This window comes from Scleropages formosus, chromosome 12, assembly GCF_900964775.1.
Source record: "Scleropages formosus chromosome 12, fSclFor1.1, whole genome shotgun sequence".
In the NCBI taxonomy this organism is placed as follows: Eukaryota; Metazoa; Chordata; class Actinopteri; order Osteoglossiformes; family Osteoglossidae; genus Scleropages; species Scleropages formosus.
This window is the reverse complement of record NC_041817.1, coordinates 2,152,975-2,441,332: the sequence shown is the minus strand read 5'-3', so window position 1 is coordinate 2,441,332 and position 288,358 is coordinate 2,152,975. Positions and strand designations below refer to the sequence as shown.

General features: G+C 42.0%; 9 protein-coding genes across 16 annotated transcripts in view; 5 read left to right on the top strand and 4 right to left on the bottom strand.

Moving 5' to 3' along the window:
- Nucleotides 1–7,693, top strand: part of LOC108927904 (protein Wnt-10a-like) — a 13,088-nt gene extending 5,395 nt beyond the window's left edge. Inside the window, exon 4 of the mRNA XM_018741528.2 lies at nucleotides 7,134–7,693. Coding sequence (XP_018597044.1) covers nucleotides 7,134–7,610 — 477 coding nt within the window. The 3' untranslated portion in view covers nucleotides 7,611–7,693. The remainder of the gene's footprint in view (nucleotides 1–7,133) is intronic.
- Nucleotides 7,694–57,406: 49,713 nt separating this feature from the next.
- Nucleotides 57,407–59,941, top strand: cdk5r2b (cyclin dependent kinase 5, regulatory subunit 2b (p39)). The gene has a single exon (XM_018741543.2). It carries the CDS (start codon nucleotides 57,663–57,665, stop codon nucleotides 58,608–58,610), a length of 948 nt encoding a protein of 315 aa, XP_018597059.1. The 5' UTR covers nucleotides 57,407–57,662; the 3' UTR covers nucleotides 58,611–59,941.
- A 12,064-nt stretch (nucleotides 59,942–72,005) lies between these two features.
- On the bottom strand, nucleotides 72,006–74,240 carry fev (FEV transcription factor, ETS family member). Its single transcript, XM_029256952.1, has 2 exons — nucleotides 74,177–74,240; nucleotides 72,006–72,681 (listed from the first exon to the last, which is right to left on the bottom strand). Exon 2 carries the CDS (start codon nucleotides 72,620–72,622, stop codon nucleotides 72,086–72,088), a length of 537 nt encoding a protein of 178 aa, XP_029112785.1. The 5' UTR covers nucleotides 72,623–72,681; nucleotides 74,177–74,240; the 3' UTR covers nucleotides 72,006–72,085.
- A 6,441-nt stretch (nucleotides 74,241–80,681) lies between these two features.
- Nucleotides 80,682–82,792, bottom strand: cryba2b (crystallin, beta A2b). The gene is made up of 4 exons (XM_018741544.1): nucleotides 82,627–82,792; nucleotides 81,747–81,888; nucleotides 81,093–81,235; nucleotides 80,682–80,844 (listed from the first exon to the last, which is right to left on the bottom strand). Exons 1-4 carry the CDS (start codon nucleotides 82,788–82,790, stop codon nucleotides 80,697–80,699), a joined length of 597 nt encoding a protein of 198 aa, XP_018597060.1. The 5' UTR covers nucleotides 82,791–82,792; the 3' UTR covers nucleotides 80,682–80,696.
- Nucleotides 82,793–90,751: 7,959 nt separating this feature from the next.
- Nucleotides 90,752–96,300, bottom strand: umps (uridine monophosphate synthetase). The gene is made up of 6 exons (XM_018741578.2): nucleotides 96,067–96,300; nucleotides 95,637–95,790; nucleotides 93,636–94,304; nucleotides 92,987–93,162; nucleotides 91,673–91,787; nucleotides 90,752–91,265 (listed from the first exon to the last, which is right to left on the bottom strand). Exons 1-6 carry the CDS (start codon nucleotides 96,208–96,210, stop codon nucleotides 91,099–91,101), a joined length of 1,425 nt encoding a protein of 474 aa, XP_018597094.1. The 5' UTR covers nucleotides 96,211–96,300; the 3' UTR covers nucleotides 90,752–91,098.
- Nucleotides 96,301–99,486: 3,186 nt separating this feature from the next.
- LOC108927929 (kalirin-like) lies at nucleotides 99,487–256,098 on the bottom strand. 6 transcript variants are annotated; one of them, XM_029257014.1, is made up of 60 exons: nucleotides 256,007–256,098; nucleotides 203,169–203,243; nucleotides 200,698–200,812; nucleotides 197,046–197,238; nucleotides 195,494–196,015; nucleotides 190,118–190,240; nucleotides 188,072–188,263; nucleotides 187,027–187,158; nucleotides 183,812–184,042; nucleotides 177,792–177,914; nucleotides 173,743–173,934; nucleotides 166,417–166,586; nucleotides 164,624–164,798; nucleotides 162,849–163,044; nucleotides 161,324–161,490; nucleotides 157,826–157,945; nucleotides 155,698–155,916; nucleotides 155,045–155,194; nucleotides 154,152–154,266; nucleotides 153,617–153,732; nucleotides 153,268–153,390; nucleotides 152,832–153,014; nucleotides 149,643–149,761; nucleotides 149,342–149,408; nucleotides 148,982–149,091; nucleotides 148,545–148,614; nucleotides 148,192–148,281; nucleotides 147,735–147,827; nucleotides 147,010–147,121; nucleotides 146,279–146,469; nucleotides 144,703–144,804; nucleotides 144,126–144,268; nucleotides 143,408–143,510; nucleotides 133,523–133,769; nucleotides 119,835–120,118; nucleotides 118,819–118,959; nucleotides 117,424–117,519; nucleotides 116,309–116,424; nucleotides 115,799–115,865; nucleotides 115,521–115,624; nucleotides 115,338–115,407; nucleotides 115,060–115,146; nucleotides 114,841–114,933; nucleotides 114,650–114,700; nucleotides 113,516–113,593; nucleotides 112,316–112,501; nucleotides 111,728–111,899; nucleotides 111,254–111,456; nucleotides 110,437–110,687; nucleotides 108,588–108,720; nucleotides 107,291–107,350; nucleotides 104,182–104,209; nucleotides 103,859–104,021; nucleotides 102,747–102,868; nucleotides 102,523–102,654; nucleotides 101,943–102,107; nucleotides 101,700–101,778; nucleotides 101,255–101,455; nucleotides 101,025–101,163; nucleotides 99,487–100,751 (listed from the first exon to the last, which is right to left on the bottom strand). In XM_029257014.1, exons 1-60 carry the CDS (start codon nucleotides 256,071–256,073, stop codon nucleotides 100,206–100,208), a joined length of 8,913 nt encoding a protein of 2,970 aa, XP_029112847.1. In that variant the 5' UTR covers nucleotides 256,074–256,098; the 3' UTR covers nucleotides 99,487–100,205. The 6 variants fall into 6 exon arrangements, with proteins under 6 accessions (XP_029112847.1, XP_029112845.1, XP_018597091.2 ...); XM_029257012.1 differs by lacking the exon at nucleotides 117,424–117,519; XM_018741575.2 differs by lacking the exons at nucleotides 107,291–107,350; nucleotides 117,424–117,519 and having other exon boundaries at nucleotides 256,007–256,073.
- A 428-nt stretch (nucleotides 256,099–256,526) lies between these two features.
- LOC108927924 (ropporin-1-like protein) lies at nucleotides 256,527–259,123 on the top strand. Of its 2 annotated transcripts, none has more exons than XM_018741556.2 (5): nucleotides 256,527–256,579; nucleotides 258,150–258,258; nucleotides 258,384–258,545; nucleotides 258,642–258,823; nucleotides 258,995–259,123. In XM_018741556.2, exons 1-5 carry the CDS (start codon nucleotides 256,527–256,529, stop codon nucleotides 259,059–259,061), a joined length of 573 nt encoding a protein of 190 aa, XP_018597072.1. In that variant the 3' UTR covers nucleotides 259,062–259,123. The 2 variants fall into 2 exon arrangements, with proteins under 2 accessions (XP_018597072.1, XP_018597071.1); XM_018741555.2 differs by lacking the exon at nucleotides 256,527–256,579 and adding an exon at nucleotides 257,620–257,878.
- A 3,554-nt stretch (nucleotides 259,124–262,677) lies between these two features.
- On the top strand, nucleotides 262,678–269,849 carry ccdc14 (coiled-coil domain containing 14). The gene is made up of 13 exons (XM_018741547.2): nucleotides 262,678–262,803; nucleotides 263,193–263,248; nucleotides 263,724–263,784; nucleotides 263,986–264,058; nucleotides 264,135–264,284; nucleotides 264,538–264,735; nucleotides 264,833–264,924; nucleotides 265,682–266,135; nucleotides 267,001–267,142; nucleotides 267,597–267,679; nucleotides 267,852–268,049; nucleotides 268,560–268,692; nucleotides 269,004–269,849. The coding sequence occupies exons 1-13, from the start codon at nucleotides 262,771–262,773 to the stop codon at nucleotides 269,827–269,829; spliced, it is 2,499 nt and encodes an 832-aa protein (XP_018597063.1). The 5' UTR covers nucleotides 262,678–262,770; the 3' UTR covers nucleotides 269,830–269,849.
- A 3,131-nt stretch (nucleotides 269,850–272,980) lies between these two features.
- mylka (myosin, light chain kinase a) overlaps nucleotides 272,981–288,358 on the top strand; it is a 62,687-nt gene continuing 47,309 nt past the window's right edge. For both annotated transcript variants that reach the window (XM_018741654.2, XM_018741653.2), the window contains exons 1-3: nucleotides 272,981–273,030; nucleotides 273,150–273,231; nucleotides 284,109–284,267. In XM_018741654.2, coding sequence (XP_018597170.2) covers nucleotides 284,115–284,267 — 153 coding nt within the window. In that variant the 5' untranslated portion in view covers nucleotides 272,981–273,030; nucleotides 273,150–273,231; nucleotides 284,109–284,114. The remainder of the gene's footprint in view (nucleotides 273,031–273,149; nucleotides 273,232–284,108; nucleotides 284,268–288,358) is intronic.

The following is a 288,358-nucleotide window of genomic DNA, read 5'->3' as shown; positions in this document are numbered from 1 at the left end:
GGCAGCAGTCCTACTAGTCCATATGCCATAGAAGTATTCAGACAGACTATCCAAATTAATCTCCTGAAGACATAGTACTTTGCAAAGGCTCTACAGGAATTCTTCCTATTTTATCTGTGCTGTCTGAAGCTGCAGTTAGCATGATAGTGATCAGCTCTTGATTGCTTGCAGCTCTCTGGTGGATGCTAACAGAGCAGTAAATTGCTCATTGTTTGTTGCTTCCTCCTGGGATATTTGGCCTAGTATCTCTTTATCAGTTTATTTCTGGTCCCCTTGATTAATCAGACAAAACACAAGTGCTTGGGCTGGGGGACGGGGGCAATAATAGTTCTGCATTTCTTCTTACAGGCTAGAGATAAAGAAAAGCAAAAACTCCCACAAACCTTTTCTTCATCCATGCCTCTGTGCTCGGAGTAGAAACAATGAGGCATGAAACCTTTTTTTGCTTCTGTCAATACTGTGAAGAACACCCATGATGGGAATATCCAAACAGTTCAGCAAGTGTCCCCTGTCTAGCAAACCCCTTCTTGACATTTTACCACTACTACCAGCATAATCTGATCTGAGATAATGAGTGAAAATTTTTAATATTTAGCATACTTTGCTGACTTTGGTATTGTGTTTCTGTCAGTCTGTATCACCTGCTCAATTTACAGCTGCAGGTAAGGTTTAGAACAACTGATGAATTTGTTTAATGACCTATTGCTTTCTGTCAAATTCCATATTCATAAAGAAAGTGAATATAAGACCCACCCTAAATGTTTTATTTATGTAGAGCAGAAATTCTGGTTCTAGTTATACAGTATACTTCCTTCATCGGGATAACATCTAGTTGCTTGTCCTTCTGTTGTTAGTTCTGTTGTAACTAGTTTAGCTAAGACTAGTCAGATTCGTGCCTGTCTCAAGAGTATACCAATCCATTCTAGCTCTTGAACCCTATGCCTTTTAGCAAACTCAGTTAGGGGTGTGGTGGCACAGTGGGTTTGAGCAGGCCCTCCTAAGCGGTGGGTCAAGGGTTCAAATCCTGCTTGGGGTGCCCTGTGATGGACTGGTGTTCCATCCTGGATGTGTCCCCTCCCCCTCCAGCCTTGTGCTGCCTGATTAGGTTCTAGGTTGCAGCAACCCTGCTTGGGACAAGTGGTTTCAGATGATGCGTGTATGTAAAATCTGTCTGATTGTAAAGACAGTTTGAACTCAACCTGGAAAGGAATACACCTCTCATAAAAACAGCATAGAGTTAAGATGTAGTCACAAAGAAACAAATATGATTAAAAAAAATCAGAAACTTTCTATGGTCATAAGTAAGAAATGACAAACATTGCCATGGCAGACTGAAAACCTTTTTGGTGTTTCTAATTCATAGTAGAAAAACAGTATTACAGAGTATTATACAGTAAGTAAGTCAAGTAGAATACATCTGTATCAAAATAATACAATATCTGTCAAACAGTTTTTAAATAAAAGTAAACTTTGAAAGCTCCTAGATATGGCACAATGGTGTCACAAATATTGGACTTATTAAACATTGGACAATTATTTGATTTATTATTATTTCTGCATTCATATAATGCGCCCCCAAACTGACAAGAATTAAGGAGAGAGTAATCCCTCCACTCAGTGATTTATAGATACTCTCCCAATCCTGCTTTCCTATGCATTCTTTACAATGTTACATTCTACATCCTCAGAAAGTGTTAAAAGACCATTGCAGATGTACTGTCTACTTCTGCATTGGCTCCTGGTAGCCCAAATGCAGATATTTAACCTTTTCTTCAGTGCAACACGGAGGATAACCCTGAAGACAATCATCTTTAAAGATGTTGAGTAAAGTGATTCCATGCCATGGTTGAACAGCATAGACAGAACCTGTCCCTAGCTCTGATATCTCAGAAACAGTCCAATTAGAAAAGCAAAATGTCACAGATGAGGTCTCCGGGAACACATCATGTCCATCTTGGCAACAAGAAAGGTCTCTTTTACAGGGCAATGTGGAAGTTTTGGTGAGCTCTGCATGTCCATTCATGCCCACCCTCTGGTTCTCACGGCGTTCTGTCTTGTTAAAAGCTCTAATTAGTGGCTCCTGGCTGTATGGAAACAGATGTTTAAACCTAGCGAAAGATTTGAGACATCAAACAAAGCGGAAAGTAGAAAGAGCTTCACCCTTCCTTCCTCAAAACTCAGCTCTAACGCAAGTTTCTGGGGAAACGTGGAGATTCCGAACAGGGGAAATTACTTCATGCAACTGAACAGAAATGCACTTTATCGATCAGATGTTAATTGTGTTTATGTGTGAGTAAATGTGGAGCTACTATTCCTAATACAAAAAACAAGATTTTATTTTGATGTAGCTGCTTAAGCTGCAAAACAGTGCAGAACGAGAATAAAGCATTTCTTAAAAAAATAGTTGCCATTGTGACCTTAAAGTTAATTCTTTTCCAATTTTTCAGCAATAAGAATAGTAGTGACAGAAATTAAATATTCATTTGCTATATTAAGATGGCCATACAAGACAATGAACTAAAGCCTCTGTCCCTTGATTTTTTCAAGTTAAAAGTTATTAGAAATATGTTTGTTAGGTTTTTATCTTATTATTTAATGCACTTTAGGATGAAAGCTGCCCACCCCTATAGAGTTTTCCTTGAGACCCTAAACATTCTTGATAAAGACTGTTTTGTGGCCACTGAGGTCCACATGGAAAACATTTTGCCCCTTTAGAAGGAAGGCATTCAGTGATCTAGAGTTATTTCTCAAGCATTATCAGATCTAAGAGATTCTCTGTTTGGGTGGCAGATGAGCGTCAGTACATGTAATATACCCATTAAACAGGATGCACAATCTCTGGCAGTCCATATTTTTGTCAGCACTTCCTGTCCTTTACGAAAAGAATGATGGTGATACTTTGGCTTGACATTGCATGTCTAGCAAGTAGCAGCTGACATTTCTGATCATATCATAGTTCAGGGGGGAAAAATCAATGAAATGAGAGAAAGCGTTTTAAATGAGCCCTCTGCACAGCTCCTTTCCTATATTCAACCTTTCCAACATGTGCGTGTCCCTGCATGACCGCACTTTCGTGTAGGGGTTTGATTTGCTGAAGTGATGCGGTGATTTAATGCCGTTTATTACACTGAAGTCAGTATATTTATTTGCTTTGAATTCAGGGTTTTGATGGCTTTTAACTGTTCTTGCAGAAAGTCTTTGAAGTATTTTTTTTTTTTGTTCAAGCAATTGAAGTGTTTTAAAGAAAAGCAGAGTGAAATTCTATTAAAGACACATAGTCACTATTAGAGATTTTTCATAGTGCCTTGTGGCAAGAATATGACAGTGTCCTAAAATGTAAATTGCTCTTCGAAATTTTATCATTGTGTTGTTGAATATATAGTTACAATTAAATATATAGTGCATGCCTACAAGCCTGAAGGACAGGGAAGTCATTTTTCTACATAATTTGAATTGCATTTTTTTCCCACAAGTGATATGCATGTTTGAGCCTATGCAGCAAAGTACAAGGTAGTTATACAGTTGCCTCTGAACTACAGACATAGGTTTCCCTTATTCCAGATGTGTCACCGCTATTTTCTGTTTGATCTCAGTCTGGTGCCAATTTATGGTTGAGGGGGGGAGGGTGGCTGACCTACTGTTCTCCAATTAAAATATTCCAGATGTGTGTTTGGGACACTTCTGGCACCAACAGAATTAGAATGATTAGTTCAAAACAAATATTTTTGCCTTCATTTACTAGGCCTAGTAATATAAACCTAAACAAATTTATATATAGAACATTAATTAGTCAAAGAAGCCCGAAAACAAGTGCTATGCAGTAGTAAAAAAAATAAATCTTAAGCTATTCAGCTCTTTCTAAATGTAAGCATAACTGTAATAAAGGATCAAAGCTGGTATGGCATGTTGTATAACTGAAATTGCAGTATTATGTATTTCCAAACATAGATATGGAAAGGTATGATTTGAGGAATTGCATTTTGTCAGGTGAAAATAGTTGAGTAACAAAACAAAAAAAAAACTGCTTCACTGTATCCCCAGAAATAGTTGTACATTTAATTCCCTTTAGTGGCATTTTCACTTTAAAACCCTAACATAACCATGATTTGGTTAATTCTACTTTAACACTAAACTTATAGCTCAAGATTTTAATTTCTTTTCCAGATAATGTAATATTCATGCCTTGTTGACACCAGACCTATAAATGTAGGAAAATCCACCCGATTCAAAAGTACATGAAAATGGTTTGCCGTAACAGGCAATGTTTGGAACGGGCTGAACATAACATTTGTCACGTTAGAGTTATGTTTTTCGCTGAAAATTACTGCTCCAGTGTAATTGCTATTTTTCTTTATAAGTAATCAGTTCTCTGCAAGAGGAGCAATAAATCAAGCAGGAATCCACTGAGCACTTTCCATTTATTGTGAACAACTTTATAAAACTGCATACTGTTACAAAAATGCACATACTGTACATACCTGAAAAACCATCAGCCAAACTTTTCCTGGTAATTGCTCTGCTGACTCCATAATCATCCAATTAAATAACACATCTAATATAGCAGATAGACATTCCTGCGGAATTTCAATAGACTTCCTATAGTACTCCATTCTCTTAAAGTAGCACACTCACGTTCTTAACACACCAACAGACAGAGAGATCTTAATTCAGGCATGCTAACCATAATATGCGTCAACGTTTCTGTTTCACTTATGCAACGCCCAACTTTCAAGTTTGTTTTGGACACACTTCAGATAAATATTGTTACACTGATTTTTTTTTTTTTTTTTTCTGTAAATTGAAAGTTGGGTATGAAAAACCAAGAGCCATTCTACTAAAATTTCAGACAGAATATTTGTAAATGCCTGTGTATGAATGGATCCTGAGAGAAAAAAAGTTAGTTTTGTTTTTGGATGATAATGTCATAGTCAATACCTCCTCGTGCCACATTCAGCTGCCGATAGCTTCCAGTGGCTGTTGACCACAGCCTCCTACAAGAAATTTGGCCCATTTTCCCATGCAAAACTACTTTAGCTCAGCAGCATTTGCAGATTGAGCAGCATGAGCAGCTCTTTTCAGATATTTACGTCACATCTAAATCAATTTCAGGTCAGGATTGTGAGTTTGTGGGGTGCGGTGGCGCAGTGGGTTGGACCACAGTCCTGCTCTCCAGTGGGTCTGGGGTTTGAGTCCCACTTGGGGTGCCTTGCGACGGACTGGCGTCCCATCCTGGGTGTGTCCCCTTCCCCTCCGGCCTTACGCCCTGTGTTACCAGGTAGGCTCCGGTTTCCCGCGACCCCCTATGGGATGAGTGGTTCTGAAGATGTGTGTGTGTGTGTTTGGGATGATTCTCAAATCACAGACTGATGACCTGACATTCTCTTTTAGAATTTCCAAATACAAAGATAAAAAATGGTTCCCAGACTAACATTCTTAACTGTTGGTAGAAGGTTCATACTCTGAAAATATTTGGTTTTAGTTTGATGTAATGGAGCCCATTGTCAAAAGGTCTACTTTTTTCAGTATATAGGAAATTCTCCCAGAAGTCTTGAGAAGCATTCACGTGCTTTTCAACAAACTGTAGACAAGCTCTCATGTTCTTATTTCCACCTGACCACTCTTCCACGTATCCAGTTTTTGCATTGTCTCTCTTATTGTGGAGTCAGGAAAACTAATTTCAGCTGAAGCAAAAGAGGCCTGGATGTCGATGTTGTAGGGTTCTTTTTGAACTCAATAATGATTTTACAGCGTGCTCGTGTAGAGATTTTGACAGGATGACCATTCCTAGTAGATTCAGCACTGTTCCATTTGATGAATATTGCTCTGACTGTGGTTCGATTGAGATTCAAATTCTTAGAAGTGGCTGTGTAACCCTGTCCAGACTTGATAGGTCTCAGCAACTTGTCTCTCTGAGTCTTTCTAAGTTTCATTTTTTAGAGCATGGCATGATGTATCTCCACGAATCTCTTTTCTGCTAACTTAACTCGGGTTCCATTCATTTACTACGAAGACCAGCAAAAAGACCTGATCAAATTAAATGTCGAAAAGCTGCGAAAACAGAGGAAATTGAGAACAGGGCAAGCACTTTTTCATAGCACTCTACATCCTCACTTATGAAGTATTCCACATCTCTTACATGCAAACCCAGAGCACAGACTCCATATATGGATCCCCACAATCTCTTCCTGTTTGACTTTTCGACATAACCTGCGCACTTTCACGAAGGTATGGTCTTATGTGTGCACTACAAAATATACTATGCTGAAGAGCTCTGGAATGGAATGGAATGGATATTAATGGACAAAGGGATTTGACTGTAACCCTCATATCCTCTTAAATTTAAAACACTCTGGCACCATATTGACTGTTTTTTGGTAACAAAATCTTATTTTTGCTTCATATTGGTTGCACAAATCTGTATTACTTTATTCTGTCTTTTGTTCTGACCTGACATTAGTAGTGCATGAGCAGGTTTTCTGGGGCCTGCCTGGCCATGGTGCTGATGGTGAATGTTTGTTCCGTGGGTGCTGAACTGGGTGGGAATATTTTCCTTGTCAGTGACCTTGGGTGGCTCCCCTTCCGCCTGATAATTGGATCTAAAAAAAATCTGTGACACTCAACAACAGATGAACACATCACAGAGAGGATGGGAGGTCTGCAAGTGTGGGGGCCGCGGGACATCCTGCTCCATGTACAGGGGGCCACTGCTTCAGAATTACGTGGGAGAATAGCTGCACAAAGAATCTGACAAATATGTCAGTTAATGTTTTTATTGTGCTTTGGTGTCCTGCAACATAATTCCAGTAAGTACACAGAACAATGCTTCTACTAAAAGCCCATGCAACTGGTGTGCCCTTCAAGTAAACACAACAATATTGTTGCCAGGGAACAAAGTGTAAAAATCATACTGTTATCCTCCAATGGCCAAACACAGTAGCTCTGATGGAGCACCAGCATAATTGGATTATAGGAATTTTGGGAAATTAGGAAGTCCATGATGTCCTGCACTGCTTGGAAGCATACCAGAGTAAGAGTGCTTTGAGAGGTGTGCAGTCTCTGCATGAGGAGTCTTTGTATGACAATGATGATGACCTTTCCTCTTTCTTCTCCCTCCCATCCCCTCAACCTAATAGGTGGTAATGGACCATATGAAGCGCAAATGCAAATGCCATGGTACATCGGGTAGCTGCCAGCTAAAGACGTGCTGGCAGGTGACGCCTGAGTTCCGCATGGTGGGCACCATCCTGAAGGAGCGATTCCACGTGGCTACACTCATACGAGCACACAACCGCAACGCAGGGCAGGCGGAGCAGTCACACACGCAACCCACCCACCGGCGCCGCTCTGCCATCCTTAATGAACTGGTCTACTTTGAGAAGTCACCTGACTTCTGCGAGCGGGAGCCTGACTCCGGCTCCGCTGGAACACATGGACGCATCTGCAACAAGACCAGCTCAGGAGTGGACAGCTGTGAGAGCCTGTGCTGTGGCCGAGGCCACAATATCCTGCAGCAGACACGCAGCGAGCGCTGCGACTGTAAGTTCCACTGGTGTTGCTATGTGGTCTGCGAGGAGTGTCGGGTGACCGAGTGGGTCAGCGTTTGCAAATGAGACAATCCGAAAAGCATTGAACACTGACATTTAAACCAGACAAGAACTGCAGGATGCCCTCTTTTGGAAAGTACTGCTCATTCCAAAACGGAATCTCAAACAGAACTGGAACATCAAGAGATTGTTTCGATCTGCACTGCATTTCATTTTTGAAAGTATTTTTTTAACTTAAATAATTTAATTAAAAGGGTCATATTATTAAGAGTTGAGCACTATTTATATAGTTTAAGTTTCAAAGATGAAAAAATAAAGTATCATGTTGATTGCGGTGTGCTTTTTTTTATATATATATATATATTTTTTCTTTAACAGCTGTTTGGAAATGCGGTACATTGAAACCAAAAGGCAAGAGGAAAAGAGTTGTAGCATGCCTTTCCTTTCTGTGTGTTTGCTCTGCTACACAGGCTTCTCAGTGTAAAACACAAATGCAAAACACAAACATTAGTCAGAACTGATCATGCACCGCCAGTCTGTGTCAATCAATTACCAAAAGCCATCATCAAGGTATGTAAATATTTTGGCATGTAGTTACAGTGGATGGCCAATTCCAAAAATACTATGTAAATGTACTGTAAGAATGTCCGTATTCTTGTGTACTTCGAAGCTAACAGACATGTCATGAAACGTGGTACTGCAGGTTTGAAAAGAGGACTTGCAGGAGATTACATGAAGTAAGCATATGTTCTTTTAAAACCAAAACAATGAAAAGTGACTGTGTGATCTGTAAGCTCACTACCATTAATACACAGATGAGTAATTTGCACAGATATTATTCTGGAGTCATAGACTGATGCATTGTAGAGTAATTGTTACAAAATATGTTTTATTGATGTAATATAAATGTATTGCTGAGTTTAATGAATTATAAGTTATTTTATTTTTGTGAATCACATAATGTTTGTAAACAATAAAAATGTTAAGTATAAAAGGGATTTTAAAATGGAGCAAAAAAGACAAATGTCTAAATAAAGACTGGAAATGAATAATGGAACTGTCTTGACTTGAGGTCCAGAAAAACATAGAGTGTATGCAAAATGGTTGAATCATAAATGATACCACATCTTCACATGCCCACATCATCTTCTATTTTCAGCTGGGTATGCCAAAGAATTTTGGTTTTTCAGTTAACTATTTCAGATATGTAAATTTGATTGACGGTTTGTTTATATTTCATGTCAAAAGTTTCATTTTACTTCTCAGCAAAATACACTAGTGCTTTCTTCCGCTATAGGGTTTGTGACAGTAATAAGTTACAGCCATGCATCAAACCATTTTGCAAAAACATTTTTATTAACAAAGCACAAATGTTGAGGGGGGCGTGGTGACACAGCAGGTTTGGCCAGGTCTTGCTCTCTGGTGGGTCTGGGGTTCAAGTCCCGCTTGGGGTACCTTGTGACAGACTGGTGTCCCATCCTGGGTGTGTCCCCTCCCCGCACCAGCCCTGCACTCTGTGTTGCCGGCTTAGGCTCCGGCTCACCCCGACCCCACTTGAGATGAACAGTCCCAGTGTGTGTGTGTGTGTGTGTGTATATGTTAATGGAAAAAAACATTCAGCAAGTTGCATCCTAGAACTACTCTTAAATTAAAAAATGTGAAAACTGGAAAAAATTGATCCTCCTGTCCTTCAACAGTAGCTGAAAATATACTGAACATCATCCAAAGTTCAGCTCTTTTTTTTTGGATGACTCTCTGAACTGTGAGAACATGCTCCAGCTTTGAAACCAGACTTTTCATTTGACATGCATTTGGCACATGTAATTCGCATCCTCGGGGCTCACATCAGTCAGCAGCGAGTCACACCGACAGCCAAGCTTCAGGGAGCTGTGGGCCAGCATTGTTGTCCTTATGGCACATATTCATACAGCACGTTCACACAGACATCCTGCGCAGTAAAGCAACAAAACTCTTTTGTGCTTCTGAAATGTGTCAGGAAGGCATGAATTATATATATAAGTAATTACTGTCTTAAATGCAGTCTTTTGCTCTCTTTGTAACTTTGTACTTGACTGTGCACTAAAAACCCAAAGAACATTAAATCAGGACAAGCATTCTGCTGAAGAGAGACTATATTGTTAATTTTTGTTTCTTTAAAGTTACATGCTCTGTTACCCAACAGAGTGCAATTATAATGTGTTTATGTGTGAAAGAAATTAAAGAAAAAACAAAATATATATTTTACCTTGTATTTTTTGCAGTGTAAAATTAGTTTTGTAGTCTTTTAGCTTTCCTATGTGGAAAAAGTATGCGCATTTCATAAGTACAATGTGGTTCGAGGTTTGTAAAAGGCTCAGTTAAAATGAAGTGGGATTATGCAAAGAAGAAGAGACAAAGATGGGTTGATAATATGTAAAAGTGTACTCTTTCAGAAGTGCATAAGGGAAAGTACAGCACTCGCTAATCTGTGCTTCAGAAATGGATAATGCAGTTAAACTCCACTTATTATGCACTTATGGCTACAAACAACTCTTCTCCCTATTTCTCCTAAAGAAACTTTGCTTTCATTTATAGACTGGCACTTGCAAAAAATATAATGCTGCATGGAATAAAGCTCAGAGATAATGCATCATCTTTGAGATTTATTCCAGAGTCATGGCTTCAAATGAAAGCAATTTGGTTGAGGCCTGATCTCAGTCCTCATGCAGTGGAACTAGCGTATCTGAACCCATACAGTTCCTGTAAAATACCCCACCAATGTGATCAGCGTGGAACGGCAACTGAAACGTGATCTGCAAGCATGATTTGTCTTGTGGTCCTTATCAACAAACTATATGAGATTCAAAGTCTAAAAAATATGAAACTGCTCAAAGCATGTAAACATGCATTGCCAAAGAGCTGGGTACTGAAAATAATTGTGTGAAATATAAAAACTTTTAACAATATTAAGTATAGAATTAAATAACTATTTGAAAATGAAATGGTGAGAAAGAGAATGGTGCTTCAAATAAAGAACAACCTTTATCCGTTGTAATTATTGTATCAACTTTTCCTACTGTAATGCTTGCAACTGAGTATGGAATACTAAGACTATTAAACAACTGTTAGTTTGTAAGATTTTTATATATTATATGTAAGTCCAGGTATGTTTTCTGAAAAATGAAAATGAATATCAAAGATGTATCACTTACAGCAAATTTCGTTTTGTTTAAATCTTGCACAGTCTGCATGTGCTCAGTGTGTTTGCCTAGGGAATGTGCTCAATTTTTTATTTTACTGCTACCTGAAAGGTCAGGTAAGGCAACTTGTAATATGGGTTGCCACTTCAGTTCGATCAAACCTTTGATGAAACACAGCAAGAGTTTATTCTGCTTTGGACACATCATGCAACGACTGGAATCTCTCTAAAAGAAGGTAATGCTGGGGAAAGTTGGAGAACAAACAACAGCCAGAAGCTTGGAATCAGGTGCAACAACTATAGATAGGCCTACAGCTCTTTCCAGGTTAAGGACATAAGTGTAAAACAGAATGTTTTGGAGGCACACTGTCCATATGGTCACTAAAAATCAAGACTGGTGCAAAGTCACTTAGGAAAAACACCCTACCTCACTTGAGAGGTTAAGTCCCAAGGCTGATCAAAAATCAGTACATTATTTGGTGTTCAAGTACTGGAGGTGTGTACCACTGACATAAATAAGGCAGAAATACCCAATGTGGAAATAGACAGTACAGAGCTAAAGCCTGTCTGCGAACACTTTGTTCCCCAAAGGTGGATGCAAGGACCTCTTTCCAGACTTGCTGAATCACTTGCAAATTGTGCGGAGCATTGCCATAATTTCTGCATGACACTTGCAGTTCCCAAACCTAACACTTTGCCTTTGGGTCTACCAGCCCACATTTTTTTATATCATACAATTTAATACTGAACTCTGACATATGAATCATTCACAAACCATCTTTCGAAAAACAAAAGCTAATAAAAAACATTTATCTCAAAATTTTATGCAACATTTATAAAAGTTCCTTCTAGCAATACAGAAAGGATAACTATGTTTGTCCAATGCTTTTCTCCAAAGCAACTTACAATAATTTAGAGGTTATACAGATAGGCAATTTTACTGAAGCAATTTGGGGTAAGTACCTTGCTCAAGGGTACTACAGCTGGAGGTAAGATTCAAAACAGCAACCTTTGGATGCAAAGGCAGCAGCTCCAACCACTACGATAACAGCTATCCTGAATTTCTTCTCAAGCATATAAAAGGGTATAAAAATGTATATCACTATGTGGAAGGGAACACAGTGTAAAATGAAAAGGTTATTATGAAAAAGCAGGTGTTCGGTGAACACTTTCATATCTGCCCAATCAAGGAAGCATTTTTCCTTTAGCTTTCTTCCGGATTAAGGCCGATGTTTCCGAACGACTCTTCCTTCACAGGTTTAATGTAGGATCTTATCCCCTGTGGTCATTCATTCTGGTATTTAGGACAGTGGCCAGGATGCTATGAGTGACAGGAGAAGTGTTGCTTGCTTCATGTTTAATTTTACCAATCTCAAGATACAATCCAGTGTGTGTGTTGCAAAATCAGTCTTAAAATTTTCCTTTTAAATTCTAATCGCAAATATAAACACTGGGCAATTTTATCATTACCATTCAGACTCAAATACTTTCTCACAGAAGTATTGTGACAATACATCTGTTTTTTTTTTCCTTATGCATCTAAAACCAACTAAAGGAATACTCAAAACAATTCACACACACATTTTCAGAACCGCTTGTCCCATACGGGGTCACGGGGAACCGGAGCCTACCCGGTAACACAGGGCGTAAGGCCGGAGGGGGAGGGGACACACCCAGGACGGGACGCCAGTCCGTCGCAAGGCACCCCAAGCGGGACTCGAACCCCAGACCCACCGGAGAGCAGGACTGCGGTCAGCCTAGCAAAATGGATTTCTATAAATAGAACTGATTAATAATTGCAATAAGTGTAAAAGGGTGTAAGGAGAAAAAAACTGAAAAGAAGCACTTCTACAGCCCCTGTGAACAGTTCACTAAATGATGGGAGCAGTGTTTTTGAGGGTGACTCTGGGATTTTCCCTATAAGGCATTTTCTCTGCAATGCTACATCCACTCCTCTCTTGGACACAAAGTCATCATTGTTACATGTGATTCAAAACCCACATAATTTACTGATTTGCCTTGCCATGCACATACAAGTGGAATGAATTATCCTTGGAGAAAGAGGCTAAATCACCCACCCAGTTTTATTCCTAGTGATTAGCCAGATTTAGGTGCTGCCCCATTCTAGATCTCCTAATCAGTGAAGATGTAACCGCTTGAGTCAGATCAGAGGCAAGCTACTGCAACGTTAAGCAGCTTAAACACATTAAGCTTCCAGTTTTACAAATCGCTTTGAGGGAATCTTCCATCAGGTGGTCTTGATGTGGGGGGAAAAATGTTTGCTATTTCAGGCGCTTTTCAGAACTAAGAATTTTTAGTGCACTTGTCAAGAATGGCAAAGGCAGGACGTGTCTGTTTTCTTATATTTATGGGTATTTTCGTTCTCCAACATGATCTATCAACCCCTCTTCATCCGTGCCTATACTTTCAAAAAGCAGTGAGCAACCTGCTGACACAATTACATATAAGAAGCATTCTGCATGGTCATCTTTCATCTCACTTAATGTAAGATAAAATATGGAGCTAGATATGATTCATGTGGGGCTTTCCCCCCACTCCTTCAGTAGTCCTCACGCCACCATATCTCACGTGTCATCAATAATACTTGAACTGGGCTAACTTTACAGTTTGATCCTTATAACTTTTTCAGGAGGCTACATCAGGCCAGGCTGGAGATGGAGAAGAAGTACGTATAATATTGTATGCGTACTGTTGGGCATGAAACATTCAAACCAGGCCATGCTTTTAACACCCCCCACACCATGTTCTAGGTGACCTAAGCTGACATTGCCATTTTCTTGATGGCTCTGAGGAAGGGGAGGGGGCCAGTGGGGGCTGTTATGAAGCCTGCTCACCCAAGTGACTGCTCCACTTTATACAGGATTAGATTCCTCCGTTGCCTCCCCGCATGAGCGTGCCAACAGCAGAGGCACTGCTGGCCACTCACTGAAATATTGATCAGTGGGGTTAAATATTTCTCTGCCATGCAAGCTAAAAGCGTCCTGTCTTGCTGGCCCAGTTCTTGTTCTCTCTACATTTATAAACAAGGTTTATACAAGTGATATGAAACACCCCCCTCTCCTGCTCCATCCTCCAACTCATGGTTAGCTTGCGTGCGATCTCCATTGAAACACGGCCTCTGTATTTTGGCCTCTTGAATAATTAATAAGTACAGTTTGAAATGGTCTTACATCACTTATAGCCCCTTTCATAAACCATGACAGCCTTAGGCCTCATGGATGACGTTTAATGACGTAGAGGAAACTTTTCTAATCTTTAAAAATTGTACATTTTTTAGAAAAAGGTTAGGCATCATTTAGCATCATGGGGAGCGAAAATCTACTGCCTGCTGTTTCAATCTGTGTTTATTCAATAAAAATAATTTTCATGGGATTAAAAATAGTTTTTAAAAGCATAATCAGTTTGTTAAAAACCCCTGAAGCTAAAGTATTGTTTTCGTCTTGATTAATATTTAATTCAAAACAATTTTAAATAGTGCTAAGGATTTTATGTCTCTCTGTATTACTTTTCCCAAAGGACTGCCACATTCCCGACTCCAAGCATTTCACAGCATGTGAGGTCATTTAAATTCTTCTCCCATGAGAGTAGTAAAGCATTAGTATTTTTAGCTGTGATTAACAAAACTGGATGCAGAACAAAAAAGACAGGACAGAACAAAGAGAAAGCAATTTTAGGTAAAGAAAGATAGAGATAAGAGGAAAATCATTTCAAGGAATTTGGAAAATCATGAACAGAAAAGAATGGCTGGGAAAAGGTCATGCTTCGTTTGACACTCTTTGGCTAGAAGTTCAGAGTGGACAACATTCAGATGTTAAAACACTACTTACTGCACATACTGAATCTTTGCAGAAGAAAGATAGTGCAGATCAAATGAAAAACCTAATAAGATATTCCAAAGAGCCATGAAGATATTGTGCATTTTACATAAGCCTGTATCATGCACATAAAGCATAAAATTGCGTGCATAAAAAGCTCTCCATGAATTGTCTGAATCAGATTCACTGCATAAAGCTATGCATAAAGCATTGCTCCCCAGAGGCAGATCCCAGTATATTCTTTCTGTAGAAATTACAGTTGTACTTTTACCGCATGTCAGCTGCACCTCTTGGGTTTTAAAGTCACACACAAACACCCTAAGTTCTGCTTTACATCAGAAAACGTTATCCTGTCATTTCTGATTTTTGTTTCCTGTTGTTACCTAAGCGCCTTCATCTGGAAAGCCAGGGTGTCATAAGTCATTAAAGAGTGCTGATGATGAATAGGTGATGGGGAAGCAAGAGCAGGAAATTAGATAAATAAATCAGCCTGAGGCAGTAATTGGAGGGGTAAAGAGATGTCTGACTTCCATCGAGACCAAAACTGACATTTGAAGGGATAACAATATATTACGTTCAACCTGCTTTGAAATTCGCATTAGGAGTTTGGAAAAGTCTTGGGGGGCATGGTGGCGCAGTGGGTTGGACCAGGTCCTGCTCTCTGGGGGGTCTGGGGTTTGAGTCCTGCTTGGGGTGCCTTGTGATGGATTGGTGTCCTGTCCTGGGTATGTTGTCTCTCTTGCACCCTGTGTTGCCAGGTTAGGCTCCAGCTCCCTGCAACCCCATAGGGGACAAGTGGTTCAGATGGTGTGTGTTGGGAAAGCTTTTAATTTAGGACTTATCAAATTGTTTGTCTCAGACAGAGGAGCGAAGCAGTACGTTGCTAAACGTTTGGCAAAGACAAATACACACACACACACACACACACACACACACACACACTTTCTGAACCGCTTGTCCCATACAGGGTTGCGGGGAACCGGAGCCTACCCGGCAACACAGGGCATAAGGCCGGAGGGGGAGGGGACACACCCAGGACGGGATGCCAGTTCATCGCAAGGCACCCCAAGCGGGACTCGAACCCCAGACCCACCGGAGAGCAGGACTGTGGTCCAACCCACTGCACCACCACGCCCCCTATTGCAAAGACAAATAGCTTCCATAAAATTAAGTCTGGTATTCCTTAGAAAAAAAAAAAAAAAAAAATGATATTCAGTTGTGTTTAATCTTGCTTCCTTAAAGCATGCCATTGATTGCCATCAAATTCGTTAAGAATAAATTGACATTTTCAAAATGTATCCACCCTCTAATTCCAAAGTAGGCACCAAGAAACTGCCTTGTCACACAAAACAGTGTATTTAACTTTTACATTTGTTGTTACTGAATTCAGATAATGATACCTGCATGTTCAAAATTATAGTAATAATCATTTCTGTCCCCTAGAGACTCTAGAGCTCTGATCAGTTCCCCTGAATAAAATGACTGCAATAATCACCACCACACTTTTGATAAGCTTAGAACAGTGTGATTTTTCCCAATGTTTAATGAGCAGTTTCAGAATTAATAACTTATGAGTGTCTTCTTTTATTATTTTTTACTATTATTATTAGGTGGGGGTGCGGTGGCGCAGTGGGTTGGACCACAGTCCTGCTCTCCGGTGGGTCTGGGGTTTGAGTCCCGCTTGGGGTGCCTTGTGATGGACTGGCGTCCCGTCCTGGGTGTGTCCCCTCCCCCTCCAGCCTTGCGCCCTGAGTTGCCGGGTTAGGCTCCGGTTCCCCGTGACCCCGTATGGGACAAGCGGTTCAGAAAATGTGTGTGTGTGTGTGTGTGTGTATTATTATTAGTATTAATATTGTATCGACCTACAAACCACTGTTAATAGTCATACAGTATTAGATGATGAATCACCTACAGACACTGCAGAAAAGTTTATTTTCAGACATATCACCTGTGACCACTCTTTTCAAAGATGTTAATACAGAACAGTTTGCTTCTGAACCTTCACACACCATGCAGAAGACAAATTAGCACCTGGGCCATTACCAACACCTGAGCCACAAACTTGGCACCCACTCAGGATGTGATGAAACAAGACGTACTGTCCTCAACGGTGATCAGCTGCCATGCAAAGTATGGGTGCTAAAAATGGAATCCATACCAAAGCAGATATCACTGGGGCACTTCATCATTCAGCAAAATTTTAAACATCATTTAAACAATCATTCTTGAACATCATCCAGAAAGCAGATGTGTAACAGACCAGAAACAACAATATTAATTCAGAACTTGATGATGGAAAACGGAAGGTGAGGGGATGTGGGGGGGTGAATTGGTCGATTATAGAGTCACAGGAAGCATATTATCAGTTAGCATCAGTTACATATCACCAATTTACATATTATTTACAAAGCTGTATGCAACAGATATAACTAACTATTAAAACTGTTAAAAACTGTTTGACCCTCAGGCAATTTAACAAGTAACTTGATTTTTTTAAATGCTGTTTTACTGAAACATACTGTGTTACAAAAAAAACTGATTTTTTTAATATATTAAACGCATCCCTAAGGCCATGGGCCTTTTACTCTGATTATAAATATTTCTCATTGGTAATATTAAGAACTTTAAAAAAAGCACTTTATGGGTTAAGAATAGCAGCTGAAAATTGTGGTGTTTGCTAAGACCTGGATAATAATTAAGTTGTACTCTATACCTCTCAGTCGCACGTCACGATACAGGCTGTCTGAACCACTCGTCCCATACGGGGTTGCGGGGAACCGGAGCCTAACCCGGCAACACAGGGCGTAAGGCTGGAGGGGGAGGGGACATACCCAGGATGGGACGCCAGTCCATCGCAAGGCACCCCAAGCGGGATTCAAACCCCAGACCCACCAGAGATCAGGACCCAGTCCAACCCACTCCGCCACCACACCCCCCCCCCTTGATACAGGCTGTTCAGATCATAATTTTTCAGTTTGCAGAAATTTGTTCATACTTATTTTCAAGATTCAGAAAGCAGTGCAATACACATCAATTACAAACTGCTATTTTCCAAGTACCAGTCAAAACTTTGAATGCACCTGATTGACTTGCCTTGGAAAAAAAGCAAAGTTGATTAATTAAGGTTGGTCCTCTGGTGTGAAGAGTTAAAATTTGTAATCTTTCGGTCCAGCTGCTGAGTATTTCCATCAAGGGTTCTCGTTTCTACAGGTTCTTTTCCAAATGTTCTCTGACTTGACTTGTAATGCAAATAAAATCATGCACTGAACATCTCTATCTTTTAATCTGTCATATGTTTTATTGTATTTCATTTGATGATTTGAATGTTTTTGAAACACTGTAGTGAAACACAGTAAAACATTTACTATGAGACTGAGCATTTTTTTCTGTTATGGATCTGTAGGGAATGATTATCTCTGCAGTCAGTTTGGCACACTAAAAAATAAGAGTACATAAATTATTTCTGACAGATTACATTAAGCAAAAATCAGAAGTGATGTCTCAAGTACCATACATGCATTGTGCAGGGCCTGAGCTTGCTTGTTTACAACATAGCTTCGTAAAAAAGTGTGACTGAACATTGCTAACATTTGGAAGTTACATTCTTTAAAACACACTTTATAGAATATGTACAGTGCGGGTAAAAAGGTCAAAATGCACCCAGGTGACCTGGAGAAAACCTGCACAGGTGAATGGCAAGAAAGCAAAGGAACCTATAAGTGTTCTGCAGCTCTGGGAATTGCTTCAAAAGACTTGTTTGTTCACAGGCTGGGCCAACTTGTTAACTAAAAGTCTTACTAAAAATAGTTTGCAGCAAACATACTCAAACTTTTCAATAGCACTGGATGTATTTGAAAACTACATGGTATACGGTCCCTTCACCTCATGTTAAATGCACTCGAAAAGAAATCCCCCCATGGAGTAAAACATACTGCCATGCAGCCTGGACTGTAAATGTGATATATATAGGAGGTATTTTAAGAGTTAAGTCATTTTCTGAGTAAATATCCAATTTCACTACATATAAGATATTTTATTTATAATTTGAAGTATGTTTCTCTTCATTATGAGCTTGCCTTTAAACCAGTTGGTTTACATTTAAGTCAAGTGATCCTCAGGTGCTCGGAGGGAAATCGGCCAGCTGAATACATGTTAACCAGGGAGAGGGCAGCAGCTTGCCTCTTTGTTCTGAAAGCAAGGGCCTCAGGCCAGCTCTGCCTCCTCAAACAAAAGTTTAGCACGCTGTGCTCAGACCTGCCACACTGATCACAGAAGCCATTCCTCACATTCCTCTCCCTTACTCCCACCAGATTCAGCAACCCAACACACTTTGCTGCTGGGTCTAGTGTGACATGTGAGTATGCAGCAGGCACTGTGAATCAAGCAGAAGGCAATGCATTTTCCCCATACTCTATTTCCTGACCAAGTTCGTCAAGCTGTTTAATAACCTTGAATTCTAAAGAATTATGTTAAAAGAGCAATTTCTCCAATCTCCTATAGCCCATACAAAAAAGGCCAGAGTACTTTTGAATGGGATCTTCCTCTTGATCATTCTTTAATGACAAGCACATAGTGGGATGAAGAGGCATTGTGAATCAAAACCATATATGTGCTCAGAAAAGTGATTTAATCCTTAACTGTTTTATGCATGAGCTATCAAGTGTGTCTCCATTGTCGTATTGCACAAGGAAAAGAAACAAAAGTCTTTGACATTAATGTGTTTTCATTATGAGATACACTGCAAAAAAAAATAAGTGCAAATGAAAATATATCACATTTTTGTGGAAGTGCACTATAAGGCCCCTATTAAAGTTATTATTTAGGCTATTTGTGAGCCATACTGTGGGCCATTCCCATGTCTACTCTTGCAGTGTTTTGATTCTGGTGTCCATTTAACAAATCAAAACTGAAATGTACTCTTTTTCCCTTTATCAGGATTATTCCTAAACACAGGTACCAGAGAAAGAAATACAGAAACAAAGACCAAATTGTGGGATATTGCAGTATCTGGAATAAATACATAATATTTAAAAATAGCAACAAAAAGTTTTACATTAATATCCTGCCACAATTTACTGTACACTGTGGATTTTTCACCTTAGTCATTAAATACAATTATGGTTCCCTAAACATTTTCCCTAGAAACTGTACTATTCCTTCACTATACAGCAAACAAATATTGAATGGATTCATTTAGGTTGCATCCAAGGCTCAGCTGGAAGTGATAGACTATAAATGAAATGACCTCATCTGGACACAAAATGCAAAAAAGTCTGTGGGCAGAAATGAAATTCCACAATTTTCACCCTGTTTAGTGAATTCATATTCTTTATGGGACGTGGCTGTCAACAATGCCTCCCACTGTTGCTCTGCCAAAAATCTGTGTAACCCGCCAGTACACCCATGCCCAACCTGATTTCTTTCTTTACAAACTGCTGGGCACCTCATGAAATGGCAAGTGTTAACTAGAACACTGCTCACTGATGTCAGCTATGAAGTCACTTTGAATAAAAGCATCTGATGAGCAAAGGAACAGTAGCAGATACAAATATATTGATTTTTGGAAAAGCTATTTTTTGGCTAACTGATAGCTGCTGAGATATATTTCAGTCTTCAGCAAATCGTTGTACAGTGATAATGTATAAAATAATGCCTCGAGGGAATATATTTTCAATACTGAGCACAATTACCTGCACATAGCTTCTCATGAGCCATCAAGCACAAATGAACATCCAGTAGAGCTGAAGAACAAGTACAGTTCTGATAAAAATCTAAAAATAAATCTTCACTTGCTCAACATTTTATATGAAGTAAGCAATACAGCTAACACATTTTTACTCATTACAGAGTTTACACAGTGAAGCAATTTGGCTAAATTAGGTTACCCAAAGGCATATCTCAAAACCCCGAGACTCATTTTGTTGACTCAGTATCGTACATGCTGCCCTTGCAGACAGTAGCAACTGGTTACTCAAACCACGGTACACATAAAAACAAAAACCAACGTGGAGGAAAATAATTCAAGGAAATATGGTACTATGCAGTTTGAGGCAATATTTGGTGATGTAAAACAGTGCTAATGCATGACTAAAGGTGTTAGGTGGTTTTATACAAGTCCCACAAGAAAGCTTTACTCCAAAGGAAGACTAAAATGCCTGGTCCTTGTAAACCCTGAGGTTTATTCAGCAGGCTGCCACTGTACAGAGAAGCAGTAGATGTGTTGAGGCCAGACAAGTTTAGGAACTTCAAGGCTAAACAAATCCATCTGTGGAGAAGCACTTTTCAACCAAGGGTCAAATCCAAGAGTACTCTTTATGGAGGTCTAAAGCCTATTTGAATGGTAAACAGGGTGCTCGATGAAATTCATTAACAAAAAAGTTGTCAACCAGGGTCATCACAGCTTCTTAGGTATTGGGAAACTAAACTATATTAAAAGTATTCATTAACATTTAGGCATTAGGCAGAAGCTTTTCTTCAAAGTGACATACTGTGCACAAAAATACTCACTGAAGTTATATGCAAATACTGCATAATGAGAGAAACAAATAAGTCTTGAATGTCCTCCCTTTGTTATGTCTATTAAATGAACTATTTTTGAATGAAGCAATACTTGCAAAATGCACATATTATAAAGAGTATACAGTGCTCAGTGTACATATACTTTCATTCTACACTATTACCCTATAAAATAAAAATATGATACAGAGAAATAAATTTTTATACATATAAACGCACATATATACATATTATATAAATAAATGCATGATGTGGATTTCATGAAAATAAAAGTCTAAATATATAAATAAGTAAAAATGTAAGTGCAGCTTTTACACTTTTACAACATATTTTGCAAAGTATTCTTCAGGTAAGTATTCTTGAATACATACTAGAATTACATTGAAAGTAAGCTTTACATGTAGTTATGCGAGTCGGTTTAGAACAAAGATGGGCAAAGGACAGCAGCAGTATGGGGCAAATCCACGAGGGCTGTCCAGGTAGGCGGTGCATGTGCAGGCACCAGGCAGCTTCAGCCGCAGCAACGCGTGGCCACTGAGCGCACATCAGTGGGACCAGCAATAAACATGGGCCTTTAATCTCGGGGAGCAGCTGGCCCCCGGCCGACGGCACTGAAGTTCTCATTATCTCCTTATTCCTCTAACGGGACCCTCTAATGTGGTCGTGCAGCTGCGAGTGGCGTGCCTTTGCCCGGGCGCTCCACAGCACTGGGACTTTCCCGAAAAAGAGTGCAAGAGACAGAAAGAAAGAGCGCGAGAGGGCCTTAATTATAGCGTCCGACTAAAGAGAGACGCTCCGAACCGTAGCGTCACATGAATTTGCCGTAGCCTTTTGACTCAAAGCGCTGGTTGACTGAGTCGATGTTAAAGCACACCACAATGCCCTTATCCCCTCTTCTCTTCTGTACCATCCTAGAGGGCAGACAGAGTAGAAAAGTTGCTTTTTTTAATATTTTCCAAGTGTTTATTCTAGGACTGGCTTGTCCCAGAGCTATATCTACAGTTGCTGTCTGTACATGTTGAAACTCTTTCCTGTATTTTTTACAGAGAGGTTTACTCACAATTTATTAGGGGCTAATCTCTGCCACAAAGCTGTCCAATAACCACATCCAATTACCAAACAGAGTTCATGGAAAATGACCTGATGGTTTGCTTTACAATCATAACTTGTCTGCAAAATGTCAAAAAAACTATCACTCATGAATTCACTGTTCTGTAAGTAGTTTGTGTTTCCAGGAGCAAATCTGATGCTTTCACTCATGGAAAATACTTTCAAAAACATACTAATGTAATATCTTAGAGTTTGTCTAAGGGCAGAAAGTAATGTTAATCAAAGTAGAAACTGAAATTTTATTTCAAAAGTAAAATTAGTGAAATTACAATAGGTGAAATGACACTTCTTCAATTTAGTCATGTACAATATACATGAGATATTAAACAAAATACACAATGTTGTCTTGGAAGTGTATTCAGCCCACAACAGGTGGGTGTCGCACAAGGCAGACCAAAGACCTGGGTGTGGACCCAATTGCAGGATCGTTTATTATACCTGGGGCTAGACATTTCTCTGAGTTGGGGGCAGAGGTGGTCCGAGTGGAACGGGGACTGAGGGAGTGAGGAACGCGGAGGACGCTGGGTAAGGCACTGAGGAGAAGTCGTGGATGTTGAGGGACAGTTGTCTTCTAAGACATTCCGCAACGGAGAAGGAGCCGGGGACGGTTTTTACAGATGAATGCTCCGATTGCTGACAAGTGCTTAATCGGAGGCAGGTGCTGCTGGTTGCGGTGTGTGCGTGATTGTGACAGTGTGGGGGAGCAGCCAAAAAAGTGCCCGGGGTTAAGTGGGTAGTGATATGCTGATCTTGAAGATAAATAACAATATTTTACTGTATCAACTGAGCTATCGTCATCATTTGCTGCCCTTATTTAGTTTTCAGTATGTCTCTTAAGTAGTTTATATTGATGTCAAAGTACAAAAAAAGTGAAAGTTACACAAAGGAAACAATTCGCCGTTCACGTCTTGTGATTTACAGGTGTCAAGCTTTCCCACAAGATAATTCAGCCAAGACAATGCCCCCTACAAAGCAAGAGAACATGAGATTCCCCACAAAATTTGGTTTTCATCACCTCATTCTGCTTGCCTTCCTCACTATGAAGTTGTAGCAGAGCCATGACTGTGTTTCATACCTTAGCTGTTTTACACAACCTAAGGTCATTCAACAGGAGGAAGTAACGTTCCTGTATTTAAAACTGTTCTTTACTTAAAGTAAAACGGAGAGAAGTGTTACTGTTAAAAAACCCAAATATCAGGAATGCGGACAAACCTTGGTTGAAATAATACAGTAAGTAATAATACGGTATGTAATATGTTTTACAAGTACTTTAAAAGTCTCTAAAAAGATGGATTTCTTCAGAATCATTAAAAAATGTGTAAGCATTCATTGTAAGACAAAATAAAAAAAAAATAATAATTTTTTTCCTCTTAAAGTGCACCTAGAGCAGTTGTTTATTTCATTAAGCACTTATTCACTGTCAGTAACCTCTTGTGTGGTTGTGGGTCACAGTGGTCCAGAGCCTACCCTGGAAGCATTACTCATGGCGTAAAGTATACCTGGACAGGGAACGAGTTCTTCACATCACAAATACTGTACCTGCTGATGGCACTTTATAATTACAAATTCACCTGAAACACATCTTTGCACTGTGGACTCCAAACACAGCACCCACATGAACATGGGGAAATCACATAAACAAAAATGACGGCTGATTCGAACCTCATCCAAACTCATCGAGCACTGAGGCACCAGCAAAACCTACTGTGCCATTCAGTCACCCTAATATCTGTCAGTCTATTACACTGGGGAACAAAAAAATAGTCACACAAACAAAAACTGGTGAGTCTTATTGTAGTTTTCTCACTGAATTCAAATGCGTTTTCAAAATTTTCTACCAAGCTAGGTTTTTGAGGGACTCAAGACTTCACTCTAACAGCTTATGTTTACACATTAATTAAAAGCACAGAAGTGTTACGTAAAAAGGAGGAGTGTTTGATTTTCTGCTGAATTTTTCCTCAGGGACATCTCTCTTAATGGTCCCACAGAAGTTGACCAGCATAGTGAGACTCCACTTGCCTTGGTACCATGTTTCCGTGGTTGAATCATTCACCGTGCTCATCACTAACTTCTCTGAGGTTTTTAGGGAGAAAATCCAAGAAATTAACTTTCAATGACATGTTGCATCCCATAGCTTGGTACGGCTTTAGGAGATCACTCACTATTTCAAGATAGTCTCCTGCTTTATTATTTTCCAAGAAGTTCTTGCAGACACTTCTGAATGATTGCCATGCAGCTTTTTCAACTCCACTTACCTCTTCTTCAAATCTGAAAACTTTTATCAGTTCTTTACCTGAGGACCTGCAAAATTCCCTTCCTTAATCTTAGCATCACCAATCCTCAGAAATTTATTTCTCAAGTACATGAATCCAGTTCCTGTTTTACCCATCACTTTAACAAAGCTTTTCATGAGTCCACGTCTGATGTGTAAAGATGGAAGGTAAACCTGTTACTGTTCTGCGCTTCCTGTCACACCTTCTTCCTTTGTCTTGAATTTATTTATGCTTGAGAACAATAACTAGATTTTGCTCAATTATTGTTACAAATATGCTACTATAATTAAAATGTTGTACCATAATAACACTAATTGAACAGAATAATGAAGATGGGTCACAAGAAAACTAAGCCTGATAGAAAAAAATCTGATTTCATTTTTGAACTCCACATGAAAAAGTCTGCTTCAAACACCCATTACAATCCATATGAGAAAAATTGTTGACCGGTGTTAACTTTTTTTTGTCCAGTGCAGAGTTGCAGTGACCACGCTAGTAATTCATTAATATTTGAACTAAGTGATGTATCGGTGTGATATGTCAGGTATATGCATAAACCAATTCAAAGAGAAGACAAATAAAGGCGATGAAGGTTGAGTCTCTACTACTAACAGACTGCCCTCAAACCTTGACTAAACCATTAAAATACCCCCTGGTATGACTGGACCCAGAAGCCTCAATGAGCTTTACAGTGTGACTAATTTTGCAACTCCATGAAAAGTTTCTCCAAAGCTGAAAACAAAAAATCTGTTTCTTTGTGCACGACTCCGTGCATCTAAACCAGTGGAGAATTCGCACAACAGCATTCTGCTGAATCCATCTTGAACTTCTGTGTCACATCTTCCTGCAGTGGTGCTTGTCACTGTATGGCCCGTGTATTTATTTTAAATTTCTGTTTACGGATTCCCAGCTGTACAAATATGCCTTCGTACTGTTTGAAAGAAAGATGAAAGTTTATGCATCTTAAATTCATTAATAATCTTAACATTCAGTTATTCAAAGCTCAGAATTAGAATAAATGTGTATTCAACATGAGACTGATTACTTATCAGAAACATTTAAAAAATTTGTATTACCATTGATTATTGGGTTTTTGCTCAAAATTACATTATGAATGTACTTGTAGAACTCAGTGTTTTTTTTTAGAGCTATAGTTCAAATATGGTTTAAATGAAGTGTGAGCTTTCAGAATGGATACTGAAACTGGTGGCCGTTCTCATCAGGACATTTCCAGCATACGTACTTTTAAAGGAAACTAATTTTTGCAGATGGTGTCATCAATACTGCCAACCACACGGGCTTTGTGGTGACCAACCCTGCCTGCACATCTGGATCTGAGGTCAGCGACTCGTAACTTGAGGATGATGGATACCAACGGTCCCCAGAAAGCCCTGCGGTTTCGCTAATGACCGTGTGCTCTCAGGTTTGGTGCTGAAGCCACGGACATGCAAAAGCGCTTGAACGTAAACTGTATATCTTGCAAGCCCAGAACTCCAAAACTGTATCATTCATTTGGTAAATTTTTTTATAACATCTGCATTCAGGCAGCGATGTGTCCAATTGTATTTTTGGATATTGGGATTTACTTTGAATCCAAAGTACCATGCAGGTTCCCGCCAATATTCCTTCAGATTGAATATCAAAAAGACTAGCTCGTGTTTCAGTAATGACAGATGAGAGTATTACAGCAATACTTACTGTCATACTATCTACAGTTTTCGGAACAGTAGGTGCCTAGGAATCTCAGAATAAACAAAAATAAGAGAAAGGACTTGAGAAAAGATTTCCCCTACATAAGCCTTTACAGTGACCATAAGCAATACACCAAAGACTTTTTAAACGTAGTGAACATAAAATTGTACTATGCCTTCAACTGTACAGTGATGCCACCATCTGTGCAACTATGGCCTGTCACACCAGTTTTGTTGAACTATTAAAAAATATTTCTGAAACCACTGAGTCTATCCATCAATTTTATTGTCAATAACCTCCTGTACAGTACAGCTTCATGGTCTTCCAGAGCCTATCCTCTCAGCAGGGATAGGCTCCGGTTTGCCACGACCCTGTTCAGGAAAAGTGGTTATTGAAGTTAAATGGTCCTTATGTAAAAGGATGTTCCTTATTTTTGACCATCCTTCTGCATTTGATTACCGGTGAGTCAAAGAGATTAAAATTATAGTTGAACTAAGCACCATCAAGTCGTAGAGTTTTCTCAGGTAAGGGAGGCAGCAGAAGTGGTTCATCAGTGGCCTCCTCCATGCATGTCTGCAGGGTGCAAACACAGGAAAGACATGGAAACAACGTCCACCTACTAGTTCAGGAGCTGTGAGGCACCAGCATTACCTGCTGTTCTACCATGTCCCAGCACTAGAGCTCAGCAACTATAAATTAAATTAGGACCTCCAACAAGGATTCAGGAAAACTCAAATAATTCAAAACGTTGCCTTGTCATAAATAATTTAAACAACACAATTTCCATCTTTAACAACTGTTTTGCATCACATTTAAATTAAATCAATTTATTTTTGCTCATATTTCAGATCCTCATTCAATTATCTTAACTGCAATCAGTAAAAAGCTTATAACAGCAAATGAAGCCAAAGAATGTGGGACCACAAACATAACCCTCCACCCCCACAATGGAGAGACCTCTCAATGTTCAAGAGCAGCTGTTCCTGAGAAGTCGTTTGAGCCTCCATTTCAAAGCAATGCTTATGGCCAGGACAAAGTTCTGCGAAGTCATTTAAGGGCCACGTGTATAATTATAATTATTATTATTATTATTATTATTGAAAGCAATATTTTATGCAATGGAACAATCACAATGAAATGTTTGTGTGTAAATAATTTCCAGCTTTGCCTTTCATTAAATTGACATTGTGACATAAGGTTGATTTGTAATGCTTCACAATGTATTTTTTGTCAGTAAATGTACATTGACATGCACTGATTACATGGATTGATGCTTATCAATTGTATATTCCTAATGTGCTCAGCCCTCCAACTGGTGCATATTACTCATAAGGATGTCATTCCCCTCAGTGTCACACTCATACCACAAAGAGTAGTTTCTAGAAATAAGTGGTTTTAGTTGTCTTTCATCCCTTGTTCCTTAGAGATCTGTCCTGAGACCAGCATAATTTATGCATTAAGTCAGCCCATGGCTATTTTTTATTACGGTACGGTATTAATTATCAGTGTTACACAGATGCCGGCACAGATGTACTGAAAACCAAAAATGTACTTGGGCAAACTTAAAGGGCAAACCCATGAAATACGATGACTGTAATAGTCAGACTAAGACAGTTTTAACTCAAAATTAATTAGGAGACAAAAATAATTATATCATCACATACATTTCATCAAATGAATACAAGCATGCAAATACTAGAGGAATAACTAATTAACTTTCATCCAGCAAGCAATAATATTTCACAGCACATCGGTACTAAAGGCCAGTCCAGAAATCTAACTGGTTTTATTCACACCCAGAGACAATATAAACTACAGAAGTATTCTTTTAAAAAATGTATGACATATGGGCAAGTTTTTGTGTGCTGGCATAAGTGTTCAGTCCTATAAAAGTGTTTAATTTACCTGCATCTGTGTTGACGATCCTGCCAACCAGTGCGGTACATTAAAGGCTGGAAGTGAAGAAAGGACAGCTGGCCCTGAAAGTAAGTAGGTAGCTTTGGCTGAAGTAGTCCGTCAAACACCACTCAAAGCACCCTGTTCCTCATTTATGGACTCTTCTCATCCCCAGTGGTAAAATGACCTCTAGAAGGTAAATCACAGATTGATTGTCCACTCAGGACAGGTGAATGACTGTCAGGTTGGAGTGTGATGAACAGTTGAGGGATTTTATGGCTCACAGGTGTCTTCCATATTGTACTCTTGGCAAGGGAAAATTCCCATCAGGGACAAGGACTTGTTTTAGATATTTTACGATGAGATAATGACTGTTGCTGAAGTGAGCATGCCATAGTCTAGACTTCAGGAGCCAATCACTGGACATGACCAGTAAACTGGTTTTCGTCAGTATTTGATTGATTCTTTAGAACGTCTTTAGTATTCTGAGACTTACTTGGGACTTTTTTTAACCTTGAGCATTTTAAATATACTTTCAAGGCTCAATCTCAGTAAATATACTTATAATGGATTAGTTTATGGGGACACGGTGTCCACTCTCTGGTGGGTCTGGGGTTCAAGTCTTGCTTTGGGTGCCTTGTGACGGACTGGCATCCCGTCCTAGGTGTGTCCCCATCCCCCTCCAGCCTTGCACCCTGTGCTGCCGAGTTAGGTTCCAGTTCACCACAGCCCCACTCAGGACAAGCGGTTTCGGACTCTGTGTTTGTGTGTGTGTTAGTTCATACATCGATTGTAGCTGCTTATTGCTATAGAAGGGTGGCAAGACAGGTAGCGCTTCAGCTGTACAGCACCACTGGGTGGCTGATGGATCCAAGCTGGTTCAGAGTTTATATATTTTTCTCCATGTTTTTGCAGGTTTCTTCTGATTGCTCTGGTTTCCTCCCACCATCCAAAGGAATTTATTTCAGGTAAATTGATGACTCTAAATTGGTTGTCGTGTGTATGGCTACCTGCAATGCCGTGCCTTCCCAAACAGCCCCATTCTTCTGGATTAGGCTCCAGGTAACTGTGATCCTGGTCCGGATAAGTGGTTACCAAAAGGGAGTGTACATATTAATGTAGGATATGTAGTTAATGATCGTGTAACAGATTTTTGATATTTGGACTTCAAGAAAGCCATCACATTTAAATATCTTTAAATTTTCATAGGGGGGTGTGGTGGCTGAGCGGGTTTGGCCGGGGTCTGCTCTCGAGCGGGCCTGCGGTTCGAGTCCCGTTGGGGGTGCCCTGTGGTGGACTGCTGTCCCGCCCCGGGTGTGCCCCTCCAGCCTTGCACCCTGTGCTGCCGGACTAGGCTCCGGCTTGCCGCGACCCTGCTTGGGAGAAGTGGCTTCAGAGAGTGTGTTTGCGTGTAAATTTTCATCCTGTATAATTTATGCTGCTGGATTTGTTTCACGCACACACATTTAATTTAATTATTAGATAATTTTCTCCAGTAAATATCTAATCTTTTCAAAATAAAAAATAGCTTTGAACAAATTTGTTTCCATAATGCATATAATGATGGTAATTTATAAAGAACTGAATTACATTAGCTCATTAAAAAATAGAAAGAAAAGAAATGTCTGGAAATTGCAGTAAGTTCCAAAAGATTTAATGAAAAACAGTACACCCTACTGTGATTTTCAAATAATAAAAAATAAAACAGATGTGTAATCATTTATGCTACAAGAACCACATGTGGCCAGAGCAAGCTTCCACTGCTGTCTCAGCCTCTTCTTCTGTTTTGCTCTTCCACTGCCCCATTAATAGTACTGTACCGTACATTATTCTGACACCTATAATCAGTTGCATTGATTTTATGTGGAATCTAAGAGATGTCCCAGTGAATGAAACACCTGGACTACATATTGCATGTTTTTGTGCTACACAATGCTGGAGCTTTTTCTCACGCTGACATACTCTCGCACTACCCTCACGAGATGTCCCGAAGGAGGTAAACATCGAATGTTGATCATCTGGTAGTACTAGGACGTAATTATCTCTTACGGGTAACCTTTTCAGTTATTTTCCAAATGTAGCTTTGTTTTTGATTGTCTCCTGCTTTGTCCATTAACGTATTATGGTAAAGAACGGTCTGGAATTCCGGGAAGTGCCTGTGTGTTCTGTGATCCAATCATTACTCACAACACGGGTCTTGTAATGGGCTTGGGGTGGGGGTGGGGGTGGGGGTGGGGGTGGTGGGGTGTCACACTTGAGTATAAAGTGACCCCATATTCTGTAGTCACAACTTGAGAGGTTGCAGGGACTGACCTCTGCCTGGATAGGGGAATTTTGTGTTTTGTGAGAGGTAAGACTGCAGTAGTGTAGTTCCAAGCCGATGATAATCTTCCTCATTAAAGCCATCAGCCGCTGCCTCAATCGGCGGCAGCCTCTCCGGCAAGTTCACTGTGTAAACCTGACAGAGCCGTTTAAACCACATCACAGAGACGTTAATCACCTCACGGAGACTTTCATCTGCAGGAACTTGGACGGTGGCCTGATTCGGGAAAACTTTGACCATGACGACACACCAGCATTACGGTGCGTATTCCCCAATTCTAGGCAATCGGCAGGTCTGAGCAGACAGTAGGACATCCAGCCACAGGACTTCATGTTCGTAGCCTTGGTGGGGCTGCTTCCCGTGCATCCTGAAGAGTCCACTCATGCGGTCAGAGGATGATAGTGCAAAACTGAACAAGGGTGTTCGGAAAAAAAGAGAGAAGTCAGAAAAATTAGCAGTACCTACATTTTTTTGTTTTCTTAAACTTTGAAGTTTTAGCTGCACTGCCACCTGCTGCAATTTGGGGAAGTCACTGGTGAATCGTGCCATTACTTCTGAGAGCTATAAAATTGAAAGATATATATATATATATTGATATAAACTTTAATGTAAATAGTTAATAATTATTGCTTGTATATGAGTCTGCTTGTTTCGTTCAATGAGATCCGGTCTTGGAGCAGTTGTGTTATGAAGAGGTGCACATCCAGTAATTGTAACCTGAGAGAAAATGAATGTCATGAACAGGCATTTCTCAGGTTTGGATCATAACCTCGTTTTCAGCACCCCTCACTGGGTACATCCTTTCTTTTCTCTGACAACATAAACGCTGTTATAACGTCAACATGCTTTTGTTTGCGTTTTCTTTTGCCTTCCCAGACAAATGAAAAACAGCGTTGTGCTGCAGGGCTGAATCCCGAGGCAGAGTGTCACCAGCAGGGCTTGGGTTCAATTTCTTCCCTAAGTGCCGGGAAGCCTTCTGGGCATCCAGCAGCTCAGTGTGAGACAACCGCGGCCGGTGCCGGGATGAGGCAGCCCATCCCAAACAGGCCCCGCCGGGCAGATAAATACTCACCACAGCAGGGTAGGGAGAAGGTTTGTGTGTGTGTGTGTGTGTGTGTGTGTGTGTGTGTGTGTGTGTGTGTGTGTGTGTGTGTGCGTGTGTGTGTGTGTGTCACTGCACGCTCCAAAGCTGCTAAAGAGAAAGCGACGAAAGATCTGACATCGCACTCCGTGGATGGAGTTTTGCAATAAGGCACAGGAATATTTTCTCACGCTCATACATAAACAAGAAACTATGGGCATTAATACACTACATTTCTGTAGTGATTACGGCAATACACACGTCTGGTGTTTCTACACGTTATGCCTCAATAAGCCCCCTTTTAAATGCAACAGATTATTTAACAAATCTTGTGTTCAAACAGCTTCGGGTTTGAAACTCAGATGTATTCCCTCTTCAGCCTCCAACCAGAACACTGACATCCAAACAAGGGGTTTCTTGTCATTTTGATGAAAGTGTCAGGTGTGGCTCCGTGCGCTTCATTCGCCGTGTGACTAATGAATCACAGTATCGCAGTCAGGCTATGTGAACAGGTCACCTACTGGCTCTGGGTGTGACTAGGTGTTGCCCACTGACCAGTTAAGACACTGATGTTTAATACTTTTCGTTGTAGCTACTGCATGCGGCCACGTGAACATGAGGGCCTCCTTCTTCACAGTGACCTGGCTGTGGTGGCAGGAGATGACTCACACATGCATCCAAGGCTCGAGCAGGAGCGTATCTGGGGGGTCACCTTGCCAGCCCGGCCAAAACGGTTCACATGGTCTTTCTGAATTTCAGAGGCAGCTGTTAAAGGAATGATGCCATACGTGACTTCCACCATACTCATTCATTTATTCATATCCGCGGCTCAGATCATCGGCTCTGTTTTAATAGCGTGTTACCTGCAGGGATTTGTGACAGGACTTCTCGTACTTGTGATTATAAGTACTTAGTCTCATCCTTTTTCTTTATTCTTTGGATTACATTGGTCGTCACCATCAAAATCTACATATATTTAATACATAGATGTACCGAAATTCATTTTGATTAAATATTTCATTCAACTTTCTAAAATTAATTCAACAAGTTTTACTAGTCTCGGACGTGAGAATGTCGGAATAAGGTTAATACAATCATGACACAGCATTTGTGCTGCGGGAGAAATTTATATTACAGAAAAATTTTGACTGATTTATATTAAACTGTTAACTCAGTTGTGAAGTTTTTTTTTTTTAAATATATATTATATATATTATATATAGGGGTGCCTTGCGACGGACTGGCGTCCCGTCCTGGGTGTGTCCTCTCCCCCTCTAGCCTTATGCCCTGTGTTACCGGGTAGGCTCCGGTTCCCCGTGACCCCATATGGGACAAGCGGTTCTGAAAATGTGTATGTGTGTGTATATTATATATAAGAAGGGGGTGCGGTGGCGCAGTGGGTTGGACCCCTGTCCTGCTTTCCGGGGGGTCTGGGGTTCGAGTCTCGCTTGGGGTGCCTTGCGACAGACTGGCGTCCCGTCCTGGGTGTGTCCCCTCCTCCGGCTTTATGCCCTGTGTTGCCGGGTAGGCTCCGGTTCCCCGCGACCCCATATGGGACAAGCAGTTCTGAAAATGTGTGTATGTGTGTGTGTGTATTACATATAGAGTTAACTTCACCTAATGAAATATGAGTATTATTTTACTTTTTTACTTTTTTCACACAAATTTTTAAGTTCATGTTACCAAAGCCTCAGAGACGAGTGTTTAAAGTTTAACGCTACCGTGGTACATTTCATCTTCCTACATTCACTGTACATTGAAGTCTGTACCTGTTTGGTTCCATATATTCTCTCAGTTGAAGCAGGGTAATGCTCATAACAGCTCCTATATGAACAGCGGAAATACTGAAGAAAATGAAGATACACTTCTCTCAGCAAACCGGAGCCTAACCCGGCAACACAGGGGACAAGGTTGGGGGGGGGGGGGGGGGGGGGGGAGGGGACGCACCCGGGATGGGGCACAGTCCGTCACAAGGCACCCCAAGGGGGACTTGAACCCCAGACCCACGGGAGAGCAGGCCGAGGCCAAGCCTCCCGCGCCCCCGCAGTCCCTCCCGCACCCCCCACAAGGAAGGAACATCAAAAAGCAATTTAGTATCATTTTCGTGCTTTTTCCAGAGCATTCTTGGTAAGAATGGAGATGTTCGCAAACAAATAAAAACACGACTGCACAAAATCACAGGTTGATTTACTTGCACACGTTAAAGGATCACAGGTTAAAAACCACCTCCAGAGCAGGAACAAAGCGAACAGGAACGAAAATAATTAGAGACCATCACGCTGCTGCATAAGCATGTGAATGAAACCAGTCCGAAAGGTCTCATGGTCTCTTGTGTCTCACAAACAGTAACTGTCTAGCTTTCGGGCTTCCCTGAAGCGATAGCTCGGTAGTGAGATTTCAGAAGTACAGCAACTGCATAAGTATGGTGGGTACACGTATGTGTTGCACAGCACAGATGTAGTGTAAATTGTGGCCATGATGCATGTCATGTCTGCTGAGCAGAGTTCCAGCGCACAGCTGAAGGGAACTGAAGTTTCCCCAGTGCTTACTTCAGTGTAACGTTTCCAGCCAGCAACCAGTAGTGCATGGATGCTGGGCAGGGCATTTTGACTTTTCCAGGGCATCAGGGTGAAGGATCAGCCTGAGTGAATGCAGCACTGCTCAGCCTGCCGTCTCAGGGAATGCCTTCTTATACAAATACTAAAGACCGGTACTACACTTCAGAGTTCACACACAGGCTGCCTGAAACCACTTGTCCCAGCAAACCAGAGTCTAACCCAGCAACACAGGGCATGCATCTGGAGGGGGAGGTGGACACACCTATCATAAGGCGCTCCAAGCAGTACTTGAACCCCAGACCTGCCAGAGAGCAGGACCTTGTCAAATCCGCTGCACCACCACACCCCTGCACCCCCCATTTCGGCATTTTTCTCTTTTATTTGTGTGCCATGATGTGGTTGCATTAACTTAAAGCTGTTGCACGCTCATTCATTTGTGTATTGAATATCTGAGATTTTTGCCATCTGCACAGATTCTTCTAAAGGCTGTAACATGCTCATCATATAAAGCAAATGCATGAAATAAATAAAAAAATAAAAAAATAAATAAATAAACCCTGCATATCAAATACTTAATAGTCTATTTTTTCAAAGTTTTTTCCATTTCTTTGTTTAAAACCTAGAGGGTGTGGTGGGTCTGGGGTTCGAGTATCACTTGGGGTGCCTTGTGACAGACTGGTGTCCCCCCCCTCCAGTTTTATGCCCTGTGTTGTCGGGTTAGGCTCTGGCTCACCACGACCCCGCTTGGGACAAGCAGTTTCAGTCAATGTGTGTGCATTTAATACTTAAATAATATGGTTTTACTCTCCTTACATATATCATGGCCTTATGCTTGTTTTGTTTCCTAACTGATAAGTTGCAAATTAATATTCCTGCGGCAAATGTCAATTATTGTTTTTCATTTTTGTCTGAGATGCTGTTGCTTATTTTTAATTCAGTACTTCAAATGTGGTTATTTCTGCTTTCACAAACAGGTTAAAAATACTTTGTATATTTTACATATTGTAAATTAGTGATTATTCAAGTCAGTCTGACTCACATACAACCTATATTTTCATAGACTGACTTTTGTGAACTTTTCTAGAAAGCTATAAATATGCAAGTTTGCAGCCATATACAGTATATTCAGATAAACGGCACTATAGTTGTTTCTCGCTTGGGAAGACATTTATTAACCTTGAAAGGGTCGTTCAAACTGATACTGCCTTTACCCTGAATGGCAGAGTACATGAGTGGAATCGCTGTCGTCATAATTTACCCATCACTACGTGCCATTATAAATATGTGTGACTTGGAATGAAATGCTCGGTAGAGCTTGACGAGTTTGACCCCGGAAAGGGTGACGTGATCAGGGTTCCCCTTGTGCGTTCTGTTGTCAGGTGCACTTTCTTACACCTCGGCTCCTGTGAGTTTCGTGCGCAGCATAAGCATGCGTTCGGGGAAAAAAGGAATAATGTCACATGCTAGTAGTAAACGACCGAGAGAAGGGGAAAAACACAAGCTCTCCTCAGAGCATGAATGTCAAGTTCATTGCCTCCTCTGTGACATCTGGCAGGCAGGTGTGGAGGCCAGCTGTGACAGCCAGGACGGGGACGCTTGGGGACATTTCTGCCCTCTGTGGGACGTTCGGGGAATTACAATACAGATTTACAATATTTAACACTTATTTAGCGAACACCTGCGTCGAAGGCAAATTATGAAGTCAGGCGAGTAACTGCCCAGTGATTTTAACCATTTATACAACTCCGGAATTTTCTGTCAGAATTCAAGGTAAATTCTTTGATGCAACATACTACAGCACCGCAACAATTCAGTCCTAGGACCCTTGGATTGCAAGGCAAGAACCCTAACAAATACACTGCCTGCTGGCCCCAGCAAGTACTGCAGATCCAATTATACCGGGATCTGGTGGGTACCAGTACTCTGCTGGTGGCGGTTGTTGCTCTCCGGGAGTGAGTGTAGCTTTTTCACCTTGGCACTCTATTTGTTTCCAACAAAACAATAATTTAACCTTTGGGACAACATGAAAAAAAGAAGGGTTACTGGTCAAAAACACACACTGTTAAACAGAGCATTACTGCTTCAAGTCATTGCAAAATGGCTCCAGGAAGACATACAGCTGTATAAATGGAGTTGTAGGTCACTTTGGACAAAAAACATCCGCTAAGAAGTTAAATGACAATCATAATGATAACGAGATGTCCTTAGAATAAGCTGAATAATTTAAACAGAGAAGTCTGTCATGAACTGTGAAATGTTGCATGCACAATGAGTCTAGACAGACGATCCCAGAGACCCAAGGCTGATAGGGTAAATGTTAGTGTCTCCATGCTCCAGCCTCCCTCATCTTTACTGTAGGTGGATCACAGAACTGCCACCAAATTAATGGAAGTCACCTTAAAGGGGATGTTGGAAAATCCGCAGCTCCGAAGAACAAGACAGTTGAGGTTCTCCAGGTCTGGTATTTATCTCAGCAAGAACAGCTGTAATTGTACCCACAGCAAGTTCAGAACAGTGACATCTGCTATTTCGCATCCAGCCATGCAGTCGGTTGGAGGACCACCCTTTATTTAATTGCTTGTCTGCATGTGAAAAAGAAAGAAAACTACAGAAAACTTTTTACATTTCTCACTGCATTTCAGGGTGTGTTTCACATCTTTAAGATTATGGCGTATGTTTTTCCTGTTTTTTTTTTTTTTTTCCAGAATGTTGGTCCTGCTTAAAAATGAAAGTGTTAACACTTTAAGTCTAAAATAAATTCCGATCAAATAACAAAAAAAAATTCTCTTGACTTAACAGATGCCAAAAGTCCCACCAGCGGTATTTTAAGGTCACATATTGCAAATTATTTTCTCCATCGCCTCAGAAACAACCGTATTGCATTTTGTTGTGTGTGTTCTTTCAAAGGAAATAAAGAATTTATGGGACAGCAGTAAACTGAGTCGAGGCCAATGTTCACACATCCACAGCAAAGCAATAAATTCATTAGCACTCACATAGACAACCTCACTAAATGGATAAAATAATTTGGCAGATCTGTATGCACGATTTATGCATTTCTGACAGTGACCGGGCCTGATTTATACTTCCAGCCCAGGGAAAATAAATGCTGCATTATCATTTAAAGCTGCTTTCTTATTAGGTCCCATCAATATTTATCACAGTTTGGTTTAGTAGCTCCAATCTGTCTTTTCAAAAAATGTAACTAATAATAATAATAACAAGAAGAAGAAGAAGAAGAAGAAGAAGAAGGTTATTTTTTATCTGTTCAGACTTTCATAAGTGACAAAAGATGTCAATACTCTTGAAAAAACAGAGAGCCCCTCATCTCAGGTTTATACCGTAGTTCACATTCTTACCTACAGCCACAAGTGCACTAACATTATTGGGTCTCTTTTTTGTAAACACATGGCATAATCACAGCAGCTGTCTTCCCGAGACTATAAATCAGCAAGGTTTAGTCTAGAGAAATGAGTCTAAATTGATGCTTTAAAAGCATCAACAAAAAACAAAATAAATACAGCCACAAAAAGATGTTACTCTTGTTGGATGTGAGGTTCTTGTGCTTGAGTGAGCAGCAGGAGAAAGAGGGCACTGTAGTAATGGAAAAAATATGTTAGGAATGTCAATCTCACCTCTCTTCACAGCAACCACTAATAAAAGGCAAGGTTTCCTATACTGATACTTATCTAGGCAGATATAACCCTTCTTGGCTGGCCTTGTCAGGGCTTTATTAACTATTTTTTTATAGCACGCAATAATATTTACTTTCAAACATCAATTACATGTGTTAAATATAGGTCACTCAGAATTTATACGCATTCTGTACTTCCAATAAACACAACATATGGACTTTTATATCATTTGTTTTTAGTGTAATGTCATTCAAATTCAAGACTTTTTCATATTGCATGAATCATTTTCAAGGTCGTTTTGCTATGCTTGGTTGTTATGGCAACTCTGGGAAACATTTAAACGCAAGTGTCAACGCATTCAGCCATGTGGACCAGAGGGGTATGTAAGTCATGCTTTCTCTCCCTAAATGTTGTCTCTCTCAGTCTTTTAACACATAACGATTTTTTCTTTCCCGCACCGGCTGGCCGCCCTGACTAGCGCACGGGTAGCTGCTGTTTTCAACGGCCTTCAGAAAAACCACCCCCAGTCGCTGCTGGTGACGCATTCAATGCTTCACTCACGCCATGAGCAGATTTATGCTGCCTGGTCCAGTTAGCCCAAGCACAGCCTGGTATTTATCTGCCCCGGAGCAGATTTCATTAAAGACGGCCCTGGGTGACTCCAGCATTTGGGGTCAGAGAGACAATGCCGGTGGACAGAGACGGATGGCACTAAGGGCCCCCCAGGGCTCATGCTGTCCTGTCATTTGCCTTTTTTTTTTGCTTTTTTGTCTTGTGCAGGCACTTCTGCTACTGTATTGCACACATGCTGTAAATCACTGCAACAATGTCTCCACAAGAGGGCGAGGTGCAGCGCAATAAATGCCACAAATACACATTCTTAGTCACTGCAGCGAGATGAAATGTTTTTTTTTTTTTCTTTTTCTTCTTTTCAGCATTTTCAGTCTGTATCACCACCAGGTTTTCAACAGCTTGGAGAGGTCTGAATAAATTCATGACATTTCCCCTCCATTCGATGCCTATATTGCATACTTATATGTAGGGCCGTATTCTCATGTGTGGGAATCTACTGTAGATACATTGTCTTTGTATGCATTTAAATGATGTGCAATGTTGTGTTCAGATGTTCAGTGATATTATAGTCAATGGCAGAGAATGTGACAATACTTTTTACAAATGGACACGAAACAGACTTGTATAAAATGCATGCCCAAGCATTAATTTTACAGTTTTTTCTATAGCTTTCATAATTGCACCATTATTAGAAAGGGGATTCTATGCATAAGGTTTCATATGTGTCACAAAGTCATCACAAGCAGAAATCACATTTCATGCAGAGATATTCTTATCAGATGTGCTCTTCCCAAAAAATATGTACCAGAATGCTGACAAGTCCCATAATTCAATTAACACTTAAACAAAAACAGAAAACTGATTTGTAGGATATGTTGGTGGCCTGAGCCATTATTTTTGTCTTTAATTAGGGTTAACTGAAATAAGAAACACAAAACAGCTGTTTCAAAACCATCACTCACAATGTAATATGTGGTTTTGTGACTTCAGTATAAATATACTGTTTCAGTAACCACAAGTTGTTGCTTCTCGTGGTCATTTTGACATTTTGGTAATTATCTATGAATTAAATAAGTAATCTAACAAAAAAGAAAATGTCATATGCTCTGTGTATACAAGGCAAGCAAAATTCTGTAAGGTCAGAAATTAATCATTAATCTTTTCCTAGTTTCTTTTTTTTTTTTTTTTCAGGATTCACATAGTGCATTTACATGAATCTCATGTAACTACATGGTTTTATTGATTACAGACAATAGATCCAGTCAATCTATTTAGTTAAACAGAAATGCCAAGTCTTTACTGAAGTGAACTGTTGATGCAGAAATGGGTTTGAGTGGATTTCTGACCCTTTACTGGAAATTGAAAATGCGATGTGTTTTATTTTTCCTTCTGGCCATAATTTCTACCGTGGAATGTAAACTACCACACAACTGTATTATTTTCTACACAGTTACAACGCTGGAGCCAAATTTTTGTGAGGAATTTATAAGAACTAGTCTTGGAATTCAGTGATGGGAAACTAGGTGTGCTGGTCTTACTCTTGTGTTTATTGAATCACATGGTTCAACTGGTCTAAAATAGTGTAAAATGTTACTGAAATGTAAAACAATTCTGTTTATAAAGTTGCAGCACAAAACGCAAATGAATGATGGCTAAAGAAAAGGTTGTAAATTCAAAAAAACTAATAATAATAATTACATGGAATGTAGAAAGCAGTGATATTTAGACAACAAATTACATGCCATGAAGCAACTGAGATGTGATGGAGGGATGCCCCAACATGTCTGAGGTGTCGACAGGTTGCCATTGGCTGTGTAACATTTATTTCCTACAATAAAAGCAAGTTCGGTCTTGACACCAGCTATGCACTTTCTATCGTACTTATCTCATCATTGTTTTTTCTTTCCTTCTGAAAACAGTTTCTTGTGGAGAAAAACATTATGCGATAAAGAGAAGAAACAGTCAAATTAAAACTTCCAGCTTTACGTACACCGTCCGGTTCCAGGCAGACTAAACGAAAACTTGAGATCTGAATTAATATTTTATTTTCGTCTCACTTTTACACTCCCTTTAGAAAACACGAGAACGACACTCGAAAGCCGTTCATAAGTGAAATCTACATTATCGCGCTGCGTGGAGATGTTGTTAGTGCTTGACTGGAAGGTGCGTCGCACAGCGAATAGTTCTGGATGAGTATACATCAGTCATGATCGTTATTAAGGTAATGAGCTTCAGGCTGCTTCTCCTGACACCGATCTAACATCAGCTCAGTTTTGGGTATTAACGTCTGACATTTGTGCTTTTTGCTGTCAAATGGCGGAGTCGCTGCGAACACGGGCTTCCTTTATCGGACCCTTTCGTAACAGTTAAATCTGTTTCATATGACTTGCCAGAGGTCCCACAGAGTTTATGCTGAGCTGCTTTGCTCCAGTTGACTCTGTTTTTCTTTTGGTCCATCTCCCCGCATAATCTCTGTTGGAAATAAAGCATTGTCGGTCTGATAGCTGCTGCTTCAAGTCCTCCGGTAGGCTTGCAGGATTGCCTTTGCTAGATGAAAAGTCTCTAGCTTTGTTTTTAATTTGGTTCCATTTCACAGGCACAAATGCTCCTTCCAAGACAGACTATCTATCATACTGTGTATAAACTCCATATCTGGCTTATATAAACTATGTCCTATATACATGGTTTTCAGTACATAAAAAGATCAAAGAGAAAGCCACTTTACAAAAAATGTTAGCTTTGCTAAAAATTTATTATAAGATGCTAACACGGGAAATTTGGGTTCTTGGGCTGATACAATATCCATTTACAAGCACCTATGCTTCCGTGCAGTCATTGGCCTGAATTGAACATGCCAGTCCTTCTGTGTCTTCTTTAATTATGGGGTCAATTAAAATCACTAACCAGGGTCTTAACATGTCCTTGTTTTTTTTTTCTAGCTCAACAACATTTTCCAAAGCTACACACAGGGTATGTGGGAAGTGAAGTCTTTGCACTTAGATTAATTCCTTTGCACTTCTTTCCTTCAGAATAATTAACAATTATTTACCTATTTAAACCACAGAGTAATTTTAGAGGAGCAGTTCTACTACATACAACTCCACCGTGGTGGGATTCTAACCTGTACCCTTTGGATGTAAAGGTAACAGCGCGAACCACTATGCTACCAGCTGTCACACTTGGTAGCACTTATTCTGTTTATCCTAACACCTCGTTAGAGAAACCATTCCTCTAAAAAATATTATCAGACAAGGTCTATTAAATATATATAAACTTTACTCACCTGGATGCAGAGCTTCAGGCAGTGCTAATAAATAAATATATTATGCAAAAAAATGTGTGGTTGTATTTACAGTAACATTGTACGGTATGTTGCCTTGAACAAAGGAAATAACAACAGCGATAATAATAATAATAATGATAATAATAATAGAATTTAAACAAGCAGATCTTGTATGGCTTACAGAAAGGGTTCTATGTTGTCTTCCTAACATCTTTCTGGAACTGAGTTTTTTATTCGGAGTTTTATGCACCTACTCGGACGATAAACGTCGGTGCATAAAGTGGAAAGAAACAAACTAAGTTTACTTAAGAATCACATGTCTACAGCTATGTCTTTCTTTCTCCTAATGTATAAATGAATAAATGTAAATGTAAATGTAAACTGTTCTTTTGCTGGAGAATCAGTGTCTGGTTCCATTTTGGTTTGACATGGTGGTGACACAGGGAGCACTAGTGAGTTTGGAAGTGGGTTTAAACTCTGCCTGTGCACAGTTTACATGGGTTTCCTCTGGGTGCTCTGGTTTCCTCCCACAGTTTGAAGACATGTGTTTCAGGTCAGCTGGTCACGCCAAGTTGCCGGTAGTGTGCGTGTGAGAAAGAGTGAATCAGTCTGTGGCGATTGCCCTGAGACAGACTGGTGTCCCATCCAGGAGGCGGCCGTCCCTATGATGACCGGAAAAGCTGCGAACCACCACAACCCTGCATTGCAAGTAGTTATTGATGATGGATGTGTGGTTTCAGTTTATTGTGCCACACTGACATACAGGGAGGCCCACTGTGCATCTGGACTCTAATTTTTCAATAAGTCCCATTTTAACCTCGCCTCAGACCTCGCCTGTTTATCTGTTAAGAGTGAGCAAATGATAACTTGCAGGAACCAGCTAGGCAATTTTATTTTTGCAATCAGTGGTTTTTATCTGCGAGTCGCCAAGAACAACAGGCCAGAGCCGATGGAATTCTCACCCCCTCCCTGCGTCCGTTTCCATCAGCGCGCGTGGAAGCGATTCTCACTCCTGGACCCTCAGCCTCCCCCCTTTGTAAAATCAACACAGCCTCTGTTGCAATATGGTAACCTTTCATTCCCATCGCGTCCCAGCAGCGCCGCCCCCCTCTGCCCACTGTTGTTCCGGGGAGATATTAATGATGTGCCCCGCTGTGCGCTCTCACACGAGCTCCCTCATGAGGCTCAACTAATAGCGATCTCTCCTGCACCGCTACATGCTTCACGGTTACATTCTATTTGCCTAGCAGACGCTCTTATGCGAGGGCAGCGCCCGTGCCCAGAGCGCCAGAAATGTGAATGTATTTCTGTTCCCTAATGTAAATGTAACGTGACTCCTCTAACAAACTAAAAACTGGCAGGCTGATGCTTTTTTCCCCCTCTCTTAGCAGAATGACAGCTTCAAAATATCCATGATACTGTGTGAAAATGTGACCAGATTCTGTGTGAAAACTGTGAGGAAACGTTAAATGGTTCAGTCGGATGGTCCCGGAAAATCTCAGCGAGTCACTTTGCGCCGACATTATTATTACATTTTTTACCACCCCTCTGGTTTTCTGTTAAATATACTTTGTATTCAGCTGTCATTATATTATAAGTTAATGATACATGACCTTGATCCTCGGAGTCAAGGAATTAAATGGCCCCTTCTGATTCGGGCTCATGCAGCTGTGTCCTTCAGTAAGGTTTGCTCTCAGGTGTCAGGTGTGGTGCTCCTCATAGCTGTAGCCTCTAGTTTCTACTGCTTCAGAATAAGGTGTGTCCAGGGTGAGTCAAAATGGTAGAAAGGGCCTCAGTCCGGGTTACATCCAAGTTAGGAACCCTTCCTGACCCCCCACGCACCCACCCACCAGTCTCCCTCCTCCTTGTTCACAGGTGCAGAGGGCGGCAGCTCCCTACACCCAGCTGTCTGTTGTCCTTGTCCTGCCATTGTCGGCGGCTGCGTACCACTCCACGGTGTGTCTCGCCTCCCCTGGAGGGGCTCTGTTATTTCTACAAGCAAACATATTTGGAAAGGTTTTGTCACTGTTTATGAGAGCGTGCTCGCAGGGCGAATGTTTGAAGCGGTTCCGTGGAAACGGCCGATGTTTGGGGCCGATAGCTTTTCCCTTTAATTGCCAGAAATGGGTTTCAGATGTTCTTCGCTGGCTGATCACTCCTGGACCTCTCTCTCGCCCGTGTCTTGTGAAACCACTTCAAGGAGCAACAGATGCGGCATGATAATGGGCCCGAGAAAGAGATAGAAGGATTAGACTGAATGGCCATCTAGGTATTTCTAAAATGTCTGCAGGAATATTTAAAGCGATGGCATTCTTCATTCCTGCATGAGGACATTGGTTTGGGTTTACAATGAAGCTCCTACTGTACCGCTGGTCATTTTTTTCTTCTTGGGTATCGCTTAGGTGGGATTAGATACCAAGAAAACGCTGGTCATTTTCTTCTTCCTGGGTTTCTCTGCTTTACTCTTCTGTCCAGGTTGTTTCAGACAGTTATTGCCCAGGTTGTTCCAGCGTACTCACACTTCTGACCTGTATTATATATATTCCAATAGCTGCACTGGCCAAGGATCGTGCTAAATGACCACGGTGGATGCTTCCTCGGTGCTACTAGTTACATGTCGGCAGTATTAAAAGACTTAAGCGCTCATTAAGATTTGGTTTTATCTGTTGCCCCCTGCTGGAAATTCTTCACCCTGTTGCAGCCCCAGCGTGGGAGGACTGAGATAAATACCGAGGAGCCATGCTCCAAGGATGGGTGTTTTGGCTTTGATTTAATCGGTAATTTCCAGTTAAATGCATTTTGACATTTAAGACTTGGTAATCGGTTCCATATTGGTAAATACAATTTTTATTGACCAAAAAAGGACATTTGGCTTGATTTTCATTTGTTGGGTGGATCTGGAATCGCTTATGCATCACATCTCCCGTATTCTATGACATTTTCGATAACAACATTGGAAGACATTTTTAATTTAATAAAATTGCTTAATTTGTAAGGTTTTCTACATGGGGTGTGTCCATTTGAATACTGCAGTACTGCTGTTTGCTGAAGCGGCCATATTCAGTGAGATATTGTATGCATTTAAAAGATATATATAAAACATATTTCTATTGTTTAACAGTAGGGAGTGATATGTTGTGTACGTGTGAAAATCTTAGGTTTGGAACAGGCATTCAGCATCTGGTTTAACATGTTGCTTTCAGTCACTCATTGCTGGAAATCACACACACACACACATTGTCCGAAACCCCTTGTCCTAAGCAGGGTCATGGCAAGCTGGAGCTTTACCCAGCAACACAGGGAGTAAGGCTGGAGGGGGAGGGGACACACCCAGGACTGGCAGGCACCCCAAGCGGGAATCGAACCCCAGACCTACCGGAAAGCAGGACCTGGCCAAGCTCGTTGCGCCACCATGCCACCACATCCCCCCCGTCATTGGTGGAAATTTAAAATAATATTTTACTTGAAATAAATAACCAAAAACCAAAAGAGAAAACAATAATAACGGCTGCTGAGATGTGACTTCTTCCCCACTGTACAGCAGGACCAGAGGAGAGCTCTGTTGCCCAATATAATAGTCTGTAATGATTTTCCTCTGTCAGTCTCAGCGCTAAAGTTTGGCAGCAGGTGTAATCTGGAAACCATTGCTCTGCGAAACTGTCTGCGATAGAAAAAGAAAAAAGAAAAAAGGACGCCTCATTGCTTCCAGAGGGGATCTACTCGGTGACTTTTCTCTCCAGTTTGACAAGTTGTGGTGTTTTGCTACAGTGGGATGGGATGACTTCATCCTGAGCATGGGATGAAGCGTGGCTAGTCCTTTTCAACATGTGCTGTTGATTTTGGACCAGGTGTCTGGCTCACCCGTGGGGCCGGGAAACAAGAGGTCTCTCTCAGGCGTCTGGGGTGGCAAGCCGTGGGGCGCCTGTTGCGAGGGGGGTGGATTGTAGAAGCCACACTGATGCGAGAGGGATCCAGTAGCCACCTGTCCTTAGGAATAAGCGAACCTGGAATCACAGCTGCATGGTTCCTACATTTCCTCAGTGAGCATTTCAGTGATTTTCTTCATTATATCCAGCTCCTGCGTCCATGGCCGTCCCGCTCTCCAGGATTCAAGGCCATGTTGAGTTTTCACACGGCTTCCTTGCGTTAAAGGAAGAGAGCGGTCGCAGAAAGCAATGCCCTCCACATTCGGTGTTACTCACTGTGGTTAGACAGCATTCTACTCTCTGCTTTTGCATGGAGGAGTCAACTTCGGACCATCGAGTCAAAGCCTCGAGCGCAAGCAGAGCCTCAGACAAACTAGAGGTCAACAGGTGAGTGTGTCCCAGTGAGCTCTGTGGAAAGGTCACCTCGACCGTGTCATTCACACCACTTTAGAATGTGTCCTTCTAAGAATAAAGGGTGTAGATACCACTGCTTCGTGTTCACACTGCAGAAATACGTTTGTTACATATGAAAAAAAATAGACCAGTGTAAAAGAGAACCATTAGCTATGTTCACAGCTAGAGTTGAAAAGCATGGTAAATAGCAGGAGTCCATGTTGTCACGGACCGCTTCCCCTCTCTCTCGAACCACTCCACCACCCTGCCCCCCAATCAACTTGCAAGACGTCGTGCGGTCGGCACAAAATCATTAGTTCCTGTCTTGCAATGACGTGTGGAGTATTTTTCCGGCCGATCAGACGCCGCGTTTGTTTTCAGGGTCGTTCCATCAAAAGCTCCGCCGAGACACGACGGGAGTTGTGTGCCCTTATCTGCGGGACTCTGCTTTTCATGAGCCGCTTCCCATTAATGCAATCAAGGCATCTGCGTGTTTATCCTGGCAGTAGGAGAGCATGCGGCAGGCCCCTGTCTCTGCGAACAGGACCGCATCGCCCGCTATGGACACCTGATACACTCCAGCCAGCGAGTCCTAGTACCGTAGTTAGCAGACACACAGCAAAGGCAAGTGCGCCCCCTGTTGGTGATGGAGCATCCAGCCTTGATTTAGTCACGGCCACAGATCTGTTTCTCCAACCACGGAGGTTTCGTAATCATAAGAAAAAACTAATCAGCCAATCAGAAACCAACAGGCTGAGATTTCTTTTCAAGTACATTTTTCATGTTTTTCACAAAACCGTATTAATTAGGTTTTGTCTTTCAAGGGCGCTCCAGACTTACATCTTTGTGATGCATTGTTTAAAAACGAATCAGGATACATTGTCATTTAGAGCAAAGATTCTTTGTAAGGTAATTAAGCATATCAAGACAGCTTGAAGTAAGTGAAGCCTGAAGGTTCCCAGTTTTAGGCCCAGACCGTGAAAGTACTGCAATACCATTGAGTTAGATGTGACACACCAAACTACTTAAGTGAAATTACGTGTCTGTACCGATGAGTCAAACGCTAACTTCTTAATGAACAGCTGAAATTTTTGCATTAACAAAAACAAATATATCTGGATATATTTTCTGAGCGCGTAGACTCTACTGCTGTATTAGCAGAGTACATCTTAATATCCTTTTTCCTCAATGAATATTTGTTTCCCTGACTCGAAAATATGAAAAAAAAAAAACTCCTAAATTTGTTGAAGGATCCAAACCACGAAATAGACAGTTTTATAAAGAGACACTGACAGCAAAATGCCCTCTCTCCAGACACAGTCAAAGAGTCTATTTAGCAGCTATCTCTTCATTCAGGGGAGTCTCTATGTTTGGGGGGGAGGCGTGTGGGGGGGTTGCCATCTGCCTGTGTGTTCCCAGCCTTTGTTTCTTCTTCTGACTTTTTATTTGTTCCCTGCTGCCTCCTTAATTAGTTTCCTATTCATAAAACTGCATTTGGAGCGCAGATTGCTGCTGTTTGCCAAGAAAAATAATGGAGCCATTTAGAATAAATGGAGAGGTGGAACAGAAATTAATTTAACTGTGAATGTGTATAGGGTCTGAATCGTTTGTGTGTGTGCTGCCAGAGCTTTTTAACAAGTGTGCTGTGATCGCAGGGAGAGGGGAAGGATGAATCTGCGTGTCCAGCTGGTCCCCGTTGTATAACAAGCGCTGCGGACCCCGAGCACTAAGTCTGCTCTGTTACCTGTTTAGATTTTACAGGCCAGGTTCACCACTGAGATCATGGCCCTTTTCATTATAAGGCACTCATTCCATGGACGGTTAGTTTCACTAGCAGGTATTTACTTTTACAAGGCACTTCTTATGCTTAAAAGTTCAATTATTTGAAATACTTTGCCCCGCAGTTTACATTTCATCATTTTCTTCATGGGAGTCAAGATTTTCCAAAGGGTCTTTATAAAGGCACAAACCCCATTCATCATCAATAATTAAATAACTCAGATGTAAAACAATCCATTTGAACCCATAATCCAGCGCAAGGCGTGTCTGGCTTGTCAGCATCCTTCACCCGCAGCATTAGACAAACGGAAAACAGGCCGAGAAGATGCAGCGCTCCATCTTGCAGGTGAAGGTTAGGCCCTGCGGGCCTTTCTGCCAAGATCCAAACACACCTAAACATGGCTGCTTTTTTCCTTCTTTTTCACATTCTTTCCAGTGACAGCACTGTGTCACTTTACACTCTGTGTGGTCTTCAAAAAAAAGATGAAGATGCTTCGAACACTTCTTTCGCTGAAACACGAGCCAATTTCATGCAGAAACGTTCCCTTTTGAAAAAAAAACCTTTTGCATACATCGTGTGTTCATTCTACATTTTTCCTTTTGGATTTTTCTTCTCGGCTTAACATTGTTTTCACGAGCCCTTAGAATTCACAGGTCTGCTTAATTTGTTTACGAAGGACTGCGGCATCTCGTGGCTTTAACGCAGGACTTTGTGTCGTTTTTCTCAACAGTCGCTGAACACACACAGATGTCCTCTTGGCCTTTTTTCTTTTCCACGCTGACAAACTCCCGAGTGCCCTCAACAGTCCCGCCTTTTGGACGAAGGGAATGTGGGCGTCTGTCTGTGATGTTCAAGCTGGCTGCTGTGATTCCTGTGTCATCCTCTCATTTGGGGGCTATGTCTTATCGACACCCCCACCCCACCCCGCAGTCCACAGCTGCAGCTGGACTCTGCAGTGGATCTGTTATCTGCTCGCGCCCCCCCAACAACTCCCACCCCTGCCATACTGACCCCCCGTCCCCCGTCGCCGTCCCCTCCAGCCTCGGCCCCAAAGCTGCGGCTGTGCCCCCTGATGGACAGGTCCCAGATAAGGCCAGGAATATGATCTTTCTGTTTGCTTTTGATGTCATTCACAGCAAAGGAGGGTGGGATTCTTCTGTGAAAACATGTTGTGGCCTCCGGGAAAAGAATTGACATTTCGGAGGTGTATTTTTTTTTATTATCTCCTTTTTTTTCTTTTTTTTTTACATATTTGTTTGCTTTCTTTTCTTTGTCTTGAGCTGGGCCTTGAATTTTCGTCCAGCCTTCTTTGTACGCCGTAAACTACACGACTGGATCTAATAACTTTGAATTTACCTCGCAAATATTTCCTGCTGTTTAAAGCAGAGGTCACGGGATGATGAAAAATGGAAACGTACTCACTCCTGACCTAGTTTGTGCTCACGGGCCCACTTCATCGTAGCATTCATCAATGGCCAGGCCACACACCAAACTGAGACCCTGCGGTTTTCTATACGTACGCTTGTCTTTTCCGATGCGTTACGTTCGGTTTCAAGCGCAACTCGTTCAGCTTAAATGCTGACAAATTGAGTAAATGGCTCTCCGGGCTACGAGGAGCTTTTCCTGTAGTAACAGCTGGGAGGTATAATTGTCATTTGTTCCGTGATTAGATTGTTGGCAGTGGCAGAACGGTTGAAAGGAGGATTCTGTCAAGATGGGGAATATTACCCAGATAGAGGCCTTGGGTGTAGTATTTCACCGAGTTGGCCCTCAGGTTATTGAATATTAGCCTGAAGTGGTGAAGGCTATTGCTGACAGAACAAATCAACAGGCTCCCTACCACCGCGTGAGCTCACTTCTGGGGGACACTACTGTATCTCCACCTGGGGCATGCTGCCTCCTGCTGCACTTTCCCCATTACTACCACGACTGGTACCGCGTTGACATGGCGCTTGTGAATTACCGGTTATGAAGAATACTTGACGGTGTAATGCACCGAAAAAGGGCTCCTCAGATCTTATACTGACAGGCTAGAGCAATACGAATGTTTTCGTCCTAAATCAGGTCTTAAAGTCTGCAAGGAATTTCCAGGTTCCCTCTAATTAATTTACATTTATTTTCCAGAACTTTTTTCTCCTACTAGCTCTTTGTGAAGAAACGGAAAAGTTGTGGAAACACAGATCTGTCAGCATTTTCAGACATTTTTAATTGGCGGTTTGAAATATACTGTGGAAATGCGTCTCCAGTGTCTACTTCAACGGCAGTATTTACTGTTGAGCGCAAAAACTGAAGTTGCATTGAATGAGAAAAAAATTGTAGACTGTAAGAAGGAAGCTGAGCTCTCCCAGTGTGTCACTGGCTGGATGACATTTCAAAGAATCACATCTTTGTGTCTACTGAGAAGTATTATAGAGGCACTTTGAAGTAAAGGGGACTGACTGCAGTTGTGTACAGAATTCTACTAACCGCATTTCACATATCACCGGTAAAAACACATAATATCTCAAGTGCATTGTGACAACAGGCAGACCACAGGAGGTAGAATTGCTATTCTGAAACGTAGAAGGTAGACATTTTTAGCATAATAAAGACATTGCAGTTGCATAGGCTGGACACCAGATGGAAGAAATGAATGATGCATTTTTCTTATTAGATGAATTTGTAAACACAAATAATAAGGTGGTAATTTTAGAAACAGATTCGTGAAATGACTGGATAGATGGTAATTTCTGACATAAAATTCACATATAAATTGATGATCAATTCAAAAAACACATAATTGCCTGTTAAGTACAGTTCTGTGACTCTGATTCCAGAATAGACAGAAATGTTAATAACTATCGATGCAAAGGTATGCTTGGATTAAAATCAAAGCAACCGAAATCAATGTGGATGCATATTTTCCACCTGCATTTCAAGAACAACGGGGAAACATATCATAATAAAACGTTAAGAAATTTCCCTTAAATTTCCCTCTAAAATATTCCGAGAAGTGCTCTCAAATTGTCAATATCGCAGTGAGTGACATAAAATATCCATAGCCAGTCATATGATCCATATGAAACATAAGGGCCACTGCATTTCATGAGTTTAATGAGTTTTGTTTTGATCAATAATACACAAAAATCATAATTTTTGCTTTCTAACCCTGAGAATTGCTGAATCCCTCCTTGTATTCAATAAAGGATTTAAAACCAAACTTTTTCAGACCCACTTGTCTCCTCCTGACAGCAATGTAAATTTGCATCACACCATCTGTCACAATCATGTTTATAGCTTTCAATTCTACAAGCAGCTACTCAGACAAAGTGTGCCAGCAGAAAGAGAGGTATCGGACTAACTATCTGTGCTTTTATGTTGTGTACCTGTATCTAAAGCTCTTCTTCTCTTATGAAATATATTTTTGTTCACCCTTTGTTGTATAGGGGGGTGCAGTGGGTTGACCCGGGTCCTGCTCTCCGGTGGGTCTGGGGTTCGAGTCCCGCTTGGGGTGCCTTGCGGCGGACTGGCGTCCTGTCCCGGGCGTGCCCCCTCTGGCCTTACGCCCTGTGTTGCCAGGTCAGGCTCTGGCTCCCCCCGACCCTGTATGGGACAAGCGGTTCTGATGTGTGACCTTTGTTGTATATCATTTTGGAGAAAAGCATCAGCTAAACAGGGACAAGCGGTTTCAGATGGTTTGTGTGTGTGTGTCTGTGTGTGTGCATCAGCTAGTAAATGTTAATAAAATTACAGATATCTACACACACACTGCTTGTCCCAAGCGGGGTGGTTGCAAACTGGGGACCATCCCGGCAACACAGGGCGCAGGTGGACACACCCTGGACAGGATGCCAGTCGACCACAAGGCACCCCAAGCAGGACTCAAACCCCAGATCCACCACAGAGCAGGCCCTGTCCAAACCTCCTGTGCCGCACTGCCTTCCCCCCCGAGGATAACTACAGAATAACTAAATTCACTCCAACAACATAATATAATTTCATAGAACAGTTGCTCTTTGTTTTTTTAAACATTTTAAACCAAAACAAGTTTTTTCTTCCAGTTCTTCTACAGCATTTTAATATGAACATGAGCAGGATTAATTTGGTTTCACCTCTTAACCTTTTTGACATAAAGTGAAAGGTGGCACTGTTATGACTCGACCCTGTAGCACAGTTAAGTGAGCAGATTCTGTACGCCTACATTCTAATATACTGAGGAATTGCAGAAGAAAAATCTGAAATCTTTATTCCAACGGAATTTTATGAATTTTACAAATGTAATTACATTGTCTAAATTCTATGTTAGAGAATTTCACTGTTAGAATATTATCTAATTTCTCTATTCCTACAATGGGTTTTAGGTTTCTTTGTATGTAAAGAGCCACATTTAGTGCTTTATCTAATTACGGCTTATATCATTATACATGTTTTCAAATTTTGTTGAATTGAATTATTAAATATCAATTTTTAATTAAAGCTGTACTTTTCTGATGATCAGTGTATACATTTTCAGCTAGCAATGAGGGATGATAAATAAAATGACAAATGCAATGATTGTACTGAGTATCATATGTACTGATGGATGATATAAAAAAATAATGAAAATGGGATGTAAACAAATGTACAGGAATGGTAATGGGTATTATGTATCCTGAAAAACATTAAAATTTGTGTATCTATGTGTACAGGTACCAAACATATCTTATGCTATCAATGACAAAATGCCAATGAAAATACTTCCCCTGAAACATATGGGTATAAAATTGATTAATCCGTGAGTGAGTGTATGAAAGAACTCCCTGTCCACAACTGTTGTGTAATGCCTTGGCTGCCACTGTTGCAGATTTCATAATGCATCAGTCTCCGTTAGAAGAGCACTTGTGCCTCAATCACAGACAAAATGCAGTTGTTGTAGAAGGGCAAATTTTACTGACTGGATATTTTTTTAAAAATTGCAGTTGTTGGTGTTATAAATCCTGTTCTGTGAAGCCTTCTGCAAAACAACACCAGCTCCTCTAGATATATAAAGTGCTTACATAGTGGTATATGTGAGGTTCTCAAAAAAGTATCTGTAGTAATGTTAAGGCCTAAATAATAGTTTTTTTATAAATATTATTACAGATTCTTCATAACATAAGAGAGTGTGTGTGTGTGTCTTTGACAGTCTCTGTCAGTGATGCTCCTTACAATTGAAAGAGAAGGACCACCCACATGCCTATACTTTATACCAGACTCAGTCATGCAGCTGCAGTTGTCCTTTGCTGAAAAAGCCACTTTTGTGGAGCACAACACAACACTGTTGTGTCTGCACTGCATTTGGAAGCTGCCAGCCCTTTTACTGTCTTATACAGTATGTAACTGGATCCTTTTTCTTTATGAGCTGTACACCACTCGTCACAAGTCCTGCTTTGAAAATATAATCCATTTACATTTACATTTCTTCAATTAGAAGTCCCTTCTCAGAAACAATGTACAACTCAGACAAAGGTGCATTTCAGGAATGTGCATTTCACAGCAGTCGGAGAGATAAAGATGTAGACACGTGGTTCTTGAAAAAGAGTCAGTTTGTCTTGATGTCATTGTTTGAACCAGCAACACACACACACACACACATTTCCTGAACCGCTTGTCCCATACGGGGTCGCGGGGAACCGGAGCCTACCCGGCAACACAGGGCGCAAGGCTGAAGGGGGAGGGGACACACCCAGGACAGGACGCCAATCCGTCGCAAGGCACCCCAAGCGGGACTCGAACCCCAGACCCACTAGAGAGCAGGACCCGGGCCAACCCACTGCGCTACCGCACCCCCTACCAGGAATACATTACATGGATAATGAAAATGCAAAATGAACTGGGGAGAGTACAATTTTTTTTAAGCAGATAACATTAATAGCAGAATTACTAAGCAGTAGCCTATGTAGAACTGATATCATATAGCAAGGCAATTGTAACAAGCAATGCAAAGCAAATTGTTCCAGCAGATTAGAGATCCACAGAAAGGTGAGTCTGAAAGAGATGTCTTTTCAGACCCTTTGGAAAGCTAAAAGGGAATCAGCACTTCCACATTTACGCCAGAACCGAGAACCTTCGCAATTAGACCTTCTGTGCATGGGACCACCAAGTGGCAAGAGGTGGAGGATCATAGGATGCTTTCTATGCAGGGACTGAACTTTTCTTGAACTAACCAAACCGTTTTCTTCAGTATGTGCTGCTACAAAGCTCTCCACCAATAACTCGGTGTGACAGTTGCAGACGGAAATGTCAGAAACTGACATGATGGAGTTCTATTTAATTTTATTTAGATGGAAAAAACTATGGGTCTCTCACCAGTTTCATCCATTTCGGGATATCCACATTTAGAGACAGCTCCTTCTGAAAAGAATGAAAGATACTGCATAATGAAATAATAAGCAAAGCTCATGAATTAAGGAATGTAATGTTTATTTTAACACTGATTAATTATACAACAAATTAAATAACACAGCACTGATAGAGTATGTGCAGCTGAAATGCAACAACATGTATTCCTAGCTCTTCTGCAGCAGTTCCCGGAGATGAGGGACACTTGTGGGTTGCTTTGCTTTCACTCATCTGCCCAAGTATTGCCTGAGTTGCCCAGACATCCTCACACTTTTGACCAGTACTGTAGCTACTAGCTAAATGTTCAGCTTTTGTTTTTCACTTCATGACCTAAATAGGCCATTAGGCTGCTTCATAAATCAACACTTTCAATATTTTTGCTGTTTTGGCACAGCTTCTAATTACTTTGTTTTGACTGAGATGTTCAATGAATGCGTTGCAAAAGATGAACCATTACAAAGATATTAATTTCACAAAAATGATTCCAAATGAACTAAAGAATAAATTTAATGCCCTGTTTCATTGAATGGTGCTGCTTTTACACTGTGCATAAACCTCAGAGGTTAGTGAGAAAGTCATCATAATCAGTAGACTACATTAGTACTATATTTTCAACTATAAAAAAACACCCAAACCAATCTTGAGTGAAAAAGGAGAACACATGGAAGCTTCAGGTTTAATCCTTGTTAAACCACGTCAGCATAAAGTGCTCTATTATGAAACATAGTTGTAAGAGAGCTGTAATAAAGACACCTGCATCCCTAGATGTTGCAGCCAATGTGTCTGTGTATTTTCCTCCAGCAGAAGGCTGTATCTCAGCTGTGATCACCTCCCCTCACCCCCAGTGTGAAGTGCTGTGTGAGGCCTCTCTTCCCTCACTCCCCTGCCGAGCCGCCAGCTGAGAAACAGATGAGAATATGTCCCAATTATGGGTTCTCGTCGTACATTTAAGCCTCCAGGAAACCCTGCTGCTGCTGCTGAAGAACTTTCGTGACAGTTTTGCATCTGCATTATTGTCATTTTGCAGAGTTTACGTTTGCATTTACGTTTACATTTATTCATTTAGCAGACGCTTTTGTCCAAAGTGACATACATCTCAGCAAAGTTTTTTCTTCCTATATCTGTTGAGCTTTGAGTGACTGTGGATTTGCCATTACTGGTAGTGCTGGAAAGTCATTATGTCTGTTATCAAAAGTGATTAGCTATTTTACCCATTTATAAAATGAATTTGTAAAAGAACAGGTTATAATCCTTGCTTCAGGGTATTACCACAGGGCCCCTGTTGGCGCATGAATTAGCAACACTGAGGTTAAAAATCTGTTTCCTTCCTCACATTACCTGCTGACGATAGTTTTAAAAAAATTGAAAGTCCTTTTTTTAGATCCTAAACTCTGTTACGTTGAATAGCTAATGGACCTATGTGAATATTTGTTTTCATTGTCATACTCTAAACATGTTATTCTAAAAGCATCTCACACTAAGTCAGTGTGGTACGGTAATCTAATAGGATCACACGCCATTTTACTGACTTGTAGTGGTGACCCAGCACGATAAGTTATGGTCTTAACAAACGGACTGGATCATAAGCCAGTCTTTAACCTAGCACTCACTGATTCTGTAAAAACAGCAAAGGGAAGACCTGGTACATACAATGATGATCCATGTAATCTTAATGTTGAAACAGCACAGGAAAAAAAAAAAAAACCATTGTATATTTTATATTCCATTTTGAAACACAGTGGGATTAATTTTCACTGATAACTTTTTATTTGTGAGCTCTTTTTTCATTATTTTGTGAGGTGTTCATAGCACACACTTTGGGTTCAGTAAACCTTACTAATCAGCAGTGTGTCAATGGGGTGATGAGATAAGACCATCCCTGATACACAAGCCTACCCTGCATGTGAAGAGAAAGTAAAGAAAAGGCTGGACCGACCTACAGTTAATGTCTGTCCACTTTTATCCTCTAATCTTTGTACCGGGTGCCACTAAAAACAGAAACAAAGCTAATCTGTCACCTACATGTCCCCATTTAAACACGGTTAAGTCACTGATAAATCAGTGTAATGTATACCGTGACAGAGCTGTAGGCTTAGTAAATTCTCCAAAGTATGAGTGCTAGAGAATTACTTATGTAATGTCATAACATGATTCCAGTGCCATCTTTAGATTAAGTATGCTGTATTATTAGATTCATTCAGGACCTGACCTTTAAGATAAGGATCTTGCACATTACCGTTGCAGCTTATAGGTGGAAACTTTAAGCACAATTCATGTAACTCTGATGGTTCACTGGAGTTACACTGCACTTTTACGTTAATTTTAGCTCAGAATTTACTGTCCCCACACAGTTATCTTTGTCAAAATGTTGTATTTTTATTTTATCTTTGTGGCGGCTCTGATATAAATTTTACTTTAGTTACTTGAAAGCCTCACATATTTCATTTCCCATGTATATTACATTTACATTTACATTTACATTTACATTTACAGGGGGATGCAGTGGCGCAGTGGGTTGGCCCACAGTCCTGCTCTCCGGTGGGTCTGGGGTTCGAGTCCCGCTTGGGGTGCCTTGCGATGGACTGGCGTCCCATCCTGGGTGTGTCCCCTCCCCCTCTGGCCTTACGCCCTGTGTTGCCAGGTTAGGCTCTGGTTCCCTGTGACCCCATATAGGACAAGCGGTTCTGAAAATGTGTGTGTGAAAATTTACATTTATTCATTTAGCAGACGCTTTTGTCCAAAGCGACGTACATCTCAGCAAAAGCACAATTTATACATTATTAGAAAGAGACATGACTGCAGACACGTGACTCAAGTAAACTTAGTTTGTTCTCTACCACTTGCTGCACCGAGGTCCATCGTTCAAGTAGGTGCATAAAACACAGGAGGATAGAGAAAATCTATTACACAGGATTTAGTGATTATTTGTTTAGTTTGTGTTGACCTAACTTTCCAGGCACTAAAATAGGTTTATGATTATTTCCAGCATTCCTCTGACTGTTTCAAAATGTGAAGCATAAGCATACACATCACACGGCAGCAAATGTTATGGTAAAAAACATCTATCATCCTATGCCATGGTAAGATAAAGCGTTAACGTTTAACTGACTGATTTTGCAGTATTTAGCATGTAACTCTCATGCACATAAAATGCTCTTGTACTCCACAGTGAACTGAATTAAATATAACATGCATATGCACGCCTCTTTAGTTTAACAACGGTTGCGGGTTCTGAAGACAGCGACCGAAAACGTACATTGACTCGTGCCTCTGGCTCTGTGCTCGAAACGAGACAAGTGCGTGACACTATAATTGAAAATCGTCGCGATTGGTCCATTCAACTGTCAGTCATTGGGGATCTTTAAGCGGGTTGGTTCACCAGACCGACTGAACGAACTAATCTCGGATTGTTTCTAGCCAGCCAGCAGCCAGCAGTCTGCGGGCCCCGCCCCTCGCCGGCGCTGCCCGAAGCTGCCGGTTCGCTGGATTCCCGCACAAAGGCTGGATGCGCAGGAGCCCCGGGCGCCGTTCGCAGGAATTTCGCTGCGTTCCTCCCGTCTGGTCGCTTTATCCTCCGGCTTCGGGTTCCTGCCGCGCTAAACCACAAATGGACCGGGGTCTTCTGCTGTGAGGGAGGAAGGGAAAGCGAGAGAAAAACGGGAGGCACGCCGCGAGGGGAGAAGACAGCGTTTGGGCACCGCGCGAAGAAGAGGCGAAGAGGCAGCGATGGGCACAGTGCTCTCCATATCGCCGACATTGAGGAAGGGGGGCGCTGTCGATGTCAAGACGGAGGGGCTCCATCCATCCGCTAATGGCAAGGTGGATAAAAGCCTTAAGAGGCAGCCAGTGCTGATACCAGCGCTCACATGGAAGAGACTGGTTGTTGCTTCGGCCAAGAAGAAGAGCGCCAAGAAGGTGAACCCGAGCAGCTCGGTGCCGCCGGCCGGCGACCCGGTCGAGCAGCTCAACAATGAAAACCTTAAGAAGTCGCAGCAGTCTGTTTCAGATCGGAAGGGGCACCGCGATCCGAAGCTGGGGCCGCTCGCCGTTCCGGTACCGACGGTTCCTGACCACAGTGCGGCGCCCAGTCAGACCCAGAATCAGAATGGGAAACAGCTGGGGTCGGTGCAGAAAAAGCCTAGTTCCCAGTCCGTCACCTCCCCGAGGCGCGTGGTCGTGCAGGCGTCCACCGGCGAGCTGCTGCGGTGTCTCAGCAAGTTCATATGTCGCAGGTGCTTCAAACTCAAAGAGCTGAGCCCCAACGAGATCATCCTGTGGTTCCGCAACGTGGACCGCTCCCTTCTGGTCCAGGGCTGGCAGGACCAGGGCTTCATCACCCCTGCCAACCTGGTGTTCGTGTACCTGCTGTGCAGGGAAGCGGTGACAGACGACATCGACAGCGAGTACGAACTCCAGGCCACCTTCCTGACCTGCCTCTACCTGGCGTACTCCTACATGGGCAACGAGATCTCGTACCCCCTGAAGCCCTTCCTGGTGGAGAGCAACAAGGAGTCCTTCTGGGAGCGCTCCCTGCGGGTCATCGACAACATGAGTGCCAAGATGCTGCAGATAAATTCGGATCCTCATTTCTTCACCGAGGTGTTCCAGGACCTCAAAAACGAAGGGGAGACGAGGGAAACGAGCATCAAAAGTGTGAACAGCCCGGAGCGCTAAACGAAATAAGCAGAGCAGTGTCGAGACGAGAAACGTAGAAATTAGAATGCATTTCTTCTTGCACCTGTTCTGGGAGGTGGCCGAACGCACGGGCTGCGCGGATGGAGGTGGATCAACATCACGCACTAGAGCCATTGAATCAATCCGAATTTTGAGTAACCCTTTTCATAAAATATTCTTTTTTTATGTTTTGACAGTGTGAAATACCCCGTGCTACTGTGAATCATAGTACACTGGGGGACAGGGGCAGAGGCGGATCGGTGAATGCATGCCTAAAGTGTTCTGATTTGTACCTTCATTGTGGCTGTCAAAAATGACCGTGTGGAGCAAGGTGACAGTGGAGACATGGAAATGTTAGCTAGTACGACAATGCTGTAACAGTGTATTTCCATATTTATTTCAAAATGCAACGAGGGCGGAAGCGGAGGAGCAGCAGCAGCACTATTATGATGTTGTGGGGCTAGGAGCTGTCCAGGGTTCTGACCACCGGCGCACATATTGCACTGTATGATGTCTAACCTCATAATAGCTGAACTATGAATGTGTATTTTTTCCGATGGCGACGAAATGTCACTGTATTATTCTACGTGCCAATTGTTATAGTACAGAACGTGTTGTTTTATATGGTACATTTGAAAATTATGTATATATATATATATATATATCCATATGTATATATATTAATAGCAGTGCTATCTTCCTTTCCTGCGATGGCATATGAATTTATTTTTTGACATCTGCAGGCTCCTATGAAGAGGCAGGAACCGAAGTCAACAAGCGTTTACGAAATGTTTATGAAAGTAAATGCTGCAGTCGTTTTGCTGTCATAGTCCACTAGTAGCCCGGCTAACCTGGCCACTCTTCTCATATGATGCTAGTTATGTCTTTTTCTTAATCAGGTTGTGTTTATTCGATCTGTGCTGGTATGTTTCAGAAGGACGCAACAGCGAGTGATTCTCTGTGCAACAATCGACAGATAGGTCGGGCTTCTCGGTGCGAATAATTATTTGTAAAATATATACGTATGTATGTGAGAGGAAGAGAGGGCCTCTGTGTGTGTGTGTGTGTGTGTGTGTGTGTGTGTGTGTGCGCGCGCGCGCGTGCGTGTGGGCAGGTGGGTGGATATGATTATGAGGCGCACTAACAAATCGAAACATGTCCAAATGTATTACTGGAACTTAAGTATCCGTGTTCTCTTGTGAATTCCATGTAACAAACACAGGATTATGTCACACAGCAAGTGCTCAAAATTACAGAAGTTCACTGGTCTGAAGCTATTATTTTAATTAAATCGCCGTAATTCCTGCCTGTTTCTTTTCATTTCCAATGAGGGAAGGGTCAATATTTTTTTTTTTTTTTTGGATAAATCAAATCAAAGGTAATTTATTGTGAATTTTGCTTTTTACTTGACTAGTATTGGAGCTTGTTATTGTGTGTGTACAGCGTAACAGGTTTTAATGCCAGAGGTAACATTTCCACTTATACAAGTCAATCATTTGTCCCGAATTACCTTCTCTTAATATTGATGTTACTTCTGATTTTATTGAAAAGTTATTATTTTCAGCAACAACCATGATATAATGTTCAAATTTTAATTGATATATGACACACTGATGATTCTGTGCAATAAAATGCTACCTTCTGTAATCGCTGGCCCCGGTGCTGAAGGAAAGTGACTAGTACATTTTCATCTTCTTCTAATCAGATCATGCTGTCAGTCTCCACCTGGTGACTATATTAAATTTCCTACAACGAGATAGTTGGGAGTACAGAACCTTGGCAACCTGAAAGTTATGTGAAATTGTTAATAAAACTAGCGAAAAACATAAATTTTAATATTTGGAGTTTGGATAAGCTGGGTGTCAGATATAAGTGCTTTACTTTTATTGCCCTCACCATTATTATTATTATTATTATTATTATTATTATTTAGCTTGAGGAACCTAAGGGCTGTGCATTATGAATATAGATGACTACATTGTGTGACTCATCACCTCGGTTACGGTGCACAGTTTTCCACGCACGAAACAGTGGCTCTCAATAAATCCCTCAGAATTTGTGAATTGGTGAATAAAGCACGTGGCCTGGGCGCTCTTGCAGTTGATTGGCTGGAATTTGGTGCAGTCTGTCAGAAGTGTGATTGTGACGAAGAGCTGCGGAGCCCCGCTGATCGCCCAGAAGAATGAATGTATGGCCCAAGACTGCAGACGCATTCTTTCTGTTACCATGGTAACCCTTCTTACATTTCTCAAAGTTGTTCACCCACGCTGAACGCGGGGTAGGGGCGTAATGCGACACCGCAGACGTACACTGTAAAACACACAGTTAAACCGTGCACACATTCAGCATTTTAAATAGCCTTGTGGAATATTCTTTTCATCTTCTCCTCCTCTTATGAAAAACGTGACACATACACACGACTGATCCAGAAGTATGTCAGTGCATGTTTTTCTGTTACTGGAGGCTAAAAAAATAGGTTGCCGAACATGTCAAAATCTGAAGCTTTTCACCATATTTTTGCTAAGAATTTCATGTCCACGGCCACAACTGCAGAGCAAGTAATGCACATGAGTCGTACTTATACCCTACCTGATTTTCTAACGTGCCTCTACTGGTCACAACTCAAACACAGTGCAGGGGGTATTATTTAGGCATTGTGCTGAAAATAACAAAGGAAAGCACACTGGAGGATTCTGTTGTAATGCTTCTGAAACCTCTGAAACAATGTGTGACAATCTGCAGTCACATTGTCAGTCCTTGAAAATACTGACTGTAAGTCAATATTCAGCTAAAATACAATAAAATCCACTAAAATATCCACAGGTCTGAGACCTTGTTCATATTTAGTGATATCTGACTCACCCCAACCTTGAAATTATGAGTTTTACTAGAGAGAAAGGGGAAAAGTTAAATATGACAGATCACTGTTGAGTACAATATATGACCTTACATTATTTTCATTTCCAAAACATGAAAAAAGGTTTGATGGCCTTTGTGATGTTTGCTGATTAATTACAACAATGGATGTTTACACGGCTGAAAAAGCTTTCCGCTGGAATATGAAGTTGCAATTAGTTTGGTGTGATTTCACAAAGAGTTACACGGTGGCACAGTGGGTAGCACTAGTGCCTCACAGCTCCTGGGCTGTGCGCTCGGACATGGGTTTCCCTCTACAGTGTAAAGATCCAAAGTCGAACCAAAATGTTTTGGGTGAATTGGTGACTCTAAATTGTGTGTGTGTGTGTGTGTGTGTGTGTGTGTGTGAGAGAGAGAGAGAGAGAGAGAGAGAGAGAGAGAGAGAGAGAGAGAGAGAGAGAAAGAGAGAGAGTGTGTGTGTGTACCTGGCCCCAGGATCTGTGTTTCCAGGATAGGCTCTGGATCATTGTTATCCTGCTGTGGATATGTATTGGGGGAAATGGACATAAAAATGACAGCGCAAACTTTACTGTCTACACAATATTTTAGTATCTGTCATCAGTTTAGCAGACACTCTTCTCTACCGACGTACATCTCATAGAAAATAGAATGTGTACGTTACATTAGCAGAAAGAGACACTTAGATGAAGATGCGTGATTCTTAAGTACAGTTACTTTTTTCACTTTCCACCATATGAACCAAGTTTTGTTTATGCTCTCTAAAAGTCACCAACCAAAAGGCAACCAGTTATTTGGACAGAACATAAAAATTATGTTTGCTCTTGTTCGAGCACTGAGTTAGTTAGAGTTTCCTCAGCTCACTCCACAGTCCTGAGCAGCAGGATGTCAGTCTGGAGGTTATTTCTGCACGACTGCATGCTGTTCATTCCAGTGACATGTGCAATTACTACTCACAGTCTGGGATTTGCAGTGTCGCTGCCATTACAAATAGCTTTTTTTTGACTAAAGAAAATTCATGGTTTTGACTTTAAGTAACATAAGACTGTTGCTGGACATAAAATATTATATTTATTAAGAAGGGCTCAAAAGATTGTCTGCAATCCAACCCATTCCCCAGCGTTAATTTTAGTCATGAAGAGCTGAAATATTTGTTTTTAAACGAAAAATGTGACATATATAGGTTAAATGTGTTATTTTTTCATGCTAAACTATTCCACAAGTTACAGTATTTCTTTTGAACTGTGAACTGTAACACATTTTCTATAGTACAGTAGTACATTACAATAGTACAATAGTACATTGTGCTGTACATTGTGGTAAAGTAGGACATGGATACTTCTTGGTCTTTTTCCCTGTCTTTTTGTTTATATTTTGATCCCTCAACCCATTTATTTAAAAAAGAACATTTCAAGGTTTGCGGGCCATGCCAGGAGGGAGTTGTCCGATATGTTAACCCCGCACACTATATACCAGCGAAATGGGACAATCCTGAGAGCGATTAAAGCTGTTTTCGTCCATCTCATATAACCGCAGACTAATCTGCCCTGCAAGATTAGTCCAAAAGTTGCTGCCAGCTCTAGTGTAAGAGACTCAGCTCCAGTTATAGAGGTGCCGTAATCATCTTATCCTCCCTCACCTACCATTAAGGGTTAGTAGGGGTAGTAGAGCCACCTGTTAGCGACCTGTTGTGCTTGCATATGTTTTCTTTGAGAGTTCAGATGGAGGAACAAGGACCATAATATACCAGCAATCACCAAAGTATATCAATACTTTTATTTTACACATCTGTACATGTTATTTATCGAAAAGCAATATAGTTGCATGTCTTATGATATAGATGTTTCGCTATGAAGCAAATAATAGGACAAAAGAGCAGTACAGCAATACAGTACATTACTGCATGTTGTGCTGCTTTTGTTGCTGCTTCATGGCAGGTTGTTGTTGCCTTGCAATGAAAAAGCCTGTTTTTGAAGCCCATCTACTGCTGTAGTGCCCTAGACAAGATACTTAGTCCGAAAACTTGCAGTGCATAAATGAGTTAAGTGATTGTTGTTAACTAAGTACTGTATATTATACTTAACAATGAAATTTATCTTGGACAAAAGTGTCAGCTATTTCATTTCTTCACTGTTACAGCCGAAAAACAAGTTCATTATTACTCTGACATTCTGGAAATATATCTTCACGTGAAATCGGTGAGGATGTCAGCACTTGCAATCCATATGCGTTTATGTGAGTGAAGAGAACGCACCTAAGCAGACCACAAAAAGAGCTTTCTTCACCACATGCTAACAAAAACAACACTTTTACAAAAGTGACCCACATACTAGGTGCTCATCTCTCAACTTATTCCTTGTAACCCATAAGAAAACAACAAGAAAAGCTGTGAATCATTCTTATTGGACAGAATTCCACTCTAAGCTGCAATTCAGATTTTTACAAAGAGGGTTAAAACATTTTCAGGTTAGGTATTCTTGTATTTATTCAGTTTATTAAAATGACAAACTGTTTGGGTGAAAGGTCACCAACAAAGGTGGTGGTCTGGACAGAATAGAAGCCCATCTTGAAGCTGAAGAGGAGAATTAAAAAATGCCAATGCCTTTTTGCAAAAAAAAAGAAAAAAAAAACTTTAAAGGACATTCAGAGTGTTAAAAAGAGAAGCATAGAAGGTGAATGTGATGAGCAGTCTACGGCATGTTCTTTACTCCGTCTCTCGGGTCTATGTGTAATTGATAGTTCTCTGCTGTGAGCCCACAGAGAGGAGCGATAAACAGCACCCAATGCACCGCACTTCATCACTGCACTGCTCTGATTCAAAGCTTTCATGGCTCCCTATGTGTCACTCCTATGTTCCCACCTGCAGGAGGATGCTTCATTACCCAGAAATCCCTTCTCCTTCCCAGTGTCTTTGACAGATTCCCCCAAATGTATAAAATTTTCATCACAATGACATCAGAATAAGAACATGCCGTGATGATTAGCTTTCTATTTTGGCTCCTTCGCACTTAATTTTCCTGCTTCACATGAGAAATGTACTTTTTTATTATTGGGGATTTTTTTAAATAATTGTCATTCCCTAACAACTGTGACAGTTCATCATAATTTCAAAATAACAAATGCATAAGATAAATATCTGACCATTTGCAAAGCTACACATGTAGATAAACACGTCTACAATATTGCTTGAACAGTAAAAATGAGAAGTTTAGGATTATTCCAAATACATTTTTAAAAGATACTATAAAAAAAGTCACAAGAAAAATGTGTTGTAATACTGAGCAGCAGCTCATCTCAAATGCTCAAAATATCTCAAAAATTAATATGCTGCTCTTAGGATCAGCAACTTTAATTTTAACACAAACTAGAGGTTTGCAGGGGTGTTTCACGTGTAATTAAAGTATTTTATCAGTCATACCGCCTTTTCTTACATTCTGCTTCTTTATGTGACATAAGGGTCTATCTTGCTCAACGTAACAATTAATCTGTATGAGGTTTTCGGTTGTTCGCCGAGCTTGGCGAACAACCGAACACCTCAACCATCAACCCGAGCTACGAAGACCACCTTTCTCTATTAATCTGTATAAATAACAAAGCAGGGAAGTAAGACTATTACCATTCTTGTAAACAACATTGGATAGCTCATATGAAACTGTCACACTGTTGAAATATTAAATGAATCAACAAAATGTCTATACCAGTTAGTAGAGTAAAACAAAAAGAGGGGACTCGTTTGCCTCACAGAAACCAATACATTGTGCGGTCAGTCAGATAGTGCGTCTGTGTGCGAGGAGAGAGTGTCGGTTGGGAATCGGAGCTAAACGGCGAGCAATCTGTGGAAAGAACACAAACAGCACAGTAAACCAGGTTCCTGTCAATCACACTAATAAGACCCTTGGTTTTCTGACTTGAGCTTAAACTTTTCAAATTGCCATTAACTTTGGCAACAAGTCAGCGGGATATCCTGCAATCTTATCAGAATGTTTCTGGATTTTAATATAACAGTAGTATTCACTTATGAACAATTTTACATGAACACAGCACGAGATGAGCTAAAAACGTGCAAAGTCTTCAAGCTTTCATTGGTATATTCTCACACATACCGGAAAAGAGACACCTGGTTGTGTAAGAGAAGTGCTCTTTGCTATTAGAGTGGATCACTTGCAGATTACCACTAATGTGCCGCTTCCTACTGGAAGGCAGTCTGCAGCAAGCTTTGTGTGAGCGTTTCGTAAGACGGATTTACCACAACGTACTTTTTCATCAGCTCTCTTCTTGGCTCCTGCTGATTGGTATGTGGAAAAGTCAGTGTCCAGTCCCTCTTTTGTCCTCAACATTTCTTTAGTTTTAGGTCAAAAAATGAGTCAATTTGATAGGGAAGGAGCGGGCAAAAAATTTAAGTTCTGCCTCATGTGCCCCTGGGTTTTTGTTGTTGAGAGTCAATTTCTTTCTCTAACGTTTCCCCAAAGGTAAGACTGGATGCAGCAATTTCCAACATTGCAGATCAAAAGCAAAAATAAAGCAATTAACATTTGGAAAATGTAGCGTGTCAGAAGACTGCCAGTTAAAAGTGTGAAATATTTGTGGGTAGGCTGATTTCTTTGCCCTGTGCTTCCAGGATAGGCTCTGAGCTACTGAATCCTGTGTTCTGCAAGAGGTTCTCAAGTGCAGATGGATGGTGAGTCATAATCATTTGCAACTGTGAAAGGTGTCCACACAGGGTCTGAATTTTGTCATTTCAAAAAATATTTATAATTCATTCTTGAGATTTTCATAACCAGTTCAATCCTGGCAGACAGTTAGGTGTCCTGAGAAAGGTGTATAAAACTCAATTCCGTATAACACGTTTAAAAATATATATGTTTAAATTTCATGCTAAAATAGTTGCATTTTCAAAGTTCATACAATACAGAGAGCTGATAGTTTAGTAGTCAGAGCTACTGCTTTTGGACCCAAAGACTGCAGGTTTGAATTCCACCTCCAGCTGTACTAGTGCTGAGTAAGGTACTTACCCTGAACTGCTCCAGTACAAAATTACCCTGCTGTATACATTTGAAAATAATGGTAAGTAGCATAACGGTGTAGGTTGTTTTGGGGAAAAGCATCCGCTAAAGGAATAAATGTACATGTACATGCAAAAGCATATAAATATACAAAAGCATAACATTACATGGTAAGAATGCTGCATACTCAACACTTGATGACTCAGCCACTGTCCTACACACCTTATGTTCTTCACACTAGATGTGAAAATAAAATATAAAATTAAGAAACTTTCATTTTTCCTGAAGACTTAACAACACTTCTGGCACCTTTCGTCCATTTCCACACCGGAACTGAGAAGCAGTATTGTACAGTACATCCTGGATGGATTAACATTTTCCACCCACCTGGTCAAACTTATAGCAGCTTCGATTGCATAACTCTCCTTAAATGCCGCTTCTCATCATGGCAAATATGTTGACACCGAATGAGAAATACTGCAAGAATTACACTGCTAAATGTACTGATTTCACAAAAGTAATGGCTGGTTTCTGCAGTTCAGCTGTACTTTTTCTTTTGCCGTTAGAGATAACGGAGCGTAACAAATCATAGATTCAAATTTACACACTTAAACTGGTCCTAGTGTGAAATGTGTGTGAGTACTCTTTAACTTGGGGCTCATATTTGTAATCATTGGCACCTATAATATTTGTTGATTGATTTTTTTAAAAATGTTTTTATTTATGATAAACTTCTGCACTGCACTCGTAGTTTTTTTTTTTTAAGCGTGACTGTGATGTGAAAAATTGACATATACGTTCTGTCTGTTTAGTTTTCAAGTTAATGCATTTTTCAAATCAAGTTTTAGTCAATAGTCAGTAACAGTTTATCTTATTGACAGATTCTTATAAACATCACCAGTGTCAAAAACCAAAGACCCCCAACAATGTATAAAGTTCAAGAATTAATTGAATCAGTTTCAACAAATGAAATGGTTTTTGAAATCACGTGCAATCAGCATCAAAGGTATTTATGAACATCACATAACTCCTGGCTCTCAGTCGCACAGGATGTCAGCAGGTCATTTGTTGCGATAAATGCAGATCGTGGAGCCAAGCCGAACTGTCTCACCAGGAAATGGTCCAGAGACTGTTGCCATAGCAGCCAGTGGTGCTGCTAGCAGAGAGCTTAATCACTGATGTCACTGCTCGAAGAGGCTGGGGGTGGAGGCGTCCCTGCTGAATTCAGAACTGTGAATCATGGGAGCACAATAGGAGAGCAAGGCCAAGAATCACTGCTATTTAACTATGTAAGAATATGATTTGTTTCAGGATAATGCACTTTCTTTACTGAATGTTATTACATTGATTCACTTAGCAGAGGCTTTTTCTCCAAAGCATCCATTCATCCATCCATCTTCCTCCGCTTACCCGGGACCGGGTCGCGGGGGCAGTAGTCTAAGCAGAGCCCCCCAGACTTCCCTCTCCCCGCAAACCTCCTCCAGCTCCTCTGGGGGAACCCCAAGGCGTTCCCAGGCCAGCCGGGAGACGTAGTCTCTCCAACGTGTCCTGGGTCTGCCCCGAGGCCTCCTCCCAGTGGGACAAGCCCGGAACACCTCCCCAGGGAGGCGTCCAGGAGGCATCCGGAACAGATGCCCGAGCCACCTCAACTGGCTCCTCTCGATGCGGAGGAGCAGCGGCTCTACTCCGAGCTCCTCCCGGGTGACCGAGCTCCTCACACTATCCCTAAGGGTGCGCCCAGCCACTCTGCGGAGGAAACTCATTTCTGCCGCTTGTATCCGCGATCTCATTCTTTCGGTCATGATTCAGAGTTCATGACCATAGGTGAGGGTAGGAACGTAGATCGACCGGTAAATTGAGAGCTTCGCCTTACGACTCAGCTCACTCTTCACCACAACAGACCGGTACAATGACCGCATTACTGCGGACGCCGCACCGATCCATCTGTCAACCTGCCGCTCCATTTTTCCCTCAATCGTGAACAAGACCCCGAGATACTTAAACTCCTCCACTTGAGGGAGCAACTCCCCCCTAACCTGGAGGGGGCAATCCACCTTTTTCCGACTGAGGACCATGGTCTCGGATTTGGAGGTGCTGATTCTCATCCCCGCCGCTTCGCACTCGGCTGCAAACCTCTCCAGTGCACGTTGTAAGTCTTGATTCGATGAAGCCAACAGGACCACATCGTCCGCAAAAAGCAGAGACGAGATCCTGCGGCCACCAAAACAGACACCCTCCGTTCCCTGCCTGCGCCTAGAAATTCTGTCCATGAAGATAATGAACAGAATCGGTGACAAAGGGCAGCCCTGGCGGAGTCCAACATGCTCCGGGAACAGGTCTGACTTAGTGCCGGCAATGCGAACCAAGCTCCTGCTCCGGTCATACAGGGAACGAACAGCCCGTAGCAACGAGCCCTGAACCCCATAATCCCGAAGTACCCCCCCACACTTTTTCTCCAAAGCAACCTACAATTATTTACACAGCTGGGTAATTTTACTGCAGCAATTTAGGGTAAGTACGTTGCTCAAAGGTACTAAAGCTGGAGGTGGAATTCAAACCTACAAAGGTCCAAGGGCAGTAACTGTAAGCGGTGGCATAGCAGTTAGAGCTGCTGCTTTTGGTGACCCAAAGGTCGCAGGTTCGAGTCCCACCTCCAGCTTTAGCAGCTTTACGCTTGCGCAAGGTACTCATCCTAAAATTACCCAGCGGTATAAATGGGTAAATAATTGCAACCTTCGCAATCTAAGTGATTTCTGCTAAGTGAATAAATGTAGGGGGGTGCGGTGGCGCAGTGGGTTGGACCGCAGTCCTGCTCTTCGATGGGTCTGGGGTTCAAGTACCGCTTGGGGTGCCTTGCGGCGGACTGGCGTCCCGTCCTGGGTGTGTCCCCTTCCCCCTCCGGCCTTGCGCCCTGTGTTGCCGGGTAGGCTCCGGTTCCCCGTGACCCCGTAAGGGACAAGCGGTTCTGAAAATGTGTGTGTGTGTGAATAAATGTAAGTGTGAACGCATGATGGATGAGTTTAAGGTGGAAAAACAACACGTGCGAACTCAGCAATAGCACGTGGGGGCGAATCCCAGTGTCAAGAAAGACTGTAGCGGGTAGAAACAGTAAACCGTGTTGTGGAAATTCAAAATTGGTGTGAGTGGAAATAATAGACACTGAGCGGATGTTCGCATGACTTGTAGCTGGAGCGCTGGGAACAGGCTTTTTCCCTCCGAGCCGCGACGCTGGAAGATGCTCGGAGCCCTTTGTCACTGCACCGCTCTCTCTGCCTCTCCTTTTTGTTGCTTTGTCTCACACTCCACCGGACCGATCGGCTGCAAGCTTCAGTGAGGGAAACGCCATGGCCCGGCCCATGGGCATCAGCTGTTTTGCTACCCGAACGAACGTAACAGGATCAAGAGTAACGTTTGCCTGCACCGCTTCTTTGCGTAGCCGTGTCGTGTGAAGACGAACATTCCGTCTCTCTTTTCTATTAGTCTATTAGCCCAAGCACAGCCTAAATACGACATTGTCATCGCCTTAATAATATATTCTGCTGGAATGTAGCTGTGGAAACTGTACCACATCACCAGGGGAGTAACAGCTCCTCGGAATTCGGGAGGACCGAAGGATATTTCAATAGAGCTCACAAGAGTTACACACACACACACACACACACACACACACACACACACACACACACAATCTCCACCTTCTTAACCTCGAGCGCGCAGAGAAAAGGGCATTTCGTTTGGCGCCATTTAGGGCGATTTCTTTGTAAACAGCGCCCTCGTGTGGCCAATGCCTGTACTTCTCCCTTGTTTCGTGACCCCCATAAAGTGAGTTGACGGCGAAATTACAGCGCTTTTACATGACTGACTTGGTTCTCCGCTCCCAGACCAACGCTATAGGAAGCTCTGTGCTAAACTGGATTTTCCACAAGAAGAAATCAGAAAATTACCTTTGAAGCTGCAAACAGAAGGAACGCACCTAACAGCTAATCTCCTTTATCATAATGTGATTTTAAACAAAATCATCAGCATCTTAATGACAAACAAACCCAGAATTGTGAAAGAAATAGAATGTGAAACAATATGGCAATTAAAAGAAGCATTTTTTTAACAAACATTTACAGACACATTTAAATCACCAAATACTTTTTCAGTAACCAAACAGAATTATAATCTCAAAAATATTAAAATTGTTAAATAAACACAGAAAAAGGAGATATCACACGACATCCAAATCAAATGTGTTCATATTTTACAAATATATGAATTATTGCAACGTAATCCATAATTCATTCTATTAATTGGCACACAATATTCCATATCATGTAAAACTACATACAATGTGAATTTCATTCCACGATGCATTCAGACAGAAGCAATAACGTTTATTTTTAATTCGGCATGTACACAGTGAGTACAGTCTTCGTATTCCGAAATATTTGCAAATACACACACATTTTCAGAACTGCTTGTCCCATACGGGGTCACAGGGAACCGGAGCCTACCCGGCAACAGAGGGCGTAAGGCCAGAGGGGGAAGGGGATACACCCAGGACGGGACGCCAGTCCGTCGCAAGGCACCCCAAGCGGGACTTGAACCCCAGACCCACCGGAGAGGAGGACCGTGGTCCAACCCACTGCGCCACCGCACCCCCTATTTGCAAATATTAAACCCATAAATTTAACAGAAAGTTAAAAATTATTTTGTGAATAGCTTTAAACCCCGTGCACTTAAAAATAAGTGCTTGGTGTTAAAAATAAGGAGGAAAGGGCTTTTTGAAAAACAACAATAACAAAGTAAGCTTTTCTTTAAACTGGACTCTCAGTTATTGTACATTCCTTTCTGGGGTTAAGTGTGTTTACGGAAGGAAAATGAAAGCGAAAGTGATAATAATTAATGAACGTATACAAACTGGCGGTCCCCGCTCAGAGATGCTGAAATGCAAAATGACATAGAGAGGGACACATTTTTCCCATTAGAAATAATGAGAAACCTTGTGCTTCTTAATGTGGATTAAGGACGTAATTAAAGGAGGAAACACGGGTACCAGTGGGGTTTTTTTTGTTTGTTTTGTTTTCTCAAAAGCACATCACCAAAAGAAAGAAGAATTTTAAAATAAAAAAAATATAGAATACGATTATTTCATAGTCGGTTTTGAATTGAATTGCGTCCCTCTGCGTGTCTAGCGACGTACCTGCCAGGTTAAAGCAAAACACTACGGATGATGCGGGACAGCGAGCGCGTCGCGCAACGAAGGAACCACCTGGGAAATAACAATGAACGGGCGATAAATAGCCGTCTATTCCTAGAGTACCGCCAGGGGGCGCCGCGTCCCAGCTGATTGTGAATATTCGCGGGTATCTCCCCCCCCCCCCCCAAATATATTTTTCCAGTTTGTCGTTGTTTCCGAAGTTCAGCGTGTGCATGAACGTGCAGTTTTGAAAGTAACAGGTGCACAAGCTACAAATGAACACAAATACCGACGACGACGAGATTGCGCGCTCAAACGACCCCGGGACGGGCTCGTGCGCGCGCAGCCGCGCCGCCGCGCCGCCACAGCGCGTGGGAGACGGACGCCGCTGCGGAGCCGAAGGCCGCCAGGGCTCAGTTGTAGTGGCCGTTGATGTTGTTGACGTTGCCGATGCCGTTGATGCCGTTGATGCCGTTGATGTTGTTCACGCAGCCGATGTGCGGCGCCGCAGCCGCCGCCGCCGCCGCCGCCGCCGCCGTCACGCTGCCGAAGGGCCCCGGCGGCTGCAGGTTGTGGCTGTGGTAGAGGCCGGGCGCCGAGCCGGCCCAGTAGGAGAAGCCGGAGGACGCGACCCCCGGGGCCACCAGGTTGAGCTTGGAGATGCCCGAGAAGGGCAGCGGCGCGAAGTTGCCCTGCAGCTTGTAGAGCGCGTGCTCGGCCGAGGACGGGTGGCACACCTGCGCCAGGCCGTGGAAGTCGAACTTGTAGGCGTAGCGCTTGCCGTGCACCTTCGTCATGATGTTCTTGTCGTAGTAGTAGCGCAGCGCGCGGCTCAGCTTGTCGTAGTTCATGTTGGGTTTGCTCTTGCGCTCGCCCCAGCGGCGCGCCACCTCGTCCGGGTCGATGAGCTTGAACTCGCCGTTGGTTCCCTCCCACGCGATGCACGACATGTTGGAGCTGTCCGACAGCAGCTCGAGCAGGAACTGCCACAGCTGGATCTGCCCGCTGCCTGCGCGGGGGGGTCACGGAGAGCTGCGCGTGAGCGTGCGTGGCGCGTCGGGCGGAGAACGCAACGCTCGAGTCGGAAAGGCGGCGGGCGGAAAAGCGCGCGCTCGGGGCCGCCACGTGTCCCGTTCGCGGCGCGGTGCCGCCGGACGGACGACGAGTCCGCTGTTAGTAGCGCGAAAAAAACGTGGCGCGCTCAGCAGAAGAGCCGAAATCGAAAGCGCGAGGTGCGAGGTGTGTGTTTTTTTTTTTTTTTCTGTGATAAGGACTTTTTTCTCATGACTCGGGCTGTATTTTAACAACGTAACAACAACAGCAACAAAACAACAACAACAACAATAATAATAATAATAATAATAATAATAATACATGGGTTTGTAAAATAACAAGCCCGACTCTTCAGCTATGTTCATCCTCGACTATTTAAATCCTTTGGACGTCTTACAATTAACATGCATAATATCTTTGTGTGAAACATTCAATTACACTCTCCATAAGTTTTATTGTATATGCTATGGGCATTACGACTTTTTCCAGAGAAATATGTATGTACAAATAATAATTAATAATGAATTTTAAACAAACACGCCGGCAATTCTGATCAAACGTGCACTTCTCTGTTAAAATATGTTATTTATTTATTCTGTAATTGTGTGTCAGCTGTGGTTGTTGTCTGTAAATACTGGAAGCATCTAGAACCATAGCAAATTCACTAGGCCAAAAAAACTCATTCTGATTCTGAAATAATAAATAAAAGATACTACTGAAAACAATAATTGATACAGTACCAATCACTTTGAAATCGGAAGCATTCGGGGATGCCGTGCTTTTATAATAATTGCAAATATTATATAGATAGTTAACGCGTCGCAGGGAAACGCGCTCCTTCGTTATGTGTGTGCTCGTGAACATCAAAATGTTGTGTAGACTAAACCCAAGGAAAAGTGTCGGTCGTGTACAGGTTTCTGTGCTGTAAGGTTTTCCCCAAAATGTGTTACTTTTTTCTGTTTTTGCCCAATCCAGCAGAGCAAGATTTGTAAAGGCCGGGTTCTATGTCATGTAATAATTAAACTTTCGTCTTATTTTAAATGCCCTTCTTTAATAATTACATTTAAAATATTAAATAAAACATGGTAAGTAACAGCGTTAACACGGCTCCGCGATTGGACGTTACAGTGTAAAAATCCGTCATATGCAATGGATGCACTGTAAGTAATCTTCATATAACCCCGTGCTCTCTTTCATATATAGAATATTTGCCAATTGTTAACACCTGATAATTTATATTATATGAATTTATTTTTAAATACATATTTTTGATTACTTACATGTCATGAAATACCCATTAAAATGTATAAATAATGTAATGTCAATATGCGGTTTTTCTTGTCTGAAGTAAACATGTAAAATAACGTTTTTTTTTTTTTTTTGTCCGTATAATTTTGTTTGTATCGATTACTCCCCGACTTGTGACTTTTCGGGTAAAAAAGTGCACTTACCTTTCTGTACTCCAGCATTAATAGGATTCCACGATGAACCTTTACCTTCTTTCAAAAAATTGTCGGCCGGATCTGAAACGAACATGATTAGAAATATTCATCTTGAAACGTACCGGTTACTACGTTAAATGCGAAAAATTAATTTATATTCAAAATATCTATAATCAGCATCCTTTCCCATGAGCATACAATATTTTGAGATGGAAAACAGTATAGCCTATGTATAATCAGTGTTATTCCTCTTTTCTAAATGCTAAAAAATTTAGAAGTGCATTCTTGCTGTATAATACTAGTTTCTATCGCTTGTGTCAGAGGTTTTTTTATGGATTTGCCATTTTCCCTCTGGAGCTTCAGCGCTGAAGTCAGGAAACGCGTTCAGGAAGAAGGAAATCCGATTTCCGACAAAAGATGAGAGGTGTTCCACTGTGGGACTGAAAAGGCTAAACGATCATCCGCACGAGGCATCCCCATCATCTCAAGGCTAACGCTTTCTTCCTTAGTTATACAGATATTTAGAGCATAATTTCCGATTTTACCCACAAGGAACGTCTACCTGAAAGATACATGTTAAACATAAGGTTTCCTCCGCCGGTCTGTTTCATTGTAGTGCTTTGATCAGAAAAGGGCTCACTTTCATTCGGGGCGACGATTTTTATTAAACTTTATCTCAAAACTATGATCTGGAATAAATGTGAAACAGATTGAAGTTTCCAGGCAACAGTCTGGAGCCCCCATCTCTGAGACAATATTCAGACAGCAATTTCCTCTGCTGCATTGCTTTAATTAAAAGAGCAATTTACCTCTGTCATCCTTCCCTGTCTCCACAATAAAAAAGGGGGCCTGATAGAAATTCGGCTTTATCAATCCACTATCGGGGTTTAATAAAGTTTCCGCGTTAAGATCAGAGTTTCTATGGAGCATTGGAGTGTTTGACATGGAAACCCGTTCAGATCCGCTCGGTTTTCCGCCTGTTTAACTCTTTGCAAACAAAATCGTCTGCCTATGATTGGAATAGAGTATTTACCTTCAGATTCATGCTCCAGCAGGTCTTGGAAAACAAGGACATTGCGGCCCTAGCCTGGTGCTTCGGGTTGGCTGCCGCCGTCTTGAAAGCATAGCGGTGATATATATATAAATATATATATATATATATATCAGTGATCGATAAGGGTTTCTGGTCGACAGGTAGAAAGCAGAAAATGTGTCGGTGACGTCACAGTTCCTTATTTCTGAAAAGAAAAGAGCGCAACCCGAGAATATAACATAATAGAGCGGAGGCCACATATTGAGGACGCACTTCAGCGCTCTACGGCCGGCCCACGCCGTTATAAAAGGCTTCCTTTTATTTTATTATTTTTTTATTGTGCGCGGAGGTCATGTTCATGATGGCAAAAAAGCCGTAAAAGTGTTCAAGTCTTGAAGATGTTAATGTGACGTAAACCCGATGGGTTAACATCGTTGTTAAAAAAAAAAAAAACGCCCTGATACTGTGGTAAGTTGACTACAATAGAAACGTTTTGAAGATTATTTCGAATAAATTACACAGTCTAGAGAAATAAAGTGGACACTCTGTTAAGCAGTATACGATAATATTGTTCGTTTTCCAAGCTTTTTATACTTACTACACTTGTGCTTCCAAACAGCACATGCGACTGAAGCGCAACTTGCTTAACGGGTTTGATGCGTTAAGTAATACTTATATCATAATACTCGATTTTTGGGTGATGCTTCAAGCCCGGAACAGTATATTATACTGTATATTAAATTAATTCAGAATATGTAATACACTGGCTATCCGTCAGAGGTGTACCCTGCACAAGCAATGAATGAATGAGTACAAATGTATAATACGCCGGGATGGACAAGTGATGCGAAACTGGAATATAATGAAGTGATTTGTTCTAAATAAAAGGTACTGCGTTATGCGGAAATGGGCAACTGAGCCCTAAAATGGAAACACCACCAGGGGTTTGTTTGAAAAAGTTTCAAATATAATGGCCACCAAAATCATGATAAAGAGAGTTATAATAAAGACATTGCTCTTTCTCCAATCCTCCCATTGTATCTGGAAACATTTTTGGAAATGTACACTATATATTTTCGGTATTTTATACGCTACCTTCAAGCACGAGCTGGTACTGTGGTGGTTTTGCCATCAATATTAAAATTTAAATTAATTTGAGGTTTCAAGACACAGTTTGAACGGGGCATTACGGCTGTACAAGAGTGCGGGAAAATATAAATAGCTTTTATTCTATTAAATTTTCATGGCCGTTTCGTACTATCTGCAAAGATGTAGGTTAATATAACGTTGTTGTGATAAGAACAAAAACTAAACCCAGATCTGTCAACTGAGACTCCGTCGGTGACGTCACGGCAATACGCACTGGAGCCGCACGAGACGCCGTCACGTGATTCATGATGTCTCTTAACCAACTGAAAAACTAACACTCTTTTGAGGTCATATGTGCTTGTACATATTTGTTTTATTAACAGGTAGGCTACATCTGTGGCCAAACGAAAGCAGTTTGTTAACCATTTAAAAATCCTTTTCGAAGCATTTCAGCATTTCATTTCTTACAGCATTGAATTCGAAACAGATCTTTTCAAATACAAAAAAAAAAAAAAATCACTTCTTCTCTGCATTTTATTTTTAAACACATTTTATAAAACTGGGATACTGAAACGTGGGCTTGTGTCGGGTTACCGAATTATACGTGATTTCTCGCTTTAGGAATTGCTAACCTAGCCTGTTACTTCAAGCTCGGTGTTGGATTTATATATGGAGCCCAATAATAATATGATCACACATTATTAGACCAGAATTGATGAAATGTAAGCAATGGCGGTCCAACCGGTCCTTTTCTCCGACAGTGGGCTGTCAGCACGTTCTGCGAATGACATTACGTGGAATGCATCTCGGTTTTACCATTCTATTTTGCTCACAAAAAACTACAGCAACACCACCTAAGATTTGAAATGTATTATTTCTTAAAATAATAACAGTGATAATTATAATTAACATAACATCAGAAACTGACCCTGCCCAAAGTAATCGATGGATAAAAGTGAATAGTAATAAAAAAGATGCCTGCTAACGTGTATTTGTGCCAAGCACAGAAACACCACTGAATGACCAAGTGATCACTACTAACACATAATCACAATCTGCGCAATACATACCATAATTGGAAAAATTCTGTTTTGTGTTCCCACATCCAGGTGATACTAACATAAAAATATGTATTAAGATATTTCACTGGCAATATTACCTCATCGGTCTTTGTGTTCTTAGCACGAACAGACTCAAGATAAAGGTGCTGGGGAGATAAGGCCGAGTTGTAATATGACTTCTCTTTAAATATTATTAAACTCTTATCTCTTGAACACAACACAGAGGTATACATGAGCTATGCTATTTTTACTTCTCGTCCAGTGCTGCTGAGTGAAATATTGAAGGCAGATGAAAGGATTTAACTAAAAAGCAACTCGGATTTGTATACATGTACTCACAGGAGTCCTACAGAGTATATTATTATTATTATTATTATTATTATTATTATTATTATTATTATCATCATTATTATTATTATTATTATTATTATTATCATTTAGGTGACTAAGTGTGTCAATCAGTTTTATAGGGATTGACTGACCAGGGTAATTCTTGATGGAGAAATTCATTTAATAGAGTTGAAGGCATCCATAATGTACCTTTATTCCCTGCTCGTGTTTGCTGATCTGATGAGTGGTTTCCAGCGTTCCAGACTTGCTTTAGCTGCCTGAGTCTTTAAACAGGTCGCAGGCAACTTAAAACAAGCCTAGAACTCAGGACAACGTTGCAGTGCTGTAATGTGACACCATCCCCGACGGCAATGTGCGCCACGCTCCTCCAGTCAGTCCCCAAGGCACTTTGACAGCGCTAATGCCCGACTCGTGAAGCTCCTCTCTGCCCCTCAGTCAGCTCCACAAAACACAATAACTTACTTTCTCAAAAATGTTTACGTGCCGTGGCCGTTATGTGACTTTTCGAGTCCCCATTATGTCTAAGAGGCACGTAGGGATTATTACCAAATCAGTGTCACGTCACTACAAAGGATACTCACATGATGATGCCCCATAACATTTACATGGTGACAGTTTACTGCGACAGTAGAAACGTCCCTCGAAATTCCTCTCCAGCAGATGTAATCAGCATCTTCAGGACGGAATCCAGCTTCTAAACCCTTAACAAATTGTGCTTCCGTGTTTATAAACAAGCATGTCAATAGTCATATTTTATTAATTTCTTTCACGTTGTAGTTGTTTCCTGTCTCGCTGGCTGTAAATGGTTTAACTTACCTCTTGTCCGTCGGGTTTAAAATTAGATTCAGATTTGTTAAAACCCTTCCCTGCCATCCAGCCAGCAACCCCAGTCCCAGCACTGCTGCTTTGCACCTGTATACATCAGCTGGGGAGAAAAAAGTCTATTTGTGAAAGGTGTGTGTTGGCTGAACGTTTATAAGGAGATCCTGGACTGGGTGTGTGAGTGTGTTTTGTCAGTTTGTCACAGGCGTACAGGTTCCAAGTGAACTGTGGCTGAAGTGTGGGTTAAGAAGGCAGTCAGGGAACACAGGGACGGAGGAGCTCCTTCGCACGCGTGCGCGCGCACGCACACCAACACACGCGCGCCTGCGCGGATTCGCAGCAGGATGTTCCAAGTGAACCTGGACACTCATTAACGGACCCTACCTACCTACCTACCACACCTGAAACGGGCCCAAAAACGAAAGGAACGCACGTCACGTGTTCTTGCTTTTGCCCAGGACGATTTTACGATGTTAGATCATTTGCTCCAATGATTTACATATTCCCACAATTTGGGATTCTGACGTATCAGTTCAAGTGCGGGATTTATTATTTCGAATTCGAATCCGCATTTTGTAAGATTGCAGTGCGACGGCTCTAAACGTTGCCTTACTTGTAATGCGTTCGCACTGATATTCTGTACAAGCTCTCTTTTGTTTCTTTGAGATGTTCCTCGCTTTGGAGAAAACTCGTCTGCTAAATGAATAAATGTAAATGTAAGTTCTTATCTCACGCGACTGTAGCCTTGCTTTTCTATTTATTTCCGGCTTATTTGAAAAATTTCCATACCGTTAATAACCCTGCATTGTATGTGCCATGTAATTGTTTTTGGAGAGGCAATGGATTTATTGAACTGAATGACTTTCATGAAATGGTACGTAAGAAGGAACGTGATGACATGAGAGATTTTGAAGGTCTGAAAGACTTGATGATGAAGGCAAATGTGAAAGGGCAGTAGATGGTGTAGTGTTTAGGGCAATGGCCTTATACGCCTCTACCTTCAGTTGATACAGTAAGAATACTCTGCTGCATAAATGGAGCAGTTACTGCAAAGTTACCTCCATACATCATCAATAACCAGTGGTCCCACGCAAGGTCGTGGTAGTCCAAGCCAGTGGTCTCAGAAACACAGGGCCAGATGAAAGGTACACTGTGGATGGGACACCAGTCCACTACAGGACAGCCGCACACTGAGTGCATTTTGGAGTCACCAGTTCACCTGAAACACATGTCTTTGGACTGTGGGAGGAAACCCCCATGAACATCATGCAATCTGCACATAGGGTGAGTCGGATGCGAAACCATCTACAGTATAATACAGTATAATTTTATAAGTCTCCTTGGACAAAGGCCTCAGATAAATAGGACTTAGTAGTTAAAAAATATGGAGGAGTTGTGATGTTGTACATTTGACTGCAACGAGTTCAGTACCATGGACAGCTGTTATCACCCCTTCAAAAAAAGCATCTGTAAACCTCCAGAAATAGTTAATTTGCTGGAAGGTTTTACTAATAAACTTACCATTAATGAAGTGAATAAATCATTCACCATTCCAAATAGGATTAAATTATTTTCCAATAGAAATGACAGTTAAGTATGGAAACTATAGTAAGCAAATATACAGTATCCCTATATTTTTATATCTGAGGGTTTCTTTTTCTCTTTAATCGTGTATTGTCAATTTTAAGTAATTATAGCAGAAGTAGTTGATGCAATTCTTGTGCAAAGCCATATAGAGCAACATCAAATAGCAGAAACAACTGCAGCTGTGAATAGGTGCTCGTGTTTATTGGAAGTAAGATACAGGAAAATACATCTTATTCCTAACATAAAAAAGCTATGTTGAGTTTATTTTTCATAGCTGAATACTTTACCAATAGTATGATCATTCCTTTGATCATGTCTTAATACAAAAGATAACCCTATCTATGAATACTAAAACTTAAATATTGAAATGCATCCATTAGCAAAGAAAGTAAAATTAAGTATTAGACAGTAGTGGGTGTTTTATTAAGGAATTTTCCACAAGCTGTCACTGTAAATTTTAACCTGCAATGGAGGTAACTTTTAAAAAGCAAGGAATGGTCAGGAGCACTCTTGTCCGTCATTTGAATAAAGCCTTTATTGCCTACTTTATCACATATCATGCCACCTGAGGTACATAAGAGGAGACTTATTGCTGAATCCTGCGAATAGACTGGATCTGGTGGGTATGGGCCTGGGTGCTGTACTCGTTGTAGTTTCTGTACTCTCCCTCACGCCTGTCTCTCTCCAGGATATACTGGTATCCACGGTAACCAGGGAACTGGTAAGCCACCCAGCTGTTCAAAAGAGAGGCAGAGAGTGATCGCACATGGATAAGTAAAGTTAGCTGTTGACCATCACAGTGTCTGCTGCTTTTTTTCTCAATTTTGGATTTTGGTTGTTCACACAGCGTCTTGAAATGAAGCATCTGAGCTTCTAATTACCGCAATTACGGGCCTCTCACACTGTAGGGCTGCAACTTTCTACCTAATGACTGGTATGAAGAATTTGGGGCAGGCGTCTAGTGGGTAAAAGCGTGACTTACGCTCCAGAATTGACTTTGATGGACGGGACCTCCTTGCTGCACCAGCCCATAGCCTGCAGAGAAGGGTAGTCATCGCAGATCTCGAACTTGCGTCCCTGGAGGTCGTTGCACTCGTAGAGGGTCACCTTGCTGTCACTGTGGTTCTGTTGGGGGAGTTGAATTATCTTGATGTCTTTGTCAATAAAAACAAAACCAATATTTGTGTACTCAATTGTCCTTAATGTATCCTATATTGGACCAGATAATTGTTTCATTAACAATTTCAATTATTATTCTTTTTCAGCAAAATAACAATTACATGCAGCCTATATTTTTTTCTACCTGAGTTATGATATCAGTAAGTGTTACTGATAGATTTAAAGGTTAAAATGTATCTGCTTTGGCTCTGACAACCTGAAGCAAAACAAATTACTATTTCTCAGAAGACTAGATGAGGTTGTTACAGTATTATTACTTGACCGATAATTTTTGTTCAAAGCCAATCACAACATCACCAGTTGATACAGCAGGACACTTTACTGGAGCTTTTCAGGTTAATTACCTAGCTCAAGCATACCCTAGTTGGACTTGAATGAGCCAGAACAAAATTTCAAGTCCATGTCCTTTGTCACTCTTCTGCCTTCTGCACCACTACTTTTTTCAAATAGAACTTACAGCACATTTAATTGGTCTGAAGGACAGCAGATGCTCTGTCCTGTAGCCGCTGTTTCCACTCCAGGCTTCATAGCGTGGGTAGTCTCCCTTCTCCAGAATAAACTGCTGACCCTGGTACTCAGGGTACTCGAACCCTACGAAGCTGGAAGTGCGTGAAAGGTGCAGAGTGAGAAAAATAGAGTGATAGAGAGAAAGTCAACATGACAGGTAAATGGAGCACAGCGACCCAAAACAGGAAGGTTTAGATCACAATGCCAAGAGAAAACTTTATACTGGCTGCCACTGTGATGCTCTATAAACCTATTATGGGTCATTAGTTTCATCATTGTTCAGACCAAGTTGTTTTCTGCCTAAGGAAATTCAGTTAGTGTCCAACAAATTGTCTGTGGGTCGAGAATTAGCCATTCACTCAATGTTCATGTAAACGAGACATCTATTCCACCCTTACTCTACATGTAAATCTTCATAGCCATATAATATACACTTCAAGGTAAGGATGTGTTTACAAACTGACTATATTTACAAAAGAACAGGCCTGTTACCTGTCTTGTATTCATATTACAGATGTATTTCAGTTTAAGCACTCACCTGCAGCTTTGCGTATTTAGTAATTTCAAAAAATGCTGCTTAGAATGATCATGTGTAATTGTTTAATTGTATTTTATAATATATTCAGCAATTATGTTCTTCATAACTATTTTCCTAGGTATTATGTTTTTCATATTTCAAAGTACAAATGATTTGCCCCAGAAGTATATGTTACTCCGTGCAATTTTAGTACGTGTACTACTATTACTACTAGTAATAATAATAATAATAATAATAATAATAATAACCCATATAAACCGGGCTGGGGTAAATCCCCAACTGAAAGACTTACGCGCCGTTCTCAACCTTGATGGAGCGGATCTTGCGGAAGCCCCTCTCCATGATGTTCCGGCACTCCTGCATGAACTCGCAGCGCTTGCCCTGGAAGTTCTCCTCCTCCCAGACAGTTATCCTGAACTGCCCCATCTGCTCCATCTGCATCTGCTGAGTGGTCATGGTTGCTGCTGCCACTGCTTGCCCTGCTTGGATGAGGGTGACAGGGGAAACGTCAGACACAGAGCGCAACCCTCAGCCCCCAGGCACTGCTTCCAGGTCTGGTGTTGGTCTGCAGGGTGAGGAATGACGGAACGTTTAATCAGCACTGAAAGAGATCATCTGATCCCACAGGGATCCTGTGCTACCGAATGAACTCTCTCAGTGTCAAATCTGTTCATTTGTTTTTTCATTGTGTTCTCCCTTATGAGGTGTAATCTCTGTATTTTCTAATTTACAGTAATCACTTTTTTATTTTGGATTCTGCTGCAGTAGGGCAATACTTACGTACCACGGTGGGACAGATCCAGTAATATCAGTGTCAGGCACCAGCCTCGCTTCTATGTATTTATAGTCCAGCGCTCCATGTTTAGTGCCGAATTCGCACAAGCTCTGCGCACTCAGCAGTGCTCGTCTGAAAGGCCGTATTAGTGCGCACCATTGTAGGGGCTCACGGCCCCTATTGTCAGGCGAGTTCAGTTTCTCTGACTCATCAAAACGGCAGCCCGAGCCCTGCGCCCAGCCACTGGTGTGCCACAATGGCAACGTACTGACGCGACAGTTTGATTGGAAAAGGGAGATAATGGCGGCATTCTCCGAGATTAGGAGAACAGGGTCAGACCTGAAGGCTGGAAATGGTACAAATGTAAAGTAGGAATGCTTGAGACAGCGTACCGTGCAAAAACTGTCTGAAATTACCTGGGCTTTTTTTAAAAATTTTATTTTGATGTATGGATGAGTGACCCATTGTAAGTAGAGTATCTAGCAGTGTAAGTCACCTTGGTGAATAAGGTGTGTGGGCTCATAACGCTACATAGTATCCATCGGAAGTTGCTTTGGAGAAAAGTGTCTGCTAAATAAATAAATGTAAATGTAAATGTAAAACAGAGCAACATGTCAATATCCAGCGCCAATATAGTGCCTTGTTGCTCTCCGCTGAAGACTGACACCATACTAAAGAAATATGGCTTCCTAAATTAATTTTGTTTTGTTTCCAGATATACATTTACACTACTTTCCTTCAGAATTTCCTTGCAGATTATACACATTTTGTTTATTTTTTTATACCGAATAGTATTATGATTACTGGATCTTAGTATAATTTGCTGGGAAAGATAATTACAAATGTAGATTACAGATAGTTGGTTGTTTAACTGCAATAAAATGAAACGTTTGGCATTTTATTGATTAAAGTGTCTTTAATTTTTGTAATTTCATGCTAACTGACCACTTCAACCCTGCATTAAGATAAATAGTTATCAGTAATGAATGAATGAATGATAATTAATGTAGTTGTATAGGTCTGATTTTAATTTTCCTCTTCTTTTCTAATCGCAGTATGATCTTTTCTCACAGGGGTAGTGGTTGCCTCAAAAATATGCATTTTGGTTGGTTTGTCTCTTAGTTGAATTTCTTGTGCACACCAAGTATTTCCAGCATGTTCAGAGACTTGTAAAGTGTCAGGTTTGTAATTATGTTGTATGCATTTCACCAAGTGCACTGAAGGAAATAAAGGGAAACCATTGTAAAGGCGTCCTGTCGAGAAGCCTGTGGCTTTTCTAGGTGGCCCTACTGACCTTTTTTGTGCACTTTGTACAACGAGCAATAGAGACAAAGGAGCAAAAGAGATTGTACCATGATACCCACCAAACACAACGCACAATAGCGTAAAAGAAGCTTTCAGAGCAGGACATTTAACAGAACATGCAAAAGCATAAGTGCCCAAGCCTAATTTCTGAATAAAAATATGGTAAGTGACAAGTTTCTCAATGGTGTCTTCCGGTTGCTGTAGTGAGAAGAGATGGCCATGCCTTCGTGGCTCTCTGTGTAAAGTCCTGCCTCAGGTGACATCTTGTGGTACCATGCTTTACTACAAGAGCAAGAGAAAGCTTTCTGAACAGTTACACACATGTGCAATGTTACACACAACCCTTCACCTGAGGTTTTACATCCCTTTACAGTTTTTTTTTTTCTGAAGATCAATCAAAACTTTGATGCCTTTATAAGTAAAAGAATGTGAAATTGTACCACGTCCCATCTTTAATAATGTGTTTTTTAAAGTACATTTCAGTCCATTTCTGGGAGGGATTGTTTTCTATAGTTTGAGGCAGCAGGTAGCACGGTGTTTGAAGTATACTGTGCACTGTAAAAAACTTCATTTAAATCCCTCCTCCTCCTTTAATACCCTTGACCAAGGTACTTACCCTGAATTCATAAAATAAAAATATCTAATTCCATATGATTTATAACATACAGTAGTAAATTACTAATAATTTCAGTGAGATTAAATGCAGTTATGTAACTCTATGAATAGGGAAAATATAATACATCTATAACATTCTTTTTACTCAGCTCATCTCATTTAAAGTTTCATTGCCCGTTTACCTTTGGCTTCCATTGAACTAAATATTGCAGTACTGTACACCTAAGACATAAAAGCACAATAGTCACAAAAACTGCTCATACATTTTTAGTCGTGTCTGTGTCTTCGTCCAGATGTGAAAGAGGGGTTAGGAGCTGTTGTTTCTCCACGACACCCGACTGCCGCGGACTCTGGCACCTCTACAGCAAACCGTATTCACTGCAACTTTTAATATACTTTTCTAATTTACCAGTGAGCCCTATGGCTTTCCACCCCTGCTTCCCCAGGGCCGCGTTTCACCAGTCACACCAAGAGACAGAGGTACACGAGCTCCCAGCCTCTCCACTTCCAAAGGCCAAGCCCCATCCCTGCGCTCAGCGAGAGGGCAGGTGATCGCGCCCCGGCGTGGTTCTGCTGCACCTTGCGAAATGTGCACGGGGGTGGCTGCAGCTGGTGGCCTTTGTTTGCCCATTTGAATGATTAGATCTGTCTCTGCTCTGCATCAGCTGTGACCTCATTTAACTGGGAAATTCAGCTTCCCTCATTTCCATTTTACATCCATCCTTCTGTTTCCTCTCAGATCTAGTTTGAATCCCCTATCTCTTCCACAGAGGTACTACAAAAGACTTATTCTTAAAACAAACCATTGCAAGTCCCTTGATTAATAACAGTTGAACGGTTTTAGCCGCATCCATACTCAGAAGGTTAGATGAGCTTAAAAACAAAACATTTTTGCATGTAAGAGCTATTACAGCATACTCAACCAAAGGACTAAAGGATAAACCCATACAGTGAGAGTGACTGTAATAAAACAAACATATATATATTTGTTTTATTACAGTCACTCTCAGTGTATGGGTATATATATACGTAGAATATGTAAAATTCATCCTTTGGTATCTGTGTATGTGTACAGCAGGCAGTTCACTTTCCCGGTGCTGCTCTCTATTAACTTTTTTCAGCATGTGTTCTGCTCTGTGCTATCATACACTTTCAATTGCTTTGAGCGATACATGTAGGCTCTATAAAACATATTAGCCCCGAGGAGTCATTTACTCTATTCAAGCCTGTCTGTTCATCTGCACATACTCCCTCTGCCATTAACCCAGGGTGTCATTATGTTTGCCCTTATGAAGAGAATGCGAACAGCTGGTCAGGGTGTTGCAAGTTGAATGCAATGAAAACAACATCCTCTTAGAGCTCCACCAGCAACCAGAGCAAACAACAGTGTTTGCACATCTGTTTTCTCCCGTCAACGCCGCGTTCTCATCTCGTCCCTCAGACCTTCGTTGATCCGAGTATCGTCGCCGTTATGGAGCAGGTCAGATTCATCGTGATCCGAAAGCACGGAGAACACAGCAGTTTTAATCACAGACGGCCAACAATAATTGCGTGCCATATAGAGACATTATAACCCAAATTCTTTATGATATCCTCTGTGAAATGTGAGAACAATCATCTCTAGTCCTCAGAAAAGTAAAGGTGTGTTTAGAAAACTAGGTGCACATAACTGGATTCAATTTTTATAAAACTTTCCAGTCTGTATAGGTTCCACATGAACGTACTCATTATAAAACATGTAAAAAGTTGTTTTTCACAAGTTATGGAAAAAGCTGGCATTTCAAACAGAAAATTTGTTAACATTAATATTTTCTAAATTATTGACAACCGTTATATCTACCTTGTACGTCTTAGTGAGTTAGATTATTTTTTGCACAGTAAGTGAATGAAGTCATCAGTGGAAAATTGACAGCATCTCCTTGTTTGAGAACAAAACAACAGGTATTTATTAATACTCCTTCCCTGCCGGTGTTTGGGGGTCTAGGGCTACACTGTCCTGTTGCACACCAGGAAAGGCTGTTTGATTAGCCAGTGCAAAGGAGAATAGGAGGCCGTGTGCAGGTTTTCCACGCGTTTGCTGTTGCCATAGAAACTAATCCTCCGAAGGACAAATTTGAACAGCCACTGACGGGTCAGGCAGGTAACATCTGCTCTTTGAAAGCTTTGTGTTGCGGGGCAGCGCATGTGGGTAAAAGATGCCCCCCCAGCATGTGCGCACGAACACGAACACACACAACACAGAGGTCTTTAAGGCTTCAGGCTCCAGGAGCAGAGATCATGTCAGCTAGCGCACAATGAGCAGCAAGAAACCACCATAAGGCATTTACATATTTCATTAGTGACCTTTTTAACCATTTCTTCATTGCAAACTAGCCTGCAGGCAATGATTGTGCTCCACTTAACTAACATCCTGCAGTTGTCCTGCCTCTGTAAATGTAATAACTCACTTCTGGTAACAGAGATGATTAAAAAGCACTAAAGCAGCTGTGGTTAAAAACGTATGGATCTGTGCTCAGATAACACGGGACAAGCATTCAAAAGTAAGCATCTGTCAAAACAATTGCATTTTACAAAGAATGCAAAACAGCCTTTGGAAATTGTTAGTTTTACATTGGTCTAGAAGAACTGAGTGAATAATTATTTTATTTAAGAAATTTATGCCATGACTTCTCATAAAAGAAAGCTGAGAGAATGTACCATGGGAAGTCAGTGAAAGTTCTAACAAACTGCTTTGTGTAACATTTATACTGACAATAGTTGGGCCATAAACAAGAAGTCTGCTGATCTGAGAAGGAGTTTAGTCTTTTATTTCACAAATAAAAATAATTGTGATAATAATGGTAAAAGTAACTCGAAGTAGAGCAGTAAGCTTCATCAGCATTTAAGGTTCCCCTGTAAGCTTGCACAACAGCACTATTTAGTGTGAAAATTTCAATATAAAAAATGCAATTCTATACAACTGTGTATTTGTTAATTTTCTTAAACACTGGATGTGTGTTTTACATGGGTGATACTCTTTAAAGGATTAACTTTGTTTTTCCACCTTCTGTTGACTAATGCAAGAAAAACTAGTTCTCATATTTGCTTACCAAGTCCATCCATTACACACTGTTACATCTTTTTTGTTACACAGTCAATAGAAAGGCAGTTTTTTGGATGAATGAAACATGGGAAGTATATTCTTTTTGAACTGTGAGCAAACATCAATATTAAGGCTGAGAAACTGATTTCTCACCAACAAAATTGTCTTTAATCAAAGGAACATTTCCCTCCATTTACATGGAGAAGACAAAGGATCTCTCAGACTGTGGGCCATGGATATATATATATGTGTGTGTATAGTTGGTTTTGTGTCTGCTCTGGGATATCGAGATGGATGGTTACAGAACAAAGGTGACATTGTCACCCTTCCCTAACATTTCTATACTATTAAAATGTGAACTTCACTTCATCTGCCAAAAATACACAAATAATAATTTGCATTTCACACAGCCATACATAAAATTATAAATATGATGGAATGTCTACTATCAAAGATCTGAAATATAATCCATAAGAGCTGTTATTTCTGAAATAAAGCATTCTACTCTTAGAAGTGCACTGAAATGAACTTGACAATTCATGCAATTAAAAAAAAAAAAAAAATACCGAAACGGTACAAAAACCAAAACCAACTTTCAAATGTTAATCATAAAAAAAGATTTCATAACTTTAAAAAAAAAAAAAAAAACATGTTATTAATAGATTAAATATGCACTGAGTTGGATAACTATTTCATATCTACATAACGACAGCACTTTTTAATACAAAATAAAAATGCATTAGAAAATAGAAAACGAAGAAGCGGTGGAACATGTATCGCATCCATTCTCCTCCTTTTTTTGAAAAAAAAAAAAAAAAAATAATGATCGTGTGCTTCGGCTCAGGTGTTCCCCCCTGGTCAGTTATTTTATTTCTTGTTTCCGAAGCAAATCTGTACCTGCTTAACGCGAGCCGAACGAACAAAACTTCATCTTCAGGTATTGTACGTGAGGCTCAACGTGAGGCAAACACAGAAATCGTCCTTTCCCGGGGGGGGGGTGGGGGACGGAGGGGGGGGGGACGGAACGTGGGGGGGTCGCTGTCTTCCCAAGAGAGACACCAAAAGTCCAAAAGTCATGTACCTCGAATACACTTTAATAGGGTCTGACAGGCTCTAACAGCACCTAATAGTGCCTGCGGTCTCATTGGTAGAAGCCAAGAAGGTCGACTCCAGGTGCGCTGCGTCTCTGCTACGTGTCCTAAAAGAGAACCAAAAAGTTAATCAGCACGTTTACTTTGTTCGTGACGCATCTGTAGATAAACATCTGTTAAAAAAAAATTAGACTTCTTTACGACACAGTGCAACGTCGAGAGTGTTTGAGTCGCAGGTGGATCTTACCCACAACGGCGCTTTGGCAACGCTTAGCTGACAGGACTGCGGGAGCCGCGCTCGCGGCCGGGAGGCGCGCTCTTTCCCCTTCACCTGCACCGTCAGGGGGGAATGAACGTGCGCAAGCAACGGCCACTTTATATAGTCGCGATATAAATAGCTACCACTCCATCACTCTTTTTTTTTTTTTTTTTGTAAGTTTTTAAAGCGAGAGGATGGTCTCATACACCTGTCGCACCTTGCATTTACCCAAATCCAATATTGACAAATGGAGCCTGAGGGAGGGGGTGGGCAGGAGGCGGTGGCTTTCCTTCCCCAGGGCCAACCTTGGGCGTCCATGCAAATGAGTGCGCTCACCTTGTTGGAAGTGATGGAGGTGTCGGTGCTGTCGGTGCCGCAGGCTGAGGGTTGGCTCCGCCCACCCTCTTCTGCTGGAGAAGTCAGAGGCGCTGATGGGGAGCGTCAGTGCATGCAGGAGGAAGACACACCTGCCCCCAGCGGCCTGCTATCTCCAGCTCATTTACAAGGACATTTCCATATGCTGGGCAAATGAGTCACCGTCCTCACGGTCGGGGTCCGCTTCTACTCACCCCAGCACCGTACCCACATGCAGTATCTCACATTGCCTTTTTCAGATCTTTATTACCCAATGCATCATGGCTTCTTGTAATAAGCTAAACAACACTGCGCCGTTTGCAGCCCAGCCCAGGGCGGGACTTAAGTATGCACACCACATGTCTTAAGGAGGAACTTATTTTGGTGGCTTTTTGGTTCTAATCAGTTCCCAAATTACAGCTGGAAAATTCACAGCTCATGAGATACTTGGGGGCACAACATTGTGGCGCAGCCAAAAATAAGTGATCAGAAATAGACAATCCAATTGGTTATTAAAGCTATACTGTACATACACTGTTTAGGGTGCAGTTTATCACAGCTATTATCCAATATGTCAGAACACACAATCTCTGCATAAAGGCTCCTTCTTGAGCCAAGACATTACCTTAACACCATGTACCTAAAGTCCTGTTGATGGCAATTTCTTTAAAAGTGACTCAAAAGTCCTAATGTGGCTTTTCCTGTTCTCCCTGCCATAAGTAGTTAACTTACCAATGTGTCTGATGAAACCAGCCATCACAGACCTCTACTGGAACAGATCAAATTAATCACATTGTTACCTCAAAAGTTGTGTTACCCAGTTACCCATTTTCATTTATAAAAGGCTTTAAATGAATTGAAGATGACTAGTCCTCACTTAAAAACTCAAGTTAAAGGAATTCTAAACAAATAGCAAATACTCACTGCAAAATATTCATTTATTTGTACAGAAAATTGCGAAAACACAAAGGCTTCGATTAAACATCGTGGAAGCAGTATTTTAAGCATGATTTGAAACGACAAGGACAAAATGTAATCAGGCAGGAATTTCAAGGTATAACAGCTGGAAGGAGCCGTTGTGACCTGGGCTCTCCTGTCCTTTTCCCCGATTTCTGGATTCTTGCTGGAAGCCCGGTACTCAGTGTGATGCAGCTAAATGAATCTGATTGCAGAAGTGAGCAATACAAACCAGCGTTTAAGTGCTTAGTTACACACGCACAGATTGACCCACACTGCGCACGCTAGTCACCGAGACGCGCGAGCTGCGTGTTCTGCGGGAGACGTCAGGAGAGCCTCTTCAGGTAGGCCTCCCAGCCTGCCTTCCTGTACTCCTCCGCTGCTGCCACTTTGTCTGAGGCTGCCAAGATTCCTCGTCCAACAATGATGACATCACACCCTTTCGTACCAATAACCTCACCGGGACAAGAATACTGCTGGCCCATGCCATCTCCTGAAACAAATAGAGAATACACTTTATGCATTACAAGGCACTGCTGGAAAAATACTAACTTTTGCCAGCCATAATTAGCATCAAGATTTCTGAGTTCAGAATTAATCTTCATTTCTTTAGCATTAGCGCCACCCAGTGGTGACTACAGAACCCACGGGCCACAACACCAAAAGAAATGCATACCAATTATAAAATTACTAATAATTATAAAAATTGATTCAGACATTTTCTTCTTTAAATTTTGCTTAATATTTACAAATCCTCTATGCATAGCCACTTATAATAAAGAAATAGTCAATTCTTCTAATAAAGGCACCGCTCTCCAGAAGACCTCTGGATCATTAGACTGCTGATGTACGTTTACACCGTTAATACCTTGTGGAACCAAAGAGGAACAAGACTCATACCTCCTGACTGCAGTTGCACACCTGGGGTCATATGAACAAACCCGGGTTTATCGCTGATCCTACTGCCACAGATGAAGCCGAACACAAAGTCAGAGTTGTCCTCTGCCATTTTCACCTGAAGAAAAGATTTCTTACTGCGAATTTCACAAGCAAAACAAGCTTTCATATTAACACATAATTAATAAGCACACTGAAGGAAAAGCTATGAAGCCAAGTGAATTTTTTTCATTAATGGATTAAGTAGTGAAGTTAATGGAAAGTGAAAAATGGTTAAGCCAAAAGCTGGGTATGCATGACACAGTATGTAAGAGGATTGCAATAAGAGCATTAGCTGATAATAAATATTATGTATAGTAATCTACTTCAGAGTGGTAGATGATAGAGCAGTTCTTTACTGGAGTATATTCTGTAGGCTTCACATAGAGGAAAAAAAATTTACCAATACTATTCTATATATATATGTGTATTGGTAAATCACATACTTTTTTAAACGAACATTGACTTTCATTCTCAACTGTTTCAATTCTAATAAACACTTTCAATCTTGTACTTTCACTCAGTGAGTGAACACAGAAACATTTTTCAAAGAAACACTATTTCTTCATATTTAAGCGACACCTTTGTCTTGCAGTACTGCAATTCATAGTGAATATGGAATCAATGTGGTGGTTCCTCACATTTCCAACCCATTTACCTTACAGCACAAACTCATTTGTTACATAGACCTCCGTCACATGACGACAAAGTTCGCAAGCTCCTTTTCTCTGTCTCCTCCACGCTTTCCCTCATTTATTTCCTGTTTACTTTCTTTTACTCTGTTGCTTTTGGACAGCACGGTGGACAACGGCTGCTTCACGGTTCCGGTACTGTGAGCTCGGCCGTGGGTTCGACTCTGGCTCGGCCTGGTATGCAAATTCTGGTAGTAAGAATGCTCACCATGCAAAGGAAGTCTGCTTTTGGCTACGGATGACAAACTTCGTGCACTTATGGTTCGAAAAATGCTTTCTCAATTTGTAACATTTGCACAACTCTGACAATTTCCAAAAAGGTTTTATTGCTGACAAATCACTTTTTTTTTTTTTTTTTTTTAACATGCCTAATCAGTCCAGGGTTGCTCAGCTTTCTTCTGTGTTTGTTTTCTTGGTCACGTGACACAAGCGCCGTTCTTCAATGTCTCAGAACACAATCTGACACTGAAATTTTAACAAATTAAGTAACACTTTTCTGTTGCACATTTCAAAACTGATCTTCAGCTACCGGTTTCAGATGATGGAAACCGGTTCCCAAACTCCTAGTCTGTCAGGCTGTACGTACCACCTCCTGTGTGTAGCCTCCGGTCGCAAGAGAACCCCGGGAGCTCATCTGCGCGATGAGCAGGCAGCCCCGCTCCAACGCCTTGCCCACTGCACGGAGCCCGTGCACGACCCCAGGCCCGGGAACCGCGTGGGCGTTGACCATGTGGGCCCAGGAAGCGATGCGGTACAGGCCTCCTGTCTCACAAAAAGGGGACAATGACACAGCTCGGAAGAGTGACTGCGGCTCAGGAAACCAAGTGCCTAACTGTACCTTAATATACCCTGGTTAAACAACATTTGTCTACATAAATAGGCCAACTGGGTGCATTAGAATTGGAGTTTGACACTCTCGACTGCAGTGGGTCCCACACTAACAGAGCTCTTTACTATGCAAAAGACACCTGATCCCCTTCTGCAAAGAATTTTTTTTTTTTTTTTTTTTTAAATCTGAAAGTAAAGCAAAATTTTCCAGGCCAAACTGGAGCTTGTATATAGTTAAAGAATACTGTCAGCCTGCTACTTGTGTAACAAACAAGAAACCCCCACATTCATTTAACTCAGTGTGATCACAGCTGGGGTCTAGAACCAGGGACTGAAACCCAAACCAGACCTAGGTGGTCTGTTCTAAGTCTTATTTTGATAAAGGTCAGTCGCCAGGGTGTATTCACCTTCGTACTGGTGCTTGACCGTGTTCCCGATGTCGGCAAACTTCCGGTCCTCGAAGATGAGGAAGTTGTGCTTTATTGCCAGGTCCTTCAGCGAGTTGGCCACCTGGACAGAGAAGTCCTCCAGGATGTCCACGTGGGTTTTCAGCACGCAGATGAGGGGTCCCAGCTCCTCGGCGAGCTGCAACAGCTCCTCAGCACGGCTCACGTCAGCAGACAGGCAGAGGTTGCTCCTCTTCTCCTCCATGAGCCTCAGCAGCTGGGCGGCCATGGGATGCACCCCCGGTAGGTCGGCGCGAGCCTCATAGCTCAGCTCCTTGCAGGGCTTCTTCGGTGCCGACAGACCGCACGTCGATGCGCCGAACGTGTTGTTGTCGCGGATAAACTGGTGGACGCTCTCTGCCGCAGCGGCATCGATTCGACCGCCAGCCCGCAGGACTTCAAGGAGCTTGGAAATGGTAATGACCGAGTGCAGGGCGATTCCTTCCTCAGCAAGTCGGGCCGCACCGCCCTGCTCTCTGTCCATCAGCACAACCGCATCGGTGACCTTCAAGCCTTCGTTCCGCAGCACCTGCGCCGTCTCCAGAACACTGCTTCCACTAGTCACGACATCTTCTACGATGAGGCACGAATCGCCGGGATGGATGGTTCCCTCCACCAGCTTCTTTGTTCCTTCATTTGCATAAAAAGGTGCAGGGTGAAAATTTTTCTTTTAAGAACAGGAAGAACCAAAAGGCATAACACTCACTGAATGCTGCGGAAATTCAGTTTTTACTACTGCATGCGCATCTTGGATTCGATACAACTTCAAATGGGCATTTTGCAGTCACATGCTCATTTCAGAGCGCCAGGGCTTCATCGGACACCGGCAACGGAGCAGGAGGAGGACAGCAGGTAACACAGCGGTTAGGGTCACTGATCTGCAATCTGGAGGTCCCTGGTTCAAATCCCACTCCCTGATAAGATACTAACCCTGAACTGAGACTATAAAAACACCCTACTGTATGAATAAGTAAATCACTGTAATTATCTTACATTTTTAGACATCTTGAACAAATACATCAGCCAAAAGATGGTACGAGAAAGCTAAACACACTGACTAACAAGACATTCAGTAACACAAGTGTCACAAGTTTACAATTAAATTCTTTAAATACTGAGGATTTGCTGTTTGTTCTATCAGCTTCTATTACAGGTCATAACACAAATGTTTCTTGAGTCAGGAGGCCGATCTTGGTGTGTATGCAGAGGCACACACTGTTTACAGTACTCCATGTGTTCTCTACAGCAATGACAAGAGGAAGTGTTGTTTTCTTCTGCTGCTGCTATGTTCCACTCACTGTCATCTCAAGGAACCTGCAGCACGCTGCACACATTCTCACTGCCGCATTCATCCAAAATGTTTAACTTTTGTATTTTATCATCATAAAATATTTGGATTGTGCGTTCTGATTCCCAACTTTTACCATCAAACCAGGAAAATTCTAATCACTGGGCCCATATTAAAGATGTCTGCCAGTGATCTTTATGGTGGGAGGGCCGCGAGACATCCATTCGCTATGAGCCGTTCCGTTGGAGCAGGGCTCAGCGAGGTTCGCATGCAGAGCGATGCTTCACGGCACCTGGGTGGTGCGAGAACACGTGGGTTCCATCCCAGCTCCAGTCCGCGTAAAGTTCGCATGGGTTTTCTCCAGGTACTCTGGTTTCCTCACACAGTCCAAAGGGATGCTTTCAAGTGAATTGGTTACTCAAAAAAAAAAAAAAAAAAAAAAAAAAAAAAAAAATGCCCATTGTGTGTGAGAGAGGGAGAGAATGTGTTTTGGAGTGACTCACTGTAAGCGCACACTAGTAGATCAGCTATTGTAAGTTACGTTGGGTTAAAGGTGTGACCCAAAAACACTGGAGGTTTTGCTCTGGACAGTGCAGGCACCCAAGAAATGAGTAAATGCCGCGTAGAGGCGGGGTGGTGCTGGGCTCCGTGGCCCCCAGGCGGGCCGTGCGTACCGTAGTCCTTGCTCTCCTTCCTGCGGATGAGCATGGGCACGCCGTGCTTCGAGCACACGATGGTGGCCAGGGGCAGAGCCGTGTAGGGAACGCCGCACACGGAGCCGTACTGGAGCCGCGCCTCCTGCGCGCACCGGAACAGCACGCTGGACACCTGCGCGGGCGGGGGAGCGGCGCACAGAAAGAAGGTGAGAGCGCGCGCACATGTCATGATTATACATAGCAAGCATACCCACCGCCCGCAGTAACGCACGAGCCTGCAGCCAGGCACTTATCAACTGCTCTTAGCCATCGCTTTCAGTTTAATTACAGAACATCGGTCCAAAAAAAGCAATGCTAAAAATACCAGCTCATGTGGTGTGGAACAGTCACAGTGACTGTGAGTGAGTGGGGGCCTGAAACACGTGTTGGTCGCTGGTGTAAAGCCTACCTCGTTCATAAGCGACGGATGGGAAACGATCACTCGCAGATCGAAGTAAATCGGGGAAGTTATGCCACTCTTTAGTTTGAATGTCCCAAATTTTACGGCCTGCACTTCGTACAGCTTAAGAACTAAATTGTCTAATTCAGCCATTTCTCCAGAATGCACCGGACCACTACGGAAACTGCTGCTTTCGCAAAGACTGCCGTGTTGCTCCGCCCCCTTTCGTGGTGGTTTATGGGAAATTGAGTTCCGCGGTCCTGAAAACCCCTGCCATTACTTCCTGTTCAGTGTTGTATCGGACATACGCATTAGCTTTGAAACGAATTCAAGTAATTTACATTTTTATTTAAAATCTTTTTTGAGACACTTAATTTCTCATTGAAATCTTATTGCTCTTAGTAAAGTGAGAACTGAAATCCATATGTTATAGTCATGAACTCATGATTGATAGGTTAAGGGTGAGCTACAACAGTTGTATAATAATTATGTCATTAAAACATTTCATAAATGTGATTCATATCATAAATTCTTTGAACATTACAGAATTCATGTTCATATAGTTGTTTATTATGGAGAAATATTGGATTATCCAAGCAGTTATTTTCTGGTGCCCTTAAGTTTAGTATTGAAACACACACACACACATTTTCAGAACCGCTTGTCCCATACGGGGTCACGGGGGAACCGGAGCCTACCCGGCAACACAGGGCGTAAGGCCGGAGGGGGAGGGGGACACACCCAGGACGGGACGCCAGCCCGTCGCAAGGCACCCCAAGCGGGACTCGAACCCCAGACCCACCGGAGAGCAGGACTGTGATCCAACCCACTGCGCCACCTCACCCCCTTCGTATTGAAACATATATGACATATTATAAATCAGTATAATACAGGGGATATGGATTAGGGACAAAAGGCATGTGTAATTAGGGACGTGTGTAAAATGAAGGCTGTTGGCTGAAATGCAAAAAATGGATCTTGTGAAAATCAAAGTATGAGGTTAAGCTAGAGCATACCACATATACAATAAGCGCTATAGGTGATGGGAGCAATGGAGGTAGAGAAGATGTATGTCATTCTCTAGCAGACAGGGAGTAGCCATATAAGGCAAGAATCTTGAAAGGGAAAAACAAAAATCATATCACATTCATAGTGGCCAAAGGATATAAACTAGCAACACCGGGATTCCATCAAAGGTCAATTAACAAAATTCAACTGTCATACATCTGCATTTTTTAAATAAAACAAGCACTTTTTATTTAACATTCAGTAACAAACTGACACATTGCATGATCTAGGAAAAGATTTTCAGATTTCATTTGCAAATTTTATACACAGATTTATTTACAAGGTACAATACTACGTGAAAGGATGTAATGTACGCGGTTCATGCTGTTGCAGTGAGCAAGGCTTACATCATTTCAGAAATTTCGATGTTTCATACGCCAGTGACACCCTTCTGCCAGACGACATCCAACAGAAATCTAAACATTAAAGCAATTCTCTTACTTGGTAGATCAATGTAACACACCATTAGTTAGTAGCTTTGTGGTTAGTTTTACCTAGCTGAGAGACTTTATATCACAAATGAAGTGTGAAACTGCTAGGAACCTGGCTTTGCTCAGACAATGCTAAATATGCAAAGCTACATAGTCATTTACATTCCTGCTTTGGGGATCAACATTCAGCTATACAAAGGTTCCATAGCTGTTCAGGTCTGAATTTCCATGTTTTAAAATTCTGGGTATACTTCCCATACACTTTAGCCTCTTTACCTGTGTGAATGTAAGTGTAAACAAAATGTAATGTGATTGTTTTACCAACTGCCTTATTTTATTTGTTTAGGCTTTTATTTGCCAATACTAGGCCATCAGTGGTAAGCAACTTCCTTTTTTCTCAAGGGATCTTCAGAAAGATGTCAAGTTTTAATTTAGGCTAATATCAGGTGAAAGCCTTTCAATGGCTGCAAATAGATGTGCAGGATAGACAAGCCTCTTCAGAAAGGAAAAACTTGTCCAGAACCCCTCAACCCAGCCTTGCCACTCCCAACCCCTGCCCTCACGGTTTTTTTTTTTTTTTTTTTTTTTTTAACAGATGACAAAGTTTCCTTGCCACCCACACATATTGCATATGGCCACTATCCCCCTGCACTAAGGTAATCTATTACTGCACCTGCTTCACACTGTAACAGCAGGAGACACAGCTAAATGTTATTTACTCTCCAAATGATCCTCTATCACCACCTCCAAAACACTGACTAATCTTCTTGGCTTGGCTAAAATTCCAGTATTTTTTTTTTTAACCTCAGTGCTAATATTTTAGTTGGGAAATGGCAACAAATAGTAACTGGCCCCTCAGTCACATATTACATTGAGACTGAATGAAGAAGAAAAGGAAGGCAAAGTATGAACAAGGCTGCACAAGTCATTTTTTTAAGTACTGTAGTAGTAATCTTTCATGTTTCTTGTTCTACTAAGCTCACTGGAATCAGTTACGAGAACAATGCTGCAACTAACTAAAATACACCAATCACTGCAGGTGAAAACAGAGCAGAGGAATCATCCAAGTGTTGTTCGATCACAGTGACTTCTACAGCAGAGACACATACAGCTAAATCCAGAAATGTAGCAAATATTTTCACAGCCGTTTTACTCTACAAATCAAAGTGCCGATTGCCCCTGAACGGTTGACATTTTGTCTTCGAACCCTGTTGAAAAATCAGCATCTGGAGTTCGCAGAAGAGGCCAGTTCATTTTGACCAGCATCGGTTCTGATCATATGATATAAACTGCAAAAGTGGCTCATGGGAACAAACGACTACACCAGTGTTGTTTCAGTGCTTTACACGAGATACAAGTGACTGCTTGCACCGTTGATCCATTGTTGGTGAATTAAAAATCTTAACCAAAATTATAAGTAGTAATTAATGCAAACATTGTCATTACACAAGATAGCAACATAAAAGTTTACAACTCAAATAACATTATGACTGTACATACGGAAATTTGGACCTTCGTGCAGTTAGGTTTCTTGTAAATACAATACACTTTAAGGCTCAGAAATTTTGTTTACTCTATTCAGACACTATTTTAAAGGGTAAAATGATGCAGCTTCTATGACAGTATAATGCTGAGGACATCACATTAAAGAAGTTTAGGCATAAAACTTTTATCTGCAAATTAAATGACTATTGCAAGTTAATGGTAAACCAAGCAAACTCATACAGAGGAAAAAAGTGCTTTGTAAACCACCACTTTTACCTACTTATACACACACACACACACACACACACACACACACACACAGTCCAAAACCGCTTGTCCTAAGGGGGGTCGGGGCAAGCCGGAGCCAAACCCAGCAACACAGGGCGTGAGGACACACCAAGGATGGGACGCCAGTCCGTCACAAGGCACCCCAAGCAGGATTCGAACCCCAGACCCGCCAGAGAGCAGGACCCGGCCAAACCCGCAGCGCCACCGCACCCCCCTTACGTACTTACATGACAGATAATTGACAGCAGCAAATCAATATTGCTGAAGGAAACTCAGACTATTTGACAAGATAGTTGATACTAGTCAATGCGTGAAACCATGCTGTTCAAACGTTCTTGTTTTTACCCTCTGACCGATAAGTATAATTATAATGTTACATTACCCTTTCACACCTATCTCAGAACAATGCCAGAAAAAGCAGCAGGTGCTTATCACAATGCTGTTCAGTACAAAATGAAAGTCTCTCAGCCTCATTTTACATTCAGTAATTAATTTCATTCATGTTTTTTTTACATTTGACATTTTTTCATCTCAACCTGGGATTCAAGGCAAACAAACCTTTGACAACAAATACATAAATAGAAATAAATATAGTTATGAAGATCCAGTAAAAGGCTTTATTGAAAGTTGCAGTTGCAGTACGTTATGAGCAACTGGTAACTTTCATGATGTTCCCTGGGACTCACTGGTGTAGTGCCAGTGTTCTTCTAACAGATACTGTCATTAAAGCTCATTGAAATATGACGATCGACAGAAGAAAAGGTCACGTATATCATACACTTGATTAAAGTATGTCCTTATAGAGAGCAAAGGCTTTGTCTCATAATGATTAACTTGGCTTGTTTGTCCACTTTGTCTCCTGTGAACAGTCAACGCTTATAAGGTGTGTCCCATGCTGCTGGTAACCAGGCCCTTGATATTGGTGACAGGCCGGACATCATTAAGCTGTCGCCGCCTTTCGGCAAAGGAGGCCAGTCGGCTGGTGTCCAGAGGGGTCCGGGAGTGCTCCCCAGCGCGGGCATTCACCCACGGGTGCTGGAGGCAGGCTGTCGCGTTCGGCCGCTTCCGGGGGTCCTCCTGCAGAACAGAGGTGATGAAGTCACGGGCAGCATGGCTCACTCCCCGGAAGTACTCATCCGGAAAGCAGAAGTCCAGCCGGCAGATGTTGATGCATGTTTCTTCTAGGCTCTCGTCCAGAAAGGGGGACACGCCGCTGAGCATGACATAAGCCAGAACACCTACGCTCCACACGTCCGTGCTCAGAGACACTGGGGTCCCCTGGATTAACTCCGGGGCTGCAAACTCTGGGTTCCCCAGGAGAAGGTGAACGTAGCGATGGCCCAACACTTGGACTGCGTCCCCAAAATCAATGAGCTTGACACATGGGACGGGCACATGAAGATCCACCAAAAGGTTCTCTGGCTGATAACAGTAGAGTAGGCAGTTTTAACATAGAGCATTGTATTTTTTGTGCCGTTACCAAACTTTGGTTACTTAGTTAATGCAAAACTGTTTCTTGATTAATAATATATTGCCAAATAATTCTGCAGAGAGAAAATCTGATATTATAACCCCTTCTAATCTAAAGGTGAATGTATCCCAATACTTAGCAGTCCCAGCATTTGGAATAAGTTTAAGGTACTACATTAAATCACAGTGTTGCATTAATATTTACTTGTTGCCTTTGATGTATACCTTTAAGTCCAAATGTGCCACCCTGCAGGTGTGGAGGTGCTGCAGTGCTTCCAAGGTATCTTTCACATACAAGGCCACCTTTTCCTCCATCAGCACATCATGGGCGACCAGATAGTCTAGCAGCCTCCCATCGTCTAGACTGGAACACAGACACAGTCATCCTGTTAGTTTCTAGAAAGGATGTGAACTTAGTAATCACAGACAGCCAGTTTGGTTCAACTAATGCTTACAGCTCCAAGACCAGTATGAACGAGGTGGGTGACTCATAGGTGTCACATAGCACCGAGATCTGCGGGTGTTGCACGTGTCGGAGAATGTCGGCCTCGTGGGCCACCTGCTCCTTCTTCTGCATCTTTTTGCTGATGAACTTCACTGCCACCTCCTTCTTGGTGCTCCTGTTAAGGCATTTCTTCACCACTGAGAACCGACCCCTGAAGTACCAGAGGGAAAGCAGGCAGGGTGATCATGCAGCAAAATTATGAGTTAGCGCAGACTTTACAATACAGTATCACATAATCCACAGGACACAATTTATGGCTGCATTTGTAATATACTTATTATTTCATGTCAAATCAAGACTCGTGCAAAAATGTTTTGATGTCAGCAGGCAATATCAAGCATTGTTAAATGGTATGGTATATAGCAATGTTTTCAAAAAAACAGCCAAAAACTTACCGTCCAATCTCACTGATTTCCGAGAAAGCTAATTCAAAGTTGTCTTTCCACTGAATTCCAGTCCCGTCATATGTAGAATCTTCAATCGTACATAGAGAATTAGTATTTGTGCACAACATAATTTATATAAAATAAAACATGCATGTCCTCTTACTTGCTCTACTTAAGTGAAAACAAACGGCTACTTTATCAGGTTGTATCAGCTGAAATAGCTATTAGTTTCGACTGTACATTTCTACTCACTTCCACTTGGCAGGGTCACCATGTTGGAGGGCTCGCTGGGTGGACTGACTCCCCAGGGGTTACTGGCGCTGACCCGGAACTGGTAGTGCCCACCTGGGATGAGGTCCTCGATCTTCACACACACATCCCTTGTGGACACCACTGACTGCTGCCACACCAGGGAGTCTGAGGGAAGAGCCATAGAGAAGTGCAAAAGGCTAAGAATGGGACCGTGATTGTACCCTTATCAAAACAGTAGGCAGGTAAATGTACATACAGGACTGTGGCCTCACCATCTCAAGGTGTCCAGTTCAAATGTTGCGGTACCACTGAGAAAGGTATTTACCCTGAATTAGTCTAGTTAGAGCACTTTGCTATATGTCCCTTAGGATACAAATAATATAATAATAACCGTAATATTGTAAGTGGTCTTGGACAAAGGAATCAATTACATAAGGAAGTAATGAAGAAACCATTGCCTGCTTCCAGGAAATTTAGCAGGTAGCTCAGCAGGTAAACACATGGTAAAGACATGTGACCACAGATATGTCTCACTCCCACCATTGCTGAAATAGTGTTCAGCAAGATGGTTCAGTTTTACCTTCTTGACGGTACTCTACAGTGTAGCTGGACACGGTGCAGTTTCCTGAGCTTGCTGGGGGGAGCCAGTGGACGATTACTGCAGTGCTGCTGGCCTCCTGGGCCACAGGCCGCCCAGGGGCTGCTGGGATGCCTACCCCAGCGGGCAGAGTCCAACGTTAGATTCTGGCTTTTAAACTCTTTTTACCGCACACTGTTTCTCCACTTTTACATTCTCACACCCACCTTGGACCTTGATGGAGGCTGAGGAGGAGGCTGTACCATGATCATTGACAGCCACACAGGTGTAGATACCCGTGTCCTGAGGCATCAAGTTACAGATCTTTAGTAGGATGTCTCCTGTTTCCCTGAGAACGGTAACAGTTGAAAACAGCTCAAGGTCTGCATGCTCACGGATTTAGAAATATTTATAACATAATGTGAGAAGGGGTTCCAAGTGAAAGCTAACTGCCATAGCCATCTGAAATGAACTCATTACATTAAAAAGACAAAAGTTCTGTAACTGAATACGGACAAATCAGTGATTGACTGTGCATGTCAGTATGAATATGAAAATCTCGTTTTAATTACAGTTAACTATGGTCATTAAATTTCTGTATTACTCATTTTATGTTAAAACAGATTTCTTAAAACCAGTAAAGAGAGTATCAATAGAAAATAAATGTTGGCTTTAATTAATCTTTGATTCTATCCACGTCTAAAGCGGACTGGACATCTCAGGGTTACAGGATGAAATCCCCATCCTCATTCATCATTAGCACTATGGATAGTCGTCATCTGTCTATGTGTAACCAAGTATTAGAATTTCTCTGCTACTCAGCTGATGAGTCTGAAATCAGCTGCAATGAGATCCTCCTAATGCAAACTCACAAGGGGCTGAAATATGGTATAGTTCTCGTATTTTGCCAGAGGGATAAGATGAGCAGGCTGTGCTATTGACCCATCTGTTCTAATTGCTCAACTCCTCTGTTGCCAAAGGCTGCTGTCTCCAGGCTGGTCCTCAGGTATTTACCCACAATATTTCTTTAACTATATTCTCCTATCCTTTTGCTAGTTCCATCCTAGCCTGTTATATACATTTCTTGCATTTTCAGGCTCTTTTGCTCGTGCTGCTGTTGCTTGACAAATAATTGAAATCATGTATAAAGTAACGTATCGCTTTAAACTGAGAGTGGATGTTAAATGAATGAATTTATGTACTTAAAAAGAAACAAAGAAAACTTATTTTAATATGACTTCATACGGTATATTTGTATTTATCGCTTGTAAGACATAAGTGCGCATTTATTATGCTGTTGTGGGCTGTTGTGTTTCACGCAGGAATTCCAGCTTTGTACCTGATATTTATAGTGAAACGGCTGTTGTTGACAACCAGGTTTTGATCTGGTCCTTTCAGGGTGATGGTTGGCCTTGGACGCCCACAGACCTTGCAGCATAAGACCACAGTCTCTCCGAATGCGCACGTCACATCCGAGAGAGGAATCAGGAACTCTGGAGCCACTTTGTGACAAAATCATTCACAGTCATTTACAAACATTTCTTCATAATACATGTCTATGATTATGGAGACATTTTTCAGATTACTTGCGCAATAAATCCTCTTAACATGACATTTTCTTCATAAATAATATTTTAAATACACACAGTACTAAATGCTTACCTTCCTGGATGAAATTGGGATTCAGTAACTGGAAAAATAAATAAACAGAATTATTACTTTATGCAATTAGGCCAAGAGAAGAATACATATAACAGAAACTTATTATTCATCATCACCTTTTTAGGGATAAATTTGTCGCGTTATATAGACACAAGTGAGAATACAAAGATCACAGATTTGTACAAAATAACTGACTCTTCATTTCATGTACATAAACTTGGTAATGTCTTTGTGGTAAAGAGGACATGGCCTGTAATCATGGCATATTTCACACACACTGTCCAAAACCGCTTGTCCCGAGTGAGGCCATGGCGAACTGGAGCCTAACCCGGCAACACCTAACCAGGCTTGAGGGGGAGGGGACACACCCAGGACGGGACGCCAGTCCGTCACAAGGCACCCCGAGCAGGACTGGAACCCCAGACCCACCAGAGAGCAGGACCAGCCAAACCCGCTGTGCCACTGTGCCCTATGGCATAGTTCTTTGATTATAAATAAATAAGGAAATAACACATCCAGCTCTGTGTATTATGTTGTCTCATGTGCATACAGCTTCTAGATATTGAGTCATCACAAAAATGCTGAATACATCAGCGAGACCATTTGGTGTATGTACAGCATGAACACTAGGCAGCAGCAAAGCACCACATAAATCTTATGACTTAAGCATATCGTAAATCTGACATAGGCAATGTGTGCAATTTTTTTATTAATATTTGATCTTATCTGCTGGAACAGTATGGTGTTTTATACTTTGCACCAAAAAGGGAAGTCTCTAGATGAGAAAGTAACATGTTTTTGTTATATAACATGACCTTGATCTGCACCCTTCAGCCTACTCCTCTTCAAGGGGAGTGGAAGACAACAGCAAGTTTAAGAGAAAACACAGCACTGTTTTCCTTATGAATTCAAAGACTAAGAAAAGAAAGAAAAAAAATGTTGAAAAAGAACTCTTTATCCCATAAGTACAAATCTGTTTAACAGTGGAAAAATATAAATAATATGAAATGTGGTTTGTTTTGTTCTGTAAATATTTGTTCTGTAAATATTCACTTGTTAAACATAGCTTATATTGACAGTAGCAGAATTCCAGTCAGAAAATCTGTATTATAGACAACATTTCACAGAATATGTTTTCCATGCATTGTAAATGCAGTCTATTAGTTCTGCAAAAAAGCATCCGGTGATGAAATTTATTAAGTCCTTAAGGACAACCAGGTATTCACTCATACCTACCACCCACACACACACACACACACACACACACACACACACACACACACACACACACACACACACACAATGGCTGAAACTGCTCATCCCGAGAAAGGTCACGATGAGCCAGAGCTGGAGGGAACACACCCAGGATGGGACGCCAGTCCATTGCAAAGCACCCCAAGGGGGACTTGAACCCCAGACCCGCCAGAGAGCGGGAACCGGCCAAGGCCCCTGCGCCACCGCGCCCCCCTCACTCATAATATGTTGTTTCAAATATAAACTATTGACATTCCAAAAATGTGGCTTAAACTCATTGAAATACCTTTAGTTAAAACAAAGACCAGCACTGCAGATTTATATTTATCTTTGATCCATCCCTCAGATAATTTTTGTTTTTAAAATTGCATATATACCACTTTCATGTTTACAGCAATGAAGTATAAAGACTAAGTGTGGGGAGATGCAGTCATTGTGCCATGTTTCAACTACTGAGGTTCGATTACAGCATTGTGAGTTTAAAAAAAAAAAAAGAGTACACTTCTCTGCAGCAGGTGAAAAATATAGTCTGCAATGCATAAATTATTTAGTTTAGGCTTGCAGAATTTTCTAAGTAGATCAAGAAATCCCTGAAGGACCATGGCTTTGTACTTCACATACACTGTGCAGCATTACTGTGCTCCAACCAAATATCCATACCAACATCAATGTCTTTTACTAGAGAATCACTGAAATAAAAAATGAAAAACCCTGCAGTAAGTTATCCATAATATATAAAAAAATGGAATTAAATGGAATACCGGTTTTTCAAATTTAATTATAACAATCATATCCCAGTGCTGCTAACAGCTACAGGGTACTCAGTCCATTGGGAATGGTATTATAATTAGTCAAGTCTTTGAATGAAGCACTGAGAAGGAAAAGAAGCACCGTGGGACTTCTAATTAAGAAGCTATATGCCACAGCGTTGCTTTGTATGTTAGGGTTTTCATTATCGGGCGCAACTTACTTCCTAAATTTGCACGAAAACAGATGACGTGTCGGCCACACACACACGAAGGCTTTGAGTTCCCAAACCTGGTAAAGGTGAGCCCAAGTCTTACATACCACCCTTCATGTAGTTGGGTCTTACCTACTGTCTTAAACAGGTGGCTGTCTTACTAATTATTCATGTATTGTTCATATTACATAGTATACTTTTTACTTTAGCTTTACTTACCCGCTTGAACAGTTAGATACGTAACGAAACATTACAGGTAGAATGCATCGGTCAGACTCGGGGGTCAGAGTCTCATGGGGAATGTGTAATAAGAAGATCCTGGCCAGCTCAGTTTTCTCAGCATGTTTACTAGCTCCTGCCCAACTGCTTTGCTGTGTGATGAAAAGGTGCTTCCACTCCTTCCTTTACTGCACTGTGGGGAGTGGTCCATAAGACCGGGTTGCCAGGACCAGGCTGGGCAACCGTGCCTAAGGTTTTCACAGAGCTTCGACAGAGGTGTGGAAACCCCTAGGGCACTTTGGCAGAATCTCCAAAGAGTGCCCTCCAGCCTGGCTCCTCTGCACCCCAAAACCAAGCAGGCCAGTTTTGGACACCCTCACTGCAGGCGGTGTCGCCCAGTTAACTGAGCCAGGCTCTTGCAATGCCTGTCCACTAAACCTGAAAGCAGTTGCTTCCACAACCTGCTAAGCTGAGTAAGAATGAAGCACAATGGCCACATCCAATACTGCTGTGCTGATACCAGTTATAATTTGGTGTTACATAAGGCCCTGGGGGGTGGCTGGGGCTCAATTCAGAACCTGAGCTGGAGAACACTCTTGTCCACACAGAGGAAATAAAGACACCTGCAAACACTCGCACAGGCAGCATGCATGATGGGATGGCACCCAGTACTACCTCCATGCTAGTTTTGGGGTCTAGCTCATCGCAATCTGACTCTTCTGAGCTGTTAGACTCCTGTAGTGTGGAATGAGAAAAGGCAAAGTTAGAGCTGTTACTGGAAGGCAGAGGTCAGAGGTCACTGCGGACGAGGGCGCAATGTGCCCTTTATCCATATTAGATGGTTGTGCTGGAGGGAAAGCATTGCGAGGGACTCCTCTAAGCCATTCTGTGGAATACTGTAAGCCTGATGAGCCAAAAATAATTACAGCAGAGATACAAGGAAGAGAAAATCTCTATAGACATTTTGTATGCCATCAGCAAGAGCTTTCTGTGATGTAGTTACTTTGAGTTATGGTTGAAGTATTATACTCCACAGATTCAGTTTAGTGTTAGGCAGTTACAATAATAAAATATGTAGAACAACATCGTGTGGACATATATCTGTAATACAGAAATTCCACCAAAATTAAGTTTCTGAATGTCTAAGTGTTTACTAGATTTTACAGTATTTAGTAGTAATAGTGTGGATAAAAAAATAAAAAGAAAAACTAAAAACACTGACAATTATGAAGCAGGCTGATCGCATACAGAAATTGAACAAGATATTAGAAAATTGCATTGACATAGTGAAACACTGACACCACTTGAACCATTACTGGATAATTAACCGTAACTGCCATTCAGTAGACAAAAGTGTTTGCATTTACAATTACTGACTTAGCAAACGCTTTTCTCCAAAGCGACATTTGCAGAAATTGATGGAAATTGTGCTTTTCAGCACCACACAGGCTGCCCAGTTTGTGTGTCAAACTACTTGATCACATAGTTGAATTGTTGTAAAGTATAACTTCACGCTCGATGTGCACAGCTCGCCCTTGTTATGACTGGCAGTTTCAGTCTCTCCACCTGTAAATCATAAACTAGCAGGATTTGTAACATGCTGTTGAGAACAAACAAATCAGACAATACTAATATCGACACACGCTAGCGGTACAAGAACTTAAATGCACGCCTTCGTTTATATTTCTACTGAAATAAACTGGATGTTAGTGGTCTTTTGCCATGTTAACATTTTTGCTATTATTAAAAAAACAACTACCACAGGAAAAAAAACAGAAAGAAAAACTAGTTATGTCCACCAAACAATGATTTTTGTTAGTTGCATGCATGCGAAAGACGAAAGAAAACAATGCTTTATTCAAGGTGTTCTGTGGCTGCATCCTCCAGGTGGTACACACAGGTGGGGGGTTGGGTTGGGTTGGGTTGGGGTGGGGGCAGGTGTCACACAGGTCTTCATCGTCCGCTTACTCACTTTAACATTGACCTTGCTGCTCAGAATTTCCTTGGGCTTACGGAGTCCGTTCTCAACCTTTGCATCACCTTTGCAACTGCCCTCCTTCTCTGCCCGCTTTCTCATGCGCAGGGTGTGCCAAGACAGAGATTTCCTGCCGTACCAAAGAATGCATCAGTCAAATTGGGGAGGTCAGAGCCACATGGGGAATAAGTGGTGGGGGGAGGCTGTTAAACTGTGTTTAAAAAAAAAAAAAAAAACTCTGGAAAAAAGAATTTGTATTGATCACTGGACATGGTTTGCTCAAAATCAAACATAAAAAGTTTTAGTTCCACAAGAAATAAAAAAAGAAAACACTCAAAAGATCTTTAGAATATTTGGATAAACATTATGAGATTCCAGTACAACTGTATTCTCCTTTTGTCCTCAGTTTTTTTTACGGAACTGTCAAATCCTCTGAGCAACTGTGGATATTCAATTTGTATAAACAGTAAATTTCTTCAGGGTCTTCTAAGGTACAGAAACTCATTTACCTTTGCACTACAGTGGTTAGTAGAAAGAAAGGTGTATATAAAGAGCATGCTACCAAAAAAGCCACAAAATAAAAGTGAAAAGCAAAACTCATAAGGAGGGGTCCGTGTAAAAAAATACATACACCTTTACATTTTTCCAAGAAAAGAAATAATCACCTTTAATGTAGTCCACAACTTAGAAATGGTTCATCATTAAGAAAACAAATGGTCAGCAACAATGAAACTTTATACTGTATATCATCTTTTTATAACTTATTGTGGAGGGAAAAAAACACTCATCTGCATCATTTCTGAACAGCACAAATACTGCAGATACAAATAATGAGAAACTTCTTAAATTTTAACACCTACTGTTCAGCTAATAGAAAAAACTATTCCAGGAATTTTTTGTGGTGTCTTTTACATTAAGTTTACTCAGTCTGAGTTAATTGCTGATAATTCACCACCTGGGGTTACCGTCTAAGGTTGAAGAAATGAAAACATCTGGAAAATGCAGTCTAACTGCTTATTAATACCCATCACTGGTAACTTAAACAGCTGGTTCTCTCCAGCAAAACAAGTTGTAATTTCCTTTGCCTTTTTAGAGTCATGCTTATGCCAATTTTAATTCACATATCTAAAATAATACATTTAAAATTACTTACATTAAAAGTACAATGGTGAACATTTTCTCTATCGTTTTATTGCACAACCTGACTTTATTACTGTTCTTAATAGTGCAAAAGACTTTATACAGGAATGTACTAGAAAGAGTACTGGTAAACAAACAAAAAATTAAACAAAAATGATTTTACAGTAAACTGCCAACTCATCAGAAAATGGCAAATGAACAAGTGAAAAACATAACCATTAACTGCTAAAAAATTAAAATAAAATAAAATAAAATAAAATACAAGCTGTACACACAATTGCCATAGACAATAACATAAATTCTCTCCATTTGGAGAAGTAGACCTCAGGTCATCTAAAAGACATTTTTTTGCCAAATGTGTTAAAGAAACATAACGTTGTTAGAAACAAAAGAAAATTAACATCCACATCAGTCAGTTCCATGGCGATGCGCGATTAATTTACTTGTTTGTATGCTTGAATCAGGCTGTGGCTGCTATAAAGTTCTTGCATTCTTATATTAATTAACTTTTTTACATATATTACAAGGTGAGATGTCAAAAGAGACATCTCTTGTGTACAGATCCAGCATGTATGAGTTTGTTCCATTTTGGGGTAGCAATTTGGGGTATGGGAGTCAACAGTATGGGGTCCCGCGATTCTCGAGCTCGCTTGGCCCTACAATCCAAATATGAGCTCCAGCAGGAGTTAGGCCGAGGGGCACTTACTTGAGGCTGCCTTCGGCACTGTCTATGTGGGCTTTACTGAGTGGGCCCAGGACGTGACCTGGGACCCAGCCCTCGGCCGCAGGAGAGTGGCTGTTGGCAGCTCGGTACACAAGGTACATGTTCTGCTGGTTGGTGGCCAGGACCTGCACCACCTCTCCCTGGGCTACGCAGATCTCATTCTCCTTCAGTGCATTGTAGTCCTGAGTCACCACCATTGCGGAGGACATCCCGTTGCAGCCAGATGCTTCATGCTGTTGGGCGGATGAGGGAGTGGGAGTAAGGAGAACGTACAGGAACAGCGGACACAAAGTGACGCTACAGTTAGCCAATGGCGTGAGCAGGGTGCCTCTGGCGACAGCCTGCACTTCTGCACACTTGTCCTCCGGGACATGAGAATGCCTTCCTAATCTTAAGCAAAGCCACTCTGCAGAGCGACTTTGAGGACCGCATTAGAACTAAGTGTATGGATTTAGTGGCCTACTTATGCGACTGACAACGGCAAGCCAAAAACTGGGCTGTTTAAAAATAAAACAAAGTAGGTCCCAAAGAGCCCTTGGGGGTTATAGGTATTTTGACATGATGATTTACTGCAAGTCACCAGTGCGAGAACAGCAGCCACACAGTGAGTGGGAACTGGACTGTATCTGCACCAATTATACCTCATGCTTGTGAAACAGCATGCACAAAGATGGAGGCACAGTAGAAAATGTAAGCCAGTTGCTGCCACCCTTTCACAGTGCTGGACATTGCTGTTCTACATAGAGTACGCCGGGTTCAGCTTGGGGAATGTCCCACGTCAGGACTCAGCCAGACTTACCCTGGGAGACTCGTAGCGCTCAGCATGCTTTTGGGAGTCATAGCTGCCATTAGAGGTAGATAGCTTCAGTGGCGTAGAGGCACGGCCCGAATGGGGGGGCTTCTCTGCTCCCACAGAAGTGGAGGAGAGGGGCCGGCTGTTGGGCTGGGTTCGTGTGAGGGACCCACTCTCTCTCTTCTGGTATTCAATCGGAGACTGTAGGGCTGCAGAGAGGTTGACAGATCAACCGGGTCTCATTTGCAATGAATGTGATAATAATAATGAATGAATGGGATTATCATAATAAGGATAACTTGAACGTCACTGTTCCCTAACAAATATGTCATTCCACTGTAGCAGGCCAAGGCAGACTGAAATTTAGATAGGACTAGTTGAAAAGTGTAAATGGTATAAACAATGTAAAGTAAAAAAAAAGACCAAACAAGAAAAAAAGTCTAGACTGTCTTCACTGGGAGGAAATTAAAAGTGATCTACCTGACAGGAAGTTGCTCTGGGCATCCAGAACCTCCTTTATGGTTTGGACCCAGACTTGCTTTATTTCTGCGTTGGCAGCTTGTAGAGTAAAGCGCTCTGAGGAGCCACGGCAGTACAGGACAAACTTGCAAGGGTCGTTGTCCACGTTCTCTTCCATGCTCAGAAAGCTCACCTGCAAGGAATAAATGCAAATGTTTTTAACTCTCGCTACATATGTGAAGGCCATGCCTATTTCTGGAAAGTGGTGAAACAGAATCCTCCAAGTAGAACCTCTAAGACAGGGGACTGTATGTAATGACCAAAGTCATCTTAATCTTTACCAAAGTTTCACATTTTTCCACTGATTTAAAGGGATTAATCTGCTTGTGCATTGAACAAATATGCTATGCCAGAAGTTGAACTAGCAACTTCCACATTCACGTTCTTAACTACTATGCTAACTGCTGTTTCCAATGTTTCATCAGTATGTTGTGAAAAACCACAAACTATCAGGTGGTCGCACTTTTTTGTACTGTATCATTGCACTTCTTTTGGTACTGGCGGAACAACGTGCCTTGTCTGAGGACATCTTGACAACCACAGTCATACCTTGATGCTCTTCTTGAATTGGTATCCTGGGGTGGATGAGCCCTTGCGGAGGAGTTCACTGAAGATGACAATCTGCTCAAAGAGGAAGACCCTACGCTCCTTGCTGCGGGACAGGACGCCCGAGTCCTGCTCAGTTACGAAGAACGTGTCCTGCTGGAGCAGCTTGCCCTGGCTGGTCAACTTCCCCTGGTGGATGGGTGGTGGGGTGGGGGGCAAAGCAAAAAATGGGGGTCTGTACCTCCTGTCCTTACTAAAGTCTTAAATGAAAACCTACCAACATCCCAATAAATCAGTCATGCCCCAAGGTGCCCTTTGAGTCTTGGACAGTTCCTAAGCTACTATTCTGCATGTTAACCTTTTTAGAAAAATCACTGTTCCTTCACTATTGAATGAAAGTACTGTAAATCCCCCTCTCAACACTTTCAAGTGCCGTGAAATGGTGCGTCAGTCTTCTGTACTATTATACTACTCTCTGCGTGGAAGAAGCAAACAGTGTGTCAGCTCACTCATCACTATATAATAAGCCACTCATCAATCCTTAGCTCACTCAACACTGCTGAATAAATCTTACACCAGGCTTGGCAGCATGATGAAGTGCATGAAAAACCTCCATCAGTCTTATTAGTCTCTCACCGAGAAACCAAGAACAGTGTCAGTTTCATCTTGCAACATTAACAGAGATGCAATCAAAGTTTCATCCTCACTGCTCATCAAGTATGGCATGGAGTTTTATAAGTTTTATATAGACTTTACAAAGACCAGAGACTTTTCCTCCTTGTACATTTATGAAAAATTACTGTATATTCATAACTAGATGATGACTGATGACTTTCAAGAGTCGCACATCTAATCATGAATGTTTTAAGTCATATTTTTAACAATATGAGGAAAAACCAAAGTACAACAAATATAAGCATTTCAGAATAGCTTTTTAAGGACAACAATACAACTTAGTTATATTTTAAGCTATAATATGATAAAGTAACAAATTTTATTGAATAAAAAAATTAAGAAATATGCCTTCAGTGACTTTAATTTCTGGTCATGAGCTCAAATTTAGGGGATCTTTGCAATTTTCCAGAGACTGTTCCACAAATGCTATGGATGTCAGACATCATCAGTGTTCAGTTGAAACAGACTGCTGATGACGCAAAGTTAAAACATTTAACAACAAATAGAAGCACAGGATCTGTTCAGTACCTCATAACCTTGGAGCCGGCCGAGATTCATCATGTCATTGCAACGCTTAGGGACCAGGAACATCAAATCAACTGCTCTCTGTAAGCAAGGAACAAAATACTGACATTAACTAAACACAAACTATATTTGATTCCATATTATTTATTCAAGTAATATGTCACATTAAAATTCGGTATAAAACTAATGTTTAACTATAATTCATTCAGTTGATGCTTTTCTCCAAAGTGATACACACACACACACACACACACACACACACATTATCAGAACCACTTGTCCCATACAGGGTCACGGGGAACCGGAGCCTACCCGGCAACACAGGGCGTAAGGCCAGAGGGGGAGGGGACACACCCAGGACGGGACGCCAGTCCGTCGCAAGGTACCCCAAGCGGGACTTGAACCCCAGACCCACGGGAGAGCAGGACTGCGGTCCAACCCACTGCGCCACCGCACCCCTCCAAAGTGATACAGCTGGGTATTTTTTACTAGACCAATTCATGGTAAGTACCTTGATCAAGGGTATCACAACAGGAGTCGGGATTCGTTCAAAACTCCTGTGCTACCTGCTGCCTCTACAACTGTCATTATATGTAGTGACTGAGTATTGTATGTCTAATTCTTCCTCTTTCTGAGTCCAGGTCACCGGCATGTCCAAAGTGTACTTGGCCAAGATGAGATCCGCCAGGCTCTATTCTTTGCCTAATCTGCTGAACATCTCAAGTGGGATGAAAAAACATGTCTGGACAACCATCTGACCACCCTAGAGACTGCTTACACAACAGTAACACTCCATATGTAATGATACCCAGAATGGTTTGGCAGCCAGCTGGTCTTGGAACCCCAGAGACTTTTCTTCTCCTGTAATATCCTCAGTTTTGTTTCCTACATTGTTGCCTTCTGGCTTTTTCCACACTTGTTTTAAGCTATGCAACTTTCCTTTTTTTTAGTTATTAGTATTATGAGTACTGGTACTATTACTGACAATACTTTTTTGCATGTCTTTACACTTTTGTGAACTGATGTGTTTTATGTTCTGGAGCAAATAGTTGGAAAGACTGCAGTAAAAACAATCTGAGCTAAATAGAGTCATAAAACAGAGCAAAATTTAAACAAACAAGGCAATCGGCTTCTTACCTCAATTTCCTGACAGTCTACACCTGCCTTCATACTGTACTTCAAGAAGTCCTTAAAACACAAGACAGAATTTTTAAGGTTCATTTCACAAAGCAATCTTACCGACACCTTCAGGCAGAGACTGTTAGAAAACATGTAAATTACTATATTCATGTGAAGTGTGAAGTAAAAACATTCAGCACAGAAATTACCTTGAGAAGCAGCTGATACTTGGTTATTCTCTGGATCGGTTTAATAAGAAAATCACTAATGGACAGTCTTGTGTTTATTTCCTGCTCCACCTCCTGTAAAAAGATAATAATTAAAAAAACTGCTATATTAAAAGACAAGCAAACAACAGCAACATTGACCAAAATTTACTTTGCTTTGAGAATCGGATTGGAGAGCGGTGAAGATATGTATTTATTTACCTCAAAGAATGCGTCATATTCTGCAACTACATATTCGGACCTTGGCTTGTTCTGGCAGTAAACAACATACATGTGCAACCGCCTCTCCTGGAACAATAGATACACTGTAAGGACACACACATGTAGATCTGAAAAGGCCTATGGAATGTGTCAATCCATCTACAGCAAGGGTCGACAAGTAAAAATTTTTTTTTTTTATTCAAAGCTCATGTATTTAAACACAGAATCATGCTAAATCTGGATATAGGCAGTGAATGAAACAAAGTGAAAACACGTACATGTTTTATGAACAGTTCGGCAAGTAGATCGGGGTTCTCAAGACATTTTTCAAGCTCACCAAGGAAAAAGCTGCAGTAGAGAGTATGAATCATTAGCATAGATCTGTAACACAAGTTAAAGTGAAACACAACAGCCTGAAATGTGTCATTCAAAGTCAGAAGACACTGCAGTTCAAGACGTACTCCCTGTGCCAATCGTAAATCTGGTGAATGTTCCCAAAAACAATTTTGTCTTTTCCTTTCATATCTTCTGGAACACCCTTCTCATCGATTCGTCTCATAAAACCCTAAGGAGAAAAATACCAAGCAATGAGGATGTAAAACTGTATCTGGCACAAATCCAAACAGGAATCTTGGTGACAGCGTACTCAATGTATGAATGGCTCAATGGTTTGCTCTTATTTTTGCTCTTGGTGGTTGGATCTCATTCCTCATTTTTGTTCTGCCTGTGCCTCACATACCTCCACCACAATGCCCAAGTCCTTCACATAGTCTTTCTCAGTCTGGACGAGTTCGTTAAGAACAAACCTGCAATCCCAGATATTGCAATGTTAACATTATCTATTTGTAGCTTTTGAGCTGCACTAGACATGTGTACTCATCATATTATCAAACACGAAATAAAAAGATGATGCAATGTAAAATTAAACGGAAAGGGGAAAAAAATCACTGTCAAATATAAAGGAAGGTAAATTCACTTTTGCTAAAATGTTGCATAATTTCTAATTGTTAGTTATTAGAATTATGTGATACGTAAAAACTGATTAAAAACAAACAGCTGTTGTTCATTGTACTTTGATCAGAGTGACGTTCATTGCTTACACATTATGCTTCATACTGACAGAGCAAATTCTCCTTTTCCCCTACTGCACACACTGCGGACCTGACAGGATGTGAATGTTCAGCAGATATTATTACAGCATCATAGCTCCCCATGGCTAAGGCCACCCGGATCGGCGCAGAGCCCTTACATGCGTCCGCGCAAGGCTTTGGCCTTCTGCTCCATCTCAGGATTCCTTGGCTGGGCAGTGGGCTGCTCCGCAGGATTCATGGCACTGAAGCCTGGGTAGGACCCTGGCTCTAGAGTCTGTCATGTCGGAGAGAGAGAGGCCAGAGGCCTGAAGGTTAGGGCCACCATTGAGAGCACCACCTCATACTCAAAAACGCTGCTCTGTGCCCACGACATGGAGCTGCACTACAAGGAGGCTCTATCGCAGCAGCTGTGCAGTACATCAAAATCCTTAACAGATGAGTTAGATTTCTTTGCCTTTTTGCGAAAAGGGTCCTTCTGCTCCAAAGCTGAAAGAGAGGTGTTTAGTGGTATAAACTAGACAGGAACTCATGGAAAGGATAACACAAGAGCAACACACACTATCCCTCAGTGATCGCCATCCTTTATGGATAAGACACTTTCCTCCTGACTTGAAATGTTGATACAAGAAGCTGCGAAAACCTAACAAATTTCTTTTTTCCTCTACCTTCAACTCAATAGGTCTTCATGTCACCATGGGAAGACCTCCTACTGTGGTTAAACCGCATCACTCTTTGCTAGTCAGAGATAATCCCACCCAGTTATCTTGCTCACTTCCTTCCTTTTAAGAGCATAGTTTTGAGTCATTGAAAAGGCAGTCATACAATGTCACAGGATGGTTTCGCCACATACTGGTATGAGGTGATGTAGTCGAGTTGGAATGTAAGAAAGAATCACATTTAAAGTGTCACCTCGTGTCAATTAAAAAAAAAAAAACATTCCAGCACAATGAGACTGAATAAAAATTTAATAAAACAAAGCAGTGAAGAGGCTTTCTTGTTTTTCATTTGTCTAATGAGCTGCATGTACATAAATGCTAATGTCAGAAAAACACTCCTTGCCTGCTGTGTGAATGCACTGTTATATTGCAGTTATTCATTCATTTATAAGGCTTATTATTTTTCACATCATTATATACAGTTATGGTATGAACCACAAAATGATAATTAAAAAAAATGTGGAGAAACGAACACAAGACTGGTTTGTTTGGGGTTTGTCTCTCAATGTGCTGTGTAAACCTGGCCTACTGGAGCCTCGCTGTGTCACCAGACTTACCATTTTGGTTTTGACCAATTTTTCTATTGCACTGACAAGCTCTGCAGCGCTGGGGACTTCGGCAGCGCCCTGGCGCGTAGCAAGCAAAGAGGAGGACTGCAAGGCACAGCGCAATAGGAGGAAAAGCATGTTAGCCAGGGATGGAAAGAGGGGAATGGGGAACAAGAGACACAAGTGGTTATTAGAGGCACTCAGGAAAAGTAAGGCTGGAAAATTCAGTGAGCAAGCTTCAAGGTTTTTTTTTTTTTTTTTTTATTATTATTAGTTTCCTAATCAAATTGGATATTTTATGGGAGCAATTCAAGTTAACCATCTTGCTCAAGAGTATTACAGCAGGGGTCCTCCCAGGTGTTTAACCAGTGGCAGCTGGGTTAAATCTCCAGTCCTGAACTACTGTGCAAACTGCTGTCTTTTTGTCAGGTGTCAAGAATTCCAGATTCAGATTCATCAGTTTTACACAAACCAGTTCACAGAAGTGGATCTTTACAGTTAATATCGACAAAGCGGTTATGTTTTTCGCCACTTTGGGTGTCGGTGACTTAACGGGTGTTAAAAGAACTTAAATGTTTATAACCATGTGAGCACAGGTGAACTGAAATTCACAAAACAACCAGAACCTGATTTTGCGGAATAGAGAGATATCAGTAATCAAGTCTAACCACATTTTAAATGGAGTATGATGTCAAGAGCGAGTACGTGCATGTTTGCTTAAATACCTAAACTACACACTGTTGGGCTGTCGCTGCGTTTCTCTTCTGGAACTTGTCTTTGCTAGGTGGTTTATTATCTGACACCTTTTGACACATTTTTTTAAAGTTTTTTTTAAGATGTTGTGGTATGGAGTGGTAAAGTTTGAGAAAGGCACAAGAGTTCAGGGGGAAACAGTGTGTTAGTCAGGCTTCTGCAGATGGGTCTTCCTGCTGCAATAAGGCCAGGAGGGATAGAATAGAACACAGACAGGATATGTGGACACAGACAGGACTCTGGACATGCATGGAGAAGACCAGTTCAGACCAACAGCGAAGAGGTGACTCTCGAAATAGTGCAGCCCGTATCAGTGGGACAGAGGGAATCTGCTGGCGACTTCATATGAACTGAAATAGGACTGGGTGATGCTGTGCATGGAGAGACACTAAGGCGTGGGGATTTTGCTCAGATTTTAAAGCACGGGTGCCCAGCTTTGGTCTTTGAAGCTCATTCTCCGTCAGGTGTAATACCACATTTCCTATGTGAAATATATCAGGTAAGTCAACTTAAACAGGACAAACGGCAGCACAGAAAGATCCAGAGCTGTGCATCCCAGCTTTAAGATTATTTGCCATTAATGTCCCTAGCTGGGGAAAAGGCACGTTCCTCATGCTCCTTCACCCTACAACACCACGTGCCCTGTCCTACCTTCTCCTCCTGGACAGAGGGGTCCTTGATGATCTCCATTGGAGGAGGGAGTGGAGTGTGCGAGTCGTCCTCTGGTTCCTCTTCCCCACCGCTCTGCATTCCAGAGGAGGACTTGGAGAGGGTTCCCTCCTTCCTGCTCCTCTGTGGTAGACACAAACAGGAGAGTTAATGTGGCCTGCTGTCAAGACCAGATCAGTCAGGCTGGGAGGTTCATGCAGCCTCAAAGTGCCACACACTATGCATACAATCCCAATAGAAAGGTTTTAGGAATGTTTGTCACTGCACACACAGAGTGCCAGAACACTTTAGAAACCTTCAGAGACCTTCGTACTTTTATAAGAACGGGACACCAGTCTGCTGCAAGGCACCCCAAGCCGGACTCCAACCCCAGACCCACCACACAGCAGGCCCATGACCCAGATAATTATATTAAAAAATGGTAATTATGGTGACGAAAGCAAAATCTTTCAGGATGAGGCTTTCTAACAAGATCATGTCAAATGCTGCAAATAAAGCATATCAAAAATGAGAGAAGGCTTCTTTTTATGTTTTTCATTTGCCATTTGATTCCAGGGTTAAGGGCTACAAACAATGCAGATACAGATGAAACCATCCCAGACAACATCTCTTGGAGAGATGGCAAAGAGGTATAAAATTTTATTTAAAGGAACAAATCCGTATTTCATGTAATGCCATTTACTGTCTGACTACATGGGATCACAGAAACAATATAAACACTAGCTGGATTTTCGAGAGATAGAAATCCAGTCACCACTGGATTTGACCTTTGGAGTCCCTCTTCACCACTGCTGACAAATTAGTTTTCTAAATGTTCCACTATTTTTCAAACTCACATGTTTTGGTGACTGTCATCATGCAGACACAAAGATACTGCTGTTGGTGAAACGCTAATATCGCAGCAGCACACTGTTACTGAGAGGCCCTAGAGGGACAAGCCATCCAGGAGGGACATTGAAAAGCAGCTGCAGATGCAGTATCTGGGAACATGGGAGTACCTCATCGGCGCTCTCGTCCTGCTGTGCAGCCTCGTTCTCCCCAAACTTGGAGGGACCAAGGTCGATGCTTTTGCGGCCATCCCGCTTCTTGCTTTTGCTGGGGACCTTCTTGAGGGCACTGTCAGCCTTGCCATGGCTGAGACGGCGTACGGGGCTGGTCAGCCACTTCTTTAGCGTGTTGCCTGAGCGCTTGGGGCCTGGAGAGCTGGTCTGGATGGAGCTCATGGAGGCCTGTGGCTGCAGCGTGGCCACGGACTCTGTCTTGCTCTCCTGCCCATAGCTCTCTAGATGGGTAGGAAATGAGAAAAAAGAGAAAATTGAGCACATGCAAAACTCATACAGGCTTCTCTGGCTTTTGCAACATTTTCCAAGCTTAACCTATTTCTATTTTCAAAGACAGAAAAAAACCTTTTTATTGATGTTTTTCAAATTGCATTATTTGATTGTTAAATCTTAATCTCACTTTTAAAAATAATTAAAAAAAAAAAATTTTATTCCGGAGGGCGTGATGATGCGGCGGCTTGGTCAGGTCTTGCTCTCTGGTGAGTCTGGGGTTCGAGTCCTCCTTGGGGTGCCTTGCAATGGACTGGCATCCCATCCTGGGTGTGTCCCCTCAGCCTTCACCCTTACGCCCTGTGTTGCCAGGTTAGGCTCCAGTTCGCCGCGATCCCGCTTGGGACGAGCGGTTTCAGACAATGTGTGTGTGTGTGTGTGTGTGTGTGTGTGTGTGTATGTGTGTGTGTGTGTGTGAGAGAGAGAGTTTTATTTCTTTGGCATTAAGAAGCCTGACTTCCACATATGTATATAAACAATCCCAGCCATAAAAGTACTTTCATACTCTATCTTTGAGTATGGACACAGAGAGAAACTTGCAGCACTCAGCTTTTGAAAATAAACCCCTCAAAACTTCATAGGAGTTCATATAGCAACCTCTATTAAAATGAAATTACTTCTTTGACTCACTGCTGGTCTGTGTGTGAAATTCCAGTGAGATCAATAACTAAATGAATCACACAATGATGGCTATTTGTCTACAATGCATGATATGGCACACAACACACACGAGTTACACTAGTCAGAAAATGCAGATGAATGAATGACCCGAGCTAGGTTTTCCTTTTGGGTCCCCTGGACAGCTGACCAGGACAAATCCCAGTCACACTCACACATACTTGGCAATTAGTTAATAATTAACAGCAATTCACATCTTTCATAATAAGTCCAAGAACACAGATACATGTACACGTAGTCGTCGATAGATGAGAGAGGACAGAAAAAAAAATCAACTGCAAGAACACAGCACAACAGGTTCTTGTAATTTGCTGATAAAATGCGGAAAACATGAACGTTACATTCTGTAGCTGCAATGTTGCATTACGAGCTGACTTCTGATTTCATTCAGACATTCCTTAACCAAAACAACAAGCTGATAAATCCCTTGCAGAATTCCAGTGACAGCCCTCAAAATGTACAGTTGCTTCCTGTAATGATAAAGTTCTACGAAAAGCAATGAGCAATTTTCTAGTCCTTAAGATTTAAGTTGGTAAGTAGGTAAGTAAGGTGTAGTTGGAGGAAAAAAAATGAACCAGCAAACGTAGGTATCAAAAGCAGTGACCATCAGGTTTTTTTTAAAAATGAGCATGACACCACGGATCGTGAAAAAGAGAAAGGAAAGAGAATTTCCTTTTTTGCAAGCTCCAGTGTCCAATGAAGATATAGAGATTCCTTTGTGGATATAGAGATTTTTGGTCACCATCTCAGTTGTTTTACTTCCAGAAAACAACATGACCAAACCAACATAAAACAGACTTTTCAGGTCACACCAACAGCACAGTGTATCTTAAGGCACTATATATTTAGTGTCATGGCAAGTTCATCCAGGACTTCTCTTTTTCCAGCTAAGTCATCATATGGAGTGTTTTCACACACAGAATAACAGCATGGGCATGTTTCACACTGTAGAGTCGTCTCCCATATGTAGAACTTCATCCAAATCATATTGCCAAATATGTAATTGCACAGAGGCCTCCAGAGATTGTATGAAGCAGGGATGGTGAACTGTAGTTCGTAAGTTTTGTAAGTGTAAATCTTTAAAATGTAAAAAATGCTGTAGTTCTTCAAAATCAGTGCTGGCCATTCTTATTTAAATGTGTTTGAAATGTTAATTTACATGTATACGGTGGGGTGGGGTAGCCAGAGCCTGCTCTGTGGTGGGTCTGGGGTTTGAGGCCTGCTTGGGGTGCCTTGCGGGGGACTGGCGCCCCATCTGGGGTGTGTGCCCTCCCCCTTCAGCCTTGAGCCCTGTGTTGCTATGTTAGGCTCCGGCTCACTGAGACCCTGCTCAGGACGAGCAATTGTAGGCATTGTGTGTGTGTGTGTGTGTGTTTTTTTTTTTAAATGTATACATCTGAAACATAAGCCTTGTATATGTGGCAGAGCACACTTGCAGAAATCTATCATAGTGAATGTGACAGGGCCTCCTTGTTTGATCAACCATTGATTGAAAATTCAGGTAAGTGGTCACTCACTTGTCACCTCAAACGATATGGTAAAGAGAGAAAGTGTTAGAAAGTACATATATCACAAAGAAGTCTTTAAAAATTGAGGAAAATGACTTGAAGCCTACAGATTAATTAGTCACGGTTGGAAATTATTTCTTGTCTTCGCCAGTGGGTTTTACATTGTGAACACCAGTCAATATCACTTGGTGGAAAAACTGCTCAGCTTCATTCTCTATCACTGAAGATTCAACTCTATGACTTTCTCACAGGAGCACCAAAACACTCTGAAAAAACAAGCCCCCATTGCAATACCCGCAGAACTTCATTTAGGCACTTAAAAACTGCAGTTTAGCATAGTATGATTCAGCTGCAACTCATATCAGTTTTGTAGGCACCAATACCCTGTAGATCCCCCCAGCAGGTGAGAGATGTGCATAAGGCAGACCACAATGAGCAAATGAGACAGTAGTATCTGGGAGGTCAGCCAAAAACAGCAGGCCAAAAACACAGAGCTCTGAGCAAGAACAATCCGTGCAGCTGAAATTCCTACTAAGGTGCAGGATGTCAGCATCAGCACATTGTACAAAAGGCCAGAGCCAAAGGCAAGCCCATCATGGAAAACAATGACAAAGAGGTGGATTCCAATCCGCTGTTCTCTCAATCATATCACATCCTTTTCCTGTCTCACGTATTTAGAAGAACATGGACTCATCAGGACGCAAATGAGAAAAAAATTATTACAAGTGCAAACAGATGCACTGTACTGGGGTGGCAAAGCTGACTTCTTTTATGGTAACATTTCTACAGACTGTGAGCCAGCCAACTGTGCCACGACAGAACAGAACATTCAGTTCTCATTTTAAGAAATAAAACAATACGCTGAAATGTCAAAGTCTGAGCGATGGGATAATTCCACACCATGGGCCTCTACCCTGACAGCAGCTGATAAAATGCGGTTCTATAAAAAGGTGATGGGCATAATATGTGCATGGCAAGAAGATGGAGAGAAAGTGAGATAAATGTCCTCTGTGTGGGGCATCTGGGCACTAAGGTCTCCTCTCAGCTGGTCCTAGTAACATTTATCCTCACCAGGCGCAGCTTTTTTAATTCCATTTATAGCTAATGAATATTTGTAAATTGAACAGACGGTTTATTGTAGTCTTCTGCCAGCAAACTTCTTACACCTTTACCATTTCTTGTTTGCAAACACTAAACTTGGATTGTAAACCACTATTTATTCCACCAGTTGAATAGCTACAGCATTGCCACATTATAACTGCAATTACCGTTTTAAAATACGCAAGTGACATTATCGAAAGGGTTACCTTGGGGGAATAGCTACGTGATTAGCACATGAGCTACAAATTAATTTATTTCAAACCCAGAAAGCGTCAAATATTGCCCTTTAAGATCATAAAAGGAAAAAAGTAGCCCCTTTGCAAAGAGCAGGGACTTTTGTCTCTCAATCTATGCTATTAAAGAGCGGTGAAAACACAGATGAGCGTGCTGACAATGTTATTCTGCAATGGCTGAAGCATTAAATGAAGTGACCTTGTCTCGAGAAAGAGAAGGCACTACAGCTACTATATTATCAGTATGGTGGCATCTTCCCTGCGGGTCACTTAAACACCTGTTCTGCAAAGGAACGGGGTCTGCTCCTTATCTGGCACGTGGGCCTGTATTTGTCCCAAAGGCACCTTGACGGCACGAACCTGAGCTAGCTTTTCCGTAGGCCTTTGTGTGAGGAGCCCTCGAGATGGGCACGAAGAACACGTGCGCGCTTACGGACTATGAACGACGATTAAAGAGCACCGTTATCTGCTGAAGGTTCATTTTTTTTCCACACTCGAGTGGATATTATGGAGTTTTGAGTTCTATTGTTATTTTTATGTCGCACAGCTAACGGTTTTATCTAAAGCAATTCACAGTTTTACTCGTTTATACAGGAGGGTGCTTTACTCAAGAATTTCAAGTTCCTGCTGGAATCTAAAGAAGAAACCATTTTCTGGCCATAAAAAGCAAGCGCTAAAGGAAACACTTTGGCACAGAAGCTGCATAACATAACTGTTGTACAGTTTGGTTTTGTTTTCAGTGAAAACAAAAGTATCAGAGCAGTTAATACATGTTCTGTATTCATTTTTTTAAAAGGTAATGTCTTAAGAGAATAATTGTTACTAAAACAGCCAAAGTGCTAGCAAACAAACCAATGAAGGGATGCAAAACTAAATAAATCCAAATGCAATGATTAATTTGAAAAACAAAGTTTTATGAAAAACACAGCCACTGTTGCACATCTATCTGAGGACCTGAATCTAAGATTTTAATGTGACGATTTTCCACTGCCTTGGCATGGTCATCATTATTATTGAAGAAATTACACATTTATTTGAATACCCAGCACTAGAGTAAAATTACTCAAGATGTTTCTTGGAACTGAGAAAAGACTATGCAGTTGATTAATAGTCAACCAAGGAGACGGGAGAGAATAGTGACCTTTCCTGATGTGCCTTCTTGGGACAACAGTCGATTCAGGAATTTTTCCCTGAATGTGCAGCTACTGTATGTACACAGGCAAGCAGAAAAATACGCGTGAAAAAATTTAAAGAAAATAATTTCGCCATTTAAAGGCAATTATTTGAGTCTGCATCCAATGTATAACTGAAGCAGTGTGGAACACAGTACTCAAAACATAGTGCCTTAAGAAATGTTCCTCATTTTACAGGTGATGCTTTCATTTTTGTATGCATGCTTTCGGGCCTCGTAAACTGAAAAACATGCAGTCGTGCCAGTTTTTAAAACCGGTTAATTCCTGGAGCACTAGTGCAGGGAGGAAACCTTTTAACAACAGAGTTCCCAACAGGATCCCAAGTGTCACTGATTCTGTAATCTTGAAAGGTGGAACCCAAAACACAAACAGAAAGGTGCAGCATCCAGGCCAGATCAACCTGCTTTGCCATCGGACGCTGGCGGCTCCTACGTGGACTGATGCACCAGGGGGAAAGCGCTTCCTTTACAGTGTGAGGAACTGACACGCTCTACTCCCTGACTGGTAAACTAACTCCACTGACCTGACCTTCCTATGGTACCAGCATCTCTCTTGCACCACTTCAGACTCGCTCAACAAAGTCATACATCCTACAAAACACACCCCATTTAATAACAAGCCTTGTTATAACCTCTTCACAACCACTGCCAGCATGGTACAATTTCATGTACTCCTTCACAAAGACTACAGTTGTGTGTATATACAAAATCATTCATAACAGAAGTGACTTTTGTTCTGCACATTTATGGGAAATTATTGAATGAAACCGGTTTTTCCATTACAAATCACTTCCACATTCTTCCACTGATGACACAACAATAATGTGTTCACATACCAGGAATATCTAAAAACGTGAATACTCTGTGTGTTGTCCCTTTAGTAATAAGCCTGGAAAATGTACCCGCAGTCAAAAATGTCTTTAATGTTGACATTAATGCTCTGCTGATTTAGCAAATAGAGTTGTTTTCTAGGTATTTTTCCTCCAAGTTGAAAAGAGCCACAGCAGGAAAAGTGCTTACAAAGAGGGCAAGGTAGTTGATAGTCTACTTACATAGCTTAGATATTTTGAAACAGACACTGTTTGTGGGTGCCTGCGTATCACAATATTTTCCCTTAGGGGGAACCTTCAAAGAGCTGCCCTTGTCAGATGAAAGGGGCGCTGTGCTGGATTTAGTTATCGCAGTGCTGCAGTGCTATACAATATTAACCAAAGCACCAAGTTTAGAAGCAAAAACAATAGGCAGCCGGAAGGCTCATTTTCTTCATTAACTTTACACTGTAATTTGTAATGTTAATGAAGTAAAATTAGCATGCTCAAGCCCATCGTTAAATAAACCTTTGTAGCTTTCAGTTTTAAACGGTCTTATTTGGAAAGTGTAAACATTCGCATGGTTTTATCATTCATTTCGAAGCGACCGCCTTCGGAGAGACTGCGGTGGTGCCAGGGCGGCTGATTTCCCCCAGGGGCCTGCGCTCATGATCTTGGTAATTTTTCTTGCCTCTCGCACCAGCAAGAGGCTTCCTAGGTTAATGGATAATAAGTGAGCACTTTAGGTCACATCAGCGTGGAGCCAAGGGTTACTTTGCCTGCGTCCTCTCCCCGGCCAAAGGGAAGCAGCAAGCTGTGCAAACAAAGTGACTCCGAAGGAGAGTCAATAGCAAAGCAAAATCGGAGTTTTCTCATTTCAGCAACAGAAAACATGCAATGTATCTTCACATGTTTGACTCGTATTTGAAAGGTGAAACCACAAGAAAACAATTTACGACACATGGAGGCACCTTTTTACACAGAAGTCCTTCTATTTTTACAATGCAGAAAATTTCAATATTATTCTAATATATAAATCACTGAAGTGGTTTGGATATACAGCTACACTTTGACCAACATTTTCTCACAGACAACGCAGTTATGTCTGTACTGTGCTGGACTGTTCATAAAATCCACTGAGCTGATAAGCGGTGCAGTTTACACAATAAATCACTGCACATGATAAGGTTACAAGCAGACTGACAGTTCTTGCTGCGCTGACTACTGATGAAAGTACAACTCTGAAAACACATGTACTAATTTACACAGCATGGCAGGATGAAAATCACTACTGCAAACCTCATTTCCATCATTAAAAATTAAGCACCCCATAAAAGTCCTTTGCAGAGATGTTTCCTGGGTTGATAGAGATTAATTGATTCTTTTCCATGAGAACAACATGCTCTTCCGATTACTTAACCTTGGCACCCCTACCCGTATTTCAGCACCATTCCAAAAGTTGAGTACATTGAATCTTCTGAGAACCTACCATGCAAGACGCTACACACCTGTCACACTGGAGCAGCAGCAGCAGCATTTTTCCACAAACCAGGCGCAGCACAAGCGGCAGGAACAGCACTCCCTCCCGCTTTTCATCATGCTCAAAGACTAGCTCATTGCAGAGCGAGAAACCCACGGAAAAAAGAGAGACAGGGCGACACACATGCAGTGTGCACTGCAGCCCAGGCATCAAGCCACTGTTCTAAGTTCATTGCGCTAAGCTCCACCGTGAGGGGAGGGACCAACTGCCTGGGGAGGAGCCAGGGTTGTGGGAGGGACAAGGGGAGAGGTGTTTAAACACTTACGGGACCATCGACCACTTCTTGTAAAATTACAGGATTAAAGAGATTTGATGAAGAGATTTATGTTACACTGTGCTTCAAATAGACTGTAAATGCACTTCTGAGCCACGCTGGTCATCCTGCTGTGAGAAACTGGCATAGCACTGACAGGCTTTTACATATAGGATGCCTATTGTTCTAAATCTCAGTTTCAATTTCTTAAATGTAACATTTTAATTTCTATGCCTAATAAGTACTTACACACTTGAATATTAAATTTTAAGAGGAACTGAAACATACCTCATAAGACTCAGTGAACTTACAGTATACTGTACACAAATACAAAAATAGACAGGGGCTGCTGTAGTATATGAAAAACAAAGGGAAAAAAAAAACAGCTAAGCATATTTTTAAGAATAAGTACTCTCCTCATGTTTTAAAATTATGCTTAGGAGTACGAAAGCCAAGGTAACTAAACAGTAACTAAATGAATTTCACAATAGTTACACGTAAAATACTCTTTTAAACCATGTCCTCAAAAACAACAGAAGGTGGTGCGTAAGGAAATGAAATCAAACAAAAAGTCCTTACATAACTTAGCGGCTGATCACAAACAAGTCTTTCAAGGTACTTAATAGTTTTCACACACACACCTGCATGCACACAAAGGTCAATGACAGCTGGGTACGTGACATACTACTATGAGTTTGCTCATTCTGAAACATTTCTGAGAATCAGTCTCAAGTCAAATGTAAAGTTAACCGATAAAGACCATAAGGAAGAGAGGCTTGTTCTTTGGACCATTTTTCAGAAGGAGTAAAGTGACTCCCATTGTCTGACAAGGTCCTCTGCACCATGGTTGTCCTACTTTTCGGCCCATTTGTACTGCAGATTTATCCCTGCCAGTGTGCCTCAATTCCTATTCTCAGCAGCATCATAACCATAAAAGTGATCAGCAGTTCACTGCCCATATAGTGGGACACACCGGTGTATTGATGGTTTGTTAACACAGACAGGGCTGGGAATTAAGGGGAATACAAGCAAGGAAACTCCACAGAGGATAATTATCTACAGCCACAGCATTCACATTGCCATTGTTCTCACTAAGATGGACCGGAATAGGTCAACCTCTGTAAACCTAGAGAGAGATCCTCCAGTAATAGTATTGCTTGGAGGATGTCTAACATTTTGGACAAGCTTTGCACAGTTGCCAAGGAAGTGCAAAAGTTAAGTCACAATTGATTGAGCATAACTGCACGTTCCGGTGGCATTGGACTCTTTACATAACTTAATCTGATGCACTTCGACACTGCAATCAAAATAATTTGTAATTTATTCCTAACTCAAAAATGTAGAAAAGTCTTGATTATAAAGACAAATACAGGGATTTATTTTTTCTTGAAGAATAACAGCATAGTCACAGGAATACTAGTACACTAAAGGCAATGAAAACTAGCTATTTTTGAAGCTGATGTTACAGAATTCAGGTGGCAAAAGGAAAACCACAAGCAGAGAAGTCTGAGTGAACCATCTTTGATGACACACAGTAATACATTTGCATTTTGACCTTAGCATGACTCGTATTTCTCACATTTTCTCAGTCGGCCCAAGAGTCATACCTTGGGCTACTTTCATTGTGGAGAAATGACCACAGGCTGTGCTCTGCTAAAATTTACACAGCCTTCTGCCACCACATTGCAAAAGTAGGCCATTCTCTCCATGTCAAGATGTGTAATAAACTCCCCAGTGGATGTGGAAAATACAGAGCTAATACATGTAGAGGATGAAGGCACGAGCTCACTAGTAGCCTCCATAATTGAAGAAATTTAGTCAGCTGAAACTAGCAGGGGGTGTGCGGTGGCGCAGCGGGTTTGACCGGGTCCCGTTCTCTGGTGAGTCTGGGGTTCAAGTCTTGCTTGGGGTGCCCTGCAACAGACTGGTGTCCCGTCCTGGGTGTGCTCCCTTCCCCTCCAGCCCTACACCCTGTGTTGCCGGGTTAGGCTCCGGCTCACTGCAACCCCGCCTGGGATACATGATTTCTGACGGTGTGTGAGTGTGTGTGAAACTAGTAGGATAGATTAGTTCAGTGAGATACACTGCCTGTCAAAAAAAAAGTCACCAACTGGATTTAACTAAACAAATAGGTAAGAGCCTTCCATTAGATAATTACTGTAGTGATTAATACGTTTCAGCTGGCAATAAGTTATTTAACCCTAAGCGATACAGTGAGTAGCTTCTCATTTTTTAAACAACCATGTTGGAAGACATAACCTGTGGTCGTGGAAAAGATGTTACTCTGTTTCAGAAGGGTCAAATTATTGGTCTGCATCAAGCAAAGAAAACAACTAAGGAGATTGCTGAAACTAATAAAATTGGGTTAAGAACTGTCCAACGCATTATTAAAACCTGGAAAGATAGTTGTGAACCATCATTTTCAAGGAAGAAATGTGGTTGGAAAAAATTTTGAATGATTGTGATCGGAGATCGCTTAAACGCTTGGTGAAATCAAATCGTAAAAAAACAACAGTATAACTCACAGCTCTGTTTAATAGTGAAAGTAAGAGCATTTCCACATGCACAATGTGAAGAGAACTGAAGGGATTGGGACTAAACAGCTGTGTAGCCTTAATAAAACCACTTATCAGTGAGGCAAATCGGAAAAAAAGGCTTCAGTGTGCTAGGGAGCATAAAGATTGGACTCTGGAGCAATGTAAAAAGGTCATGTGGTCTGATGAGTCCATGTTTACCCTCTTCCAGAGTGATGGGCGCATCAGGGTAAGAAGAGAGGTGGATGAAGTGATGCACCCATCATGCCTAGTGCCTACCATACAAGCCTGGGGGGCAGTGTTATGAAATGGGGTTGCTTCAGTTGGTCAGGTCTAGGTTCAGCAATGTTATGTGCCCAAAAAATGAGGTCAGCTGACTACCTGAATATACTGAATGACCAGGTTTTTCTATCAATGGATTTTTTCTTCCCTGATGGCACGGGCATATTCCAAGATGACAATGCCAGGATTCATCGGGCTCAAATTGTGAAAGAGTGGTTCAGGGAGCATGAGATATCATTTTCACACATGAATTGGCCACCACAGAGTCCAGACCTTAACCCCATTGAGAATCTTTGGGATGTGCTGGAGAAGACTTTGCAGCAGTCCGACTCTCTCATCATCAATACAAGATCTTGGCAAAAAATTAATGCAACTTTGGACGGAAATAAATGTTTTGACATGGCATAAGCTTATCGAAATGATGCCATGGCGAATGCGTGCCGTAATCAAAGCAAAAGGCGGTCCAACAAAATATTAGTGTGTGAGACTTTTTTTTGGCCAGGCAGTGTATATGCCATCTCTGAAGATCCCATTTACTACATAAAAGTTCTGCATACAGTTTTCATGGGCCTCCAGATCTTTAATCGCACTTCAATATAAACCAGTCCTCACAAATATAAATTTTTTCTTTGTTATCCTCAATGTGAAACACTCACTACTTGTCTACCAGTGAAGGCTGGGAAGAAATCATGCCAACATTACAACAAACTGGCTTCAATAACCACGCATGCAGAAACAATTAGGCAATAAAAGACTGAGTGGAAAAGTATTGCACACCTATATTAAGAACTAAATAATAATAAATAAATAATAAACTAACTAAATATCATCTATATTCTGATAAAGTTTTATGCAGCTACTTGTGTGATGAACATCGGTGCATATGGTGAAAGAAACTAACTGTTCTTAAGAATCACACGTCTGCAACTTCGTCTTTCTCCTTAGGTAATGCACAAATTGTATTTTCTATGAGATGTACATCGCTTTGGAGAAAAGGGTCTGCTAAATTAATAAATTTAAATGTAAATGTAAATGCCCAGTTCAAAACGAAAACACTTAAAATCAAGCAGAAGAAAATGGGGACTTGGGAGTAAGACATTAAGACCATTTGTTTATCATGTTCTGTCATCTCATCTAGACAATTCTATCATTTTATGACTCATGGAGTTCTAGTCTTTGTGGTTTTCTTCCTTAAACTGCACTGCATCTGTAGTCCTCTGTCTCCAGCAGCCTCTACAAGGAAGTCCAGTAAATATTACTAAATTCCCTTCCCTTCACGTCCTTCTTAGAGGTATTTTTAACATTTTTTTTTCAGTCAGGATACACAGGAATAGAAAGGCTTTTTGCATGTATGGCTTGAAAAGCTCTTTAAAGGATGTTTGAAATTTTCAATCACAAAACAAAGGAAATGAGGTGCTGAAGACGCAGGAAGTCCCACAAACAGTAACAGACTTCTGTCAGAGGCACATTTCTAGTGGAGGCTCAAACTTTGTGACCAGTAGACCTTCATTTATCCTACTGAAGAAAGGTTTGCATGTCCTACTTACCTGTCAGGAGGCTGCAAGTTACTGGCTAGTGGAAAAAGGAAAAAGTGACAAGTAGCTCATTCAACAAGGGGTTGACTACCCCTAATAATGGCCTCTGATTCTAACAAGTTGCTTTACCAATTTCTACTTTTACACCATTTCTACTAAATTTCGGTAGGTTACTGAACAGGCACATTCCATTAAAATACAGCAATTTGCTACAGGTGAAATGACACTGAATAAGCTTTAAATCAAGCTGTGGCCATATACCCTCTAGAGCAATTTACTACACTGACGAGAAGCTGAAAATCAGAAAATGAGAATCCAGCCTGTGTTTCACAGGAATCTGATCCACAATCATTCTGATCTGCATTTCAGACTGAAGGGACTATACTGCTTTGACAGACGAGCGTGAAATATAAGACCCTACAGTTGAAATCATCTGGTTAGATTATAAAGGGAACTGACAGAAACACACACACACATTTTCTGAACAGCTTGTCCCATACAGGGTCACGGGGAACCAGAGCCTACCCGGTAACACAGGGCGTAAGGCCGGAGGGGACACACCCAGGACGGGACGCCAGTCCGTCGCAAGGCACCCCAAGCGGGACTCGAACCCCAAACCCACTGGAGAGCAGGACCTGGTCCAACCCACTGCGCCACCGCGCCACCGCACCCCCGACAGAAACATAAATTGAAAAAAGCTGCAACTAAAGAAATGCAGCTTGAGGTACGAATGAAAAAAATACAGATTAATCATGAACAGGTTACATCAAAAATGAAATAGTTTGCATTGACTTTTCTACTTCTTTTAAAATGGGTATATTTCAAAAAAAGAACTACAAAAAAAAAAAAACTAAATAATTCCAAGTCTACTAAATAATATCAGTCTCAGAACTTTAATCAACAATGTCCCCTTGGCCTTTATTTGAGATTTGCCAATAGCCTTTCTGCTGTATTTCTGAACGCCAGCCCTTGTATCTGTCAAGTGCTGTGAAGTGTCAAAGCTCTAGTTCCAAAAAGGAAGCCGTTCACAGAGAGCCAAAGCTCTGACAGATCTCTACTTTCAAAAAAGCCCGCTACTCTTACTCACTTAAGTGTGTTTGGAGTGCTTCTGACAGAAAATCGCAAAATTCTGGGTAAATGTCAAGAACAATTAAAAAAAGGATTTAGTTTCTAAGCAGAGATTTGTTATTCCCTCCTGTACAAATTTTAACTGTTCCCTCTGAGGGATTCAAAGAACAGTTTCCAGACTAATCAAGAAAAATCAACCCAACATGATGATAAAGGGATCAGTGAAACTTAAAAAAAAAAAAAAATATAATACTCTGGAACATTTAGAAAAATTCACAAAAGTCATAAAAGCATTGCATTACATTATGACTTTCGTGTTCTGTAAAATGCTTATTAATTACCTTCTTTACAGGCCCTTTAATAAAATAATTATTTCCAATATTAAATGATCACAATGCAAAGACTGTTTTCAAAAAGTGCATGTTACTTGCTTCTGTTCTGCATAACTATGCAAAACAGCGACAGGACGCTGAGATTGAGGAAAAAGACAAAGACTGAAAAAATAAGGAAAGACACTTGATAGCTGGTGTGGCGAGTGCCAGCGAAGCACACACCCTCGTCTTTCCTTTGAAACCGCTGCAGCCGCAAACGGGAGTTGTGGTGAGGCGGGACACGACCTTACCTTTGCCTGTGGGGAAGAAGCACTCCATCTCCACGCTGCTGCGTGAGTGCGACACGCAGAGGGTGCTGCTGGGAACCAGGCCCTCCTGCGGGGGACTGCGGTCGGTGGTCCGCACGAGGCACCAGCCGGGCCGCTCGCTCGGTCGCTCCAGCAGCTCCACGGTCTGGCCCGTCTGGACGCTGAGCTCGCTGGCGCAGCCGGCGTTGAAGTCCTGAAGGACCACGGTGAGCTCACAGCCTCCGGAGAGCTGCCGAAGTGAGAGGGACAGGGATTCACTGACTTACTGAAGAGCAAACCGCTACACTCCCAAAACCAAAGTTACACCCATGGAATGAGAAAAGGTCTCAGTTTCACTCTGGGCCACATCCCAGTGTTTTCCATTCAGACGCTGGAGCAGAGAAACAAAGCTGGTCCCTCAAACCGGGATGCAGTGTGTAAACTTCAGCAAGGGACACTGACAGCAGAACAGTGATTCCTGCCCTTGTTCAATTATAAAAATACCAGTGGAAACGTTTAAGGCGTGTACAGCTGAAGTGTTTCAGGTTCTGCTTTCCTCAACCTTCTTTTACATGCACAAAACAAAAAAAGGCCACAGCGATCTATAAAAATAACTGCTTTGTAGAAAACACAATTTTAATACAATTTTACTCCATGATCAAAGCTGCTACTTCTCTTAAGTCACAAATTTGCAACCACATTAAAATGGTTCTATAGTCTCAAAGACTTAGTTAGTAGAACTGTTCTTTATTAATATACATTTATTTGTCTAGCTGAAGCTTTTCTCGAAAAAGACTTGTAATGTCAAATTACTTAAAATGATTTACTCCTGTATACAGCAGGGTAATTTTGACTGGAGCACGGTAAGCACCAAGTGTAAGGCAGCAGTTGCAAAAAGGCATCTAGCTTTCAGTACTCATACTTATAACTCATAACACACAGCTAACCTGTAACTGTAAACCTGTAACCTAAACTGTAATCTTGGATCTTAAGTGACCAATTAGATTTCTTCGGATTAAAATTACATGAAACTGATATAATAAAAAAAAAAAAAAAAAAACAGTGGTTATAGATCACGTAGGCTGGATATCTAGTGCATAATAGTGATTTAACTTCTTACTGACCTTCCCCACATATTATTGTTCCCACCCAGACCTCACTCTCGCACCCATGCAATGCAGTGTGAACTTCACCACAGCTCAATGTCCTTGAGTTCTCACCACTGACAGTGAAAAACAGGTAGAGAGAAGAACTGTGGATTTATACATTAATTCAGCCAGGTGCGTGATGAAGCAGAACTTCTACCAAAAAATGTTTCCTGCTACATTTTGAACAGAATCGGGGCTGTAAGAATGCAGCAAAGAAGCAGCACATTAATGGAGAGATGCTTGACTCAATGATAGATGGCCCCTGCTAATCACGAGCGTGTGAGTTTCGCACGGGGGAGCAGACGACTCCTCCGCTCATCCATCTCTCAATGTGTGATGCAACACCGAGCGCAGGAGCACGATTGCTAGAGTCCCAAAAGCTCGGAGGGATGGAATTCTGGTGCAGGCGAAAGTGAAACAAATGTTATAAAAACTGTAGCTGTGGAAATAGACTGCTGGTCCACTGGGGTTTATCACTTACATTTGGTTCCTGCAAACACTCTCCCTGTAGGCAATGGAGGCAAAACCATGTCAAACAGGTCAATATTCAAAAAAATGAATCCAGATTAATGTATGGCACAGTTAAATGTTCCCTCCAGTTTGACTTGAGTCGTCCGTGGCTATCTGCATATCTGCAAATGTAATCTGCACTGATTCACATACATAATTATGGATGTTTGTCATCAGACATTGCATTAAAATGTTCGATCTAACTGGATACTCACTAAGAAAACACTGGGGCACCTGACCATGTTTGCACAACCCATGAAAAACAAGCACAACAAAAAACAACATAATGACTTCAAAATGAATTCTGCAGAGGAAAAATCCCATGCAATAAAAAAGTTTAATTTAGTTTATGGTTTTCCCTGGGGTATAATCAATTAGTCACTCCCTGTGCATTACTAGCTCAGAGAGCTGAGGACTGAGAGTGTCTCTCTTACACCAGTCTGCTACTCCAACATTTACGTGCCATACTTTCACCCTCCATGGGTGCCATAATGGCACTGGTACCCTCTTCCATGAGTGTTCCTTTACAAAAAAGCTGATTACACAAGTATGCCCTAAAGTGTACGGAAGTGTGTCAGTTTGTGTCTATTGAACGGTGTGGGTGTACTTTCTTTATACTGTCTTATTCCCCTGAGGAATTTACTATTATTTTCTTCTTGTTGCATAATGTTTTTAGAACACTAAACACAGCACAGCAGCATAAAAACTGAAAATGTTCATTTGGCATCTGTTACTTGATTCAAAAGTTCCTTTGTATTTCATTTACTAATTTTGCATAACTAAGTCAGTGCATCCATGGCACTAGACCTCACCCATTTATCTCCTGCTGTTCTTCATTATCTCCAAGAAAAAGACATAGCCATCAGATGTGTACTGGAAACGACCAACAAAAAAACCTTATCAGATCGAAAGCTAGAGCATAAAAAATAAATATTTCACGTAAGACATTACACACTTGTATAGAGAATATCCCTACAGAAATATCCTGACCAGGTCTTAACACTGGAATTATTAGTAACCGATTTGCTTTAATATTGTTAATCATACAGGTGCAGAAACATTATTCTTGTCATTGTTAGCCTTCTATATTTATCTGAGATCTATGTGCAAAGCAGCTTACAGTGTCAAGGCTTGTACAATACAGTGCTTAAGAGTTTAAAAGTTTATCTGTGGTGAGCTCATAAGCTTGGACTAGGGTTCGACCACCAGTGTAAACTGCACACGGCTTGGGCCCAAGACAGTGCAGAGCTTTGCTGGTCAGTGGGTGTCAGCTGTAGAATCCACCTCCCATCCTAACACACACGGCAACCCGTTTCAGCTTATTACACTGAGTGACACGGTCTCTTTTTATTACTGTGGGGCTCAGTGGCACATCAAACCACTCAAGAGGTTATATTCATTTTTCACGTGACAACAAACAAGTCAGATCCATTGCTCTTAAACAGCGAGTGCAGTGAGACAGCATGCAGAAATTCATTCCCCTACTTCATGCTAAAGAGACCAAGACTACACTTCTGTATGTTTAATATTAGATTACCAGAGAATTTCAACACTTTAAAGAAGTTTCCATACATTAGCGATAACTACCGTTCAACCTCAGGTGTGGATGCACCTGCAGGAAGCAGGCGGTGCAAGTCGAGTTGCACCTTTTAAATACGAACCTTTTCGATGCAATACAAACAGCCTACGCTTGGCGATTCGGCAAGGGTGCTACCGAGTAGCATCTGGTTTTGGTTTGGCTTCAGCTACACAAACTATCACTTGTGTCACACATGCATGTTAATTCAAGGGCGTTTCACTACAGCGGACAGACAAATTAGTTATCACTTTAAATGCTGCGTTTTATTGTCACCGCAACGCTATAGAAAAGAAATTACTTCTAAATTAACGTGTAACGAAAATGAGCACACGAGACCCATAAACCAAGGGCAGTACTAAGACAACGTTTCCACTGTTATTTAGGAGTTTACAGTTTGTAGCTTCATGCTAAAACTAGCTATAGGCATATATGACAATTACAGAGAAAGACACAAAAGCACTGACTCATGTGCCCCGAGACTGGATCGAATTAAAATCTAAAAAGAACCTGGCAAATCAAATGAAATCTCTTTACAAGGTAATAATTCTTACTGAATTTGACACAGATTTGCAGAAATACGCTAAGCCGCATTCTGTGACTTTAGATGGGCTCTATGGGTTTTGCTTAAAACAGAAATCAGGCAAAAGCTAGTAATGCACAAATGACTGGAAGTCCTACCAACCAGATGGTGCTTGAACTGTCTGTGTTTATTGACAAGGAAATGATAGTATGTATATATGAGGTGTTAGAGAATAAATATATGTCATCTGGAAGATGTCATTTGGCAGGAATATGTGCGTTTTTCCAAATGAAAATTCTTTGTAAAACCTCCTCTCCACACACAAGACACAAGACAAAACAAGCTGTGGATTTCACAAGACAAAACAAGCTGGAAACCGTAATTTTTAAACCATTACAATTATTTTAAAAAGTCTCTTGACATCCAAATACTAATGGAAACTGCACTGGCAACAGAATTGATTGGACTATGGAAAGGATACAGGAAAGAACTCGTAAAATATTCAAGCTGAGCAGTCCCTGAGCAGTTAACCCTGGAAACGTATAATAGTCCAAATAAATTCTGGAATATCTGGTCACCCTTTTGGAACTTCTTAGACAATGTCTACATGACCACCCCAGATGACCACAGTAAATGTTTGCCCTTGTATTGTATCATGTATCTGTTTGCTTCAGCAGTTTCATGGTATACAGTTTATGGTTCCATGTTGCAGACACCCAGTTGTCTTCTGCAGTTAATCAGTCAAAGGAAAAAATTATTCCAAAATATATCTTGGGCACTCTTCTGCATATTCCACAGACTAAGAAAATAAAAACAAATCTGAAAAAAACACAAAACAAATAAAAAAAAAAAAACTATTTAATGCATTATCTAGAGCTGTTTTTAAAGAAAAACCACTTTTATCTAAACTTATTGTGTCAATAAGCGAGTGTTTTATTTATTCTAGTTTAAAATATACATTTTTGTGGAGCCAGACTGTATTTGAATGGAAGGCTCGAGAATATGTGAACTCAGGAAATGGTGAACTGTCTGGATTTCCAGCACCACAGTGGACTGCGTTCAGACAGTCTGGTCAAAAAGGACTGCTATTTCTGGGAACAGAGCTGGGCAAAGGTACTGAGAGGAGTAAACCTCCCAAAGTGCCACACCCCCTTTTGGTTTTTGAAACCAATGCGGTTAGTTCAAAACCAAATGCAAATCTGTTTCTGTGAACATAAATCATATACTATTCCAGAAGATGCAGAATGAAATGGTCAGAGTTTGACTGGATTTATATATAGCAATACACAGGTATGAAATATAGCCAAAGACAGAACAGGCTTTCTATATTAACTGTACTCTGTACTTTTGTTTACCACATTTCCCAGTGCTAGACAGAGCTACTGAATGAGCAATTCAGAGCTCAGCTGAGATTATGGATCTGTTTAGCTGATGCATATCTCACTATTGAGCCAGAGAAAGAAACAGAGAAAATGTATTTAGCTGCCATGCCAACGGACCAGACAAAAATTGGGACTCTTTTTTCAGCCATGGCGAGGACTGGTTGCCTGGTAACAATAGGCCTGCATCACAAAAGGGTAAACAGTGCCCAGGTTTGCATGTCTGCTCAACTGAGATCCTTTCATGCAGAGTCCCGAATGACATATATTTAATTTAAAGTTTAAAATCCCAATAAAATAATGCTTCGGGACTTTGTGGAGCATCTGCTTGTACAAAAAGAAAAATATAAACACTGATAAACAGCTATATCTGTTGACCAAACTGATAAGATGTTATAGCATGGTATAGATAATACACACACACACACACACACATTTTCAGAACCGCTTGTCCCTTACGGGGTCACGGGGAACCGGAGCCTACCCGGCAACACAGGGCGTAAGGCCAGAGGGGGAAGGGGACACACCCAGGACGGGACGCCAGTCCGTCACAAGGCACCCCAAGCGGGACTCGAACCCCAGACCCACCGGAGAGTAGGACTGCGGTCCAACCCACTGCGCCACCGCACCCCCGGTATAGATAATATTCTTGTCAAATATGACAGTAATGATTAGTAACACCCCATGTACAATATAGCGCACACAGTCTATGTAACAGACTAAATGTTTTACAAATATGGAAAATCTATGTATAACAACGCACAAATTTTACCTTTCTTTAGAATGAACAACTGTGTGTCTAAAGGTTTACTAAAAGAATTTGCTGAGCTGGCAAAAACCCTAAAGCATTGTGTTAATGTATTGTTTCTGAAATGGATTCAGATACATATCTTCAGCTGCTCTCTGAAGGCCAGTCATGCTTTAAAAAATAATTTTCACACTATGCGGTACATCCCCTGGCCAAAATTTCCAGACGAACTGGACTGGGATCCAAAAGACTTTCTTAAAATGCAACGTAAGCCAAGGCACAGAGGATGCCATTAGTCAGCTGGGACTGTTCAAAGTTCTAGCCTCAGTAAGTGAAAAATAACACACATCTATTAAATATAATCTTTCAAAAACTCTGCCAAAATGATCCTTCGTACATCTGCATGGATATTTCAGCATTGCAAAATCATTTAAGGAAATACAATCCATTATGAAGCAAATCCAGCTAAACTATCACAAGCACAATTAGTAATGTAGATACCACAGTGTTTGTACATTTTAATTATTTATAATCCCAAAGATGTTCTGCTGTAACTTACACGTATGCTATCCCTGCACAGTTTAAAGCTCATCCACTTTGGCATGGTGGCTCTGGATCGACTCCTCTTCAGGCACGTAAAGCCAAGGAAGCAGTAAAAATACCCAGTTTCCTTTTGGGCGTCGGGTACACCAACACGGTCTCACGCCCAGCCCAGCAGCCCGTGCCCCGCCAGAGGGATCCTGGTGAACCGGGGCGGTGGGACAGCGAGCCAGGGAAGGGAGAATCCTGAGCACGCTGCCTTGCACGGGAGAGGGAGCACGAGGACAATCTTGTGACCCCCGGATGCAACGGTGATACTCACCGAATGGGCCTGTTATAGCAGCCTGAGAGGAAGAGCTAATTCATTTGATTCATATGATTTGCTTTGCAAACGCTAATGAAAAAAAGCCATTCAGCCTGTTCAGTTCAATGTGGTGATGGCCAAGAAAGTGAGGCAGAGAAAAATGCTGGCTTTGTATAGCACACTACTCCAAAAAGGGCACATCCACCAGCAAAAACCGTTTAAGAGCGATGCCCGTTCAGTGAAGATTTAAAAGAACCTACGATCACAAAAGCCCAGATCAAACACTGAAACACAGTGAGAAATCCTTATCATGTCAGTAGTCATAACACACATAATAAATGTAAGCAGTGTATCAGAACTTATCTTCTTCTTAGACTTCTATGCATATTTGAGGTGCTCAGTTAAAATCCTCCTTGGTAATCAAATCCTTGCCTTTCATGGTCTTAATTACATTCAGAAAGTGAATGTGTGTGAACGAAAGGTTTCCTACTGGCGGAATCGGAGATGGACCACTGGAAAGGGCTTTCTAGAACATTCCATTTGTTATCATTGGCCTACGCTACAGAATATCACACACACACACAGTTTCAGAACCACTTGTCCCAGACAGGGACACGGGGAACCGGAGCCTACCCGGTAACACAGGGCGTAAGGCCGGAGGGGGAGGGGACACACCCAGGACGGGACGCCAGTCCGTCGCAAGGCACCCCAAGCGGGACTCGAACCCCAGACCCACCGGAGAGCAGGACCCGATCCAACCCACTGCGCCCCCCCTACAGAATATCAAGCTTGCAGAAAGTGAAGGCTCTGAAGACTTCCAAGTGTCAGGGTAAAAATTCCCTGTTTGTGAGGAAGAGGAGTAGGAGGACAAAGAGGAGGTGGATGAGCCATCGGTCAAATTGTACAGCTTGTGTTTGTATGCAACAGCATGCTGTCTACCATCAGCAAAAAAAAGCAAATGGCTTTGAAACATTTCTACAAAAAGGAACAACTGACTGAGACAAGCATAAGAGAAAACAGGAAAAACTCTTGCCATTCATACACTGTAAGTAAAATGTGTCAAATATGTACGTTTGACAGTTTTTGTGGTTTTAATTTTTTGTAGTTTTCTGCTCATAACAATGGGGCTTGATGGTGCAGTGGGTTTGGCCTATGCCTGCTCTCTGGCGGGTCTGGGGTTCGAGTCCCGCTTGTGGTGCCTTGTGACGAACTGGCGTCCCGTCCTGGGTGTGTCCCCTCCCCCTTCGGCCCTGTGCCGCCGGGTTAGGCTCCGGCTCACCGCGACCCTGCCTGGGATAAGCGGTTTCAGTCAATGTTTGTGTGTGTGGTCATAATGATATTAACAGCCAATCACATGGAAGTCAGGTAATCACACACACACACACACACATTTTCAGAACCGCTTGTCCCATACGGGGTCACGGGGAACCGGAGCCTAACCCGGCAACTCAGGGCGCAAGGCCGGAGGGGGAGGGGACACACCCAGGACGGGACGCCAGTCCGTCGCAAGGCACCCCAAGCGGGACTCGAACCCCAGACCCACCGGAGAGCAGGACTGCGGTCCAACCCACTGCGCCACCGCACCCCCTTAATTAAGTATATTCATTTCAATTTGAGTTAGCTGATCCTTTGTTCCAAAGCAACTTCCAAGGAAAAGCTACTTACAATTATTTACCCGTTTTTATAGCTGGGTATTTTTTCTTTAACTTGAGCAGCTCAGGGCATATAACTTGCCTGAGAAGGGACTGAAACCAGTAACCTCTAACTCCAAAGATGGTGGCTCTAATCAGCACACTACCTGCTGCCCCTAATTCATGCACGAAAAAGGTCACTATGTTAAGCCATATGCATGTTAAGCATGTCTTTTCCTTTCCCTCTTCTTGCACCGGTGCGACTGCCCGGAAACGAGAGCAAGGGACAGTCGGAGCTCTGATGAGGAACCCCAGTGACGCGAGAAAAAAGGGTTCAGTCGCAGTGTGCTGTAAACACTGGAGGAGATTAAAGGGAGCATGCTGCCCAGGGATAAATACAAGGCCAAAGTTCTTGCCAAAATGGATTTGCAGCCTGGTTTCTACCAAGCAGGTACTATTTCCAAAAACACCGTTTCATTTTTTTCGAGGCCATATTCACCGTGTGTCCAGTCCCTTTTTATCTCTATGTTGTATACATCTTTATGTCATCAAAAAAAAAAAAAATTGCATAGATTTTACAAAAAATAGAGGCTGGAAAACCTCATGGCTTTCCAAAAACACTGAGTGAAATGTGCAACTGGATCAGTTTTCAGAGCAGAGTGCACTTAGACCTGAGAGGCTTCACAGGCTGGGTGATGAGAAAATGGCAGGGTCCATCTGTAACAGGACCAGGGTTGCTCTCTGGTCACGAAATCACCAACACGACGGAATGCTCCCAGGAAAAACACTGGCTAACTGCACACTCCCAGAAAAGCGAGCGCGGCTGCTGCTCATAAACAAGACCATGCGTGACTGGGACGGTGCTTTCATGTGTAAAATAATACGTGCGCCGGTCACTCTGTGCGTGTGTGCAGTGTTTCGTCTTTATTTTTATTTTTTATTTTGTCTTTTACCGCTAAACTGAGGCCATTTTCTGAAATATTTTACAATTTTAGTCATTAACGAAAATTAAGTTGAAATAAAGTTCTCATGGGTACAACAGCAGGGCCCCTTTTTGAAATCGAACTGGCAGCCTTCAGGTAACAAAATATGTGTATTTAAAACCTATGCTGCATGCTTCATCTCTTAATGCTGAAGGATGTTTATGGGGTGTGATGTCTATAATAAAATTCCACTTTGTGCCATCATTATTCTTGTCACAAAAAATGACTGATGTCATTTTTTGACACAGTATCATTTACTTTTATTAATTTTTTTATCACCATTTTTAAGATCATGTCAGGTGAACGTGCTCAGCTCAAATGAAAATGTTAAAGACTGCGCTTGTTTGCTGGTATCCCAACTGTATGTAGTCATAACTCAAGGTAAAAAAAAAGGACAGCGCTGTCAAACTTAGTAAACAACCAATGTTGTAAGGCAGCAGTTAAGGTAACTCTTAAGAAATTAAGGCAAGCGGTTAAAATGAATCATATGTGGCTGGATTTGAGTTTGGAGATAATGCGCAGTGAAAGGGAAGTGGCTCGTGTTACCTTGTCACTGTCCACTGTGTTCTGCGATGTCCTGGAGGCAATGGAGATGGTGTCCGGCTGACTGCTGCCATCACCCTGACTGTCCGCATCGTCTCCAGCTTCCCTGAGGAGCAACAATGCACATTAGAAACATATCCAGGACTATGGACTCGGTATATACAAAATAGCACTCTTTTTTTTGTGAAATGGAAGGGAGATTCATCTTTCCAAATTCACTGAAAAAACAGCACAATTAAGTCATGGGAGGTGTGGTGGTGCAGCAGGTTTGGCCCGTGCCTGCTCTCTGGCGGGTCGGGGGTTCGAACCCCACTTGGGGTGCCTTGTGATGGACTGGCATCCTGTCCTGGGTGTGGCCCCTCCCCTTCCAGCCCTACGCCCTGTGCTGCCGGTTTACGCTCCGGCTCACCGCGACCCCACTTGGGGATGAGCAGTTTCAGTGTGTGTGAGACAATTAAGTCACTTCAGTGTCACAGTAAAGGTGCTCAAACAGGTGTTCTGTGTCCAACCAATTTCTAGTAAGTGACATACTAAATATCAAACATCTAAACTAAAAAGTGATTATTTATTTCATTGTATTTTATTTAGCTGCCGTACGTGTCTAATTTTAACAGTAAAATTGTGTGAGTCACTAGAACTCATGGTATAGTACATATTAACAACTTCACCGATGTTTCGCGTAACACGACCCGCAGGCAGCCCTGGGGTGGCAGATGCTCACCTCTTGCTGCTGTTGCGTTGCTTAGCGGGAGTCTTTGGTAAGTGGATAGGCTCCTTTAGCGCCCCCTTCAGGTGAATGATTCGCTCTTGAATTACCTCCCGGATGTTCTTTATCCACTCCTGCTTTACTTCGATATTTGATGCCTACAGACAGACAGTCAAGTTTTTTAAACTTTTCACTGAATGACCTGTGGTCCTGAATCAGTGCAGTTGACATATAGACAACATGGTTACTTGGCTACTGGCACTCCGACAGGGTTATGGCGAAACACCCATTGCAGCAAGGTCGCTTCAAGCGTCAGAGTGAACAGCACTGAGCCATAATGGCTTCGACTCCATTTCAGTGTTCAGTGTCAAGCAGAGATTCCTTGTACTAGACGCAAAAGTATAATATTTGTACGTAAGTGGAACTCGGGCCATCGTTAGCTTTACTTTACTGCAGTGCATGCACACTGTTGGAGCCCAAGATGATGAAATTAAGATGACTTGAGATTACACCCTGGGAAAAAAGCCTCCTGGCAGCATGGAAAAGTATTCTGAGATGCATGACAAAGACACCAGGATGACTGTGGCCATACCTTGAGAACAGTTTTATTGTCAGACGAAGGGGTCCTTCCAGCCCACAGAGCAAATTTACAAGGATCCCCCTCAATGTGCTCTGTTACTCCCAGTTCTGATGTCTGAAAACAGGTAAATAGAGAAACTAACATCACAAACATATACAAAGATCACTGAAATTTCCCTTTTAACTGATCTGATATTAGCTCTAATTTATGTATTTATTTCTCATTTATACATATATCCAGTGAAGTGGGAGTATTGAAAGGAAAACTGCCTTGTACTTCTTGAAGAAGACAATTTATAACAGTAAACCGTTTAAAATCTTCAAGAACACTCAAAATCCAGCTAAACCTGCATGTACGAGTTTGGGTGAATAAAAGATCCTGTACTTGATTAGATGTCATGCGACATCTGCCTCCTGGAAGGTGTATCCATTTGAATATTCAAAATACTAAGCCCGCAGCTAAGACAAAGAAACGTGTGCTGTACAACACTGACTATAAATGTAAAATCTCATTTCCCTGTTTCCCCCCAGGACCGTATTCAGATGAGCGGAACAGTTGGCCCCGGACACGCACATATTCTTTCATCATTAATACATTATGAATGGGAGTTTTGATTAAGGCTTCAAAGTTCTCCCATCTGCTTCACATTACAGACATTCAGCACCCGCTGTGTGTTTGGATCTCGCAGCCTCGATTCAGAAGCACTCTAATCCCTGACACAGATCGGCGCCGAGGGTCTTTCATTACACCGAGACCCCACGTTTTCACATCACCCTCGAATAACCTACTGGCCCCCACCCTCGTTCCCGTTAATCCCTTTTTTGGTCCCCCCCCATCCCCAGGTCTCAGGCTGTTTCACGCTCCACTGGGAAGGCTGAACTGACAGGTGTGGACGACTCAGGAGCGCACCTGCTGAATCTCTGATGAGGCCAATGGGTGGGGGGGGCAAACAGACCCAGAGCCAGAAAAGCTGCCTCTGAAACCCTGCTTTACATAAGGAGGGATGGCATCTCAGCCAGCAAAAATACAGCCGTGCATTTCCTTTTCACTGCAACATTAACTCCCGGCAGTCTCATCCTGTAGCATTTATCTTCTCCGGACTGTGGGGCCTGGGGGAAAGCGCACCGTGCCTGTTACGTATCTGGGTCACTGGCGTCCTTCCTCACCCCCCTTTTGGAAGTGATTCCACGTTCATCTTTGAAACGGTGCATGCAGAACCTCACGCTGCTACTCTGATATCTCATCATAAAAAAATCACCATGTTTTCACCCAAAATGGAACCTGTACGCTGCTGCCCACCTCAACCTGTGTCCAAAAGCACGTACACCTCAAACAGCTTATTCTAACCATGACTTATAATAACCGCTTTATTATTATTTGAAGTCACGATAGCAAAAACTGAAAACGTTTAAGATATTGGAAATTCAAACTCTATAGCTCTCACTGGAACACACTCATGCAGTAGGTGGTTTCCCTGTAGCTTCCAGTATAAAGGACTTTTATTGCATGCTGTGCCTGTATATTTGTCTGTGTGTATGTGTATGAGCGGAAGCGGGACAACATGAGCAGCAGGAAGGCCTCATCCTACCAGCAGCTTATTCTTGTAAACATATTTGGTGCGTCCTGCCGAATCCTTGATCTCCTTACTGAACACCAGCGAGATCTCAAAAAGGAAGAGATGGCGGTCCCGGCCCTTCCGGATCAGGGATTTGGGATCCCACACTTGGAAGGTGTCCTGAAGGATGAGCTCCCCCTGGACGTCAAGGTTCTCATCAAATCCTACAGGAAGTAACATCATAGAGTACTCAGCGAGTTCTGTAAGATTATTCAACACCAGTCACCAAAGCTGCCAGACCAATTCTAGAACGGACAGTCTTGGATTAACTGTGAACTGAACCTTAATATTTTCACAGGATATATGAGTCTGAATATTTTTTCGTGCCGTTTCCACGTGCATGAGTAAAATCTCTCTTTGAGGTGCAAATCATCAGTGCCGTGCTGATCGGAGGAGTTACACAGCAGGCGGGCGAGAGATTGCTCGGGAAAGGTGCTTCATAGCCATCAGAAGAGATACCCTGACTGGTCAGTCCTCCAGTCTCCAGGTTTGCTCTCTCGCTAGGGCTCTTCAGAAGGAAACATCTCAGACTCAGTGTGCAATCTGCTAGGCCACGGCTGTGCTGGCTAAAGGGGCCTTAGCCCTGTGAGCCACTGTGCGAACCCTAATGGAATGATGTTCTAACTGCAGAGTGCTGCCGTGAAACATTGGCCACTTGCTTCCCAGATCTTCTGTCTGCTCCAACAAACAGCCTCTTCTCATACCTTCCAGCATGCTGACGTGCATAGCATCATTGGCTCTCTTCGGGACGCTCAGCATGACCTCCAGGCCGTCCTTGATTTCTCCCTTCCCCTCCTCGCAGCACGTCAGCAGCTCCTGCCCACAGAGTAGCAAGCTCCGATAAGAGGTCCGTCGCTCTCCGCTGCTTTGTTTCCAGGTCCATTAACTTACTGGGGAGCATTTTCTTTAGAGCAGTTTGCATAGCTGACATTGTTCTCATGTGTAAATTTGACCATGTGTAAATGTGCCTGCGAGAAATGCAATGAACTTAAGCGGCACTGTTTGCTGTAAATAATGCATGTAAAAAATGTTTCAAAAGAAAGTTAAAAGAGCATTACAGGCATTTCAAAGGTACGGAGAATAAGAATCGTCAGCCAATACAGACAAAAGGGGCAGCTCCACAAAAGACTTCAGGTACATGGTCTACAGTTCATTGGGAGGATTTTGCCTGAGAATTTGGACAAAGACATTGTCTCTATATTTTTATTCTGTAATACATTTCCAGGAAAACATTTTGAAACAATACAAGCAAAAAATTTATTTAAATTTGCATAATTACATATACAGTAGGTTTTCAGCAATTCTCCAGATTGTAGCCGAACGAAGCTCATTGCGCTCGCTGCGAGAAGCGAAAGCAACACGGTTTCCCACCTCAAACCAGGCAAAATGGAACAGAGCCTCTTGAAAAGTGCTCCCTCACACTGCGTACCTTCAGCAGGAGCTGATACTTTGTGATCCTCTGCACTGGTTTGATCAAGTATGAGGAGATGGAGTTGGCCAGGCCGTGCCGCTGCTGAATTTCCTGCAGAATTAATTACATTGTTAAGAAACAGGAGTTCATAAATTTTGTAATGGACTTACAACGAAGTAGCACTAAAGTCTGTAATGTCTGTAATTAATTAGACTCGCTGCCTAACAGTAGACAAGAGGGAATGTGGAACAAGGGAATACAAGTACAAACTTTGCAGTTCAGATAATAAACAGCTCCATGGCTCCATCTGTCTGTTAGTTGGGTGTATTGTCCCATTATGGTCTCCTAAATTACTACAGTGTTTATTTAAACATAATAATAAATAATAATAATAATCATACAGAATTGCACCAGAAACAAAGTGAAAAGAGTATAACTTAAGAAACATGCACAGAACAGCAAAAGTGAAACATACATCAAAGAAGGTCCCAGCATGCTCCAGGATGAGTTGACTGGAATCTGGTTTATTTTTACAGTATGTTACATACATGTTGAATTTATCAGCCTGCAAAGAAAACAGAGAAAATTCTACACTGATAACTCTGTATATATCCAGGACCAAAGTGTCACAGAGAAGTAAATTTAACTTTGTCATTTTTCGAGAGTCACTCAAGCTTCAATATCATCAGAAACAATCACGTGACTATCTGCATGCATCTATAAAAAGAGATTTTTTTACACATCTGTACCTAACTATGGGGCGCAGAACCATGTTTGCGCTAAATGATGCCTGAAAACAAAAAACTTCAAAAAAACTCAACACCTTACCCAAGTAACAAAACAATGTCCCACATCTTCCGGAAGTTGTTCATAATTCACAAGTTCTTTCAGAAAAATGCTGAAATAAAAACAAATTACAAATTATAAGTATTGCTAAAACAACAACTGCAAATAGCTATAATTTTAAAAAATTATACCAGCATTTACTTTGCATATACAACATACTGTACGTAATGTGATATGAATTAAGAGTACTGGTTGGACATCATGCCTTACATATCATATCTTATCAGTTTTTTTCCAACTTATCTAAAGTTTTATAATGGATATGAGGCATACAGCCATTTCACTTGGTTCTTGTTCAGTGTTAAACAGTTTCAAACTGTAATTTATGCATCTTAGAAATTTCACGGGAATATTTCAAAACAGTCAGTGTGAGATGTTTAGCTAAAATCCTTCTGGGAAAAAATCCTATAGTCACATACTTATTGTGGAAATCATAAATCTCCTGAATATTCCCGAATATGACATGTTCCTTGTTGACGATTCCCGGCGGAATTTCCTCCACCCCGCTTGTCATCTCCCATAAGTAGGTCTAGGGCAGAAAGACAAAATAAATTAACCTTCCCATCATGCACCACTGCAGACAATGACCTTCCATCTCCCGGGTGCAATTTGGTCATTATTGCTTATTGATTGCAAGTGTATATGTGCGCGCCTCTTTCCAGAAACCTGTCGAGATGAATTATAATAAACATCCACAACATCTTTGATTTACTTGATTATGTGAAAGTAATGTCTCTTGAAAATGAATCCATTCAAGGGTCCCTGGAGATACTGCTTACCTCTAAACACTCGTGCAAGTCCCTGACGTAAGCCTTTTCCGTTTGAAGAAGTTCAGCCATTATAAACCTAAAAAATATATCACAAAGCTAATCACAATATGAATACCGTAAAAAGTGTAGGATGAACATTATGCCTCCATACCAAATCATCTGAAAGTTTCTTAAGCCCAAGCAATAAATTTTGCTACACTTGGCCTAAATAGATTAAAGAAAAAACGCCAAGTGTATCGTCTGGTATTTTGGAGGCAAGATGCTTATTTTAAGGCGTTGTTGACCGTTTAACAGATCTTTCAGGACTCACTCTTTCTTTCTGGCAGACTTCCTCTTCTCCTCATTGACCTCATGGTTCGGGTCCCGGAGCTTCACCTCCGGGTCAGTCAGGCTGGCCGGGATGATGTCCAGCTCCAAGTCTTTGTTATCCTAACAGTGAAACACTGCAGGCCTCACGCTCATGGCCAGCTTTCCCCTCACAGACCTGCTCTCTACAGCCTCTTTGTGAAATTAACGTAAATTCTTCTAGGCTCCTATTTTGCATTTGCATCAAGAGTTTCCAAGTTTGCAGGCTTCTTCCAAAACATTCCTGCTGTAACGCAAACATCTTTAAATCATCTTGCATAAAGGCACCAGTTTAGGTAAAAAATAAATTCCTTCCAATCTGCTCAGAGCCCCATGCCCTCTATTGCTGCACTGATCCATCTGGATCATTGCTGTCCTAAGTGGATAAGCAGTTCCTGAAAATTACTGATGTACAGATGGATGAATAGCGTGAGTAATGAGCTCACAAATCTAATTTGTATGTAGCAAATGGCGTATGTGCTACCTAACTTGAAAAACTGAAAACGAAAGCAAGCTCTCCGCTGTTACACCTAGTACTCGTTTCCCAGGCCTTTTCTGTTTGAGATGTTGTGTCAGCTTTGCTCAAATAGGAAAGATCTTTGCCATGTTAAAGCACAAACTATACATGCACATTTATATTTATTCATTTAGCAGATGCTTTCCCCAATATGACTTATAACACAGAGTAAACAAGGGCGTTTCACGACACACAATAAGCTTTAGATACAGATACATGATTGTCGAAGCAGTTAGTTTGCTTACCACTGGTTTTGACCACTGCTCATTAAATAAGTCACTGTCTTTAGAACTGATGTGAAATAAAAAGGTCATTGTCGTACATATGAAGCAGATTTATATATCTGTTAGGGGATTAGAAAAGGAGCAGCTACAAATGGGATGTATTTTAATAACAAGATACACAAACTACATTGATAGTGGTTTGTTGCAATATGACTTCAAACGTTTCACTTTTGTGTTTTCTGACTCCAGCACCACTGCTAAATAACATTAATAACAAGTACTTCACTTATTTAAGCATATTAAATATTTTTTAAATAGTACATTAAATGTTTATTCATAATTTACTGTGTTATTGTATTGCACTTTGTATGTTCTCCTTGTGTTCGTGTGGGTTTAATTTGGGTGCTCCAGTTTCCTCCCACAGTCCAAAGACATTTCTCAAGTGAATTGGTGACCCTAAATTAACCATAATGTGTGTGTGTATGTGAGAGTGTGTTGCTCTGGTGTATAGATGAGATACATGCACTGTAGTGTATGTACCACTGAAGGTCACACACACACACACACACACATTTTCAGAACCGCTTGTCCTATACGGGGTCACGGGGAACCGGAGCCTACCCGGCAACACAGGGCGTTAGGCCAGAGGGGGAAGGGGACAAACCCAGGACGGGACGCCAGTCCACCGCAAGGCACCCCAAGCGGGACTCAAACCCCAGACCCACCGGAGAGCAGGACTGTGGTCCAACCCACTGCGCCATCGCACCCCCGACCCACTGAAGGTCATCTTACTTTTTCAAAGTGAATCACTGTGGAGAGAAGCATCTGCTAAATTAACAAATATAAACATAAATGCAAACTGAATTTTCCCAAAAGTCTCTGACACACTGAATACACTGTATGTTTGCATTAGTACATCAGTAAGTGCATCCGCTAAAAATAAAAATAACCCAGTGTAAAACGTCATGTAACACCGCTGCCATTTGCCTTTGGCGGGACGACAGAATATCTACTGGTGCTGGTTTAGGGCCCCCCTCGGACCCCCCAGCTGTCTGTGTGTATTGGCAGAAGCACGCTACAGGGAAGGTGACTGCTATTCCTGTCCAGCCTTGTCCCACCAGCAGGTAATGTAGGCCATGCTGCATGGCGGCCTTTTCAAGGGGAATGATGCCGAGACCCATTTCAGCTTGTAACAAAGGCACCTTCCTTTAGGTGAGACACACACCACATTTGCTTTGTCATAATACAGTGTACATGATCCAATTAGTAATGGACCGGACAGATCTGTGGACATATAGTAAAGCTGTGGTTTTATTAACTTTGCTTTTATGAACAATTTTACCTATTGAAATCAATTCAGTGTAATTTAGAAAATCTATGAGGGAAACATGGGAAAAATCTTACTCAAACTTATTACACAAAAGCCATGTTCAATTTAGAAAATTATCTTTCTGTTGTCATTCTCTTAAAGCTATGAATAGCAACGATTCTTTAGGGAATGTGAAACAAACGCAGAATGGAAAATGAAAAGACTGCATGATGATAGTAGATGCATTGCCCTTGAATTGTACATCACTTCAACTCCCAAAAACATTTCTTGTCTCATTCCCAGTATCAAGACAGAGTGAGGAACCTACTTTTAAAATATAGTTTTCATTACTAGCAGCTTAAGGCATGGGTCCTGAAGGCTGCTGTATTTCTTTTATATAGGTATCTTTGATATGTAATGATCTTACAAATATGCATTTGCGCCTGAATTTTTACTGAATCAAATCAAGATTTCAAACATTCAATAGCCTGTCCTAGGTCTTATTGCCGCATCCTTTTAGAAGCTTAAGGGTACCAGGGTAAGTCAAAAAGTATCTGTAATACTATCAATCTGGACATATGCAAATTACTACTGGTACTTTCTGACTAACCCTCATATATCCATATATTGGTGCAGAATAAACTGAGTTGAACATAACAGATCTGAAATGAACTGAATTCAGCCCAAGACAGACTAATTCTGATGGATGACACTGACAGTCCTCATCCGTATAACTAATTTCTACACCTACGTAAGTGCACATTCATCCATCCATTGTCAATAACCACTTGCCCAATGATAGGTCGCGGTGGTCTGAGCCTATTCCAGAAGCACAGGGGTGGGGTAGAGTACATCCTGGACGGGATATCAGTTCTTCACAGGGCAATCACCCATACACAAACAAAGGGCAATTTAAAGTCATCAGTTCAACTCAAACACCTGTCTATGGACTATTGGAAGAAACCCACTCAAACAGGGGAACAGGAACATGTAAACTTACACAGAGACAGAGCTGGATTTGAACCCACGAGTTGTGCGGGAGTAGCACTCCCCTCTGTGCCACGATGCTGCCGTAACTATACTAATGATCATGGGAAGGTTCACCTCAGAGCAGATGCCAAGTGCTTTCTCCAAGGTTGAGCGATACCGCCCCATCCTCAGGGAAAAGTCCCGGTAGCGCTTGTCCACCACAGTGACCCACTTCTTCAGCTCCGTCACATGCACGTGGCCTTTCTCCACAAAGCTGTCCGCCAACTGGATGAGAAGCTTTACCTTCTCCTTAGTTTGCTGGAGGAAAAGACGACACAGGTTGGCTCAACAGTAGCTGTGCTACCTTCGACATCAAAGTCGTGTTTTGCACAAGGAATAACTATCTGATCCAAGATCAATAGTGACTAGTTTTTTGGCGAATGTGGTTCAAAGGATGAGGACACAGGTTTTATCAAGAGTAACCAGTGTGGAAAGCCTCACGTCAACTTATGCTGATCTACGTAGGCACATGACCCGGACAGAATGCCCAAACAAGAAGTCTGCACCTCACCTTGGCCAAAACTCTGAAGTCTTCATACTCCTTCAGCAGTTCCTGAGTTCTCTCAATAGTCTCCCCAGGGGAGGTGTGAGTGGAAAGGTAATATTCTCCCGTTTCCTGGATCCAGTCTAAAGCCTGGAGCACAAATCTAATCAGGAGGGGAAGCTGACGAGGCCCGACCACCCAAACACGCTGTAACACATCGCTCGTGGCTGCAATCACATCAGGCAGGAACTGATAATACAGGCCATGTTGCAACACTGATAGCATGGGCCATGTTGTGCATCGTGCCAAAAATCTCAATCAACTGCATTAATTGCAAATTCAGTCGTGCTCAGAATCCAGCTGCCAGAACACGTACTTGTTTGGCACTCCGCTCGAACACCACGTATTGCTGGCACTGGTCCAGTCGGCGTTTCTTCATGGTCCAGAAGTGCAGCACGCGATTCTCCCTCTGCAGAAGCTCGTTTAAGATGGCTGCAGGGACCAGAGAATCACATTTGCTCAGTGATCACAGAAACACCTTAGAGAGATGGTTTCCCTCCTAAGGAATATAAGGTAGCCTCTTGTTCAGGTTCCTGTTCACAGCCCTCATGGGTATGTTGTGGTATTTCCTTATTCCAGTAAAGAACAGCACCACCTGTTTTAAATAAGAAGGTTGCCTCTAAAAGCAAGCTAGACTGATAATTACTGAAACCGGGTGGTGCTGCGGAGGATTTCGGCGAAGAACTGCAACATCTTCCTGTGGAGGATCAAGGGTCTATCGAAATGGTTGCAACACTGGACAGACTGTTGGACAGGGCAATGGACACACATAGGAAGTGATACTTGCGCGATCTACAGAGGTTCATGTTGAGACAAGGACCAGGTCCCGTAGGGTGAGGGAAGCCACTAACCTTTGACCTGCTGCTCAGGGCCCCTGGTGTGGCCGGCTGCCCCCGGCATACTAACGTTGTTCCTGTGGATGTACTTGAGGAAGACCTCCGCATTTCTCCTGGCCAGTGTGCACGCCTGAAGACAGAGAGGTTTCATATTCTGCCCATGAGCCAAGGGGGCATGGGAAGCTCAGAAAAAGACTCCAGCAGAGCGCAGAGTGACCGGTACCCCCACCCCCTCCAATGGCTTAAGTTAAACACCGACAGGCCTCCACTTCTTCGCAGAGCTGCGCGGCGTCCTTGTGGTACATGAGAATCATCTGGACTGCTCCTGGGCACCATTCGTAAACACAAGTCGGAGCACCCGTGTAATTCTCAGCACCAGTCGTCCTGAACGTAAGTAACTGTAATAATAAATAACCTAAGACACACGCCTCGGGCACAGGCATGCGGGTACCGAAGGAGAAAACAAACTGCTGTCCCGCTGTAACATTTAAGCCATTAAACTGCTGGAGCTCCCAAAGGATATTCAGTTCAAACATTACGGGAACAGTGCAGTCCGAGGCTGGTTTAGCGCTACTTTAATTAAGTCCCATAGCAAACACAGCGTGCGGCGCCCAGACTCATCCACAGAAAGTTCGTGGGAACGTAAGAGAGCAGTACAAGGATTGTTATGGTATCGTAACACATCTGTTACATTTCACAGCAGTGAAGCCCAAGCACTGTGCCAGTATGCTAATAGGCTGCAGTCTATCATAGGCTGTCATGCTGGTCTCTTGGAGAACTTCATTAAACCACAGCGCTGCTGTCTTGGGAGCGCAAAGCAGCCGTACTCTAGCAGGCTAAAGTTACTGCGAAAGGAAGGTTATATGACAGAGTGGTGCACCCAACAAAGAGGCACCATGACACCGTACCTTGAGGAAGGCCTCCTTCTGCTCCAAGTGCTTGCTGATGAGCGGGATGACGTGGTCCGTCTCTGCATTGGGCCCCAGCTTGTCGTGGCCCCCGCACCAGTCCTCGTCCCTCCTGTACTCCTGTTCGAGGCTCTCCAGCACGCTGCACACCTGTGAACAGCGCCACGACTCAGGTCGACTGCCTGTCACATACTAAATAGGCAGAACCAGAGCAGGCCGCAGCTGGGTGACCGCGGTAAAGTGCAGAAAATCATTCAGAAATCCAAGAAGAGCTTCCCGGTATCTTTTGCGCATTCATTCTCTTTATTTCTATTTTGGAATTGTATTCCTGAAATTAATCACAATTTCAGAAATCTCACATTCAAATCTTATCTGTGCTGCATACAACAACCTGGAGTCACACAGGGACAATAAAGCAGAAATAGTGATCTGGTGACTAGTGGCTGTGTATTGTGGGCAGTTGAGGTGTAAGACCCAGTCAGCGTGTCCTCATTCCCTCAACCAACTTGTTCCACCCCCAGGAAATCCCACAAATAGCTGATAAATTAGAGCAGAGGACCTCTTATCTGTGCTTCCAAAACAGAACTCTAAAACAATTGACCATTTCCGGCGACTCCTCCTGAACCAGGTACAGCTTTATACCAGAGACTCGCCTGCTCTGAAGTCTTGTAGAAAGCCACGGAGGCATTGACCAGCTTGAGGCGATCTTCCATCTTGAGCATAAGCTGCTGCCAGTGCAGCGCCACCTTCTCAGCACACCCGCGGATGGCGTCTGGGTCGTAGTGGCCCGCCTGCAGCAAAGCCTCGGCCTTCTGCTGCACCTGCAGGGCGCTCTGGTGGGTCTTCTGCAGCGAATTGGCATGGAACAGGGACTGAGTTCCCCACGGTGCCACAGTTGACAGTTGCATGGGACAGAAAGACAGAAAAGATTTACGTGTCAGCAAAAATGAGAAGCTATTATGGGCTCCCCACGTTCTCACAAGCATCATTTCTCCAAAGACTAGGGCTCTACATGCTATGTGTTCCCCTCAAATTCAACTCAACTCAAACCCTTTTCACCGAGCAGCAGTTTGACCCATCATGTCATAAGAACGCAGTCATTATATATAAAACACCCTTAAATAAAACATTGCTTAAAGCACAATGAAATATTCAGTAAAAACCAGAGCTTAAATGATGGAATCATAAAGTTATGAACAACTGAAGCAGAAAAGAAATAATTAACCAACCGTAACTAGAACTCAATTCTCATTAAAACTGCTGTTGGTGAATTATGAACTGAATCAGACACAATAACAAATCTGAACACAATGCAAGGTCAGACAAAATTAATTTCAGTCTCTTTTTTAGTCTCCTTTTCATGATGTCACTTAGGCAGACAGACACCTTATTCCACGTAAAGTTAAGAAAACCTCTTCTTTTATGTAAGCGCAACTGAAATTTTTTATACATTCTCACCAAACACAGTTTTTATTATTCTAAACTGAAGAATATGCCTCCAACCTCTCCACATTGTAAAATATATAGTTATTAAAGATGAACATCTTAAAAAGTTGCCAAAAAAGCCAAAAATTCCTTAGTTTGTTTGCTCTGCATGGTGCAGTCATATAGAGGAAGAAATAAACTGTGATTTATGAAGCCCCAAATGCATCTTTACACACTGATTCAATCTTTTAGAGCTTAACCTACACAAGGGAAACTTAGCTCACTCCCAGCCAAATCGAGCTCAGATTTATTACAGCATCCAAGATCATCCAAATTCACTGGAGAGAATATAGGAAAAAAGATGGACTCGCAAAGTACTGCCTTAAAGACTTGCAAAATCATTCACTATACCAAAAAAATGATCTATACTTCAATTAATGCATTACTTTTTAATTTTACGTGGTAAATTATTTTGCTTGGTAATATCAGGACAGATGTATTAAAAAAAAATCACTTCAGAAGAAATAAAAAAGTGAATGCCAAACTTTTATTATGTAAGAACATGAGGGATTTCAGAGCGTCTGTGCTCCTAAACAAAAATATAGAACAAACATCTGGTTTCAAGTTAAGTACTCGTAACGGAAAGCTGACGACATGAATATGGCAAAAAAGAAAAACATATTTATCGTCTATCATCTGTGAGGAACTAGCTACGATGCTGACTATGTCAACTCTGATAGCTTCCCGTATTGTGTCAAGGGAACCTGCTTGTTGATTTAATGAAATCAGTTAAACCCCTGCATCCAGTAAGTCTCATTTAAACTGTAATTGTCTGAAGGTTTCTGGATACAACGTCTTCTCCAGTGCAAACAAGAATACTACTGACACTCCTCCGTTTAGCTTGGGGGGGTTGCAGTTACATGGAAATGTGCACACTGCTGTTGAGGAGAAAGGACAGAAATTACACTTAGACCATTCCTCCCGCGGCCTCCATGCGGGTTTAATAAAACTTAACTAATCGGAGCACGAAGGGCTTTTTTAAATTTATTCAAACAGATTCCAGGTAAGCAACGAGTCCCACAGAGAGCACATGGCTCATGCGGTTTTCCCCGAGGTTAAATGCAATAGTGGTCTGTGATGCAAGTGCGCACAGGGTCACCAGCAGGCAACGAAACCATCCCGAGAGCGACCGCTTTCCCTCTCTGCCTGCTGGCTGGGCTAATGAGAAGCAGCGATGAAAAACAAGTCCCGGCACCGTTTCCCGTCGGGGCCGGTCAGGGCCCGGCTCACATGCTGAGCCCATTAGCCTTGTCAGACCGGGCTTCGGGGGTCTGAGCTGGGGGCTCGCGCGATTACCTCAATGGCCAGCTGGAACTGCTCGTGCTCGCGCTGCAACTGCTCCGCCTCTGACAGCGAGCTGGCGTTCACCAGGCTGGCATTGAGCATGGACTCCCCGTTCCGTATCCACCCCAGGACCTGGGACGGGAGAGAGGGAGCCAAGAACTGTCAACAAGTGCCATGACGAGCAGAAGTAGTATGATCTGCTACAATACACTGATCCATAATTAGACCATTATGCCATATCTGGGTATGTAAAATGAGACGAGACGAGCTCAAAGACCAAAAACTGGAATACAAATCCGTGGTAACAAATGCGGCAACTTTGTTATTGCCGTAACAACGGTCATGAGGTGCAATGCTGCCGTGTGCAAGATTACCAATGACAAACGCAAATCATATTAATGTGTGTTTACTCAGAAAGCAAAAACAAAACACATCATTACAATTAATTCTTGGAATCTGTCACTAGATGGTACTATAGTTACTTTGTCACAGCAAATATATTAAAATAACCTATCATGTGTTGAACTGAAAAATTAGCCTGTGTAAACATTTCCGAACATGCTGTAAAAAAACATTTAAAAATTCTCCAGACAGACACTACCTCACTTACACACTTAAATGGCTGTTTTAACACAATTGGCCTCAGATCAAAATAATATGTTCACTGCTAACAAATGGCACATGGACCCATGGCAGGCAGACCATTCCCTTTAATCCTCATAGTCACATGACCCCCTGACTCTCACTTATTTACACTTATTCATTAGCAGATGATTTTTTCCAAATCGACATACACTGAATACTCTGCAGTGTTTAGTTGACACCTTTTTATCCAAGGTAACTTACAGTGCTAGATACACCTTCTACGGTCTATCGCTCATCTATACAGCAAAGAAACACACTCTCTCCCGCACACTATCGGAAATTGAGAGTCACCAGTTCCCTTCAAGGACATGCCTTCGGATTGTGGGAGGAAACAAGAGCACCCAGAGGAAATCTGCATAAATCTGGGAAGAACATGCACATTCCATGGACAGAACTGGGATCAAACCCAACTCCTCTTGCACTCTCCAGACAAAAGCACTCATTGGTGCAACACCTTTATTAAGGTTCTCTAGATAATTCAGGCATGAAGATTCTGCTGGTTTTAAATCTGAATAAGAGAGAAGCATATAGGTACATCTCGTAATATCATGTGGACACAGTGGCGCTGCTGTCACATCATTAATAATCTTCACTGTCAACAAGTGCTGAAAGGACCGTGGCTGATCATGAAACATCTGGGTCAGGAGAAGCTCCGCCTGTAAACTATTTGGAAAAAATTGTGGAAAATTCTCAGTACAAGTGCATTAGGGCAATAATCTGCTTGGAAAATGCATACATTTATTTTGTCTATTATTATAGGGCAACTGGTAGTGTAGTGGTTTGGACTATTGTCTTTGGACCCAAAGGTTGCAGGTTTAATTCCCACCTCTGACTGTAGTACCCCTGAGCAATGTACTTACCCTAAATTGCTCCAGTAAAATTACCCAGCTGTATAAAGGGGTAAACAATTGTAAGTCACTTTGGAGAAAAAGTATCAGTTTAATGAATAAATGCAATGTTTTCGCTTTAACCCTCAATATTCAAAGTCATCTAGATTCTCCTGGTTTGTCCTTGAACAGCTCACCAGTTTAACAGCATGTGCCCCCCATTCGACTCCAAGAAAGTGCAGTCTGTTGGGGGCAGGAGATGTAGCCTGGAGCATCATGATCAGATGTTGTCCCACCCCACCACGTACGTGAAATCATTTCCATAAACCTGCTTTAGATCCAGGTTGACGGGGTCTCCCTCACAAACAAAACAGTTCCTTCCCATTACTCTGCATTTGAAGTGGAGACACTTTGCTGAGGGTCCCCAGAGACATCAGCCTGGCGTTCAGCTCAGGACCAAATGAAATTACACCACACGATGCAGCTGTACCCTTCGCCTTTCAATACTTCATCCTTAAGCACTTGAGGACTCCTTCATGATATTGCAGATGGTTTCCATAAATACGGCACTGATGACGTAAGAATTGCACTGCGTCTTGGTAATCGCCCAACAAAAAAAGCTGTTGAATCATGATTAAACCAATTCAAAATTGAGAACAGACTGCAATATTTTCTTCTCCCGCAGTCAAATGTCGGCAACCATTTAGGTAACGGGGAAGGTCAAGTGCAGACGCATAAACAGAAGCATCGCAATCAGCTGTGTGCTTCGCTCCTCTTTGAGGCGCACACGCCGTGCTAATTTTCTGTCTCTCCGCTTTCGGAAACCACTCATCCAGTTAGGGTCGCAATGACCCAGAGTCCATGCCCAGAATGCGCAGGGTGTAGTGCAGGTACACCCGGAACAAGAAGCGAGCCCATGACAGGGAACGTACGCGTACAATACCAGTCAGAAGTTTGAGTACACTTTCTGGTTACCAGTTTTTCCACATTCAGCTTTTAGTTAACACGTCTGATAAGGAAACGAGGCACCGTGTCTTCCCAGCTCTTCTGCAGCAGTTCCCGGACAATTATGACACGTGTGTGCGTGTTGCTTTACTTTCACTCCTCTCCTCCCATATGATACTGCTCATGTTGTCCAGGTGTACTCACACTTTGACTGGTATTGTATGTGCATTCACTCACACACGCCCTGCTATATTTTTTGAGAAATGAAAAAGACAGAACCAGACATTTTCGTAACATCCATTTGCACTGATCCAAATTCAGACGGAGCCATCGTGCTAATGAGGGGAAGTATACGGATCTATATACAGATCCATCAAGCAGATGGAGGCATCTTCAATTATAAATGCATATTCTGCATCTGAGCCATTCTGAAGCATATTCAATAAATGAATGATGATATCATGGATCTGAATTATTCATACAAATTTTAATACAGATTTCTGCAATAGGAGGTGTTCTGACAGATTCCAATTTGAGAGCGAGAGCCAAAAACTTTTATGGCGAGGAGGGCAGATTAATGTTTCGTGAGATTATTCTTTCATGAGGAAACGGGCCAATTAATGTTCTCTAGGAAAAAAAAGAAAGGGATCTGTTAATCTGTTTCACTTTGTTTTTACAGATAACAAGTCTACCTGTTCTGTTAATTCACAGATAATATCAACCATTTAATCAGTGTGAAATTTATTGCAAAAAAAGAATTTGGAACCACTGCAATAATATTGCTTATAGCACATTAAAAATGACAACACTAAACACATGTGCTCTAAACTGGTGCTCTCAGGTCTGTCATAAACAAGACAAAAAATACTTTAAATGTCTTGTAAAATGTGCAAAGAGTCACAAAAGAGGTATTGCACTGCTGCCAGCATTAACTAACATTTGCTCCTCCAGACTCAGACACTGCAGATACTGTCATGTTGTTCAGCACCGGATCACCATGGATTTTTCATGCCAGGTGTGAGGCCAGCTGTGAAGACAGGTGTGCACACAGGTGCATGACAACGTGTTCATGCAGGTGCAAGGAAGGACTGACCTGCTTGACCTCAGTCTGCAGGTGACGCAGTTGGACGCACTGCTCCAGTCTCCGCTGCATCTGCTCAGCGCTCAGGTCCAGCTCACGTTGCTTCTCATGGAGGAACTCCAGCAGCTCCTGGACCTGCGTGGCCAGGTCCACCTCTTTCTCACCCGTCAGCTCAATACCTGAGGGACGAAAAACAGCATCTCGCTGGGATCATGTGACAGTGAGACAAATACACCACATAGATATTTATGCAACGTGGACTTGCATAAAAAAGGAAAATTAATTATTTGGTTAGGGAAGACGGTGCAGAAGTAGATACTTTCACTACAAATGTGTCTTTTTCGTCAAAGACCACATAAATCAATGCAATTCAAAAAGTTAGTGATTTTGGATTCACCCGATTGTTTCCAAGCTTCAAGAGTGGCATTATTGTCATTAGTACAGTACACAGCGAAACGGAATAATGAGCTTGCACACATTTTTCAGACACCTCCTGAAAAAATAAACTCTCTAATATATATGTATTCATAGAATATGAGGCTAACTTTCCCAGCAAAGCATTTTATGCAGTTTCTCCACTAGATGGAAGTAAACCATATAAAGTTAGCAGATTTCAGATTCTCTATTCTTCTCCTTTATATGAACAAATAAGGCGATTTCAGACTAAAATGTAACAAAAATTAGTACTCAAAACACATTACTGTAACAGATCCTTTGCAAAATCGGTCCAGCCAATGGAAATAATCTGTGTAGCGGTGTACTTATTATCTGAAAGAGCCTGCGACTCTTAATCGGCCGATTACTCTGTTTGGCAGTATTGACGTGGCCTAGCACTCTGATCTCTTTCTTTGGAGGATTAGAAGTGTTTTACCCCTTCATCTCGAGAGTAAAACACCTTCTTAAGTTTAAGAACAGTGGCTTGTTGCTTTATCAAACAACCACTTGGCTTGCTTGCTACTGCTGAAGTGACCCCAGCCATTACGAATCTCTTTGCGGGAAGGCTTCCACTCCACACTCTCAGAGATGTCACTTTGGCTGCGTGCGGCTGAATAGTCATGACCCCCCGGCCGAGAGGCAGTCTGGGCTGTCTCCATGGGGACGCCACTGTCACATTTGCCAATGGGATTCACAGACTTTAAGGCCCTCTCTGCCAGTAAAGAACAAGCGAAACTGAGTGTGAATGCAGAAAGCTCACACAGAAGTTGACTCAGCAGACAAACAGAAGAAAGTACAACAAAGTTTAAAAAATATATTTCATGGCCTCTGAAGAGTTAGTCAAATATACAGAAGGACGTCGAAGAAATTTGATGGTTAAGAAAAAAATAACCTTCCGGCTTTATCCTTGAGGAAGGTGCTTTAATAAAATATACAGTATATCTGTAGAAGTGTATTAAACTATTACATTGTTATGTGTCACTCTGGATGCGAACAGTAAAAATGTATCCCCGTGTCAATCAACCTCTCCACCTGCCTCTCTGTCAGCCTCCTGGCCTGACCCTGCTGGAAGGGCACGCCCCGCCAGCTCCAGGTCCCTCACCTGAAGCCTGGACCTCCATGATGTACTGGTGCAGGTCCTGGCCCTGCTGGATGACCTCAAAGGTCATGTTATTCATGGCCATCTTGCGCTCCGTGTGTCGCTGGAGCCGCTGCTCGGCCGCCGCTGGCTCGTCTGCGTCGAAATCGCCCGCCTGCCGTGCCAGGTCCTCATTCCAAGCGTCCAGCTCTGCCGTAACCTGTGGGAAATGGGAGGCCGGCACAGAGCTCAGTCCCCCTTTCACGCTGGGCACGCACAGGCCAAACTGCTGCAGCCATCGACACCGCTTCCACAGCGCATCAGTAATAAGACAGCGTAGTGGTTAGAGCTGCTGCCTTTGGATCCGAAGTTTGCAGGTTTAAATCCCGCCTCCAAACGTAATTCATCTGAGCAAGGTACTTACCCTAAATTGCTCCAGGAGAATTATCCAGCTGTATAAATGGGTCAACAGTTGTGAGTAGCTCAACTTTGTAAGTTGCTCAGGAGGAAAGTGCCAGCTCAATGAATAAATGTAAATGTAGGCTGCAGGTTCAGTTCCCAGGAGGGGCTCTGCTGTTGACACTATTCAGTAGTCTAACTGCACAAATGACTCAAAACTACGTAATTAATTACCACATGACCTAACAAGGCACTGGTTTGTTCCTGTGCCGTTATCACGACGGCCGTACGGCTCCTCAGCCTCACATTATCGCTGCAGCTGTACAGTCGCACATCTGTACCATCAGGCTCCAATAAGCACATCAGTGCTGCGTGCTGCCATAAGGAGGGGATGAAAACGCAGACACCTGCAGGGACACAACCTGCCACAGGACAGCACAACACATCCTCATTTTTTTGTGCAACATAATTCACACCGATTTATAACTATTAAAATATTTACCTGGTGCACTACTTTAAATATCCAAGTAACTCTGCTTAAGAAGAATCTGCCTCTGAACACCCACTCATTCCTTTCACTCTAACTGTGAAAGTGACAACCGGCACCATACTCCGTAGCCTTACTCATATAATCCTGCAGCACCCATTATTCCACACGTGATTATTATTTACGGTCGTATTGCCCACATGTGACTATTAAAGCATTTTTGTAATTGAAAGTGAATACTGCTCGTCAGAGCCAAGTCTCCTTGTGAGGTGTAAATGGGTTAGTCATGCATTATCTGGGCAGCTCACCGCATTAACGCTTCCAAGGTGATTAATTATGTGTATCAAAGATCTCTGTGCAATCTATCTCATCTCGTCCTCTCTCACACCACAGACCTGCCGCACGCTTCGGACTAGATGAGCGCATCATCTTCACAGAAATGCTCCTATACTTTTTCTGCATCACAGTACAAAGGTCTTTGTCCCTGATACCAAGGAACAAAGTACATGCACAGTCTATAATTTAAAAAAATGAAGTAAAAACATTTTGAGTGCTGCTTCAACACAAAATTCACTTTTTATTAGTATAAAAGGGTCACATTTTCCAGTATGTAAACCAAATTGCTTTTATTTGCGTTAACTGTATCCTCTCCAGTTTCTTGCTCTGCACTGGAACCCAACAGCAATCCTCATGAGGAGGTGTGAAGTGACCCTACCGCTCCAGATCCAAACGCCAAATCTTTTATTGTCAGCTGAGACATAAGCAGGTGCAACCGACACACAGAGCCTCCCCAGATCCTTTTCTCCTGGAACACATCCCCAGGACCCCTGGCTCATTCCTTCTATGTCGATGGGGCACAGGTTCCACACTTGTCTGTCCACCAGCTGTTCCAAATTCCCATCCCAACACCCACCTCAATGGTGTACTGCTCAAAGATGCGCAGCTGCAGGAAGATGTCCAGCTTGATCTTCCGTTCGTGGAAGAGCTCCTCCATCTGGGCCTGAGCCTCGTCCAGCTGCTGGAGGACGCTCTCGATGTGGGCGATGGAGCTGCTGTGCGGCAACTTGTTGCTGGTCATGGCAGAGTCCCTGTGGTGTGGTAAATGCCATGACAAGCCAGGGATCACAGACAATTCCCAGAGAAGCAAGGACACAACAAGCAAAGAAAGAAGCAGTGATTTGGGCAAGAACGGTGGTTTGGACTCATTTCTGCATCTTGAAAACTACATGTGGAAAACTCAGTTCAAGAGGGAAGGCTTGATACCAGAACTGGAATACTCTCACACACACACACTTTCAGAACCACTTGTCCCATATGGGGTCACAGGGAACCAGAGCCTAACCTGGCAACACAGGGCATAAGGCCAGAGGGGGAGGGGACACACCCAGGACAGGGCACCAGTCTGTCGCAAGGCACCCCAAGCAGGACTCGAACCCCAGACCCCCCGGAGAGCAGGACAGTGGTCCAACCCACTGCGCCACTGCGCCACCACGCCCCCCTAACTGGAATACTCAACAAGAGCAATTGTATGCAGTCAAAAACAGCACGGTGACCTGGAGAAGTAAGTGTGAAGCCGAAGGCAATAAAGACAGCTAGGCTACAATCAGACCAAAAGCCCAAAAGCCACACAGCTACTTCCATGAGACGAGTCCTCGGTAACATCCACGGGGTAGTATCTCTTCAGAAAATCCAGAAACTGAAGAGTGAAAACTTGTATAGAACTTAAAAGTTATGTAAAATAAATATGAAATATTGAATAATAAATGAATTTGCAATGAATATCAGACGCCATATGAAGAGTTTGAAGACACTGTTCATTGCTGACACCGGGTGCTTTCTTACAAACTAAATCCAGGGTAAATTCAACATCTGATTGTTCTGACGCCTGCACTGAGGTCTCACGATAGCTTTCATTGCATCAGAGCATGTCTTCTCTGTGAAAAAGGCAGTAGATATTGCTATTCCAACGCTAACATACAGAAGACAGATAGCCCAATTTAGCTTCAGTAAGGACGCTGAAATAACAGGCATTCATCAGATTAAAGTGCTGATGTGTTCTGCTGGGCTTATACAGAGCTGGGTAGTGTAACATGTTGTTCTTTTTGAAATACGTGCTATGTAAACCTGTAAGCCATGCCACAGCTATTATATAACAAGCAGATGAGATTTCATTGGGGGAAATAGGAGAAATCATTCTGTGATCAAAGACACCCTTGTAAGCAATGCACACGCAGTTTGCTGAATTAGTTAATATTATCATTACACTACATCCACTAGAAGCAAGAGTGACTTAACAGGTTCAAGTTGCAATTGATTCAGAGCCCTATTAGGGTTAGCAGGCCAGGTTAATTCTACATGAATCCCTCAAGAAGTATAAATTCTTCCATCTGTTTGGACAAAATCACAGTATAGTGCAGTACATCTAGCGCTGTAAATCAACTCTGACAAAGCTGTCAGTTAAATACATGTTAATAATACTTGTATGTGCCTTTGGAGAAAAGCATCTGCTAAATGAATCAATGTAAATGTAATGGGAAGCGAAGGTTTCAGCCCAACCCGACAACCCTGAGCATAAGTTAGCCTTTTACTGAAGCACATGTACATCTGGCACTATTTTGCACAGTGCTTGTTGAAAGGTGCCAAAGTAATCCTGCTGGTGAGGTACTGGTGCTGCACAATCTACCCAGGCTGCCACGGTCAGGTTACCTCAGCTGCTGGATGAGGTCTTCCCCCTCTTTGATGACGTTGAGCGTGGCCTCAAGCGTGGCTGTCTGCTGCTGCTGGAACTGCTTGATGAGCTCCTGCACCGAGTCCACCGAGTCGGAGCACACCTCCTCCAGCAGCTCCTTTTGCAGATCCTCCATCCATGTCCAGAGCTGAATAGGACACACGCAGTTTACACGGGTAACAAGTGCTGCAGTTATTTCCAACATGCACATTTACACTGTTTTCGCAACAGCAAATATAAGTGTCCAATTCAGAGCGAGTGTCACAGATTGCTCAGAATTTTCTGAGATAAGATGTATGAACGCAATGAGGATTGCACTGCCCAAGTAGTTGGAGAACACATGGCTAAACCCATGTACACCCTGAAGCTCTGCTGCAAAACAGAACTAAATGTACATTGCCAGTCAGATGTTCGACGACACCAGGGCAACCTGGACAATAGTTGTATGGGGAGAAAATGAACAGGAGGGTGAAAGAAAAGCTTCACACAAGTGCCCTACATCTCTGGGAACTGCTGGTGAAGAACTGAGAAGACACTCCCCGATCATTCCCTGATCAAATTAGTTAACTGAATATCTCCTAAACAAAAAAAACACCAGTTTCCAGCAAGCGCACTCAAACTTTTGACTGGTACCGCAGACTCAACCCTTACTCTCGTCTGAAACACTGGAAAGTACAGGGATCTGAGCGTAAAATTATAAAGTGCCCGTGAACCATGATTAATAAGCGAGCTGGATGACACATTTTGTTTGTTTTAGTAGCAGTGACAGCAACCAGTTTATTGTAATTTGTGTGCCACACGTTTAAACAAGGGCCGTTTTGTTCCGCTGACTCGGGGATGTGCCCTGTAATCACAGCCCGACTTTTTTTGGGCTCTGTTAGGGTTAGGGTTACGCAGATCGAGGATGAGAAACGTTACCAGGGTCACAGATCTGAAAGTGCTATGAGATCCTGTGGTTTGCCTTGATGTTGCCTGAGATTACAGTGGCCTTAGAGACGCTGGAAGACGAGTGACGCATCTGCTAAAGTACAGAGTGGACAAGGATCAAGCAAGCAACATATTAAAATCTGTGCTTTCTGGGAAAATGGGGCAAATACGCATTGTCAAATTTCTTACCCATTTACCATTCCAGTACTAAATAAAAGTAGAAATTTCACTGAAATCTTTTTATCTTTCAGCTATTCGAACGCTACTGATTGAAACAATTCATTGGTTTTCTTTTTATTCAGCAATAAAAAAATCTTCACTTTTCATCATTATAAATGAAATGTAATAATTTTCCATAAGAGTGCAATGTTCCTAGCTTTAACACATAATTATGGTACTTTAGATGTCACAGAGTGATTATGTCATTTTGCCATTTATAGTTCAAAATGAGTGACACAATTTTGTCTGTGGGCACAACAGCCAAACAATATGGTGCCCAAAATGAAAGCTTTTTAAGTGTGCCAGAGTCTCAAATATGAGTTGAAAAAACACACATACAAACTGATAGTATCCACGGGTTTTCCTCTGTACTTTGTCCTAAGACAATGAATATAAAAAATGATATAGCAACTAGCATAAAAGGAGGAATTATTGATTAATCATTCTACTCCCAGATATACAATAACTTGGAGTGCGACTCCTGATTTCCACTCCCGGTGCGGATAAATCTGACAAAGCGGGATTTGTGAGGCTGGCATCAAGACTGCATCCGTTATCTGAGTGGTGTATTTTCTGGGTTATTGATTTCCAACTTGGCGAGATGGGAGGCACCCACTGATAGATTGCCTAAAGCCTTAACAAAAGCTGCTTAATCTAATCAACCGAATTGTAATTAAGCCGTTCAAAACATTCACAGAAAACCTACATTATCTAAGCGTGTCAGAGCAGACCAGGGTGACACACAACAGCTTTCAGAGGACAGGACCCTCCTCCTTGACATTTATGGCAAGTATAAATACCTGTCCTTTCTATGCTGTTCCCCTATTGCGCTGAGAAAAGCTTATCGACAGAGCGATCCACAAAAGCCTTTAGATGCCTTGGTCTAAAGTGTAACTCAGACGCACTGATTTTAAACATTACCTTTAGTGTTTCTAGAACAGCATGATTTGGAGGCCTTAATGAAAAAAAGAGCCTTACATAAGGTGCTGCCCATTTCTTCCTGCCCATGACACCTGTAATAAAATTAAACTACTAGTGCATTTTTTGCAGGGGTACTGAAGAAAGGCATCTTACACATGCCAGCACGGGATGGGCCAGCTCCACTTTTATTAACAGCACATTTCTCTGGGACTATGTGGGCTATTTGTCAATCTCACTTTAGGTAGTACATACGAAGCAGATCATACTACTGTATATGACTAAGAAAAATAAGCAAAAATAGGGGCAGCATGATGTTCAGTGACAGAAGGGAGATCTGGTGCCTTACAACACATGGGCTGTGGGTTCGAGTGTCGATACGATCCCCATTCAGTCTGTGTGGCGTTTCCGTGTGCACACAGGATTCCTCCAGGTGCTCTGGTTTCCTCTCATAGTACACAGTAAAAGTTTCAGATGAACCGGTGACTCGAAATTGCTCTTAGTGTGAGTGTGTGTCAGTGTGTGTGTTACACTGATCTACTGTGTGGATGGATGGATAGGTACCTGTAACTATCTTTGTGCAGCACAACTAACATTCAACTTCCTTGCACAAAGGCATCAGCTATATTCACGACAAAAGTAAGAAATAGAACAGAAAATGAGTTTAAAATCACAATAGTAGGATGCAACATTAAAAGAGTAATTTCATTTAGCTGACCCCTTTTCTTCAAAGCAACTTACAATGTCAATTATTTACCCAGATGGGTAACTTCACTGGAATTTTGGGGTAAGTAGCTTGCTCAAGGGCACAACAGCAGTAGGTGAGATTAAAAGCAGCAATCTTTGACCAAATCCAAAGACAGCAGCTCTAACCACTATACTACACACTGCTGCCAGGTGCAACATTTAGAAAAGAAATTTTATGCAACTACACCGAAACAACATTATACAGCAAATCCATAGTCTGAGGAGTTCGGAGAACTGATTTATCTAGTGAAATGTGTCTCCATAGCAAAGGGTTAACATTTGTGAAACAGTGAGTTTTTGCAGTTTCTGTGGTTCCCATGGCAACCGTTCTTCATATCTTGATATGAGCATGCTCAGGATTCAGGATTACAAACAGTGCAGTCCCTTATGCTCACAGATTCCTACTGTACTGTACCGCAAGTCAGAATAGGATATTCTGAATAACAAAAAGATTTAACTTCAGACCTGAATGAAACACAAGATTAGCAGTGGATGAAAAAGCATGAGCTAATCTGAAGATTATCATATAAATTAATGCAGTACCACTATAAGTAATGCAAATATGCTGCATAAAGGAGATTAATACGACTGCTGAAATATGTTCTGTTTTTTTCTATGATCTGCTCTGTGTGATTCACTCGGTGCAGGTTCATGTTTACTTTTTCTTTCCACGCACCGTTCCAACAGATGACTACAGATATTTTTCTTTGTGAACGCCATCGTATTTATAATTAAATATGAGCATTACAGTATATGCACAGAATAAAAACAGCTTTGCTCAGAAATGTACATGTAAATGATTGTCCGAACATGGGACACTGGGCAGTGCAAAAGCCGTTCTAGTTCTCCAACTTGTGAGGTGTCATATCAGCCCTGGGGACTGAGCTGTGGGAGGCGTCTTCATGTGCCCGAGTTAGACCATAGTTGTGGGGGGTTCCAAGGGGACATGTAGCAGGCAGCTAAACTATTTCTCTGAGGTCAGGAGACTGATGTCGGGACACTCAGATTCCTGTCCTCATCACCCGGGGTAGCGGGATCGGGGACCATCCTACTTTTCAAAACGACTTGTCCAATGCAGGGTCACGGTGGTGTCCGGAGCCTATCCCCCGAAATACAGGAAGTGAGGAAGGGAACACCCAGGATGTCAGTCAGTCACAGGGCAGTCACGCATATTTACATACCACAGATGGCTTTAAGTCATCAGTGCACACATCTCTAGACTGTGGGAGGAAACCCACATGGACACGAGGAGAACACGCAAACTACACGCAGTTTGAGCAGAATTTGAACTTGCATCTGCCTGCACAACCCAGGTGCCGTGAGGCAACAGCATTTCCCGTTACACCTTCGTGCCACAGAGGAACACTGAGACACTCAGTAGCGCACCGCTAAAATGCGTAATAAAGAGTTAAATCACAGCTAAGGGGTAATACCTGGAGGTGTTGAACACCTTAGTAGATCTATGAGAAAAAAGAGGAAAAACAGTGGTGGCAAACATTCAGCAAGAACTTCCATTATGTCTGTGTACTGTCTCTTACTTTCCTAAACCATTTACCAATACAATGACAGTTGCTACAAAGCAGAATAAAACCACATTACTCAACCGCTTTTTTGCGGTAAAACCAAGATCACTATTATACACTTTGATGTTCATCTCATAGCGACTTTCTTGTTCTCTCTTTCCTACTCATTCCAGGGTACTTTAGAGTTTAATCTGTGAGCAAGAGCACAAGGTGGCCTCGGTGTGCTCCCATGGACCCTCCCTGCACTGGCCAACAGTTATACTGAGTATAACAAGCGAGAATCCTGTCGCTCCCCTCTGATGCCCACTGCAACCCCTTCCACAAGGGGCTGGAAGCTGCCACCTTCCACAGTAAGTACCCAGGCTCGAATCACACCTCCTCCTGTAGTACCTTGATCAAGGTACTTAGTCTGAATTGCTCCAGTTAATAATACCCAGGTATATAAACTGGTAAAATAAGTGTAAGCAGCTTAACACTGCAAGTCACTTTGGAGAAGTATCAGCTAAATGAATACACAAATGAGTAAATAAATAAATTCAGGGCCTGGGGGCCCACTTGCATTGATTTCAAAGCAAATGTGCACATCACTAGCCAGTGTAGTGAAATTAATATTTCACCCTCTCAAGCTCATTATAAACTGCGCAATAAATTTTAAGTGTATTTAACTTCATTTGGCCTAAAGAAAAAAGAAAGAACAAACATGGAAGTAATCGGCAGAAAGAGAGGAATAAATCTGAATCCTAAATCTAACCTTGTGATAACCTTACTGGTCAAACACAGCATTAATCAAACATTAAAAAGAAATCTCTGTATTATTTGATGACAAAACATTCCTCCTGACCACAAAGGATGGGAATGGTCTTGATTGAAAAAGCACAGTAATGTATGTAGAAGTAACTTCATTTGGAGTGGTATGTGGAGCACTGACTTTGCGGTGATGCGAGGGCTGCTGATGATCTCTCACACTGACAGGTATACCAGCGAGCCAGGATGGGGGCTGCCGGCTTCTCGCTCTTGATTTGCCTTCCCGGCGAGAGAGCGCTCACAGCCACAAAGAAGCTGATTGGACCTGATTCCCGGAGCTGCTCTTTGGTTTCCCGGGAGCCCTGGCTTTCAGAGTCACTCAGCACCAAACCCGGTGACTCCCTTGCTATGGTTTTCATTTTCTTTGTGAAAATTCTTTTGTCCATGCACCACTAGCAGTGCTTTTTCATTTCTGTTCCAACCGGAACGCAGCACCTTTTCCAACCGACTTGGCAGGGGGGTTTCTTGCTGGCTCTCCGGCGACATCTGCATGACCCTGGCTTTGTTCGAATCCTATGTTTCCAGTGGACTGCGATGCACCTCTCTAGTCCTTCACTTTCCCCCAAAAATAAGAGCAAAAGTTTAGTCTGTTGCCTAAGACTAGATACTCTATGAAAAATCAATTTATCATGGCCCAGAAAAGTCATCCAATCACACAGATGGAAGCCTCATAAAACAGTCAAAACACATGAAATTTAAACATATATTATTCGTCAAGCTGAGGTCACACACTCAGAATATGGAATGAAAAAAGATTTAAATGCGAAGATGCTCAAAACTAACCACGCACAGAAATTGCTAGGAAAAAAGTGCAACAATGATAAATAATCCATATGAAGCGCTTGTGAACTGTAGACTAGCAAACCTATTCGCTGGTGATTACTGTAATCTCTTGACGTGATCTGTGATCCGAGGCTTTTTCTCCATGTTAACAACACAGTGGTGTTAAAGAGCTATGCTCCTCCTTTCATGGGGTCATTTTTATGCACTTTGAAGGGCCTCACTCCTACCACATTCCTGGTACTTCTCACAGATCACCAGAACCTCCTTGAAAGTGGGCCGACTCCAACTAATTTACCAATGGACTAGGTGCCTAAGCAAAACACACAACTGCATAAAATGCATCCTTTTAAAATTCCAACCTTTTTTTCTTCAAAATGAATAAACTCATCAGAAGTGCTGGCAGTAGATCAGTGGGACGTAGTGGTACGATCACGGGACAGCATCAATAAACAGTCATCGGCTTGGCTGCGTTCCACAGCTGCCTTTAAATCTTCCTCCTACTGCACTGCTGAAAGGCCCATCTGATTAAGGCAATGAGCTTAAGGTGCTCGCAGTGGGAGGGAGACAGACTGGACCGAGAAGCAAAAACCAAAGTTAAACACCTCCGACGTGATCTTCCACTCTGACAAGGGTGCAAAGCCAGACAAAACCGGATAAAATCTCTGTAACATGCAGATATACAGATTACAGATTATTGTCATCTCATTAGAAAACGAGCTGGACTCATTGTTTTTGACTTTCGTTAAGAAGATGAACACTCACGTGTGTGAGCTACTCAACAAAGTATAAATGTTAATGCCTTCAATAAACCTAGTTCCATAGACAGCAACGGAGCATAACAGCACTCTTCATGCGATTCTCCTCCAATAAGTCTCTTTGTACAAGTGCTTGTATTTCTTCACCCTCACCCCAGCGCTGCATTCGCAATAGACATGGTATATTGACCAGGTTCATGTGCATCTGTCCCCATCTGGCACCAAGAATAAGGGGAACTGATGGGCAATGTGATTAGCCATCAATCACTCCTCACTTTCTGGACCGTAAAACAACTACACTCCAAAACATGCTGTGGAACGCCTGCTCAAGATCTTGTGGACTGCTACTGTCCTGCCCAAAAGAGTACATTTCTAAAAATCAGTCCAGATGGAAGATCAATTGCCAAGCAATGAAAGCACATGGTTTCATTTAGATTTTTAGCTGTTTGGATGATGATATAACTATATCCAGGTCAAAATTCTTGTAGTTCCCTATTTCTATAATTAACAAGAAATTGCCGGTGGAGGTACTGAAGGGATTTGTTGGTCACCACCGGTGGCGCTTTTACAAGTACTGCTCTAAACCCAAACGCTGTGGACACAGGAGGTGAAGAGGAGACCGGTTTACCTCTTTGGTGTGAGTGTGGAAGGAGACCGACATGTCCAGGAGAAGCTTCCTCTGCTCCACCCTTCGCACAAAATCCTGGATGCGGACCTCCAGGTGCCGTGCCGCCTTATAGATTTCCTCTGGGTCACACTCGCCTGTCTGTGCGAGCTGTTCTGCTGCCTCCAGGAGTTTGTCTGCGTTGGTGTACGTGTTCTACACACAGGGAGACAAGAGGACAGTTACCGTGTTCTTCTCCCCTTCGGGTGGGCATCGCATCTCCTCATCTCCTACTGGGTGCCTTCAGAATCATTTTCCTTGCACGTAAGCAACTGGACCATCTGGTCAGCAGGAGTTTGTGCAAATCCAGGCACCATAATCCCAGAGCTGGCAGTGGGACAGGCCAACAATTCATCTGCGCGTGAGCACGGCATCCACTACCAGGCCGGATTACTGTCCTGGAGATCTGTGCCTGGTCAGGAAACCCCAGGGAAGATGGAGGTTGACCTCATTGGGACATGCAGCACACTCATTATGAGTGTGACAAGATCTGAAATTGCAATAATTACTATAAAAAAGGCTTCACCTGAAACACAAGCTCACCCTGTAGCATTTTGAAAGGGCACCAACTGAACTATGTCATATTAATCACGAGGTGACCATTTGCCCCACCTCAGAGTCAGAGTGTGACCCTTTCAGAAGTCACACCTTACAGTCATGTGAAGGTCAGTCTGTTTAGTTTAAAGCACAGTCTAAACTTTCTCCGATTCATTTTTTTCTTTTGGACTAATAATACCTGTTAAAAGTAGGACAACGGCATACATAAAGGAAATACATTTAATTTTTACATATATTATAGTGAATAAATTATTCTATTATTCTCATAATAATACACAAATATATCTACCATTTAAAATACTGTATAATGACTATGCATTAATCTGAATGGAATGTATTAGAGGGTGGCACAGTGGTGCAGCAGGTAGCGATGTCATCTTACAGCTCGTGGGCGGTGCAAGAGAACGTGGGTTTGATCCCTGCTCAGTCTTTGTGATGTTTGCATGTTCTCTCCATGTCTGTGCGGGTGTCCTCTCACAGTCCAAAGACATACAGTTCAGGCAGACTGGTGATGCTAAATTACCAACAGTGTGTGAATGAGTGACTGCGCATGTGTGGCAACCCTGTGATGGACCTACACCCCATCCAAGGTGTACCAACTCTCAGCCTTGTGCCCAAAGTTGTTGGGATAGGCTCTGGTTCACTGTGACCCTGCTCAGGACAGGTGGTAATTGAATGGAATTGGACTGAATGTATTACACAGATACATGTATATGTCTATGTATTAATGTGAATCTTGTCTCAGTACAGAATCGATTCATACTGTATATACTAAGTCGGGAGTTCATTTTATTGCTGTACAAAATCTGAAATCAGTGTAAACGAAGTACACAAGGACATTGATGTGAAGCAAATGTGAAAATGTTCATGCTTCCCAAAGTGGTATGACAAAATGTTATTTATTCTGCAGTAATATATCTGCAAGTGGTACACAACAATCAATGTGTATGATCTGTAAACTATGGTTATGTATGAGTGAATAAACGAACAATAAAGCTGTAAGCCCTCGGGGAACAATAAAACAGGGCAGTATGACGTCATAGATGCGACTCTGCACCCATTAAATGCTCAACTCAACAGTACTCCTATTCCAGCTCAAGGTCTTCACTCCCATCCAGAATGGCCTGAGTCCCACCATCCACTGAAAAACAATCAATGACATCTGGACTCTGGAAAGCCTTCCCAGACTTTTTGGTCCAGTTTATTGAATGTTCTGCTGTACTTGTGTCTTTCCCCCAGTCAGCACCGTGCAGGACTTGTACAAGCTCAGTAAGCACATACTGGGACTCTCACTCTTTCCCCTCATATAGTCCACATGAGTGCAAGTTCATTTAGCTAAGAATATTTTTGCACTTTTCTTTCTAATCTATATGATTATTTATATAATCATAATTATATAAATAATATATTTACATAATACATTTATGAACAACAGGCTTCACCTAGTGATTTTATTTATTTTACATAAATGCACATTTTCTTGAGCCGCTGGCTTAATTTTTTTATCCCAGGTCAGTGCTCAGTGCTGTTGAGCAAGGAGCTAGCACCCTGGGTGATGCTCTTCCACAGGCGCATTACACAACTGTAACGCGCAGCCTCTGGCATCCCTTCCTCAGCAGACACAGCCAGGACTGAATACTGAATTCATTGTGTCACCAGTTTGATATGCGAGTGAAAAACCGTAAATTTCAGGAGTCACAGAAATACTCAGTGAGAGTAAATTGATGGGCAACAGGGGGAAAATGAAATTTTTTACAGTTGTATGTAGCCTTCTCTGTTTACGAGCTATAGCAAAGTAATTTGTGAAGCTTTTTGATTCATCTTCCATATTTGATGAATACATCAATTTGATCCATCTTTTGATTTAAGCAGGTGTCAGCATTAACGGTAACTTTTTGGCATCTCTTTTTTTAATATGAAGCGCTGTACTTCAGCCAAGTGGATCACTCTGGCGGTTCTCGTGAGTTGTGTCTATTGGATTAGGGCGAGCGTAGAGATTTATCTCGAGATAGAAGCCTTGCGGCATCTGCTTGATTTCTGCGTATTAGAGATTCACAGTCAGCACAAATAGCGTAGCAAGCTGTTCGTCATGAGGGGTAGTCAAATGTTTTCATTAGACTTGTTCGTTTAATGGGATGGCACAGCAGGTAGCTCTGGTGCCTCGGAACTCCTGGGCTGTGGGTTTGGATGTGGGTTTGAATCCAGCTCAGTCTGTGTGGCGCTTTCATGGTCTCCCTGTGTTCATGTGGGTTTCCTCCCGCAGTCCAAAGACATGCATATCAGGTGAAATGGTGACTCCGAATTGCCTTTTGTGTGTGTGTGTGTTTGAGGGTGTGTGACTGCACTGTAATGGACTAGCATCCGGTCCAGGGTGTACAAGGCCGCATGCACTGTTTCCAAAACAAGCTCCAGACAACCATGACCCATACTTTAGGATAAACGGTTATTAAAATTGGATGAGAGGATGAAGGATTCATTTTAAAAAATGTGAATTAAGAAGTTAGTCGTTCAAGAATTATAGCTTAATATCGACCATCCCTTTAAAAAAGGGAGCTGGACAAAAGCTGATCATTAACGATTTAATAGCATACTTGCAGGTAAAATGAAAAATTTCACTGAATGTAAAATATTAATGAAGAGATCTACGAACTTTTTATTTGTATTTTATTGTTGTGTTTCTATAAGGGTAACATTTGAGTGCTGGATTCATTTTTGTTCAAAATTCAGTCCAGTAAACAAATGTTCCAGCCCTGTAAAAAGTAATGGGGAAAAAAAAAAGACACTTCTGAAGGGAATGTGATAGAAAAATGTATATTCTGAAAAAATGTTTAGACAATTTTGTCTTCTAATGGTTTTCGTTGTTTGGTTGTTTTTATAGTATTGGTTGCCTTACAGCACATAAAATGGAACATCTGGAACGACTGAACACAGCAACACACTTTGAGACAGAACCATTGTGATCGCAACTATAACACGAGAGCCTCAGCTGTTTTCAATCAATGCAGCTGATGAAAATTTTCAAATAAAAAAACCCATCTAGGCAAGACACAATGAAATGCCCCATGGTACAGAGAGGCTAATTCACAGCAGAGCACAAGGTACTGTATTTCTGGCAGTACTTCACCGAATCGATTTCCAAACCCAGTAACGAGAAGCAGAATCTGAAAAAGGACCATTATCTGGTTGAAGGATCCTCTCCAGGGTTAAGTGTAGATAGAAATAGAAATATGATTTAATTACAGCTCGATGATGGGACTCTTTCTTTTTCTGTTCCAGGTGTCCTATTGGCTCCGCTCTGTTATGGGCAAGTTTCTCTGCTGACATCATTTCGGGGGTGATCTCGATAGGAAAAGATTCTTAATGGCAAAAACTTATTAGCAGCTAGCCACTAGTGACATCCTGCGTATAATGTGAACCCCCTACTGTCGACAATGTGGGTACTGTTGGAGTCTCACCTGGGCCACTTCTTCGAAGTCGTCATGGCGCTTCTGCAGGGCCCGCGCCCGGTGAAGGGACTTGCCCACGCCCGTGTGTTTGCTGAGAAAGGCCTCCCCGTGGTTCTCGATCCAGTCAATCACCTGGAAAGGTGCAACCAACGTGTTAGCTGAAGCTCCGGTCCCAGTCACACCTCGCTTGCTGACATCCTCAGAACAGCTCTCTCACCTGCGCTTGACAAAACACCTGTCATCACTGTCACTCTGTCCCGTCACATAAACTGAGCCCTTCACCCTCTACGGTGGCAAAAACTCAGCATTCGGAAGGGCTCAACACACTAAAATAAGAATTCTGCTTGGAGACCTTTATTTAAACTTGTTTTCATTTCACCATTGTGGTATTTAGTTGTATATGTATGCATTTGCATTTTCTTGGTATAGTGACTCTGTGTTGAAGGTATCTGTTTTGTTGTTAATTAAAAATAAAGAAAATTTTAAAATTTGTGTTCATCTCTGCAGTGACCTTGAAAAACAATGCCAAAAATTTGAGTGCACTTTTCAGCTGGTATGGAAAGTAAGTCTCAAAAAAATGCAGGGGCCGGGGGGGGGGGCGTCAATAAATCTAAGTTAACACAAGATCAGAGGTTTTCAGAAAATACCTTGCTTACAAACCCCACTTTTAAACACTGTTAGCACAAACACTGGCAAAATATCAAGCAAAGTATCTGCAGCGCACTAATTAGCGAATGGGACTGTATGCATATGAGGTCAGTGCTGTAAGTTCTGCTGCAGGCCTGAGGACAAACAATCAGCGGTTGGCTGAAATAAATCAGCACCCCGTGGCAGTCCTGTGAGCTGAACGTCCAGTCGGAGAACTGGCCTCCTTATGGAACACTAATTAATCAATGTAGATTTTGGTCTTTGGGAAAGAGAAAGCGCCCAGCCAACTCCACTTATTTCATTTTCTTGTGTTGCCACTGGGTCCAGCTTCCACATCTGCATGAATGCGGGTACAAAAGAGGGATATGGGATTGGGAGAGGTCCCAAGTGTGTGTGTGTGTGTGTGTGTGTAACACTCTTGTTTAAAGAGCCCAGGCCAACGGGGGAAGTACGGTTTGTTTGCCTTTCTCTGATTAGTCCATCCACAGAAATCAAGACTCTTGAAAGTCCTACAATCCCACTGCTGTCATGACTCTAGCAAAGAGGTCTCCACACATGGTCCTATGGACTTCCTGCGGTTTGAGTTCAATCTTTGTGTTTTTTCATGTGTCTCTATGTCTCATTACACACCTTCACTTCGCTGCTCAACTACATACCTTTCAATAGGTCTCAAGTTCAATCTGCTTCTAGTTTTTTGTTTATTGCTCAGCCTGAAAGACAATATATTACCTGGAGCCATTGAACATATCAAATCAATAGCATATTCAGTAAATGCTTAGTGAGGGAAGCAAAGGCCCCTGGATGGAGCTCCAGTGCATAGAACGATACACATACACAAACATGCAGGAAAAGGGACATTTTAATTCACCAACTGAGCTGGCAGCCTGGCTATAGAATGTGGAAACCAAAATAAACCAAGGAAACCTACATGATCATGCTGAGACCTGAATCCTGAAGCCATGAGACAACACACACATTTCCTGAACCGCTTGTCCCATACAGGGTCACAGGGAACCGGAGCCTAACCCGGCAACTGAGGGCATAAGGCTGGAGGGGGAGGGAACACACCCAGGATGGAACTCCAGTCCATCGCAAGGCACCCCAAGCGGGACTCGAACCTCAGACCCACCGGAGAGCAGGACCCGGTCCAACCCACTGCGCCACCGCGCCCCCTCTCCCTGAGACAACAGTGAAAGTGAAGTAATTAAAACAAAGAAAGAAAAAAATAAAACTGGTGCTACCAACCACACACAAAAATAGGTATAAAACAACTTCGGCAAGACCTTCAATATCAAAACATCTGGATGGTAATGGCTGCACACAACATGGTGTTTAGAGTACGGATATGGTACAAGCAGGTTCAGGTTTGATGGTCTCTAGGAAGGACAGTGGCTTCCATACACACTGTGCTTCATATTAAAACCTGCCTCTGAATCAATACCAGGTTATAAGTGCAACAAACCAGAGCTCAGTTGCTAAGGTAACATTTCTCAAAATCAAATCCAACAAATTCCAAACGTACATGTTTTACATTTTATTCTCAGCACACAGATATACAGAACTATGTGCAATTCTCTGAAAAATAGGCATCATTTTCACTGCGTTCAGCAAATTTTGCTCAGTGTCCTCACACTGAACATAAATTTCCTGTTCTGAGTCACTCCACATGCACACAAACAACCCGCAATCCCTCTGATGGTCCTACAAGCCATTAGCCAGCCTAAACGCTAATTCATTTTACCTCATTAGTCAGACTAATCAAATCTCCATTTCACATAATTACTGCAGCATTCAGTTCGGTTTGCAAATCACACATTTCTCTTCGATCGCAAATAGTGGAAATTCTCCATCTAGTGCGGATGGTTAAAGACTAAAAATGGCTTACAGTCACACTAACACATACTCATTTAGCAGAAACTTTCCTCCAAAGCAACATACACCCCAGAGTAGAAAAGTGCCTTTCACAACAGACGACAAGCTTTAGATACAGACACGCGATTTTTGAAGTGCAGTTTGTACGCATTGCATGCCTGTAGAAGAGTCCGATAGGAAATACACAGATGATCACAACAGATTGTGGGATGCAAATTTATAGAGCTGATCTGGAGAGAAGCAGTCAGAAAGAAAGGGATTCAGCAGTTTTGAGGGACAGGAGAGCTCATTACAGCATTTCAGAGCCAAAAATTATTGGCTACCAGGATTCATGTATCCTGCGTTTTATGCACCTACTTGAGCAATAAACATCAGTGCATCAAGTGGAAAGTAACAAACTAGGTTTACTTAAGAATCACATGTCTGCAGCTATGTCTCTTTCTCTTAATGTGATGCACAAACTGTATTTTCGCTGAGACGAACGTCGCTTTGGAGAAAAGCATCTGCTAAATGAATAAATGTAAATGTAAATGTAAAAACAAGAGCGTAAAGGCTTTTGATTTTAGACCCCTTGTGAGTGGGACCACCAAGTGGCCAGAGGTGCAGTGCAGCATTCTTTCTGGTGTTTTATTAAAATGAAACATGACAAATAAAACCAATATTCCGGCTGAGATTTTCAAAATTCACATCAAGTCCCTCCAGCTCCAGGCTGCCCAGTGCCTCATACACTGCTCCTATATATAATTTGGCACTTCTCACAGATGTCCTTCGATATGGCCTCATTTGCATAGGTTTCACACCCCGGGTAGGCCCATGCCATTGTTTCTGGAATTCCCTCCGCGCCTCAAAGGCCTGAAAGAAATACAATTTGCACAGAGCTCCTCTGGCTGTGAGGTGGTTGCCTGTGTCCCGCATTGATAACGGGGCCTCTAAACTGTGTGACAGCTTCAGCCGTCTCCAGGCCAGGCCCATCAATGAGTCAACAACAAAAGGGTGACACCTGCTTATCTTCACAAACCTCAGGCTCTGCTCTGCAGGAAAAAAAAAGGGTAGGAGATGGAGGCCAGAGTGTGTGACAGCTGCAGATTGCTATCTTGAAGATCCTAAAATGCAGACGGCATCATAACAACCCCTTTACGCTGCCGCCCATAAAATAAATGCCAACGACTTTGTGATCTCTCTAGTATAATAAGGATCTGTCACGTGGTCATTTACTCCTGTGATCACCTCTGATGTGTGCAGATGCAATGCCAATGATTTATGCAGCTCATATCCTCTTAATTCTTTTTTCCCCCGCAATCAGCATTTCATTTTTACACGTAAACTGAGCTAAAACCTTGTGATAGTTTAATACTGAAAGCAAAGTGTGTGTGTTTGTGTATACATGCTCTCTTTGGGTGTCCTCAACAGGGTACTGTATAGGTACACACAATGGCTTTTGAAAACCTGTTAAAATGAATAAAGGAAACAGCTGGTATTATCAGTGTTATTATGATAATTAGAAAACTTTTTGGTTATGCATAGATGATTTTGTTAATCTCCATGGAGTGGCCTTGCATAGGAAGCTTGATTCTGGAACAACCATTCAAAACTGAGGAAACAGACTATGTAGTATTTAGAAGAGAATGAGTGCCATAGCGTTCAAGTTATTCCAGCGATTCCCCCTTTCTCTTTAGGAGGGAAGCGTGTCCAAACCTGTCAGATTTACTCTGCTAATGTTCTGGGAAGAAATCCAAAATCCTCTCTTATTGTGCATTCTGTATATCCTTTCCATATTTTCATTTCGGAGAGTGTAAGTGGGTAATGGTGAATACAGAAAACCCACCATCCTCTGTGACGCGCACACACGCACACACACACACACACACACACAAAAGGCTTGATGAACTAGAGGGTGTAAAGAACAGAACTCCAGGGCACAGCTTCCCGACTAAGGGCCCTTCACCGGGTCATTCCTATCCACAGGCTGGGATGTGCTTGCAAAGCCATGTTATATCAGCTTTCAGAGTTGATCTATGTACCTCACATGTAAATTTATGACTACAGCACATGAGATGCAGAAATCTGGCTTAAAAAAATTTGGCAAAGGACCACCGTCATGAATTCAGCGCCAAATACAAGGCACAAAAACCCAGCTTGTGATGGAGCATGAGCATTAGGGTGTGTTCAGCTGAAGCAGAGAGCAGTCTGAGAGTACGGTGCCAGTGGGACAGTAGTTTTAGGACAAGAGGATTCAGATCTAATCCCTAGTGGGGCCGATTTGGGAGGCTTGGGGTCAGCTTAAGGTGAGAGGTGCTTAGGACCGTGTCGTGGAGTACCGCGGTGCAGCTACAGCGGCGGGTGGGGGCGCTCATCGCGTCTATCCGCGCAACAGCAACGACTTGGCAGACGCAAACAGAGCCGAGAAATGCAGAAACACAAACACACACTCTGCTACATACAGTATAAAATAAGACAAACAAGAAATCTCGGACATACCCAGCGTCCACACAAACACAAACATACACACTCCGACACAGCTACGCTCATGAATAAGGTCTAAAATCGCCCAAACACGCATATACATATCAAACAGAAATCCAAACAACGGGCACAGAAATACACAAAACCATGGCTATCTGAGGGAAACTCAATATAACATATTGACTACTACACAGAGCAATTCTTCAGGACAATCTAAATCAATAACTTTCCAGCCTGGCCTCTGGCCAGCATTTGTCTTTGTTAGGGTTCGGGCTCGAGTCTTGATTTGGCCCTCTATACTGGTGAAGCATCTCTGGAAATGAATATGGGCCCAAGAACTACTGCACTTACATAATAAAGAGGCAAACATGCAGCACACTTAAAATGTACAATTATCAGACAATATGTGTGATGCATTCTCACAATACTACACACATTCCAGTATGTAGGTGTATATTTTATGTTGCACTATAAATCAGTTCAACTGTCATGTACAGTAAACCATGCCTGACACATTAATAATTTGCAGACATCAGGCAAGAATCCTGAGCAAATATGTCTGTCATTTCTTTTCTTAATTATAACTGACTGTTTATTGAAAGTTTCTTCCAGAGCTTTCAATTTATTCATCTATACAGCTAGATATTTTCTCCTCATGTAATTAGAAATTTAAGTATCTTTCTACAAAAATCAGGTAACAGAGCACCTCTGGTGATACACCTAGCAACATTTTGGCATACCTTCTATGGAGCCTACTTGCGAAACCTAAATGCGCAAATACTGGGAGGATTCGCCGTAAAAAACAGGTAATTACAATGCATGTTCTCTGCTAATTAAATCCTCACGTAAAACAAAGCCTTAAAGCTTCCTAATTTAAAAAATGAACAGATGAGTTGTTACAAAATGATATGAAATTGTCTACTTTGAGACAGGAGCTGAGACCGATCTGAATGAAACGCGCAGTCAGTATATCTTGCAGAACAGATTTCATGCAAATTGTTTTCAAATCCAAGTGCCCAGAAGGTGGCAGTTGCCAGGGCGCCCACCTGCTGGACATCCTGCTGGAAAACGCACAGCTGGAGCCGCTGGTGCAGTCGGACCTTGCGGTGCTGCCAGATGCTCTCCAGCCGGCGCTGGTGGTGCAGCACCTCATGCACCACGTCCAGGATGCAGTGTACCGCCTTGGAGTAGTTGGCTGTGGCTGTCATGGACTCGGAGTTGCCAGGGCTCAGCGGCCGCTGCAGGACGTCCAGCAGAGCCTTCCCATCCTGGCTGACCTGAAGAGGCGGGTCGGCAGATGAGAACTTCCATCAACTCCCAGTTTCACTAACCATTAAAGCATATTATAGATGGTTCATTACCAGACAAAAGCAAAATGACTGACAGTATTAAGACCCATCGTTTTCTATTTTCTTGCTGAACACATTTTTTGATCTAAGGAGACTTTTAGTGAGGACTATATTTTATTACTGGGATTCAGGTGAGTTGCCTACTGAAGGGCTCAACAGGAGAGTGACTTAAATCGGCACCTTTGGATTATGTATCTGTTTTCCACCACCTACTACCTTTAACTATAAATTCTGGCCACATATATCACGTAAAAAAAACCCAGAGCTGAAAAGTTTGAAGTGTAACACTTCATCTTTTAGTATATGCTGATTGCAAAGGACAGCTCAACAAAGGATTATCTTGCACTTGAAGCTGATATTGAGAGCAAAAGCATAGAGCAAGAGCTTCTTCAGTTACTCATCAACATTCTTTAGCAAACCACTCGGTTCAGCCCACAGTCATATTTACAAATTTAATCACATAATGCTATGACTCTTCAAATGTTTTTTTTTTTTTTCTTCAGTACAAGAATAAACATTTCTAATGCTTGTTGCTTTAGCCACAGAGTGACACAAGCCATGTTTTTTCAAGATAAAAATAGAAAATATGAAAGTAAGGAGGGCATAGTTCTGCAGAAGAAGGAAGTTCAAAAAGGTGCAAAAATAAAACAAGAAGTGAAAACATCATCAAAATATAATCAGTTAATTTTGACCCGTGTTGTTTTGATGATCTGCTTTGTAGACCTAGGTTTGACCATACCGTGACGAAGGGGACTTCTGCCAGACCACCTCTTGCTGGGTTCTCAAGAGTTAGCCAAATGATTCTGGGCTGGTTAAAGAATAAGGCTTCACGTTGTACCACCAGCCAGTTTGTTTGTCCTAAACTAAACAAGTATGCTTTCACGTTATAAAAAAAAGGCTAAAAATGTTGAGGCTGATGAGAACAGAGGAAAAACTCGCAAAGGAGCTTACTTTATATGGGTTTCATAAATGCCTCCAAAATATGTCTGCCATTTCCATACATAAGTATTTTTCCAGTTGAATTTCACTCCCTTTTCTAAGTTTTTATTTTTTTTTTCCCAACAATACAAGATACCATTTCATGTGTCCAGCCCAACATAAAACAAAAAAAATGAAGCATCCCCTTGCTTGTCTGCATTAGTAGTGATTGCAATCAATATCTGTAATTAGTTTTAATCTGTGTCATGAAAACGAAAACAACAGAATAACTGTTTATTATTATTTAATCAGTGGCTAATTAGATTGAGGGAAGAGGCATCTTGAGGCTGGAGGCCAAAAAACAGCCCTGTGAAAAAATACATAACCTCCACTGTGCTTTCAGAACTCTGACTTAAAATTAAAAAGAGCTTTATTCTTTATCAATTCTTTATTTTTATGTACAGGACAAAAAACTCATTGGTGTTCACAAAAAAAAATAAAAAATTAGCTTTCTGCTGTAGGCACTGGGTCAAGTGGCAGCTCGAGTACAACAGTTTTTGCCTACAATGATTCACTGCTGAATTTATCACACACTGCTTTCAACTGAAGTGTGAGGGCTTGGATTTCCAGATCATAAGGCAACAAGCATCACGATTAATTTACCAGTCACTTTTAAAACAGTCATTGTTATCACTAAATACATTCATTGTGAGCAGATACTTGTTAGAGATAAACAAAGCAGCAGGGGGCCGGAAATGCATTCTGGGCTGTGTGCGCTGGTGTCATTCCAGCCTCTTTCTTTGCCATAAATGATTTAATTAGTGCTAAATCATGTATGCATAACCATACACACCATGTTTTATACCACTGAACTGAAGAATGACAGTTAGTATGCATGGGATTGAAAGACTAGCAATGGACTTTTCCATTAAAAATTTATTCAGAAAAATGCATTACGCTGCAGGGGCGTGGTGGCGCGGTGGGTTCAGACAGTGCCCACTGTGTGGCGGGTCTGTGGTTCGAGCCCTGCTTGGGGTGCCCCGCGACGGACTGGCATCCACTCCTGGGTGTGTCCCCTCCTCCTTGGCTTTGTGCTGTGTTGCCAGGTAAGGCTGCGACCCCGCTTGGGTCAAGCAGTTGTAGTTTTTGGTTGGTTCCTATTATGCTGCACCCAATGTTTCTGGGAGAGACCACCACCACCCGGCCTTGAGCAAGCAGCTGAGAACGAATGATATGATATGATGTGCTAATTGTCTAATTAAGAGAGACAGTTAGATCACAAGCAACTTGGATGAGCATCTTGCAAACACACTGTACTTCACGCCGAACGCGAATCCCCTGTCTTACAGGAAGCCAAGAAAGCAAGATTATAAAAAGTCACTGGCTCCCAGCACACTTTACAGCCCTATTTTACACAGTTGATTGTTACCATGATGGGAAATTAAGTTTTTTGTCTACTAACTGGTAGCTGGTGGATAATGAAAATTTAACAGCCAGTCAGATTATTTCGAGGCTACACAATTTTCTTCTCATTTCTTGTTTCTACCCATTTACTGTTTTGCTTCATTTTTTTTCTTTTCTGGAGACTTCTTAAGGCCAATAATGGGACATCGAATTTTGCTTGACTCAAGATGATTGTTTATCTCTCTCTGATGTATTATTAAAAACATGCATGAACTATTTGTTTATCCCTCCGTTATTATGTGACCATACTTCAAACGAAAAGGAAGGAAGACTGATTAAAACGCAACCAGTTCACTGGAGCTGAGATGCCGGAAAGAGAATTTTTGAAAAATCAGGGATCTGTGGTTTTGCGAGGCATTTGTTAACACTTTCTGGCTACCTGGCTGGTTTCACATATTAACCTGCGAACTCAAACACTGATACAGATTTGCCAAGTAGCTGGTGAGAAGTTCCCACTGTTGGTATGAGGAAGGAAGTCCAGCCAAAGACGTAAGAATCAGACAGCGCTGAGGATGTGATCAGAACCTTACCTCGGCGTAGGCCTGTGTCACCTGCTCGTACAGGGACTGGTGGCGGTGGATGGCCATTTCAAGGTCCTGCATCTCTGACGGGAGCCCCCCCTCGCTGCACATCTTGCACCAGGCCTCCACCCCGGAGAGAAACTGGGGGGGGTAAGGTCAAAGCACACGGCAAGCTGAGCCAATGCACAGTTTGAATCCAGGAGAGTCCTCTTATTATTTCTTACAAGCAAGTGAAGGAAAGTGAGGATTCAGGGGCAGAGAGCAGGGAGCATTTTCATGGGGTGATGTGTTTTATCTGCTTTCTATCAGCCAACAACTGGGCAAGGGATAGAAAAACACTGGGAATATATTTAAGATCTCTGTTACCCATTTAGAGAAAACAGATTTATAAACACAGTGTAAAATCACCCAGAAAAATAGTGTGCTTCAACAAGAGCATCACAGAGTTACACCATAATATCACAGAACCACCATCACTCTGCAACCTGTACACTTCATTTAAAATGTTGTAACAAGATGCGTTACCGGGAGTTTGGGCGGGAGACGGGTCTATTGTAAATAGTTGGATTCAGGGTAAATTGTAAATAAGGTCTTCAACCACTGGGGATAATTTCGGGGAATATAATGCAGTGGCTGTGTTTGGCAGTGTGTGGGGGAGAAAGGCTGGGGGTGCTGAGCAGGCTGGGAAAGCTGGCTTGAGGCGCAGGTTCTGGGGGAAACGGGGTCCTCGGACCGAGAGCATTATTTCCCTGCGTGCCGGTGTTCAAATAAACGTTCAAAATCAACGCTCCCTGTGCATCCTTCTTCGCCCCATCCAAACCCAGAGCTCCGGGTGCCACAATATACATCTACCTTTAAAAGCTTTAAAATGTGTTTCATGCCCGTACAGGTGCCTGACACCTTACTGGTGAAACTTGCAGCACAAACAGAGTCACTGTCAGATTCAAACCAACAGGAGGTGATGGACCACTGCACCACTTCTTTTTCAGTTTGGCCCAATTTGAGACGCATATTAGCAAAACACTGGTGTCAGAAACATGATCTCCAGACCCACCTGCTCAGACTTCTGGTGGAAAACAGCAGACATGGCAAGGATGGTGCTGCGCTCATCCAGTGCTGCTGCAAAACTCTTCCACTCCTGATCCAGCTGGGCTGAGATCTGCTTGATCTGCTGCGAAGCATAGTGGCCAGCCTCCGACAGCCGTGATGCCACTGACAGAATGCGGTTGATGTTCACATAAGCATTCTACGTGAAAGGAATTGGGAAGGAGAAAGTAGCTAATAAAATGAAGAAATACATTTAATAAATGGCATTTGAAAAAAGCTTTATTTAAACTAGGAATCAAATTCCTGAAACACAGCCAAGAATTAGAGGTTCAAAAAGCAAACGATCAACCGTCAAAAAGACCATTTAAATAAGGATAAATTAGCTGAAATGAGAATATTCGTTCATGTTGCTACATGGGGATGTCAGATATTACATAGCTAGAACCTTGTTCAGTACTCCAAGGTTCCCATCATCACTCTACAATCTTTGTTACTCCTCCACAGACCACCAGTCACGCAACAGTACACACAGCGTGGCAGTGACAGAATAGGGTAGTTCATGAGAGCCCAGCCTGAACTCATGAGAATTCACGAGCTTCAGACACGCGTGTCTGTGCGCACGCTCATTCAAATCTCCCTGCGTGGCCGTGGATGTAGCCCATGAGATGGAGCTACAGTTTAGGAGAACTCATGGCTCTTCATTCATGGCTGTCATGACTGAATTTCTCATATAGTGCTACACACACATAAACAGACCCACACGCAAACAAATACATAGACATGCTCTATGCTGCAACATATGTGGGACATGAGAACTAGATAGATTTCATGAGCCTTTGGCATACCTCCCCATGCCAAAAACGGCAGATACACCCAAACACACAAATACACCATAAGGGACAATTTTCAAATTCCGCTTCTGATATGATCATCTGTATGATCATTAATGTTACCCGATAACGTTTATTTACCGAATTCCCTAGAATCTAACCTAACAGGTTGGTAATATTTATATGTTAATTTTGTGGTGTGCATCAACCTTTTTTGAATTCATTACAATAGCATCATTAAATAGCCTCAGCGCTGAACAAATTCGGACAATTCTAATGAGAATTCAGAGTAGCTCTTTTGTCACCAGAGCAGAGATTTTTTTAAATGAAACACAACAAAACATTTTAATGTGCTTCTCTCTCTCTCTCTCTCTCTCTCTCTCTCTCTCTCTCTCTCTCTCTCTCTCTCTCTCTCTCTCTCTCTCTCTCTCTCTCTCTCTCTCTCTCTCTCTCTCTCTCTCTCTCTCTCTCTCTCTCTCTTTCTTTCTTTTGATTTCACCTAAGTAATGGGTCAGTGGGCAAAGCCCGCTCACTCGGGCAAATAACACAGCTTAGGTTTAGATCCATAAAATACACATCAGTGGAAAAAACTCATTCAGCCCCTACTCAGCACTACTCAGCTGCTACTCAAAACCACTCAACCCAACACAAATCCTACTAAACAGTGATCAAAATAACATAACGCTACTGAGCTCATACAAAGCAACACTATGTAACACTACTCAGGCCATTACTAAACAATACTTCAGTTCAAAAAGAGCAAACAGGCCAGAGGGACTCCTCTTCAAACAAATCTCATGCATGATGCTGCTCTTCACATTTAAAATCTAAGCTGAATCTCAGTTCTGCAACTTCAGGAGTTTTCTTTTTTTTTTTCCCCACTGCATTCAGCTGTGATTTCACATTGAGGAGAACGCTCAACTCAGTCAGAGTACTTACATCAGATCCAAAATGCACTATTTTGAATAAATATTAAGAACAACATCAGCAGAATTCGTGTGCTCTGGGGAAGCAGTGGTCATCACAGGCAAAATCATCCATCACACAAATAACATCTGCATAACAAAGTGTATTACTGCACTTCTGAGGTCTATAGAAAGTTAAGGATGAGAAAACAGTCACATCAACCTTGATATCCTGCTCTCCTGGGAAATGCCTGACAACATGCTCTCAAGTCAATCGTCAGTTTAATGTGCAGCAACTGGCACACAATTCAAACGTACCATGGAGTTCATAGCGAAGTGGTTGTGTTGAGTTTGGAGGTCCACGGCATGCTGGTAGCTGACCCCGATCTCTGTGTGGCTCTGCAGGAATAGCTCCTTGTTGTGGCTGATCCAGTCGAACATCTAGAGTGTGAGCACAGTAAATCAGTTTCCAGCCTTGTTTCTTTCTATACACAGCTACAAAGTGAGCTTTTTTACCTTTAATCTTATTTGACCATGTTTACAATAAACAAGGGTAATAACATAACGATAACATCTTGATATTTAAAAGAACTCATCACACTAACTCACCTTTTTCTTCTTTTGTGGATTTAATCTGATTTCTATCCAAATATTCTGTGATATTTATATTGATTCAGTTAGTTGATGCTTTTTTCCAAAGCAGCTTATAATGTTAACATTACAACTGTTCACCCATTCATAGAGCTAGGTAATTTTGGATAAGTACCTTGCTCAAGGGTACTATAGCTGGAGGTGGGGATGGAACCTGCAAGCTTTTGATCCAAGGGCAACAGCGCTAACCACTATGCTGCCAACTCTCCCCTACAGATTTTTTGTTCACCAGCAGAAATCTTATTATTAGAATACCATTTATTGTTAAAACTAAACTAACCTTTGACAACAGATTAATTATAAACAACCGAAAGATTCAAGAGGAAAAAATCTATCGCTGAAAAATCATTACAGTACATTTATTAGTCACATGGAGATCTGGTTATTGCTTAATAGTATATTAATGCTACCGCTGCAAATACAGAAACCGCTTCAGTGTACAAAATAGAACATGGAACTCTTAATTCCTGGCATTTTCTAGACATCAGCATGTTAACACCAGAAGTTACATGAGTAACTATGTTGTGCAACAGAATGAGATATTTTCATGACATGACTGCCATAAACACACACTCTCACACACACCAAAGACAGGTCTAGTGAAAGAAGGTTCCTGCTGGGAAAGAAAGTCAAGAAGCATAATTTCATACTTTCTTTTGCTCTGCTCTGCATGAAGGCATCGTAAAATTGCCAAAGGGAGTCACACTGAGTACTAAGATAAAACATTAAAGCTTTCGGTTGGTTTGCTTGCGCCACCAGGGCATGAGAGAAGAACTTCAGTTGTCCCTTGTATTTTAGAAGATTAAATAACAAGAAAGTACTTATCCCACACAAAATACCAATACAAGATCATTATCAAAGTCTCCTTGCCAAGGTAAAGTATACATACTGCTCCTTTTTGGTATAAAGAGACCAAGGCATGGATTTTTTGTGTTTCACTTCCTGTTGGTATAGATCACCCTGCATACCCTTATATGTCCTGTTTTTTGTCGTTACAAAATGACCGTATTTTTTACAGAGTTCCACTCTGCAGCACAGGTACACAATCACTAATGCAAGAATTTTCAGCAAAGTGCTCATTATAAACAAATAGCGTTCCAGGAAAAAACCCTTTAAACCCAGAATTTCCCAGATTTACTGCACCCTGTCTGCCTTAGCTTCTTTAATGGTTCATGGCCTATTTAACACTGTGTATGACACAATGAACAGAGTCGATGATAATGAGTGTGAGATTGGCTCTCCTACTGGAGCAGACACTAGCGGCACATCCCTCCTCAACTGGCACTCACGCCAGGGAAATAAATCACTATCCGGGCCTGTCCTAATCAAGGGACCACGGGGGGATCACTATAATTAGGCAAGTAACTGCATTTACCTAAATGAGGTCCTCTATGTATAAAGCAGGCACTGTTCATTGTCCAACTGGTCTATCATAATAGGATGCACCAGAAAGACAAATGCAGACACTGTGGTGAGGAGAGATTCATATAACAAGGGCCCCCTTTCCGAGTATCTGCCTAGTTGGTATTGTGTTCTTCATCAATCATTTCTTTTGCTATTATGCAGCGATGTCATCAGTTTGCCACTGGTTTCCACACAGTATAGTGCCCCACCATACACTACCACAGGTTTTCATGAAAATTAACAACTTGTTTTTATCCACATATGCTTTCTTCTTATCACATTTCCAGAAACTGCTCTGCAGCTTATTACATAGCTTCATTAATCTAAAATTGAATGTTGCTTTAAAACTGCTGTACAAGAAAGAAGCTGCTACAATTATCAGTAAAAACTGTGATGTCATGTCCATCTATGCAACATGGGCAAATATTTGTATTACAGGAACCATATGAAATATAAAAAAAACAACCTAAAAGTGTTGTACACCTCTGGGAATTATAAAAGAGCTGGGAGGACAAGCTGGGTGAATTCCTGTTGAAATTGTTAACCAATGCTGAATATGAAAAAATAGTTGTTTCCAGCAAGTGTACTGAAATGTTTCACTGGTACTCTACGTGTTTCTGCTCTTCCTTCATTTTTGGCTCACTCGGAAACTTTCGAGGGCTATGAAAAGACTGCCTCTAGCTAAGACACAGAAAGTATATTCTTAAACATCTGGACAGAATACAAATTAAAAGGGTTTATTTAGATAAAAGGCAGTTCAGCTAGCATTATGCAAAACAGCAATAGTGGGTGAATATTAATTTCCCCTCAAACACATTTCAGTGAACTTAAAGACTATAAACATTTCTTAGAATAGTACATTAAATGCAGCCGAATTCCTTTTTCATGTAGTAACATATTTTTAAATACAGAGTAATTCAAACAAACAAAAATTATTAACATTAGCTGCAAATGTGTGTTTAATTCCCATACATATATACTGCATAATCCATATAAATTTGAAAGCTTTATATGCCTGTCCTTATAGTTATCATTTAGATGCATCTCAACTAAATATTTGCCCAAAGAGATAGAAATATTTATCAGATACTTTCCTGATGTTTCAAAACCCTTGTTACTATTTGAGTTCTACTTAAAATTCTCTCATTGAATGTATACACAACATTATCTGAATCACAGATTACAGTCTCTAAAGCACTCCAGGAGCTTTAGCTTTCTCTTCCAGACTTTGTCAAGAATGGAGCAATCAAGTTCATCACAAGGGATCAGTTTAAGCAAGAAAGGGGAAGGTGAAGGGTGCCTAACTGGTATGTATGTACTTTTCAACCTTAAAAACGCCAGCATACTGTATCTTGTCCACAAGCAATGCACGCAAACATCATCCCTGTGGTGGCGAGAAGATAAAGATACACAAACAGAAGTGAAATTCAGATCTCATTCAGTCATGGTAATCTCTGCGTGATGCAGAGTACTGGGGTGAAAAAAGACTGGGTGTGGAGCCCTACCCAGACCACAGATTGTTTACACCTCCCTCAAGACTCACATTTTGAGAGAATATATTTTAATTAGTGGTCGCATTACACTTGAAATACTAGGTGAGGTGACATACTATCGGAGTAACTACTTCCCGTGCAGCAGTAAGAGCTGAAAGTGAGTATATAGGAACAAGCTAGTTAACAGAGGTATACAGTATGCTGCTGATGTACACATCGACTGGCTGAAAAACTTACGACCTTTCAAATTACATTTCATCAATATTATTAAAATATAACAGTAGATTAACTAAAAAAGGGTGCAAAGCATATTTTGAAAAGTGTCACCATTAGCTGTAGATGCATGTTTTCACCAGTAAATAATTATGAGCGCAGTCTAATAAGCACCAGAGTGTTTTCTTCTACATTATACACACACACACACACAGTCTACAACCACTTGTCCCGAGCAGGGTTGCAAAGAACCGGAGCTTAACCTGGCAACACAGGGGCCAGTCTGTTGCAAGGCATCCGAAGCAGGACTCGAACCCCAGACCCACCAGCCAGCAGGACCCGGCGAAGCCCACTGCGCCACCGCATCCCCTGTCTTCTACATTAGAATAATATAATTTGGTCTTCCAATGTAACCAAAATACAATGTAGATAGATAAAAATACGAATGTGAATAAGAAATACACATTTTTCCTGAAACTATCCCACATGTAACTGCAGTCAACGGTAAAGATCCAGGTTCTTGATTTAACACATGGCAAGGTACCTTATCCCTGACAGAGCTTTTTGTTCACCTTTTTGGGTTCAAGATGTAATTAGGTCAACACTTTAAACCCATGCTTTTATACTGCTTTATTAATGCCATATTGTTGCCCGTCCAGCTGATTCACAACTCTGCCTTAGCTTGCATGCCGTATGCCTCCCCTCATTATGGTATCCCGACAGCTTAGAAAATGCCAGGAAAAGGTACGCTACATCGCATCTGCACAGCCCTGAGCCACAGCACCTGCCGCTCTACCACACCTGTAGGGGGAGGGACAGTTAAATTTGGCTTGCGTGTCTCAGTTAACAGCTGCACAGTAAAACAACTCAGTGAGTATGGTCCCTGTATGTCCAAAGTAAACTTCCTCCAGAGCTGATTCAGCACTGACCTTGCTGATTTTACTGTGTGCTGACCTGCTCCCAGGGTGCCTCCTATTGAGCCTCTCAGGAACCTGTACATTACATCTAGACAGCATGAAGAAAAGTATGTCCTGAAATGCGTATTACGCTTGGAAGTCTCTTAGCAATGCCGCACTTCTTAATGCCTCCGTGATTTTTTTCAGGGTGGCCTGTAATGCTAGAACTGTGGGGTTTCCACTAGTGTAAATCAGATTACTGTTGGACACATTGCGTTTTTCTGGATTCACTCCCACAACCACCAGGAGACAGAAGACTGTACTGTTATTCCATACTGCTGCCCTCGCTGTTATTTCACACCATCATTCTGAACTCTCAGCTGTTTCAACTACAAATGTACCTTGATATCACTGACAGTTGAAGGGGGTGGGTGGAGTATACACACCCACACACAGTTTTTAAGTACAAAGTGAACACCAAGAACGTCGGTGTACACCCTCGGCTTTGTTTCTCTTTGCTTTTTTCCCTGAATTTCAAGAAACTGCTCTGCCTATGCCTTCTCAGGCTATGAATTGCAGCTCGTAGGCTACGAGTTGTCCTTTTAATCAAAGGTAGGCTGTTCATGTGCTTCTGAGTTCCTGCCCTGCAGAATTACACGGGTTAAGGTCTGAACAACATGCAACATTCATGCGAGATGATCTACTCTCTAGGTATTGTCTTTAGGAACGCAAATAAAAGCTGAGAACGTCTGAAAACCAGCAGACCCTGCGGTGCTCAAAGAGATCAAACTTTTATGGAAAAAAGTCACTGTACTTGTTAGTTAGGTTTCCAAATCTTTGCAGTGTTGTGACAAGGTCTTTCTAATCCACTTTGCACCAGAGTGCCCCCCGCAATGAAACAGATCACGCCGCACGGCCGGAAGTTGCTTCTGATAGTCACATAGTCCCAAACGCCCCAACAATCCTAAATTGATCCTGACTGACCGAGATCACCCTTGACCACCACTGTGAACCCCAAACCACAGCAAACCGCTCACCTTCTCAGCGTCCTGCTCATAAAGTCGGAGCTGAAAGCACTGGTCCAGCTTGAGTTTGCGCACATGCCACATTTGGTGCAGGTGCTGACGGGTTGAGTGCAGCTTGTCCAGGAGGCTGGTCACTTTGGGCACTACGCTCTGAAAGTCGGCACCTCCCGACACACAGCTCCGGCCAGAGAAGCCACTACCATCACCGCTGCCACGGATGCATTGCAGCAGTCTCTGGCCTTCACGGTCCAGCTCTTCTACGGGCGCCTTGACCACTCGCCTCTTCAGCTGTGCGTGCTCCTCGATGAGGCGTCGTGAACCCTCCACATCCACAGGAAACTCCTTCTTGGCCAGCGTCTCCTGCAATTCTTCGAGACGAGAGAGGAGGTGCGCAGCGCTGCCGATGAACTCCTCCAGAGACACTCGGAGTGCCATCCACTCCTCGTGATCATACTCCAGTGAGCCCTCAAAGTCCTCCGTCAGCTGGGAAGGGTCCACCAGTTTCGTAAGACCCTCTACCGACACCATGCTGGTCTGTCAGAATGGGAGAAGACCACAGAGACTGAAGCCATCTTCTTTGTTCATTTAGACTACCTTACCTAGACTGCTTCTAGAGAAGATGTTTACGATATTTCACCCAAACACATCTAAATCCACTAGGGAAAGTGTTAACGGGATCTGGACTTAGCTTACTTTTAGATGCACTGCCATAACTGAAAGCATCCCCAAAACCATTAGGAGACCACAGGGTTTAATGCTATTCCATGCTATGGCTCTTTCTGCTTTATTACACCACTGTTTTGACCACTCTACTATTTCAGTTACAGGTCCACTGGTACATTAAAAAAAGATGAGGTTAAACGACCAGGGAATACACTTCACACACAAAGAAAATTTATTGCAAAGAGGATTTCAACTTACTGATCAGAATTCACACTAGTTCCCACAAAAAAGATATTATATAAACATGCAATTTAGTAAAAGAACTTAATATCAGGGACAAACACACATTTGGCTTTTTAAATGGCTTCAGTAACAAACATGATTTCCATGAGTACCTACCACTGTTTATTAATAAAAGCTTTCTCCAGTCTGCTAAAAATGTCCCTTTTTGCAAAAGCAGAAAATGTTCCTCTACAATTAGGCCCGTGTAAAACATTGATTTGAAAGAATAACCATCTGGCTGAATGAGCAGCTGAGATATTTTTCAGCTTCAACTGTTATGCAGTATTTCTGTCATCTCCCTTTAAGAAAGTAATTAAAGAATGCTAATTAAATGAGGTCTGTAAAACTAGTTTCCCATTAACGATCTTGCAAAAGCACATAAAGGATACAAAAACGTACAATGCGTAAATATAAAGAAGCTGAGTAGCATATGGCATCATAAATATTCAAAAAACATTGTTATGTTCTTTGTTATCATACAGTGTACTGCACCTATGCTTGCTGTATAATTTGTCAGTTGATCTGGATCAGAGCGTGTGCCAAATGGTGGATAAATAAATAAATGAACAAAGGTTTCCACTGGCAAACGCTGTTGTCGTCATGCTTGCGGAAAGCTCACTTCAAAGGTGAACTTGGCGCTGCCGAAGTTGGTCTTCTGCTTCTGCCAGAAGTTGTCGGGCTTGATGATGAGCGCCACGCAGATCTCGGCAGGGAAGGCCTCCTGGAGGGTCTTCAGCAGGGGCTTGATCAGGTCCCACTTTGATCCGCGCATGTCGATGATGACGGTGAAGCCGCGCTTGCACACATCCTCACTGTGAAGGACGGGGAGGGACAGAGGGATAGAGTGAGAAAGACAGACAGACAGATGGGAAGAGAGGGAGACAGACAGAGAGGGAGAGAAAGAGAGAGAGATGATTACCGCCCTCCCGCACACCACGTGCACATCGTGAGGCTGACCAGCCAAGAAGAACAAGCGCTTGATGGATGATTCAGGGTTTAATGTCCCTTGGCCATATTGTGTAAAACGGGTCCCCGAACTTCCTGAATGAAATGGTATTAAAGTTATTACACAGTGTAGCGGTGTAGACACTGTGACTAAATAAAACAGTAATCAAACTCGGCAAGGTTTGGTGCTGCTGATTTCCTTCCATGAATGATGTTGGTCTTTACCAGGGATATTAAATAGGCTATATTAAATCCCTACCAGTGATATTAAATAAAATCTGCCTGTAATGTTTCCAAACACGGGCCTGTTAAACTTCAACAAATTGACTTGCTGAGATAATAAAAATCCCCGAAACAGAGTGCTGCTTTTACAAGGGTTAAGAGACTGCAGTACTACAGGGATTCTATTCTTAGTCCTTTTCGGTAAAATTGTGTCCGTGATTAGAAGATAAAAATAAAACGTAATTGCTGTGCTCTACTGCGCGCCCTCCGAAAAGCCCTCTGTAATACTTCCGGAATGAATGCAACACATGTCTCACTTTGATGTGAGACGACAGCCCCACGGAGGGAAGAAAAGGAATATGACATATCTACGTGCATGTAAGGACTCCTACAACAAAGGAAGGCTCATTAGACTGTTCATTTCCTACAATTTTCCGTAATCAGCGGGTCACTAGTCAAACAATAATAAGGGAGCAATTCCACACCGAGATCGCAAAGCACTGGGGGTGCAGGACTTCTGCTGGCACTTGGAAACTTCTGAGTTTTTTTATGGATGAGGAAGTTTTATCTGGGTCTGTGCCAGGAGTTTGATGCATTTCAGGTTTCATACTAAGCATATTCACCAGTACCCATTCCGGTAATGTGGTAAAAGAGAGCGAGGTGCCAAATCACGTAACTACCTGCACCCTTTGTGACACATGGAAAAAAACCTGGAAAATGTGTTTTGGAGACAGACCAAAGCCTCATGTATAAGGTTCACTTGCACTGATACAGCAATCTGAAGTCTCACTTATGAATTTCTTGCTTTGGTAATAAATCTAGATGAGGAAAACATTCACGTACACTGCTTTTTGGCTTTCCTCATTATATGCGGTTTCCATAAATTATGCCCAGTTCAAGGATGCAAACAGTCTTGTTCACGTCACTTGAAAAGAAACTCTTCGAAGCTGTCAGAACACAAAAGAGTGTGTTGGACTGTTTTAGCTTTGCACTCAGAGGTCACAAGTTTGAATCTCACTGCATGTTTTAGTATCCCTAAACAAGGCATCTACCCTGAACTGCTAGAATAAAAGTTAGCCAACGGTATAAATGGTTAAATAATTGTAGCTAGCTTAACACTGCAAGTCACCTTGGAGAAAAGCATCAGCTAAATTAATAACTGTAAATGAGTAGACCAAGCTAAAATCAACCAAAAAGACATGGTTGCATATGAATATATGTTAAGGAGGTAATAAATTATGGATAATGTTGACTTAGAACATCAAAGATGTGTGAGTTCCTCACCTTCTGCAGACAAATGGAGGCCTTTGTTTGGCTTTCCTTGATAACTGCTCTGAAGCGAGGGCGATACTCTGAGGTACCACACTATTGTCTAAACCCTGTCTCTGACACGATAAGCTGTTAAAGCTGTCATTAAGCAGCAAACGTATCTCCTTGAAAACAGGGGGCTTTCAAGTTGACTTCATGAGTTAGGTTCCAAGGCGAATCAGCGCTTCAGTGAGCCCAGCACTGCTCCTGTTGCCTCCCATAGCTGACAAACCATCAAGAATCTCCTCTACAGATGCTTGAAGGACATGTTTAACTATTCCTAAGTGGAAGAAGCTGGACAAGTGTTTGAAAGAGTCTGCAAACTCTCCCTGCTTGCCAGGGAAAACAGGTTTTGGGCACCAATTCGGACCAAACTTCTGTTTATTCAGCTATGCAGCGGATCTCTTAACAGTTTTAAGAGATCTGCATTGTTGTACCTTATACAAATATATTTGGACAATACAGCAACCCAGTGAAAAAAACGCCTTCCCTGTGATTTTATGAAGACAGTAGCCATCTGGGTAGATGGGAAGAAAATTTTGAATTCAGAAAAAACAGTTCACATTACCGATGAAGTACTTTTAAGACAGAGGACACACTCAGATGAAGGATCACTCATGAAACAGCTCCCTTTAAAAGGCTAGACTGCTTCCCTCAGCGCTGCTGTTCAATAAGTGTATTGCATATTTCCACAGTGGAGCTTTCTGAATTGAGCAGAATGCAGAAGAACGCAGGAGATGTGGATCTTTACAAGCATTCTTCCCATCAAAGCAAGTGGAGATAACAGCCGCTGCAGACAACTAAGACACAAATCAGACATGAAGACTTACTGGGAACGAAATCTAGATTACTGTTCACCGCAACCACAGAACAAAATTTTTCTTTTTTCTTCAGAACTGCAGTTTGAATAGACATGTTTGAGTACACCTGTCTGAAATCAGACTTGCCTAGGCCAAAAAACACTGGACTTCTGAGGAATGGAAGTAGTTCTTACAGTAAGATGAGTCAAAAATTGAAGTATTGTGGTCCCATCACTGAGTATTTGTAAGAAACAGAACAGATGAATGCACAAGTCCTGCCTGTGTGGATCCTACTGTCCAGCAGAGTGGAGGCAGCATCATGCTCTGGGGTTTCTAAGGTGGTGACACAGTTAGGTGATCTTCACCATGTTCATGGTGATCTCAACCAGCATGGCTACCACAATACACTTCAGAAGCAAGCCATTTCATCACAGTAAGTACTATTTGAGTACTTCTTCATTCTTCAACAAGATACTAGCCCAAAACACACCTCAAACACACCTCAAAGCTGTGTAAGAACTATCTGGCGAATAAGGAAAGTGAAAGACAACTTAGACTATCTATTTGGATGTAAAACATAAATTATGCAAAAAATTGTTGCCAGGAAGCATGCAAAAACTTTTGACTTATAGTATAGTGTCAGTGTGATACATTCTCCTTGCCTTAAATGGGGATACAGTGACTAAAGGTGTGCCAGTAGATTTTAGTGTAAAAACCAGTGAATACAAAAGCAACACCAGTTCCGTTCCAAATATTCTGTACTATCATATGAACAGTTCATTTTTTCCCCTGCAGATCAAATGAACCTTGCACATTTTCTTGAATAACTTGGTGGAGAAATGCAGTTTGCTGTGATATTTGCAGTGTGGACAGAGAAAAATAGTGCATCTCTGAAAATAAATGACAAAAGGACATTTCCACGCTGCTAGCCATGAACAGCACAGCTCCACATGAAAAACAACATAACACCAGTGATACAAATACGTTGTTATTTACCTGGGCACAGTGGACAAATAGGTCACCAGCCTCCGCAGGTCTTCCTGTTTTATTCTGTCATGGTTGCTTCTGGCAGGAAAGGTCAGGATGGGGCCACCCCTCTTATCCCGGCCTCCTACAACACATGTTGGAGTGTGGAGCAATTTTAGTGCAACGTTCCTATAGACAAACACGAACTCGTCTAACAAAACGTTTCATCTTGGCTTTTTATCTTGTTACTGCTATGATTGAATTATTGTTTGTTTCCATTTTTTGGCTCGTAAGGTATGTGTTTTGAATACATAAACATATGTCCGTGTAGCAGGTACCAACTGGTTACATCGGTCCAAAAGGCAGTTCTCTTGGAATTCTGCCAAAGCAGCTCGCCCACACTGATGCCTTGTTACAGTATAGCTTATGAAAGTTTTTCTTCCAGAAGACTGACAATTGTGCACATATCTGGAGCATATCAAAAGAAGGAATCTGGGCAATCTGGGAGAGATGCTGGTGATGGATCCCGACTGACGCTTTTTGGGTTTGCTCCCAAGGTCATCACACAAGCACCTGACACTGTCACTGAACTCTCCCTGCCCTCTTGGTGTCATCCAGCATCACTCCTTGCTTCTCAAGGTCTCCTGTTCTTTGTGCGCTGGCCAGGCTTTGGGCGCGGCGCCGAGCGTCACGAGGTCGCCGTGGAAACCGCACGGTTTCCTTGGAACAAAGTCTCCGGGATACATTTCGGAGTTGCTCTTTCTTCAACAGAAAGAAGGAGGTGTATTCACTACAGTTCCAAGACCGTCAGATGGTGAATGGCATGTTAATAAGTGTAATCAGACTCTTTTCTGCTTCGAGAGTATTTTGCCTTGATTACCATGAATAAGGCCCACCAAACTCGTCTACTAGTTCCATTCAGTTCTCCTTGCCAGAAGTGGAGACAGGGTCTGGCTTTCTGGCAGACTCTCTGTTTGAGCTTTGTTAACAACGTGAGCCAGTAGCCAAGGGGCTAAAGCTCAACATGTTTTATTTATTATTCAAACACTACAGTAAATCATGAAATTAAAGGGAGTGTTCACACAGATACTGTTACTTTCGGGATAAACTATAATATCGATCAAGTAGAACTTGAAACTTTTATTAAATTAAAGGGATAACACAGAATGTGACTTGACATGCATCGTTTTCACTACAGCATTTGTGAGTCACCGGTGACCGTCCCAAGCAGAGGAGGGATACGGCAAGTCTTTCTCTAGGTCCAAGTATGTAAAAGGGCAAAAGTGAGCAAAATAGGGCAAGTGTTGCTACTGAAATGACCCTGCTGTCCTAGCAGTATTTATTAGCTTGGTGGGTCACCACAAATTTATAGCCCAACTATGGAAAGCAGTGAAACTTCATATAACAAGATGCACCTAAGAAAAGTATCCATTGTGTTGTCTTTTTTGTGTTCATTTTTGGTATTTCTCCCCCTCTTAACTACTACAAATAGGCAGCGATGTCACGAAAAGCTAAACTTCAACTCTATACCCGGGATTACAGCTGCGACTCAAGGAGTTAAAAGATTTTTAGGGACAAGATCTTCTAAGTTGAAGTTCAAGCTGATTCCGAAAACTGGGCCAAACGAACATGATGGTTTTAAAACAATCTGAATGCATGGCTTGCTGTATAAACGCTAGTACAACTCGTACTCAGGCCATAACTGCTAAGCATCTATGAACCCTTTATACCTGTGCCACCTCTCACAAAGTCGTGATCTACCGTGGCATTAGTCTATATGCTAATATTGTGGCTATGTATAGAAAAAGAAGGAAACAATAAAATTACCCTTGAGAAATGAAGAGGCTTAGGGTGAAGCCATGGACTGTTTAAACATTCAGAGCTAATGACCTGATTTTATTTTCTCTCATCACTGTCATCATTGTCCAATAAGGACCTCCCAGAAGCATCATAATCCATATTTAGATGAAAAGCATTAAATAAATGCAACCTAGTGATAAATCATTTTGATTAGCCGGTATTGCCGAGAGATGCGGTTAATTGCCAGAATTTATCACCAGGTTGATCTAAATTAATTACCTGTGCACATGAATATTTTTTGAAAGCAAACAACCCTCTGTTGCCATGGTAATGCACAACACTTGCCCAGGACATGGAAAGAACACAAAAGGAAACAAAAAAAGGGAACAAAAAAGTGTACCCACGTGAGTATGCTGTGTTATCAATTGATATTGATATACTTTTCCAATGCCCATCTAACAGTGAGGGTCCTAAAAGGCAATCAATAAAGAGGAGGTCCCTCACCAGCACAATACTGTCCTGTCTCTCCTAGCATGCAACTGTAATGTTCACAGAGACACGTGGGCCCACTGGCTATGAGTCCAACATCTTTCTAATCTCTAAGCGCCGCTCCTGAGTCTTTGTAGGGTACACACACACCCCCGATACTGCAGGAGAAGAAACACCCTGTGATCTGTAAAGATGCAGTATGCAGTACTCACCTGACACAAAGGCCACTTTCTCTTTTAGCACAGGCAGGACATCAGACGCTTTAATGCCGTCGTTCCTGAAGGATCCTGGACAGAGACAGGACAGAGTGGGGGTCAGATTCAGTAATCAGCTTTCATCGCTAATCTCATTAGCAGATTAACATTCCTGGACACAGGCATTCTGCATTCTGATGATACGAGCACAGTCTCCTGAATGAAAGGACATGTTTCACAGCAAACCCTGTGGCTCATGGAAAAATAATATTGGTAACATCACTGTAAGATATATATTGCACGACCTATGTAATGTATGCTGGTTCAAACAGTGACGTCAGACAAACTGACTGTACTTCGAGAATTGCGTGTCTGCATCTATATCTCTCTGTCCACTGGGGAAAAACGTTTTTGCTGTACACCGCTTTGGAGAAAAGCATCTGCTGAATGAATAAATGTCGATACGTAAAGGTGGATGCGCTGAAAATTAAAAGGAAGAAAATTCATTTGCTAAGCAGGCACATGTCAAAAATGGTTTTTTGTCCTTCCAAACAGCTGAATATTTTATGGATACAAATGAATATGTTGAACATTTCTACAGATTAGTATGTAGGATTTTGGAGCAATGATGGGAGAGCACACTTCAATCTTACCGAAAGACGTTTTATTTTTTGGGAAGTCTTCTTCAGCCTGCTTCAGCTACGCGGAACAAGGCGTTTCCAGCACCCAAGTCCTTTATTCCTTATTCTACTACAAGTTGAGTACAAGTTTTGTTTTTTCTTACGTACCAGTACGAAAATGTATTTCATTGGTATGGTCCACACCAGAAGCTCCCTCCACAAACGTGTTGTTCACTCAAGCAACTAATCTACTTCCAGTAGAAATATAGACATCTGACCTGGATTATAATTCCAAAGAATTTTAGAAGAAATGTAGTCACCTTTTTGGAACTTCTTAGACAATGCTACAATACCACTTCTGCTTACCTTTGAAACCTTTTGCCATTGTGCTGTATTATTTGTATGTGTAAGTTTTTATAATTTCTCGGTAAGTTGGTTCAGTTTTTGTCGTGACCATGCTGTTAAAATTTAAACAAAAGACTTTTCAAGGGGATGACAGCAAGGGCCCTCGTCTCAATCTTCCGTTTCCTCGGCGACCACATTACCTGTTGAATGTCCTGCATAGTTAGTGCAACCTTTGCTATGTCAGTACACTTGAGGTTCACCACTTACATTTTTCATAGCAAAAACACACTTTCCCTCTGAATTGAGTGTTAGGGATGGTTGTTAGTAATGGTTCTGTGCACCTAAATCAGAATTATTTTTACAGACTGAGCACCATGATGTAAAGAAAGTCGTTTGAATTCTCACAGTCCTCTTGCTTCCACAGGAGTATGACCACAAGAACATTTGGCATCCAATTTCATTTTTGACCCGAGTCTACACCTTACAGTACGTATGGAAGAACAGAAAGGCAAAAAGGTTTTCTTTTCATCATTTTATTGCTGTTACTCAGTCCTCCTCACTTCTTTCTATATTCTGTGTTGCAGCACTAGAATTCTTCCTGAAGGGTAAAGGTGTAATTTCTCTGGTATCAGGTTCCTCAGCATCTCCTAGGCCATCGCGCTTGCTGTCAATCGTGATAGTAGGCAAGGACAAAGGAAGCAGGGCAGGAGCATTCTCTTTCATTCTACATTTGTGCCTCCAGGAAACAGGCCTGATAATCGCTAAGGGGGGAACCAAACAAATGTGTACTGGCTGTGCCAGCTCTGATATAGTTTACAAAAAATGGCATTCACAGGCATTCAAAACCATTCATTTTTGCTTTTGAGGATTACCAAAAGGAACACACAAAGATCACTGTGCATCATCACAATGCCAAAAGCATCATAATAGAAAACAAGAGAGCCTGACTAACTGAACTGAGATACTACTGATTTATACTGTTTAGTATCTTTGAGAGAAAAGCTTAGAGAAAGATTGTCTATTCCTCTTTTTCTCTGCCGGTCTGCTATTTTATGAAGCATTCTTCAAAGGTCACAAGAGACATTTTGGGGAACCTACTTGGACTTAAAACTCTGTTTCCAAGTACATGACTTAAAAGAGTGTACAGAACATTTAAGGTATAATGAGATCCTGCACCTGGAAATATATACATTTATGTACTGATACATTCCTGCCAAAGGCCTTTTCCTTTCCATTATACTTTACTGCACTTTTCTTATGAGGTTTGCAAGATAAAAGTGCAGTAGTCCTTTCCTCCAAGCTGTAAGAAACATGGTCCCTTGCAGAGTAGAGAATATTAGCTGTTCGCAGCAGATAAGTCAGGCAGTCAAATTCTCCTACGGAGCACCATAAATACTTTCTCTGCTCCATCCATCACTTTCTCCTACTGTACTGCCTTGTCATCTGTAAATAGTAAAACGTTGGAACTACATGAAAATTTTGCATTAAACCTATATTAGTCCGCAGATGGGGCAAAAAACCCGTAATCAAAACCAGAACGTTGCCAGATTCTTGATTTTCACGGCCTCTCTGAGGAAATCCTGCTCTGCTCAGTTAAAGGGGCATGCAAGAATTCTAAATTAGAATTTTCAAAAGAGAAATATGCAATAATGAGAAGAACAAAGAGACAATTTATTTAGCAAGTGCTGCAAGCAAGGAAACAGCAGATATTTTGACGCGACTACCAATGAGAGAGCAACAATTAGCGAGAGAGGAAAACACGTTGGGGCAGCACAGAGCACGTTAGAAGAGCAGGCCATGCCAGACCACCACGGTCTCGCAGATGTTGGGCTGCTTTCGAAGCTGAATGGAGCTCATTAGTCAGTCAATCGGTCTTTGTCTGCGACCCCCGGGGGTGACAGATGGGGCAGGGGTTACGGACGGAGAATCTCGGCCAGTAAGCAGCGTTCGGCGTGATCTGCAGCCCCGAGGAGAGGCTCCCAACTCCCAGCTGCAGCCTCTGGCTCTGATCTCCCACAGATAGCCGACGCATCTGTTTATCCAGCACTCCTCCACTTTCAAAGAGGACCCTAATCTCCCCAGTCTGTTTCTGATACATCTTAGAAGGGTCCCCAACTTTTACAGCCTTCCACATAAATGAATGTAATAAACCACAAAACCTCTCCCCCATAATTCCCAGAGTTAAATTTACTGCTGAGAGCAACTGCCTTCCACTGAAATGATAAGTAGCGGATGACTCAGGGACTGAAACATCTCTCTTTTAATGGGCCTCCACAGGGCTGATGGATTGGTACATTTTTCCAACTTACATTTTCCACTTTCACAAACAGTTATATTTACCTGTAAAAAAAAAAAAAGATGATGAAGATGAAAGCAAAAGTTTATTTTAGTCCTGTGTTTCCTGTGTGAAACAGGCAATACAGAGGTTTTCCAGGAAAAAAAAAAAGATGACGTTAAGGAACAACTATTTACATTTATTTACATTTATTCATTAAGCAGACGTTTTGCTCCAAAGCGATGTACATCTCCATGAACATTTCATTAACAGTAGGACACATAAATCATGTTAATAATCAAATCCCTCATGTTCCAAGATGCTTTTCAACTGTGGCCAAGTTTCAGATTTTCTTGCAGTTTTCTTGACAATCATTACACCCATGGTGGAAAGGGAACATACATTACTAAACACTTGAAAGGTCTTTCCGAAACTAGTAAAAACGATAAATCAGTCAACGAAATGGCTTCATCAATTAGCAGGAATGGCAATATACTGATTTCAGGACTTATAAAAACTCTATAAAGGGCTTCTTAGTATTTTAACAGTTGGCAGGGTGGCTAGTAATATTGTGTTTTGTGAAATAATAACAAAGTGTCTCATAAGTGTTGCACAGGTGAAATCTATGAGCATATCACAGAATTTCATTACTGCTGATTACATCATGAGTGCTGTGTATTATTGCCGTTAGCAGGACAGATGCCATCATCCTCAGCAGTTCAACCCTAACCAAACTCCCCATACTGCCCACAAACCCCTAATGTGTTGCTGGACAGCAATATTTAATATTCAGGTTTATGCTTTTAAGTTAAGAAAAGGATTTCACAAGACAAAGGAAGATTTCACAGATTAACTGGAATTATGTTCTCGGGCAGTTTATTAAATGTTTGATAACTGTAGGCTCCTTCAACTGAAGATACTAATTCCTCCATTTTCAAATAAACTCTCCTTATATTTGATCCAGTTTCTCAGTGTTGATTTAAGCTCTGCTGATTGGACTATGTGCTAAGGAAGCCGGTACAATTATTCCAGACCGCACAACATGATGTGAAGGAAGCTGATCACGTCACATTTACTACCGTTATCTAATGAACTGTGCTGCTCCGTGCTGCTCAATCAGATGAAAGTGCTGCTCAAGTGATTCCACACAGTGTGAACACTCGACTCCGAAGAGATGCTGACCTGCTGTTTCCTTCAGGTCAGCCAAATGTGGCAACGAAATACATTCCACAGAAATAAATAATTAAGTCCACAAAAAACTATATGGATTTATATTACCAAATCCCAGACAGACCCTGCCGCCCTATGTTTCAGCAAAATATATCAATTTAATTGCTGCTATAATTTTTATTTATTTAACCGTTGTATAAACTGCTAAAATCGTATGACTGATTGGAAGAAAAGCTCAGCTAAGCGACATAATAATAATACTCATCACCCACTATAATTAACCACTCGTCCAATTAGGATCATGACGGTCCTGCGCCTAACCTGGAAGCACAGAGAGCAAGGCTCATCAGTGTACACAACTGGTATCCAGTCCTTCGCAGAGTAACCATACACAATCAGTCACACATTCACACTCTATGGGTAATTCAGATTCACCAAATCCACCTGATTCACGTTGCCTTCGGACTGTGGGAGGAAACCAGATTAGCAAAAGAAAATCCATGCAAACATGGGAAGAATATGCAAACTCCACACAGACAGAGCTGGATTCAAACCTATGCCTAAGCAGATCAGGCACTGTGAGGCAGCAGCACTACATAATAACAACAATAATACTATGTTCAAGAATGGTCTCAAAATATTTGTCATACCTCTGTATTCTCTATCAGTTCTATATAGTACTATTCATGTAACATGTTTGTTAATGTTACCCGTCTCTAAAATTTTGTACTCTCTGACAGTTGTATATGCATTGACCCATGTAATGTATGGTGCAAATAGTGACATCAAGACAGACTATGCTTCGAGAACTGGTCTCTGCATCAACGTCCCTCCATCTATTGATATCATTCTTGTTAAAGTGTAAGTCACTTTTGAGAAAAGCATCTTCTAAATTAATTATTATTATATTTAGCTGACGCTTTTCTCCAAAGCGACTTACAATATTAAGGTTAGAATTATTCACCCATTTATACAGCTGGGTAACTTCACTGGAGCAAATCAGGGTAAGTACCTTACTCAAGGGTACCACAGCTGGAGGTGAGGCTCCAACCTGCGACCTTCTGGTCCAAAGGCAGTCGCTCTAACTACTACACTACCAGCCGCCTCTCTTACTCTTTCAGATTTCATAAGCCTCTACCATTATTTACAAATAACAGGTTCAGAGTAGATGTTTTTATTATGTTTGTTTGGCATGTTAGTCTGAGGATTCAGATGACAAGAAGGTACCTAGCATAAGATTAATGGATACTGCTTTGGACCACAAAAAGTGTACCTTCAAATCCCAGGAAAATTTTGCTGTCGTGTCCTTGAGAAATGTGCTTAAGTGAAAATCTTACCTTCATAAATGGGTAAAATTGTTGTTTTCTGGATAAAAGCATAACTTCAGTAAATCATAATAGTGATGTAGTAAAACAAGGGAAATATAAATTCACTAATCTAGTCTGCAATATTATATAAGAGTAATCAGCTCTGTGCTGTTCTGGTTGTGCAATCCATCGAACCCAGGTGGCGTGTACAAAAAAAATCAAGACTAAGATTTAAGCATTCATTGGAAGTGGCACATCATAATACAGCAGCATATGATGTTTATCTAAGTAAACACACAGCTTTTTAACCTTTCAGCACACCTGGTGAAGAACAGAAAAATCATTCTCATAGAATGTGAAGCAAGTAGGCACACACAAGAGTGAAAATCAACCTCATTTCTCATTATGCAGATGTTTCTTCCCCACAGGTAAAAGATGTCGGAACAGCGGTGGAATAACGCAGAATTGAGAATTTTAAAAAGCACCGGGTAAAAACTGCTTATATTTGAATGACTCTTGTACTTTAAACAATAACTCCTTCAGGAGTATGATAAATGATGACATTCAGAGATGAGACGGGAGTTCTCTTTTTCATGCTTGCGTTTCACTTCCTGTGACAGACGAACCCCACAGTTTGTAATTATGTCTGTAATTTTTTATGCTTCCACTGCTGCAACGTAAGTGTCTGAAATGTAGGGCTAGGTTACGGCTCTATCGATCCTCAGGCAGCCAGTGAGAGTTTCCATCAATAAGCCACCACCCACACCACTCTCACCCACAGTGTTTGGGTCCTTCCTAGCAAACAGACCTCCAGAGCGCCCTGGCACCAGGCTGGAAAGTCAGCCGGCTCACAAACCGAAGATGTGTGACACATCCAGACCGATCAGTGTCACTAGGTCCTCTAAGCCCCGCCTCTTTGAAATTGGCATTTTACTCATAATTTAAGAAGCTTACAAAAGAATCCTTACCAAACACCACATTGTAACAGCCCTTTAACATGACCTGTGGGACTGAGGGAAAAGCACACCTTCTCTATGAATCCTGACTAATCTCTTCAGTCATGTGACTAAAGCCATGGTATTTCACCAAGGCTCATTCAACCTCCATAACAGAAGTTTCTTTACAAATTAATGTACTTTTCTTTCAAACACAACATGGTCTTGAGTCAAGTCTTGTACTTAAGAATCACACATCTGCAGCCATGTTTCTTTCTCCTAATGTAATGCACACATTGTTTTTTCTATGAGATGTACGTCGCTTTGGAGAAAAGCCTCTGCTAAATGAGTACATGAGTAAAACCTCAGCCCACCTCAAGACCAGTGCTCCTAAGTGAACTGCAACAGATTCATGTATTTCAAGGGCTATTAGACCACAGAGAACTGCTAGTAAGGTAACAAATAGACATGGACTGATGAATGAGAATCTCATACTCAACAGTACAACATGTACAACAGTCATTTATGGTGAAGGCATTAAAAGTCACTACTAACATTCCACTCAGGTCCATACCTTGTCTAAAACAACAGCCTGATGTACATGTGAACAATATAAACCCCTAACGTGTAGCCTGAAATACTCTTTTCAATGCTGTGATTACTTATTTGCTGTATTTATGAAATCTGCATACATTTCTATGTAAACAACACACACACACATTTTCAGAACCGCTTGTCCCACATGGGGTCACGGGGAACCGGAGCCTACCCGGTAACACAGGGCGTAAGGCCGGAGGGGGGAGGGGACACACCCAGGACGGGACGCCAGTCCACCGCAAGGCACCCCAAGCGGGACTCGAACCCCAGACCCACCGGAGAGCAGGACTGTGGTCCAACCCACTGCGCCATCGCACCCCCCTGTAAACAACACATTTATTTTTCTTCAAAACAGCTGAAAATTGAAGTGACAAATTAAAGGCAAAGGTGGGGGAGATGAAGAAATAAGGCCCTGCATGGGGTCAGCGAAAGGTGAAAATAATCCAGATAAACCATGGAAAATATATGCAAATGAAAGGTCAAACCACTTAAGAGCTTGAAAATTCCCCAGGAGAGGAGAGAGGTCCTCCGGGCACTTACTGTCCTGCCCCTTCTTCATGAAAAGCTTGAAATATGCCAGCTGCAGACCAACAGAGGCAGAGCTGAGCACACATCTGCAAATACCCATGAACGTCCACTGAGTGAGTGAGTGAGTGAGTGAGTGAGTGAGTGAGAGAGAGAGAGAGAGAGAGAGAGAGAGAGTGTGAGAGAAAGAGGCGGTGGGTGGGAGGGCGGTTGGTGATCAATGTTCTGTACCACCAGGAAAGCCAATTGTTCCCCCAGGCTAATGCATTTCACACTACTGCAGCTGCATCGAATAAACTGTCTACAGCTGAATAAGAGAACTCATAATCTAACACCATGCACTCTACTGCCGAGGCAAAAAAATGAGAACAAATTTTAAGTCGAACAACAAGAATGCAGCCTTAAATCAAAACATAAAAAGAGAAGCGCAGAAGAACAGGAAAAGTGCACTTGATTGGCATGAGGCTCCCACAGAGAGGCATCACTTAGGCATCTGGTGCCAGAGTGCTCCAATCAATAGCAGCAGCACCGAGCAGCGCAGAGGCACATGGGTCTGGGCCCAGGGGTGGGATGAGCCTTCTGTGGTGTGTGGACTGCTAACCAGACCATGAAGAGTTGGGGGATTTCATCAGAAAACTGAGGGAGAAATCTGACAGACCCTTTCCAAAGTGATGTACTGTTTCTCACAGGCTGAAAAAAAATCCCACATTTCATGGCTATCAATTATTTATAGGAGATTATGGCTGAATGAGAAGGGACTTCAGCACGGGCCTCGGAGAATGCGGAACCATCGTTTTTTTATTCAAGCGAATAAATACTTGGGATTGCATTCTTCTCCCGACCGCATGGGCACAGACAGCATGGCATCTGCATACAGAACTTGCTGCGGTTCAGGATGCCCCTCATGAGAAGTGGGGAGGTGTTTGACTAATGACACAGAGCTTCAGCAAAACAGCACGCTACTCTTCCAAGTCATATGACTCAGATCATAACCATCAAGAACATGGCCAAGTGGACAACACTTTGGAACTTTGACTTCATAACAACTTCAGCAGGGCCACTCCACCAAAGGCATGGGTGGCCCTGTCCAAGAGGAAAATCTGCTGCCAACTGTGCCCCCCAGGATAGGACCTCTTAGCAGTAGCCTACTGTTGAACAACCATGTCTTTGTGTGATATCCAACATTTCACCTATGGTGATTTACAGATCTCACTTTACAGCTACTGATAAAATATTATCTATTCATACAGGAGCAAATAAAATGTAAGTTCTTCAAGGAGACATCCCAGACTGGAAGTGTTATGGTCACACAAGTTCTCTCCCTAATCATTTACATTTATTTGTTTAGCTGATGCTTTTCCCCAATGCGACTTACAAAATTATGTTATTTACAGTTTATACCATTTATACTGCTGGGTAATACTTACTGGAGCAATTCAGGGCAGTACAATGCTCAGTGGTAATTATATTACACTTATATTTCCATTTATTCATTTAGTAGACGCTTTTCTCCAAAGTAATGTACATTTCATAGAAAATGCAATGTGTACATTGCATTAGCAGAAAGAGACACTTAGATGCAGATGCATGATTCTTAAGTGCAGTTAGTTTACTTTCCAACAATGGATGAACCGATGTACATCACACAAGTAGCTGCTTAAAACTTTATCCAAGTATCAACGATTCCTAATCACTTTCCTAGAAACAATTTGTTTTTGTTTTGTTTTATACCTAAACATTTACGTTATATTACAGGAGTAGCTGCGTGAAGGTTTATCCATTGTTTAACAGGTATGATCTCAAAGTTAAAGTGCACGAACATTTACACATTACATGAACGTAACAGATCACGGGTGAAGGGAGTCCAGAGGAGGTGAGTTTTAAGACCCTTTTTAAATGTGCACAGAGATTCAGCAGTTCTGAGTGAGAGCGGGAGGTCGTTCCACCACATCAGAGCCAGAACTGAGAACCTTCGTGCTTCTGCTTTCGAACCTTTCATGTGTGGGACCACAAGGCGGGCAGAGGTGAAGGAGTGTAGCAGTCTGGTTGGGGTGTAGCAGATGATCAAGTCTTGTGGATAGCTGGGAGAAGTTCTATTGATGCATTTGTAAGCCATAACCAGGGTCTTAAATTTGATCCAGGCAGCTACAGGAAGCCAATGCAGAGAGACAAGGAGGGGAGATATGTGGGAACGCATTGGCAAGTCAAACACAACTTGTGCAGCAGTGTAATGCAGCAAGAGGTAGGAGAATCTGCAACCTCTACGTCCCAACATGGCAGCTTTAACCAATACGGTATCTGCTGCCCCTTTAGCTGCTGTAATCATTACAAAAGGACATTTACATGTCCCCTTTGAATTCCCTGATTTCTTCAGAAATTCCTCTGGAAAGCAATTCATAGCTCATAGTGGCCTCCAAGAAATGTTAATGTGAAACATGGTTCAAGAACATCATTACAGGCACATACTAACCCAGGTCAGTAATGAAAATGTGGAACAAGGAGAAGGAAATTCAGTCTATCGGTTCAAAATATCAGGTCAGCCTTGTTCTGCACTATACTACACTACGCACTACATTCCAGTATCAGTCACCGTGTTGTATTTAATCTTGATTAACTCAATCCCCCAGAGTTTACAGTTTGCTCATATGCCTCACCAATTCTATCAGAATCAAAGCTGCTCATATTAACACATTAGCGGGGGGAGTCCCAATGGACCTCACATGTCAAAGGGCTTCTTTTAAAGGGAAAGAAACACAACAGCCATTAGAACCCAAGTATGCAATATGGATTTGAACGCACTTTCAGGCACAAAGAGTAACGATCAGTTCAGTCATATTTTTTTCTTTCACATTGTCATGTTAAACATTGCTGTTTAATCAAACAGAAATGCCATTAATGATGTCACTGTCGATGTAAAATCCAGCTAGTAACCCTTACACTATTTAAAACAAAGGTAAATAACAATGACAAGGCAGGTTTCAAATTAGGAAGACAAACTTGAAAACATTTTCATATCTGACACTGCGCACTGTACTTAAGACAAGTCAACAAAGTAAATAAATTAATCACAGGGCGACAGAAGAGTGGTGTTAAAGAAAGTTAAATGTGATGAACTGGAAGCCAGAAATACCTGACTTTCCCTCAGGGCTGAGGAGACTCGCCAACGTGCCACTCTGGACATCGCCATAAACAGCTGCTCGTTGTGAGTCACTGCTTCGCAGCTCTGCTTTGCACCAGCTCTGCGTGAATACTTGCGTCCAATCAGAGGCCCTCTCCACCCTCGCGCGCACACACACACACACACACACACACACACAGTATGCACCTTTGTGTTAAGGGAAGGGTATAGATGATGCCAGTAAAATAGTATGGAGAGATGCATTTCCTTCCAGCCCAAGGAAGACAGGGTGCTTGTAGGAAGACCCCATCAGTATGCTGGAAATGATGCCACATGGGTCCCCTTCTCATGGGCTGTCATCACGACCATGGCACCTCTACAAGGTCTACAATCTACACAGGCTCGGAGCACGGCCCATTTGAAGGGAAAGCGACATAGGGGGGATGCGGTGCATGCGAAGAGGGCGGCTCCGCCTGCCGTTATCTGGGAAGGGTGTCTCTTAATGGCACAGAGAGCTCAGCTGACTGACACCGAGTGATCCATCATAGACGTAGTTGTGGGCTTATCTCATTTTACGTCTGCTTTTGGCACCCCCTGCAAAAAGTGCACGACACCCCTGACGAACACCACACTAAGAAACTCAGAATGGTTACTATGAAATGGAATGTCCATAAAGTATGATGACTAGCCAACATGATCCTCTCAAGTTTAGTGTGTTTCTCTTCACTTTCTCCTCTTTTTATCTAGCCCCACGTTTCCATAATTAAATCTGAGGAACTGACAGAAGCAGCCAAATAAATACACACACACACACACACACACGTTCAGAACCGCTTGTCCCATACGGGGTTGCGGGGAACCGGAGCCTACCCGGCAACACAGGGTGTAAGGCCGGAGGGGGAGGGGACACACCCAGGACAGGACACCAGTCCATCGCAAGGCACCCCAAGCGGGACTCGAACCCTAGACCCACCAGAGAGCAGGACTGTGGTCCAACCCACTGCGCCGCCGCACCCCCGCCAAATAAATACTAAAAGGATTTCAATATCATTTCATTTTTTAAAAATCTAGAAAACTGACTTTCATCCACAACTGTTGTTTTTTGTTCCATTACACAGAATTAAATTTATGTAGATACCTGCCTTTAAAATAAACACGAGTTTTTTAACTCTGAATTTATCTGGTGTGGCAAGAAACAAACATTTGCCAGTGAACAATGGGTTAAACAAAAACTCATGTAACCTTTTAAAAATGGTACAGTCATCATCTTTAAAACCCCTGAGTTTATACACTGGTATTTGATGACTAAGGCATTGGAACCCATATTTACTAAACATTTTAATAGGTTCTTTACTTGCAAAAGCAACAATTTGCAAAAAATTGGATTCAAGGATATTTAATAATTGTGCACTTTATACGCATACTAAATGCCAGGAAGTAATTTTTTGTTCACGATTCACTGGCTTTCATGCATATGTAAATAATGTTAATGCATGGTTAATTGGGGGCATTTTGTTTCCCACAACAGAAAATATCAGAGAGATAATGAAAATTACTCTGTAATGATATTTCTGCGAGCTTGCGACGACTGCGTATGGTATGACATCATAGCTGTTTCACAGTATACAAAATCAGGTACTTGTCAGCTTCCTCAGCTACGTTGGGGGTATGAAAAAATATGGATCATGATAAAAACAAAATTTGATATAAACACATTAACAAATGGTCAGGAAATACTTAAGTATCCATAATTTACATCTACATTTATTCATTTAGCAGAAATGAATAAACGTAAATGTAAAAACTACTGATGTATTTTTTTTTCCCATTTCAGTTCATCTGCGTGTTATTGCGTATATATTTAAAAGATGAACCAAACTAAGCTCTTTCTATTATTTACTGCTAAATAGCAATCCGAAGACTCGCATTTCAATCCCCACTTCTATTGCAGTACCTTCGATCAAGGTACTTCCACTGAACTACAAGAACAAAATATATACAACGGGGTTTGGAGCACCTAAGCGTATAATTCTTCTCTTAAATACAAATTGAGTGCATTTTTTTCTTCCAGTACAGTAAAAATTACCCAGCAGTATAAAAGGGTATATAACCATAAGTAGCTTAGCTTACAAACCTAACATGGTAAGCTGCCTTGACCAAAAGTGTCAGTTAAACAAAGGTATAACAAAAACACATCTCGTCTTTGCAAGTGGTGCTTATTCCAAGTCTTCCACTTTCACATGAACACATGTGCCTAGGACTGTTTAAAACATGTCTTCCGCATAATTCCTGATTTGGCGAAGTTTATTCTACTGTATTTCCCGTAACGATCACTAGCAGTCTGGTCCTTTCGCAGCGCATGCCGTCCTTACATCCTGCAATTATCTTTAGACTGTAAATATGGACCTAAAAATTGTGTATTTACTATGAGTCACTGTGTGGTGTAGAAAAACCGAAATGGCCTGAACTCATTTCCAGCAGAACAATGCCCACTGCCATGTGTCACTGGTTTGCATCTTCAGGGAGAAGGGAAGCACTGGCTCATGGATGCAATGTCAGGGCTTGCCTGCATCACCCTACTACTGCTTTTGCCTGCTGTGTGGAGTTTGCATGTTCTCCCCGTGTCTGCGTGGGTTTCCTCCGGGTTCTCTGGTTTCCTCCCACACTCCAAAGACATGCCGCTCAGGCTCACCCATACTGTGTGAGTGACAGAGTGTGTTCCACTGATGTATGGATGAGTGACCCAGTGTAAGTAGTGTATCTAGCAGTGTAAGTCACCATGGTGAATAAGGTGTGTGGGCAGATAACACTACATAGAGTTCATTGGAAGTCGCTTTGGAGAAAAGCGTCTGCTAAGTGAATAAATGAAAGTGTAAAGTAAACGTACTCATGGCAGCACCCACTGGTGTTCAGCAGAAATGTTCTGTATTCTAAAGACCACAGAAATTAATCTGTATTAAACCCCTACATGTATTCATCATGTCAGGACTTTTTATTCTTCTTTTATCAAACACCTGGTGTTTCCAGTCATTTCTTGTAACCCGGCTGTCATTTTTGCTTTGCAACATGTCTGAGGGGGAAACTCTTTTCTCTGCTGAAAGTGGGAAAGCAACTGGAAAGACATGACTGTAGAAGCAGCAACAGTGCCAAGCTGCAGAGGACAGTGAGAGACACACTCTCTCGACAGCCATCATCCTCAGGTGTCTACCTCCATTACCATCCCCAGACTGTTCAAAGAAAGTGGTCCGTTCAGATGCAAGTGATGCTGGGGAGCTACTAATGTTGGGTAATAAAACGGTTGAAATAATGAAAGATACAGGAGCAACTGTCCAAAGAATATACTGGAAAAATTTATGCAAATGTACTTTCCCTACTGAATTCAATCCAGTTCAAAACTACAATGGAAAACTACAAGAACGGTGTGAGGAAAAGCCAGATGCAACAGGGAAGAGAGAACAGCACTCAAAACGTAAGAAAAATTGTCAAGCGGTCTGTGTTCAACTGAATGCCCACTATTCATAGTCATTCAATCTATACACAAGGTAAGAAAGTCAATTCTGCAGTTTTTTAATGCCCTCGGAAGCGTTCGAACGACAGGAGCCATTCAGTCCATGTGGCATTTCCTAACATGAATCAGTGCATTTCAGCACAGCTGGCACCACAAACAAGTGCAGCCTTTCCCCACTGAGTACGTTTATAACCGCCATTGTCATTTTCGTAAACACATCATTTGTTCCTCCTCTCTGGTAACCACAGAAAACCGCTGGGAAGAAAAGGACATGGAACTAACTTGGCCCACCATCTACCCACGGTGCTGCCTACTGAAAAGCATACTCAGGCTTTTGCGCTAGGGCCACGCTGTCAGGAGAAGACTGAATGCACACAGTTGGAAACAGTGCATAAATAGTAAGGAATCCCCGAAGGACCAGTCATGCACAGTTGGAGCCCCACTATAACCTGCGCAAAATGTTAATCTCCATCTCTTCTAATTGAGTTTTGCATGTTAACGGGGTTGATGCCGTGCTACCTGCTGGAACCCGATCTTCCCCAGAGGGAATCAGACTCTCAGGAAGACCAGATTTACTGGAGAGCTTCTGCCAAGAATATGCCCAGGCTGTCTTCATTCATTACATTACCTCCCTCCTCCACCTCCCTCTGAAAAGGGGCAGCCGACTCGGGCCTGAGACAAATTACAGCTTTTAGTATTTAGCTTTTCTTCACTCGGGGAGGTGAGCCTGAAGAACAAGGATGTCTGGTTATAGACTCAGTCTCCCCAAAGTAATCAGACAATAACGGTGACCTTCGCTGCCTTCTGCTACGCGGGGATGCCACAGCTGACTTCAGGCCACAGCATGAGCAGAATGTGCAGCATTATATGCTATGGTTGTAAATGATCTTGTAAATGAGCAGCAGAGAACACTGTACTGTTAAGAAACTTTATTTCGCATTCTTCACATTTAAACATTTGTAGCAATAAACAAAAATGTAATTCTTGTTCCTGTGCGTGGATTGGGGAAATACGGAGGCATTTTTGAGACAGCCATACAGCAGGTAACCTGAGAAGATACCAAAGAGCTATGTAGTGTGTTAATGACACAGCGCTGGTGGAGGGAAAAGATCAGATGGGCAGCAGGTAGCTTAGTAGGTTCACAGTCAGTGTGCAATCAAAGCACCTGGGTCTGAATACCCGCTCCTGCCGTAGCACCTCTGAGCAAGGTACTTACCCTGAATTGCTGCCGTTGAAATAAACATGGTGTGAAAACAGATAAAGAATTGCAAGTACCCTAGTAGGCAAACCTAACATTGACAATGCTTTGCAGTTCTGCATTTGTCTACCAGGTGTGGTGTGCAATCCAACCCCTGTATTATGAGTCAAACAGAAGAAGTGATACCTCTTCTTTCTCCTCAATGGAGGGAGGAACCTAATGGTGGTCTTTAGTCTTGCAATGGCTCTGCAGGCACAGGCTGCAGACAGTGCAGCTCATCTAGAAGTTCCCAGTCTGGACGAGTCAAATATTCTCTTGCTACTCTTCTTTTCTGCGTGTCCACACACAAAAATGCCACACACTATCAGAAACAAAGAACATTTCTAAGCATGACTTGCCAACTGAGGTTATGACCCGTACATTATATCATGACCACCTGAGGTCAACTGACACAATGCATCGATACTGTATCTTGCCTTCTCTGATGAAAAAATTGACAAATGAAGCTAAAGAAGCAGAAGCTCTGGATAACACCAGTCATTTATGCATCCTACACAAGATTGTATTGTGTTGCCATAGCAATGCCTGTAGCAACAGACCATGATGATTCATAAAAGCATGAAACAGATGATTTTTTAAGCACACAAGAACATGCCTCCTTCATACAAACCCACACAAAAAAAAGCACCAGACAAACAAACATACACATCAAAAACAACACTGTCTACTTGTTCCTTAGAAGCACACATTTTAATTGTCAATCTCTTGGCATGATCTAGTGTTACATTCTGGTGACAGCTGAAGGATTCTGAGTGATGTTGAACATGTGCCACAGGACACATGTGGGCAGCGCTGGTCGATGGTTCTCTCCCACACACCGCTGCTGCAAACCACATCACGACGAAGCCAAGACTAAAGCGGCTAGTGTTGTGCGTTTGCTTCCATGCCAGCACATCCCAGGGGATGCAACTGTACTACACAGCCAAAATTAGGGGCAACAAACCAGCCCCTAGCTCACCCTAAAGCATGAGAACCATGACTGCAGAATTGCCTCTGTTATACAGTATACACATATGCATATAATGAAACCTCCATGACATCTTATGGTCCCATCGAGTAGGGTCAAACCTGACATTCCATCATGAATGTCACAAAAGTCATTTTACAGACACTTACAGCTTGCAAATCTGCAACAGAATTCCTCTAAAGCAAAACCCACACTCAGAAGGGTTGTTGAGAATGGTAACGAAAAAAGGGAACGGCCTAATTGCTGAAAAGAGTGAACAGGGTACCAGGGTCCATGCGGAGAGAAGAGCAGTTTACAGCCATTAAGCATGTAATGGACAAACTGTCAGACAAAGCAGCAGAATGGTCCCTCATCAGCGGTTGTGAAGGCCTCTTGTTCCTCAGTGAGGCTCTGAACCTCATTCCATGCAAGAAGGCAATATGCTGCAGACATAAATGCTTGGCTAACTGATAAAAAACCCCCACATCCATCTCAGCTCAGTTCCTCTGTCCCATCTTGCCTATCGTCAAGCGGAAGGAGGCAGGATCAAGTGTGCAGGCTTCTCTGATCTTTGCTGCTCACCCAACCTACTGGCACCAACCTGTTTCCATGGCAACCAAATTAGCCTCTTTTCAAACCAACATGGCTGGCTAGAATTAATCACACTGTGTTTTGAGAAGCAAGCAACCCTGGCAGAACTGCGAACAAAGGCATGGAGAATGGCAGGCAGGTATGTGCAACAGGGGGGTACAGTACCAGCACCGGCAAGACACGTAATGTCTGCCGGTACCTAAAACAACGAACACGTCTTACTTGGGGTCAGCTCAAATATGAACGCTGCTTACATGCTTTTTCATTTTTCAAAATGTATTGCCCTTATCACTTTTTTGCAGGTAGACTATATTTTTGCTTCATACACTCTGTAAGCTGTGAAGTTGCTTCAGATAAAAAATGGCCATTAAATTAAGTAGTTGTGTTTTTACACAGAGATGCTGGGTAAAGAGTACAGAGGACACTATGTCTAAGAGCAACGGGTATATCCAAAATGTGATAATTACCTTTACTTAACTCTATTACTGTTACAAAGAGCACAGCCAATCATGGGCACTTTCAGTCTAAGGCCTAGTGTTGCAAGGATGAGAAGATCTGGCAAGTGGCACATGCTTTTATGTAACGGCCAAACTCCCCACCATCTGGTGAGCTCTGCTGCCAGCCTGGAGCTGCTCTGTGTGGGGGGGGCCGCCCCCATCCTCGGGCTCCACTGAACTCAGACAAACAGCACCGAGAGAAGAGCTGGGTGCCAGGACCCCCACGCGCTCCTCTACCCTGCATTTGCAATGTTCACGTAGAATTTATGCAGAGCCAGGCGCTCAGAGTCATGCCATGAAATCAGGCACAGCCACGAAAACGTGCAGCGGCTTACACTGTAAACGCGGTGAGCAATTAATCACCAAAATTATGGCGCACTGTCGATACATCCCTGTCAATGCGTCTCTATGGGGCAGCCAGTACTACCAGGTCAGGTGACCGGAAGACTGCTACTTCAGACTCCAAGAAGGATCCTGTTCTGTCCTCAAGAAATCAACAGGATATGTGTTTATGGTAAAAAGACTCAGCTGTATGGCTGAGCCAGTCTACCATTAAGCTGCAAGCTACTTCAGTGTAAAGCATTTGCAAAGCAACTATCAACAGCACAATGAAAAAGTAACCAGACGGGTGTTTAATAAAAGATGGTAGAAGAATGGGGATCTGAATAAAATGGCATGTCGTGTGGCCTGGAGCGACCAGACCCTTTTGAAGGAAGCACATGTTTTCAGAATGAGCCCCTGAGATTACTCTGGCACCATCTGATCCTTTAACCATGCAAAGGTTTTTCCTATGGGACAAACATGGGAGCTAAATGAAGAAAAAAGACAAACCGAACAGGTGCTACGGTCATTTAAACAGAAATGAACAGACAGCGGACGTGGGGAGGAAACTGGACACCGAGATACGGGTTAGCCTCATCATGACAGAAAACACATATGCATGTTCTTACAGTAATTTTATCCAAAGGATTCATGTTTAAAACATTGAAAACCATCCCGCAAACGGATAGTATTCCATTCTCTTCCCCCAAGATTATGTAGAGAAACGTGCTCTTTTGTTTTTCACTGTAATTTAGCCATGGTGCAAATTCTTACACAGCCAGTGTGGCTGCATAGGTAACCAGAGCAGGAATTCCCATCTCCCCACATGGAGACCTTCGGCCGAAGGATCATATGTACGGGGTCCGAGGGAGGAAACGGACACAGCAGGTCAGGGTTTCTTCACTGGCGGAACACTTCAAGAGGGGAGCCATGTGTCCCACTGGGACAAAACCATGGGTGTGGAATGGTGTGTGTATGGGGGGGGAGCGAGGGTCCATCCAAAGGAACTTCCAAAAAAACATCGCCTATTCCCTGCACCGCAACTCCATCTCACAATTTAATTCCCAAAACAGACTACTGCTCTATATTCCGTATCCAGCCTTCCACCTTTCCACACACACATACAGACACACACACACACTGTTGTGTTATTTGACTAAAAATGACAGAGATATTGCAGAGCCATCAGTCATTTAATACTTTGAGTAAAAAGTCATATGAAAGCAATAGTCCCGATTCTTCCATGATTTCCATTGTGTGCCCGTAAATTACATACCCACAATGTACGTATTGCATGCTAACGGATATCTTATAGGTCAAGTTTCTCACCTATTTCCCTTTTGTACCATTAAAGTGATGTGGCACTTTTGACATCAGAACCCTAGGGTACAGTGTAATTTGGGGAAATTATGCAAATACAAGAAAGAGGCATATCTAGTGCAACAGATGTAGAAGTAATAAAAATAATAAGTCATCATCACGCTCATTGTTACTGTCATTAGCAGCAACTTTCAGTGCAGAACATTACGCCTACGTTGTCATGTAAAAGATGAGAAGAAAGATCACATTCAAACTGAATTTCTGTTTGTTTTTTGCCTTGTTAGCACAATTAATATGAGGCTGACACAGGAAGATTCTCATTTTAAAACTAAGCGGTTCTGTAAGAGAAACAGAAAAAAAATGATGAATATTCATGCATTCATTATGAACACAATTAGCATATTTCTGACATGACATTAAAACCATCCAGAATGAAGATTTACTATGCAATGTTGCAACACAATCCAAACACAAAGTGTTCTAAGCATTTTCATCACATAGCACCAGGAAAGGTCACTTTGCCTTGACCGTGTTGCGATGCTAAACGTACATCTGTGCCAACTGCCAACAGACATTTAACACAATGAAAAGCATCTCAGCAGAATGAGGCAGATCACCCCAAACCGCAATGATTTTATGGAATCAGATTTGAGAAGAAGCCCCTCGATGGCATTTTCAAAAGAGACTCACGGGAGGAGAAAAACACTAGTTTCAGAACAAAAAGGACCTAAACCAATGGCCCCCAGACCCCCCCATCCCCCCATTTCTAGAGCTGATGGTGATTTCCCTACTGGAAAACAATAATGTCTATTGTGAATAAAAATGACTTCACAAACGAAACAGATTGATTATTCACTCTTCAGTTAAATGATGCGACTGAAGTCACAGTCTGTCAAGACAGATGAATATGATCTGGCAAATATGATCTCCCCAACTTTGCAAACAGATCACATTTTACGGGGAGTTTTTTGATTAATACTGCTATTTTAAAGCAAATTTCAATGATGAATTATCTGAAGCTTGTCTCATTTCACTCATTTTTCTACAAAAATACAGCTATTACTGTCATCTGTGACACTGTCCAAACACATCAGCACACTTCAGCGCACATCTATTTCGCTCATTATGCCATGTTTCAGACCGCAGTCCCATAAAAAAAGCCACTATTCACCCACACTGTAAGTATTGAAGAGTAGTGTCAACAAAAGTGCCCAGACCAAGAGCAATATTTCATTCTGACATTAACAGCGAGCTGTTGTCCTAAAGCATGGCTTTCCCAAAATTATCACACTGTGCCTCCAGTCCAGAGCTGTAAAAGCAATAAAACCAGCTATACCAGAAGGACAATAACTGCAAACACGTGGCCTGTTCTTTGTGTGTGCTTTTCTGCCAGTTACAGGGCCCTTTCAAATGAGGTTTGATGTCACAAGTGTCTTTTAATATGAAATGTGTGTATTTCGTGTAGTCAGCTTCGATATGAAGAAGGAGAAAAGCAGAATGTGAATCCCTACAACAAAACGATGTAAATGCAAGAAAACTTGCAACAGAGAAGCTGCTTCTACAAAATACAGAAGAATCAAATCAGTTGTGTAAAAAAATATTTCACACTGGGCTGTAGTCCGACCTATAATCTGGCAAAATGAACTTAATTTCACACATGAGGAGATGCATTTCAGAATCCAGAATACCAAGCAGTCTTCTGCTACTCCTGCTGTCAATGAAGCCTTTGGTTTCATTCTTACAGTTAGGCTCCAGAAATACTGAGAGTGAATAATGAATTCATCTCCATCTATTCTGCATCTGCTCTGCATCTACTCTGCATCTACTCTGCTACGCATCCCCTATTTTCAATGTAAACATCACTTAACAGCCATAAAACTCCATTAGTGAGGAAATTCAGGGCAGGTCCTCTCAGGCAAAGCAAAACAGTGAAGCCAGCCTAATTGCAAGGAAAAGTACAGAGTGAAAAATATTAAAATCTTGGACTTAAAGACTGCGACAAAGTGAAAGTTTGAGAAAAAGTAGCCCTGCTTGGGGTGTCACAAGTGGATTACCCTACTAAAGAGACACAGGTTGTGGTCTTTGCTGTGCCACACTAGCCATCAGTAAAGAGGAGGACCAGGGAAAAGAGCCTGTGTTCCCTAGGGTGGCTCAGAGGGCAACTCTGCACCTCATTGTTCACAGCAACACCTACCGGCTGCTGAACACACAGAGCACTGCACATGGAACCTGGCAAATATATTTGGGTATCCCAGAAGCGTGTTTAATCACCTGAAAAGGCCTGCAGCCTCCAGAGAGAAAAAACAAGTAGTGTACTGCATGATTATGGGAGGAGGTGTGGGCCTCTGTCCAGCCTAGCATGGGTGCCATGCTTTGAGGGGGACACGAAACAGCTAACTGTGACTAACCTTGAACAAACAGGCAAGGGACAGGAAAGTGGAATTCACAGTACAAGATAAAAACACCAGTACCCAGGAAGTACTTTGGAATTACCAAGATATGCGTCGAAGACTCTACGTGAAGTTCTCAGAGTCCACGTCTCACCTTAGTTGTGAAATTTCCTTCTGGGTTAATAAAGTTTTTAATCTGTTGATCTAGTTGATCTGCTGATCTGGCACCACGGAGCTCCTGGAGCCCCAGTCAGTGCAGCCTTTAACTTCACTTCCTTTCCTTAACTACTTTTGAAGCCCATCGTCAATACATGATACCTATGTCTCAGGTTTGGATGTGCTTTTTTCCAGTATAATTAATAAAAGTGTTAAAAAAAGGGAGGAGCACTTAAGTAACAGTGTATAAACAAGAGATAGGAGAAGAATAACACAAGGCAAGTGCCCAGCCTGAAATGTGAAAATATGACCAGTGCCTGGATGAATCTGATGAACAGCTTTATATAACATTGTCACAAAGTTTTTAAAGCTAACACAGAATATATAATGGCCTTCAGAACACATATCTGTTAAAATGTCAGCTTTCTAGTTAGTTTAAGGTGATGCTGGTCTACAGCAGCCTGACTCACAATTCCTTTAGTTGCACTAAAACCTGCATCCAGAAAGCTATTTTAAGTTAGAATAAAACTTTTCCTTTTCCTTGCAAATTCTACATTGCATTTATCTACACAGCATAGCACCTGCCCAGTCATGAAGAGTGTTGGAAGAGTTTCTGTAGATTGATGTCTTTGGCCTACACCAAAACCAGGAACCAACCTAAGCTCCTTTTTCATTACTAAGCATCCCAATTCCCACCACAGCATGTTCTACCAAAATATTCCTTCTGCTTTCCTGATATTACATGCATATTTCTTGGTTAGGGAGGCTGTAGGTAAAGTATCCCCCTGGCCAGAGAGAACTCTGTTCAGATGGGAGCGGATTATGGGAAATGGGTGGACAAAAAGAGCCGTTTCAGCGTCTGCCAAGGCAGGAAATGGAACACGAGTAGGAGCGCTATCGGCTCCGATAAAGACAAGGTTACTTCCTGCTCGCACGGGTTCTGAACTGAAAAGACCCTGGCATGAATTTCTGTGTGGGTACGCAAGGGATTAAACCACAGATTCATCGAAAACTTCTCTGCTTCGGAAGTTCACTAAGGTATCAGTCAATATAATACCAAAGTCACGATCAAATCTCTTCCAGCTCTCAAAACTGAGTTAAAAGTGTACGCCTTGGAAAAGTCTCATTTTGTGTCACTGTCAGTATTACAGTAGCATCTTATCTTACATGGTCTTAAGAGCTTTTGATAAAAGTGAGGACAACTGAAGATCTTGCACTAAATGAATACAACAGGAGAAGCTGAACAATGAACAGTTACCTGAAGATATAAGTGGTCCGAGCAAAGATTTGTTCGGGAGGTTGAATCGTTTTAAATAAAGCTGCAAAAATGCAAGAGGGCTCTTACCATCGCAAAAAAAACAAAATGGACAATGACAAGCCACTACTTTTTTCCCCAAACTCTCGATGCAACAAAGAAGAACAGAAGAAGGATAAAACATCTATTGAAAACATTTGTCAAATTCTTCTAGCTGTTGAAGCAGAACAACTATGAGAAGTCGTACAGTGGATTACTGCTTTAAACTAAGAAATCCAAATGGCTGACCACATCTTTCACTGAAAAAAGTGTCTTTACCCTTGTAATACTATCGAAATACCACATCAAACTAGTTAGTACGCAGTATATTACACTACTTTAAACAATCGATTTTAACTCAAAGCAAGTTTGCTTTCTGCTGTACATCATTAATTTATCAGACAAGTTAATGTTCATGTTCAAGCAGTATGAGCAGTAGATCATCTGGAAAGCAGTGAAATGCTTCGAACGGGACCTATTCGTTCATATATTTCACAGAGACCTGTAACATAGAATTTCTTTTTTCCAGTAGAAACTGATATACATTCAGACTGGTGTCATGTGCTTTGACAGGCAAGGGGTCCAACGTGGTGAAGCCAGCATGGCATCCTTTCACACTGAGGACAGAAAACAGTCATGAAACTCTACTATTTTTGTCATGCAGGTAATGGGGTGATGCTGGTCACACTTCTGCTTTCGCAAGGCTTACATCAAGAAGGAATAAGGAAGAGGACAGAGAATAAAGGTGGGAAAGTCAGGGCACAAGATGAATTCTGGGATACATGCTTTTTCACATTACTGTCCCATTTGGGTTCAAGAATAGATGTCCAGTGAATTCATCTGCTGTCTATGAGCTCAGGCAGCCTCACCACTTGTGCATGCTAGTTGTTAAGCACATGGAAATCTTACTGGCCACTTTCCTAGGAAAAGTGACACATTTACTTTCACCTTTTTTCTGTTGAGTAGGGAGCATTATAGGGCTGCCACTGTACACCCATCAAGGTGCTGAGAAACAAATAAGAACTTCAGATCAGAAGGTTCGCTTATGTACTTGTATCCTCTCTTCCGATTTTGGACAGTGGAATAAAAACACCTGTGCAGCAAAACTGCATGCTGGTTTTGCATCTATGACTCACTCCTTTTGTGTAGAAAAGTCTGAGAACAATTACCGTGCTTTGGGAGGAATCCCATTCTCATGAAATGGGAGGAAACAGACAACCACACTTCCTTGTACCTACAAGACCAGAACATTGGGACTGGCAGGAATAATAACAGAGAATACTCCTCCAGGTCATCTTATCTTTTTCGGTTGTGCCTGTGTGCAGGAGTACCTAGTAAGAGCTGTAGAATGAGTGGGGGGTAAATGGCTGAGACTAAGACATATAGTGTGGAACTGCTAAGTTTATTTTTCCAATATGGAACTGTCTTATCAGTGCAGCTGCATTCCGATCTCTATACTGTAGATTTTTAAAAAGCTTTGACAGTGACAACGGCGCAGCATAGAATTTTAGGCAATTAAACTGATCTCTGTTGTAAGCAACTCAACATTCCAGACTATAAAATCAATGTGCTCTTATAGCGTCCTGCAAAAATTAAAAATGTGTTTGTAGCACAGCACGAGAAGAACTGAGTGCCCTCCCAGCCCTGTACTGCCAACTTGAGATGCTGACCCTCCCCCGTACTGCCAAACGCTGGCTATTAAATGCACTTCATCAATGACAGAGGACCCAAAGTAGGACTCCAGCTGTTTTACGGCCATCTGTCGTAATGGCACAAAGCTCAAGGCATAAGCCACCTTCTGCTAGGAGACCTGCTTTGACAATACGTAAGACATGTGATAGTAAATCCATACTCAAACAGCAGCACGCACCCGTTCACATTCACCCTCTTTGTAATATGGACAACATCAATCAATGGCCATGAAGATATAAAGGCTAAGGCACTGTGATCAATGCATTGTGTCAGATGATCCACTGCCTTTTAAAGAATGGATGTCCTTTCTGGTGACAATACTTTATGAAAAGCACAGAAGATTACTGCCTTTCCAATGTCAAATAAATGCAACGAGCCTTCCCTTGGCTCTGTGTACACTGACAAAAAGTCATAGTCCCACCATTCATCCATCTAGTTTCTCTCCCCACTCTGGAAATGACTGTGATGATTTGGAACCTACCTACAAGATGCCACTCATCAGAACAAGTCATTCTCTGCATTTTAATCACAAAAAAAAACACTAAAAAGCAATTAAGAAAATGCTCAGAAACCTACAGCTGCGCTCTCAACTGCTGCCAGTTAAAATGCACTCGATTCCACGGCATCAGGTGGCAGTACTAATCACTCTGAGATGTAGAGCATAATGACGAACAATATAACTACACATCAATTCTGACATGAACGGGGAAAATGTGTGCTGCTATGAAGTTCTGACACAATAAGACAGCTGCCTTAACGGGAAGTGAAAATGCTGGAAAGCAAGGCATTACGCAAGCACTTCCTGTGTAGCGCAGTCAGGAAACGCTCTCTAACAAACGGTGCAGAACCTCCACAAAAAGAGCGCGGCTCTACGAGGATCCGCACCTGGGTGCCACATACCCACTGAATCTGTCTTTCCAGCATATTACCATCTACTGGTTCACAGGTCAATTTACAAGTGCACCGAAAATGAAGAGGTAACGAGGGCCTTTTTCACAGATGTCACTGTTAATTTTTCCCATGGTTGACTGGGAGCGAGAAAAGGCAGAATTGACCGTTAATTCGCTATTACACTGGTTTGATTGAGAAAAGCAGGCTCTTTTAAGGCATTTTTAAAATTTGTTATATTTTTAGATATATCACAATGGAGGACGGTGACAAAGGCCACTGTGCTGTTATGGGAGCAGTTACTAAAAGGAAGGAAGCTGTCATAGCAGATTTCTGCCCCAGCGGAAGGAGAGATGGCGTGACTCATTTCTCCCCATTCATGTCTGGTTGCTCATTGGCCTTGCCAAATTTTGGTTCTAACACACATGCTATATTATCATTGCCATTTCCTCACTTTATCAAATCGATTTATTCAAAGCATCTATCAATAGAAATCATTTATGCAGCAGAAAAATTCCTGGAGACATTCCTGTTGAATACAAGCGTACTACAGCAGTTGGCGGCCTTCAGATAACAGTCTTTGTTCTTTTACACAATGCAGTACCTCATTGTGTTAAGAATCTGAAGACAACAGTGAGATTTTAGACATACTGTAGGTCACTTTCAAATGGAATCCACAAGTCCATATTTATCCAGTAGTTAATACCTGAGAAGTGTTACTAAGATGTAAAATTTAGAAAATGTACTGCATTGCAGCATTTGTCAAATAAAACCAACAGTAGTAGTAAATACTGTTAGCATTTGGCATCTGTTGGAAATCACATTGAATTTATAGAGCGAAAACAGAAATGAAAGACACGAGTTAATGTTCTGTTCATGTTACACTATGTCTGCACGCAGTTGTTTGTGCAGTCTCTTTCCAACACTGCCTTTCTGTGGCTGTTTCCAAATTGCATTTATTACTGTTTGGAATATCTGCTGCTAATCACTCACTCACTCACTCACTCACTCACACACTCACACACACGTGCTGTTTGAAACCGCTGGTCCCAAGCTGGGTCGCGGCGAGCCGGAGCCTAACCCCGCAACACAGGGCACAAGACTGGAGGGGGTGGGGACACACCCAGTCCATCACAAGGCACCCCAAACAGGACTCGAACCCCAGACCCACCAGAGAGCAGGCTGCGGCCAACCCCCTGGTAAAATAACTATGCAGAGATAATTTAAGAGACCACAATTCAACATCAAACGAATGCTAGTCAACATAAAATTATGATAATACTATGCCAAGTACACTAATTTTCCTTAACATTAGAAAACCACAGTTGCACTTCAGTTTCATGGCATTAAAGCTGACTACCCTGCCATGAAGCTTCTCGTATCCTTGGAGGTCTGTGGATGCCAGATCTAGGACTACCTTTAGACATGATATGTGTTATAGTACATTAAACAGGGTATAGTACAAGAAACATATCACACAGATAGGGGCAGAAGCAATAGCCTCAAGTTAAATAAACCTCCCACATTCCACCTCTTCGTGCTCTCTGTAGGTCCTGGAACATAGCAGTGGCATCCATTGTTAGAGATTGCCAAGGAAACCTTTCATTTGCATAACAGTTTGCTGTTTTCGCTGGCCAAAATAATAGTGTAAAGGGATACAAGAAAAATCATGTTTAGCAAGAGCGGTGCAGCAGTACCCAATGAAGCTCAGTGTTCAAAAAAATTAAACGAACAATGTCGGTAAAACCATGGGTTCTAAGGTCCGATACAAGCAATGTGCAGGTGGGAATATAGTGCTATGGAGTCAAATTCAGCAAATTCGGTGACATGTGGTTTTTGCAGTAAGGCAGGTTAGAGTAGTGGTTTACAATTGCCTTCTTTTGCATATGTCTGCGAGTTGCGGACAGGGGAGAATGTGCAAACTCCACACTACCTGAGCCAGGTTCACACCTATGCCTGAATGTGCAGCTCAGACGCCGTGAGGTGTCAGCGTTACTGAGAGCACCACCACGCTACAATAGCATGACAGCATCCTATCATATTAAACACATGTTCTGTTGCCTAATCTAATTAAGTTAATCTAACCTGATCCCTCATCTCCTACATTCACTAAGGGGAATAAACAGGGACACTCCGCCACAATGTCTATGCCTACGATCACAGGCGTTGACACCTTATTTGGAAAATGTGCCTAGAAACACCAAGTTTATGATAAAATAAGAAAACTAAGCATTTTACAATTGAGTTCCTGAGCACAGGTTTCTATATTTCTCTAGTCTCTGCAATTTGATGAACACCACTGTTCACAGCTCCCATTGTTCTATTTTTTCTATTTTAATATGGTGTTTCAAAGATGCTATAGCACTGAAGTTGCCAACAGTGTCAAGGTTTCAAAGCACTTCCACCTAACAGAAAGTGTATGTAAGTGTGTGTCTGTGTGTGTTTTGTTTTCTGAAAGCTTTAGGGAACATTTAAAAAAAAAAAAGAGATCTCAACAAGGATAGTAAACATAAAAAAATAGGCATTTTGGGGGCATCCTGAAAAAACTAAATGCTTCTCTGAATTGGGCGTCAGCTTTACGAAAAAAGTGCAAAAACATTTGTTATTAGATTTCATACGCTTTTTCAGCCTGGCTGGATGGAACGGAGAAATGAATGCGAAACCCCGACAATGAGCCAGACACGGATACACAAAAAAGACGTGCATCTGTTTGAGTGTGTGTATGTGTGTATCACAGCCCACCACCACTGCGATGCTTTGTACACGAAGCCTCTACAAACCATCTGCAGTGTCGCATGGATCCACACTCCACCGAATTGTCCGTTAGAGGCTGAAACAGAAGTTTGTCACCTGGCAAGTATAAGCCCATAACCAACACATGTTCACCTCAGTGCAAGGTGACCCTTTCTGTACCCAGTACTCTAGAACTTGGTCCACATTTATGTTACTTCATTGTACAGGAAAACAGGCAAATGAATGCCATGCCATGACAGTAATTTTACAATATAAGATTTTTATTCATAAAACATTTTAAAGGATCTAGATTATTCTGGGTCTAGATGATCAAATATGGAAAAGAGAAATACAACAAAACAACATCACCATGACGTACTTTGTGTTTTTTTCCATTCTCTTCTTGACATTTCAGGGGCAGCTGGACTGTGGCAACCAGGACATAGCATATTTCCTCCAAAAGATTACTTTAAGAGTTTAAACACATGTGCTCTATACTTACAAATGCTTATGAACCAGGGACATTTTTTGCCTCTTTAAGAACCATAATCATTTGCCTTTACTTTCTGTAAACACATTACTGAGGGTTGCCCCACAGGCTAATTGCATTCCCTGACCACTGAAATGAAACATTTGGAAAAGTTTAGAGTGTAGACAGAACTCAACCTCCCAGAATGTCTTTTCTACCCCTAACTCAAAGACTTCCCAAAACCCAAGTTTAGACAAGACCTTTTCCTGTATCTTGTTTCTTTTAATTTTTTTTTCTTTCTTTTTATCTTTCACAAAGCCAGTTTAAACCATGCAGAGAAGAGCTATGGCCTACAGAGGGAGATCTTTTTTTTTTTTTTTTGTGGATACCAGGAAATGAAATCAGAGAGCACGTTAAGTGGGAGATGAAGGAAAGAGACCACCAGAGGAAGATGTAGCCCAGATTAGAACATTGTTGATGACACAAACTCAACTGCATGCTTGTTCTTTCAGCAAACACGAACAGTACAGTCTCCAGCTGGGTGAGACAGCCTAAGCGTACCTTTGGGGAAAAGCACACTCGTTTCCCAGCAGTCAATTAAAATGTGTCATTGTGGAAAAAAAGGGATCTGGTTACCCACAATCCCCCCCACTAGTAGCTGAACCGTGGTGCACAAGCACATCTCCCTGTGGTCTCCCTTGAGAAGAAGAACGCAGACATCTTTGGGTAATCTCTTACATGGATAGAGCTGCTACTGCTTTAGTGAGAGGTACTCACGATACCCCGCCCTGTCTTTGCTCTTAAAAACATTCCACTGATTCAGAATATCACTGACAGACCTGAATTTGTGATGATATCAACACACAGCCTTCCAACAGTCACTTACGTATATCATGTGAGTGTGCGGAGAACCCTGCTTTAATTAAACTAAGAGTGTGCTTTTTTGCATGGGATCTTCCTGAATTTCTTGAATATTTCAGAAAAATACAAAAACATAAAGATGACAAACAGGTTGCCGTGAGAACCTGACAATCCCAAGCCTGTCTTTCCCTCGTTCAAGCCACTGCACACCCTCAGTCCGCAATCTGAAGCAAGAGAGAGCTTGGATTTGGTTGCTAAGCAACCTGACCCAAAGCTGTGAGCAATAAGTTTGCCACTCCGATGGCTGGGATGGACTCCACGGTGAAGAGGAGTGAGATTTCACCAGCAGGAGCACAGAAGTAGGCAGGCGATAACTTGGAGGAGGAATTTTAGGTCTAGAAGGCCTTTCATAGTCACCAATTAATAAGTAAACAACAGGGAGAGACGAGGTTTGCAGTGGAAGAGGAGGAGGAGGAGGAGGAGGAGGCGGCGGCAGCCGTTGTATTTGGACACTAAAGGGGGAAGGGGTTGATAGTATTGAGTGGTGAGATACTGCAGCCTGGCTTCCCCAGGGAGAATGGAAGTGCCTTCAGAGAGCCAGTGAAAATTCAGGGCCATACTGTCACTCAGACTGGTGAGTGATGCTGCCCATTTGCTGGCTGACTGCAACATGTCATTAGCAGCACAGCTCACAGCACAACACACAGGTTCCCCGGAATCACATTTACACTGCAGAACACATGATGTAGAGAACGATCATTCCAGTTTTAAACTGAACTTGGATGTCCACAGATCATTGCTACGCAATTAAAAGAACAAGGCTAACGTCTGCTTTCATTTAATACGAGCAAATGTGCATTTTTATAGTAAACGCCAAAATATGCGTCCTTGTTACTGGATTGTCAGCTTCACCCTAATGTACTTGGGCTGGCATCCTGTACAGGGAGCACACCTTTGTGCCCGAGTTTCCCTACACAAGACAATGACTGGGTGCAAGTAACTGGAAAAAGATGGATCAAAGGACAGATTACTGGGGATATCTTCTTTAGTCCCCAAAAGGTATTCCAGGTGTAATAAACATTATGTTTCCTGGCTTTCAAAAGTGCAGTCGGCATGAAGGCTGACCTCATGAAGAGTAAGCATCCGTGTCTTGGTGACGAGAAAAACGCTTGTCACTATGTGACAATGTCAAGGCAATGCCAGCAAAGGGGATGCTGAGCACCCTTGATACATAATGTCAGTTAGAGTTCAGTATACTATTATGCAGTCCAAAATTTAGACACTGGGATTCTCCACAGTAAGTCCAAAAGCAAAGCAAAAGTCCCACAAGAGAAAAAGAAGCTGTTTCATATGAAACATAAGCAATAAAATGACAAATACACACAGTCTGAAGACATATTAGCGCACGGGGTTTGTCGGAGAACGGGAGCATCGCTCTAGAAAGCATCGATCCTCCATCATTCACCATCCTGGATGTAAAAACAGGAGGACCACACCCAACGCACAGGAACAAAAACCACCAAAAAGAGACCTCTGCTCGCTACTAGCGCCAAGGAATCCTAGGAGTGATCGTGTCACCGGTGAGGCGCGTCACTCGTGGACACTCCTGCCGATACAGTTCTTCTCCGGCCAGTGTGTGTCTGCCTCCGTGCCCTAGTAGCCTGCACACAGACAGATGTCTGAGGAGATGGGCTGTCCTTTGCCATGTCTCTGCTGCACATATGGCGAGGTGTAGCATCTCACACTTCATAGCGTGCAGTAGGCCGCAGGAACACGTCTGAAAGAGGAAAGCCACATTATCGCTTTGCGTCCCAGTCGCCTCTTAAAGGGGGAAATAATTCAGTCAAAGAATCAGTGCTTAGCGGCCCATGAAACTCCACGGTGCGTTTCAACAAAGGGCTTGGAAAGACTCTTTTTCTCTTTTTACTCTTTTACTCTTTTCCTTCTTTCAGGATGGTAAGGAGTGAGTCATTTAGAATCCTTTAAAGATGAACTTACAAAGAGGCTTTTTTGCGTATTAAATACAACATGAGCCTCCTTGAAACAGGTTATTACTCGGGTCACAGGTGTCTCCTTTGTTAATGGGAAAAAATCTGTTGCTAAAGGCAAGTCCCTAATGGGTTTCAGCAGTAATTTTACTGTTTTGTCAATCCTGAACTACACCATCTGCTTTCAGTGAAATTATTCTCATACTGTCCCAAACGACAAGAGCAAGAATGAGCTCTCTGACAGGAAATGAGGGGCACCAGGGCAGCGGGTGGTAAGAGCTGCTGCCTTCTTCTCCTCGAGGGCTGTAGGTTCAAATCCCTCCCGCTGCTGAACTACCATTAGCACCAGTAAAACGTCACACTTTTACTGTATAAATGGGTAAATATTTGTAAGTAGCTTAACACTTTAATTTCCTTTGGAGAAAAGTATGTTCCAAATGATTAAATAAAATCCTCCATTCCTATTTTTGCCACACGAATAAAAAGCATTAACTACGCTCAACCACCCGAGTTGTCAGCGATAGTGTTTTTGTTTTGTACGACCACTAAAAATGAACTCAGAAATATTATCATCATCATCATCATCACCACCAGTGCACGATGCTTTTTGTGAGAAAACCGCGCCATTTTTCAGGAACAATTTCATGCTTCATTTTCCCATCCACACTGTTTAGCTGCAGACATAGAACAACCTTTAACATGTCGTGATGGAAGCAGACAGCAATGCCCTTTTGGTACTCTCAAAATTACAAATGTGTCACATTTATAGGCGAGAGGATCTTTAAAATGCCACACTGGGGATTGATATGAAAACAGAATGAGTTTAATGAGGGAACACCTTCTGGTTGAATCAGTACCGCTGTTCAGTGTAATGATCAGACTAAATTTCAGCTGGATAAAATCAGATTAAATGAGCCTTACTGGAAATCCAGTGGTACTCAATCGAAAGAACAGGGACATTTCGTAGGTCACTTTTTACGGTTGAAAAACGCTTAATAAATCTCAGAGATGAAATCCTTTATTCCCTTCATCCACATTTTCTCCCAACACATAAAATGACAGGATTTCACTCCAGCCAATTCCTCGTGCCCCCATCGTGATTCAACATCCAAAAATGGACAGGAACGAATATGCGTTTCCTGTACAAAGACTTTTTTTCAGCATTGCTGTAAATCAGGAAGGCATTTCACGCTTCCAGAGGTCCTGGATAAACTGAAATGAGACTGGAAATTAGTCTGCTTGATCCCAGAGGAGATTGAGTTTCCTTGTGACTGGAGACAGTCCAGTGCTGGCCATCTGAACCACTGTTGCGAGAGTGGGGAGGCAGACAGGTGAAGACCCTAACCCCCAACCGCCAAACACCAACACGTTTACCCAATGCACCTGGTATCTGTAACAGCGGCAGAGGGTTTGTCTCTCTCACTCCTTGGAATAAGCCATTTCACTGACTGAGGAATGTTGATGATCAGGCTGAATTAAACTAATGCAACAATATTGATGCGTGCTGCAGATTTCATAGAACCCTCTCCTTCCTCAGGGACATCTATGGTTTTTGCACTAAATGTATGTGAAATACATGTTCAGCAGCTACGACGATTCGGCGACATTGAACAAATCAAACAACACTAAAGATAAAAGCATATCAACATCTGAACACAAATGAAGCCAGTGCCTTTCAATGTTATCTCCAAGCTCCTAATCCAGAAATGTAACATCCCGTTTCTAGCATATTATTTAACATGCCACCAGAAGGGAGAAGTATCATTTTCAACAAGTTCGGCCTGTTACTTTCACAGACTGACGCGATATTGGCTGCGTGCCTCGGAGCAGGCAACGCAACCAGAAAGATGAATTGTAAGATGCTGAGAGAAAACTGTAAGAAACTCTGCGAAACTGTGAAATCAATGCGCAAAGCCCATGGTGGCGTACATCTCCCAGCTTAGAGAGAACAAACAGTGTCAGGTGTTTGGATGGAACCGATGGCTTAAAGCTTGAACCGTTGCTGGGAACTCACTCTCTATTTGATTTAGAGTTACAGCCATCCGAGCTCCATCTCCGCCACTGAGACAGAGCTTGCTGCTTTAACCGATTAAGCAGCACTGCCATTAAATACGCAAATCAGCAACCCATCTGATAAGGCTTCCTGAGCAGGATTCACAGAGGGGCAAAAGAAATAAACTTTTCAGCTTCTTGCTCTGCCTTGGTTCCTGTACAGTGCACTCTGGGCTCATAGCTAAGAACAGCGATCTAACGGATCGTAACAAGGCACCTGGTCTCACAAAGATATCCTCATAAAACCGGGGTGGGGTTACAGGGTTAATGTTTGCGTTTCTCCTCTGTCCGTTAGGCGATGCAGGTGGCATGTTAATGGGGGGGGGGATCTCCAGTTAGGACAGATTGTCTCGAGCTGAAAAGTGAGTAACTATCCTGTCGAGGTTTATTTGATAGCACGGGGTGGGCTTCAGGGTATAAATCACATGTGACTAAAATGAACATGGTAGCCCCAGTTCAGTATGAATCTTGAGTCAATGTCAGTGAAAATGCTGCTGTCAGAACTGCACAGGGTAGAGTTTCTCTCTCTTATCTAACAACATTACCGAAAACATCCCTTTGGTCAAATCCCAGTCATCGCCGTAGTAGAACGGACAGTAAAAGGAAATGACAGGTGGTACCTGTTGTCCCGAGATAGGCTCTTAGCAACAGCTGCATGCATAACCCAACGACCCGAGTCATATATAAGGGTTGTTCTTCATTCAGTAACTGAATACACATTCCTCATCATATGACATACAATGTCAAACACAGACGGTGATGGATTTTTGCTCATGAGATGCCTGCCTGTTTGGTGAGCTGTAAGTCTTTCATTGTAATGGACTTAATAGTACTCCCTCTATAGTACAAGGCTATTTCTGACTGGCTTTTCTTTTTTAGCATCCACAATATACATAACATGCAATGAGCTACAAGAAAATGTATACAATGATCAGTGTTAAACAATTTTTACACTTTTTATCCAAATTACACTTGATCATGTGTTTTGTTTTAAGGAATCTGACATTGCCTGGCTACTGAACAATGAGATGGATACCGAGCATCAAAATTAGTCGTCTAACCATAACACAGTGCCTTGCGAGTATAAATCAGGAAATGGCAGTCCTTGAAAAAAAAATGCCTGCAGACTCCTAACCGAGCAGCTATAAGACCTGTCTGTCACTAGAAACTTGGCCGAAATCTGTTTGTTGATTTGAAGACAGCCCACTGTAAGGTCTTTCTAGGCCACTTTTACATGACCCAGAGATAATCAGATGAATGGACATCAGGTAAACCTATGAATGACTATTTGAAATTTGCTAGCAATTTAAACATGCAAATACATAGTGATGATAACAAGAATAATAATAATAATAATAATAATAATAATAATAATAATGGTACTGTGGCCATGAGATTCCACTGTGGTACCAAAAAAAAAAAAAAAAAAAAAAAAGAGTCAAGAGTCAGACAAAAAGTGCAGCAATGACTCAACGGCGTCTCTGAATTTACGTTTACTTTTAATTCTGCCTGAACATGCCATGGTTCTACCTATAGAGCAAAACTGAGCAATTCCTATATTTGAAGACCTCGGCCCAACCGGGTTGCAAGTAGCAGAGAAGTTCATGACATAAAACATCCTAAATGCGGCCAACTTTAAACCTCAGGACAGCGACTGTGTTCTAAAGCTAGGTTTCCAACCGGAGTAGCCAAAAAGAAAAATAAACAAATATGGTGCTATCAGTAAATGAGTAAGCTGCAGTCATTAGGACTGAAGCAAAATAATAGCAATACAAGTATCAGCAACAACAACTAGTATGAATTCCTTACCACGTATACCTCATGGAAAGCATTCAGTGCCATCAAATATGACATCACACTCTGCTTAGAAAGACAATGCACCAGGTTTGTGAGTATCAGATAAACATCGCTGTTTTGTGGCAAGATCAACAATCTAAAATTCTCTGGATCACAGGAGAGCAGGAAATTGGTAGAGGTCATGGGTACATTCTGTCAAAGAAAACACGGTAGTAGGTAAACACTGCAAGCTCACTGCAAGATAAGTAAAGGTTACATGCTTTTCACGTAAGAATAAAATGCACATCCAGATATGCTTAAGACATCAAGACGGTATTATTTAGTCCTCTTCTCTGAGCCTTGACATTACAGAACAGTTTATCTTTGAATGCAAATACAGATTCTGGGAATTCTGCTTAATTATGTTTGATCTGTGAGACTATCAGTAATACCTACAAATTACAGCTGGCAGAGTGTGGCAGTTAAACATGTTCTGGGAGCCAAGGTGGAAAATATTCAAAGAAGCATGTTGTAGTCTGTCAGAGGAAAAAAGGCTATTAGTTCAGAGGACACAATTACCACAGAGGACACTTTTTCAGGCTGAATCAGCACATGAGCTCCAGTTCTGCTGTTAGAGGATATCAGTGTTTTACAGTCACTGTAATGCTAGTACCATCTTTTAAATGGTGCAGGAAGTGAAGGAAAATTCATTAAAAAAGGATTTTAAAAATCTACCGTGAAGCAGAATATACAGTAAGATTTTTAATACTACTGGTACTTATTTTGTTGCTAAACCAAGGCATTTATTCTTTTCTCTATCCAGTTGTCTTCAATTTACAATTGAAGTCATTCACAGCTGGATTCCAGCATTTCAGGTTAAGTTCCTACCTAAAGGCTACAACTAAAGGGAGCTTATGAATTCCTTAAATTTGAAAAAGTATAAACTGGAACCTAAAGCAACCTGACAGCTCTTTTGTTTCACAAGATACAAAATAAATAGGTTATTAATGGGTATACGAGTATGAGGTTCATGCTCAGATTGTTTAAATTTCTTTCAGACAAGGAAAATTGCTGTTACAAAGAAATCTCCTTTTGAAAGGCTTGTTGAAAACTTTAGGAGCATTGGAAATCCTTACAAATCCAATACTGACAAAACACACACACACCACACCGTTCTGCAAATTGTCTTGTACTCACATCTCATTACTCAGTTAAGAATATTTAGACGGTAGCTTGTTGGAATCTGTAATGCGAAATCACTTATACGGAAATAAGCATGCAGATTTCGGCTTCTTGGTGCAGCTTTCCGGCACAAACCTGACAGTTGCAGTGTTCATGCAGGGCAAAAGCATGGTGATGACTGGCAGCTGGGAAGCTAATCTTCTAAAACTTCCACTGAAGACAAGTGGGAGTGTCATTGTGACAGGAAGGAGCAACATCTGGTTATGAGGTTTTTGGGGAACCATTAAACTGTCCTTCATGACACCATTCGAACTCACCATGAAAATGAGGCATGGTTGACACTTTTCAAGCCTCATTTTAACTGGTAAAGCAGGTCTTCCCTAAGGCCATCATTGTGACTGACGTATCATGCGTGAACAAAGGTAGGTCAAGCCGAAGGGCTGTGGTGGTACGAGGCCCATCCAGGGAAATGAGACGGCAGAGCAACGCTCCTGCTGTGTCTCAAAGGCCCCCCTGCCATCATCGTGGCTACTGTAAAAGCACCAGGGACGAGTGAGCACAGCGGGGGGCCTGCGGAGGAGCAATAGATGTCCTCCCTCCTTCCCAACCTTCACTGCAACTCCAAGATCTTGACACTTTGAGAGACATAGCCCGTCATGTTCGACTGGGTTGGCCTCCCGCTACCCCTTCAGCAACGGTCTTTACATGTTAAACCCTGCTTCTAATGTGGAAATGCCCAGCATTGTGGCTCAGTATCAGGTCACCACATGGACTGTGGTATAAAGCCTCGCAGTTGTAGGCAGAAAGCCTGAAGCCATGTTCACTCTTGAGATGAACAAATGGCCACACCATTGTCACTAGCAGTCAAATCAGTAAATTTCAGCATCTTCAAATCCACTGCATCTCACCCACAGGGGGGGAAAAAAAAAAATCTATTTTCTATTCTACTTCAGTGACAAATTACATATACTTTATTGTTTCTCAATCATAACAATAAAACATCACATAACCACGGTAGGAAACACAGCCTATGCCTATAAGAACCGAAAAAATACACAATCCACGTTGCAGGTTCACAGTCTGATTTGGTGCCAGGCAAAAAACTGAGGCAAGTAAAGAACGGGTTCTTTTTTAGCACTACACAATTTCTTGAAAAGGGTGGTGTTCCAAAGATATGGATATTTCATGGAACAGATGGACAGGACCCAAATGCAGGCGCTTGTCACTTTACACCCTCAAACCCAGCTGATGAGACAGATACACGCTCTTAATGCTTTATGAGCACAGCAACGAGGAAGGCAAGGTGACGTGTCCTCCCCAGAGTTCACGCAACCCTTATTTGTCCCACCAAAATTTGTGCAGAACTTCATTAAATACAACTGTTAATACTTTCTGCAACCTCAGTAATGAACTAATTGTTACACTCTGCTTTACAGTGTGTGTGTCAGTTGACAGTTGACCACAAAGCCACAAAAAATTATTAGGACATTTACAAAGGAGAGTCATTGCTTAAAGAACAGTGTGAAGTATTTTAGTCTCATTCACTTCATTCCAACAGTGCACATGTTTGGATAACTGACGTGAAGTGTGAATAATAAACCAGTTTTTTCCACCGGAGCAACAATGAGCACTTCCTCCTGCTAAAGAACAATAAATAAACAAAACCGAGATGGAGCTGATAAAACAAACCAAGTGACAGCTCTTTACCCGGACAGACGTCGTTCGGAGGAAAGCAGACAATGAAGAGCTGATGTAAACTATGGTTGCTTGGGCAGAGCAACGGAGGAACTGTAAAGAACCCGAGTCATTCGGAGGGTGCGGAGTATGGAAACAGCAAGGCTTCAGCAGGGTGACACATTCTTATTACTCAGCTTTGCTTAGAGCCCAACAACTTCTGACAGCATCTTCCAGACACAGAACCAGAAGAAACCTGGACCCTGTGCCTGACTGTTTAAGTTGTGGTGGGAAAATGAGAGGCATTTGGAGACAGAAAGCTTCCAGCCGCAGATCCATCCATCTTCTTTAGGCTCAAGGAAGCCAAACACCTCTAAGATAATATGGCCCTGAAAAAAAGGAAACATTTCCACGCTGACCGGCCGCTGTTTGAGGAAAATGGCTGAGAGCCTCAGCTGAACGAGCGTGTCAGAAAGCGGGGAAGAATGCTTCCTTCCTGACATTCACAGCTCCTCAATTATCACCGCAGGCATGTTACACTGCCATATTTGTGCAGAAACTGCAATATATTGGGAGGCTTCTAAATATAACTGCACATCTGCAGCTGATATTAATGTATTATTTAGGCAAGATTTAGTTTTTTTCCTTTTCTTTCTTAAAACAGAAGCCTTTGCAATCACGGACTGTGGTTATGCAATGCAGAGCTTCACCCAAAAGAAAAAACTCATTTAACAAGTGTAAACTATTAAACAATTTTTATATTAGAACTTTATGCCAACAAATGGATGCGCAGGTTGCGTGATGTCCATGGCTTATCCTTGTGCCAATCTTCTGTCTTACTTTTCAGAATATATGTACAAGAACTTTATCCTCAGCATGACTCGTGGAGCAAACTGAACTGTTTTAAGCACGCTGACTTATTGAATAGCTTGGCTAAGGGAAATAGGGGATTCAAAGTGTAATACATGAAACATCCAGAGGCGTTTTAAAGGACCTGTGGTAGCTGGAGTAGAGTGAACTGCTTTTGAATGAACCCTGACTAGAAACCAGTGCCCGAGGAACTTGGCCCAGTGTTACCCTAGGAATCACAGAGAGGGATTCGAGCTGAGAGAGACTTTGCCGTGTTGCAAACCATTTACGATGTGGCAAATCCCACTACAATATGCGTAATCCCACACATAAGACTGGTATTAAATGGCATTTGACTTTAATATATTGGGCTCAGGAGCTGACTACCTAGGAAGGGTAACAGGGTAAAAAGTAGAAAAAAGCAGTGACCAAGTGAATAAAATGAAAACCAAGTTTCAGTTATAACTGCAGGGGAGACCATATAAACTAAGCTCATAAGTATTCCCTCGAAGGGCAGCTTGCTGTGCAAATGCTTGGGAAAAAAAAATCCACTTGAAAATGTAGATAAGCTCCCCATGACATAGCTCTGTTCATTCAAAAAATGTATTCTTTCGCAACATTTTACTTTAACTAAGAACGCATCTATTACAATATGTTTTTAATCCTAAGTGGCCTTCACAGTTTTTAGTATTATCTTTACACTATATGTACTGACTTTAACAAAGTAAAGGCAATTTTTTTTTTTTTTTACAAAGGTACTATGGTGGATCCTTGCTGTGGTTCGAACCTGCCAGCACTTGATGTGTTTAGCAGCATTCTAACAAGTGGTTAATTGATGACTTTTTCAAAGACTAGCACTAGTATTTAAATGGGAAGGCACTGAATCATATGTTGATATTATTTGCTTGCTTCTTGTTTGTGTTTCATTAAACACTGTTCGTATTAATACCGAGAAAGCCATGAAAATGTTGAACTCACATTATTAACACCACACTGTACCCGAACCTGCAGCAAAAGTCAGACCCTGAAACCCCAAGCGAAAAGCACCACCCCAAGCACATCGCAAAGAGCCCACAGCCTATTGACAATGAGGTCGGGATCATTTCCTGTGATGTGGTCAATCAGGACTGGATTTTCGCAGCAGGTTCCTCCCAGGATGAAACATTAATGTCAGAAACAGATGTGATGAAGCTGCGTCTGACTATCTCGCAGGTGGGCAGCGCAATGGAATTCTGTTCGTACTGGGGGAGAGAATTTAGTGTAGTGATCGTGGTAATACAGTAATCATCAGTTGTCCAGTTAAAGATGCATTAGTGCCTATTAGTAATGTAGTTGGGGGGGGCCACCCTTAACATTGCACATTTTGGTTCCATTCTTGCCATGGTTTGTCTCCTGGTATCCTTTAGTACATTCTTTAAAAAAAAATTTAAAAAAAAAATACAAAAATTAATTTTCACAAATAGCAACTTAAACAGTAGGGTCTGCCAGAAACAAGTCTACTCCTATTTTTCCACTCAGCACATCTAAAAAGGACACTGCCTGAGCATTTTTAGTTCAGCTGACATTTCTGAACCACTCTGGCCATGTTGAGCAGCACCAGTTACGCATGCCTTCTGGAAAGAGAAGGTGATTCCTAATACGAACAAATTAGATTAATGCTGCTGCCAGATTGGATGAGAAAAGTTCTAGAAATTACTGAGCAAAAGATGAACATTTATAAAAAAAAAAAAGAGAGACCATTTGTTCACCTCTGTTTAGACGTCTATGATGCGGTTCTGAGTAAATTATGCCATCTAGCCAGAAAAGCTTAATTACAACGTACACTGACCGATACATAACTAGAAACGCTTAGGATATATACACAATCGCTCTGAGAATTTGTGAATTCAAAGCTGTCTTAACGTTGACGACATTAACTAATCAGGTGGGGCCTTAATTAAGTCAACCTAAGTCCATTTACTGAAACCGGTGACTGTTTCACCTCTTTAGTCTTGGTAGTCTTAAAGTGACCTAAATTTACCACCAGAAAGCCCAAAATAACAACTCACTGTCAACACTGATCATGTTGAGGAAAAACCTATATTTTTCTAAGTTACTAAAGCTGGTTAATACTGAAGCTGCAGAACTATCTTGGCTAACACATTTGAAAATAGAAATTGAACATTAAAGGGAACCTGTTCATTTATAACATGTCTTTACTGGGCATTCAAGAAAGGTTGGAGCATAAAGTGTCATTCTGTTTACTCTTATACACATCCAGGGCTGGGAGCCACCTACACCCCAGGAGCCTGTGACCTGATGGTTGGCTGCATATGTGAGGTGTACAACTGGTGCAAGTCACTGCGCAAACATGAAGGGTATCCATGCCATGTTGAAGCCCCTTAGAATAATAACAATATAAACCTTAAGAATACAAGGCAAGAGCCCTAATCACTGCACTGTCTACCTCATATCTTTTGTGTCACAATTTTCAGGTTTCAGCCCAAAATGCAGCTATGGTGGCTACTGAGATTGAAAGTAAACCTCTGACTTAATTAATAGTTACTAAAACACAAATCAAAGGTCTTTTACTATGAATCAAAGAAACTTCTGAGCTAATTTGCCCTGCTATCACTAAGAAGCAGTATGAATTCATAAGTGATTTAAGGTACTCTATATGTCAGTAGCCCCCCCCTCCCCCAATCTCATTTTAAATCCATCACTACATTTCATTATATTCAAGTCCATTATTCATTTGTTGCATTCCACCGGGAGGTGAATCGGTGGCTGCTGGGCACAAGCTCAGAATACCTAGTAAAAGAGGAATAAACCAGTCCTGTCATTTTAACTGACTGGGAGCTAAAGAGCACCTGGTCAACTGAATGCAACAGACACTACATAAACACTTTGTGTAGACTCTCTGTGGAAAACATTTAGTCTTATGTCGAAGCTAGATTGACCACTTTTATTCCAAGAGAAATTATGAGCAAAGAAAAGGGAAAAAAAAAAAAAAAAAACACAACATCTTTACATGTCACTGAAAATGCAATCTGTTCCAACCAGCCAAACGACACGAACAAAAACCTCACTAGTCTTTTATGGACCGCAGGCTTCACCCAGGGGCATTCAGAGCCTAAATGCATGCTTTCTCAGTCACTTCGGCAGTGCAGACAGCCCACTACCACCAACTAAACGTACATATATCTCACATTTTCCAAAATGAGATCACTCTACCCACCATCTCTGCTGATGTCTGTTCACTTACTTCTGGAGGGCCCAGAAAGCAAGGATTGCCCAGGACTGCCATCCTCATTGCGAATCCTCAACATACGTTCCCCGAATTAACGCAGCGCTCGTCTGCTTCAGCACTGTTCATATCACTCTCAGTTCTTCATTGAGCATCTCACACATTTCTCTTTTTGAATACAAAATGTATATTAGTGTGAATGTCTTTTTGTGCTCATCTTTAATTGTGATATGCAGTGAATGAAATAATCTGTGAGATCCAATGAGCTACAGCTACACAGCGTTATTAACATTTAGCACTCAATAAACATCCTCCCTTCATTTCACCATCAATGCAACTGATAATCTCCATAGCGTAAACTGTGAACTAGCTTGTTGGTGAACTTGGAGCAATGTATTAACCTTATCATGCTAATTATTTGATCGGTATTGTACGCTGTTGCCACGTATTATGTAGCCTGCTAAATGATACTTGGAATAAATGGCCCTGTGCTGGGCTGCATTAATTATGTTCAGGCCACAACAATTGCCTTGCGGTGCAAAACAGCACTGTCCCAAAACTTACAGAGACATCTGTTGCCAAATTTTGAACGGAAGTGTTTCATCAGCCATCCTGGTAGTTTTGCCTGCAGGAAACCCAGAGTTTTCCCTTTTCCTTAGACGTCAGCTTAGATCTGTACGGGAGTCACCAATGCCGAACTGAAGACACGTGTCTCCAAAAGCCCTTTAATCGCCATCAATGAGGAACAGATCATCGTGCTTTTTGGAAGAAACGTTTGCCATAGGGCTCAATTATTAATACTTGATTCCCACTGATGCTATATTATTCTTGCACCAATGGATTCACAAATTCACACATTTCAGATGCTTGAAACAACTAGTGCCATTACAGGCTGCAGGGAAATGCTTGGTGTGCTTAGATTTTGGCATTTAGTTCACATGAAGGACTTGAACCTGGCGCTGGGCAAGCTTCTTGAGGGCTCTTACTGGGACCTCATGCAAAAGAGGACAGGGGGTGATGGGGTGCTGTGAAAGTTTGCTGCTGTTTAAATGCTTTATGTATGATTAACAGGATGCTGCTCAAAGTAGAAGGCAGTCTAATTCTTCTCTCGAAAATTTTAATTGGAAAATTCAAAAATGTACAAAATTCTATTTCTGCATAGCATGGGGAGATATGATTTTTTTTCCTCCAACAGTGTATTATGGTGCTATGCTTTATGACATATGTTCTAAACACACCTCCATATTTGTGTAGCATAAGAACAAGAATTCAGAATCTCCACTTACAGCATGTATATTTCGTACAAGGTATGAAACAACAGACCCGTCAATGCGTCTGATTACATCTCATAAAGGGGAAAGAGAAGTTAGCTTTTGTATAATTCTTTTGTTTAGTTTATTGGTTTTGTTCCTCCCCAAATTTGGCCGAGCCTTAAGCACCTCATAATGCTGAAAAGAGTTCATCCCCTGAGAATTTAAGCCCAGATGTTGCTAATGAAGTTGAACGTGCACAAATTAGCAGCTGAATGCAACAAATATGGAAAAGCATCCAGTGAGTCCCATTCTAATCCGTGACAGTGTGTAATTATAGCCTACAAAAATAAATCCTGTGGCATTATTAAAACCAACCTTAAACACAGATCTATTTTCTACAGACCCCAGTAAGGCAGACATCATATTTATAGCTTGCCATGTGCATGACCTTACCTGTTAATATGACTTATACGCTTAATTCATAATTGCTCTGACAAGCACTCCCATTGATTTTAACCCTGCTATAGTCTGTTCTACACAGGAGGATGGTATAGGTCTATATAGCGGCAAAGTTGGGTACAGTATTCAGTCATTAAGACCTATGTTGTTTCAGCATAGTTCCACAGCTCTTGAGCTCTCATTAAAAGACCCAGGAATCATTTGTTAGACTTCCAGAATATATTTTGAAAAAATAGGCCTTGGACACCTAGACAGTATAACCAAGACCACGTCATAACAGCCAAGGTATAGCCTGTGAAGATCACAGACCAACACGGTAAACGATGTTAAGTACTTATACAGCAGACTGCAGGCATTTGCTGGGACTTCTCGATTTCTGTTTCCTCTACTCTGTCTGCAAATCACCTTTTTCCGTTAATCAGAATTTATTTTCCTAAGATCAGATTTCCATTATACAATGTGCCAGGTTATTTTATATTGTTGGCAGGTGCTCAAAAGGTGCGTGTTTCCCCACAATTCTACAGACCTGGAGTAACTGGCCATTTTGATGTCTGGTGGACATGGATCTGAACAGTTAATAAATTGTTTTGGGCTCTTAATTAAGGAATCAGAGAATCTGATTTAATCTATTTTAGAGAATTTGCTTCAAATTTACCTTGCGTAAATTGCAGCTGGAGCATAAACGTTATTGCTAAAGGACCGTATATAACATAAAAAACACTGTTACTGAGATGCAGACAGACAGAACAGTAATAAAATATTCGCAGTACATAACAATTACAGGGATGCTAGATACAGAAGATGCTAAACATAACATAAAATCACTTGAGCAACCGTCTTAATGTTAACTGAATATTGTTACTCTGTAATTTCCTTGCCTTTCACAACACACTGTAAATTTACATATCTTAACGCGATGTTTAACAGCAGTGGGAGAATTTTGCCTGTTGTGAATGCTAATAGAACAGCAGCCAGAACAAAATGGTAATGCACATATCAGTGAAGCTATTCCCCTAGACGGAGTTCTCATCGTTGGGTCTGAATGGGGAAGTGTGCCTTGTCCCACGTTAGGGATCATGTGGCAAATAAAGCCCGGGCTTTCCTACATTAAACAAGCAACTGAGGTCGCCGGCTGTGGCGTGAACGATAATTAAGTCTGCAGTCGAGCGAACCTTTGTCGCAATCACATCTTGGACAGACCGGCCAGCAGGCTCATCGGCACAACACGCTTCCAGCCGCAATAAACAGGGACTGGTGCAGTTGAATGGCCAGTGGTGACCATGCAGCGAGAAGTCCAAGAAAAAGGGTTAAATAGAGAAAGCCAAGCAAGAGGCAAGTGGGGCTTGGCTCTCTTTGGAATGGAGGACATAAATCTCTGAAAATGCCGTAATTTGGAGAAGAAGAGACATGAAAGCTGTTCAGCAACAGACACAGCGGTTAAGCAATCCCATGAATACATAAAGTATGTCAGCACTCAGCACAGAAAATGACAAGCTCTGTTTTTTTTCTTGCAAAAATAAAACAATAAACAAAATCCTGCACATCAATTCAACAATATTCATTTGCTTTTTTAATGCTTACAGCACTCGCAGCAGACCCCTCACACAAGTGGCATCCTCCCCCCTGTAAAGTTATTGTGAGATTTATTTTTCCTGCCACAGCAATAGCCTGTAATTACAACCCTTGAGACAGCAACGCTGAAGGAAATATGCCATTTTACAGCCAGCACTTTTCTGCCCGATATCTCGGCCCTAACCCCACACACATTCCATACATTGCGACCGTTACTTATTTCAGCTGCTATAGCCCGGGTACAAAGACCTTGTAAGTGGACTCTAGGGGGAAAAACCCTTAATGGTTTGCAAAACTCCAAAGTCCAGCATTTCTGAAAATAACTTCTTTGCCAATGCACTCAAGGAAAGAGATTATGTGTTTTGCTGTCTTCTTCACTGTCCTTTAGTACCGTCCTCTCCTAGGCACTGTTAATGAAAGGATCCAGAGAGCATCGTCCTTAGGGCAGGCAGGCTCCTTCCCAGCATGCTTTGTGTGGGTGCTGACACCGGGCCAGCCACGCGGGAGCGTGCCGAACGCGGCGTGCTCCGCTCCACCACACGGCACTTTTCGACCGGCTATCTGAGGATCGTATCCGAAGCCCCTACCCTCACCCCCCCACCAAGCCGAATCCATAATCCTCCATTCCCGCGTCTCAGGAATTCCCGCCGTCTCCCGCTGCTTACAAACCCGGCAATCAGAGAAAATGAGTCGCCGCGGGGATCACACGGCGGTCTCGCACCGACCTAAAGCGAAGCGGCCCACCTTCTCCCTAAAGAGTCGTCTGTTTCATCGCAACAGAAACCGAGACGATGCAGATGCGCGCGGTTCTGTCGTAGCCCCACGGTCGCGCGACGCGGGTTCGACCGCAGCAGAAATCGCTGCTGCTTTTTTCATTCCGTCTTGCAGAGCGCTGGAGTACAGCAGGCCGGGGCGAGCGGGAGATTAAATATTTATGAGTGCACTCCAGCTCCATCCCATGTGACCTTGTGGCTGACTGTGAGTCATTTCTGCCCCACAGAGTGTTTGCAGTGGGGGGAAGTTGAGCTGCTCCACCTACAAGGGGATGAGGACGCCTTTATTGTTCTTCGGCACAATCAGACAAGAGCGCACCGGACTTTTAAATTTCTGAAGTAACGCACCTGATAGATTGCTCTTTATCTTGCTGCTGTTTTGGAAAAACAAAAATAACCAACTAGTCTGAAATTATTAGATACTATTAAACACCATTACTGTTACATTATAACTCCTAGGTTACATTAGCATCATTATGACTATTAGATACTACACCAACACTGTTTTTGACAGTAAATTGCCTGGGCCTTCTGATGTATGTAAACAGCTGTTTGTTTGCTCCCTGCAGTTTTTTTTTCTGCATCCTCTACCAATATTGTTTTATAGCAGACACTTTTATTCCAAGTTACAAATTACATCCAAGCGTTTTCCGCAAGAGTACAGCAGCACGGCCCTTCCCGGGACCTTAACGACTACATTGCTTGCCCTAATATTAGCACTCAGGCACCCGGCTTTGAATAGCCTGAGTCTGGGCACCGCACCACAGCAGTTCTCTTCAAATTTAGTTCAGCCATAAAAGACCTGGCACAATATTTGTGTTATCAATTACAATTTTTTTCTCTTGCTTCTATTCAGGTGTTACACAGCCTGCAGTTCTACAGCTTCTACATTCGCACCTCTAAAGTACCCAGTGTGCAAAGGCGCTGAACCTGCATTGCTGATGAGGGTGTTCAGGCCTCAAGGGTATTACAGCCAAAAGTGGGATTCAAACCTGCAAGCTTTGTAGCCAAAGGCAGTAGGTCTATCCAGTACACTACCAGATGCCCCTCCAAGCTATGACCTGCAACCTCCACTCACAGGTATAAGTGAGGGCCCTTATCTGGCCCACCCTACAGAGCCGCCCCACCACTGTCCATGCAAAAATGGCACGAGGAGCTGATGGGAACTACAGAAAAGAGCATTTCCATGCTTGTCCCTTGCGAGAGCTGCCAAATCCCCAGAGGTGTGTCTCCTGTTGTACCCTGTAAGCCCATACCAAGCTGGCCAGATCAGTAGCTCTTGGCACCCAAACACATTAGTCTTTTAGTGCTTTTTCTCTTTTTTTTTTAATTTTCTCACATACTACAGATATGACTGCACAGGGACCTGCAAAAAGGGTTCATTCAAATGTGCGGTGAATAACTACGAAAGATCTCAAATCATCAAAGCTTTAACATGCAAGAAGGTAAATGCCAAAATATTTATTTTTTTCCAGAAGGGATCTGGAGGCCATTTGCCATTTCAAAAAAATCCAGCTGTGTTGACCAACATCAAATGTCATATACCATAGCACCGTTTTCCTACATTGCATAAGCCTTTCCTGCTGATCCTCTTCAATGTAAAATGTTGGACTAATACATTAGTGGGAATACTTTTAATACTCCTAGCTGTGATTACAAATCTGTTGATATCCACGGTGATAAATGGTAAAAGCATGTCACAAAGCCCGCAGTAGATTATTTTTTTTTGGTTTTGGTTTTTTTAAACAGAATCTCTTCATTAGGAACGTCATTAAGTGCACAAAGATTTAGAAGCTTTGCAACCCTCAATATTACCTACTAATGGTGTAAGATTTAGTCATCCACATTTTACAGTGTTGCATCACAGTAAGTGCTGCAGGTTATTGGAATTTTTTTCTGTTGTGTGGGCGATAAGGAAGAAGTTTAAACTGCACAGCATGCAAAACTGGAGTTTACAGATTAGAAATGAAATGTAGTCCTTTTAAAATTGTTAAACCTTTGTTGCAATGTCACCAAAATAAAGATTTGTTTGTCGCGCGCCCTGATGTTGAACGTGAGCCCTGCGGGAGCCGTATTATCAATTTCTTTAAAAGGCCCTTTTTTAGTAATGGATGTGCTGCTTCAGCTAATAAGATCTGACTCCATTACCTCCCCTGTCTTCCCGTCACCCCACGTGAGATGGCATATGGCCACACAAGAGGGAGGAGGCCGTGGCCTTAAAGGCAAGTGTTGGGGGTGGGGGGATGGGGGGGGGGGCATCTCTCTTTGCTTTTCAATTGCATGTCAGATCATGACTCAGTAATACCCACAAATCTTCTCCCACTCTCTCCCTGCTGCCCCAGTGGTTTGTGTCGCCCAATTAGCCATCTGCCACGCTCCCAGCGCTGCACAGACGGAGTGCGCGACCAGAGCAGGAGCGGGAGGGCGACTGCGCCTATTGTCCCCCACCGGCAGCGCTGGGGGGGGCCAGGCCTCCATTGTTCCTCCTGGCGACCGTGACGCGAGGAGCGGTCTCTCCATTCCAGGGCTGCCAGCGTGGTACCAGCCGCTCTCTCCAAAACCCCTTTCAGCTCGGAAGGTTGGGCCCGTTCTGGAGGATGCCGCCTGTAGCCCGGAGAGTAACTGGCGAAGTCCAGTCAGCAGCACAGTTACACCAACTTCTTACATACTGCAGGGATCACTGACACAAACAAACTGTTTATTAGTTAAGACATGCTGCACAGCCAGATACTTCTCTTTGCTTCCCTTCTGCTAAAGCCGCGGTGGCATACAAGATATCTTAAAAGTGAAAGGTATCTCTTGTTGGTTGTTAGAAGCCTTGCTGGCTGAAATGCAGTGAAATTAGAAGTATCTTAGAAGCGCTGTGACCCTAATGGGATAAACTATAAAGCCGATGCTTTTCTCCAAAGCGACTTACAATGTTAAGTTACCTGTTAATACAGCATGGTAACTTTTACTGGGGCAACGTTAGGGTAATAACTTGCTCAAGGGTACTATAGCTCGTGGCGGGGGGGGGCAGCAAGTTGGAGTCCCAGTAGCTCTCGCTACGAAGATACCTCCAAATGTCTCCTGGTGCTAGGGACCCCTTCACCCTCGGACATACCCGGACAGGTCACGTGACCCCTCTCGTAGCGACAGCTGTTAAACCCTGGACCAGGCCTATAGATAAATCATCCACTGGGCTTGAACCTAGAAGCTTCCTGGCCGCTCAGTTCCTCAGGGCTTAAAGCCCACAGCAGCTGCTTTAATAAGTGGCTGCAGCCCACACACATGTCACAGACACTGTGGACATCTGCGGTGCACACAGAGAAGCTCATATTCGAATAGTGAAAGGAGCACCACACCACAGGGCGCACGCGCGCACACGCACGCACGCGAGCGTGCGCAAAACGACCGCAAAGCACCGACGTCGACACATTAAACCTACCGGTTGATTACGTTTATCTAATTATAAAAAGAAGTCGTCGAGGCGTCCAATAAGGACGCATCCCTCCAGCAGCGGATTCTGCACAGCCGGCGCCCTGTGGTGCCGACAGCAACGGCGGAGCCACCCAGATATCGATCCGCAGCCTCCCGCCTGCCAGTCCAGCACGGCCATTACAGGGACCGATGACGGGTCCCTCGAGCAAATGCAGCACTCAAAGCTGAAGAGCAGGACAGCGGGCCAAACAGGATTGCCCGCGAATTCCACGAGCCGCACTCGCTCGTTTCAATGCGGTCGAGGAGCCGAATGAATAAGAAACGGGCTCTTCGAAGCTTCGGGGGCAGAGAGGGTCAAGTTGCGTTCCTTTGTGCATGAACAGGACTACCCGAAGGCCACCGTGCAATAAGGGGAAGGCGAATTAAAGTTTGCATTCGAGGTTAATCTACCTCTAAGCCCCGAATAACCAGCCTGGAAGTGTCCGGTGCGGCTCAGCGCAAAAACCCACTTTACCAGCCTTTCAGGCACGCTTTATGAATGGATTACTGTGCGTTCAGCCACATAATGTCTTTCTGCACAGGGCAAAACACTGCGCCCCCCCTCTCCCTCCTACCCGTACCTCCCCCACCGCACGCTGCTTGGTGTTTTCGGCTGGGATGGAGCAGGGATGCTTCTCCACCGCCGCCGGGGGCTAGGCCTGCCAACACATATCAATGCCGGTATCGGCGATGGTTGATCGTGTCAAACGGTCAAACGGGAGCAGGTGTCCCCGGACAGAATGCATCACCAGAGCCGTGTCATATACTTTTTATGGTTTTCACCATCTGTGACTTGTAGCCGCTCAGTCTGTTACGGAAAAGTAGGTAAACGAAGAAATCACAGTAAACCCAAACACAAAAGACAGCGCTTTCGTGCGCTCGTGTTCGGTTTGTGCCCCCCTTCCTGGTATACATCTGCGGTCACAAACACCGAGTAAGCAGTTTCCTTGCATACACTCTGGCCCACTTACAAACTCCTTGCTTGGCAGGTTGGCACATGTGCAGCGATATATACTTAGAAAAAAAACTCCATTTTGCTGTTGACATTTGTTACTCAAACAGACTTTACCGCTTCCTGATGAGTGAGTCAATATTCGTCGCGCAGATCTCAATACGTTTTGATCTGACACAGGAATATGTTTAGGAATATTGTTTAAAATATTTAAAATACCAAACTGTTAAAATATTTAATATATAAAATATGCACAAACACGCAGAGGAGCACTATGACACAAAGCAGCCTTATCATGGATCTCCAGAAACCGCTTCATGCACCCAGCATCTTTTTTGGGAACAACTGACAGAAAGTGTGTGTGTGTGTTCCACTGATGTATGGATGAGTGACCCAGTGTAAGTAGTGTATCTAGCAGTGTAAGTCACCTTGGCGAAGAAGGTGTGTGGGCCGGCAATACTACACAGAGCTCATTGGAAGTCGCTTTGGAGAAAAGCACCTGCTAAATAAATAAACGTAAATGTACTGGGCACCAAGTGACACCATTAGCATCATGAGGCCTGAACTGCTCTTCTGGACCTCTTCATTCCCTAAGGTGTATGGGATTTCAAACATAATTCTATCAAAGATTTTCTCTGCATCATTGATGTATGTAATTTTGGATACGTATGCTCTGCAAAGCGGTATTGTGTTTAATCTATTAAAAGATGTAGCTATAGCACAATGCAATTTCTATATGGTTATTTATATAGAAACATCATAAAAGAGAGGATCACAAACAGGTGTATCAAGTGTCACCCCGAGAGCCCTACACAACAGAGCCAAGGTGCTCCTATGCGCACCGGAGGCCCTGGAGAGGAACGGCAAGCAGGGCGGCACAGTCCACACCGATGCCGCTCGGCATCACAGGCAGCACCAGCCCTTCCCTGCTGTTCCAGAAGACGGCCTTTCATCCGAGACAGGCAGCGAGACGCCTGCCCTTCACGCGAGCGCCGGGCCGGTGCAGGCCCACAGCATCCTCACAGCAGTAACAGGGAAGTCACCTTCTCACCCCACACAGCGCCTCGCACTCCAAATTGCAGAGACACTCAGCAGCATCTGGTCGACTCATTTCGACATTTTTTGCAACGGCCTCAGAAAAGCAGCAGTGGTAAAATAAACGTGTGTATAGGTGCACACACACACCACTATGAATGAGCACGTACAGGTAGATGGACAAATAGTGCCAGCAGCTACAGACGATACGTATACATTTTCGTGCGGCAGGAAAATTCGATGAATTACACAGAATCAAAGTCAATATCGTTCGCAGGAAAGTGATGAAGCGTATGCGGCCAACCACTGACACGGTGTGAGGTAAATATCAAAGTGCCCTCAGCTCCAGCCACCTGCATTTATACATCACAAATTTACCGATGCCATGTATTTGGAAATGTCACACGAATAAATAGAAAGCTGTACTTTGTGTTAAAAAGCCAGGTTTAATGCATTGTCACCGAATACCAGGGAATACAATTCATCATGTGAATAAATACATTGATTTATAGAAGGATGTTTGCACTCCGGAACGCTGCTGGATTTGGTATTCTCCAGTAAGATCAGTGTAACAGCAGCACACTGCTGCCTTTGCAGTGTGTCTTACAAAGGCCATGTGTGTGAAGGCAGTGATGCCAGGGGTGTGTGTGTCTGGATTCCCCACTGCGGTGTCAGTGAGTGTGACACACCGAGCATCATCCTGCACCTCGGCTCCAAGGAGGCGTTGACACTGAGGGGGCACAGATTGAGACGTGTGTGTGTGTGTGTGTGTGTGTTGTGGGTCTCCTACCTGCTTTGAAGAAGGAGTCCGTGTCCGAGTCGGTCGGTCCTTCCTCGGCTGCTTCTGCTGAACTCATGATACTGTATTTGTTATGCTCTTCCCCGCTGCTTTCTGGGAGGAGGAGGAGAAAAGCACGAGTCTACTAGTGTGTAAATCCAGTGATGCGAATCTCAGCGCACGAGCGCGTCCACGTCCGCGCGGCTCGCGGCGCCCGTTGCGATGTACAAAGAGCAGCGCAGCATCGCCCGTCTATTGTTCGGGGCTCCAGCGGCTCCGCTCCGGCTCGCGCACTGTAGGCGCGCCGCCACCCCGCGCGTCCCCGTCAGCCCGCCTTGCTCTCACATGTTCTCCCGACAGTCAGTCAGCGGCCGTCGGATGGTGGTGCGCGAACGATCGCATCAGCATCCTTTCGGGGAGACAAAACACACGCGCGCACGCACACTCACAGTCACACTCGCGCTCGCTCGCTCGCTCGTTCGCTCACGCGCACGCGGGAGTGTCCCTCCGGCGCTGGGGGTCAGTGTTAGTGATGTCATGTGGAAATCCGCAGCGGTTTAAAGGGGCGATGGTGCGAGCGGAGAGGTAGGTGCGTGCGTGCGTGCGTGCGTGATTTTGGATGCGACGGTTCACTTTGGCGATTACTGTATATGCGTCCTGCAGCGAGCGGAGCCCCATTCGAGTGGAAGCAGCGCTGCTCTGTGTGTGTGTGAGAGAGAGAGAGATGCTCCCAACAACTGCACCCTCCCATCGCATCCCACTGCTCCTCGCTTCCTTCATTTTGTCCCACTTGACTTGTCTTTGAGCGCACGAGCCACACTTGCTGGACATGATGATGATTCTCACCTTGAATTGACTTTAAAGACAACATTTCACTCCGCATCGTCGAGCCCACGCTCCGCTTTTTTCCCCAGTCCTTCTTCTTTCTTTCTCACTACATAACATGATGATGTGTATACGACAAAGCAGTTGTTATAACAAATCTTGTTAAGCCTGGCTCTTCGTCCTTTTCTTCACCTTTTCTTTTGTTTCCACCAGTAGCCGCGCGAACGTGCATAATATTAAAATGTCGCTCTGTGAAACACAAGAAAATGAGTGTGTCTTTTTAATTTCAAACAACCCTCAACGTCCATCTAAGACTAAAGTGGGAGCCGAGATCTAGTAAAACGGTGTATTAGTTTTAGGACTGGATCTCGTGCAACAAAAAACTAAAAATACTAAAACAGCATTATAATAACCACCGTTCCGTCTCACCTATCAACTAAATAATTATAACGTGTATGAATTTCACGTGCTGTGCTGACACACGTCTAAAACATAATTTGGATAAATTCACACTTCTTTACTATGTAGCTCCCCATGGCATTAGGTTCCGCATTGACTGGCAATGAATGCCAGCAGTTATTCTCACTAAATAACCGCAATCGACTTCATTCGTTATTCAAATTGGGGGAGAATGAACGCTGGACGTCACTCGCGCGTTTTTTCCTCTAAATATGGAAACAGCGCCCTCTTGTGTCGATGCGCTTTTCGAGACGGGACACGTTACGTCGAAAACACGTCATAGAAACGTCACAATAGAAACGCGTCATATACACGCCAGAATGCCAAACTGTTACTGTTACCAGGGAAACGCTCACGTCCTGCCTTCTTCACTGCGCTGCAACAGCAACTAAACTGTGAACCGTCAACTCTGCCTAAATAGTTTTCATTATAGGTCAGCTAGGTGCATCTCAGGTTCCTGCCTTTACTCTATTTCATTCTTAAAATGTCCGAGCCGGAAAAAGAGCTAATTATCCCATCTGAACTGACAGAGATCTTACAGCGGTTTACTAAAGATGCCATCAGGACGCAGCCGGAGGACCTTATTCAATGGTCCACCTCGTAAGTTCCACACGTTCTTCTCGGAACTGAAAGATACTGATATTGATATTGATATATGGATGATGTATGAATATCCACAATGTCCATGCATGTCTGATGTCTGATATTGATACTGATATTGATATTGATATATGGATGATGTATGAATATCCACAATGTCCATGCATGTCTGATGTCTGATATTGATACTGATATTGATATTGATATATGGATGATGTCTGAATATCCACAATGTCCATGCATGTATGATGTCCTTTCGATGCTCGACTAGGTATTTCAGTGCTTTGACGCAGGAAAAGCCTTTGCCAGTGAGAGGATCTCCTGACACACCAACCTCCGTGGATCTAACACGTGAAACTCTGAGCGCCATTCATCAAGAGGTGAGATCTGAAATGTCTGCGTCAATTACAACTGACAACGTCTTCAATCCCGTCAACAGTCGGGAGTGACCTGATTCAGCATTCCTTGGCTCTCATCACTGCACCGCTGCTACGTATCTTTTCAGTTTCAAAAACGAGAAACTGTGAGCAGGAAAGAGCTCGAGAGCATGTGGAAATCTTTTAGCCTGGCAGAGGACCACCTGCAGCACATCCTCTCCGTGGGCTGCTTCAGGGAAGAGCTTGAATGGATGAAGTTCTTTGCTCTCTGCTGCAGCTATATTGGCGGGGTAAATGGCAATGACAAAACTTGACTCCCGTGGTTTAGTGCCGGTGCACTTTTTGTTACCAGCACTGATTAATTCCTGTTCCTTATGTCTCAACAGACTATTAAAAATGCAATGGCTCACATTTGTTACATACTGAACTCAGAACCTGGCTGCAAGCTCTTAGAAGCCAGTGTCCCATATGACACATTTAGGCCCCTTTACACCTACTTGGCGACCATGGACGGAGAGGTCTCAGAAGCACAGATCGACCAGGCTCTCGCGTACCTGGGCAAAAAAGCGTTAGTAATGTCTTTTGTCTTTGCCTAGAAAATATCTGGAATGCAAAGAAACTTTAATAAGCCACAAGACATTTTGGATGTATTCTTCGTCTTATTATTAGTTTTGTCGTCGTTGTTGTTTTTCAAATGAGTATCAATGTATTTTTACTTTTTTTAATTTTCTCTTTACAGAAAATCTTCAAATGGCATGGTGAAGGTGTCTGACTTCATTGATACCTGCAAAGTTCGCCTGGGATAGTTATGGTGACAGTATGAAAAGTTTATCAGATTTTATGCAAATAAATATAAGCATTCTAAACAGCTGTATTTCTGTCAAACTCTTTCCAATAACACACACACATTGACTGAAACCGCCTGCAAACCGGAGCCTAACCCGGCAACACAGGGAACAAGGCTGGAGGTGGAGGGGACGCACCCAGGACAGGACGCCAGTCAATCGCAAGGCACCCCAAGCGGGACTCCAACCCCAGACCCACCGGAGAACAGGACCAGGCCAAACCCGCTGCACCGCCACACCCTTATCCCCACCATTTCCAATAACATTTGTCGAAATACATCTTTTCCTCTTTCATCTGATGTCCCTTTTTCCTCAAAAACTGATGAAAATTTTGGGTTTATTTTTAGTTATACAGAGACAGTCCAAACTATTCTCTCAGTAGATATCTGTCTATATTGTGCAATGTATCAAGTCACAGAGTCGCAAGGACACACAGCATATGAGGAAACCAGGTAGTTATTATTTTTTGAAAATTCAATTTACAAAACTTCAAAGATACACACACACACACACACCCACTTTCAGGGCTGCTTGTCCCATACGGGGTCACGGGGAACCAGATCCTACCCGGTAACACAGGGCAGAAGGGGACACACCCAGGACAGGACGCCAGTCCGTCGCAAGGCACCCCAAGCGGGACTCGAACCCCAGACCCACTGAAGAGCAGGACTGTGGTCCAACCCACTGCGCCACTGCACCCTCCCCCCCCCCAACTTCAAAGATACATTTTTACATATTACACACACACATTTTCAGAGCCGCTTGTCCCATACGGGGTCACGGGGGAACCGGAGCCTACCCGGCAACACAGGGCGTAAGGCCGGAGGGGGAGGGGACACACCCAGGACGGGACGCCAGTCCGTCGCAAGGTACCCCAAGCGGGACTCGAACCCCAGACCCACTGAAGAGCAGGACTGTGGTCCAACCCACTGCGCCACTGCACCCTCCCCCCCCCCAACTTCAAAGATACATTTTTACATATTATTATGTTTTTAATTGCATGTTTTTCACTTATTCATTTTCTCATATTTGTGGTGAAAAATAAATCTGTTTCTACTACCAGCTGTTACGTGGCAGTAAAATGCAGTCAAACAGAATAGGAGGGCAAGGTTGCCTTCATCCAGCTGGCTTCCACAGTGCTTGTGAGTGTCCCTTATAAATAACACACACACACACACACAGTCTGAAGTTGCTTGTCCCAAGTGGGGTTGCGGCGAGCCGGAGCCTAAACCGGCAACACAGGGCGTAAGGCTAGAGGAGGAGGGGGCACACCCAGGATGGGACGCCAGTCCATCACAAGGTATCCCAAGCGGGACTCAAACCCTAGACCCACTAGAGAGCAGAACCTGGTCAAACCCGCTGCCCGCTGCACCACTGCGCCCCTCCATAAATAACACGATGACAAATTTTGAACACATTTTATAAGAACAATTATGAATCTGTCAACAATCAGTATAAAATATGAGTTTGTGGAAACTACATATGAATGTCTTCATTTTAATGTTTTTCAAAGTTAAAGCTTCTGAAATAAAAAGGTAATATTTTATTTCATTACAGCTTTATCGGAGACTTTTATAGAACCTAGAACAATAATATAAATTAATACAAGGGATGCCTGAGTTATTTTTATTTTTCATTTTGCCGCCATTAAACAAAGCTGAAAGTAGCCAAAAGTTGACAAACACTGCATCTGCTTATGGGATGACTTGGTCAGCTACTCAGATTGATGAGGAGGCTGTGGAAACATGTTTATTTTCAGTGATTCTATATTAATTTTAAGTTATTTGAGGTTAATAAAAAAACAACAGTTTAAAAAATACATTTTTCTTACATATATAATAACTTGTGATTGAAAGTTGAGGTGCCAGTGAGTGCAAAGTCAGGTTGTAGGAAAGGGTACAAATCATGTACCCTTAATATAGATTTAACTTGATTTTTATCAGTAGAAACAGCTAACATTGTAAACTGCAAGTTATGTTAAAATCATTTTTGAATATAACTATTCGCAACATGTTGTTTCTCTCTGAAGAACACAGTCAGAAGGCTGTAGATGAAAAACTCCTGAGGCTGGTGCATGAGGACGGAAAAACTACATTTGAGGAATGTTAGTATCTTGAGCAGATGGGTGTTTGCATTCCCCTGTTTGTTGCCCTGATTTGGTGAATCAGTGCAAGCTGGGGGCACTTGCAGGTCTCAGTCTTGTGACACTGACTCTAGGCATCCTGGCACCTTGGGTTAGAGGGGAGTGTTAGAGTAAGGAGGGAAGAAGAGGTATATAGTACATCATTACTAAACAAAGGCACAGAAAGCACTGTGGGCAATGAAGAAATGCACACACGCTGTCCGAAACTGCTTCTCCCAACTGGGGTTGCGGCGAGCCAGAGCCCAACCCAGCAACACAGGAGGGGGAGAGGACACACCCAGGATGGGATACCAGTCCATCGCAAGGCACCCCAAGCTGGACTTGAACCCCCAACCCACCAAAGAGCAGGATCCAGTCAAGCCCACTGTACCACCACATCTCAGTGGAGAAATGTAGCTGTGTTAATCACTTAACCGGTTAAACAATGTTAAAATAATTTCATGATAATTTTTAAATTGTAAATAAGCAAGCCAATACCTAAAAGTAGATGATAATTTTGATTTTTCTTGGTACAAGCAATCCAATCAGTTGTTTTCAGAGACAACGATAAGACAGAAATTTAAATGGCCTGTAAAATATTAGGCTGTGCATTAAACACTGTCTTTCAGGCAACCTTCACAGCACATCAGAGCCTTCTTTTCATCAGTGTCACATATTCTACTTTATATCATAATTTTACAGTTATACACATACGTAAATCACAGTAGTATGATCACATATGTAATACATTGGAATTTCCTTTTTATTGGATAGAAACACTGGTCACTGTTACACATATACATTATCATTAAACTATTATGTGCAAAAAGATTTTCATTCATTCGTTCGTTCGTTCGTTCTCGTGAATGTTTAACGTATTGTTTTCAGCATCCGTTGCTGTTCTGTTTACAGCGCGGGATTGCCACACCTTAACCCGCGAACCAGCCCCAATCACGCTACAACTGTCTGATCTCCATGGTTACGTCCCGCCCTTCGTAAGAGGATTGCGCCCATTTTCAGAGCCAATGATGTGTGGAACTGGGGCGTGTTTATTTTAACTGACGTGAATTTTACCCAATTAAAAACAGACTTTTGTTGTTCTACACAGCGCTTCACCAATAGTATGACAGAACAGTTTCTGACGCTACAGTTTTGTTTGACCAATAAGAGCACTGTTCCGCTAAATCGAAACTGCCTCTTTTAGTTCTTTACAGCAGCGCCGGAACTTTCATTGAATAACAGAACCGAACAGCTATAAATTCTCCTTTTGTGTTTCCAGCTACTGAGAGGAAACTTTTAATGACTGAATTTATGGTTTCAGAGTCTTCTTTGTTGCAGGAATAACTGCGTGCAGCTGCAGCGACAATAAGATAATGGCAATTCGTACAGTCATGTCATGTCATCATGATCATCATCATGCCAGAGTTTAAAACTTCTTGATAACGTTGCGAACATAAAATTTTAATTTATGCGAGTTGTACTGTTTTCTTGCAACTCCATACATTTCCTTTCCTTTAAATTCGCAATTTATGACAACTGCAAACAGTCATGGCCAGACAAGGACTTGGCAAACAGCACAAGGTGAGTTGTAGCACTAGCTTCTTCAGTCTTGACTCTTCTTCTCTTGTTCTTCTTCTTGCTCTGGCATTTTCTCTGGTAGCTGTTATAATATTATATACAACAAGTTTTCACATGATTTGTCAGACACCATGATGATAATATCACTACTTGGTAGTTATTTTATGGACTCGGGACTGTACCTAAACAGTAAACACACAAGTGAAGTGTCTGTCTGTAACTGTACACTGAGTGGGAGAGGCATCGTCAAGAGACATTTTTTTCTCTCTGGTTTGGCACCAGACATGCATTTATTTACATAATTAGCCCTAATTGTTATTTTTTTTACTTTTTTTGTGAGGATGTGACACTGATTCAGTTTACATAACTGACCCACCCCTCCCTCCCTCCAGGTCATCTCATCAGGGAGGCTCATCAGCTCTGGAAGGGGAGTCACTGGGAAAAAGAAGTAAAAATCTTTTGTGCCTTCAGCCACTGAACATCTTTACATTTTACAGAAAACGGGCACTGATACACTTACTGACATGATTTATTAACTCGTTTCCCACTGCAGTGCACTCACTCACCCCTTCTGTATAGCTGCAGTTTGGAGCATGATTCTGTATTTGTGCATTTCCCTTTAAGATATTTAATAATAGTAGTAATAATAATAATAATAGCAAATTTAATTAACCATCTGCCAATATGTTCTTTAACCCTTTTTTTTGTGTGGTACCTGGGCATCGCCTTTAAACTGTTAATCTTGCTTTGTTCATCATTTTCTTACGGTAAATGAGGGCATTTAGTTCATTAGATGAATACAGTATTCATTGTATTGTCATCATGTGACTCGTCTCGTAAGCAGTTCTGCTTTGTATGAACCTGACATTGTAAGATTCCTTGGACAAAATCAAAACAGCTCTGTTAATTATGCTGTGTGTTAGGGTACCTGGGAAGCGCCTGGCCCCTGCTTATTCTCTTTACTCTACAGATTCTGAGGATCAGGTAAAGTAAACCTGCTTAAATTCTGGCCAAGAGATGCAGTAGTGCTTAGGTGTTGATCCGCACTTCTGTTACCGTACCCCTGACCACAATACTTAGTCTGAATTGAAACCTTATCTAATAAGGATATGCATGGCATTTCAAGTAGCCTTGGACAAAAGTGCAAGCTTTATAAATTCATTTATTCTTTATTGCTTCTTCTAGGTTACTACCATACATAAGGGTCTAGATCGCTGTGCTGCTTTGCTAAATGGCATTCTTCAGACTGAAGAAAGAGGTATTTTCTTACTTGCTATGAAATGGATTAGTTCATAGTCTGTGATGGTACCTTATTGTTTTTGTGGAATATTCAGATTTAGCAGACAGGAAGACATCTTGCTCAAAACCTGGAAAGTCCATTTCTTCAAATCCAAAACAAAAATTACCATCTGGAAAAGGTGAGAATGCACAGAAAAAGCACGTGAAGAGGATGGTCTCAGTCACCCAAGCTCACACAAGGCCAGGTAAGCATCAATATGAAAAGCAAGACAAATATAAGTTTATTTTTGTTGGTGACAAGTGTTATCTTTGATGCAAGATGCTGGAATTTATAAATTTGCATTTGTTCAATGTGAAGTGCAACTTTGTGAATGCATAAAAGTGCAATTCAGAACAAAGATCTTAAGATATAAGCATGAAATTATCAAAGCTCCATTTGTTTGTTTGATACTGCCAAAAACTCAGCAAAATCAACAATCAAAAACATTTTCTCTTTAGCTGCGGTCCAGAAGACTATTTTGTCCTCTCAGGCTTACCTTGGAACGAGGGAACAGTGTTGCTTTCACTCTGAGCACAATGTGACTGGACAGCCAGCCCTGATGCCAGGGTCCATCCCTGGTTTGGCTGAGCAAGCCCACCTGCAGAAGGAATTGCTGGTTGCCCAGGTGCCACAGAGCACCAGTCTTCCCAGCACAGGTGAGCACCTGCACTGAAAGGCCAGAGGCTCATCTGGGCTCAGTGCACATACTTCCTGAAGGCATTGTGTTTTATGCCACATTTTCCTGTTTTGCAGGGATACCGAACTCCACCGTTTTTAACTGTTGCTTGACAACATCCACACCAAACTTGAGTCCTCCAAGATCTAATTTGATCTACGACAAACCCGTAAGATTTTTGAGTTTTATATTTTACATCATTGATGCATTTTAATTTTTCCATAAGTGTTCTGCAAATGCTTCTCAAAGAAGGACAAGTGTTTTATTACATCCTAGGGTTTATGCATTAAATTGTTCAGAATAAAGCTAAAATATATCTCAGCTACACGTTTACATTTATTCATTTAGCTGAGACTTTCCTCCATAGCAGCTTACTACGTATAAGTACTTACCCATTTGTACAGCTGGGTAATTTTACGGGAGCAATTTATAGTATAAGTACCTTGCTCAAGGGTACCACAGGTGGAGGTGGCATTTGAACCTGCATGCTTTGGGTCCAAGGTAGCTGTTCTAACAACTACACTACCAGCTGCACCCCGTCATAAGTTTCTTGCCTGTACCCATAAGCTGTATGTAAATACTGCTAGACTACATTGATTTTTGACAGCACTTTTACTCTCAACAAAAATGGGAGATTAATAACTAAATATAATTTTTAATTATATCTAATATCTATGTTTAATTATGAACTAAATATAGTGAAGTGTACGCTTTTAAATACTTCAGTATACAGAATGAAAAAAATTACTTTGCTGGCTGAGCATTTGCAGAGCAATACTGACTTATGTTTGAAAGATGAATTTTCCTGCTTAAATTGTACTGTGTATTTTGACTTGTGCACTTTAGCACATTCTCTAACAGAGTGGGGTACACATACCTCTAGTATGAGACTTCTGTTTCTGGATCTCTTTGTGTCTATGCTTCAGGAGATGCTTCAGCCCCCTCAGCAGAGTCTTGTACCTGCAACCCTGGGATCTCCTCACCAAAGGCAAGAAACCTTGTTTCCTAACAAGGTGCCGTGTGCCTGTTTGCAACCGGAGGCAAATGTAGCATGTATGGCAGAGGTGGTCCAGGTTCACCAAGAACCCTGTGGCTGTTTTCCGGAGGCTTGTTCTCAACAAGTGGCAGAATGCTCTGATAGCCGCCCCCCAGCAGTCGTGTCGGGTGAAAGCTCAGAGTACAGCGACGAAAGTACAACTGATGAGGATGAGCTGGACTATGTGGACATCACTCCTGTCAGGGACACCAGTTGCCAGACCAGCTTCAGCAGACAAAAGCTGTACACTGAGGCAAAGAAGATGAGCCCTGTGAAAACTGCCAAGAAGGTTATGACAGTGAAGTGCCTTCTTGGGGAGCTGAAGGCCCTTGTAGCCAAAAAAGGTAAAACTAATAGTTTCTAGGACTTGTATTATAGGTGAACTATTGGGTTTTTTCCCTGGTATTTTCATGGTAACTAAGAGCTACAGTATGGCAAAAAAAATGTTACCCTGATCCTGGTTGGGACACTGGTGTGGACACAAATCACTTCTGACATTGGAAATTTGTGTGGGATGATAGACTATGTGCCCACACTAATGGCAGCCTAATGTGAGAGTGGTATGGCCATGAAAGGTGTTTCTGTACAAAGCGCACATAAGGAATAAGTTCTGCCACCTGATTTTTCAGCTTTAGTTACCTATCAGTATGTATTTTATATAGTAGCTATGGTATCTTATAATTAGCACATTATCTTTTTCTGTTGGTGTAAGGTTAATTGAGTGATATAAGTTAAAAGGGTATGTGAACTAAAACACACTTAGATCAAGATTTAGATTGTTAGGATAACCTCAAAAAATTCAGTATAGGCTTCCGTTGCATAACGAATTCTAACATAATAAAAAAAAATTGGGTTTATGAGCAAATGATTTTCAGGAACAAATTATGCTGCTAATGTTAGGGAAGCCTGTTGTGTTCGATATTACTAGTATTTGCACACAAAAAGGAGTAAATAAAAGGGTTACTGAGTAAGGTGTTAATTCTTGCTAGCAAAATGTTACTTATTAGCCACAGAACAGGGTCACAACATAGAAATACATCAATATATGTAGAAAAGGCAAAGGCACACAAATACAACACAGCATATTTATGAAATAGTATCTTGTTCTACACTTGTGTAGAAAGGTGATAGTAAGGTGAACTAATGGAAGTAGTTTCTGAACACAGTTCTTTTTAACACTGCATTTTGTGTCCGCTGGTTTCTCTGCAGCTGACTGCGAAGCTCTGCGTCTGATCGCTGAGGTGGAGCAGAGTGTGGACCTACTTCCTGCCATCGTGGGCAGCACCAACATCCAGGCTGAGATTGCACTAGCCATTCAGCCTTTGAGAAGCGAGAATTCACAGCTGCGCAGGTAAGGAATAATATGCCTTAGGCAGTGCTCTGGACATGCCCAGTCAAAGCAATTCTTACTTGACATACAGTTGTACCTCAATTCACGAACACAACTGGGACCAGAAAACAGTTCAAAATTCGAGATTGGAGCTTGGAAGTTCACTCATTACATCAGAAAATAAAATTGTAATAAATCACAGTAAAATCGTACAAATTTTTTGGTTTATTTATGGGTTAGGTGCCACCTGGGTTTGCTGCCCCTAGTGGCCAAAAGCAGAACTACAGGCCATTTTCTCTGCAAAAGAGAAATTGTAGAGAATAGATTTGTGGGAAAAATGTAATTAAATATAATTTAAAAACATTTATAAGTTCATAACACAAGGTACAAGTTCATACAGGCTTTTTCCCTTAAATCAAACCATTTGATACCCTGTAAACATGCACTGTTCGAAATGCTGCTTTTCATATTACAGGCGTCTGAGGATAGTAAACCAGCAGTTGATGGAGCGTGAAAGAGCTGAGAGGGAGGCCAGACCTGCCGACTGCAATTTTGAATGTAAGGCTGTCTTCATTTGGCAGCGCAAGTCAGCGGTTAGGTTTACTTTCTTTTATGAAATCGTTAAATTATTCTGCAGTTTTTTCCACCCCAATAATGTGTAACACAGATTAGAACATAATGATATAACAAGACATTGTCCTAACATAGTTGTCTTTCTGTTTTTTGTCAGTAATTTCCTTGCAATCTATGAACTTGGCACTGCAGAGCCAGCTGAAGGAAGCTGAGAAAGATTTGGAGGTGCTGAGGAAAAGTAATGAAGAGCTACAGCAGGACAATGGGCAGCTCCGGAATGCCATGGAGGACAAAGATAGGGAGCTGCAGGAGGCCAGGCGCCAATGTGAACTGGATATCAGCCGTGTCAAAATAGGTCATTAATCGCCTTCCCTCCTTTTCTCAAGTATCACAAGATTGATTGCATTTCAAACTGCTAAATTGTTACTATAGTTGTTAATAAGTTAAGAATTAGAAAGTAACTGAGAACTGCAGACTGTGTGGTTCTTCTGAGACTGGATTATCTCAGCCTTATAATACCATGGCTGTAGTTGATGGAGGTTAAACCCAGCTCGTAGCAAGCTATGTATATATTTGTATTGACAGAACCTGAGCATTATTGTTCCAGTTAATTATCTTTACTATTTTAACACAGGTGTATTTTTCCTTAAATGAAGTGAAATGTAGCATTATTCAGAGTTATGTGAAATGGGTTCAATCTTGAATGCAAGTTATTTTACATACAAAGAATAAAAATAATGCATGCATAATTCACAGCAAAAAGATGCATGTACAATGTGTCAGAATTTGACACCTGTGCCATAGACTTTATCTAAAATTCTTAATTTTGCAATCCTGCCCCCCCCCCCCTTTCTTTTCCCCCCAGATGTAGATGCCGCTCTTTCAGAAATGAAAAGCTGTCAGTTTAAGCTTGAAGCATCAGAACAAGAGAACAAAATTCTGAATTTACGTCTTCAGCAGCAGGAAGTTGAGATCAGTAGGTTAAGAGAGATGGCCAGGTAAGATGACGCTTATGTTAATCACAGTTGGCAGAATCAAAAGCCCCTATGTACTACATTGCTCCAGTTTTAAAGGAAATTTTATACTTTACCATCAGGATTAACATTTATCATAATTTTGTTTTCCTTTTCACATTTTTTCACAAAAGACAACTTAGAACTTTGTTTTTCAGTATCACTTAATCTTTGTTGCACTGTCAGTAATATCCAATTAATTTTTAGTGTCCAACTAGATGGTATTACAAACTTAAATATGTGCACTTAGTAGAAAAAGATGGTATTTTTAGTCTTACTCATAATGGCTTTAACAGGCATGTTCCTGGCAGCATGTTGGGGTTCTCGGAACTCCCTCTGGAAAAGGAGACTTCCAATCCTGCTTCACACCTCAGTAAAACAGTTCTAGACTTGTTTGAAAAACAACAGAAGGAAGCCTGTCAGAATGATCCTGTTCCTGGCTCCATTAATATGTATCTGAAGACGCTGGAGGTAAACGAGCAGGTGACTTCTCCAGAGGCAGCCTTCCCTCCTGAAAAAGCCCCTGCTCAGATAGAGTGGAGCAGAAGAGTAAGGCAACCAGAGGAAAACTCCCACTCGCCACCACACCACGGTGTTTGTTCAGCTGCTGAACGCCGTTTTAATTTGAGCCTCGGCAGGGAACCGGAACAAGGGAGAACCAGCTATGTCCCACTGAGAGAAACTGTAAACGTGCAGCCATCAGGAAGCCCAGTGAAATCACTGGGAGGAAAAAATGGCATGAAAAACATTCACGAACCAAGGTTTCTGTCCAAAACACTGGAAAAACTACACCTTTCAAAGGATTCTTTCGGTGGCAACAGCAGTGATTTCACCATCAGGCATTCAAACGCAATTGATCTGTCAGACAGTAAAAATGCCACACCTTTAAATGAGATTCAGCATTTGGGAGCATTTGAGAGCAGAGTGAAGGCAAATGGTACAAATCTATCAGGCCCTGACTCTACCTTCCTGTCCTGTGAGACCCTGGGCTCTAACTGGAGCACTAGCTCCTGGTCCACATTCAACACACAGGATGAGCTGAACTTCCGGCATGGATTAGCTGCTCTTGATGCAAGTATTGCAAGCCTCCAAAAAACAATCCAGTCTGATTTGAAGAGATGACTTCAAAGCACTAAACTATGTATTGACAACACTATCACTGTGCTCCTTGAATGAATTTCAGTTTATTTTTAAATTATTGAAAATTAATAAATTTGTATACATATTTATTCCTCTTTGTAGTATTTGTTCACTTTTGTAATAAAGTTATTGTGATATTGTACTGTTATTTAACAGATGCATCTGTAACTGGTTTAGTTATTATACAGTTTATGGGATATCAGATTTTCAAGCAATAATCTGCACTTCTCTCTATAATTTTAACCAGTGGTGGAGTGTGCCATATCCCATCCAAGATAAGCAGTCTGTCTTCTAATGGAAATAGTGGCAAAACAACTGTCAATGAGCACATAATTTTGGCTGATGTATTTAGTAATATTATAAATTGCTATTGAAATATTGTAGCACAAAAAGCCAGAATTAAGTTCTGCTGCATACCACAGAGCTGGAGCCCCTAATGTGTTCTATGTCCAAGTGCTGGCTGTAAAGTTGAGTCATTACAGTACTTTTGACTCTGTAGGTGATTCAGTCCAGATGCCTGTAGGGGGCAGTATGACAATTTATATTGATTACAACTAAATCCTTGTGCACAGCTGAAGTCTGCCTCATAAGTTAGTTCTAGTTACATATGTCTTTTACACCCTTAAAATGTTGTGGAACAGCACTGGGGTACAATCAAGAAAGAAAGAAAATATTTTTCTGCACACACTGCTATGAAAAATTTTGAGGGGTAAACATTATTCACCGTTCTTATTCCATGATGTATACTCCACTTGGGATGTTCTATTGATTCATGCTCATAGCTCTCCAACAACTCCGATACGTTTTGAAAAGTTTCCATCACCTACAACAGTACATGATTTGTCAGGGTATTTCATAGTATATGAATGCATTTTTAGTTGAGATACACTGGTCTCTTCTAAAAATTGTATGGGTTTTATAGTGAGACTGGAACAAAGTACACCTTGCCTGTATGGCTCTCATGCTTCCAGTACAATTGTTATTGCCACAAAGCAGGCTTCGGTGCTTTCAAGGGAATGGCATTTTTAAGTGCTGCATTGGAAACTGGGAACATAATTCTCTTTACTTGGAAAATGGCAGATATATATTACACCTCAACCTGACAGGCAGGTTCACTTAAGTTATTATGGGCCAAACATCCAAAGAAACTGGAAGCCAACTTAGTTTTTTTAAAAAAAGTGTTGCAATGGAATTTTATTTGAAGTATTTTACATTTTTTGTCATATCCTAAAAATAAAAACACCTCAGATGAGAATACCTGATACATAACTGAAGTCCTAACAATTTTAATGATTCCCTTTAAGTGTAGTAGGTTTCATAGCCATGACTTTTTTCATTTTATATTTGTATAATCCCCTTCCTAACAAGTTACCTTAGAGTAGTTAAAGGATAATGCAAAAAGCTCAGACAGACATGCAACAAGAACTGTAGTATTATAGATAATAATGTGATACAAGTGTAGCCAGGAGGCAAATGAGGTGAGGAATAAAAAACTGAGACAGGTTCAGGAGAAGAAATACCTCTGGGGGCCAAGGCTAAGTGGTTTTCTTCAGAATACAGCATCCAACAATGCACCAGGAATATTAATGTAAAATTTTAAGATACGGGCAGCATAGCGGCACCACAGGTCCTTAGCCGTGTATTTGGACATGGTTTCGATCCCCACTAAGTCTGTGGAATTTGAGAGGGATTTTGAGAAGCAATAGCAGGTCATTATGTGATAACACTGCCCTGTCCAGTGTGTTGCCTAACAGGACCAGGTACTACATGTAAAGCTAGAACTGAATCAGTTCTGTGACCTTTCATCCAGAACCTCATTTAGTTAGGTTGCACTTTTTACCTTTATCTGTGTGAGGGAAAAAAACAGCTCAAAACCCTTCATGGGAATCTTCAGTGGCTTTGTGCCTGTGGCTTCAGATTTTTCCAACTCAAGTCTTGATATGCATCAACACAAGGGTTCTTGCATCATCAGTGTGTGATCTTTACCTGTGCAGACCCATTTGTGTCAAAAACTATATACTATTTTTGTATACATACAGGAAATACTTCAGGTGATGTTTTCCATGTGGCACATCCATTCCACTTACTTTTTCTGGGTGCATCTGAAATGTTGCCCCCAGCCAAAACTGCTGACAGGCAGCGAAGTAAGAGACAAGGGCCAAGGTATTGCACCGGATCTGCTGATAGCCAGGAGACTTGGCAGGCGCTTTGTGCCGTTCAGCTACTAACTCAAATCCCATTCCTGCAAAATGGTCAAACCACATGCTACAGCTTTTATCCCAGCAGAGTCCGCTTACTTCTTAATCGCTGTACAAAAACAAGAACATATTTCTAATAATACTCTTCTTTAGAGCAATATCTGTCAGAATGACCTAGGGAGGAAAAACTCCAGAACTGGACTGATAATAAACTCCACAGTTCACTGTTTTGTTTTTTTTTTTTTTTCTGTCTTATCAATATCTCTGATAAAACGCATAGATATCTAAACATTTAGAGGTTACCGACTACTGTTTAGTGCCTGTATATATTATAGCTACTGATCAATTAACAGCAAGATATTTATCAACTCCAGTTCAGCATTAGATGTGCCATATTTCTATTCTGTTAGTGGGAACACTTGCAAAGCACTTTTGCAACTGACAGAGACAGGTGTGTGAAATTGTAACAAGCAAACCAGAAGCTCTGCTCAGCGCGTTTAAAAGAAAATTAATAAACAGACAGAACAAGGAAAACATGGATCCTCATTATTAATCATTAATCCTGATCCCCACGCAAGGACTACTAGCCCGCAGTTGTTGTAGCTATAGAAATTAAACCCTTACCAACGCGCAACCCATGATTATGATTATTATGATAAACCCATGAATTCAATCACAATAACAATTTTTAAGCTCTCGAATACGGCAAATAATTAATGGAAAAATGTAACAACTTCGCGTTATTCGTCATGTGCAGCATTTAGCAGTAAAAGCGCCGCTAAGTTGCTGCGGTGTAGACAGGGTGCGAGGCAGAGCACGAGAGTGTGAAGCGGTGTGTAATGAGGGGGTTACCAGGTGGGCCGCTTCCAGCCGTACGCCCCCCTCCCTCCGCTAACCCCCACCCCTCTGGCATGCCATCTGCGCCTCAGCGCAGCGGTTCCTGCCTGCGCAGCGCCGTCGCTCACCGTTTCTCCTCTCTGCTCAGGTATTTATTCGCACACTTTTGTGAAGAAGTCGGAGAAAAAGGCTCGCAAAGCGCCTCATACCAGCTCTTTTTTTTTTTCTTTTTTTTTTTCACTCCTGCCCGCCCCCTCCGTTAAAAAGTGAAGGTAGAGCAGCGCGTGCCGGGGAGCCGGCGGAGCGCGGGACGGCGGATCTCGGGACAGGAGCAGGAGCGCTCGTGCAGGTGAGTGGCGCCAAACGCAGGACGAACAAACAGCCACCGCTGGCCTTAGCGCCGAGTGTGTGTGTGTGTGTGTGTGTGTGTGTGTGTGTGTGTGTGTGTGTGTGTGTGTGTGTGTGTGTTCATGTTCCGCGTGCGAGCAGGTGTTTAACAAGCCAGGCTGAGTCCGTTATAAATGCCAAAACGATTGCCCACAAGACTTTGTTTTGGCGATCATTATACATCATCACTCACTATTGATGTTCAAACTAGTACATTTAAAATGATGGACATCTGTGGCCTGAAGTTCCATTATTTTTCGTAATTTAGCCATAGACTACATAGTACATATGCTAACTCTATGATTTGATCAGATAGGTACGTGTGATAAGTCCATGGACACTGGGTTAGTATGCAATTGAATTACAGTAAATTACATAAAGGAAAGCAAAGTCTGTCATTGTCAACAGTGAGTGTATATTTTTCATGGACCTTTTCGTTATTTTGACACTGCTGCCAGGTTTTTTTTTTTTTTCGTGTTTTTGTCTTATTTCCTGATGTAGAAGTGGTCGCACACAGACATTCACTGTAAATTATATAATACTGTTGAACTATTCAAACACAGTCTGTTCATTCAATCAAGGGCATGTGTTCGTACAGGAAAAATACAAACTGCTGGAAACCAGGGCTGTAACAACTGTTTGGGGGTGTATGCATAATATTCCGGGATGGACACATTTGAAATTAGGCTTGCTGATGCACTGGGGTGACGCGCCTCCATAAACCAACTCTGTTGTCAGGTTTTGCTAAAAGACATGGGTGTCACTTTTTTGTACACCTATCAACTTCTCTTTGTAGCAAGTTCTTCAAAATGACAGCTCTTTCTAGAACATACTATCTCCTCCTCCTATAGACGGGGGAAGCTGAACACACCTAACGTACTGTACTGTCCTGATGAGCACCCCCATTCTTGGCTCTCCCCAGAATACTGGGCATTTTTAATTATGCCTTATTTGTGTCCTTTTCCATAAAGTCTTTTTTTGGTGTGTGTGTGCGCATGCGTGTGTTTCTTTCATTCTAGCAGCGGATGGCACTAATATGGATCCACGCACAATGCAGGTCTGTAATGCATAATAGGAAATTGCATAATGTTGGAAATTACACCACTCCCCTGACCTCAAAATAACAAATTAAACAGCATGAAGATTTCTGTGCTTGCCTGATTAAATATGAAAGTTTTTTTTTTTTTTTTTTTTTTTTTTTCCCTTTAAGGACTACTTTTAAAAAATTCACTTCCACTGTCAAATTATACACAAAAAGGGATATACTTCTGATAGAAATTCATCTTTTTCATTCTTATTAATTTCATAAATCTGTGATGGTCCCATATGAGACCACCATGTAAAAAATAAAATCTGACTGCAGTTGCAGAAACAATTACATCCAGATGATAGAACTGGTACCGTCAGCACGTAAGAAAGCACTTAAAGAATGCTACTTCTCCAACTGCATCCTGGCAGGCAGCTCCTGAATTGGCCTCCACTTTTTAAAGCTCTGAACAAGGTCTTAGCCCAGCAATACGCCTGGCTTTCTTTACCAAAACCTGAAGAAAGCGCACACACATTCAGTAGGTTCATTCCTCTTAGGAGAAGGGCAGCTACTGATTCTGTCTTCATTCTTACCATTTCAGAACCCCAATCCATGCCCTCTTTATTCCAAAAGATATGTAGGGGGTGGTTGGCAAAATGGCAAAAATATGTTAATATCAAGTACCTAAAAATTAGTAGGGCCACCTTTTGACTTCACAACTTCAGTCCTTCTTGGAATGCTGTCATATATGTTCTAAACTATATGTAGCAGGACATCGCACCATTCGTCGGGAAGAAAAGTCTTCAGTTCTTAAGGATGAAGGCGGTCAAAATCTACCGCTTACTCTGGCCTCCAGGACTCCCTATAAAGGGTCAATGATGTTTAGATCTAGTCACTGGAAAAGCCATGAAAGCACTTGACTTCCTCTTGGTGTCGTGAAGCAGCTGCTGAATTTTGTTTAGCAGTATGTATGCAGGAGCAGAATTTGCACTGTAGGGTGCACCTGGTCCTGTGAAATACCCTCATATTCCTTGGCCGTTATACCACCACGCAAAGCAATCTTCCGACCTAATGACTCCCACAAGATGGCTGCCCATACCATTATGAACCCCCCCTCGCCATGTCTCACGGCTGAAAACAGATAATTTATTATGGGTTGAAGGCGTCCGTTGGTTTTCTCAAACATAGACCAGTCCAGATGTATGAACAGGGTGAAAGGTGACTCATCAGACCATATTTCTTTTCTCCATTGCTCAAGGGTCTGGGTTTTTGCTCCTTACACCAGGTTATGTGTCTTTGTGCGTTAGCATTGGATACAAGCAGTTTCTGAATGGAAGCACTGCCATGAATTCCAGATTTGTGAAGCTCATAACTTACAATTCTTGTTGATATTGCATCACAGAGGTGCTTATTCATATCTGATTATTTTTGAGGCTGTTCTGCTGTGGCATTTACATTTTAAGGTACCTTCAGCTTATTGCCTATTTATAGCCAGGATTATAAACCATGCATCTTCTGTGAGATGTACATTGCTTTGGGGAAAAGCATCTGCTAAATGAATAAATGTAAATGTGTGTAATGTATTTGTGTTGCATAAATACAAAATGTGATGTACAGCTTATGAACCTGTGGTGGTGTTGTGTATGGCCTCCTTGGAACTACTAGTTGTATCAATTTGTTTTGAAAAGTCACATGTCAAGTGCTAAGTGTCTTTTAAAGCAGGCACACAGTACTAGTTGGCAGTCAACCTAATATGACTCATCTTTCCAGTCATGTTTGTAATTATGACTGTCATTTCAAAGTTAAACTCCTTTTTCGTGTGGTGTTTTTGTCCATCACCTGTAATTGCCTGACCGAAGGCTCTTCATTAATATGTCGCATAAGAACGTTAGCATTTATAGCTTGAGCCATGATGGTGTGGTATTCGGGGACTGAAATGAACCTTCACACAATGAACCCAGCGCAGTCCTTATCTCTGACAGCCCAGCCAGTGTGCTCTGTGGTTCCAGCTCTGAACTCCACATGGTGGCATTGTTTCCGCACGACGTATAGCTGTTATCTCCGACTTGTGTTGTTGCAACTGAAGCATATTGCTGTCTGTACCTTGTAAAAAAATGACATGGTAAGGAAATTTCTGCAGTGTTTGGTTGGGCTCAGTCATGCAAAGCAGACCTTTAGAGGACACTGCCTAATGAAAACATACCAAAAACCCTCACATGGGGCCAGCTGAGCCTAGGGCAAGTGGTTTGTAAAGGCCAGCCTTTCATAAACGTATTGAAAACTACTTACCCCTCCTTCTTCCTGGGTCTCAGAGCACTTGGAAACAAGCAAGATACAGTATTTGGTTATAAAGAAGGCAGGATTCTGTGTTACTAGGTAATCAGGATGTTGAGAAAGATGTAAAACGGACATGCTTATTTTTGTTGGTCAGTGTAATGGATCACTGCAGTTAATATCAATGAACATATTGCAATTCCTCTCCTTTAATAGCATTTTAACTCGTTCTCTGTCTGACTCGCAGGATGCAGTTTCAGTTACAGCATCTTTTTTGCATCAGGGTATAAATTGACCAGTTCACTCTTTTGTAACAAGTCAGTATGACAGCAGCTGATGTAATATCAGGATCTCCAGTTTAAGTGGTAACTGTATTCTTATGGGCTTGTAATACGCCAGCAAGGCTCTTCAGTAAGCATTTGAGATCCACATTGGCGTACGTGATGTTACGCCAAACATGGAACTAATGTGCACAGAACTTTGAGTTCAGGGGAGAGAGATGGACCCCGAAATGTCACCATCTACTGGACAAGCTTCTTTCACATGGCCCACTGGATCAACAGGCCAGCCGTTCATGCTGTGGTGTTTCGATGTGATTTTCAGTTAGAATGACTGTAATGGTGTGTTTTGTATTAGTGCATCCCAAATACTTGAAGGTTATGTAGAATATTTTACCCCAGATCTGATCTATTTACACTCCTTGTGTATAACTGTTGTTACCTGTAAACAATGTGCGCCAAGTAGGTTACGCTGGGAGAGGTTTGTGCTGTTTTAAACTGGCACAAACAAGACCGTGTATGGGACAGCATTCTTTGGTAGGGTTAATGAACTTTGGATAAGCTTGTCACCTGGCTGTTCCATCAGTGACGTGATAGTAAAACATTTCTCGAGTTAAATGACCTCTCGGCCAGGTGAACCATGGCGACATTTCTTCAAACAAACGTGACAGATGAACCAGGTGTCGGAAGAAAAGTCAACAGATTCCCATCATTCACGTTCTGTTATCTGAATAACCGATGTGAGAAATCTAGGTTTTCTAATGTGGAAAAATGCACATTCTTGCCAAGAGCATTTAGTTTATTCGTTAATAAACTTGTAATTTTGCCTATTTGATATAGAACGAGTCCTTTAATTAAGATAAAAAAAAAATAACAGGGCAGTTTGTTCTACTTTTTAAAAAAATTTCCTGTGGCAAATCCATGGTACCACCCACAAAATGTTCTGTTCTCAGATACACCCTCAGTCGCTCACATGTCACCTTTTCAGTGGTGCTCTGCATCTAATCTCTTGTGAGACTGATGTAGCATGTATCCCAGGCTGCAGTGATAGCGACCGGATACATTCCCTCTTCAGCAGCAGTGGCAAGTAAACTTTTTTCAGGCTTTCTGCCTTCCTGTAAAGCACTAAGTCAAAACAAGAGCGTCTTTATGTTATCTGAGTGCTTCCAGAGTACAGGAATAAGACTCACATCTCTCTGCGGGCTCCCTGATAGTGGCTCAGTGTTATTTTCATAGTAGTGCTAGTGGAGGCACATCATAACGGACAACAAGACACACGAAAATAGTTATAGGAGGTAATAAATGTGCATTTATTACTGTCACATACACAACAAATGATATTCTTTGTTTTGCTCAGAGCTTTTAAGGGCCTTCAATGTGAATGGATACAGAAGGAGTAATACTTTGCGAAGCTCATGTTGTCTTGGCGATCAAAACTGACGCGCACATACGTACACTAATGTAAACCCGAATCAGCCAAGACCTCATTTGTTATTCATGGGAATATGGTTTTGCTCAACTCCGTGACTCACTACGGCTCCTGTTAATTTTTGCTTTAAATGTAACAAACACTTTGTTTGCAATTACCTGGACTTTCTGGGCTATTTTTTTTCATAGAAGGTTCTAGTTTTCATCCATTTTAGTGGAGAGCCAGGTAAACACATCGTCTGAACCGCTTGTCCCATACGGGGTTGCGGGGAGCCGGAGCCTAACCCGGCAACACAGGGTGCAAAGCTAGAGGGGACACACCCAGGACAGGACGCCAGTCTGTCACAAGGCACCCCAAGCGGGACTCGAACCCCAGACCCACCGGAGAGCAGGACTCGGCCCAACCCGTTGCGCCACCGCGCCCCCCTCACCAGGTAAACTCAAACAGTAAATTTTCTGTCACACTGATCCTTGTGTTCCTACTATTTCAGGAGCACAATCTGTCTAAAAAATATTTTAATGATTTTGGATTTGGAAAACAAATTCTCTTTCATTTCATAAATTAGAAATCATGGTAGTGCAAATCATTCTATCATTATTATGTTTGTTTGCATACATTCATTGTAATACTTTGCATTTAAACACCTGACCATAACAAGAACTGGCTGCTTTCACAGGCTGGATTCAGATACATATTATTTACTTTCAGTTGCAGCTAATGCTCTGGGTCTCTCTGACCCAAAGTATAGGATTTCTAGTCTCAGCTGGAACCCCTGTCTCTTTTATCATGCATTTTTTCTTGCAAATTTATAGACACTGCTTAGTTAGGTAGAAATATGTTTGTGTGTGACTACCAACTGTGGGCAAAAGTTTTTTTTTCACCAGCCACTGACAGTGTATATATGTTGTCCGCTCTTTGCTTGTGCAGATTGGTAGTTGACCCAAAACTGCTTCATCTTCAGATAAAGTTTGCAGTAGAAAACAGGCCTCAGTGAACATCAGTGAACGATGGAAGGCCTAGATCGGTGAGCGCCTTCTCCAACTGGGCAAACACCCGAGCACTAGGAGGATACACTGTGTTTGGCTTCAAAACTTCATTTCAGGCTTCTTGCTTTCTTCTCAGCGATGTTTACTCAGTGACACACTGCTCACAACATTTCCATTGTTGATGTGGGTATAACAGTATGGTATACTGATAGTTTTTTAAACCTCTGTTGACATCACATTTGAAACAGAAGAACAAATACAATAGAAGAATATCAGAAGAACAAATAAAGTAATATTAGTATACATTACAAATTCAAATCTTACTGTATGGCATTTATAGAATCTCCCCAAGTTTCTGCAGAGATGGCTTGTGTCTTCTCTACTTCTCAGTTGTAAATGTAAAGACACAAAGAAATGCGTAGGGTTACTTCATGATCACAAGCATGAAAAACGACCTTTCTCCTCTGGTGATTGATTGATTGATTGGTTTTTAACAATGGAAAGGCCTTCTTCTCTGAGGCCCTTTAGCAACCAGAGAAAATGGTAGACCATTTACTGCAGCATCAGTCCTTTTCTCATGTTTCATTGTGTCCCTGAAAGCAGCTGTCCAGTGGAAGACTATGTCTCTGAAGAATTGATCCCAGCCATGTCTGCTTATCTGCAAGTGTATGATTGTTTCTGGCCTCCGAATGGGATCGTTATGTACTGTAAGATGGACTTCACTATTGACAGTACACTGTCCTTGTCTGCATTTCTTTTGCGCTCAAGATGGAGATGACAAAAAGCAGAAGAGTGGATATTTTTCTTTATAGTAACATTATGGTAGGTGATGCATTACAGATTGAAAATAGTCAGGTGGAAGATAAGGACATTTAATGCAGAGCTGTATTAAAAGAGGGGCATAATGTCGGTCATGAACTGTCATGGATGCTTCCAGGTTCAAATGGTAAACAATTTCCTGCCTTCAAATGAGCTCAACAGTGAAAGAATTTGCGTTTAGTGCAACATTTGTCGACACACATATTTGTACATATTCTGAGCAGCTGTGTTAAAGGCATGATGGGTCATCTGAGTTGTTTCACTGTGGTATCTGACTCTCAACCGCAAATGAAGAAAAAAATAATTGCTCATGTTCCACCATCGAGACTGACAAGGAAAATGTGAGAGAATAAAATTTATTTTAAACAGAAACTGTATTTACACAATAAATCCCAGGCAGTTTAGGTGTGGCATGAAACAAAAATGCCCATTTATGGCAGTATATTCATGTTTACATGGTGATGTGCAGTTGAAAAGGCGCCTGCTTAGAAACAATAGGTTGCCATTTGTGTAGTCTTGAAAAATGACCGAAAGATCATTAATATGAGACATCTAACCAAACCCTAAGATACCAAACCATCTTTGGAGCATTTGATGCTGAATCACGTAATGAGAATTCTCCAAAAGAAATCAAAACGCCCTCCAAGCGTACACAGCAAGCTTTGGTTACTCAACCCACTGCCGCCCTACTAACAGGAAGTGTGTGTTTTCACAAGCTGTGCGCTACACACACAGTGTCCACAGAGACGGCACACTCAGCATGGCAGCACTCATGTTTTTGTTCGCATTGTAGAACTACTGTAATAGCTGCTGTAATGCAAAAAGAAAAACTGAAAACGTCACAAAGTTGTCTCTGCAGCATTTGAACTATTATCATCAGCTTTTTTTTTTCTACACACTGAAAAATAAAATATGATTTTGTCATGTGGTCTGCTGAGGTTCTGTTCAGAGATGTGTCGTGACCATTTTACAAATTGTTGGTTCTGTTGCCGTTGTCTGGTCTTCAAGGGGTGCTTGTTGATGCAGGTGTAAACAGTGAATGTGTTCTGATTTAAACTTTAATCGGCAAACTTTAAACGAAGTAACATATTTCAAGTCCTTCCTTTAAAGTGTCCTCAATATTTATTTCTTAGTAGTGACATTTTACAGTGTTAAAAACAGAAACAAAAGCATCAATTATTAGGCCTGTAAAAATAATAATAGACATCAGCTGTGACTTTGACAGTAGCTGAAGGACATGATGCCTTTTCATCCACAAGTCAGATTTCAGCAATCACAGCTGGAAAAGTCAAGAGTTGTTGGAGTTACTACTATTCTGCAATAGTTTTCAGGACTTTATTGGATTCAAACAGGAAAACAATTCTTCGACTAGTTGGTTCTGAATGTCACAGGCCTAGAAATTTAATTTATTTGACGCTAACCGAAATCGGCATATTGTTGATCATTTCCTGTATGGAACCATCCTTATGTGGTGACATTCAGTGTGCAGGGAAATATCAACCTTTTTTAAGATGTGGTAAGTTGTAGTAAGTTTTTTTTTTTTTTTTTTTTTTTTTTTTTTTTCTCTTCTTCTTTCAGCTTTGGAAAGTCAAGGAGAGCATCAAAACCAATGTCTTTTAGACCAATTTCTCTCCCAATCTCCTAACAAGCAGATTGTTTATTGTTGTGATTTAACTGAAGATCAGATCACATTTTATGAGTAATAGCTGCAGAAATACAGGTAATTGCAAAAGGTCTCATACATGTTTTGACAACCGTACGTAATGTTGAAATGCATAATTTGCCATGACCATCTATGCTTTTGCTATTTGACTCATTTCTCTTTGCATCTTGGGGGGGGTGCAGTGGTGCAGTGGGTTGGAACGAGTCCTGCTCTCTGATGGGTCTGGGGTTTGAGTCCCGCTTGGAGTGCCTTGTGACGGACTGATGTCCCATCCTGGGTGTGTCCTCCCCCTCTAGCCTTACACCCTCTGTTGATGGTTTAGGCTCCGGCTACCCACAACCCCATATGGGACAAGTGGTTCAGACAGTGTGTGTGTGTGTCCTCTTTGCAGCTACTTGAGAGATGTGTACCAGTAAAATAGTAGCGTCAGGCAAACAAGTTGTGCTTCAGTAAGGTTGTGTCTTCCGATTTAAAAATGTAAATCTGTTTATGACAGATCTGAATGGAAAATTATAAGACGTCTTTTGTTATTAAATTATAAATTATAAGCTGTCCAGTGATGCTAAATTCACAAAGGACTTTATGAAATAACTGTGCATGATTTTGAGTTTTATACTAAAGTCACACACATTTTCAAACATTTTGGTTTCTGTAAGTCTTGTACTTGTTGGCACTTAACTCAGTTGAGGCCTTTCTCTCATGAATGTGATTCAGAACCAAAATGTTGGCTGGGAAAGTTGAAGCCAATACTGAAATTATAAACATGGGAGGGATTTCCTTATTAATATCAGAGAAAGGAAGTTTAATTTGTTTGTGATTTTCTCTAAATTTCTAACAGAAATATTATGACATACCAAACCACAACAGAGTCCATGCTGTGAAAACAATCCCAGCGCTGCATTAAAACGAGGCCCTAATGAAGGGATAATGGCAAGCTGTGCTTCCTGTGTTGAGAATATCTTCCATATGAAACTTTTGAGGGTGTGCTGGTCTAAACAATGGAATATATTTTTGATCACAGCTGCTGGAAGATATGGCTGTAAATATACATATGATATACATATGATTGTACTCGTGGAAATGAACATAATTGCATTCGGGTGGGGGGACGCGGTGGCACAGTGGATTTGACCAGGTCCTGCTCTCTGGTGGGTCTGGGGTTTGAGTCCCAGGTTGGGTGCCTTGCAATGGACTGGTGTCCTTTCCTGGGTGTTCCCCTCCCCCTCCAGCCCCACACGCTGTGTTGCTGGGTTATGCTCTAGTTCCCTGCATGGGACAAGCAGTTTCAGACTGTGTGTGTGTGTGTGTATTGCATTTGGATGTCAGAAATGTATTGTTTCTTACTGGAAGGCTGAGGAGCTTCTGTTGAAAAGGACTGGTGTAGTATAATGTCTATAGAGAATGACAAAAGTTTGCTCAATATACTGCAGACTAGCCTTATTTACACCTACATACAGCTATGAACCTTTACACCCAGAGAGTTATTCACCTTAATGTAAATCAAAATCTTTGGTTGAAATATATATATATATATATATATATATATATATATATATATATATATATATATATATGCCACTGAAAATGGAATTTTAATTATTTTGGATGCCATGAAAGAGTTCATTAGCAATTCCACAATCAGTCCAATGCCAATGTTGCATAGACAGATGTGTATACACTGTCACAACAATTTCTTGACATCATCAGTACCAAACATAAAGACAGTGGGAGCTTTTGTTATTTTGTTTTCACAAGAAATCGGTTCAGACACAGCATTAGCATCACTATATTAGAATATATAGAACTGCAGTCCAGAGCAAGGGTTGAAGATTCCAGTCTGTGGGAGGCACAGTCCTCTTATTTCTTTAACACATTTCCAGTAGCTGTAGAATTGATGTCTTGAAGACCAGATGAGTTGATTTTCTGGCAATGAAATTACTTTAACAAAACCATTAACGACTAAGGTAAAGCAAAAAAAGTGCAATTTATGCATTTTGAGCAATTATGGTGCAGATTCCAGCTGTCTGTTTTTTACACAAAAAAAAACCTCTATTTAGTAGCCCACATCCTTTAGAGCTGATTTAACACCCATTTTGCAGTGTATTGTGCTACAGAGCAGTTGATTATGTGATGGTTAATGCTGTCACCCTGTAGGTAATTGATTAAAATCCCTGCTTCTACTGTAGTACTCTTGAACAATGGACTAAACCGTGTAAAAAAAAGTTAATCCTTGTAAATGGCTTGCTATACAAACCTAAGATTGCAAGTAATTTTGGAGAAAACTTTCAGCTACATAATTCTATTTGAGCATTTTTATTAATAAGAGAAGTGTTTTGTTTTTTTTGTCCCCTCTTTGTGTCCAGGAAGTTATGGGGGACCTACAACTTGTGACATCGACCCAAATTTCTAAGGCCAGCGTAACTCTCAGCAGAGGTTCCCAGGCTATGGAGACCCCCACCTTCACCCTTCCACCTCGCAACATCAGAGTGAAATTGGGTGGCACAGCACGCCTTGATGGGAAGGTGAGAATAGAGTTTTATTCATCTTCTCTGGTATAGTATTACAGTGATTTGGAAACTATACCTGAACAGTACAATGGGGTATCGAAGGGTACATACTGTACATATTACCCTGTTGGTTTTCACCAACTAAAGTTAACTTTTTTGCTTTGCCTGAGAATCAGATGTTAAACCCTTTCATCTGATCCTTTTGAGTGTGAAGAGATAATAGCTCACCACTTCTCCTGAATTATCTCAAGCTCTGTAAAGGAATTTACATTCATGCTGTGTCTTCGGACTTCTGTCTCCATGAAGGAAAGGATTATGACAAATGAAACACATTAAAAACCAGGAGGTTTCTCACCACCTGCTTTTCATTTGGATCTCCAGAGGTGCAGCCCAGCCCAAATTATTTGCTGTTACTTTAACAGTGGCTCTGAAAGACTTTTGGAAAACAGTTCATTTTTTCTTCCCAAGATCCCATCAGTTGATTTAATCAAACAAACTAAACCTGCTTCCATCTATGTGTTAAACATCTTTAAAGACTGGCTCAACAACTCCAGTCCTCAGGATTCATAATAAGTAATAATTTGGATTTTAAGCCACGCCATCTGATTTCTTTAGGTTGGAAAGTGGGAACTAAATTTACACTCATGTAATGAGGTCTCGTACAATGAAAAACTGCTACAGTAGCTTGTGAAAATATATATTGTTTTTCACACAACAAGCTAGTATTCATAACAATGGTACATTTCTCCAGTTATGTGGTTATTGTAGTTCCTCAGTGGCTCCTCAAAGCATTTAGATGCTATGTTTCTTCCATAACAAAGTACTCTGTATACTTCCTATCATACTGACAGTCTCAGCCATTGACTCAGGTAAATATCACATCTGTAATACACTTGGTACTACAATTACTTCATTATTTAAGTTAAAACCTTTCTCCAAATGGACTTGCAATGGCAAGCTATGTAGAGTAGGTTACCCATTTATAGAGCTATGTAATGTTTACTGGAGCAAATCAGGGTAAGTACCTTACTTAAGAGTAGTACAGCAGGAGTGGGAGTCAAACATTTGTTAGTAATGCTACACGAGACCTTTAAGGGCACAGTGTGCATGGTTTGGGGGGTGAAAGACAGAGGCAGTGATCTTGTGAACTGTGTTTCTTGTATATGGTGTACTATTTGAAAGTTGAAAACTTAGACATTAGATTCTCTTTTTCAATGACAATTTTATACTGTCCACTGAAGCAATAACATACCATCCAGCTTCAGTTTTCCTTTGTATAGCTGTTATTGTGATAAGTGGCCTGTAATATAAACAGCTACTTCTTCTTCCATAGCTTCTTGAAGTAAGAGCACTTTCAGTTTATGCCAAATTGCAATCTCATGTAAACAAACATCTAATTTAGTATTACTTCCATTTTTTTATTTTTGTACATACCCTTTAATGGAATCTAAAGTGGCACTGCAATCCAAATGAACTGGATTCATTTTTATCCAGACAGTGATTTTAATGCTTAAATAAATATTTGTGCCTTGTAAGGATTTCCCTTTTTGTTCAGGAAAGATGGCTATCGGTTGAAAGAACAGCAGCTCAGTATACATCCATCACCATGTAATTAGACAGTATAGGCTGGCTCAACTCAGGGCTTTGAAAGTTTGATGTAGGCCAGGTCTTTTTTGTATGGATTAAAATGCCTTCATCTTGTGACTGTCCACTTCCCAAAGTTATTTTCTGCAAGCTCCTGATGCACATCACAGGCAGCCCAAGTTCCACTTGGATGATCAGTTTCAGCTTGGAGTTCTCCCACAATATGAACACAATATTATTGTTTAATAAATGAAAGCAACTGCTTTTTTGCAGATTTTTTTTTTTTTGTCTTTCTGTAGTGAGGAGGGACACATTTTATTTTGACTGTAGAAAATTGATTGAGGAAATAAAGAAATGACACCATGTTTTTGTTGTTTTGACAACTGGCTTTATAAAGAAAGTCATTCCAGGTATTTACGTGGATGACTATTTGCATTCACTACATGGCATTAACAGGAGAACACTCTGTTGACTGTAATTTCTAGTTTACTTACAACCCAAGCCTTGTTTACTTTTTAGATTCTTTTTCACTGATGCATGAGTTCAAATCATCTCATTTCCAAGTGGTGCAGTGTCAATGAGCTGCTGGACTACTGAAGTAATTTGCACAGTACTGGAACTGAGGTTGTCACTGATCCCCCATGGTGAGGGGTTGGGGGGTTATGGGCATATTAAGCACTGATTTCTCCTAGGCCATGTGTTTGGACTTTTGCATTTGCAGTTGGAGCCCGGCGTTGATCCAGGGCCATAAACACCAGCACCACGGTGGAACACCTCTGAGACTTCTGTAACATCTGCTTGCCGGGCCTCCAACCGTGGCCTGACACATGCACTGCTAGGCTGCACCAGGTTTCCTGCTTTCCCCTCTGTGATTCATATAGCAGGGAGCTCCTGATGACAAGCACACCCATGTACAAACATTTCCTCTCCTCCTAGATTTGGGGAAATGCATTCCTGGGATCTCTGCATTCTTACCACAGTATTGCCCGAGCCAAGAAGCATCCATCATGGACAGAGTCAGGATCTATAGCCTCCTGTTAGACCTTGAGTGTTTAAGCTGGGCTTTGGTGTATGTATTAAATAATGCATGTCTTGTTAGTTACATTAGAAGTTTTCACGTTTTGTTTGTGATACTTCTGACCACTTATGTCTTGCAGTCTGCATGTTTGTCTAACAGGCAATTGACCAACAATCAAATTATTTAAACCGGAGTAACCTGCACCTAGTTATTAAGCGTTATTTTGAATTACACAATTGAATATTAATGCATCTTCAATTGTTGGATAGCATAAAGCCTATATCTAAATATGTAGTGGTATACAAATGAGTAGCAAATGAGTGTTTACAAGCTTCCCTCTTTAACCTGTTTCTTGTTACAGTGGTCCTCATTTCACTGTGGTGGTGCCTTTGTGTGCCTCAGGTGTGTAATTGCAACTGCAACAAGCTGAAGGTCATAAATGCACACAAGCATACGGCTGACCTCAGGTTCTTTCCATCCATTTGGGTTCTGAACAAAAAAATGCATTGTTACATAATTAAGGGCCAGCTGGAAAATGGACACGGAAGAGTATGCGAGCATTTTTGTGTGCTCTCAAGGTATACTGCTAGAACCGTCACTGGAAGCTGGGGGGATATCAAAAGCAGATGTTGAACAGCAAATGCTGGTATCCAGATTCAAGTTCACTCTGAACTAGACCCCTTCTAAACACTATTTAGTGGAATCAATTATTCAGAAAGGCCATGTGTTGTTTAAGGTATTTAGGAATTATGGTTTTGATGACCCCGGAATTACTGTGGGCCTCCAGTTTGCCAATCAGATCAACCACAGGCATGCTGGTGTGCCGTGAATAACTTTTTTATAGACTATTTTGTCTTCTGGAACGTCTGTTTTGGACACTGCCTCCTTTGGCACTTATAAATGAGCCCTATGAATGTTTTCAAGTTTATACCTTGAAAAAAACAATCCCACAAATCTTCATTCAAATAACAGGAAACCATAAAATCGTACTCATAAAAAGAAGATAACTGAAATATTGACAAGGCTGGAAAAGGCAATTGTTCTGTAGTGGAAAATAATTGCGTTTAGTCACAGTTCAAGATATCACTCTTTTTACTTCGCAGATCAGATCTAGATTTCACACATCTGTTTTTCATGTTGATAACTGAAGCAGAACTCTTGGCTTTTTTGTAATTCATAATGACAATGGCAATAAGTATTGTGTTACAGTCTACTCTTATGAATAGGTTTTAAAATAACCACAAATTATTGTACTACATGAAGGAAAAAAAAAGAAATTTCAGACAGATACCATTTATATGGTTTTTGTTTCAGAAGCACTTAAATGTCTGTCATCTTGCTAGCTAGGCATGTGCAAGCCAGCTATGTTGAGCTTGGAAATGAGATATTGGTACTTTAACATGGTTCTTCATTTACATAGAAAAATATGTCCTGCTTCAGTTCCCTTTTATGCTACAGGTAACTTACAAAGAATACCAGACTGGAGCCAAATGAAGGTTTAGTC

Excerpts from the sequence above, each read along its gene's own strand:
- LOC108927924 (XM_018741555.2), top strand. The coding sequence starts at position 257,763 with ATGTCCGAGCCGGAAAAAGAGCTAATTATCCCATCTGAACTGACAGAG. Across the intron at positions 258,259-258,383 it reads TGAGCGCCATTCATCAAGAG|TTTCAAAAACGAGAAACTGT; the intron begins GTGAGATCTGAA and ends GTATCTTTTCAG. Across the intron at positions 258,824-258,994 it reads GCGTACCTGGGCAAAAAAGC|AAAATCTTCAAATGGCATGG; the intron begins GTTAGTAATGTC and ends TTCTCTTTACAG.
- ccdc14 (XM_018741547.2), top strand. The coding sequence starts at position 262,771 with ATGGCCAGACAAGGACTTGGCAAACAGCACAAG. Across the intron at positions 263,249-263,723 it reads GGAGTCACTGGGAAAAAGAA|GGTACCTGGGAAGCGCCTGG; the intron begins GTAAAAATCTTT and ends GCTGTGTGTTAG. Across the intron at positions 267,143-267,596 it reads GAGAATTCACAGCTGCGCAG|GCGTCTGAGGATAGTAAACC; the intron begins GTAAGGAATAAT and ends TTCATATTACAG.
- cdk5r2b (XM_018741543.2), top strand. The coding sequence starts at position 57,663 with ATGGGCACAGTGCTCTCCATATCGCCGACATTGAGGAAGGGGGGCGCT.
- fev (XM_029256952.1), bottom strand. The coding sequence starts at position 72,622 with ATGTCGTGCATCGCGTGGGAGGGAACCAACGGCGAGTTCAAGCTCATC.
- cryba2b (XM_018741544.1), bottom strand. The coding sequence starts at position 82,790 with ATGACCACTCAGCAGATGCAGATGGAGCAGATGGGGCAGTTCAGGATA. Across the intron at positions 81,889-82,626 it reads ATCAAGGTTGAGAACGGCGC|CTTCGTAGGGTTCGAGTACC; the intron begins GTAAGTCTTTCA and ends ACGCACTTCCAG. Across the intron at positions 80,845-81,092 it reads ATCAAAGTCAATTCTGGAGC|CTGGGTGGCTTACCAGTTCC; the intron begins GTAAGTCACGCT and ends TCTTTTGAACAG.
- LOC108927929 (XM_029257014.1), bottom strand. The coding sequence starts at position 256,073 with ATGAGTTCAGCAGAAGCAGCCGAGGAAGGACCGACCGACTCGGACACG. Across the intron at positions 115,408-115,520 it reads ATTTACGATTGGCACAGGGA|CTTTTTCCTTGGTGAGCTTG; the intron begins GTACGTCTTGAA and ends TCTCTACTGCAG. Across the intron at positions 101,164-101,254 it reads TTCATACTGGTCTTGGAGCT|TCTAGACGATGGGAGGCTGC; the intron begins GTAAGCATTAGT and ends TCTGTGTTCCAG.
- umps (XM_018741578.2), bottom strand. The coding sequence starts at position 96,210 with ATGGCTGAATTAGACAATTTAGTTCTTAAGCTGTACGAAGTGCAGGCC. Across the intron at positions 95,791-96,066 it reads ATCCGTCGCTTATGAACGAG|GTGTCCAGCGTGCTGTTCCG; the intron begins GTAGGCTTTACA and ends CCGCCCGCGCAG. Across the intron at positions 93,163-93,635 it reads GGTCAAGCACCAGTACGAAG|GAGGCCTGTACCGCATCGCT; the intron begins GTGAATACACCC and ends TTTGTGAGACAG.